Source organism: Sphaerodactylus townsendi, linkage group LG13 (genome assembly GCF_021028975.2).
Source record: "Sphaerodactylus townsendi isolate TG3544 linkage group LG13, MPM_Stown_v2.3, whole genome shotgun sequence".
NCBI classification, from domain to species: Eukaryota; Metazoa; Chordata; class Lepidosauria; order Squamata; family Sphaerodactylidae; genus Sphaerodactylus; species Sphaerodactylus townsendi.
Genome location: NC_059437.1, coordinates 21,564,758 through 21,853,115, shown reverse-complemented (window position 1 = coordinate 21,853,115; position 288,358 = coordinate 21,564,758). Strand labels below are relative to the sequence as shown.

The following is a 288,358-nucleotide window of genomic DNA, read 5'->3' as shown; positions in this document are numbered from 1 at the left end:
GACCTTCACTCCCTTTTGTAGTGCGGAAACACCCTTCGAAACTCCTTTTGGAAGAGAAAAGTGTGGTATAAAACCAACTCTTCTTCTCCATCTAAAGAACTTTAAAGTCTTGCTGCATAAGGTAAAGTTAATGCCTCTTTCCCTACAATACCCAATTCCAATGTGCAGGGTTTTTTTTCTTGCGCCGAAGTTGGTGTTTATTTATTTCTATTGAATGTGGTATTTTCTGAAAAAGAATCTTATTGCACCCACTGTTTCTTCTTTGTGTTTGAATTAGGATGGTCTTTGCTCCCCGAAAAGAAATGAGGACAGTTTTCCATTTTGTTGCTTTTTAAATATTTGTGCATTGCAGGGGAGGGAATCTTGTTTTCTCTGCATATATTGCAGAGCACAAGTTGTACAGTTTTCAACTGTGTACAGATAGTGTTTATAAGAACAGTGCACAGAACTTCCATACGCGATGAATAATGCTAATATACTAAACACATAAATATGGTTAAAAGTGTGTATTTTACAGGCATGGTTGGACTAGATCAAAAATGGCCTCTCCCTTTAAAAGAATCTCAATGTGCGGAAACGGGCAATTGAAGCTTTTCATGGCATGAAGGGAAATAACATCACTTGGTAAATGTCATCCCATTAAGTCTCTATTCAAGAGGCAGAATTTCTCCCCCAGGCTGTTGGCAACAGGGAATATTTGTGTGTGTGGAAAGTGCTGTCAAGTCAGAGCCAACTTATGGCAACACCATAGGGGCCTTTTATGCACGTAGTGCTTACCCTGTGGCTGTCAGCTTTGCAGCATGTTTTTCCTGCATTTGTTTGTTTGTTTAAACAGGATTATCCTGCTGTGAAGTATCCCCAGCTGAGCTAAGGTGCCATTTTGCCCACCTGTTCTATCCATGCAACTTTCAGATGGGGAGGTAGCCTGCCACACGTGTGTGTGTGTGTTTGTGTGTGTGTGTGTGTGTGTGTGTGAGTGAGTGTGTGTGAGTGTGTGTGTGTGTGTGTGTGTGTGTGTGAGAGAGAGAGAGAGAGAGAGAGATCTATGGTCTAATGTTACTTTGTTAGACTCTTTAAAATTTGTGTCATTTTCAAGTGGTCTGTTGCCCCACCAATAGCCTAGCCGCGTCAAAGTTTTTTAAAAAGGAAAGAAAGAAAAAGCTCTTCTGGTCACTCTGAATTGGTGGCCTGAAGAGTGGGAGGAACTGCTGATGGGTAAGCAGAGGAAAGTGGGGAGGAGCAAGAAAACCTGATGAAGGTGAATAATATGCTGACTCCCTTCGCTTTCTCTGCGAAAGGAGAGGAAAAAATGTGCTTTTGCGGTTTTGGAAACTGTGGAGATTCTCCAATGTGAGGTGCAGTGAGTTTGGGAGAGTGTAAAATGTGTATGCTATGGAGAATTCAACCAGATGGAAACATGTGCTCAATGCGAAGGTGTCTACAAGTGTGTAAATGACCAGGGTTTTCAAGGCAAGTGATTAAGCAGGGGTTGTTTTCCAACGGATTACTCTTCTCAACAGGGAGAACAGAAATCAAAACTGGGATTGGGGGTTGAAAAAGCATGGATGAGAAATCTGATATCATCCCTACCTTTCAAAATCCCTGATATAGTCATACAGTGTTTCTTTGCAAGGGCTCACAAAAATGCCACAGAGATCAATGCTGTGCATGTTGTGATCCCAGAAGAACACTACTCTCAAGCTGAAACATTTTTTTTCTACAATCTCTAATATTCTTCCAACACGAATAATTTTCCATCACGGTTTTCATTGTCCTCTTCAAAATCCCGAGGGCCTTTGTACAGGACTCTGGAATCCAGTGGACTTACCCCAGGGATCAATTTAGTTCCTCTGATCTTTCCTCCGCACAGCCCATTTTCAATTCAGGTACCCTGAAATGTATTCAAGCAGGTATTACTGAGATCATTTGCCCTGCACCCAGTATAGCAGTTTATCCGTCTCCTAGAAATTTATTTGAATACCCCTGATTTCCCTAAGCAAGGCATGATTCCCCAGCAAATCTATCCAGCTTTAGAAGATGCTCAGAACTGTTACAGTGTTTCCCTTCTCACTATTTCTTAGAGCTGAGCTGGATTTACAATAACACATGGAGAACGTCAAAGGAAATAAAACTCATTTGTCAATTGGTAGCTACTCAGGGGGGAAAAAGCAACAGCCTTTATTTGTGTGGGTGTTCTTGGCTATTTAAGACTGAAAACAGTGTTTTAAAAAATTAATAAAAGATTTCCTTTGGACTGGAAGCTTGGGAATTGTTTGGCCCAAATCACTACCCTGAGTAGTCTTGGCAGAAGGAAACAGTGGGAAACTTCGGCCTGACATTTAAAAGATTGCAGAAAGTACTTAGAGTATATTTGCAAGTTGTTGTTGTTGTTTTTAAAAATCAGCCTTTTCCTTGTTCTAACACAAAGCTAGTCAAATTCTACTAAGGGTGCTGTCTTCCTTTCTGAGGAGGGGGCATCATGAGCAAACTTTGCTATAATTCTGTGTACTCTTGGATGACTCAGTTTGTTGGAATAAGACATTTGCAAGGGAGTGTGGCAAGGGGAAAATGTGTTTAACCTTTGCAAATTATTTTAGGATTCTTAAGCTTGCCAGACGCAGCATGAGCTGCTGCCTTCGGCATGAACTACATATTATAAAGCCAACATCTTTTAAAACCTCAATTCCTGGTTTTTTTCCCTTGTAAAATTACATTGGGAGGTGGTTTGTGGTTAGAGAAGTGGTGGGCTTGAGACCATGTTTAATCCTTGATGACTTCTTTTCCTCTGCAGTTTACATAGTCATTAGCCGCCACCCCCCCCCCCCACCCCATTACTGTTGCCCATGAACATAGGTTCTAGATTTCTGTGTCTGTTGCAACCTCAGCTTTTGGGTCGTGATGGAAAAAACATCTCTGCCAATTGCCTCCCCCACTGTCCCTAGATCTGCCCCTGAGGGTCACTGAGTAACCCACCCAGGATCAGAGATTTGTATATGTGCCATTTTTCATTTGTTTTTTGTTTTTTATACCTTTTAATTAAAGCCTTGCCATTTTGCCTATTTTCTTCTCAAATAGTCCCATTTTGTTCATTTCTTTTACCACATGTTTTCACTCTTTTTACTATGTCTCACGGTTCCAGAGTTTAGCTATTCATCTCGAGTTGTCAGGACTGCGAATTGATTGTGTGAAATGAACTGAGTGTGAGGTAGAAAGCGAGGGCAAACTCCGGTGCTTGCATGTGGTCTGAGTTTGTACATAGTGTGTTTGCCTTTTCTTTTTTTTTGCTAACATTATTTAGCACCTTTGAGCACAAGCTCCAATTCCAATTAAAAGGAGTCCTACTCATGGAAGCTCCTGTGCAGAAAGATAAATTGTTATCTGTAAACATAGCTGATTTATTTTATGAAATCAACAGATGCACGGGTGGCCAACAGTACTGTTCTTTCCTCGGGGCAGTCTTATTAAAGCACTGAAAGTTGCTGTTACTTTGCTACATTTGTAAGCTTCTGCCAGTCATCTGCTCCACAAAATGGGAGGAAAGAAAATAAGCTGTACGTATCCCTCAAAATTCTAACATGGCCTTCTTTAAATATGCTCTACCCTATCACATTCACCATATATCTTAGTTCAAAAGCAATACTCTGGTTTCCCATTGAAAGAAAGAATAATTATAAACTCCTCTGATGTTTGTGAAATTAAAACTAATGGATATTTGCATGGGAAACAGTGTGAGTTGCAATACTTTCTTTGAAAATCTTCCAGGGTGTCTTGGAAACAATAAAAAGGCTGACCTCTGAAGATTCCACCTGATGCCTTACGGTAGCTTTTATTCACATTACGGAACTTTTAGAGTGAAGCAAATTTTTAAGAAAGAATATTAACCTCTAGAGGAGCATTCAGAGGATCAGTTTGTCTACCTTTAAGGTTTCACCAAGCAGTTTCTATTTATCAGTGCTCTAATATGTTGCAGCCTTGTGAGATCTGGCTCATTTTTCTCAAGGGCTAAACATTTGAGAAAATGGGATCTATGTAGGCAGTGTGAAGTGCTTAAAACTAGTATAAGTAATGTATATGCAATCAATGCTTTACCTTGGCACAGAAACATTTCTTTAGATATGTCATAATTTTACATGCTGAAAATAAAAGAGGCCAGCCTCCCAACCTGAAATCACCTTTATGAGTATAAACATAAAAACAAAATCAATTACAAGGAAAATTCTTATCTCTATAGAGCACAATGATTCTGTTGTTTATATGATTTGCAGCTCTTTATCGTCTATCTATCACCTACTACAGTTTGCAAAGTTGATTAGTAAGCATTCCATCAGCTGAGATATGTAGATATTTTATTTCTCTACAATATAGTCCTGTACTTCCCCCATTTCCAAAAGAGCTCTTGGAAAATGGTCGGAGGAAAATGCATTCATTTCTCTTTATCCATGGAGAGCAGACTTTAACTTTATTTAACCTTTCTAACGTCTTTTCTGCATGCACATCTTACCACGGATTTTCCCAGCTGTCAAACCTTGTGTCTTAGAAATGTTTTCAATGAAATCATTCGGCACATCTCCTTTCCCTCCATTGGTTTGGGGCTCCCCCCCCTTGTCTCTTCAGTTGCATTTATTCCCCATACTACTGTTGAAAATGATGGTGGTGGGATGTCATCCGTGATGCAGAAGAACAGCCTTTTATTTTCTTTTGTTCAGGCTCTCTGGTGTGACTCCATAGTTACATTTTGAATCAACGATTCAAAAATGTCTCTGCCTCCATTTTTACTATTATTATTGACAACTAATGGAAGCCAAAGCAATGGAGCAAGTGCCATTACCTGAAGGAATAGAAACACCCCTCCATACAAAGACAATTTGATCTGCAGTAAAGTGCAAACATCATTGCAGCAGTCCCCAATTACATGCAGCAGTTACTCATAGTACTCTTTTCAACCACCCCCAGCTTCAAAATCACCCTCTGCCCTAACATTACATTGGCTGTTTGATATGAAATTGACAAAGCTGATAACAATCAACCATACTAGTTTGTATCACAACCTGAATGTCAAAATTGAAAATTCTATGTGAAATTGGCAAAGCTGATCCAATTGCCCATATTTGTTTCTCTCATTGTTACATCACTAATACAAAATGACAAATAAATTTTTAATATATATATTGAAAATGGAAGAGGAAATGGAGAAAGCGGCTGAAAGGGAGACAGAACAACTATGCAGGGTTTAGACTGAACAACTATAAGGGCCAGATGTTTGCACAAAATGGAAGCAAAAAAACCCCCTACCGGACTGGTGCCATTATCTGAAGGGACAAAAACATGTAGTCCAGACACATTCCACAATCCCCAGCATAGCTTTTTTAGGGATCTTTCTTCCTTCTTTCACCAGTAAAAAAGTTGCTCAGATACAGCTAATAGTGATGTCACACCACGATTTGTTTTAAATATGGTTATTCTGCAACCAGGTAGATCTCCAGCTTTGCAGATAATTAAGGTTCCTCAAATCTTTGGTTTTGCTCTTAATATGTGCTGCTCTTTCACTCATCTTTAAGTCTAGTCATCAGAGGTGCCTCTGTAGTAGAGCAGCATATGAGTACTACAGGGGAACAAAATGGCATGTCTACATTTGTACATCATGTAAAACTATATTTCGTATTAAGTGTGGTTAATGAACCAATCCTTGGCCTCACCTCTGGTTCAGTAGTTCTCAACCTTCCTAATGCTGCGATCCTTTAATACAGTTCCTCATGTTGTGGTGACCCCCAGCCCTAACATTTATCCATTTTACAGATGGAGAACACTGATGCAGATTCTTAGGCCACCCCTGTGAAAGGTTGAGAACCCACAGGTTGAGAACCGCTGCCATATTTATTTATTTATTTACTTACTTACTTACTTTCATTTCATTTCATTTCATTTCAACCTTTAATGGCATATAAATTATTAGCATATTTCCATTTAAAAGAGAAAACTTTTAAAACATTTAAAATATTTGATTGTTTTAAAATGCTGTTTCCAAGAATTTAGCCACTGCCACAGGTGACTCGCATGGATTACAGTCACTTAGCAGAAAGTTAGTGGTCTGGAACTTGGAGTGCTCAAGTCTTGGAAGCAGCAGAGGGTGAATTAAAATCATGCGCAGGTTACTGTGAAGACAGCATTCCAGAAGAATATGAGTTATGGTTTCCTATAGATCCACATCCAACGTAGCATAGTCTCTGAGTGGTTTCACTGCAGATCTGGAGGTATCTCCCTGAGGTTTCCACTGATGGGAAAATATTGAGGCGTGCTAGCATGAATGCACAACGTTGGTTAATGGATAACAGAGATGAGAGATATTTAGCTCTTGCTCTGTAACTTGGTTGTATTCCGAGGGAGCGGGAAGAGCATACAGCCACCTTTGTTGGATAGAAAGGATGATGTTCCAGATCCCTCAGTCTTTCGCTGATCTACTTACTTACTTACTTACTTACTTACTTACTTACTTACTTACTTACTTACTTACTTACTTACTTACTTACTTATTATATTTTTAGATTGCCCTCCTCAGTAGGCTCAGGGCAGTGTACATCATAATTAAAACATAAAATAAAATGTAAAATAGTAGTTCAATCTGTAATTTAAAACAATCAATATGGCGACAGTTCCCTCCCCCCAAACCCATCCCGGGGGGCCTGGATGACATGAAGGTCTGATGGCTATCCGGCTGGCCAAAAACCTGGCGGAACAGGTCCGTTTTACAGGCCCTGCGGAAACTTTGAAGGTCCCGCAGGGCCCTGGTCTCCTTAGCCTCGGTTAATGGAAGAGGCTGCACTAAAACTAACTGCAATTAATTTACAGTTCAATCGTAAGCACAGCTGCACCCTTTTAAGTCCATTGTTAATTAAGCCATGACTTAGCATTATACAGGCTACTTAGCTGGATAGGCAACGTCATTTAGTAGATTAGATTTGTTCTTGTCTTTCAAGGTTTTCTGATTTCCAACTTGTAAAATGCCATGTTTGCTTCTGACTTTGCCTCCTGTAGTAAATACCTTTTCCTTTTTAATATCAAACTGTACCTCCACCTTCTGTCTACCTCCACCACACTTTGGTTATTTCCAGGGTTATCAACCTTAATATGTGGCCTGAAGGTCTCCTGGAAGTACAGCTTAACTCCATACTATAGAGGTCAGCTGTTCTGGAGGAAATACCAGCTTCAGTGGGCAGACTCTATGGCATTACTTCCTGAGCTACTCCCCCACTTCCCCAAACTCTGTATTTCCTGGAACCACTCCCAAATCTCCAGGAATTTCCAAAGGCCCCATCTTAATTACCAATATTTTATTACTTCTTTATAAAATATTGAACAGCAGGGCCTGAGCTAGGGGGAAGTGTGCCCGGGGCACATGTGCACCCTGCGCTCCTGCCACGCCCCAGAACACCCCTGTCATGCCCCGTAATGCCCCTGCCATGCCTCAGCACCAATGTGTGCCCGATGCATCGCACACCCCCATTCCCTTGGTGCTACGCCACTGTTGAACAGGCATCTTTGAAAGCCTTTACAGTGCACAGAGATGTTTCACCCTCCTATTTAAATAAAGATGGTGCCAACTTATCGGCCCTTTGGCAGAGAACATGATGGGCATCCTGTCTGAGAATGCAAGGAATCAGCTGCTGTAAGTGCTCTGCACATCCCTAGAGGTTGCCTCTCCATCACAGGAGTACTGAAGAAAATAAACAACACTTAAAAGGAATTATATGGGATAATTGTTTTCACCATAAGCAGGAGAAAGGGATGACAGTAGTTTGAAAGAATTGTTTGAAAGGGATGACTGAAGCTTGAAATAATAAATTATATGTACAGGTAGTAATTTTTTTATTGCTTGCCAATTTACAAAAGACACTTCCGAACTAGAATCTGCGAAGTACCACCAGTAGCACAGAAAAGCATAATGACATTGTCACTTGAAACTGTGCTCAAAATATGCATGCCACCATTGAGAGATGAGTCAGAACATAAGTTCTCAGTCTTTGCACTTCTCTGAGCAGGAGGAAAAAGAGCTGTGTGGTGGGAATGGTGGTCTAAAAGAAAGTGGGCAATTGAGAAGGGGGAACTGATCTGAGAGCACCTCAGCTTATCTGTAGACTGAGGAATCAGGTCAAAATCAACACCTTTATAAGCCTAAGAGCACCCTTACAGGGGCCTTACACAGGATGTCAGCCCTGTTGAACTAATAGCTGTGAAACCACACGCTGGCCTCTGGCAGCCATGACACTGCAGCTCAGCAGAAAACAGGCCAGCAGTGCCATTCTTCAGCAAGCTGCCATAGAGCTGCAGAGAATAAGAGCAAACTCCCTATGGTGGTGGCAGGCCCATTTGTTTCAAGTATGTTTGCTCCAGTCACTTAGAAAGCTACAGGTCAGGAATATGACTCTTAGAGCAGAAGGGGCAGAAGGTGAGAGAGCTGAAGCATCCCTGTGCCTGCCACTTACTTCTCTGCAGTCTTTTCTTCCAGGAGCTTTCTACCAACTGAGCTGTTTCAGAACACTGATGGGAGCTACCCTAGGCAGATTTAGCAACTTCCTAGGAGAGGAGGTCTTAGCCACTGGGCAACTAGGGCTCCCAGCTGGGTGGCCCTGAGTCTCCACAGCATCCCCATAAGGAAGTGGGGCCAGGAGGTTGACAGTGAATCTGGGGTCACATCCTGGACTTTTGCCTAGTGCTCAAGAATCTCCCAAAGCACCATAGCTTTCTTCCCCTGAATCCCTTTTGCTAAAATCAGAGGCATCATTTCAATGTACCTGCCTAAAACAGGCTGTGATTTACATGAACAGAATGTCTGCTGTTGCATGATTTGAATCTGAGCCTCATTTTAGGTCTTGGAGTCCCTGGGTAAAAAAATGGTTCCTTCAAGTGGGAGTAATGTTTCTGGGTTTCAAAATAAGAGACCAAAATAATGAGGAGTAGTTCAAAGAGATTTAATGTAACGTGCAACTCCAACAGGTTCATTCAACCATTATAATCTAACTGAACTACCTATGTGATCATGTCACCTTAGGGAAAGACTTCAAATTAACACACTGGGCTAACATAAGGGAATATCTTATAGGAGTGGGACTACATCTCCTCCTACTACCACCAAGCTTACAGGAGTGGGACTACATCTCCTCACCGACTACCACCAAGCTTACTCCCAAGTAATGCACGCCTTGGAGCCAACCATTTTTCCTAAACTAAAACCTCAGTATTCAGGATAAATTTCTGTGCTGGCACTTTGCGATAAATAAGTGGGTTTTGGGTTGCAATCTGGGCACTCAGTCTTGAAAAGGCTCGCCATCACTGCTCTAAAACGATCTATGTTCGTGACCATCTCTGCTTCTGCTTGCATTGAATTCTGCAATTTAATTGTTCATTGTGTGAAGAAGTACTTCCTTTTGTCTGCCCTGAACTTACAATTTCCCCATTTTCCTTTAAATAAATTCCCCACTCCAGCATTTCAGGATGAAAGAGGTATGCTAGACAATATCTTCTTACCTTTCCAGTGATGTTGTTCTATAGCAATATATTCAAATACCTGCAATTGTGTGGCAAAGAAAGTAGCCTAAGCCAGCCCTCAAGCAATCTGTATCTTTTTTGAATTTCTTTAAAATATGTATGCATATTGTTTGAACGGTGGTACTGAAAAGAAGTGTGTGCAGCTGGAAATCTGATACATTTGGTAGCTGGCCAACACAAAGGAAGTGGGGATTTCAAACATAATGGGTGATTTGGAAGAAGTGAACTAAGATTTGTTGGAGGAGGAGGATTCAGATGGTGTTTTAAGAGGCGTTCATAAAAAAGAAAACAGACAGGCAATCAGAAAGGAAGCAACAGGAAATGAGGATTTAAATGTTAAATATTTCAGGCTCAATCTTTGTGGGCAGCACTGCCTAATCTCCCTATAAAACAGGGGCAACGTGAAGGTAAGCTCATAGCAGCCCAGAGTAGCAACAGTTCTTTGTTATACAAATAAAGTAGATTGGTGCCTTTTAGCTGGTTAATTGTTTGTGTTTCTAGTATTTGCAACTGAAGACTGTAATATGCTCTGGACAGGGGAAGTTGCCAACTGATCAGAGAGGAACCAGGTTAGTATATTCCTTCACACAATTGAGTTATAGATATCAGCAGGCAAAACTTTTCACCATGGAGGAGAGTATTCTCCCTTCCCAGAGCCTGCAGATCGGTTTATTGTTGGAGGCATGGGAGTGGGGCCAATAAAAAAAGTTGGCAACCCTCGATATGGATTATGTTAGACTGCACTGTCTTCCTCCTAGTTGGATTGGAAGGCATGACGACCATTGCTTTCCAAATTGCTCTGCTGGCTGTAACTTTTTAGTGTGCTAACTAAAAATTGAAAACGAGCATTTCTAATTTTATGATTTTTAATTTTATGATCCCATAAAATCTCCTTTTCAAATACTAATATTTTTACATTTTCACCATTTAATGGTACAGCAGTACTATGGTGAGAAATTTATGCCAAAATGAGGGAATCAGTGCACAGAGGAAGGAATGGGGAATCAGATCTTGACGAGGTTTGTTTTCTCAGTGGGAGCTTGGCTTGGAAGCTTGGCATGAGCAAAATGGTGGTGGGAAGAGACTTCTCATAATTAAATGCCTCCTAAACAGTATATGAATAATATCCCGGTTTATTTTTAGTCGTTTCCTTCTTACTTCCTACACCCCTCATGTATATGTGTATGATAAGTGTCGTCAAATCACTTCTGACTTATGGCAACCATAGGAATGAATGACCTCCAAAAGATCCTATCATTAATTCCGTTGCTCAGGTCTTGCAAACAGAGGGACGAGGCTTCCTTTATTGAGTCAGAATATACCACTCAGTATATAATAAATCACAAATCTGTGTGGGAGGCAAATGGCAATTTGATTTGGTTTGCAGAAAAGCTTACATAGGGTCTGGCTAGCACTTTACTGACTGGTAAAACCAGGTTTTATTGAGTAACTAGTCTGAATGTCTGAAAAGCCAGTAAAATCCAAATTCTTCCAGGCTCTATGCCTAACTCACCTGTTTCCCTACTGAGTTTCATCCTGACCCATCACATCTTTCCATTACCCATTAAAATACTTCAGGAGTTCTCCTGACCCACTAAGTCAGTGATCCCTAATGTGGTGACCCTCTTTGTGTCTGCCAATGAGTTTCTTGGTGTCCAGTCCACTTGCTTCTCCTCCAAACCAAATAACCATTCCCTGCCTATCCTCCACTTCATTTTGCAAGAAAAGAAAAGTCCTAAGTCACCCAGCAGGCTTCATGTGGAAGAACTGAGAAACAAATCCAGTTCATCAGATAAGAGTCTGCTACTCTTGTGGAGGAGAGGCAGGCAAACCACAGTTCTCTAGATTATTGTCCACTGCTATTACCTACTATACTATGTTGGGTCTCCTAACGATTCCCACAGTCTCAAGACTGATGATCAATGCTTAAGATCTTGTCTGATCCACCCAATTCTGTTTGTCCTGCCTTTTAGCTTTGTCTACCAGGTCAGTTTTATTGGTATCAAAAGACACTATTTATCAGTATGTTTTTAGGGATTCAGAGTGAAAGCAGACAGAACTTAAAGATGAAAAATGGAATTGCTTCTTCTTTCTGTGTATTCCCACAGTCCAGTTGAAGTAAAGCTGGTCCTATGACTTAATTTTAAATCTCTCTCTCTCTCTCTCTCTCTCTCTCTCTCTCTCTCTCTCTCTCTCTCTCTCTCTCTCTCTCTCTCGTGTGTGTGTGTGTGTGTGTGTGTGTGTGTGTGTGTGTTCCTCCCTGCCTAGTTCATAGATCAGACTTGCAACAAGGGGTCACAGGTCCAATGACATTCAAAAAACACTTCTGGTTGTCAGTGGAATACATATGGAGAAGAAAGATTATGAAACAGAATGCAATTCAGGTGGCAATAGTATTTTCTGTACATATGTTGTTTTTCCTTGTCTTATCACTGCAGAGTCTTGTTTTCACTGAGATGAATTCTATAGCACGTCTTCAGCCCCAAACCTACTAACAACTATGGTCAAGACATCATATTTCCCTTTTAAATGTATTCTTCCTCATAGTGATGGCCAATTCCCCATGGTTTATTAGACAAAACAAAATCCTTATCGATATGGTCTTCTAAATATATATTTTAATAGAATGTGCTTTATTCCATTATGTCATTGCATTTTCTATTCTCTCCAAAGGGAGCTATCTCTGAATATGACTTCATTTTGTAGCAGCAGAATTACAAAGGGTTTTTTGCTGAAGAAATAATGGAATGGCTCTAAACAAAGAAGTTAAAGGTCTGCTCTGTAAGGATGCATCACCATACATATATGTATTTTTTAGTTCTGTACCAGATGCAAAGCCAGTTTGGGAGAAACAGTAAGCTTGATTGCTGAGCTTGATAGAACCTTCTATGTGCGGCCTTCCACGATGTCCTCCTTGAGATCTCTCTTCAGTCATTTATGAGGGGGTTACATCCTCCATCTTCTGCTTCATTTGCACTAGCCCTAATTAGAACAAAAGTCCACCGAAAGAGCCCTCCACATGCTGGTCTATCTGTAAATGCAAAGGGTAGAGAGTGTGATAGATTCCTGAGGTAGATGAGTGAGCATCACTGCAGACTGCAGGTGATGGATGGAGGTGCCATTTCAAAAATATTCCACCACATCAAAGTCTCCCTGGAAGTTTTTAAAAAAATCTGTCATATTAAATAGGAGCTGCCTTATTTTACTCCCTATTGTGTTAATTTTCTACTTGCACTGAGCTTGTTGTGCAAAGGGCCACCTTTTTTCAAAGAAGAAGAGCTGGTTTTTATACCCTGGTTTTCTCTACCTTTAAGGAGTCTCAGAGTGCCTTACAGTCACCTTCCCTTCCTCTCCCCACAACAGACACCTTGTGAGGTAGATGGGGCAGAGAGAGTTCAGAGAGAACTGCGACTGGCCCAAGGTCAGCTAGCAGGCTTCACAAGGAGCGGAGAATCAAACCCAGTTCTCCAGACTAGAGTCCATTTCCTGTTATTATCTTGTAACAACTTCAGTGTGCTACATGTATGAAGAAGGTACACACACATAGCCAATTAGAGTGCGGATGAGATGGTAGAGGGGTATTGAACTACTTCAGTCTGCAGGTGGAGCATGAGGCCACTCCCATGTTGTACCATGGGGCTATGGCTGAGTGGTGAACTGTTTTATTCTTTCCCATCCAATCGGAAGCCCAGCGAGAAGTAGGGAAGCAGCTGAGTGGGGGAAAAAACCCATGAATAATGACCCATGCAGACATACTAAAGCCATATGGGCTAGTACAATGAGGAAGCAGCATGTGTGAAGTAGACTTGAGAGAAAATGCAGCGACTTGGCTATGAGAGAAGGAACTGAAAAACAGCAGCGATACCAGGTCTTTTGTAAATTATCTTACAGCTCTTCAGTAATCTCATCAACATTTTAAACATATATATGTGTGCGTATGTGTGTGTATATATGTATACATATGTATATATGTATATATATATATACATATACATATATGCATATGTATGTATATATACATACATATGTATATATGTATGTGTGAGTATATATATACACACACACACACACACATACATACATACATACTTTATACACACACACACACACACACACACATATAAATTTTAATGGATATATGTGTGTGTGTGTGTGTGTGTGTATATATAAAGTATGTATGTATGTATGTATGTGTGGGTGGGTGTATGTGTGTGTGTGTGTGTGTGTGTGTGTGTGTGTGTGTGTGTAATCTCCATTAAAAATTTTAATTAGTTCCCTGTGATTTATGGATTAAACTAAGAGTGACACGGAGCATCTTAAATCACTACCGAGCATTGTGTTAAATTACTTGGTGCTGAAGTGTATTTTGGATGGCAGAATGCTTAACTGTGCTTGTTAAATTGCATTTTAGGGGTGTATGCCAAGCAGGGGTGATAGATGTATGAAAAGATTTAACACCTAGACAAGAATCATGCTTTCCAAGACAGCTAAAATTGTATAACTGAAAAGGAGATATATAGATACATATCAAGTTAGTACTGTACCTAATCCCTACTAACCACAGATTTTCAAATATCCTGCATGTACACAATAGCTGTTGCAATCTCATTCTTCTGTTATTAATAAGGCAGGCTGTGTGAAAATTCAAATTATACGAGGTTCATCGTGACTCTTACTTTCTCTCAGAGTATCTGAAATTTTTCTCCTGAACTGGAGCTAATAGATTTCATTTACTGAATTTCTCTGAAGAAGCATGCAGCCAATTATCACTCTCTCAGAAAATTTAAGTCACATTTTTGTCCCATCCTGATGAGCTCAGGTCTACATACTGTGCTGAGGCCCTTTTCTGTGACACAGGAGTTTCAACTTTTAACATTGACTTCCATTTGAAATTATTAAGGCATCTTTGTTCTTGGAGATTTGGGTGTGATCTGGGGGAGGATCCTATACTGGGACAGAACAGAAGCATAGGACAGTGGATGTGCCTCTGGATACCATGGGGCTGCCTGTGATTGGTTTCAGAATGCCCATCAGGGTGCTTAGTTTCAGAATGCCCATTAGGGTGCTTAATTTCAGAATGCCCATCAGGGTGTGTTGACTACTGGTCTCATCAGGTTCAGGAGCCTGCAGTTAGTGGTCCTCATCCATAGCTATGAGGTTCTTATTAGGATGTAAGAATGCAGATAACTCAGTTGTTCAACATGCTCAACATTTGAGTCAGTCATGGAGATATCATAGAACAATAACCAGATGATAATCTGTGATTGGGCATTTGCTTCAGTGGATAACAACACAGTACCCATTTGTGAGAGAGGTGAATGGACAAGTGTCCAGTCTGAGAACCAGGAGGCTCTGAAGCAAGATGTTTAGAATATAGCCGCTGAACAAAAGGAACCATTTACACAACAATCAAAAGGAACTGCATGCCATTCAGGGACTTCTCGAGTTTTCCAGATGCTTAAACTAGGCAATTCTGAAGCCGAATGGCACCTTGTCACCTCAGTTGCAGAAGGCTTCTCATGAAATATAATATAGTTTTTGAAGACCTGGTAGTCTCTGGTGACTAGAATAGTTATTGTCAGCAGAATCTATTAGATAATATTATCTCTGAATATCAAGCTGATTAAATATAAGAAAGATAGGAAACTGCCTTGTGCTGAGTCATGCTATGGTCTTTCAAGGTCAGCACTGTTACTCTGACTCCCCAGGTCCTCAAGCAGAGGTCTTTTACGTAATCTACTACCTGATACTTTACACTGGCAGGGATCGACCCCAGGGACTTAGATGCCAATAAAGGCCTTGGATTGGATTGATTGACCTCAGGAACACTGCCAAACAAAGCAGATGCTCTATCACTGAGCCACAACTCCTCCCCCGTGTAAAAAGGCAAGGATTACTCCAAAGGGTAGCAGGTGAGGCATACTTCTGAAGTATGACTCCCCCAACTTTACATGTATAGTGAATTATATAGTGGTTTAAAATCTTATAACATGGATTAATTGTTTATTTCTCTCTATTCTACACAATGTTTATTTAATATCTGTTGAAAAATCTTTTCTCTCCTGCTAACAGTTTTTATCAACACTGTACTTCCTGAAACTAGGTTTTTTTTCCTGTAGCTATCCTGGGGAGAAGAATTTGGGCCGTGCAATTGCTAATAAAACCTCAGAATGGACTTTGAAGCATCCTTTCAAAGTGGCTGTTGGTGAAAATCTTAAAGAATAATCTACAAAATTCAATAGTTGTGATATTTAATACCATATGGACTGGGGAAGCCAATTATAATTGTATAATGATAACTGTTGGAGCTGAACATTAAAAGAAGACTTGCCCTCATATCAACTCTACTCGTTACAAATTTTAATATAACCCAAGATATGATTGGATCTACTATATATAGAGCCTGTAATTATCTTTTATCAACAAATGGATAGCAGTGATTTCAAAATTATACTTAATTTTTTCGTAGCAAAGAAACGTGTTGATTACCGATTCTGGAAAAAAGACTCCCTCCCTGTTTGTTGGATTGTACCATGGGCTTTGTAATATTGTATGTAAGCCTGAGCCTATGAACATTTATTTGGAAACAATCCTAGGAAAAAGTTTTTATTTTATTTATTGAAAGCATTTATATTTCTGGGCTTTTTCATTAAAAAAAACTTTCCAGGGCAGTTTACATTTACAACATTTTTTTGAAAAAATATATTGGTCAAATAAAATAATGAACAGTGAAGGTAGCAAAAAAAAGTCCAACAGCAATGACAATAAGGGCAAAGAATCAAACATTCACCAAAGTCATGAAAAGACACAAAGTCATGTTTCTAAAGCACAAGAAACAACAGGGACTGAACTATCCAATTGTATATCTCTTTCTCTGAGGAGGGAGTTCTATGAACAGGGCACTTCTACCAGTAAAATAAAAGAGTATTGAGAAAAAATGGAATGTTATTTTCATGCTTGGTTGCAATTTAAATCATGCTCCTATTTTGTTTTGTTTAAAATGTAAAGTACAATTCTAAATGAAGTTACAGCCATTTACTACAGTGGTCTTAGAAAGGTGTAACTCTACTTAGGATTGCACTGGGGCTCATTCCACACATGCAGAATAACGCACTTTCAAACTGCTTTCAATGCTCTTTGAAGCTGTACGGAATGGCAAAATCCACTTGCAAACAGTTGTGAAAGTGGTTTGAAAACGCATTATTTTGCGTGTGCGGAAGGGGCCTGGGAGACAGTAAAATGCTATATTTATTGAAGTGGATTTTATTTCTTGCTTCTCAGAATGACAGCGTCAGTGGCCATATTCTCTGTCAGAATGGTTCTACCAAAATTTTTAAAAACCATGAAAACTCCAGGAGAAGTTCCAACCAAAAGTGCTTAATTAAATATAAATAGTGCCATAGATTTGCTGCCACTGTGTAAGGCTTTGTCAGTTTTATCCTTCATCTGAAAGGAAAAAATATAGCTCTGTCTTTTCTCTTGCCGGCAAACATGCTGTTGGATCCACTCCAAAACCCAAAAGGAGTCCTGTTGCATCTTGAAGAATCATAGATACATTGTAATGTAAACATCTGTAGACTAGAGTCCACTTCATCAGATGCACAGAGCCTACAAAGTTTCTACCCAAGGCAATCTAGTGTCTTCAAGATGCTAATAGATTCTTTTTTTGGTTTGCTGCAATGGACCAGCCAGGCTATTCCTCCACTCTAGTTTCTATTAGAAGCAGTGAAATGCTTGAAGGAGTTTCATTTTGTTGAAGAACTTTCTTTATCACTCTTTTCTCCAGTAACTTAATTAAGCTCTACAAAGGCATCAGAGAATGCTTAGGTTCTTTTGCTCTTCCGAAAGGATCCTGCTAGGACCATATCTCATCCTCTCCCCCAGTTCCTCCGCCTACTTTTTCTCCACACAAATGCTCCAAGTTGTAATAGAAATCTCACAGTACAGGGAATAAATCTTGTGTGTTTTAAAAAGGAAAACATTTTTTTCCTGAGATAAATTGACTTCATTTGAGGGGATTACTTTCCAGAACCTTCTTTTTTTGTGAATAAACAAACACTGTAATCCCTTAAATAAAACTGTTGGTTGAAAGTGAATGTTGTTGCTTAAGAGTCTTTCAGCCTTATCCAAGGGGGGGGGGGGATCCAACGATGAGAACAGGGCATGGCCATGCCAGCAGATTTGCCCTTCTCGGGTCACTTGCCCCACGGTGGGGTGAAACTGCTGGCATGCAACTACCACCCCCTGGTGGTGGCATGGGATGCTGTGCCATTGTCCCTGTGTCCACACTGCCAGCACAGCAGGGGTGGTCCGGGGGTATGGCCAGGAGAGGAGCCGATATTAGTTAGCTCCCTCCTAGCCATTGGCCCTATTGCACCAGTGGCCAGGGCCGCAGACTTACACCACCAAAAAGGTGGCATAAATCTATGCAGTTCAGTGGGGAGGTTTTTGGTCATTATCTTAGCATTGGCAATGACTACATTTTATGATGACATATCTTAGCACTAAGCTGACATGAAGCTTCTTAAAAAAAGAATATCAAATTTCCTGATGATTTCTCCAGCCAACTATCTCCCCATCTTTCCTTTCAGGGAGAATGCTCAAGAAAGTATGGGCCCTTCAGCTTTAGGGCAAGATAGACAGACCGACCTTGTGGCCTTGCTTGATGTGCTGAACTTAAAGAGTAGTAGAGGCAAAGACAGCCTATTTGATCATGTGCCACCATGTGTGCCATGGATCACAAAACTGGTAGACCCAAGTGCCATTTTTGGGACTGCTCAGAGTCATTCCTTCATGTGATCATGGCAGGGGGTTCTCCATAGGTGGTAGGCAATACTGCTTAGCATTTGTATAACGTTTCCTGTGTTTAGAGTGCTTTAGTGGGGGCATTTCTTAATAGCTGAACACTTTCCCAGGTTCAAGCATCTGGGAAGTCCTTTTTCTGCTCTGGAAAGTTGCTGCCAATCAAAATACATGCTAAATTAGATTTTGTATGTACATGTATTATGATAGTAATCCCTACAAGAGGCCTGCATTATTGTGCCTTCACTGGTAACCAGCAATAAAACATTGCAGAGTATTTCAAGTTGTCAAGGATGGCTGCAAACATTAGACTTCATTCAACTTTGAGGCCATCCTCCATGGTTAATACATGTCAGCTGTAATAGGCGTAGTAGGTATCATCTCTAACCCCGCAGGATGGCTGCAAACCAGGGTTTGTTAAAACCCTGTTGATTTTTTGATCAGCACTCTGGGGCCATGTTCAGAATTAGATATATAGAAATGGGAGATGGGGATGAAGTGGCCAGCCACCAGCACATGCATCTGGTTGGCTCCCTATGGATATTCAGTAGAATAAAAAAACAACACATGCCCCTTGACAAGATGGAGACCTTGGAGAGAGCATGCCAGAGCCAAAATAACACTCACCAATCAGGTAGTGACATCCAATGACATCCTTCTGAGTGGCACCCACAGGTGCATCCAACCACTGTCTGCTGATGTGACCACTGGTCCTCAATGCCACTTCCCCCATGGAATACCAGCCTGATTTAACTCCCTCCCAGCTGACATCAAGGCCCTGTGGGACCTTACCCTGTTCCACAGGGTCTGTCAAATGGAGATATTCCACCAGGCCTTTGGTTGTGGCAACCATAAATCCATTCCAGATTACTGACCTCCTGACCTCTCCGCTTCATCGTCTAACCAGTAGCCGAAAATTGGTATACAAATAGGATGCAAATGTTTTGATATGAGATACGGTTTAGGCTTGGGGGTGGTTTAAGGAGATTTATATTCACCATCAATATTGTTTTATAGTGTTTTTAAAGTTTAATTTTAATCATGCTAATTAATTGATAAACGTAGTTATATTATACTTGTAAGCTGCCCCTGAGCTTGGTCTTGGTCAAGGTAGGGCAGGGTATCAAATTTAATAAAATAAAAAATAAAAAATGGAAGAAACAATGCTTTTTTTGGCTTGTGTTCCCTTTGTTTGGAGCTCCCTGCGCAGCATCACCCATCACATTTTCTCTCACTTAGCTTTTAGGAAGTTGATTAAACTACTTGTATGTTGTGAAGTTTTCAAGGGGACTGTGATTATGATGATGTACCACTTAACTTGAGTCAGTTGAAAATTCAAGAATGATGTGTGAACTGCAAATGGCCCTTTGTAGCATGACCCTGAATTCTTCCCTTATTGTGTATTTCCTTATCTATTTTCTCCTGCAATCAATTCAATAAGAGATTGGTTTAGCTGGCGGAGACAGTTTCATCATTACAATGCTGCTGCTGTGAGTTTGTGACCTGAGAGCCAAGTTAAAAGTAGTGCCATAAAAAGCCAGTATTAAAAGTTTGCCGAGTCCCAGAGTGGTTGATTAGACCAGTGTAATGTGCTTGTAATTTCCCAGCAGGCAAGTTGCATGTGAAAGATAACCCTGGGGAGAGAAGTTGTGGTTTCTAATTTCTCTCTTTGACTCAGAATTGTCAGCCTTTGTTTAAGAAGAAAAAAAGATCAATCTTCTATGCTTCCAACAACCCAAAATGTCCAAGCAACCCATTTTCTTCTGCTGCAGTGCAAACAGTATTCTATCCTTGATGAGCTAGGGGGATCGATGTGCAGCTTGGAAGGTAAAACTCCAGCAGCCAGGATCCCAGGAAAAGCTTCTATGATGGGTGTGGGGGCAATTCTTTCCTACCCCACACACATGACCAGCTGGTGTGCGCCCTGGGACATGTAGCCCCACATGTCTCTGTGAGAGCTCCACCTCTGGAGGTAGGTGATGCCGAGAAAGTTGTTGTTGTTGCTCTTATTGTTCTTGTTATTATTATTAATAGTAATATTATTATTTACATTTGATAGACCATCCAATCCCCAAGGGGTTCTTGACGGTGCACAACAAAAATCCAGACACAATACAGCAATAAAATAAATACAAATTATAAATTACAAAGATAAACATTTAAAAGTCTCAGAAAAAGTTCTGAGAGAACCGTGACTAGCTCAAGGTCACCCATGTGTAGAAGCGAGGAAACAAATCCAGTTTACCTAATTAGAGTCTGCCGCTCATGTGGAGAAGTGGGGAATAAAACCTACTGTATATACTCATGTATAAGTCGAATTTTTCAGCACATTTTTAATGCTGAAAAAGCTCCCCTCGACTTATATGCGGGTCATTAAAATTTTTTGTATGTTTTTACTTTGCCGGCCAGCAGGGGGTGCAGTTTTTATGCTAGAGCAGGGGTAGGGAACCTGCGGCTCTCCAGATGTTCAGGAACTACAATTCCCATCAGCCTCTGTCAGCATGGCCAATTGGCCATGCTGGTAGGGGCTGATGGGAATTGTAGTTCCTGAACATCTGGAGAGCCACAGGTTCCCTACCCCTGTGCTAGAGGCACCAAACGTTCAGGGTACCCTCAGAAGACACTCCTGATGATACCAGCCAAGTTTGGTAAAGTTTGGTTCAGGGGGTCCAAAGTTATGGACCCCCAAATGAGGTGCCCCCATTCCCCATTGTTTTCCAATGGGAGACTGAGCCATTGAGTAGATGGGGCTACTCTTTTGAGGGGGTTCACATAACTTTGGACCCTCTTGACCAAACTTTCTCCGCCATTGAACCTTGGCCCTGGTTAACCTCTATAAGGAGGAGTCTCTTTATGATACCAGCCAGGTTTGGTGAGAGTTTGGAGTCAGGGGATCCAAAGTTATTGAAGCCTCCAAAGGGGATGCCACATCCCCCATTGTTTGCTACAATGGAAGCTAATAGTAGATTTTCCATTTCCCTGACTAATACTATCCCTCTTACAAGGTCTAAGTTGGGTTACATTTGGGACATACAGATGATGATGAGGAATCCAGTTTTGGAAGGATTTTAACTCTTGTGTTTTAGCTTGGTTGCTGGTTGAGCTAAAAAAAAAAAAAAAAAAAAAAAATTTTTGTACTTTTAAAGTTATTGTTGATACCATATTGTTCTTGTTGACCCTCTTTTCCACTTACAGAGCCAGTTTACTGTTTTTCTTTGAAATAAATATTCAAAAACATTGAACCTACTGATGCCTCAATTGATGTAATTTTATTGGCATCTATTTTTATTTTTGAAATTTACCAGCAGCTGCTGCATTTCCCACCCTCGACTTATACGCGAGTCAATAAGTTTTCCCAGGTTTTTTGGTAAAATTAGGTGCCTCGACTTATATGCGGGTCGACTTATACGCGAGTATATACGGTAGTTCTCTTTAGAGTCCACCACTCTTAACCCCTACACCACAGGGTGTAAATCTCCTCCTCCTCCTCCATTATATGTATTGGCCATTATGAACGTCCAGGCTACAGCCACACTTGAAATACATCTTTTATATTTGTTTCTTTGGGCTAGGGATTTCTATTTTATTTTAATCTCATTTTAGTTTGTTTTAATTGTAAGCTCTGTTAATTTTTGCAATTTTATGGCCCCCTGGTTCATAGTTTTTCCCCTTCTGATTGCTATGGCCTTTGGTCACGTGCAATAAACTTCTAAATAACTGAATCAGTACTCACTATAACTCCCCCACCCCATGCACACACATTTCTTCAATAATAAATGCTCCAAAATGAAAGTAAGAGGCGATGTTCGTGCTGTTGGCTCCTGAACAGGCCACCAATGGACTGAGAGAGTTCTGCTATTTTGGTCAGAGGGGATTCATTTTTGAATTCTCGTACCTTAGATGCTGTGTGTTCTGATGTGTGTTTTTGTGTACACACACAGGAGGTAAAGAAATGCAAAAAAAGAACCATTGGGACAGATGCTAGTAGTTCATGAAGTGAACACTGAGGATATTTTCACCTGCTTTAAGAGGTCTCAGCATTGTATCTCAGCACTCTTGACCTTCCTTCTTTCTTGGGCTGTGATTTTCAGCCTGTGGATACAAGTAGCCAGACATTTTCTGGCCTTTTAATTAGCCAGGGTAAATAAGCTTAAGCCACCTCCCATCACCCCTTCCCCATCCCACTGAGGCCCTCTTCCTTGGAAGTTCCACCTCCTCTAGCCTTTCTAAGCATGCTGCCATAGTGCTATAACTCCTGTTAGTTTAATACTGGGATATCATGTCAGCAAGAATGCTGGTGTGGCCTTGTGACTTGCCTGCTCTTGGCATCCTGGGTTTCTTTGGTTTGTCCAGAGTTAGCTCTTGTCATTTGGCTTTTTGATGCTTTTTGTTGTTCTGTGGATCTGCCATGCCAGACAAGATGACAGGGATCTAGGTCTCAGTACAGATTGTTTCTTCTCTCAGAATAGGGTGGACTACTGAGAAGTCATGCCCACTGAAGTTTAGTTTCTGTGAGTAACATACTACTTATAATGCAAATTGCTACAAAACTATTTGAAATGATGAAGAATTATGTCTTATCCATCTGTCTAACTTCAACGACAGCATACACATGACCCACTTACTCCAGAATCATTCCCTTGACTTTACTTAGACTGTCCTAAAGTAAATAAATTTGGTATCACGGTCTTTGTCTACCTGAAAGCAAATGGAAACCACCTGTCAGCAGAATGATTGCTAATGAAAGTCTAACATACTCAGAAGATAATTAATTTCTTCTGAAACCTTGCTACTCAAAATATAAGCCTTTAATTGGCCTGCTTTGTACTTTAATGGAATGTATCATTTTATGTATTTTAACAAGCCTTGCCAAGTTATGCAAAATTGGATGTCCAATTGAAGCCACTTTCATTTGAAGATAGTTCCCAAATGAAAAGTTAATAAACTACTCATAATGAGAAATTACTACAAAATTATCTGAAAGTTTGAAGACTTATTGATACCTAGAGGGCACAGACCCATAGAAAAGGAGGATAAAGTGTAGGGAATTTTTTTAAAGCAAAAGTGTTGTGACCTGATTTCCAACTCCTCCCAATAACGAACCCTTTGGACAATGATTTTGTGCAACAGTCATCCAGACTTGGGATAAAATTAGGGACCATAAAAAAATAAGAGTGGCAGAAAGGTTTATGTATTGGATGCATTTTTGTAGTCTCAACAAAAAAACATTGGAGTGACTTATAATAAGACACATAAATACAGTAAAAAAATTGCTGTAATTAATAAAATCACTGTAATCATGAAACTGAAAAGAACAATAAGACTAGAACACACAATAACCACCGCCAAAAGACAATATCAGTAAATTAAGATGGTACGCATGGGTGGGAAAATGATACCCCTTATCTCTAATTACAGCTACTTGGGAACAAAAGCAGTGAACCGTATGTGGGGCTCAAAGCATTTTTATTTGACTATCCAGCAGACAACAACCTTACCAAATGTGAATGACTTATTTTATGTTTTTAGAGAAGATGATTTATTTATTTAAAATATTGCTATTCTTCCTTTCCACCCAGATCAAGGACCCCAGATTGTCAAATGCATGTATACAAAATATAAAATCAATGCAACAAGGCACAGACACAGACATAAACCAAATAAACCGGAAGGAGGATCACTGAGAGAGTGCCAAACAGAACTGAAAAGTCAAAACTATGTTAAAGAAGGTAGATGCCAAAAAACAGGCAAAATTAAAATGCATATGGTCCAGTGATGTTGCCCCCAATTTCACATGCAGAAAAGAAAATTATTTTCAAAAATTATTTTAAAAGATTTAATACTTGATTATTACAACTCTCTTTAGGTTTTATGTCATGAGCCAGTCCCTGAACACTGAGGACTCTGATTTAGAGCCTGAAGACACTGAGTAACCACAGCTGGCTCCTCATGAGGAGAGGCAGACAGCAGGACCAGCTCCAAGCCCTTCCCTGCAAGCCAAGGCAGAGTCTGATACCATGAAGCTGGGAGAGCCTTCAGGAATCTCAAGTAATGAGTCAGCTGCATGAAGGAGACAAAGACAGAGTTTACAGTTAACAGAGTAAAAGGAGAAGTGCTCACCTTGCTGCTAGGTATGGCAGGAGGCTCTGTGAAATGAAGGCATCTGCATCTGAGGAGGGCTGAGTCTTTGCAAAATCCTAGCCTCATTAGCCAGGGTTTCCCTATACAAATTCTGTCTTGAACTTGGCTCTGCCTGAGTACAGTGAGTGTACTTCCTGGTAAGTTCCATGTGCCTGGTCTTTCTCTGGCCTCCAGCTCTCAAGCCTGCCTGCCTAACCTCCTGCCTGTGCCTTGACTCTGGACTGCCTTGACCATGTTTGTGCCAGCCGCCTGCCCTGACTCTGGACTGTTTTGGACAATGCCTTGGCTTACTGTCTGCCCTGACTTTGGACTGTTTTTACTATGCCTCACTTGCTATCCACCTGAACGCTTGTCTGTCTGCTCATGCCCTAGCTAACACCTGCTGGTTAATTATGTAACACCAAAATTAGAGAGCCTGACTGCTAGCATGGAATAAAAATAGGCTTCCAAACTTATTTATTGCTTTAGGATCAAGGTCTGAAGGACAGCATTATCTCTGGGAATATTGAAGTTGGCTATCCCTCAATTTGATAAAGGTAAAATTTGCCATGGGATTAGTAAGAGCTTTTGACAATAAAATGGGTCAGAAAATGTCTGTTTCAGATTTCAAGCATGTGTTTGTGATATCAAAAACACAATTAAGTGACTCAACTTGGAAGCTTTGGTTGCTATTATTATTTACATATATAGATTTACATACATAGATTGCATGTCTAAAGAGGTGTACCTGTGAAGGGTTTAAAGGGACTCAGAGTATACTTAAATACATGTAATTCCATGTAAACACTGCTAGTTTCTTTATAGTTGATGTGGTATCAACCAGACAAGTTCTTTGGAGCTGCATCCAAAAAGCTATAACTATACAATTTCACATGACACAGGTTTGGGCAAATGCAAAAATGGGAATTACTGAGGATGTATGCAGAAAACAACAGGATTGCTGATATGATAAAGAATTATAAAACAGAATCCTTAAACTTATTGTTTAAAGTACCATGACAATGAATTAGATGTGGTTACGCCTCAGAGGAGGATGTAAAGTACGAAAGGATTGTGCTATCCATCACACCTGTTCCATTCCATTTGCCAGTAAAATCTAGCTTAAAATCCAGTTTTAACCAGATGGCTTTTCCTGCCATTCATTCCTGTTTTCTAACTTTGCTATTACAGGATGGTGGTTAAAATGTTGCACACAGACCAGAAGACCAATACTAAAATCCTCACTGAGACGCAGAGGTCCCCTGATGGCCTAGGGAAATCATTATGTCTCACCTTAAATGACTTTGCAGGGCAGTTGCAAGGTTGAATTAGGATTCTACACCTAACACACTAGATGAAAGCTGGGATACAAAATTAAGGGAATCAGCCACCACCTTCTGTATGACAGGATATAAGGAACAGCTGATGCATACATTTTTGTCACTGATGGTGACTTGCGTATATGAGGAAGCCATTACCAATTCAACACTGGAAATAAAGGTCATGTTGGGACACCAAAGTCCTTGGGGTTAATGCTTTCTTGGTGAGCATTTTGACACCCATTTGCTGCAAAAAAAGAGAATATGCAATATTTTACAAAGCATCCACAACACGAAAAAGATCTGATTCCATTAAATTTGCTGCAGAATTTTGCATTAGAAGACATCTAACATAATGGCTTCTGGAGCCAAAGGTTACAGGGGGTGCCATTACATCATCATTTTTCCCTGTGACTGATGTATCCTATTTGGAGAGGACATCATCAGCTACAGTAAGCTGGAGAAGAATGGCTTTCAGATTATCCAGAGCTTCGTAATAACAAACAATACAGGTGTGAAAGTCTTCTTTTCCCCCCTAACAGTTATCAAATTGAGTGTATAATAATTCACACCACTGCAAACACCATGATTTCTTTCAGGTTACTTCAGTGGTGAGGTTTCAAGTATGGAACAGTAAGAAATCAAGGTAAGCACTTGGATGTGTGAACTAACCTTTAGAAAATCTTCACCAAGGAAAAACAGACAAAGAAAATGGACACTAAGAACATCCAGCAAAAGTCAGGTTGACTCAGACATGGATATGTCTAGTCTTGCATCTACATGAACATTTGAATTTCCTGACACTGCACAACTGCATTGGACCTTTGGCATGAAATGCAAAAAAGGGAGAACTCCCCCCTGAAGACATCATGTCTGATCACAGACCTGCGGCAGTTGGAGACTAATTAGGAGATCATCCGCAATGCCTGCCCTATAGCTGATATGGCAAAAACTATCGTGGGGGAGGACAGTCTGCAAAATGAGGCAGCATACGAAGTTAATGCTGCTCATAGCCACAGTAAGCACTGCATGCATAATTGGCTGAAGAGTATAATTTGATCTAGGATTGCACTGTAGATCTTGTGGCATTGACTTATGTAAGTTCAAATGGAGCCTCTTGATTTTGTCTAAAAAAACACGAAAATCAGTTCAGAAAGAATTATACAATATTGCAAACTGCTGTCAAAACTGCTTGGGCGACCATTGGTGAAAGAACACATTCACTGTTGATAAGCTTTTATTGCATAGCTTCACTCATACTATGACTATTATTTGCTTATTTATAGTCTGCCTTTCTTGCTGAGGCTGAAGGTGGACTTCATAGTGTAAGCCAAGTGCAATCAACAGGATGGAACATTCCGTGAGATGTGCAATACAGTCTGGACTACAGAAATCTGAAAACAAACACATTTCAAATAGAGCTGAAACAAAGCATGAGTTTTTAAATATAAATTAAGTGGTATAGAAACAGAGGCATAGCTAGGCCAGAGTGCGCCCAGTGCACGCTCTGTGTTTTCCGTGTCTCACCCAGCGGCACCCCCCCCCATGGTGCCCCCCCACACTCTTATTTTCCATAAACAGTGCTGGTGGGAACTATATTTCCCATGAGATCTTGTGAGCCCCAAGGTCTCATGGGAAATGTTGTTCCCACCAGACCATTTTCAAGCCTGAAGGGAACAGACTGCTTCTCCAGCCTGCACTGTTTATTGAAGGTAAGTGCGGGGGGCACCACGGGGGGAGCAGGAGGATTTTCCAGGTCCCCAGGCGCGTGCCCGGTGCAATGCGCACCCCCTGATCCCCTTGTAGCTCTGCCTCTGTATAGAAACTAACCTAGGAGCATACTTAGGAGCATAACCTTGGAGCATACTTACAGCATTAACAATACAATAGTATATGTCACAGTCTCAATGCCATTTTCTAACCATTGCATTATACTACAGGATAGCTTCCATCTAGCCTGATCTTGTCTGATCTCAGAAGCTAAGCAGAGTTGGCCCTGGTAAGTATTTGGATGGGCATTTCTTGCCTTAAAAACCCCCATGGGGTCACCATAAGTCAGCTGTAATTTGGACAGTATGTCAAAAATACATTTGCTCCTGTGCAAAAAGGCTTCTTGAATAAATCTATTTTGCATAGTTTGCTGGAAACCAGATGAGTGGGACCCTTCCTAATCTCAGCAGGGATGCCATTCCACAACATTTGGGCTCCAAGGCGAATGTACAGGTATGGGTGTGCAACATTTTAAAATGTGTGTGTTTCATCATCATCATCAACAACCACAACCTTTTATTGGCATGAGTTTAAAATACAACAGAGAGGTTGAGGAGAATCAAGTTAAAATGTGTGTGTTTCCTTAAATTGAGAAGGAAGGAAGGAAGGAAGGAAGGAAGGAAGGAAGGAAGGAAGGAAGGAAGGAAGGAAGGAAGGAAGGAAGGAAGGAAGGAAGGAAGGAAGGAAGGAAGGAAGGAAATTTGTTGACACTGGAGAGTGACTGCGGAGAGTCTGTGCTGAACTGAGACAGAATCAGAAAGAGCATATGTATAACTAGGGAGAGAGACAGCAGTCTGTGTTGCTTCATGTATTGCTGAACTGTGTTGCTAAACTGAGTCAGAGTGTGTAGAAAACTAGAGATACTAGAAAAGGGGTCAAATCCTATAATGATCTCAAAGATGTAAAGGAGAGAGTGGATTGATATAAAGTGAAAGTCACCTCAGCAAAAATTGTTGCCTCAGTTTGTTTTATTTATTGTGTATTATTTCTTGAAACATTTAAGCTAAATAATATATATAAATAAAATTTTAATTTGTTAAATGTAACCTGGAATCCCACACTAGTAATTTCCTCAGGACCACAGAGCTCTTCGAAACTGCTTTAAAGCTTGGACACACTATTTCAAGAGAAATTACAAAGGGATTTGGAATTAAATTCCTAGTGGCAGAAAAATATAGAGAAAGAGGGCAAAAAAATAAACATTATTTTGCACTTATATATATTTATTTGTGAAGAAATAAGAGTGGACATTGCAGGGTGGTTATTGATTTTGCCCATGTGTAGGATGGTATCTTGCAGAAGGTCCTGATGAGATGAGCAAAGCTGTTGTAGTGGAGCAAAGGAAGACAGGACATCCCACAGACACCAGGGATCAAGGCGATGAAGGTCACTTATCTCCAGCCATTTTGCAAGGTCAGCAATGACGTGATATCTTGCATAAGTTTTGGTGCAAGAAACAATTATGTAATGTTTCATCAGCCCTGCAAAATTCTATTTCTATTGAGTGTTCAATGGAACCTTCCACTCGAACCAGCATTTTGTGAACTGTAGCACACCCTTTTATGTAGCGAATGCTTTCAAAATACTGATGGAGAAAACATTAACCTCGGGGACTTCAGTGATCCTGTGCAGAGTGACTCTTTCATGCAACTCTCAATGTCTTTCAAGTTCATTCTTCTTCCAGACCAGACTGCCTTCTATCACAGTCAGTTGGATTTGCCTATGGCAGTACCTTGGAGAGCTACTGCTGTTCTAAAGTGTGTCTATTTCTTCACCTTTAGCTGGAAATAAATGCTACTGAATTGTTTTTGAATAAACATGCATGATCTGTGGCTGTATCTCTTCATTTTGTAATTACTTTCATTAGATAAATCCCATTTTTACTCTAAATAAACAGTTATGATAACCATTTTAATTGCTTTCGTTCACATCATCTGCTGTCACAGCTTTTAAATCTCACTGTCATAAAATCAGTTGGAATCAAGGACATATGAACAGCAGATTTCCCCATTTGGTCTCTTTATCTCTTTGCTTTCTTTCTGCTGTGCTCCCACTCTTCCCCGATTGTACTTTAACTAGGATAATCCCTAAAATGAATACTGGTATATATCTGTGGAATTTGCCAAGCTTTTCAGTTCTCTTGTAATTTTAGAACTATTTGGAGGGCGGGGGGGGGTGGGGGGTGGCAAAACATGTGACATGCAGGCCTCCATTTGGGCAAGAAGGAAGAAAGAAAGGAGGGCTAAAATGTTCTCCAAGTCAGAGCAATGACAACAAGGACAATTATCAGGCTGGGTTTGTTGCATTACACTATCATGTTGCCAAATCTGATTGACAATGGCGGCAATCCAAAGAGAAAAAAAACCCACCTTCCTGGGAATAAGTTCCATTGTATAAAACAGGGATTACTTCTGGGATGACCTACTTAGGATTTCTCTGGATATGGTATTATGATTATTTGGTACGAAATAATATTTCTATTTATCTATTTTTTGCTCAAGGTGACTTGCAACAATATCACTGAAATCATCCCACATTTATTTTTTTAAATCCAGATATTGGATACTAATATACACTTAAGACCCAACCAGTAAATGAGAAGATCAATAATCTTACCTTTCTGTTATTAAGAATAAAGTTCTGTTAATAAGAATAAAGTTATTAAAATAAGAATGAAGTAAGAACTGATCAAAATAACTCCTCTGTTTCTGACTTTCCTTCTCCCTCTCAGAAAAATGGCTGCTTCTGACTGTTCCTCTAGGGGCATGGTGGCGAACCTTTGGCACTCCAGATGTTATGGACTACAATTCCCATCAACCCCTGCCAGCATGACCAATTTCACCACCACTGCTCTAGGGTGTGCAGCAACCTCTGTTGTAGTTTTGGGTGCTTCCATAATGCAGGGCTTTTTTATCAGCACAGGTGGTTATAATATAAATAAATATTAGAAAAGACAAGCCACTGAAAAATAGTCTCAACCAATTTTTGGATGGCATTACCACAATGGCTGCATTAGGTGCCAGTGACCAGCATGAATTAGAGGAATTGCTCACGGTTTTAGGACAAGGGTCCTGAACCTTTCTGAACCTTTGAAATTCTGCCATAATGTGGTGGGTGCAGTTAAAAAAAATGACTGGGACAAAATGGCTGCCACAGGAGGAAAAGCAAGCCACAAAATAACTGCTGCAGCTTACCTTCAGTCTAAGGTAAGAGAGCCGGCATGGTGTAGTGGTTAAGAGCAGGTGCATTCTAACCTGGATAACTGGGTTTGATTCCCCACTCTGTCACTTGAGCTGTGGAGGCTTATCTGGTGAACTAGATTAGCTTGTGCACTCCAACACATGCCAGATGGGTAACCTTGGGCTAGTCACAGATCTTCGGAGCTCTCTCAGCCCCACCTACCTCATAGGGTGTTTGTTGTGAGGGGGGAAGGGAAAGGAGTTTGTAAGCCCCTTTGAGTCTCCTTACAGGAAAGAAAGGCAGGATATAAATCCAACTTCTTCTAACAGTGAAGATCCTTGTGCTGTGTTGGCAGCTGAAGCCAAAGCAATATTTTTAAAACTCTGCACAGCCAATCAGATCTACGAAGGCCAATCAAAAGGCTTGCTGGGAAAAGTTCCCTCCCTCCTACTTTCTATAAACACTTGAAGGGCACAAAGAAAGGTGTCAGGGGGCACCATGGCACCCCCAAGCACCATGTTGGGGACCCCTGGTTTAGGATCATTTCACTGCTCAGGGAACATCCCACCCCCACAATCTCAGTGGTTCCCCAAATATTTTGGAAGCAGATTGATCTGCCAGTTGCTGGCTGCTCCTGAGATTTCTCCCCATCTGGGACTAAGTCAAGACTGTTGTGCCTCCTGTCATTGACCTCTCAACATCCTAAAACAATGAAATATGTGTCTCCAATTTTAATTCAGGGAGAAAAAAGCTTGCCTTACCTGTCAAAACTTTGGAACAGAATATTGTAGGACTTTGTGGAGTGGGCGGAAGGTTAGAACAGGAATGAACCCAGCTATGACTGAGTTTCTTTTAGGCTCTGGATGCAAGGAATAACTTTCCCATTGAGGTTTGACAGCTGATGTCAGCAAAAATCGAAGATCAGATAACAGGACTCTGGATATTAGTGGCCTAGCTACAAATGTGTCGCCATGCGGGCTAGTATGACAAATGAGGAAACATTGCTATCCTGAATGTAACATTAAAGGAAGAGCTGCTCATTCCAGACACCTGACATTTCTAGCAATGAGGCCAAATGGTATTTGCTGAGACATTGCAAGCTTAGCCAAGCTGAAAGGTGCATCTTGTCTTCTGAAATGTCAGAGTTTCTCGCCCTCCCCACCCCAGAATAAATTGACTGCTATAGAGAGATCCATAAGCTGGCAAGTGGGAGAGAAAGTCATGCCCCACAGAAATATTTCTGAAGACTCAGCCATATCTTCGGGCAGGCTTGTGTCACTGGATGCCAACTCACTAATTTCAATTATTTTATTCATTTATTTAAGATATTTATAAACCACCTTTTTACCTGATCAGGATCCACAAAGTGACAAACAGTGAAGAAAAATTAAAAACACAGTTTAAAAAAAAACAGTTTCAAAATGCATAAGGTGGAACAGAAAGGGAGGGGAATCCCAAACAGGACTGTTGTGCACTTGGCAGCATGAGGGCTGAGTACAGGGGAAAAAATCCTGTGTGTTTAATGGTTACCAGAACGAAGGAGGAAAGTTCATCTTGCTGTTATTTGGGCAGGGATTAAGTACTACCATGCGCATATCCACTGGCCATCCACAGTTACAATCCTTTATATCATTAGGAGGGAGCTGTTCTCTTTGCACCATCAACGTTGCTGGAAGAAAGTGCTGTCAAGTCATAGTTGACTTATGGTGACCTCACAGGGTTTTCAAGGCAAGAGACATGCAGAGATGGTTCACCATGGCCTGCCTCTGTGTGGGCTGAGATAGTTTTGAGAACTGTGACTGGCCCAAGGTCACCCAGCAGGCTTCGTGTGGAGAAGTGGGGAATCAAACCTGATTCTCCAGATTTAAGCCTCGTCATACTTAACTACTACACCACATTGGCTCTACCTTCAACGTTAGTGATAATAAAATATCAGGATTGGAGAACGTTATTTTGTTCCTAGTGAATACCTTTAAAACAACAACGTAAACTGCTATATGTGTTCAATCCCACCATTTGCTTTCCACCTTCAACTGAGATGGTGGGGCTTTTTGCGGTGGGCTGTGTTAAGTGGTTTGCACCCATTTCCAGAACTTCCCCTTTGAGGCTGTAGCAATGAACAACTTAAAAGCCAGAGGAATCATTGAAGCAGAAAAGAAAAAAAAGGGGATCAATTTGCCTTGTTGGACACTTACTTTATGTATTTAACTGTTAAGATAATATGAATTACATAATTACCATAGGTCAGCATCATTTTTAGTATTTATAGACACTGGAGTCCATATAGGTAACATTTACTGATGAACAATTGTAATAAAATTACTTTTCAGGAAGCAGATTGATTAATGTTGGTAACCTCTAAACCTATTCCCTTAACTCATAAAGAGGGTCCAGGCTTCTCCATAATTATTCCTGAAACGTAATTTTCACAAAGTATTAATTTTCACAAAGTTTATCCATTTTGTCAGTTCATAATAATAATGATGATAATATATTGTTTTCGGGGTGTGTGTCTTCCATTGGTCACTGAGCCCTGTTGCTTCAGTTAATGCTTTCTCATAGTTAATGCATTGAAATGAGGAAAAAAATGTTCATCTCCTCACAGAAGTATGGGGTGAGCGGGGAATGCTTCCATTCAGGTAGAAAGAAAAATTAAATGTGTTAATCCTAGTATGTCAGGCCCGATTAGACTACGTACATCCTCCAAAGATTTTAATTCTTCAGATCCTCAATGCCAAATTATTTTGAGAGAAGCTACACTTGCCATTTGGCAAATCAACCTCTTCCCACTGTAAGTAATCTATTTTCAAACCCAAGTAAAAGTGTTATGTTATGCATCTTGGCTGTATAACTAATTAATTTCTCCCATTTAGGAGGGGAAAGATGGAGGGATTTGAAAGTAAAGCTGTACTCAAAAACTGACCTTTCCATCAACAAATATACCATTTAATTTACACCAGAAAGAAAATCTTCTGAGCTGTACGTATACTTCGTTATTTCAATAAAGGTCAAGCAGAAACAATTGTAAATGTGGCATTTAGCCTTTCATAGTTTGGAAAACATTAATTGAATTTGCACACACACCAAAACACTATTACCTTTGTTTAGTTGGGCAATGTAAAGGGATTCTTTTCTCTATGAAAATGTTTTTTAAAATGCTTTTTTGCATGCTATTTAAAAGCACAATCCTGCAATAGTTATTAATCCTTGGATAAACTGAGTAATTCACCTTTTTATGGCAAATAATTCTGCTGCAGATTTTTATCACTAATTACCAGTGCATCTTTGTTGACATATTTATTTTAGTGTTTATATGCCACTTTTCCACCCATGAGGACCCAAAGTGGTTTACAGTACATGAATACAATATAAACAAAGTGGGGGATTGAGGGTGGAGCCTAAGACTGCAGGGCAGGCCACTGAGCCTCTGGCAGCAGATCTTCCTCCTGAATCCATGATAACAGTACATCAGTTCTTGCCCTTTAATGTATGTCACAGGCTTCCACCCTGGGCCAGTTCAGATTTACAAATGTTACCTGCAAGGAGACTCAGCTACGAGATCTTATATCAGCCAGACGGGGTTCTATATCCCTCTCCTCCTTCTACAAGGCATTTTAAACTATATATAAAATCGTTATCAAAGTAGTATATAGCTACCAAACTACCAAACTGTCTCTGATGGAAAAAAACACCATAAAAATGGAAGACAAGGATTGAAAAAACCCAGAAGCGCAGCCAAGTAACGCGCTTCCTAGGGTAGCCATTCGCTCGGCCATTGCTGCAATCCACATTAAAACAAAAGAATCGCAGATAGTGCGATTCTTGAAAAACTCGGGTTGGGAGGAGAAATGTGGAGTGGACTTGAGTTAGGAGTGGGATCCATGCAAAGCCCCCCCTCCCCGAACAAACACAAGTTTTATACCATGGTCAACCCACGTTAATTGGCCCATGTGGAAGGGGCCTAAGAAAAAACCTATGCCATACATCACCTTTCATTACAGTATAAAAAGAACAGGAGGAAGTGATGTTGTGGTTTGGTGATGGACACTTGAACCCAATGCTCTCCCTCTCCACTGCACTTACCTTACAACCTATGCAAGTGCCTCAAGTGAGAATGGGCAAAAAAGGAGAAGGTAAAGTCCAAGCAGGCTCTGAAGACTGAAACAAATCTTCCAGAGCAACAGCAGGAACAGAGTCTTTGAACAGGAGGCAGAAGAGGGAGCTAAAATAGCTTCAATGCAAACATAAGGCCAGAACGGTTCCAAAATGATGAAGATCTTGCTACAAAGCAAGATATTTTGATCCTCTTGGGAGAGTAGCAAAGCTCTGTTTTCTAAACTGGAATCTCTTTTGGAGCCTATCGTCCCAGCTTATTGAAATAAAGAGATGCCTAAAAGATGTTTCCACTCCAGCAGACGCAGCAATGGAAATGGCACTTACTCAAATGCCTGCAATAAAACAAGGTATTATTAAAAAGCAAAAATTCAAGACCTTGAGAACAGAGCCCACCAGAATAATTTGTGGTTTTGCGGATTTGTTGAAAAAGCAGAAGGCACAGATACATCTCTGTTTATCTCTTCCTGGCTAGCTACAGTCCTGCCATTGGAAGATGGAGTTTCTCTAATACTTGAAAGAGTCCAACAAATCGGTCCTTTACAAGTCAGACATTCAAAATTTCCTCAAGATATCGTAGTTTGTTTCTTGCCTCATGGTTCAAAAGATAAAATTCTGTGCAGCACTGGAAAAGAGTGTTTTGCCTTTCCAAAAAACTCAGATATAAGTCTTTCAGGATATATCAGCAGAAACTTTGGGAAGGGGGCAGCAGCTTAAACCAATCATAGAATCTCTAATATTCAGTCTAATATTATGATGCCTTGATTGTCTTATTAGAAAAAATTGATGCGCAAAACCCATCTATCCTAAAAAGAGAAGTCTCAATCAGTGTAAGGCAGCCTCATGTGTTCATGTGCAAAAAACATCAAAATACAGGGGCATAAAAACACAAAAAAACACAGGGGCATAAAAACACCCCAAAAAAACCAACCACTGAGTGCCCTAAAAATATCCATAAAACAGACCCCCCCCCCCCCAACCAGAACCTGGCCATAAAACAGTTAAGAAGATAAATTCCTTTCACTAAAAGCCTCAGTGAAAATAATTTGCCTGATACCTACAAGTCAGTACGGTAGGTGCCAAGCAAGGCTCAAAGGAGAAGGAATCTGGGTCTTCTTACTTTCCATTTCTGCTTCATGTTTATGACATTCTATTCTAGCTTCAATAAACAGGAAACTGACTTTCTGAAGATCCAGACCTAAGCACCTGGGGCCAGACCTCTACTGTGCCCTAGAAAAGTTAACATGCCCCTGAAATCCTACCACAGCTGGCTGTTAGAGTGATTACATTTAGCAATGTGGCATCACTGGATCAGACACATGGCTGATGATTCTGTGCTGGGCTCCAAATGATTGTTTATTTGTTTTTAAAACCACTGTGCAGTGCTGAAGGAACAATAATTCAACACACAGACCCAATTCTGAGAGTAGCCAGCAAAGAGAGGATTTATAAAAATCCAATAAGGAGCTTAGGTTTTTGTCACCATGTGATAACATTTCAAAGTAGTATGAGGGAGGCGAGGGAGGGAGGGAGAGAAAAGTGCTTAATAGAATTAGCAAGGGAATTGGATGCTCAAATATTTCAGTCAGATTAATGTTAATCTTACCATGATGTACAATGTAAAGGGAGCTTAGAGAATAAACACAGCTGACTTAATTCATCCCAGGAGTAACTTCATTAACTCTAGTGATGTTACTCTAAGCATAAATCTGGTCCTGTGCTTCCAAGTTCACCTTCATGCTCTTCTTATTCTAGTTCAGGGGTAGGGAACCTGCGGCTCTCCAGATGTTCAGGAACTACAATTCCCATCAGCCTCTGTCAGCATGGCCAATTGGCCATGCTGGTAGGGGCTGATGGGAATTGTAGTTCCTGAACATCTGGAGAGCCGCAGGTTCCCTACCCCTGTTCTAGTTAAACTGTTTTAAGAAACTATTGCACACCTATACAATTACAAAGGAAGTGGCAAATGTAGAGGCCTGGCTTAAAAGACCCAAGAGCAGAAAGAAGATGGCTACCAGCACCAAGCACTTATTTCTGCCAGAGTTCTGCCCCTCACCTCTGTCCTGCTTTTCCCTCAAAGACTGACAAAGTCCAGATCCTTACATTGTCCAGGTTTTGGGCTGCTGGAAGAAGAATATACATTCCTGTGTGCATGTCATGTTGGATCGCCACAGGAAATATCAGTCTCATATATGATTATTCTTGTTGCTGAGGAAAGGCTCACACCATCTTTCCCACCTCTCAAAACTCTTGCTGGACAATTACAGAGCATGGAGTGGACTCAAACCGCAGGCTGCACAGGCTCAGACTTTGGTGAGAATTCCAGAACTGAGCGACAGCCACTGAATAGATGTTTCGCTGCATAATTGCACTTTTCATGCATGGTGAGAGGTCAGGATGTTGCCTGTATGCCCTGCTTCTTGGCTTCCTGGAAGCAATTAACTGGCCACTACTGGAAATGGCATGCTGGGCTACATACCCACCCAAATCTGATTCACCAGGGATCTTTTATGTTGTTATAGATAGCAAGAATAATGTTGGGAGTCATGTGACTTGGCTATTGTGGATTTTCTGGGGTTTGTGGCCATGGTCAGATAGTTTTTGCTTCTAACATTTTGCCCACATCTATGGCTGGCATCGTCAGAGGCATGTCACAGTAAGATGCGCTTCTCTCCATTCCACAATGTGAAGTAATTGTGTGGTGGGATATATGTTTTATCCACTTCCCAGGTGGGAGGTGCAGGGGAGCGAGGCAGGTGGAGTTCAATTGCAGTTGCATTTGAATATCACTGTTTTGGGTTTTGATGTTTTTTTAGTACTGGTAGCCAGGTTTTGTTGGTTTTCAGTTTCTCTACCTTTTTGTTGAAACTGTTCCAGTTTTTGTGTAGTGTTTGTTCCCTGTGTAGTCTGACATGGTAGCTATTGGAGTTGTCTTTTTGAAGAATGCCTGTGTCTAGATCTGATGTCCAGCTTGGTTTAGAGCATGTTCAGCTACTGCTGATTTCTCAGCTTGGATTAGTCAGCAGTACCTTTCATTCTTGTCAGAATGCTGACAGCATTCAACAATACAGTCATATACCATAATTGGCTTGTCAGCAACCCTGCAGACCAACTGGCCCAGCTCGAAGGAGAGTGGCCTTCCCCACCCACAATACAGTAGCTCTGTTGCCCAAGCCTGACTGACTATTCTACCAGTGTCTTCCCCTAATGGACTGGGAGAGGCTAGTAAAGAGCATGGCATATGTTCCAGAGAACAGGTTTTTCTGACAGGACCACACCCCAGCCTGTTGGCTATATTCTGACAGATGATCAGATACCATTCCTGTCTGATAAGGAAAGATGCCAATCCCAACATAGTGATGAATAAAATGAACAGAGTGGAGATGAAGGACCAACAAATGATATTAATCCTCATATGATATCCCTGGCATTCTCTGGAGAATCCTGAGCCATTCTTACCCTGGTATCTTAGTTTTCTGGGCTTAGAGAAGGTGACTGTTCAGATAGTGTTCTTTTGAGCATGAGCCAAACAAATTACAAGCACGTTTCACATGGCTTGCCTTCATTGGGAGCTGCTGCAGGGCTGATTCTAAATTCATTCCCACAGTGCAGAGACATGCAGTGCAGAATCTCCCTGCCTCCAGACTGGAAGCAAGGGAGGGAAATTACCAAGAAAGATCAGAAGGAAGACAGTGAGATCGTTGACAGAGGGAAACAAGATAGGAAGGAAGAAAAATGACAAATGAAAGAAGGAAGAGTAATGACAAAGGAAGACTGTATTCATCTTCAGTGGTGCTCAAGATCTTTTGAGGCTTGAGGCAGTAACCACTGCCAGTCAATGCTACTGCAGTAATAGCTGCCATCCCAGAGTATATAATCCACTTTACATCTTTGTTGCCCCAGTCTTCTTAAAAACCAAACAGGCCCATGGGACTTCCAAAATTCTCATGAGATTGCTTACTCTCAGGTGAGTTCAGCCATCATTTTGGTTGCCCTGACAACAGGCAACCAGAAATGATGGCCAATCTCCCATGAGAGGAAAGAAGCTAAACTTTCAAGATTTGGGGAAAGGGTGTGTGTGGCTTGCCACATTAACTTTAAAGAGACTGGTGTTGGGAGGATGATTAGGCTACAAGAATTACTCTCTGTGACTCCCAGTCAGGGACAAAACATGGATAGCAATTGGCAAGCAGGGGACTGGGGCATTGCAGTGTTTTGAACAGGAGATTGCTGCTGCTCCGCAGCCCCCACTCTGTTGCCTGAATTGATTGTACAGTCCATCCTGTTCATTTTCTGTTTTTAGAAACTTTTTTCTTGTCTTCTTCTTTTAAAGAAACAACCTAGATCCATACTAACTCTCTATTTGCCCAACTGCACAAGAGTGTCATTCTAAGCGCATGGTTTTTCCCTGCTACTCAAAGATGTGCTCAGTTGTACATGAGAGTAGATACTGAATTACTAGTGTTACATATCTGGGACCTGAGATCAGCCTCACATAAGGACACTCTAATACTTTTGGTCAGAAAATCCACTGGCCAATGAAGGTATCTTGAGGCCCATCCATGCCAGATGGCCTTTGGCCCCTGGCACTAGGAAGATGACCAAGGCTTCCCATTCAAGCTGAGATTTTTACCCTGCAAAACAGCAGTCCTTCCTGGTTGCAACTCTCAGCATCAGATTCCTGGTTTCCTGGCTTCCAAACCTACACAAGCTTCTTCTCAGCTGCCTCTGGCTCACTTCTGAGAGCCACAGTCTCATGCTGGATCCTAAAAATCTGGACCTTGACTTCATTAGCCAAAAGAGTCTGCTCCTAAGATGTCAGCTGATGTTCTATCCACTGCCACTCCTTCATTTTTTACACTTAACGTGATTACTGGAGGAGAGTGCAGAACAGAATCTGAAGAGTTACACTGAAGCCAGTGCAGGGGAGCTAATCCAGAAAAGTGGCTTGAAAAATTGATACTCTGAGCTACTGATTTCTGACAAGCATTTTTAATGCAGAACTTGCCGCTGTTAAAACCATCAAACCATTTTTTCTAGGCCACTATGCTGACGGCTTTTTTATAATCACTAAGTCATGTACTATTGCTATGAGATTGCTCACACTCCTGCACCCCATATTCTGAGTGCTGAATTTTTGAATTAATCCATTAGCCCCATAGTGGCAAAGATGATATTATTGCAACTATATTATGATATTGTTATAACTCAGTGTTCCAGTTTTTACTATTTGGAGATAAAAGCTCTGGTCTTGATTCAAATCCAGGTGTTCATGGGCAACAACCAGTGACCTCAGACATGATTACAAGTCCCAATTTACATCAAAAGATACATAAGCAGCCAATCCATTGGGATCTGGGTAAACATGGCAATTAAAACTCATATTGCATCAGGGTAAAATGGCTTCAAGGGAAAGGCTGTTGCTCAGTGGTAAAGTATCTGCTTGGCATGCAAAGGTTTCAGGTTCAATCGCTATCAACTCCAGTAAAAAGGGACAGGTAGGAAGTGGTATGAAAAAACTCTGCCTTAGAACCTGGAGAGCTAATGCCAGTCAGAGAAGGCAACACTCACCTTGATAGATGACTTAGTCTGCAGCAGCTTCATGTGTTCATGAGAGTGAACAATCCTCAATGCACTTATTTGGAAGTTCTATTGAATTTATTTGGCAGAGACTGTTTGATACCATTGTTACCCTGAGCAAGCAGACTCCACTTCAGTTGGAAGTAAAGTCTGGAGACAGAAGTCATTTCCACAAAAACACTCTAAAACATATTAGGGGAGGAAATAAAACCTTTCCTCCAAGGAGTTATGTGTTGTTTTTCCCAAAAACATTTTATTTGCAGCTTCAAAACATTTTAAATGCATCCTTTTTCCTAGCGATTCTTTTGGTTGAAACATTTTTGAGATTTGGGTGGGGGGATTAATCTTCACAGTGTTGACTACAGAAGACTCAGGGAATTGAAGCATGAGGTTGTGAAGCTCAGAAGCACTGATCTGTCCACACACTGAGGAAAAAACAGGGAAAATCAGAAAATGGCAGCCAAGAATCATTTCAAGGGGATGAATGCACAAGAACTAGCTAGAAAAAAGGGAGGAGGTTTATGGAAGGATGATAGTTAACAGTCTTGAAGAGACATCCATGAAAGCAGGGCAGAGAAGGGAAATGAGAGAAGGCCCATGGACGAGAAGGTGGGGTCAGTGCACTGCTTCAACAAACACAGAGACAAAGGACCAAATTTAATACCCTAAAATGGGTCCTGAGGAAGTATGAAGCATTCTGGCAGGAAAGCCAGAGAGCAAAGAATTGACTGCTTTTCTGGGGTTTAGATAAAAGGATAGGAGAGGTTTGATGGATCATTAGATTCCAAGAGAATGCCTGGGCTATTCCCTTGAATGCTGATTGATTGGAGAGATGGATACAGATATGGTAGGCAATGGTCTTCTGGGAGTGCTCAACTAGCCCCACTGTTAAGCCAGGCATACCTTTAGACTAGGGCAGTGGTTCTCAACCTGGGGGTCGGGACCCCTTTGGGGGTCAAACGACCCTTTCACAAGGGTCACTGCATCAGTGTTCTCCATCTGTAAAATGGATAAATGTTAGGGTTGGGGGTCGCCACAACATGAGGAACTGTATTAAAGGGTTGCGGCATTAGGAAGGTTGAGAACCACTGGACTAGGGGGAAAGGTCAGCTGCCAACCCCTTCCTACAAAGCTAGAAAACAACAGGATGCATCTCCAAAATCCTGAGGGACATCCATTTTGTGAGAGCAGTACCCTGCTCTGGTGCCAGCCGTAGAGGCCCCCTGGCCTCCATGAAACCCTTTAATGGGAGTAGGGGTCCAACTGCTCACTCTGCATATCTAACAATGACATTTATCAGCCTGTAAACTCAAGCAGATGCCCCAAGTATGCCATGTCCAGTTAGAAGCTCATTCACTACCCAAAGCCTGATCGCTGGATGGCATAAACATATGAGAAAACAGATCAAAGGAAAGAAAGGGTGGGAACCAGGATATGATTTTAATTGTCTTTGCTTAAAATATTTCCTTTTCTAGTGTATTATTTTATGCATATATGTGGAATGCAGGATGAGGAACATATGAGAAAGGAGATGTTGCACCCAAGAAAGCTGTTGAGCAAACAATCAGGGCACCATTATCATATTTGTCACATTGTCTTGAATTGATGCAGTATTTATACCTCACTTGAGGCTTGTTGAGCTGCTCCAGGCTTTCTTCCTTCTTTTGATTAAGGCATCGCGTGACATTCTGAGGATGGCATGGCTGTAGCTCCCCCCAGGCAATTCGAATTATAAAAAGAGCCATCGCTGGATGAGAGAGAGATATCAAGTATCCCTCATGATAATAAAGACAGCTACCAACTGTCCGCTGGATCTATCCCTTGGATGGATGGAACATCTGTCCCAACAAAGGGACACCCTGCAATGTGATGCGACTTGTGCCTGTCAGTACCATGGACAGCTCTGATCGCCTTCCATTCCTTGCAAGGACTGGTAGGTATCTGGGACTGTGCGATTTGGTTTGAATTTTCTGTGAGAACCTTGAGTTTATTATGTTTATAAATAAATGAATAAAGTAAAAAAAAAACCTCCACTCCTCTGTTTTGTTTTTGACTGCTGGAAGTTGCCATAGGGTCAAGGTAGCAATAAATCAATTAAACTATTGACTTTTCCTTTTTCCTCAGCTCAGCAGGTGATTATCTGCTCTTTGTTTCATCCTTTAGTCTGGTAAAATTGGGAAGGGTCTGGGGCAGTAGTGACCCCCATTTCAGACAGCCTCCTTTCTCCATCTGATGTGAAACAGGTAAATATTTATTTTTAAAGTGATATCCTCTAATTCATAGGTATGCCATGCAATACTTTGTAGCCTCTTTCTGCTTTAATCTAGTTGTCTAGTTTTGGGGATAGACCATTTTATGAGTGCTTGTTTTGTTGTTTTATGGCTCAGATCCTTGCCCAAGTAAGCAAAGAATTCACCAATAAGGTTCAAGAAAAAACCAACAATATTGCTGCAATAGGGAATAAGTATGTGTGGAAAGACTGGAAATGTCAAAAACTTGCAATCCTAAGCAAGTCTACCCAGAATCCTACTCCAATCTGCTAAGCAGGACTCACTATCCAGGAAAAGGTTTTTAGGATTGCAGTGTTAAGAGTACTAAAACTCTAGAGTGAAGTCTTTCAGAGCGATTTCATTCCTGTATATTCTGCCTCCTATCATGGCTAAACAGATATTTGTATAACTCTGCATTCTCCCTCCCCCTGGGCCTGGGGAAAAAAAGAAAGTTGAAATTCTGCCTCGGAGATTTTCAGCAATTGCTTGGTAGAAAATGGTTGCTTCAGAAGCAACCATGTCTCCATACTTTAACTGAAACTGCAGTCTGGAAAATAATTGTCATAATTGAATAAAAACTTCAGAATTGAATTCTATAATGCTCTTGCTTATTTCTTCCATCTGACTAAAAGTAGCCCTCCACTCCCGCCCCTGCCCAGAACAATGGAAACATATTCACTAATCAGGAGAGTTCCAGCAGACTGCCTTTTTTAAATATTTTAAAACCTTGCTGCAGCACTCCTAAATTTACAGTGCCAAAGAGTCCCATCTAGCGAAACCATTATTTTAATCTATTCCTTTCCCCCAGTTGCCTAGTTTTGCTTGGAACAGAGATAGTGCTGGTGCGTTCTTTGTCCAATTTAATAGGCCCCAGCACTTTGCTAAAACACTGCAGTGGATCAATTGGAGTTAATTATTATACAAGATTAAACAGCAAATAAGTACAGTGCATCAAAGTAATGCAGAAAGGTGCTGCCTTATCAACATAAAAGGAAAGAATTTCAAACTGAAGTCTAGAGTTATCCTTATCTTACCCCACTGCGTCTAAAGAGATGCTACAGCACCAACTTGTAGATAAAAAATCCCCTGTAGCTGAAAATAGGCAGTGATAGGAAGGCAGCCTGAAGTCATCAGGAATATACTTCCTAATTGCTTGATCAACAACCAAGACTGACCTGAAGCCTTCACAGTGGTCAAAAAGTATCATCAGACCTGCTCTGACTTATTGATTCAAAGGAGCTTTTTTTGGTAGTTCTTCTTGCTATTTTATTCTGTGGGTTGAACCAGGTGGCGCTGCACAGGTTGAATCTATGCCCTGTCTCCCTCAAGTCACCAGTTCAAAATATCAGCAGAGTAGAGAGGAGCTACCCATACTAGACAAGTAGGTCTAGTAGTCCAATTGCATACACCCAGCAGCCTCCCACCTTCTTAGGATTAAGACACTTCACATGAGATGTTCTTTCCACAGGAAGGCTTTACTAGTTGCACTATACAAGCACTATGCAAAACACTATGCAAAGTTCTTAAGCTACACAGGACTAAGTCAGTAAGATAGAACAGAATAGAACTAAGAACTAAGATAACATACAGAGTTCGATACACAACTTTATAATGTTTAAGCTACCACTTTGCCCAGCAACAGTCTTCCGTAGGAATAGAGTCATAGTCTCTTGCACCAATCAAGTTACAGGTCAATTATCACAATTTGCTCCAGACTTTGTGGCTCCATTTCTGTTGCTGACCCAGCTATCTGCTGCCTACGAGATGAACCCTATTTTTTCACATACCATAACATAAAATGCACTACAAGCTTCAGGCCAGGTTGTGACTTGGGAAGTATTAATCATAAGGTCACATGGTACAGATGCAACTTGCATCTCTCCTTAAAAGCCAATACCTTTCAACAATTTTTAGATTCACCTAGAAGAAGAGAAGAAGAAGAGTTTGGATTTATATCCCCCCTTTCTCTCCTGCAGGAGACTCAAAGGGGCTTACAATCTCCTTGCCCTTCCCCCCTCACAACAAACACCCTGTGAGGTAGGTGGGGCTGAGAGAGCTCAGAAGAGCTGTGACTAGCCCAAGGTCATCCAGCTGGCATGTGTGGGAGTGCACAGGCTAGTCTGAATTCCCCAGATAAGCCTCCACAGCTCAGGCAGCAGAGCTGGGAATCAAACCCGGTTCCTCCATATTAGATACACGAGCTCTTAACCTCCTACGCCACTGCTGCTCCATTCCCCCAGCTCTGTCCTGCTTAGGAATAAATTTCTCTCTTTTCCTAGGAATTGAAGCCATTTAAATTCCACCAAAGTTCTGAAATTTGGAGAGGCAGAACTACATGATGTAGTATTAATATCACATCAGGGAATATGATATGAAAACTGTTCTGATTATGAAGTTGCACTACATTCAAGAACCCAAGGATGTACTTTTCCAGTGACACTTGAACCTCAGCTATGCACATTGCATGAAACTCAGAAGAAAATTTCCCCAATATCCATACTTGGAGGCTACCAAGAAACTATAGAAAAGCCACACTTTTGCCCCAATCGCTAAACTGGGGAAATATGGAAAGTCATGACTACAGTACTTTAAGAATAAATTTGCCTTAGGAAAGATGCAGGATTTGAGCTTGAACATATCCTGTTCTAATCCCTGAGGAAAAGCAAATACTTGCAACTGATCATTTGAAATTCCATATACTGATATTCAGTTTGATGAGCAATTATAGGAATGGAAACTACAAAATCTTGTTGGATAGGATTGTATGAATTGTCCTGGGACTATCACCAGCTCCGCGGACTTTCCTGCCTCCCACAATAGTAACTGCAACCCAGAACCCCAGAAGAGGATTTTACCTTTCAGGGATGCCACTGATAGCAGTCAGGTAGTGGCTGATGCCATTCCCAGAAGGTCAACAGTGGCAGTGAGGACCAGTGCGAGGCAGAGGAGCACCACCAAGCCTGCTGGCAACCACTGGCAGTAGTAATTGGGCCTGGAGGCAGCCTGTGGCCATCAAGCAACCAGCAAAACAAACCTGACACATGGCTGTCCAGACAGAGGATGCTAACAGTCAGACCAATGGAAGGGAACCCAGCCAGGAGCAAACAGAGAGTACCAGATGGGTGGCAAAGCCATAGCCTGCCTACAGCAGGGTCACTCAATGCAGCCCCTGCCCAAGGAAACCTCAAGCCAATGCTCAAACTTCTGACAGAGCCCTGCCCCCCACCACTGTCAAAAGAGAGGTCAGGGCTGACAGGACAGGATTTTAAAAGGACCCAAAAGGACCCAAGGACCAGGTCAAGGAGGCGGGCATGGGGGTGGGTCCTAAGTCAAAGAAGGAGATTTTAGGCTCAGTGCCTGGAAGCCCAGGGAGGTTTGGTAGACTGGGGTCCAACTGAGTGCCTCTCAGTTGCAAGTCAAATGGCTGGAGGGTGACCATACCCTACTCTGAGGTCCCAAGAAGGGCCTGAGCCAGGGCAGGGGTTGCAAGCTCACTAGCGTGACGATAGAATATCCTTCTATTCAATTGGATGAATTGAAAGTAGCCTCAGCTGTATGGTTTTATGATCCCTAATTCCCTAGTTTTCTGCTGTTACTATTGTTAGTAGCATATTTATTGCTCCTTCGTGGTTTACTGGCATTATGCTGCTTCTAACTGTTTTGCGGCTGTTGGAGTTTTAGCCTTTTGTATATTTTCTGTATTAAAATGTTCCTTTTACGAGCTGCCTTGACTGCTTTGTTTTGTGAGGCAGGTTATGTATCATGTAAATGAGATAAATATGCTAACTATGCACTTTTCCCCAACAAAACTTTTTGAAATTGACTTTTGATTTATGACAGTGATGCCGTGACCTTTTTGAGGTTGGAGAGGTATTGCCTTATTTATCAGCCATTTTGTTTTTGGGTTTATTTTATCATGATTATTTTTCATTGGTATCTTGAGCTTTTAAAGCATTATTAGCATTTTTTTAAAAAAATTGTCAGCTGCTTTGGAATCTTGTATGAAAAATGAGATCCGGTCATCCTAAAGTTGAATAAGCTGGTCCAAAGTCACAGGGTTTGATCCAGGCTAAATTTGCAGTTTTCACCAGTTCCCCTTTCCTGCTTAAGCCCCCTCCCCTGGTCCTTCTTCTGGGTTCCCTGCCTCCCAGGAGCAGCTGTTTGCAAAGATCAGTGAACTGCCATGGGGAGGGGAGAGTGAGCAGGGAAATTCAGTTGTGCTGTTGGAAAATTGAGTCCAAATCTACCCCATTCAGTGGAAATGACTCAACATGGGCTTTCAAGTGGGAGAGCTCTGTGTGCACCCAGTGTCCAGAAAAACCAACCTAGACAGTGGTCAGTTGCTATGGGTCTAATCTAGTATACCACCAGTTGCAATCTATTTAATAAGGAAATGCAACAACCACTTGAGCAAAAAAGAGTGTTTTTGAAAACATGTGCTTCTTTGTGGGTATATTTTTGTGCATGCATTTTTTAGGGGAGGAAACTATTTTTTAAAATAGACAGTTTTCAAATCAGTATCCATAAAAGCCCAGTTAATAGGGAGGCAGCTTAAAATTAATGCCATCACTACTTAGATAATATATGCGATTATTGCTACTTTAATTAGAAACCCAATTGACTTTTCATCAGTCATCCATGTTGGTGCTTGAAGCAATTACATTTGTTAATTTCTTGTTAATTCCATTGGGGGGGGAGTGCATTTCATGAATGGACTGCCCAAAACATTCAAAACCCAATATTTATCCCATTCTATAAGAGAGGACCTGTCAGCAAGTATGTAAGTCGTCCTGAATTTTGGTTTTTCTATAATTTATATTTTGATTTCCAAGTAATCATATCAGATGCTAGTTGATCCTGCCATCAATGTAAGTTGCATTGAATGTCAAGACTCCTAAGAATGTATGCCATTTAATGCTTATGAGCTATGGCACCAATAATGAACGGCTACGAGCCACTCAACAAAACTCAGGTTGCTTGGGTGGAATTTAGAGGGGAAAAATTGGCAGTTCAGGAGAAAATAATTCTGAGTTTTAATTGCTCCTGGGCAACACAGATGCCGGAGGGAATCCTAGGGTGAGGCCTTTGGAGAGCTGATACATTTTTATTTGCCTGTTCCTTCCCCTTCCCTAAAACTCTTTGAAGTTTGGAGCAGGATGTCCTCCTTATGGCTTAAAGGGAGGGTGTGGGTTCAGAGGGCACATAACAGCCAAGCGTAGCTACCAGTGCTGTTGGGTCTTACACATGTCATTCCGAAAGGCATTTCCTGGTGGGAATAGGAGGATAGCTTCAGTAGGTGCTGATCTCTGTATAAGCTGTCCAGAGATCAATACACCATTTTTTGGTGTATTCATTCAAATTTGCTTCTCTGATTTTTTTTTTCCTGTTCATTTTGCAGATCTGTCTGTGTTATTTATACTTCCTTCTGTGGTTTTCCTACACCATGTTTGGTGGAATTTATGTATACTATATGTACACAGAGAATACACATAATGCATAACACTGATTCATTGATGCACAAGTAACATTAAAATGCATGGGCTGTATGGGGCGACTTCAGTGTGAAGAAACTTAAAACCACATAAAAATAAAGAATAGTTCAAGGAAAGCAAAATCAAAGTGGGGGTCTTTGGTTCAAGAAGCAGAGAAGAAAGCTTCAGATCCACCAATACTCACAGGATGTTAAAGCGGATGTTCTACTACTCTTTGTGCACGATCTAGTCTGCTGTTGTCTTAAGTGCTTGCATTTTATTTTTGCTAGTATTTCAATCTTTGGCAAACTGCCTTGAAGATAGAGCATTTGATGGAAGGGCAATGTGTGGACCTATTAGACACCATGTTGTTGGATCTCAAGCACCTCTCATGTTAGGTGCTGATGGAAGATTTCTCTCTCCTTCTCCCAGCAAACCTTCCCCCCCCCATGCATATTGTCAAAATGGTACTGAAACTTGGGGAGAGGACCCCCCTGGACAACAAGCTAGGCAACATTGGCAGTTGCAGTGAGGAGGAGCAAGCAGCCAAGTCAGCCTTCTCTACTTGCTGGGGGAAGTCAGGAAGGAACCAGCCCCACCAACGACTTCCACTGCTCCCATCAAGAGGACTCAATCAATCCATTAGACATAGCATTTGTCTGAATTAAATGATTCCCCACCACCACCTTTTTTTTTTTTTGCATATGCCAAGTGGTGTGTTTATATACTTGGTGAGATTAATGCTTGCTCATTCTTTTGACGATTTGCAGCCTTTGTCTGTTCCATACTGTCTCTTTAATCCCCTTTTATCTTTCTTATTATCAATGCAACCATTGCATTTTCTGCAAAGGATTGTCTCCTTTTGGAATTAATCAGGTTGTAGCTAATCAAATGGCCAGCATTAACATAAAGTTCGGTTAATTGCCTCCGCTCTGCCTCATGATGAAATAACCATTTGAGAAGCCATGTATTTCTGATTAGATGAAAGACTTTGCTTGTGGTTGCTGGGGAAGGGGTTTGCTATTGTTTTTCCTTTTAAGCCATATTAAGTGGAAAGACGCAGCAAAACGAGCTAGCTAGGGATGGGTTGAGAAGAAGCTAAAGAGAAGAGATGACCGTTGTTGTGTCGAGAGTCCTCTCCAGCAGTTAAGAAACCAAATTGGGGAAAGTTATTTTTTAAAAACTGCCCTGTACATTTTAAGTTCCGTTGCTTCTCTTTCTACAGTCCCTGTTATCTCCAGTTAATTAAATCTGGAATTTATCTTTGCAGCAAGCACATGGCTTCCATTGAAAACAGCAGTCCTGTGTCCTTTTTCCATAAAATTGAGGGATACTCCTTATGCAACATGATGCCATTGCACTGAGCTTCCCTACCCTTACAAGAGGCAGCCAGGAAAATGGTGAAGGCTTCAAAATATGCAGTGCCTATTTGACTTTCCGCAGTTCCGGACAATGATTTCACACAAAAGTTGCCAAGACTGTTGTGGTATGCCACCCACAGATGCCATTTCAAGGCTGTTGGAGTCTCTCCTACAGCATCCAGAAGTGGATTTGTTAACACCAGCTGTTTGTTATTAAGAGACATCTATGGCCTCTGTACAAAGAAGGTGCCAGAAGACACCAGGGAAGTGGAGCAGAACATCCGTGTGTAAACAGCCCAGGGAGTTTTCTATCTTGAGTGCAGGGAGACAGAGTGGGGGTAATGTTGGAGTCCAAGGAATTCCAAGATTTGATCTTGAACCAAGCAAACTTACATAGAATACAAAATATGTTTCCAGCTAATTCTCAAATATTATGATGTTAAATTACAGATTAAGTACCCCACAACCATAGGTGAGCATTTTATTTGTTTATTTAGCCTGAAGGTCACACCTAGTTCTCTGCCTGCTTTTCAGGATTTCAAGTGGGATGCTAGCTTTTCCTGATTCCAGCATCTTTCTTGGGGGGGTGGGGATTATGTTCAGTGTAGAGCCTCAAAAGCATGCAGGTTAAGACCCAAATATGCCCATCTCCCCCACTCTGCAGCTCTTACTGGCTCTTAATCATACTTAGCCCTAAAGCCATAACATTTTGTTGAAGAACATCTCACACCCCTGGTCAATTCTACAGCCCTGTGGGTTAATGCTCTCCAAAACTGTTAGGCAGCTTTGAGCTGGATGGAAAACCCCCACTAGCCAGATGTATCTCCAAGCTAGAATGTCTCCATTCCTGAATCTTGATTCTCTGAGGACAACCAAGAAGAAGATGGGGTCTGATGTTGCCAGTAGGTTTCTTTATGTGCTTATTCACAAAAGATTCCAAGGCAGTGTGTGTGTGTGTGTAAAGTGCAGTCAAATCACATCTGATAAACCAGTAGGGTTGTCAAGGCAAGAGACTAAAAGAAATGGTTCGCCATTGCCTTCCTCTGCACAATGACCCTGATATTCCTAAGTGGCCTCCCATCCAAGTACCAACCAGAACCAACCTTGCTTAGCTTCTGAGATCTGAGAAGACTGGGCTAGCCGGGCCATCCATATGGGAACCAGGGCAGCTTACCACACGACAAAGCAGAATAACATTAATAAAACATTAGAAAGTTGATTTAAAAACCCAATAAAATCATTTTAAAACTTCAATAGTGTCTCCAGTCAATCCTCACACACGTTTAGCTCCACTTAACTCAATGATCCAACTCAAAAACATCTAGAAACAGCAGATCTTAAATATCAAGCAGTTCTTTAGGGCGCAGCAGTTCTCAGGGGGGAGTTCGAAAATAAGGCCCCAGCAGCCAAACATAGCCTTCCTCGGGTTCCCTCCAGCTGAACCTTTGTTACAGCTGATTCTGTGATAGGATCACCAACTTCCAAATAGGGCCTGAAGGTCTCCCAGAATTACAGTTGATCTCCAGATTACAGAAATCAATTCTCCTGGAGAAAATGGCTGCTTCGGAGTGTAGACTCTGTGACATTGTCCCCTACTGGGATCCCTCTTCAAGCTCCACCCCCACATCTCAATGCAGATTTGGCAGCCTTCCTCCTGGGCTTATCTCAAGTCTGGGCTTAGTTTATAAGTGGGAGACAATATAAGGGAGAGACTATGCCAGTGTTGCATAGTGGTTAAGATCAGGTGGACTCTAATCTGGAGAACTGGATTTGATTCCTCACTCCTCCACATGAGCAGTGGAGTCTTATCTGGTGAACTGGATTTTTCCCCCGCTCCTGCATTTTTGCTGGGTGACCTTGGGCTAGTCACCGTTCTTCTGAACTCACTCTGCTTCACTTACCTCACAAGGTGTCTGTTGTGGGGAGAGGAAGGGAAAGGAGTTTGTAAGCCCATTTGAGTCTCTTTACAGAAGAACAAGGGAGGGGGGATAAATCTAAACTCTTTTTCTTCATTATCATCTGTCCCACAAAGAGAGTAATCCTAAACAGATTGACTCAGAATCCTACTCAGGTCTATTCAGTGAAGCTTATTCCTAGGAAAAATGTTCTCAGGATTTTACTGAGAGCCTATTTTGGGATTCCAAACATTGCTCCAGCAGTGCAACAGATTGGAATCTGAAATGTGGGGCAGATATTCAAAGGAAGACTTTGCCTGTAGGCAGTGAGCAGCTTAAATTACAGTCAGTGGCAACAGTAGTCATGTGTGGGAGAGAGACAAAACAAGAAGCAAGAGGAGAGAAAAGGAGAGAAAAGCCATGTGCAAAATTATCACTTTGAAAAATCTTCCCCTATGTCTAATTAGGTGAATTTTCAGATATATTCACTGAGGTAAAGCCCTGGAAAAAAATCCCCCTGGCATTCTAATAACGCCATCCATTTAAATGTAGATGCTCTTCAGATTAGAGTTGCCACCAAATTTTGCCTGTGGCTAAACTGTTTTTTTTTTCTTGGGCAAAAACGGCTGAGGAGTTTGCAATCGAAAGCCGAAATAGATCAGAGCGGCAAAATGTTTCTTTTTGAGTTCTGCACGGTGTAAAGTTCCCCCCAAGTTCGCCCCAAGCAACATTTCCAGGCAAATGTGGCAGTTCCAAGTTAGACAAAACCCTTAAGAAAAAAAGGTTCAATGCAATCAGCCCAAATGTCTTTGTGGTGGCCAGTATTCAGTCATGTCAAAAAGGTTCATTCAATCAAAGGCCCCTTCCGCACAGGCAAAATAGTGCGTTTTCAAACCACTTTCACAACTGTTTGCAAGTGGATTTTGCTATTCCGCACAACTTCAAAGAGCACTGAAAGCAGTTTGTAAGTGCATTATTTTGCAGGTGCGGAATGAGCCAAAACGTTCTTAGCATTTTTTTCTAACATGCCACTCCTTGATTAGCAGTATTTTGCACAAAGGCCTGCTTCACTTTAAATGAGTTCAATCCCCACCACTGTGTATCCTTATGGGAATGACCCTGGGAGATCCTGGTATTCAAGCCCTTCATCCCATTCCCTCTTGTTCTCCCATACAGGTCAATAATTGGAGACTTCTCTGCTGTCACTGGTTTCTGTCTTCCCTAAAAACTAGGATTCCCATTCAGCATTAACCCATCCAGAAATCCTGGTTTGTAGGGTAAAGAGCAAACACTAGTTTGTGACTTGTATATAAAGTCTGCCAATGCACTGCTGTGAAAGCGGTTGTCTAACTATTGACAAGTATGCACAATGAGGCCTAAAGTTGAAAGGAAACTTACAGGTCATCTGGTCTACTCCTTTAGAGGTGCCAGCCTCCAGGTGGGACCTGGGGATCCTCTGGAGTGACAGCTCATCTCCAGATTACAAACATCAGTTTCCCTGGAGAAAATGGATGCTTGGATGGTGGACTCTATGGCAGTACACCCCACTGAAGTCCACCCAGGATCTGCCCCCCAAATCTCCAGGAGTTTACCAACCTGAATGTGGGCACCCATTTCAACTGTTCAACTACCTCCTCATTTAAGTGTTCTCACCAGGGACTATCCTGGTATATACATCAATCCCACCTCTCTGCCTCCAGCAAATCCCCCCTCCCCACTTCAGTGGAAACTGCCTGCTTTGCACAACAACATGAAGTCTGACTAGCACAGAATAGAGTCAAATGGTTACTTCTTGCATAATCTGGAGCAGAATTGTGTGTGAGTAAAGTGCCATCAAGTCAAAGCCAACTTACAGAGACCCAGTAGGATTTTCAAAGCAAGAGACTAATAGAGGCCACTTCCGCACATGCAAAATAATGCATTTTCAAACCACTTTCACAACTGTTTGCAAGTGGATTTTGCCATTCCGCACAGCTTCAAAGATCACTGAAAGCAGTTTGAAAGTGCATTATTCTGCCTGTGCAGAATGAGCCAGAGGTTGGTTGCCACTGCCTTTCTCTGCATAGCAACCCTGGTATTCCTTTGTGGTCTCCCAACCAGGTACTAGCTAGGACTCACCCTGCTTAGCTTCTGAGATCTGATGAGATCAGGCTAGCCTGAGTCAACCAGGTTGGGACAAAACAAATGTCCAATGTTTCAATTTGTTGTTCACCACAAGAGCATACCCTTTCGCTCATTTCCAAGTTGTTAAATCTACCACGCAATAAAGCGGAGGGGAAAACATTGAAGCGAGCAAGTGTGAGGGCTCTTCTCTGCATTGGATTAGTCAAAAAATACAAATAGGGAGCCATCCTGTTTTGATATAGGGGTATTGAAAGATGTAAGGGTGAACAAGTTTTCATAGCAGCCCTAAATAAATTAATCCATTCGCTTTCCAACAATTTTTGTTTTAACAAGTTGTAGGATTCTGAACTAGATAGCGGGAAAAGCGAGTCGAGAGATATACCAAGTGATTCAATCTTTCTTTCGATCAGAGAGAACCATGGATTAGCCTGAGTATCAGACAAAAGTAGGTGAATCAGCGAGTGCTCATCATGCGAGAAATGCAGGCGAAGCCAAAATTTAAAAGCTCTCAACCAAGCCCTATAAACTAATGAATTTTGGCCCAGTTCTAAACAGAGGGCCGCATATGGTACACAATTTGGCAGGCCCATAATTTTACGGAAAAATTTGGATTGGACAGTATTCAAGGAGTCGTCAACTGCTTGGAGCCAGATAGGTACTCCATAAAGTAACTGCACTTCTATCTTAGAGTTAAAGATTGGATCCTGCCAACTTCCGCCCAATTAGTTTGACATCAGTCATTGGGAAAATATATGCTAAGACACTTCTACCCAAACTACAGGCCTGGACGATTCATCAGAACATCATTGGCCCAGAGCAAATAGGCTTCACGAGGGGGAAATCCACGTTAGACCATGCTATGCTTCTTACGCATTTGGTTAATAAATACTCCAAAAGTCCAAGAAGCAAACTTTATGCTGCCTTCATTGATTTGAAGGCAGCTTTTGACACAGTCTCTAGAGAACGTCTTTGGAATAAATTGGCTATACAAGGAATAGACAATAAACTTCTTTTTCTAATCAGGCAACTTTATACCAACACAAACTGCAGAGTTAAGTGCTCACGTGAAGGTCTCATGACTGATTCTATTTCTACCTTTAAAGGTGTGAGGCAAGGCTGTGTGTTAGCACCAACCCTTTTCAATTTATTTTAAGCATAAGCATAAGCATAAGCATAAGCATAAGCATAAGCATTTTATTGTCATTGTGCACGCACAACGAAATTTACAGCAGCATTCCTCGATGCACACAATTTCAGACTCATACAATTTCAGACTCATGCAATTTCAGACTCATACATCATCATCCTCCACCCATCCCTACATAGCCCCAAATACATCAATATGAAGCAGCGGAGTTTAGCATAGCCACAGCTCTAGAGTAGAAGCTGTCTCTAAGCCTCTTTGTCCTAGTTCTGAGGGCCCTGTATCGTCTGCCAGATGGTAGCAGTTTAAAAAGAGAGTGTGCTGGATGAGACGGGTCCCTTAGAATATTTTGGGCTTTATTTAGACTTCGGGCATTATAGATTTCTTCCAAGCGAGGGGAGAGGGCAGCCGATAATCCTTTGTGCAGCATTGATCACCCCTTTGAGCTGCCTTCCTATTCGGCCACTGTGCAACTGGAGAACCATACACAGATGCAGTAGGTTAGGACACTCTCTATAGCTTTAATGATTGCAAAAGGACACCTCAGAAGTTTTCCATCTAGTTGTTAAGCTTCCTTTAAAAGTCTCAGAAAGGTACAGTCTTTGCTGGGCTTTCTTTAACCACCACGGTAGTCTGTACTCCCCTAGGTCAAATCCTCTTTAATCATAACTTCCAGTGAGATTTAAAACTAGCCACCCGCTCTGCTTTGATCTCCATTTGCATAGTCAAAGGGCTGAATTTCTGAGCTATTCCTTTACCATAATAGTCCACTATGAGCTCCTTTGTCTTGTTAGTGTTAAGAACCAAGGTTATTTTCCCTGCACCATGAGAGCAGCTTCGGTCCACTTCAATTTCCGATAGGCAGACTCATCCCCTCCAGAGATGAGCCCCACCCCCGTGGTGTCATCCGCAAATCTGATAACGGTGTTATTATGATAGCCAGGAGTACAATCCTATGTATCAAGGGTGAACCGTAAAGGGCTCAACACATAGCCCTGTGGCGTTCCCATATTTAGAGTAAGAACTGGAGGAAACCCGATTTCCTAGTCTAACCCTCTGGGAACTGGCCCAGACAAGAAGTCCCTAATCCACAAACAGATTGAATGTGAGAGTCCAAGCTACCATAGTTTTGTCACCAGTGTTTGTGGCGAGATTGTATTAAATGCGGAACTAAAAAAAGTCCATAAAGAGCATGTCGCACATAATTCCTGTGCTGTTCCCAGATGCGTCAAGAGCTGTGTGGAGGCTAATGGCAATGGCGTCCTCCATTAGATCTATTAGTCCGGATATGCGAACTGGATAGTTTATCAAATGTATCTGGAAGGCAAGAACTAATATGCCTATGGACCAGTTTCTTCAAAACACTTCATTGATGATGGGGGTGAGTGCCACTGGTTCGCGTATAATCCTGAAGATTGTCAGCAGGAAATCTCTCTTTGGTAGTGGAACAATGGTGGAAGCTTTCAAACAAGATGGAATGGTGGACTGGGATAAAGATCGATTAAAGATCCCAGTAAAAACACCAGCCAGTTGGTTAGTGCATTCCTTTCTTTAACACCCGACCGGGAATACCATCCGGTCCCAGCAGCCCAGCCTTCCCCTTGGATTCACAGCCCTCAAAACTTGCCTCACCTCATGTTCCTCCACAGGTGAGGTGTGAGCTGCAATCACCCTGGTGGCTGTGTGTCATCTCGGCTTCTGATAGACCTGTTTTCAAAGCGGGCAAAAAAGTGATTTAGCTCCCTCCGCCAGAGAAGAATCCCCATCCACAGAAATGTCATTTGTTTGGTTTATGGTTGGTAATTTGTTTGAATTCCCTGCCACACCTGCCTCATGTTGTTATTATTAAAATAATCTTCAATTTTTCTCTTATAACTCATCTTGGCTTGTCGAATCGCCTCTCTGCAGAGACTGGCTCTCGGCCAAGCACTATATACTTTGCCAATTTCATCACCAGATCTGAAAGCAATATTCCTGTCATGCAAAGAATGGCATGAACCTCCCTTTGTCCATCCAGGGTTTATGGTTGGAGTAAATCCGGATAAACTTTTATACACAGTAAGAGTGTCTGTGCAGTGGGTGATATAACCTCAGAACAGCAGTGGTATACTCCTCCAGATCTGGGTGGTAGAAAACATCCCAATTTGTTGTCTCAAAACAATCTTGAAGTAGCGTTTAGAGGCATCATCAGGCCAGGATTTTACAGTCTTTATTACAGGCAACACCTTACGCCTGGGTGCCCAAGTGGAATAAATATATGCTGGTGCCAGAAACAAAGTGGGATAAAATGGTCTGACCCCTGACCCAAGTGTGGTAACTGTATCACCTTGTAGAGCATCCCTTGATGTTGGTGTACATACACTTTATCCAATGTATTGGCTCCTCTAGTGGGAGACACCCTGACATGCTGAGTAGAGTTTAGGGAGCCAACTGTTTTTAAATTAGTATGATTAAAGTCTCCTCCTTATAATGAGCACAGCATCAGGATGCTTTTTTCTGCTGGTTTTCAACAATGTTATACAGAGGAAAGCTCAAAGCTATGGCAGCATTAGCATCAGGTGGAATGTATACTGCAATGTTGATGATAACCACACTAAACTCCCCGTGGCAGATATATGGGTCTGCATCTAATAGTCATACTTTCCAAATCCCTTTGAGCAGTGACCCCCTGTGATGCTTGCATTAGTGCACCAGCTTTGTTCACATAGAGATTTAAACCCCCTCCTTTATGCTTCCCAGAATCTTTACTTTACTTCTGGCTTATGTCCTGCCGGAAAGAAGTAGAAACCAGATAGTTCAACTGCTGAATCGGGAATGTGAGTGAAGCCAGGTTTCTGTAATTAATAAAACACAGCTGTTCTTGCCAAATCTGCTCTTCACAATTTGTAGCCTTAATTCATCCATTTTGTTGCTAAGAGATCGTGCATTAGTAAGAAAAATGCTTGGAAGTGCAGACTTGAAACTACACCTTCCCAGCTTAGTAAAAACACCAGCCCGGCGCCCTCTCTTCCTCCTTCTATCCCGCCTTCGTCTCAACCTCCTACCAGGAATTGTAATCCAGGGTTTTTGAGTGACCTTCCATCAGCCTTATTGGAAATTAATAACCATGCCCCTAAATTAGGCCCAAGGCATATTCCAATACTTCTATATGCTGATGATACCATCCTTCTATCTCGCTCAAAAAGTTGGACTTAGCTTTCGACTGCTGAATAGATGTGGGCAGTACATGTACAGATAACGGACTAGTCATCAATTATCAAAGACCATTAGAATTTTGATCTTTGCCAAACAATACAAAAAACATAACTGGGCGATTAATAAAGTGCCAGTGGAGCAGGTTAACCAATACAAATATCTTGGAATTACATTTTCTTATAACCTCTCCTGGTTACCCCACAAAAAAGCTGCTATTGCAGGTGCTACCATCAGTTATTCTGCCATTGCACGCTTCTTTTATGGAAAGGGCCACTCCCTTGTCCCAGCAGCACTAAAACAAATGTCACACTTTATAATTGAAGGGCTTAGAACAGGGGTAGGGAACCTGCGGCTCTCCAGATGTTCAGGAACTACAATTCCGCAGATCTGTTTACTTTGAGGAAAATGAAATGGCCATGTCTCCAGAGGGGGCACACGATGACCAGACCAAGCCCCAGCAAGATTGGCTGATGTATCCTGTTGCCAATGATGCACAGAGAGATGACAGCGCAGATTTAGATGATAACCAAGATGTATTTGATGAACCAGAAGAAATTCCAGATGTAGATGTTGAACCAGAGTACCTACCAATACCAGCAGCAGTTGCAGAGGGGGAAGAAATCCCAAGAGATGAGGTGAGACGATCAGAACGCACAAACAAAGGAGTACCACCTGCAAGACTGGGAATTTCCTACCTCGCAAGTTCGGCGTTAGATGAACCGAAGTCATGGGAAGATATATCCCACTTTCCACCACTAGAGGCGCAGAGATGGAAGCAAGCTGCACTTGATGAGATGAACTCTTTAGAACAGAATAAAACTTGGACTTTAACGAAATTACCAGAAGGAAGAAAGGCAATTGGCTGTAAATGGGTCTTTAAGCTGAAACATGATGCAGATGGCCAAGTGCAACGCTACAAAGCAAGATTGGTTGCTAAAGGCTACTCTCAAAAATATGGAGAAGATTATGATGAGACCTTCGCCCCTGTTGTGAAACACACTACAGTCAGAACTTTGCTGAGTATTGCAGCGAGCAAAAGGATGCAAGTTCAGCACATCGACGTGAAGACTGCGTTTTTACATGGTGATTTGGATGAGACGATTTTTATGCAGCAACCTCCTGGATTTCAAGCAAAAGGCAAGGAAAATTACGTCTGTTGTCTCCAACTCTCTCTTTACGGTCTGAAACAGGCTGCGAGGTCTTGGAATACAAAATTGAACCAAATGTTACTTGAAGCAAAATTTCAACGAAGTGAGGCTGACCCATGCTTTTATGTCAAGAACAAAAATGGACAATGGACTTATATTTTAGCATATGTAGATGATTTACTTCTAGTCTACGAGAACACAGAAGACTACAAGAACTTAATACACCATCTTAGCACACAAGTTGAAATTAAGCAACTAGGAAAAGTTGCACACTACTTAGGAATTCAAATAGAGAGAGAGAAAGATGGGAGTTTCCTTTTGAATCAACAACAGAAGATTACAGACCTAATCAACTTACTGGATCTACACGATGCACATCCAGCTCCCATACCTATACAAGTCAATTATATCAAACAAGATGATCCCACTGAATTACTCTCTCATAACACCAAATATAGAGAAGCTTTAGGAAAACTTCTATACATAAGTACATTGACCAGACCAGATATAGCAATAGCAGTTGGTCTATTGTGCAGAAAGACTGCTTCACCAACAGTCAAGGACTGGAATGCACTGAAGCGGCTTTCTATAGATATCTGAAAGGAACCCAGCACATCTTAAATTGAAACTGCCAGCTACCAAAGATGCTACACTAATAGCTTATGTTGATGCAGATTGAGCCGGAGACTCAACTGACAGAGCATCTACCAATGGGCAGATCATTTTCTTTGGTAATGGTCCTATTAGTTGGTCTAGTACCAAACAAGACATAACAGCAGCATCTACCACAGAAGCAGAATATGTGTCTGCTGCTCACGTTTGTCACGAGTTACAGTGGTTATGCCAACTCCTAAAGGATCTAGGCATAGACACACCACTTCCTATACCAGTGTATGCAGATAACCAAAGTTGCATTAAACTATCTAAACAAGGAGATGTGAAGAAGCGCACCAAGCACATTGATGTGAAATACCACATAGTGAGAAGACTGCAAAAGAATGGCTTCATTCAACTGATCTACTGTCACACCACTGAGATGCTTGCAGACCTCTTCACTAAACCCCTAGCGAAACCTGCTTTTGAGAAGTTTAGAAGCAAGATAAGCCTGTCAAGAAACATCGAGAGGGGGTGTTGGAAGTGAAGGACTTTGTTACGCTGTTTCCTGCCTCAACCTACAGAGGGGGTTTTACTAGAGAGCTAGTGGCTAGATAGGGACCTAAGGATTTGACACCTTTACTCTATCATGCTGGTTCTATCCCTTTGATGTTAGACTGATACTCTCAGGGACTTCCTTCCTTCCGGCTTCTTCCTCGACCCCTTCTCCCACTTCTTCCTACCATGCCTAGAGAGAGGATGGATGCTCCTCGCATCCATCTCCATCCAGCTAGGTAAAACTAACATGGTGACTCTATCTACCTACCTTTCTATCCAGAATGGAGTTCACTAATAAATACTCTTTTTATTAGATAAGAAACTATAACTGACTCCGACTTTCTTTTGTGTAAGCTTGCCGCACATTGGGATTCATCACGCACACGCACGCACACGAGGTAAGGGCTTCTGCTGTGTTCTAGCCACCCGTGCCGCTCTGCTAACTACGATAAAGAGATAATCTCCAACTACCAGGAGCACTTATCCCAACACTTGTTACCCACAATTCCCAAGATTTTTTTTGAAGGAAGCCATGGTAGCTAAACTGGTAAAATGTCATGTCAGTTTGTGGTGAAGATCTGCCCTTCAAAGAGAAGCCTACCCATTGTTGTGACCCATCTCTGAACTAAAGAGATGTAAGATGCAGAAGCTGAGAAAAAAGACATCAGCAGTCTGAACGAAAGGACAAAGAAATGTTGGCCATACCCTTGCTCAAATACTTGGCGATGAAAGTGATAACTTGTATCAAACAAAAAGTGTTAGCTAAAGTGGAAATAATGCGGGCTAGACAAAAACAATGCAGATAAAAGATGCCCTAAAAGAAAAGCAAAAATGGAAAGATGTCAACAGTAGAATTTAGGGCTATTTTGAAAGCTTAAATCAAGACACCAACAACTCTTCAGCCTCATTCTGATCATAAGTGCTAATCATAAAGTCCACTGCAGATGGCACATCCCATTATGTCAGGAACCAAGCCAATTGGACTGGAGCTCAGAACAGGCAAGATGAATCTTTCTACAAATCTAAAAAATGCCATAGGTTTTCAGAGAAATGTGAAATCTAAAAATAATTACATTAAAAAACCCCAAACGGAAAAGGAGGGCCTATAGCTTTAAGCAATTGATACTCTCAGTGGTCATTGCTAGGCAACCACAGATTCCAGACTTGGCTCCATGATGATGCTGATGATGGAGGAGGAGGAGGAGTTTGGATTTATACCCCACCTTTCTCAAGGAGACTCAAGGTGGCTTACAAGCTCCTTTCCCCACAACAGACACCTTGTGAGGTAGGTGGGGCTGAGAGAGTTCCAAAGAACTGTAACTAGTCCAAGGTCACCCAGCAGGAATGTAGGAGTGCGGAAACACATCTGGTTCACTGGATAAGCCTCCACCACTCAGGTGGAGCAGTGGAGAATCAAACTCGATTCTCCAGATTAGAATTCATAAAAGGGGAGGGGAGGGGAGGGGAGAAAACCCTTTCTAGGCTGATTATAGCCTTTGGTATTCTGGCTCCAAAAAGCTCATATTGCTGATAAAGTTAGCGTTATGTACTTACGGGCATGGCATTTTACAAAATCCCATGACATATAATGTCACATTAGCTCACCTCTGCACACGTTTTGTTTCCCTTTTTAATCTTACAGGCATAACAGTGCATTTAATTTCTCTCGCCAGCAAAGATTACTGCCAAAGCATACACCTGTTTATTCATTACTGATCCTCAAGCAGGATGGCACACACCTGTCTTGCACTTGCTACAGGACAATATGTATGGCTTGAAACATGAATGAAGTGTATGCAGTCTGCAAAAGAGATCCCAGGCTCCCAGCGAGAGGCCACACATAGCAATGCATGATTCAAATTGGCATCCTCCCCAGCATTACAAGGGAGTGGACTCTGGGTTGCATCAGTCCGGTGTACATCTGTCCAATGTAGATTGCTGGGTTGCATCTGTCAAATGCTGACGTGGTGGCTTGAGGTGGTTGTTTACTTCCTCCAGATGCCACCTTGCTATTAGGGTTTGTGCTTTGTATTCTCCCGGGCTCTTATTTAATCCCTTTCTGTGTGCCCCTGGTCAGCCAGAAGCTACAGAATTCTCCCCCCCCCCCCCACGGTCCCCCTGGCATTTCTAGAAGGCTTCAATCATGCAACATCCTTGAGGATCTTTGCTCCATTCATTCTGGAGTTCTGCTGCATCGGATAGACCCCTGCAAAGGAGGCCGGGGAGGGGGGGGTGCGTTTGAGGGTTGTTCTGCCCCCTTTAAGAGCCCTACCGCACGAGCAGTCTCCACAGAGGTCACCTTTTGCCAGGCTAGGGCGATAAAAGGATAAAATCCGCACCCCCCCTCCCGGCCAGAGCTCTGCCAACTCACGCCTGTGAAAGTTAACTCCGCAGCCAGCCCCGCTGTGTTCGGGGTGGCCTACTCCTAGGGGGAAAACATGCCCAGAGGAGTGAAGCCTCGCAGCCTGATCCGGCGCAGAAGGAACTCAGCCCCGGCTGTGCTCAATGCGATGCGACTCACAGTCCCAGACTCCCTGCACATGGGATCGCAGCCGTGCTAAAAGCACAGGGCCCTTTAATCCTGCTTCCCCCCACACCCCCCAACACACACACGGCTGTCAGCATTCAAAGCACTCCTGAGTCCTGCAAACGGGTTCCTTCCTCTTCATCGCAGAGCCTTCTCCCTGGCAGGGTGAAGCAGATTCTCCCGTTTGATGTCATCCCTTCCTGCTCTTCCTTTGCTCCAGCTCTTGCACCCTTTCTCCTCTTCCGGGTCTCTTACCTCTCCCCCCCCTCCCCCGGTCTCTGTCCTCTCGTTCCCCTTTTTCTCCCCAGTCTCTCCCCCCCCCCGCCACTTTCTGTCTCCCCCCCCCCCCCCTTCCCAGAGCGAGCGAGCGAGCGAGGCAGGCATTGCAGCTTTAAAGGGCGGTCCCCGTGAGCGGCGCTGCGCTGCTTCCATTGATCGCATCTCCGGGCTCTGAAACTGACACGAGGCGCCGCCGCAGTTTTGCGGGGAGGCTCAAAAGGGACGTGCGCGGCCGAGGCGGCGGCAGACTAAGTTGGAGCCCTCCTCAAACCCCCCTCGTGGACCGATCGAGGGGGCCACGGCGGAGGGGGCCCTGCCGAGCCTCCCCTTTTGCTGCTCGACCCACCATCTTTGCGTGCCGGGGGCTTGGGGGCGGCAGGGGTTGGAGTCTCAGCCCGTCGCTCGCAAGCCCATGAGCCCTTCCAGTCTGGGGTGAAGGGGGCCCCGAGAGAAGGTTGAGAGGGGGAAAGGAGGGGGGAATCCCACCAGTTTTCCGAGCCTTTCCTGCCCCGCGGCCACTGGTGCGCCCATGCCCGCCTTGTCAGTTTCGTTTTAGGAATTGAACTGCAGGGGCTTTAAAAAAAAATATGGGGCAGCCGGTGCCTCCAACTCTCTTCCTTTTGCTGGTGGGGCTTCTGAGAGAGTCTCGGGGAGGATTTCCAAATACCATCAGTATAGGTAAGACGCTTCATGTTCGTTTGTTTATTTGTTTTGCAAAGCTTTTGTGCGTGGTGGGGTGGGGGGAGGTTGTGGGATGCTGTCCCCACTGTTTTAAGTCGTCAACTCTTGTACGTGGCTCCTCTCCCTCTCCCCCGGGGATTCTGGACATTTTTTTAGTCCGATCGTCCTCGGGCAACTCGCAGTCCTGTTGACAAACGGGGGGAGAGGGAGAACTGCATAGCGTTGCATAGATTAATAATGGGGTGGGGGTGGAATGAAACAGCAGCGTTCATAAGTAGGAAATTGTTATTATTAGCAGGGCTGGCAACCTGACTGAAGTCGGGACCCCCACCCCACACACACACGAAATTGCGACTGCCCCCCCCCCCAAATCCCACCCCACCCCCGGTTCTTAAGGATGCGGCATAGAAACTCGTGAATCCCCGCGATGATCTCCTTTTGACTCCATTTGGCCTCGCTTGGCTTCAACGGTGCGAGATGGCATCGATTCCTGGGACCGGGAGCATCAACTTAACCCGGCGACGATTCGAATCGCGCACGGGGTTGGTGGTTCGTCTGGGTAGTTGACGGGGCACGTTCCTGCCTTTGCGTTTCCCCCCTTGCCTTGGGCTGAGAAAGGTCCGAAATGTGGCTGCAGTTCCTTTCCCAACAGGAGAGGCTTATGAGTGGGGGGGGGGGGGCGGAGATGGCTTTGGGGAGGGGAAACTCAGACGTCGCAGGGGGAGGGGGCGGGCGATAGAGCCCCAATAATCAATAGTCCCGCTGCCCGGCTGTGCCATCCAACGTAACTCCGTTTGCAGTCCCTGAGTAGGAATGCATCTCTTCCCCCACCTCCCGGGGAGCTGAGAACTGCCAGGCGGGGTTTAAAAATAGTGCTTGGGTCCGTTTATCAAAAGGCGCCGTCCCTCCGCGTGCGAATTCGGAGCGGCATCTCTCCTCCCCACTGCGGCTGCTGAACTCGGAGCAAGCGGTCCGCTTCCCAACCTGCACTCACCGAGATGCGCGAGGAGTTCAGGCGCTTAGCTTTCTTCTTGAGCACCTTTTTCTCTCTTAAAAAAAATCCTTCCTCCATTGCAACTTTGATCTCTGCCCGTCTAGAGGGAAACCTCTGCACGCAGCTGTTCGAAACTGCATCCCTACAACGGGATTGGCGGCCCGGAGGTTCAGATCTTTTCCGTCCAGCCCAGGGGTAGGGAACCTGCGGCTCGAGAGCCGCATGCGGCTCTTCTGCCCTTGCACTGTGGCTCCACGAGCCGAGCCGCCAGCCCCATCCTTGCCTGCCCTGCAAGCAGCAGGGCGGGCGCATCCATGCGCTTCTCAGAATGAGCGGAGTAAAAGGTTTTAAAAAACCCAATATATATAGGGTTATCTTTATTTTAAATGTCAAAAATGATTTGCGGCTCCAAGTGTTTTCTTTTCCCGTGGAAAACAGGTCCAAATGGCTCTTTGAGTGTTAAAGGTTCCCTATCCCTGGTCCAGCCCTTCCACTCACCGCTTTGAAAGTTAAGATTGTCTTTAAGACTAGTCAGGTGCGAAAACTCTTGTTCGACTCCAAGATTCTAGAGCCGGAGATCTGGGGGTGTTGACTCACAAGGAAACCCTGCTGAATTCTGCAGGGATTACTCCAATGGAACTATACCTCACACTAAACACTTTCCTGGCAGTAAACCCCATTGAACAGACCTGAGCAGAATTCGTTCCTGATCGGGCTGCAGTCTTGTGTCTGTAGTTCTTAGTGGGGCTTACTTCAGAGTAGATATGGTCAGGATTGGTCAGTCCCCACAGAATTCGATGGTCCTGAGGCCAAACCAAGGATGTATAGGGTAGCAATCTTCACATTTTGAACTGATATTAACTTTAAGCCCAGGCTGATACTGTAGAGCTGGTTTTGTTAGTGGCACAAAGAATCAGCTGTGATCCAGGTTCAAAACTCCCCTCGGCCCTGATCACGCTAAAGGGTCTTACACTGTCTCGGAATCCACCAGCCTATCCAATGGAGCTAATGTAAAGATACCAATTAATGTACACGAACACTGATCTCTGAAGGTTAAGTATGAATAATGAGACATGGATATGCTTTGTATGGGAGAGCATTGCTTTGGAGCATAATATTCTTATCGTATCTACAGATCCTGTTACATCCCGTCTATAGTATTTCAAAAAGCACTTGTTCTTCTTTGCAGGAGGGCTGTTCATGAGAAACACGGTCCAGGAGCACAGTGCATTCCGATTTGCTGTACAGTTATACAACACAAACCAAAATTTCACAGAAAAACCTTTCCATTTGAACTATCACGTGGACCACCTGGATTCCTCCAACAGCTTTTCGGTCACCAATGCATGTAAGTAGCTGCCCGCTCTTCTCCGCACAGCACTGTGGCACCTGTTTGAAAACCTCTCCATTCTCTCCCCCCCCCCCCCGCCCCACCCCCAGACATACCCTTATACCGATTTTAGCCCTGATTTGCTATCCAGAACTGCAGTTCATATCTGGTAAACTACACCAGAATGAATGTTAGTGCTGCCCATTGACTCGCTTCTCTCCTGTTCAAGTATTGCATGTGTGCCGGTTATGGTTGATAAAGAACTGGTTCTTACTACATAAAAGTGGTTCCCCCGCCCCCAGCAGTCGAATTGAGTGGTTCAGAATAAGTTCTGCGTTGCCAGTTTTAGTGTCTGTCCTTTGCTTTGACTGCTGACAATAGTAGGTATTTAGCAACAGCTTGGCTATAAGGAGGGGGGACATCATTCCCCCAAATAACATTGCATCGGGACAAAATGTGGAAAATGCAGTTTAAAATGACCTTGAGGTGACACAATGGGATGGGGTTACCAGCCTGCCTTAAAATAGCCTCTCTTCTCATAGAGAATGTCTTGCTACAAACCAGTGAGGCTAACTGATGAATGCTGTTGGCAAGGGGGAGGGAGGAGGGAAATGATGTAGAAAACCTGGCAGTCTAGCAGGGAGTGTGTGTGTGTGTGTGTGGGGGGGGAATTAGCACTACAAATGTGTGTGTGTTTTTCATACCTACTAATGCTTTACTAGAGAGAGAGGGAAAAATGCAAACAAAACAGTAAAGGAAGAGAGCACAGTTGAACAGGAGCAAACCCATCTGCGCTGCAGCCAGACTTCTTAAAGAGTCCTAATATTTGGACATTTTTATCTTATTGGGGTCGAAGGAGGTGAGAGCACAGGAGCATCTCTGCTTGTGGGCCAGGCTCGATTTAAAATCCAAGTGTTTGGGAAGCAGAGAACGGGAGCACTGCTTAACCCCTGTGAAATTCTGCACAGGGAGTGTTGCCGGATTGGAAAGCGGCAAACCTGAAGTTATCAGAATAGCCTCTGTACCTTCAGGACCCTGGTGAGCAACCAGTTATGTCAGGGAGCCGCCAGCTTTGAAGAGAGACTGGAGTGGTCCCCCCCCCCCATTCCTGCATATGCTCTGTTGCAGAGGCTGTTCCTTCCCCACCCTTGCTTTTTTGATGGGCAACAAGGGGTCAATTTATTGCTTTGGGAGTAGATTTGGCACAGAGCTCTGCAGGCATCAATCAATCTCTACCTTGTAAAGGCAATACTTCCTTTCTTGAGGAGAAGGCTGATTGTACTGCTTGGCTGCACGTCACCGTTGTAATGGTCTTTGCGTAATGTTTATCTAGCTTTACCTAATAAGGATGGGGAGGAGGCACTAGGAGAATGCAAAGAGCTGACCTTCTGGGATGCCTGTGTACCCATAAGCAAGTCTGTTGATTTATAAGCAGATACTCTTGGGGTTTTTTTTATGAGGATAAATAGCATTGCATTTGCTTCCTGTGAGTTTCTAGAGAGCTGTGTACACAGTTTGGGATTCAGACTTTGGAAAAGTTATATGAAACATCAGTGATCCAAGGGCAGTTCTGAATTCTTTTCAACCAGCCATTGTACCTGTGTCTTTAACAGTTGCTTGATAAAGGAACATGAACAGGGAAGGATGCTTTCAGCTCCTTGGTCTGAAAAGCATCACCTGCTGATTTTTGCTAGCTGCTGTACAAAGTGAGAGAACGGGTCAGGAGGTCTTTTTCAGGTATGTGGGCAACCCCAGTTATAACTTTTTAAAAACTTTTTTAAAAACCTTTTTAAAAATCCACCTGTATTTGGATTTTATTTTCATAATCCTGGCCAGCACAAGCTGCTATTTCAACAAACATCTGAATCTTCAATGACTGTAATCCTTTCATTTCTATAGATTTAAACTAAAGAGATTACATTGTTGATTAGTTAATCATTCTTCTTTAGGGTCCGTCCCTCTTTAAAAATTCCACTAAGATTACTAGTGAGGTTGGCCCATGATTCTGGCATCTGACTGGGAAACACTTTTTAGTTCATGTTTCTATAGTAAAAAACATATAACAATGAAATTGTTGATATCTTTCTGGTCCTTTGTGAGGTCTAAAATCTTAATGCTTGAAGTGACTGCCTCCTTTCTGCTTTATGGTAGCCCCTTCCTCGATTACTGGCCCAAACATCTATGGAATTTAATATAGACTCAGCTCAGTGGCATATCTTCTGTTATCACAAGAGTCCTTGATTCTCCTGTTTGTCATTTTAATGTCTGTGAGCAAATCCAAAATACTATAGGAAAGGTCAAAGATATATTATTTTCCTTCCCCAAGTGCATTTTCAACTTAATCCAATGTAGATGAAAGGAAACTGGTATCCCGTAGCTCCTTAAAGACTAACGCATTTTATTTTGGCTGAAACACTCATGGACCAGAGCTCATTTCATCCAAGTGTGAGGTAGATCCTTGGTTGGTGGGTTTTATATCCACACACATACACACATGCCCACTTTTGGAGGAAAAAAATGGTTAACAGCAACTTCAAAAGGCCACAAAGACTGAAAGTGCAAAGTATGGCAACATTTTGGTAATTATTTCCATAAGTTAATGCTGGACTGTGTGAGAAAGTACTTTGGATTCAATTGACAATACTCTTAAGTAAACCAGATATGTTTCCGCACTCCTACATTCCTGCTGGGTGACGGCCTTGGACTAGTCACAGTTCTTCGGAACTCTCTCAGCCCCACCTACCTCACAAGGTGTCTGTTGTGGGGAGAGGCAGGGAAAGGAGATTGTAGGCCAGCTCCTACTCTTCTTCCTCTTCTTCCACTTCTTCCTCTTCTTCCTCTTCCTCCTACTCCTCTTCCTCTTCCTCTTCCTCTTCCTCTTCCTCTTCTTCTTCTTCCTCTTTTTCTTCCTCTTTTTCTTCCTCTCTTTCTTCCTCTTTCTTCCTCTTTTTCTTCCTCTTTTTCTTCCTCTTCTTCTTCCTCTTCTTCTTCCTCTTCTTCTTCCTCTTCCTCTTCTTCTTCTTCTTCCTCCTCTTCTTCCTCTTCTTCGTGACTTTGCGTTCAAGTATGGTATGCATATGTGGCTGCCATCTAACGATCCATCTGATGATGTGGGGTATAGTCCACGAAACCTTAAAATGTTAGTTTTTAAGATGTTACAAAACTCTTTTTCTTATTCCTGCAACAGACTTGCTTAGCCATCCTTCTTGAATTAACATGGTTTAGTGGTTCCATATTATCCTGACCACATGAATGGCTGGATGGTTAAAAGTGGATTTTCTCTATTGCTTATGCAGTTCTAGATTCTTTAGCAATTATACACCTGGAAGCCAAATAGTATTCATTTTCTCTCAAGTTATCTCTGGTATTCCCTGTAAACAAAAGGGGAACAAGTGTTATGATGTGTATTACCATTAAGTGGAGGGAAGCGGTGTAGTATGGCCCAGTCTTATCAGATCTTGGAAGCTAAGCAAGGTCTGTACTTGATTGGGATCACCAAAGGAAGACTCTGCAGAGGAGGGCAATGGCACCCCTCTGGTTCTCACTTGCCTTGAAAGCCCCTTGCTGGAGTTGCCAGAAGTCAATTGCAACTTGACAGCATTTACATGCATACTTCCAGTGAGAAACTATCCAGCAAAAAGCAAAACTGACTTTTAATTCTTTCTCTAAGGGACTCTGTCCAATTGTTCCCCAATGCTGAGGGTTCATGCAGCACCTCAAGGGTGTTATAAATTTTGATGAGACTAGTAAAATGTCTTGTGGGCTGAGGAATCCTTCCCCAGAAATCTCCTTTGTGTGCCAAAGCTGAGCTCCAGAAGAATACTTCTGTGCATATGTAGAATAACTTTCCAATTCTGTGGAGCAATGGCAGCTGGTGTTTAGAGCTTGGAACTAGAGCCTGACATGGCTGAGGTCCCGGAGGTGATACTACTTGATAATGCTGTGGCTCAGTGATGGGGAGTGACTCTGTCTGCAGCAAACCTGCCCGGGGCAGCTTACAATTTTTTTTTTAAAAAAATAAAATATGAAAAGTTACTCACTGAAACCCAGCATTAAAAACCCAGCTAGAGCATGAAAACAACACGTTGAGCATCTCAAAGAGAATTCAACCGTTTTCAGACCAAAAGCACAGACAGTGTTAAAAATCAAGTCTTTAGTTAAAAGCTTGGGTATACAGCAATGTTTTTCCTGGTACCAAAAAGAGTAGAATGGGCACCGGGCAACCCTCAAGCAAAGAGAACTCCATAAGTGAGGTGCCACTACTGAAACAGCCCAATCTCTAGTTGCTACCCACATCACCTCTAATGGCAGGAGCATAGAGAATTGAGCTTGAGAAGTGAATCTAAATTGGTGAGCCAGCAATATGGCAGGAGGCATTCCTTCCAGTACCCTTCCCCTTAGCCATTTAGGTGTTAAAGGTAAGGACACACATTTCTAATTGAGCCTATAAAAGAAAGGGGAGCCTGTGAAGTTATTTCAGGGCAGGACTCATATGACCCCTGTACTCTAACCCTGACAGAAGTTTGGCTGCCCCATTTTAGGCCAGTGATAGTTTCTGGATTGTTTTCAAAGGCAGCCCCATGTAGAACACAATACAATAATCTAACCTGGGTGGACGCTGAGTAGGGATTGTTGAAGGTAGATCAGAAATTTTAACTAGAGGGAAGACTTGAGGAATGAATGGGCAAATGGAGATTCTATTTGACTATCATGTCTAATTTGCCACAACAGCTCATGAGCCAGTAGAGTGTCAGATTAGGCTCTGGGAGCCCTGTATTCAAATAATGCTCTGACATGACACTTGCTGGATGCCTTTAGTTCAGCCCAAGAGAATGCAACCAACCCTTCTTTCCAGAGTTGTTGTGAGGATAACTTGAAGAAGGGGGAACCACCTACATTGCTCTGAACTCCATGGAGGAAGGATGAGATAAACGGAAAAATGTTCAATTAGGGCACCCCCTAGTTATTAATTTAATCTGAACCTGAGGCAATCACTTTATCTTGTGACAATGAGTGTCATAAGTTACTTACAAGAAGGACTTTCTTTCAAGTCAACTGATAGTCATCTTAAGTAAATCACCCTAAGTTCTAGTCTGATTTGAGAAAGGGGAAAAAAATTCTCTATTCACATTTTTCACACCCCAGTTTATAGAGTGGGACCATCTGTAACTAAGTAAACTGGAAAAAGAATGGGGAAAGGTGACCTTGTCTCGAGTGAAATGATCGCATGGTGATGTATTGTAGCAGAGGGGAAATATTATTTGCGGTCCTGCCCACTGCACATGGAAGTATTTGCAGCAACAAATAAATAACCAGGAAGGCTGCCATGCTTCCTCAGATTGGAAAGTAATTGTCTTTGAAAAGTCAGAATGCTCATACATACCAATCTGTGCGGCTGCTCCGCCAGCTAGCTACAGTGTGCAAAAATGAACCCACAGAGCCATTACCAATTAGAAATCCCGTGCGGATGAGGTAGTGGCTTGTTTGTGTTTCTTCTGATCAGCATTTGGCTTCCCTTTAAAAAACCTCCCTCCCTCCAGAATCTCAGCTAGTGGGGTCGTAGTTTGACTCTGTCCAAAACAGCTACCCTGTTTCCCCTAATATAAGACATCCCCGAAAAATAAGACATAGTAGAGGTTTTGCTGAAGTGCGAAATATAAGGCATCCCCCGAAAGTAAGACATAGCAAAGTTTTTGTTTGGAAGCATGCCCGATGAACAGAACACAGAAAAATAAGAAATCCCCTGAAAATAAGACATAGCGCATCTTTGGGAGCAAAAATTAATATAAGACACTGTCTTATATTCGGGGAAACACGGTAGTTATTGTTGCATTTAACTGCTTTGATAAGTATTCAGATAAGAGAAAACTATAAAGATCCTGGCCAGGGAGACTTACAGTGCAATCCAAAGGGTGGGGGGAAAGCACTAAGGAAGTGGCGAAACCCTTGTGCTGGTTCAGTGGCATAGTGCCATGGGGGGGGGGGGTGCGCAATGCACTGGGCGCGCACCGGTGCGGGGGCATTCTGGGGTGGGTGGGGGCGTGGCAGGGGCACAGGACCCGCACATGCCTTGGGTGCAGTTCCCCCTTGCTCCGGCCCTGTGCTGGTATAACTACTACTTATTCTAGTGCTGGAGAGCTGCGCAGCAGTGCTACATCTGGGCACCCCTGCAGCCATAGCACTGGTGCCCTTCCAGCGCAGTAGCCCGCACTGGTGCCAAAGGAGCATTCTTTGGGATGGAGCTGACTTTAGTCAACTTCTTGAGCTCTTTCAGGCCAGTAATGACCCACTTGCGCCAGCAAAACCAGCGGCATGGTCTATTGTGCAGTGTGGGCCACTGGCACGGAGGAAAGGGCATTATTGCTTTTCACTTTCTAGCTGCTGCTCAGCAAGCCTCTTAGGAGGTGGCGTGGCTGCACCGTCCCCGGATGCGCCGCAGCTACCATCCCCCACTCAGGATTGCGCAGTTAACATGGTTCAACAATCATCGTTTACCCAGAGAACTTTGGAAATGTAGCCTATGTGATTCTCAAGGTTCTTTCTTCTGGCTGGGAGGAGAACCATGACAGATAAAGCCATTGAAAAGCCCTCAGGGCCTCACTGTAACGTATGCTGCGAGGGATGGGAAAAGGTGGGTGATCTGACGCTGCTTGTAGTTTGCTGGCATTCCGAGGTACAGTGGGCACTCAATTTTCTTTTAGAGACTCTTAAAAAAATGATGAAAAGAAGTTGAGGTTCAAATATTTAGCTCCTGGCTCATCTCAATCACCCCTTTATCTAGCAGTTGGATGCTTTTTATAGATGGCCATAGAGCAGTACTTTTGCACTCTCCCAAAGGTCATTCGGAGATCATTTGACATACTCATTTTAAATGTTTGTAGAGTTTATCTTAAAATAAACAAAAAAAATCCTTACTCAACACTTGTGTGGATGAGTTCCCATGGTGAGGAAAAGAAAGGTATCCCTTTCAACCAAGTGCTATATACCCTGATGTTGTCTTACAGCATAAAGACTGGGCAACTAGTGTTTTTGGTTTTGTTGTTGAAAATGTATCTTAAGAGCATGAATCTTTTTAATCAAAGTTTATGAATGTGAGGCCAGCATGATAATGGGGCATTTTAGCTCAGATTAGCGTAATCAAGAATATAAAATGGAAATTATGACAATGGGTATCATGAGTTTATCGAAGAATGAGAAAGCTTGTCTTTGTTATGATATATTCAGCTTGCTGCAATTGTGTACGTTCCATAAGTGGTCAAAGGTATGCTGACAATCTTCATGGAACATCAGGGAAAAAACTTTGTGCTGGCATTTACTGACAGTTTCTTCAGAGATAGAAAACCTTTGCATTTAATTTTTGAAGGAGCAAATAACACTTGTTTTGTTAAATTGCTGCATAAACCTATGCCTGTGTCTCAGCATATCTTGTAGCCATCTACCAACCCCCCCCCCTCTCTTTTTGTGTTGGTGATATTTTATATGGAAACATGAAACATTCAAACAACTTTGAGGATTTTTTCCTCAGCTCTTATATAAAGCCGGGTTCTTACATAAAGGTTCTCATTTTAAAAAGCAAGAGACTATGCTGCAGATGTTCACATTCTCTGGGAGGAAAACCCCCCAAATGATTTAGGTTAACTTGTTTTACGAGTGTGAACGGTATCATTTAAGCAAGCAGGTGGTAACCGAAGCACTGCAGGTTTCCTTTGGAAATGCACGCGCACACACGCACACAGAGTGAGACATCTTTGTCAGAATGTACTGGAGCAGAGTATTTAAATGCATAATTCCATTTCTGGCATATCTAAATATAGCTCCCCCCCCACCCCTCCATTCAGGTTTAGATAAAAACCTCTACTGGCATCTGTTAACATTAGCGTCTACATTACGCTCAAAGTTCTGTAGTTCTCATTCCCTCGAAATAACACTGCTTGTGTCTCTCCTGTTCTGCACTTATAGTGCTCTCCACTACATAGCTCTAGCCACTGCAGTGTCAGCTCATTAGCACTCAGATCGCATATTCTCTCTCTCTCTCGCTCGCTTGCTCGCTCTGCACTGTGTCATTGCAAAAAAAAAAATTGCTGTTGTACACCTTTATGGCCAACAAATGTTCCCTTGGATTACTGCATGTGTTGCACGGAATATTTAGGAAAGCCAACTTAACCCTCAGGTTACTTTCCCCCCCCCCCCTCCCCATGGAGGAAAAAGGATTAGCGTTAATACTTTGAAGCGCACAAATACACACAAGGACCTTAAGAAAATCTGTTGATCTTAATGAAGGTGGAATGTACGAAAGAACTGAAAGATTTGATTGTCAAATTTGGGGTGATCCATAGTCTGTAGTTAAGCCTCTTAAGCATTTCTGCTGGTCCTTCTGTTCTTGCTGGTATCCTATCTGAAACGATCTAACACAGTATCTCTGGGCTGGCCCGCAAGGTTTCTTGTTAATGTGCTCAAAATGTTTACTTATCTGCCATGTTTCTTCCTTTGGCAGCCAAAGGGGAAAACATTATTACCTAATTATCCTTGTTTGCTGAGATCGGTTTACTTGTTTGTTTGGGTACTGATCTTTGAATAGTGGTTTATTGCTTGACTAGCATCCTTAGCTGTGTTTGTGTCCTTTTGCCATTCATCTTCTGCATTCACAGGGGAGGGATTTTTCAGAGCAAAAGCATCTGTAGGTTTGGTACCCCCCCCCCCTTTTAATGCTATGCTAACTGTCTTAGGAACTGATGTAAACAGAGGATAAACGGGACTAGTTTGAATTTTGACTTATTCATTCCAGCCTTCTCTGATGAGCACGGCAGATAAGAGCTTTCCTCTTCGCTGCTGTTGCTGCTCAGCATTTCTTCCTGCCAGGGGACAAACAAGTTGCTTTCCTTGCATCTGGGTTCTCTTTCGCCAGCTGGCAAAGGGACGGTGATGTTGAAACTGGTCACCCCATCGCTGCCAAAGACATCTCTGTTAACAGTTGTGCTGATTTCAGAACACAAAATGAAAGGCACTGGGAAGAACAGGGTTTGCGGTCACAGGTGCAAATTGCCCTTGAGAGCCTGCAAGGACAGCCTGGGCTCATTGCATTGGCTTATTATGTTTTATATGCTGCTGTTGCATGGAAAAGCATGGAAGGGGGGGTTACTTGAAGTTCCCGGGTGATCTCTCACAGCCTGCTACATTTCACGGACCGAGACAGGGACATCATGCCTACGTGTAACACTCTTCTTCTTATGCCAAGGATCATTGGTTGAGCTGTTCCCTTCTTATGATTCATTAATCCTGCCACTTCTTTCCCTGCTGTATTCTATCATAGATTGTGCTCTATCAACTTCCACGGTGTTTGCAAGCTGACCCTAAAAATGTTTAATTTGGCATTGGATCTAGTCAAGCTTGCTCTAGAAAAAATTACAACTCCAAGTGAATTTAGTATCTGGATGGGTAGTTCAGTGCGGCATAAATGGAAACAGGGTATTTGAAGGACCATCTGCTCTCCAATGAATCTGCTCCTCACTTAAGATCAGCACCATCATCTCCTACTGAGTGTGCCCTTACCATCTGAGGGCAGGGTCTCTTTGGGGGTGGCACTGTTGTCCCTACAGTGGTTCATTTGGTACCCATTTGCGCTTATCGAGTATGTTTGATCTGTTGTTTTTAATCTGCTTTGACTCGTCCACTTGCTGTTTTTAAATGTATTTGTAATGCTGTATTTGTATTTTGTATTAGTTGTTTTTAGATAGTTTGTCATTCCGTTTTTTGTGGTTCAGCGTAAGCTGTTCTGAGCACCTTTTTATGGAAAGGGCAGCCTGTTAATATCTTAAATAAGTAAAAGGCAAGCAGTGGTATGGTAGTTTCTTAGTTAGGCAGCCTAGCCATCGTCTGGATCTGATTATGTGTAGGGATGCTTATACTGCATTTGGGAGTTGGTCCTTCTCCTCTGGGGTCTGAGCCACTGATTGGAGGCATCTTTGTCCCTAGCCAAAGTGGTGTAGTGGCACTGGAGGTTAAGAACTCGTATATCTAATCTGGAGGAACCGGGTTTGATTCCCAGCTCTGCCGCCTGAGCTGTGGAGGCTTATCTGGGGAATTCAGATTAGCCTATACACTCCCACACACGCCAGCTGGGTGACCTTGGGCTAGTCACAGCTTCTTGGAGCTCTCTCAGCCCCACCTACCTCACAGGGTGTTTGTTGTGAGGGGGGAAGGGCAAGGAGACTGTAAGCCCCCTTGAGTCTCCTGCAGAAGAGAAAGGGGGGTTATAAATCCAAACTCTTCTTTTTCTTCTTCTTCTTTACTACCAGTGCCACTCTGGCATACATTTGTATACACATGGCTCCCCACAACTTCTATAGGCTAGGTGGAAGTGGCTCAGGATTGGGAATTCTAACGCACATGTGCTTAATATTTTTTAAGGCATCGCGAACATCTCCTTGGATGGCACCATAAACTTATTATGCACAGACATCAGAAAATTGGGGCAATCCTTGAAAAACTGGGACATCTGGAACGCTGGTGTTTTTCCATTCAGATTTTGATCAGGCTGGAGCCTCAACAATGCAGTATCCTGCGTCCTTAGGATATATCCTAATAGTCATTCTGCTGCTGTAAGAGGGATGGAGATTCAGTCTTGGCCAAACAGGTTATTCCAATGATCATGGGTCTCAAATGACAAAGGCCATGTGAAACCGAGGCTCTGGTGAAGAAAGGTGTTGAGAAATACTAGTGGGACACAATCCCCATTGTCTAGCCCTGGCTATGGCAGCTTTCGCTTTCTGTCCTCCTCTGCCCTGAAGCTCTTGGTATTAGGTGATTGTCTAGCAGGCTCAGCAGATTTTCTTCTACTCCTTCCACTGCAACCCCTGTCAAAGCTGTGGTTGAGATGTGGCAGTAGCAGCAAATGGTGTATAGTGGTGGGCCTCAGTGTCACCTTCAAACCCAGCTGACTGAGATAAATTTCCGATCCTTGAGGTGAATGAGCCATCTATAATTCAGAGGGTTTTAAAATGAGTTTAGTCATGTAACACTCCATTCAGTGAAAACATAATGAATTTGGTATCAGTGTTGTGAGGAGAGGTTTGTGTATCTATGTTTAGCATTCATACAGGGTTCCAAGGATTCTCCAGGGGTTTGACCCATAATCTAGGCTGTTCCACTTTTCTTTTGTTGTTGACCTTTGGTACCTCACAGCCTCTCCACTGTGTGTTAAGTGGCAGAATAAACATTTATAGTGCTCTTCTGTATCGTTTTTATGTCTGAGAATGATTTTGTGCCTATGGCTCTTCTTCCGAATATTCTGTCTAGGAGCAGAAAGTATTTGAGTTTGAGTCCTTTCCTAAATAAGAAACCACACGATTCTCTCTTATGCTTTTGAGGTAAAGAGACTTTTTATTTGTCATTGACTTTGGGAGGAGCGGGACTGAGTCCACTGGGAATATTCACATGAGAGAGCTGTAGCAGCAAGTCAGATCTCTGACAAACTTGATAGAACACACAGCAATTCGGATCCAAAGGAGGACGGAGGCTCATGGCTAGCAAGTGAACGGGAAAGAGCTTGGCATAAATGGCTTTTCTGAAAGGTTCAGAAAGACTGAAAGTGACAATCAACTTCTATCTGGTGATTTTAAATTTTAAAAAAATCAGAGTACATGATTTTGCAGTCAAATAATCTAAATGGCTGACAAATTTATCAACCCAAGAATAGAATATAAAGGTGGTCATATCTCATCTACAGCTTTCCATTCAGCTGCAAGTCCTCAACCCCCACCCCAAATCATACAATCCTTTAGGGTAATTAATTATTTTCAGTTAGTCACTGTCATATGTTGACTTAGGTAGAATCTCATGGAGATTTGTTTGGCTAATTGTTGTGCTTTTCTGTCGTGCAAGGAAATTGAACCCGATCCTCCAGATTAGAATCTACCACTCTTAACTACACCATGTTGGCTCTCTTGGAGTTGTTCTAGGACAAGAAGAGGGAACCAGGGAGACCCTTGTCACCCCAGAAGCCAAGGAAGCTGGGCACAGTCTTATCAGTGTGTACCTACATATTCAACAGCCCTTTATGGGGAAGGGAGAAGGGCAAGAAACTGTGATAACAGACAAATTATTTTGTAGGCTTTCAGAAGAAGGGTGTGTGAAGAAGTGGTTCAGTGAAGCTGTTCCAAACAAGGGGAGGCAGCAAGGAAGACTGGAGTGGCCATATAAATATAGATAATTATATTATTATGAATAGTAATTAAAGAAGAAACTGTTCCATCTGCCTAAAATAATGCTGATTTAATTATGATTTCCCAGAAAAATGCAGAAGAAGAATTCTCTGGATGTCCCCTCTACCCAAACAAAAAAACCAGGAAGGGACGATTGTCCTGATCTGCATTTAGTTGGATGTCTTTATCTGTGCCTCTTCATTTGATCACGGTCGCTTTGGGAGACTTTGGTCTGAAAAATAGAATACAAGTATGAATAGGATACAAAAATAGGATACAAGAAAAGCCTTGCTGGATCAGACCTGTGGTCCATCAGGCTCAGCAACCTGTTTCATACAGTTACAGGAGCATCTGGTCTCTGTACGTAATTCCAGTCTTATCAAATTTTCCAGGCAACCTGATGAATTTTATATTTCCCTGCTCCTCTCAGATCATTCAAACAAGACCACATTAAAAGTTGCCAAATGTTGCACCTTGGCATGTTTAACAAGAAAGCAGCTAGTTAAGTCTTTTTATTAATTATGTTTGTGCTATTGAAAGTAGCCTACTGTGTTGTGTTGGAATTTTATTGTATGTATATGTGCTGATGACTCTTATGTGTCAATCTTGGCTGATCTCTGAACCCATCAAATAAACAGCTTTGAAACTTGTTTCATATGGGCAACCAAACAGGGCAAAGGGGGCCCTGTTGTTGCTTCCTGGTTACTGGTATTCAGAGGCATAATGGCTGACTATGGAGGCTCCTTTTAGTCACTCATAGCCGCTGATGGACCCATTCTCCAAAATGTGTCTAATGGCCTTTTGAAGCAGCCGATTCTTGTAGCCATATCTACACTGTCTGGTAGTGAATTGCAAAATCTGTGTTAAGAAGTCCTTCCTTTTGTCTCTGTTGAATCTGCTGCCCATCAACCTCACTGGACACCCCTGGGTTCTACTATTAATAAAATGTTGAGCTGTATGGAGCAATGAGTACATTTTTTTTACATAGTGTCCGCATTCTTACAGAGAGGAAAGAAAAGATGGTTGAATGCATAATGTCCATGGATAGTTTATTTGCACAGTCCAGCAGTTACATTTTTTGTTTGAATTAGAGTTTTAATACTTGTTGGTTTCATTGGATTCAAGTTGACATAGCGCTGTCTGTGTTGAACCTGCAGCTGCTGCTTTGCATTGCATTCCAGGCATTTGGTTGGCCCTGATCCGGCAAAGAACCACTGTAAACCAAAGGTCGAAAACTGGACAATGAATTGCAATAACTAGAGGACTGGGACAACATGACTTCCCTTCTGCTACTTTCCATTTTGACACATTGATTGGATTTATTTTGAAATTGCAAGCTTCCAGGTATCTAATTAGCTTTGCTTAATGTCAACAGAGCAGCACCTCTGCCAGCCTCTTTCACACATTTGAAACATCAGACAGTGTTAACGTAGGCTTCGGCGCTGACATTTTTGTTACCATTCAGATTAGGTCATTCTTGGAAGAATTTTATATGAAGGTAATTAGGGAATTGAGGAAGTGTCCCTGCGATCAGCCACCGCGGGATATTTGCTTTTCTCAAAGTGCACATAATTGCAATGTGCACCCAACAGGGGAGAGGAAACCTCTGCAAATGTCACATCGTAATTCTGCTCACTTGTATTCTTCTTCTTAGCTGGTGGAATATGGATGGGTCCTCTTTCCTCTGGTTGTCCCTTGTGCAAGCACCTGGTCATTACTGACCCACTGGATAAGGTCACGTCTTGACATTTGCTAGGCAGACTTTGTTTATGGGGTGGTTTGCTATTGTCACCTGCACTTTACCCTCAGCAAGCTGGGTACTCATGTACAATCCTTGAAGGATGGAAAGCTGTATCCTCTTTCCTCTGACTTGTTGAGATGTTGATATGCAAATTTCCTTTTTAATCATTGTCCCATAGGCACGAAGGTGGGTTGCCCTGTTGACTCACAGAAAGCAGAGCGACCCTTTCCATATTCCTCGGATGACCTTCTCCTTAGGCAAAAGGGTTTGGGCACCCACAGCACCAACTTTACCTTGCTGTCACTGGGGGGAAAAAAACAACAAAACTAGCCATGTGCTGTGTATAAACTTTGGTGTGAAGGGATCATAGTTTCACTTTATGGGCAAAAAAGTTTGGAGCATCCTTGGTATGCTGCAGTCCAGTTCACTACAAAGGAAGGATCCACCAAGCAGGCTCCAGTTCAAATCCCGCTCCCTTTGATGTTTTCTTGGATATACTTTAATGAATATTTTAAGAAGTTGTTGTTCTGATGCTTCACAGTTGGTGGCACAGAGTTCAGATTCCAGGGCAAGGCTGGTGTCAGGAAAAGCGCAGGCTGTCTAGCCACAGCTGAGTGAAAACTAATTAGCATTCTTCTGTTTTTGAACTTCTGAACTTGGGTGTCTATGGTGACAGCAGATTTAAAGTGGCTGCAGAATTCAGTGACCAATGCCTGAGCAAGTCCAAGAATCTAAAGCACTCTTTCAGGTGATTTGCTTCCCAGCACTCACTGGTGCTTACTTCTCCCATCAATTTTTATTAGCATAAAAAGCACTTTTTAAAGCTGTAGCATAGTCAATGGCAGAGAGGCTTCTGATCTTCCTTTAGCTCTTTAATCTTTCAACCAGAGCTTAATCTGAACGTTGGCTCATCCAAGGCTGTGCCATGATAGAAAGAAAGAAACAATAAAAAAAGTATTTCTGAGGGCATGCAGAATGCTTTCCCTGATGATAGTCATACAATGTTCAGTGTACATGGTGCTTTCCAGAGAGTGAAAGGTCTCTGACTGGAGCAGTTTACAATCTAAAATTTTGTGTAGGAGGAACACCAAGGGGTGGTCCTTGCTTTGGGCCCTTACTTGGGCATCCAAAAACTCATGACCTCACTCACCAAAAGATGAGATGGAAAAAGAAGTGTAGACTCCTGCTGCCACTTGCACCTGACCTTTCTGGGGTGCTTGAAGGTGTCGATAGTGATTCTGGGGCTCCATCCAAGACTTTTCCCCTAGGTCCAGAATCCCTAAGACTGCCCCTACACACAGAATTGGGGATAAAATGTAGGAGAATGTGTGCGTGACAGCCACAAGTGCTTGAGTCTCATGTCACCAGTGAATAGTGTGCAAAGGCTTTCTCTAAAAATTAAGACATCAAAACCAGTTCTTGGATGCCCAAGGGGCTTAAATGAAAGGACTTCCAAGCCAGCCCTGGTGGATCTTATTTTAGAAACTGATCTTTTTTTGTGCTGCTTTCCCCCCACCAAATGTGTCAAGATCAATTAAGATCAATTGCATCCATATACTGGAAGAAGCTAAAAGGAATATGGCCTTCTAGTTCTTTTCTTTTTGTGAGTCTCCCAAATGCGACGCTGTAAAACTACACAACTGAAACGAGCTGTTTTGATGGCTTAGCATCTGCTTTGCCTGCTGAAGTTGTCAGTTCAGTCCCCACCCTCTCCAGATAAAAGGACTAGTTAACAGAGGACAGAGTCAGCGTGGTGTAGTGGTTAAGGGCGGCGGACTCTAATTTGGAGAACTGGGCTTGATTCCTCACTGCTTCACGTGAAGCCTTCTGGGTGACCTTGAGCCAGTCACAGTTCTCTCAACCCATGCCGAGGCAGGCAATGACAAATAACCTTTGACCATCTCTTGCCTTGAAAGTCTTATGAGGTTGCCATAAATCAGCTGTGATTTGATGGCACACACCCACACAACAGATAAGACCGTAGAGAATAGCTACAAGTCCGAATAGGCACTACTGACCTTGATAGACAAAGGGTATTTACTGGCACAAGGCAACTTCATGTGTCCATATTGCTTTAAGCAGGGGTCTGCAGAATATTTTTAGTAGGTGACCTCTCTGGAAATGTGAAAATAACAGAATAAAAGGATGCTTTTCTGAGGTATACAATGATGTCTAAACATCTCCCCCATCTCCCTGGTATCTTTTCTCTAATCTGCTGACCCGGGGTGCAGTTTTGTTGGGTTTTGGTGTTCTGGAGATGAACCAAGAGGCAAAGATGGATCATATTAGGAATGATGTTTTCAGCTTAGTGGAACTCTGCTGGCCCAGTGTATCACTCTTCTCTTCTCGAGCTGTTAGCTTTTTGTTTCCTTTATTTCAAATTCATATCGCACCCTATCTTGACAAGCTGGGCTCAGGGCGGTGAACAACTGCAATACCATCCTCTGACCACTTGCAGTGATGGCAGTATGGAGGTACAGCAGAGCGCAGACAAGAAGTTTCTTCTTCTGGCAAGCTGCCGCGGAAGTGCAGAGAGTAGAGAGCCTTGTTCTTGCTCCCCAGTTTAGACTCCCTAGTATCGAGCAGCCAGGCAGACGGAAGAAGGCAGGAATATAAACTTCATGCCATAATGAGGCCCACAGGGAAAGCGTGTCACAATTTTTGTCTGTCTGTGCCACAAGCTGGGTGCCTGTGTCTTAAAGTAAGCAATTGTTTTGGAAAGTCACTGAAAAGGACTCTCATCTAGAAGATTGTGCTGCCCGACGTTCATTTCTGAAGGCCTGCTGCTTGGACTCCTTGTTGACGGCAACCTGTGAGGGACAGAAGTGGTTAAACCAAACACTTGTATTTTTTGAATTGCATTCAAAGAATCCAGCAGCAGGCAAATAGTGTTTGCATAGCCCCATTGTGCCTAATGCACCATTACTGTCAAAAGGGTATGAACTGCTTAATTTTTCTTCTTGTGGAGCATGACTTCGGTGCAGGGTGTTATGAAGAAAGGATGTACTGCAATCTTACAGCTTTTATCACATTACATTTATTTGGAGTAATGTGTTTACTTGAAAAACGTAAGTTTGGAATATTGTAGAACTGTAAGCAACTAGATGGGTTAATTTCAGAGGGAAAGGAATGTGCAGAGAAACTCATTGAGTCACCCCATTTTTCGATGCAAATCATCCTCTACCCAGTAAAAGGTATTTTGCAGGGGAGGAGAGGTTCAAGCCTCATTAAATATGGCTGCCCTGTAACATGCAACTCACCACTTGTTATTTTTGAATGCCATGAAATAATCATAAGGCTAATTTGTTTATGCAAATCAACGATTGAGGGATTGGAGCACCTTCCTTATAAGGAGAGGCTGCAGCATTTGGGACTCTTTAGTTTGGAGAGGAGACGTCTGAGGAGGGATATGATTGAAGTCTATAAAATTATGCATGGGGTAGAGAATGTTGACAGAGAGAATTTTTTCTGTCTTTCTCACAATACTAAAACCAGGGGGCATACATTGAAAATGCTGGGGGAAAGAATTAGGACTAATAAAAGGAAACATTTCTTCATGCAAGTGAGAAGCAGAGATAGTTTGCCATTGCTTTCCTCTTCAGAGTCTTCTTTGGTGGTCTCCCATCTAAGTACCAACCCTGCTTAACAAGGCCATGCCTTCACTTCTACCCCACACATTTCAGCATAATATGATATTATACTTCATTACAGCCTGTTTTATACACATTCATTATTATACACAGGGCCAAAATGTGCTCAGTATCTTACACCACTCCTGTTTTTACAGTTCAATTTTGTATTTATTTTTCCCATGTTTGTGTAGCTCGCTTTTGCAGGTACAAAAAAGAATGACCTCTGTGAGCATCCCAAATCATTGTAATGCAGCATGCAGGATGTTAAAGGCATTTTTGTCACAGCATAATTTAGCAGGAAATGAAATGGGGAATACTCAGCCCTTCTTCTGTGAATACTCCTTGCTTGTGGCTCATAGTATAGAGAAAAAAGGAAAAGGAGGCAGTAGTGGGGGAACAAGGATCTGAAGGAGGAAGGGTTCAGCAGCCTTTTCCTGTGTGGTGGTGGACAGTGCTTTCAAGTCACAGGCGACCTAGGGTGACCTCATAGTGTTTTCAAGGCAGAGGGGATTTGCTATTGTCTGCCTCTGTATAGCAACCCTATACTTCCCTGCCTGTCCCCCTTCCAAATATAAACCAAGGTAGATTCTACTTAGCTTCCAAGATCTGATGATGTCAGGCTTGCCTAGGCCATCCTGGTCAGGGAATTCTCATGTGCACTTCTCCTTTTGTTATTTTAAAAGAAGTGATCTCCCATCCCTCTTTCAGTAAGGTCTGCCTTGGGTTTTAATAAGAAAAATGGACTATAAATGAGGTCAGTAAAAAAATACCTATGCAGGTAGGTAGGTATGTATGTATGTGTGTATGTATGTATGTATGATTTATTCATTTATTCATTCATTCATTTATTCATTCATTCATTCATTCATTTAATTTTTGAACCGCCCACCCCCAAAGGGCTCTGGGCGGTGTACACCAGGCCAAAAACAGTATTACACACGATAGGCCAAAAACAACATTACACACAATAAAATAAATGAAATTAAGTTAAAAACAATGTACAAAATTCCTAAAACCAAGCAGCATCAATACAGTACAATACAGTACAACAGGATTATAGAAATATGGTGCCCGATCCCAAGGCCGGGCGGGGCAGCAGTGTAGATTAGATGTTATAGTTGGCGTGCCAATGATGGAATGGCACGCAACACAGGGGCGTCCTGTGGAAGCCACAGTTGAGTGTCAGCGCTGACTCCCTGTTGTGGTTCCCCCAAGCAGCTGCTGGGGTTGCTTGGCTAGAGGTACAGTCCTGGGTCAATGTTTTGCATCTTGCTGTGCTCTCTATCATGTCTAATTTGGCCCTTTGCACTTACCAGGAACTGTTTTGTTTCAGCAGTGTTAAAATGAGCTTCTAGCTGCAGCTGCTAACCTGCTGCTTCCCTCAAAATTTATTTAACAGAGTTTCTGGCTTAAATTTTTAGAATGGTATTCTGCAATTGAGTCACTTTTAATATCCATACTGTCAGTAAGGATGATGTTGTGTGTGCTATTAACTACGAACAAAGACTACCAATAAGCAACCAAATGTAACCCTGAAATGTTGATGGTGCAAAAAGATAGGCCAATATCTGAAAGCTGGGGAAATTCCCAAGGATTTAAATGTTGGTGCTTATTTTCTTTAAAAAATGTAATCAAAGCTTTCTTTTTAGAACAGATTCAGCCTTGTTGGTTGCTAAGAAAAGCTTCATAGTACAAGCTGAGATCTATCTGTGTCCCTGGAGCCATGGAGGCAGAACCACAAAGAAAAGGGTGAACCTCCAACATTCATGCTGAAAAGAAGGAGCTTCATTATCCCTTTCACTATTGATCAGCATTGGCACGAAATACAAGCTGGCATGATTAGAAGGCAAAATTTGAAGGGCAGCAGTTCTCGGGCAACCTATTTTGACATGTAAAGTATGGATGCACTGGGATTTTTTAAGGACTTAGTAGTGATTCCAGATAGGTGGTCCTTATAGACACAGGACACTCAGAAGCCACAATATCCCTCTGATAGCCTGCTGTAAAGTTCAGAGGTGCCACAAAGAGAAGGGCAGGGAAATATTGTCCCTCTCCCTTCCTGGTTTTTCAACACATGCAATTACCATTTTGCTGGCTCACTGCTTCTGCCTCCTTTTGTTGCAAACAATTAAATGGCATATTAAAGTTGGCAATTACTTTGCCTTAAAAAAGGAAAATACAGATACGTTGTTGTTCACTAAAGTTGTTCTGAGAAAATATTAAAAAGTAAGCCCAATAGATGCTTTTAAAAATTCTCTTTGGGAGCAATTTAATCCTTTAATCGGTATAACCAAGAGTTAAATCTTTAACACGTTCCATAGAAATGCCTCTTTGCCCTTAGTTACTCTTCTGAAATCTTGATAACCCTCTGCACTACTTTAAAAAAAAGGGTTTCAGAATGTACAGGGAAATTTCAGGATTAACAGAGGGTCACTAAAACACAGAGAAAGGCCAGAGATTAATGGAAGGAAAGGGTTAGAGCAGCGGATTGCATATATAATACCTCAGGTTGTTTCTAGAGCTTACTGTAGCAAGTTTGGTCTTGCAGAGATTTGGATATTAGTGCTTCACATAGCTTGACTCAAACCAGTCCAATGGTGGTCCCCTGATGGACAAATTATTCAAGAGTTGTATAAAGTCCTTTTCACGAGCTACAGGTACTTGGCAGCTACTCAAACTGTCCTATCATGTTTTGTGTTACCCTTCCACTACTTCCTTTCCTTGCTGGTTCTTGCCACCAGGCATTCAGTCTGGTCACTTTCACAGAATCCTGCTCATGATCTCTTTACTCAGTTGAGTCATCTTTTCCCCTGTAAACTATAAATTCCCAAATGCAGGAGCCTCTTCCACTACCGGAAGGCGTTTGACACCTTGATCATCTTGTTGCCTTTTGTAGTCCTGGTAAAGAAAATAAAAGAAGTTGTTGCTTGGTGAATAATCTGATTATATGTATGACAATGTCACAAACAAACCACAGTTCATCTTTGATCCATCATTTGTATTTGATATAAATGAGTCCGAACCCCTGAGTATGTTACCCTCCCCACCCCCATCAATCTGTGGAGCCTGACCTGAAAACCTCTCAGTTTAAGAAGTCTTTGACCACCCTTGATTTGTTGTGTCATGCAAATTAGGCGCTAATAAGTTTTGCTTTGTTTCCTCCTCCCAGACCTGGCTTCTAAACTAGGACTAAACTGAAGTTTGCAATGTTTGTTTGTGGCCAGAAAACAAACACTAATTTTCCAGAACAAATTTGGTTATCGAATAAATTGTTATTAGGGAGAAGTCTTCCTAAATGGGGAAGTCATTGATCTGTGCACAGCATGCAACAGAAAGAGGAAGAGAACATCTGAGTCCAAGAACGTCAGGTTTATAGATAGATATCTCTCTCTCTCTCTGTCTCTCTCTCTCACTCACACACACACACACCCTATTGTTTGTCATTATGTCTTTATATTTATCATGTATTGTTATCTGTCCAGGAAGCTCAGGGTAATGCATGTGCTCCCTTCCCAATGTCATGACAATTCTGTAAGATAGGTGAGGTTGGAAGAGAATGACTGCCGCATGGTCACCCAATGACTTGTATGATGGGTGAGGATTTGAACCCAGTTCCTAATCCAGCACTATAACTACTATCCTAATTCATACCTCCATGCACAACTGCTGTAGTTTGAAGCCTGAGGTCATTTTCTCTGTGCCTTCGTGAATTCCGATGGATTTTTCCCCTCTTTTTGCTGTGGCTGTTTTTTGTTGATAGTAACCCCCCAACGTTCATGCTGTTGCTTAGCTAATGGCGTGTGTATCCATTTTCAAGTCTATTCAGTTACCTATTTCTTCTAGAGTTGAATTCTCCAGGGAACTCAGCAGATGGCTTGTTTGACTGCTGCTCCTTTGCCTTTATCATTGCAATCTGTTGCTCTAAATCAGAATACTCATCACAAAATATCATATGCATATATATGTATGTATTCAAACCAACATCCGGCTTACATTATGTTTTTTTTTCACAGACAGCTTTCTAGAGTATATATAATTTATTAAGAGGGGTGCTTATTTACTATGACTGGAATAGAGAACTAGAACTGAAGCTGATCACTTCCATATTGCAAGTTTTGTTTAAATTTATTAAATTTATATCCTGTCCAATTCATAACCAGAGTTGGGCTCAGCGTGGCTTACAACCAAGGTTAAAAAGACTAAAATATCAAACATAATTACATAAATCAGTTCTAAAATCAGTTCTAAAATCTGGAGAGCCAGTGTGGTGTAGAGGTTAAGAGTAGGTGCACTTTAATTTGGAGAACAAGGTTTGATTCCCCGCTCTGCCACTTGAGCTGTGGAGGCTTATCTGGCGAACTAGATTAGCTTTTGCACTCTAACATATGGCAACTGGGTGACCTTGGACTAGTCACAGCTCTTTGGAGCTCTCTAAGCTCCACCTACCTCACAGGGTGTTTGCTGTGAGAGGGGAAGGGAAAGGAGTTTGAAAGTCCCTTTGAGTCTCTTTACAGGAGAGAAAGGGAGGATATAAATCCAACTCTTCTTCTTATATAATATTTTAAACATAATTCATTTCTAGATGGCAACCAATTAATAAACCTAACTCTAAATATATGTCTACCCCCTCTCTGTTTATTTATTGAGGGGGGAAAGTATGTGTGTGTGTGTGAATGCACCAGAGGGAAAAACACAGATGTTATTTATGATAGTGATATGGGAAGCTGGCTATTTCAGATTAAATGTCACAGGTTCACAGAATGGCCTCAGCCAAAAGCCTGGTGAAACAACTCTGTCTTGCAGGCCCTGCAGAACTAATTGAAACCCCACAGGATCCTGACAGAGTTCACCAGCCTGTAGCTAGGGCCAAAAAAGCTTTGGCTCTGGTTGAGTCCAGTTGGATATCCTTTGAGCCAGGGACCACCAGCAGGTTACGATTGGAGGACTGGAGCATCCCCCATGGGCAATATGGGGAGATGTTTCAAAGATATGAGAGCCCCAGACCACTCCTGGTGGAGCTTGGAGCCTGGGGATGGAGGTATCTCCACCACCTTCAGGCAAAGGACAGCTCAAGGAGGCAGACTCAAGGAGGCAGGGGTGTGGGCTCATGCCCACTTTCCTGGTCTGCATGATCAGTTACCAGGGAAACAGTACAGGGCTACTGAAAGCTCACCCCAAGCATGGAACATTGTATTGCCTGGGTTGTATTTATGTTAATTATTCTATGTGGTAATCCATGCAAGTGATGTTTGTCATTTATGTAGCTCTTAATAGTATAGGGTGGTTGCATCTAAGGCAGAAAACTGTTCTTAGGGAGTACCCTTTTTCCTCAGAAAAAATGACTGGGCCCTGTCTTCAGCAAATACATTTTGAAAAATAATTCACAAAGTGATTCTATTCTAAACATTCTTCTTTTTCCTTCCTCTGGATACTTTGGAAGTGATTCTGAGCTAACAAACAGTTTATTTTGGTTTTGTCTTGGTTGACAGGCAGATGGATATTGCGCCTCATTTATCCCACTTCCTTTGTGAAAGGAATTTTGCTGTCTTCTCTCTTTCCTTCCCCTGTTGTGTTGTGGATTTTGGGGATCTACCTCACTTAAAATTAATGAATTTGTCACACTGGGATCTAGAAGAAGAAGAAAAATTGGATTTATGCCCCACTTTTCTCAACCATAAGGAGTCTGAAAGCAGCTTTCAAACTCCTTCCCTTTGCCCTTTCTGAGAAAGACACCTTGTGAGGTAGGTGGGGCTGAGAGGGTTTGAGAAAACTGTGACTAGCCCAAGGTCACCCAGCTGGTTTCATTTGTAGGAGTGGGGAATTAAACCTGGTTTTCCAGATTAGAGTCCATCACTCTTAACTATGTGGTGACCTGGGAGTAGCAATCAGCTCATGGGAGGGAAAGGTAACTTTCCCTTGCAATGGACCTGTTTTCCCTCAAGGATGGCTAAACTTCACTAGCCCACCCTTGATTCCTTTGGTACAGATAGCTGCCATTAGCAAGACCCTATTTTTCTTTCCCAGAAGTGGTCTTGCACACTTCTGGATCAAGAAGAGGGAATGGTCGTCTTATGGCTGAGAAAGCCCTCTTCCCAAGTAGGAAAGAAAGAAACCCCACTCTCCTTTTTATATCCACGTAGCCAAGATAGTGGATAGCTTGAGAAAGTTAAAGGACCACACTCCACACCAGTGTTAACATTAAGAAAGGGTAACCAAAACAGGCAGGTTTTATTCAGACAGACATTCAGTTTGGGAACTTTGAAATATATTCCCTCCTCTGGCAGAACTGATATAAATGCAACCAAAACACAAGAGAACACAACACAACACAGTAGATTATTCACTAACCCTGCTATACTAAACCCCATGATCTTTTCCCAATCTATCAGAAACCCTTCAGCCAGAGCAACTGACAACAACTGACAACAGTCTTCCTCCTCAAGATTGGTGGAGAGCCATCGGGGGAGGATTCCGAGTATTCCCTGCCTCCATTATCAGAGTGGTTGCTGTCTCTACATCCATACCAGCTCATCAAAGTCAACAGAAGAAAGGGATTTGGGGTGTTGTAAATCCATTACAAACCACTACATCATGCTCAATATAGGAGCGTGGTCTCTTTAAGTGTTTTTGCATGGCTGCAGCTTGAGCCTATTTGGCTATATTACATTGGTTGCATCTCTGCAGCTACAACGCTTCATGCTAGATTTTTTAATCTGATTTAAGTAATAAGGAAAAAGTTATTGTATATATGCTGTGTTGAAAGTAATTGAAAAATCATATTTTTATGAATGTTTAATATACAGTACTTTGGTACTTTCAGCCTTATTAGTTCAGATTTGCTTGGTTTTTCTTAATACTGGTGCACCTACCCCTCTTATTCTACAATGGGGAATAATAAGTGAGTCTGTCTTGTGGGGCCAACAGCTTTTATTGTGAGGTGAAAGGAGTTTATCAGTAGACAGAAACCCCATTATATTCTGAGGAACGATATAGGTTATTTTTAAGTTCATCCTCTGTTGTGTTGGCCAATTACTTACTCCTTTCAAAAATACTAGTCGCTGGGCATCTCTCAGGAGATGATATCTGATGGACTTGGTAAAAAGAAAACAAGCAGATTTTTAAAAAATCATTTGGCAGGTGCTGGCAGATATAGGGAACTGGGCCAGGGTTTGGCTTCTAATGTGGGATGAAAGAGGACATGGAGAGAAATAGGTTTAACAGCTGCCGCTGCCAAGATTTTTCTGCCTTCACCCATCTTGTCTATTTCATCTCAGGAAAACTTTTGTGGGTGGAGGTGAGAGGAGGTAACTGTGGAAGAGACCTAGAAATGCACACTCTGTTTACTCATGCTGCAGTGTGTAAACGGGTGCTGTGAGTCTGAGCTCAGAAAACTAGCTTCACACAAATTCTGGCAGCTGGAGCCAAAGTGTAAAATAACAGCTGGAATATTGAGGATGGGACAGCTCTATAAGAGGATGTTAAAATACGGGCAGTTGCATGGTATTAGCACTGTTGAGAGATGAAACAATATTAAACTGAGGTTTCCAAAGGACATCTTGTCAGAGTACAGGTGTCCAGATATTAAGGTTTCCAGCCTCCAGGTGAGGCCTGGAGATCTGCCTCTATTACAATTGATCTCCAGGCACTAGAGATCAGTTCTCCCAGAGAAAATGGCTGCTTTGGAGGTTCAACCACCAAAATCTCCAAGAATTTTCTACCTGCCACTGGCGATACTAATGCACATGAATGTTTCAAGATGCATAATCAGGGATTGCATAATGCTCTGATGTGATGTTTGCTGCAGGAAACCCTTGCATGGCATCAGTCTTTCCTGTAGCAATCTTAGTATCGGCACAAATTCAGCAGAAAAATGAATTCTGACACATATCGGCACCACCCAATGTGGTTATTGCCCCACCTAGTTTGTTGTGCTTTGTAGTAGCTCTTCAGCAAATAGCCGTTTAGCAGGTGGCTGCCTCCAGAAAGCGTTCTCCTTTTCATGAGTGTTTTGGGGGAGTTTTTTTTTTCTTTAATTTAAATCCCCTCCGGGGATGGGGCGGTATAAAAATCTAATAAAATAAATAAATAAAAATAAATAAATAAAATAGATTTTGAATCTCAACAGTTATGTTTTTAAATTTCATTTGGCTTCTTTTTTCTCAAACTATTTAATTATTTAGATGACGAGCCCTTTGGGGACGGAAGAAATGTTTGCATTTGGAGAGAAAAAAAATAAAGCTCGCTGCAAGCTGATTGGATGGAGCAGGATATAAATCTTCATAAATCAATTCACTGCAGCGTCTGACAGAGCAGAGCAGAAAAGAGCGGATAGAAGCTATTAAACTTATCAAACATGAGCGCCTGATGAGAGAGCCTCTGCTTTATCATTGCGAGGACTTTCCAAACTCAAATTATGCAGCATAGCAACATAAGTGGAATTTTTGTGATAGATGAACCCCCTCCTGGTGTTCTGTGCAATGGATGGGTTTAGAATGCAAACAGTAGGTGTTCAGCCTGTCTCTAATTAAAACGTGCACCAGACTATTCAACTCTAGTGTCAAATTATTCCAAAAGCTAACCTAAGATATAAAACAACATATATTTCTCTTTCTGCCTTTCTCTTTTTTACTTTGCACATGAAGCTATAAAGTAAAAATAAAGAAGTAGAACAGAAAAGAATGTTTTAAAATTAGTGCTGTTTCCTTGCTGCAAATGGCTTTAATAAATTCCTCAGAAACTTAAGAAGTGGAGTGAAATCTTCTGGATTTTGCTGTGGTCTGTGCCATAAAGCAGCAGAGCGAACATACATGACCTAAACACTAGAATTGCTTCCAAGCAGTGGCGTAACGCCAAGGGGACAGGGGATACGGGATGTACCGGGTGTGCTCTGGTGCAGCAGGGCATTCTGAGGTGTGTAGGGCATGACAGGGGTGCAGGGCACACGCATGCCCTGGGCATAGTTCCCTCTCACTCCGGCCCTGCTTCCAAGTACGCATGTTTGACGTTGGGGTGAAGTACAAAGAACAAAACTTAGAGCAGCAGCATCTCATATGCCAATATTTCCCATGGAAAGATATTTATGTGGATAATTTTTACTTATTCTCTGATCACTTGTATTTTCTGTATGTGAAGACTGGCAGCTGATGAAGGCCCTTTCTGCACAAATCACCTAAAACATTTCTAAAACGTTTTCTATTCCCCCTTTACCATGATGTATGTTCACCGTCACCCTCTTGAAATGATTCTTGGCCATCCTTATGTGATTTTTTCCCCTCTTTTTTTGAGCTTGATGTAGACTTGATGTGATTCTACACATTATTCCACAAAAATCTCATATGTCAGTCATCCAATATGCATGAGAGAAGCATTCCGTGACATCTGATCACCAAGTTTTGCCACAGGCCAGGTAGCTGCAGTTCTGGGGTGTGTGTATAATAGTTGTAAATATTACCTTTTTTCATCTTGTCCGCCTTGTTTGACTTACATGAAGCTCTTTAGGTCCCCTTCTGAGATGCATTCTGATTCTGGGCATTCCGATTCTGCTGGAAAAACAGATCTTCTCTCCTCCACTTTCCCCAAGGCAGTGATGCCTGCCAATTATTAGTTTGACAGCCGTATTTCTCATGACTTGAATGCCCAGGAAAGATAGGATAAGGTTGAATGGGTAGGTAGAGACATCCTCCTTATTTGAACTCACAAAAGCTCGAGGCAGGACCCTTATTTGCTTGCTCTCAAGGGTTTCCTATGGTGCAAGAAAATGTCAGAGTGACAGCTTCTTGATGCTTTCGATCCAACCTTAATGGTAACTTTCCTGATACAATTTCATTCTGCTAGTCGGAGCTGCACTGAGTGGCAGACCAACTTTGCTTTCAGTGTTCATTACCTTTCTATAAAGAAGTCTGTGAAATTAGAAAATAGGGTGAACAATTACTTCTGGGCCATTTTGTTTGGTTTTTTAAAGAGGCCCTAACTTGTTTTTTGTCACGATAAAAGGAACAAATGATGAAAAAAGGAGGTGTGAAACAAAATAAGAAGATGGAATTGGCAAATTCATTTCAAAGATTACTAGAAACCTTTCAGCAAACAAAGCTGTTGTACCATTTTTGGTTCACTTCAAAATGGCTCCCTCATCACCCATGTTATAATTAATTTAGAGGCTATCAAGTGTTGCTGCTCTGGAGTTTCAAGTGCTAGAAAATAAATTGTGTACAGGTGCCTATTTTTCAAATGGTTGGAGGTTTTGTGCCAATAATGCTTGGGAGGAACAGGGCAATTGGTTAACTTGTTAGGAGTGGGTTTTCAGGAGGCAAATAAATATATTTAAAAAAAACAGAAGGCCTTCATAAGTACTCTGGGAAAGAGGTAAGGAGCAATGACAGAGAATAGGCAGAGAGGCTTGCAGATCAAGAGACATGGGGGCAGCTAAGGATGGTCAAATTGGAGGAACAAAGAGGGATCATGACTTAATTTGTAAACGTTCACATTTCTGGATAATGTTCAGTGCCCAGCAGAGAAAATATGGAATGAGACAGACGCCAGAAAGGTGGCAGAAGGAGAAATAGGTTGCCCTAAATAAATAATACACTATTGAGAGGATGTGAGCGGTACTAGGACCTTTTCAGCATTTCTGAGCAAAGAGACAGATGTCAGGAGGAATCTGAGGAAAGAAGAGCAGGTGTTTGTTGTGGACACAGAAATGTCCCTGGTGGATACCTTTTTTTCTTGTTGTGCTTTGCCCATCTGCCAATCTTAACATGTTGCCTAAGTGAAGGTGGCATAAAGAATTCCATCCCCTACACAAATGTGCTAGTCTCTGAAAAGGTCACAATTACAGCTGTTGGTGAGTGAAGCCGGCTTACTGCAAGGCAAGCAAGGCACCCCCCTGTGGCATGCTTAGGCTTCGAAGGGAGTGAGGAAGATGGACAGTTCTGCTCCAAAAATGTAACCCCTGCAGAAGTTTTCTTGCATGAACCACATTGAAAGGAAGCAGGGTTTCAATTGACTGTTTTTACCAGTCGGTGACTTGGTTTGTCTCTCATTGTCCAAATGTCTCCGGGACGACTCTGTGTGACCAGTTATCTTGACAGGGAGGCACAAAGCAATGCATTAAATTTAGTCCATATGGACCCCTGTGCACATACCTTTTCTCCTGACTCACAGCTAGTTAGACATGCCTTTTACCCATGGGTCAAAACCCTGAGGTGGAACCCCATCTATAGGATCTCATGTCATTTTTTTTTGCATCTTGTATGACTGCTGGCTACTTGTCTGCAGGCATAGAAAGCAATGGATCAGCCCCTCCTGCCTCTCTTTGCACACAGTCTGATCTGGAGCAGGATGGCATAGCCTGGCCACTAAGTCGTAGAGTAGTAGAGTGGATTTCTTTCTACCTTAGGCAGGTTTGGAGACTCTGATTCCTGCCTTTTTTGTCACAAGAGGTTAAAGTCTAGGTCTTGAACTGCTGAAGACTACAGAGTCAGACCATTAGTTGATCCTGCACTGTAATATCTATTCTGACTGGCAGCAACTTTCCAGGTGCTCAGGCGGAGGAACATCTTTCCCCTCTTCCACCACTGGAGGTTATTTTTTTTTTATTGGTGGTGCCAGGGATTCAACCTAGAACCTTCTGCAAGGGAAACCCATGCTTTACCTAAGGTTGCCAGCCTCCAGGTGTGGCCTGGGGATCTTTATTCAACTGATCCCTAGACAATCAAAATCAGTTCCCTGAAGAAAATTGTTTCTTTGGTGTGAACTGTGTTGCAATACACAAGCTCATTTAATGGTTGTAGGCAAGCACTGCTCAGCTCCCCTGCTTCAGAAGAGCAATAGGAGGATGAAAATATCAGCCTGCCTTGTATGAATGTCATGAGGACTACAGAGATAATGTATGTGAAGTGCCTGGAATACTTGAAAATGTGATACATAAATTCTAAGCAGTGTATTGTATAGTGGAAGCCCTTGATGAGAGGCATGACAAGGGGGGGGGGAGCTCCTTCAGCCTGTGCTGCACTTCCCTTCTGCAGGCTGCCATGGTGGCCCATGATCCCTTGCTCCTGCATTAGCTCATGTTTAAATGTACTGCTGATCTGAGAGAAAGTTGAGAAGGGCACTGTGATCTTGTCCTGCATAAACAGAACGGGGATTCTGAAACTCAATGAAGCTTCAGTTTTGACTCGTGTGTGTGTGTGTGTGTGTGTGTGTGTGTGTGTGTTTATGGGCTGTGTTGCATTATACAGATACAAAGGCTTCTTGAAATATTGGCTTGATTGCATTCTTGAGTGAGCTGATTGCATTCTGATTACCTCCTTCCTGATTGCCTTCCGTGCCGCTAATAACTTCTTCATCCCTTTGCTCCTTATGCTGAGAACCAAATATGACATTTTTTTAAATGGAGCCCCTTAAGCCTATATATACAAAGAGCATCTAGGAAAACCTGTAAAATTGGTTTATGATCTTTCTCCCCCAATTATATCTCAGCAGGCATATTACTCATTTGGGGAGTAAGGAGAATTTTGTCTATAGTTACATGTTTCTGTTATGAAAATCAAACCAATGGTAAAAATAGTCCTTCTAAAACAACTTCCTAGATACCGTACAAGGAATTAAAGCATTGTATAGATTTAGGTACAATAAAATACTGCAAAAGCCATCCCCACAACCACTAAAAATCTCTCAGCGTCAAACTCTCATAAGTAAACACTAAACCCAAACCACCCACAATAATAGTACTCTTTATTTATTGATTAATTATTACTTTATGACTGTCAGCTGCCTATTTGTCTAGAGCTTATTGAAATGTATGAACAAAGGTGTACTGACCATAAATTCTATCCTTGGCACTATATCTAGAGGCATACACCAATTTTGGGGGTTTGTTTTTTTTTTGCTTCAGGTTTTATAATCCCCAATATTTTTGGAAAATTTGAAAAAAGCTAAATCCCCATACCAATGTGGCATTTGTTTCCTGACTTTAAAAAAATCCCAAACATTTTGTGTCCATTAAATGGGAAATCTTTGTGGAATGGGTTTTCAGGGTAGGCCCGCCAGATTTGCATTTCAGCTGCAGTTGACTTTCTCCGCTGAAACTTGGTGAAGATTGATTAAAGAGTTCCAAGTTTTATAGCCCACTAAAGGGGATTGCCCATCCCATCCTCGGAAACGAAATGGAGGCAAACCGCAAAGTGAATCCCTCTGACCCAGTCATCTTGGGGGTTCTTGTTAGGAGATGAACCAGCAGCTACAATGCATGTTTGGTACCTGTACCTTAAAAAAATAGCCCCTCCAGAGCCCCTCAAAAATTTCCCTTTAACTAACATAGGAGCTGCTATTCTCTTTAATTTTTTAAGGGAATGGTTCCATATTACCCTATGGTGAATATTTCCAGGAAATGGGGGATCTGTTTTTCAAGGTAGAGGCAACACATTTTCAGCCGAGCTGCAGTTGTCTCTCTTTATACACACTCAATTTGGCTATTTGGGTCAAAGAGTCCAATTTTTCCTCCATTTTGGGGCCCATAAATTTGTGCCCCCTGACCCAATCTTTACTAAATATTTGGCTTTTTGTAAAGAGAGTCATCTGCAGCTACACTGCAAATTTGGTGACTGTACCTCAAAAATTTGCCCCTGAAAGCCCCACAAAGGTAATGAACCTGAACCTGAACCCCCCCACACACAAAAATCCCCCCCAAGCACCTTTTTCTTCAGCTTTCCATTTTCGACTCCACTGAAATGGTGTCTCTTTTTCCAGTTCAGTATATCCCAATGCCTACCCCCTAGTTCAGTGGTGGCGAACCTTTGGCACTCCAGATGTTATGGACTACAATTCCCATCAGCCCCTGCCAGCATGGCCAATTGGCCTAGCTGGCAGGGGCTGATGGTAATTGTAGTCCATAACGTCTGGAGTGCCAAAGGTTCGCCACCACGGGCCTAGTTATAGCTGTGATTGATTGTTTTGCATGTGAAAATCATCATTGGATATTGTAGCAGTCTGGGACAGGCGGGCAGGCGGGCTGTGTGTGTGTGTGTGTGGGGAAACGTTCATGTGTGAACTCGCTTTAAGGATGGAACTGTATGCTGAGAGGCCAGCATGAGAGTCCCAACTGATGTTTTGCCTTGTGTCACTACTGTGGCAACGGGAAGGCATTTGCAAGGGAGAGTCAATGGTGGGAAGAGGTGTTTCACAATTGGCCTGGCCATTTACTGTCCTCTTGAAATCTGCATTATCTGTCTTTAATATTTTCATCTCAGCCTTCCCTCTGAGCTGAAAAAGAGATACATTTAGAGAGAAGGGTGCTTTGCAGTAAAGCAGCAGCAGCTATAGACACACATGCAAGCCACCAACTCTCCCCTGTAAATGCCATCCCACATCTGTGCTGCCTGCCCAAATCCAGATTTGAAAGTACTTGTTTGGTGAGATAATGTGTGGGCGTGCCTTAAATCTCCTTCAAGTCCAGCTTATTTGCTTAGTACTTATTTGTTTATCCTAGTTCCCTGATCCTGTCTGCTAAAGCATAGCTCCTTGGTGCAAAATGATTGAACACTGCTTTTATCCTGGCAAGTTTGTGATCGTCTCTTTTTATGGAGGCAGTTATCTCTCACATAGTGTTCCCAGACCATGGCTGGCACCCAGCAGGGGGTGAGGTCACTGTTGTTCCTCCGAGATGCTTTTTAATAAATTGCTGCCACTGTGGTGCAATGTGACCTCAGTTCTGCTGAAAACTAGAAGTGATGACACATTGCTCTAGGAATCACGAAAACGCTATCACTTCAGGTTTCTCCTGGAAGTGATGCAGTGTTGCATATGACATGGGATATTTAAAAAAATATTCCTTCCATTGCCCAAAGTAGTGGGAAGCATGCTTACTGGCAGAGGTCTTCCACCATAGAGGGAGCCCCTGGTAACCCCACTCTCACACACAGAAGGATCCTCAATTTGTCAGCTTTTAAAACTGGCCCCTCTAGCTATCTCTTTATTATCAGTCTGATGTACAAACATTTGACTAGCACATGATAATTCCCAGGTGTTTTTATTTAACTCCCATGCTGAGAAAACCTCTTTGGCAGAGTCAGGACATTTTTCCCCCTGCCCAGTTGGCCACCTTAAAGAAGTTACAATATTGGCGAAACTGTTTTGTTTCCGGCCTGTTTTTCTTCCCTGGCAGTCACACTGGTCAATGCAAAGGTAATTCCAAGACCAGGAGTGAGCAGGAGTAGAGAGACATTGGAGCTGGAGTTGCCAGTTTCCACGTGGGACAGAGAGATCCTCCTGATTCACAGTTCATCTCCAAATTACAGACATAAAATCACCTGGAGAAAATGGATGCTTTGGAGGGTGGACTCTGTGCCATTGCACTCCACTGAGGTCCCTGTCTTTCCCTGGTCCCATCCCCAAATTTTCAAGAGTTTCCCAACTTGAATCTGCCAACCCTCCCCTCCTCCCATCCCCTGCCAGTGGCCAGTGAGAACCTGGTAACCCTAATGGGAGCACATTGGGTTGTTTTTTTTAGAATTGAAATGATAACATCATCAAATGGATCTCCCAGGAAAGGGGGGGATGAGTGCTTCAAAGCAATGGGTGCTCCATCCTGGAGCATTTAACAGTTGTGTATATCAGGAACAGTTATATCCCCCTGATCTAAAAAATGCCTTCCATACATCCTGCATTTTGCACCATTCAAGATTAAACTTGCATGGTGATTACCTGTTGCCTTTACAACAAGCCACTGGAACTTGTTAAAGAACCCCCTTCATACACAAATACAAAGAAGTCCATTCGTTTCTTCCCCTAATCTTCCCCCTTTCCACTTTCTTCTCTTTATTGCTTCCTAGGCAGAAAACCAGGTTTTTTTAAAAGATGCTGCAAGTTTTTTTTTTACATGAAGAGAAAAGAACCTTCTTTTTTGTTCTTTGCTAAATTTGTGCCTAGTGGAGTTGGAAATGCAGGAGGCAAGCTTTTGTGTGCAAACAATGACTAAACATGGAGTGCCTTGAACGCTTTGGAAAGCACTCTGTAAAGGTGTGTATTATTAATAATTGCTTCTACATGACTTTTAAAAAAGCAAATCAAATGATAAATCTATCAATTGCTATTAGCTATGTTGACTAATTCAAGCGCAGTTTTCAGCTCTTTGAATTTGTTGTTTATGGATAAAACAGAGGAATATATTGCCTCCTTTTATGCCTCTTGCTTTGAGGCTGGAGGTTGTCAGGCTGGGAAGTTTCCTTTACATGATGGGAGCAGACACTATGGAAATAATATCATGTAGGGTTGCCAAGTGCCTGCTGGCACTCCAGTGGCCAGAGGAAAAAGAAAACATTTTTAAAAAATTATTGTCAGTGGTATTAGTCTTCACTAGGAATCACCAGAATGGTTTTATTGTACAATTTCTGACGATTTCTAGAGAGGTAAGATACCACATCTGTATTTCTACAGAAACGACATCATTCTGTCACTACCGGTAACAAACTACTCCGTCACATCCATGTCCTCCCACGTCTCCCACTGGCTGCCAGACCAGGGCCATTCTAATGTCATGCAGCATTCTAGGAATTTTCCCAATTTCTGTGGTTTTACTATAGAATTCCTAGAGTGTCATGCAATGGTATTTCCTCTCTCATGTTGCTCCTATTACTGGTTTGAGCAAGAGCAGAGGCTGGAGCAATAGAGACAGAAAGTTGGGTTGCCAGCTATCACTGGTGACCTTCCAGGAGATCCTGGGGGTAGGAACAAATCCAACCTATGTAATAACTGGCACAAAACCAGAAGTGATGTTATGAGGTTGTGCTGACGTTTCACGATATGCCCCCAAGTTCTGAACTCTGAAAAATCCTAGAATATTGTACCAGAAGCACCTGTTTTTGTACCAGAAGTCATGTGCAGCGTAATGCTGTCAAGCCCCCTTCCCTAAATACTTTCCTTACCAGCCTGAGAAGAACATCAGGCCAATTCTGAGAAGTTTCCCATTATAGCCCCTCCAACCCTCCTATTTTTGAGACTATCTGCCAGACCACTCTGTGGAGCAGCAGTGGCGTTGTGGCGAAGAGCAGGTACACTCTGATCTGGAGGAACCGGGTTTGATTCCCAGCTTTGCCACTTGAGTTGTGGAGGCTTATCTGGGGAATTCAGATTAGCCTGCGCACTCCCACACACGCCACCTGGGTGACCTAGTCAGAGCTTTTGGGAGCTCTCTCAGCCCCACCCACCTCACAGGGTGTTTGTTGTGAGGGGGGAAGAGCAAGGAGATTGTAAGCCCCTTTGAGTCTCCTACAAGGAGAGAAAGGGGGATATAAATCCAAACTCCTCCTCCTCCTCCTCCTCTTCTTCTTCTTCTTCTTCTTCTTCTTCTTCTTCTTCTTCTTCTTCTTCTTCTTCTGTGAAACATGATGGTGCACTAGATGACCTATGAAGGTTTGGTTACATGTTACAAAATCCTTGGGCCATATCTATGTCCACCATAACGACTTTTAATCAGATGTATGTTTTGAGTTCCCCATTGAGGACTCGATTCCAAGGCATGTGGGGGTCTAATAAGGATTTGGGCACGAGGAGGAGAGGAGGCTCACATTTTTACCCTGCACTGTTTCCTTGAACTCTCCTGACTTGAAACAGCACTGGAAGCTGTTATTTACCTTGTTACAGAAATCTACATGGTGGCTATTAGTATCATGAAGAGCTCCTGCATTCCAATATCTACCACTGCACCACCCTTTTTTGGGCCATTGAGTTCAAAGTGGGGACCTGTCATTATTATCCTGTTTGACCTGCACATTTCATCAGGAGATGGACTATCTTTCTTCCTTTTCTCAACCCACAGACAAATAATTTGGTCAATAGCCCAGTTGTAGAGGTGAGGGGGACATGACCTGAACCCATGTCAGCAAGGGATAGTGACTTGTCCACTCACATTTTTTACCAGTTACTAATTTTTGTTTTTAGAATACCACTAATTTTAAAAAATACTGAACTATGGCAGGATCAGATGGAGAACTGTCCTTTGCTAAATTCTAGTGCAGTAGCTCCTTAGAGACCATCTTTTTATTTATTTATTTATTATTAGATTTTTATACCATCTTGTTGGTCTTTAAGGTGCTACTGCAATAGTGGAGCGCCAAGGAGGCGGAGGGGTATGCAACGCACTGGGTGTGCATCCCTGCGGGGGTGTGGCAAGGGTGTGTGGGGCGTTCCAGGGTGGATGGGGGCATGGTGGGACAGGGGTGGATGGGGGTGTGACAGGGGCGCACGGTGCACACATGCCCCAGATACAGTTCCCCCTCGCTCTGCCCCTGTGCTACTGGACTAGAATCTAGCAAAGGGCAGTTCTCCTTCTGATACCACTATTATATACCCACAAACTCTTGTTGGTCTCTGTATCAGAACCTAGAAGCTCTGGACTAGAATCCAGACTGGAGGCCTCTCTATTGCACACCAACACAGCTACCCTCTGAAACCTAATTTTGCCAGTGACACCAATGTTTTGTTATTGCTGCTGTATTTCAGTTTTGGGGACATCAGTAGCACAGCCCTAAGTTGGATTACACCCTTCTAAGACCAATACACTTAGAAGGATGTTTGTTTAGGACTGCACAGGGATCTTGTTATCTTAAATTCTGATTGAAATTCCAGTTGCTCTTGAAAAGATTATACACACATCTATTTTCTTCTAGCAGGGTTCAGGCAGGAATATGGGGGCCCTGCAAATTAACATTTAGGCACTGGGACCCTCGAAGTCTTCTGAAGAACCTGATTTGAGATGCAAGACTTGGCTTGAACCTGGGAAGATATATACTTTGCTGTTTGTGTGGGCAAAGAAAGCTGGATGGTTGTGCTCCATCTCTCAAAGCTTGCAGGCTATGAAAACTCAATGCAGTCCCTTTCAAAATCATTACATTCTATTTTTTTCCCTCTTCTGCTAAAATTATATTCAGCTCGTTTCTGTTGCATTAGCTGTTCCTGTGCTATTGTTGTGCAGCGAGAGGTTTGCATTGTCTGATAACTTGCTAGCTGGGCAAGGAAAAAAGGCAACGGACTTGTTCACAAAGATTAAAATGCTCAATCAAAGAAGGCAACAGTAGTTCGAGAATCAGCTTCTGCAGCTTGAAATAGCACTTCATGGAAAATGAGGTTTCTTGTCCTTCCTACCCGTAAGAGGTACTTCATGTAATCTGTTAATCTGCCTGAAAAGCGGCGCTATCCCCGTTTGCCAAACAAGAGTGCAGGAAAGATGTGAAGACCTAACATGCGTCAGAAATAGACCACTTGACTGGTTCATGAATCTGTTAGAAAGTATACCTTCCATAACCGCATGAAACTGTTGAGACTTTGAAGGGCCATGGCTTCAACTCAGCAAGGCAGCATTTTCCCTTGCGTCTCTGTATGGAAGTCCATGTGTTTAAAGGAGCCCTACTGCAATATTGTGGTTTATTCACCTTTCAGGACCTTAATTCTGACAGTTACGTGTGTGTGTGCGTGCGTGCGTGCGCAGATGCATATCTGACAGATATGAGGTGAAATCATAAAGACAGCCCAACTGAACTGGACCAAAGGTCTGTCCACTGAGTAATATCTGTTTTCCAGGAGTGGCGAATCAAGTGCCTCTGAGAAGTTTATAAGCTGCACATGAAGGCATCAGTCCTCGTTGGTTTCATATCTTTTGTTCAGAATTACTCCATTTCTGAGCTTGGAGATTCCATCTAACATCTGTTCCTCATGAATTGGTGTAACTGGAGAGCCAGCATGGTGTCGTGATTAAAAGCAGGTGGACTCTAATCTGGAGAACTGGGGTTGATTCCCTACTCCTGCGCATGAATGGCAGGCTTATTTGATGAACTGGATTTGTTTCCCTTCTCCTACACACAAAGTCTGCTGGGTGACCTTGGGGTAGTCACAGTTCTTCAGAACTTTCTCGGCCCTACCTATCTCACAAGGGGTATGTTGTGGAGAGAGGAAGGGAAAAGGAGTTTGTAAATCCCTTTGAGTCTCTTTACAGGAGAAAAAGGAGGAGTATAAATCCAAACTCCTCCTCCTCTTCTTTACCCACGAGGGCAGTCTATTTTGTGGCCTCACTTCTGTTGGTTGTGTTTTGTTCAACGAAGGGTTCACTTATTGAGCCTATTGCCAGTCAGTTTCATTGGGTGCCTTCCCCCGCCTCGCCCCAAGTTCAGTCGTAAAGGCAACGTTAACTCTCTCCACACGATTTATACATTTAAAATCTACTGTACGTCCTTCCCCTTTCCCTCTTAGTCATTTTTCACAAGACATGATTAATGACTTTGCATCTTTTGAATTTTAGAGCAAGTTGAATGCAATGAAAAAGGATAGAATTTTAATTCAAGTGTGTGTGTTTGTGTATGCTTGATCTTAGCATTCTAACAAAAGCAGGGCTGCCTTTAGCATTTGCATTGTCTGGAATGAAAGATCATGTCTCTTTATAAGAAGTGACATTTCATCCCCAAGATGGGAGCATAGTCAAGGCACTCCACCTCCAGGGCAGGAACCGAAGCGCTGACCAGCTGGACGCAGACTTGCCCTGTTTCTTTCATACTGACTGACTGACTGACAATCCCCCCAAAACTGCCACTCTTGATGACATTCATAAAGGTGTTACTTGGCTCCAGCCTTTCTTCCAGTGCTCCATTATATCTTCCCTCAGTTCCTTCACTTTTTCTTGCCCCTGGACGATTTCGCTTACCAGACTGATGCAGTTTCATCCTGTTGCTGGTCTTGTACGTCTAAAGATTTTCTCAGCTGGGAGGTCCAGAAAAACAGAACTATCCCCTTCCAAGATTTGGGGAAGAAAGGGATGCAGATATTTGTATCCCATCCATCTCCTAAGGAATTCAGGGGAGCACATCTACATTTCCCCCTGTTTTATTTCCACAACTGCCCTGTGAGAGTGGCTAGTCTGAGAAACCGTGAGTGTTTCAAGGTGTGTAAGAATCTTCACTGGTGGGGCCAAAATTTGATCTCTGGTTCAAGGCCAATAAATGCTCTGTCTGCTACATCACACTATCTCACATCCCCATGACATCACTGTGAGGGGATACGGTTAGTCTGAGTGGCAGCCTTTCTTAAGGTCACCCGTGGATTTGAGCCCAAATCTGACCAATTCAGATCCAACATTCTATCCACTGCACCCATATTATCCTGAATAACAAGTTTGGGTGGATCAAGAGGCACTCTTTAGACTTTCATACCACTTTCATACCACTCTTTAGACTTTCATACCACTGTGCAGAAGTTCGCTCTCACTGAATGGAACCGAGCCTCCAGAGACAGCTCCCCCTGCTGGGTAGTTGCCCGACCTGCATGGCACCAATATGGTGCCTACGTTTGCACAATATACAGGGAACGTTGGGGTGGATGTTAACTATTTTTTCTTCTCTAGAAAAATGTGATACATTTAGGGAGTAACAACTTCCCTTTTTGCAATCAGATGCTCATTGTGTGGCCTCCCTACTTGTTTTTGGCATGCACATTACTCAGCAGTGTGCCAGACGTCTCTTTTGTTATGTGCCAATTAACTGAGCTTGATAAATACTGATTATACATAATTTATATTGAATAATCCTTTCTTTTCCTGTGACTGTAAAAACAATCGGCTTTGAAAGAGGATAAGTTGTCCTTTGATACTGTAAAACAGCTGACCCTTTCTGAGTGTTAAGATTTTTCCTAGTGATTATGCCAACAGGATCATCTTGGGCTTAGAAGCAATTCCAGTCAAATCAAACTCCTGCTTGCCATTAGGGAGGGACACACTAGTCCAAAGGTCACTGTTTATGAACCCAGAGTACCAAGAAACTATTAAAAATTGTAGACAGAGAAACTACAGAGAAATGTGTGTTTTGAAAGTTAATTTTAATTATTAGTGCAGATCCGTCAGGAGTCATTATTGTTTACCTTTCCGAGTGAGGAAGAAGCCTAGGAACAGAAGAGGCCACCTGATCGATTGTGGCATCCTGCACTCTGATTGGTCTAATGACTAGGTGATGCAAAGTGAGGAAGAGGTTAGCTCCCTGACTGAACAATCTGAGAGGCTTTTTGGTCTTGAGCATTCCTGTTGTTAAGTGCTGTCTGCCTTAATTGTGTGTGAAAAACTAAATATCTTTAAGGGAAATAGTCAAAGTGTGGGACAGCTGTTGTTATCAGTCTGGGTGCTGGGTGGAAGCAAATATATACACAGAGAAAGTATACTGATGGAAGAGTTTATTGGCGGGCCAAGCTGTAGGGCCATAATAAACCAGGATAAGAATATCTTCTAGTGAGAGAAGGATTCCTTCATGTCAGTTGTTCTGGGGTATTGGGATTTGTTTTGGTTTGGTGTGCCTCAGTAGAGAGTTTATGTTTTATTTTGCGGGGTTTTCCTAACTGGGTGAGCTATGTGAGGGTACTGTGTATAAGTGCCAAGACAGTGTTAGCACCTTGTATGTGAAGGAGCCAGTAGCCAGTACCATCTCTACAGTTAAACCTAACACTACCATTTCCTGAAGCACCTCAGTCCTTGAAGGGGAAAAGGCACAAAAACTGACAGAACAAGTCAATGAGTGGTTTCCCTGCCTTGATGATACTTGAATATGGGGTGGGGAGGGTCTGTTGGGCATACATATTGTAGTTTGACTCTTGTTATGATCTTTTAAAATAATCTCATTTGACTGTTTTGTTACATTTTCTTACTATTTCTCTTTTGATAAGAAATCTGCATTGACAGTTATCTTCTGGCTTTAGTGAACATATCAGTACAGTAGAAAGAATTGCAACTGTATGGTTTCAACCTATTTGTCTTTTCAAGGACAGTTTTCGAGCCTGTTTGTGGCTAGGGAGAAGACTGTTTAGTGCCTGCTTTTCAAAAGCTCAACAAGTCTTATGTGCTTGTATGTGATTTCTCTGTCTGATGGGGGAAAAGTAAAAATGAATTGTGTTGTGCCACATTTATTTGGGGAGAAGTCCCATTCAGCGTGTCCTCGGCAAATTCCTAATGTAATATCATTTTTCTTTCTAGTTCATTTTTATCTCACTTTTCCTCCAAGGTGCTCAGGGGAGTATAGATGGATTTCCCTTCTCCATTTTAACCTCTGCGAGAATGATTGATCTAAGGTCATTTGCTAAAACTCGAGGGCATCTGGGGGTTTGAACCCAGATCTTCCACACTGTAATTTGACACCCCAGCCACTATGCTATACTGACTCTGTGATGAAATGGCATAGTATGCTCAGTATTTTCTGCTGGGAGGCTGGCTGAAGAGCCTGAACTAAAGGAAAGTAGGGTATAACTATTTTAATAAACCAACAAGGAGCTCTACCATTTTCATCGGCAGTTTGCATTTCTTGTGTACATAGCTCTGTGGTGTGCTTGAGCTTGAAGGCCTGAGGAAGAAAGACTGCGGACACTCTGTTGGAATCTGACTTTGATATTGTACTTTGATCCTTGCAATTCATGATTGACTCATTTATTATTATTATTTTCCCAAAAAGAAATACTAGTTTCTGCTCATCAGCAAATAAAGCTATTAGGATGCATTTGATAAACTTAATGCCATGCAGACTTCTATACCATTTGGTACCAAGTGAAGTTAATGATCTGGCCCTCTGGAATTAGCCTGCTGCAGCAGGTATTCTAGAATTGATCTTTGGATAAGACACACAACATTGCATCTAAGTTATTTTTTTTTTTAGCAGACTAAGCGTCTGGTTGTATATTAGGTCCCCAGTCTAGCAGGTACCTGACATCGCTGATTGATTTTATTTTCTTGTTTCCCTTTATGCCATTAAATTCTTGTTTAACTGTTTGTTTATTATTTAAGGTATTGATCCAGCATATGGTGCACACTGCAGTTGCAATAAAAAATTAATAATGCAGCTAAAAGTGAAATCACCTGCTGTATATAAAAAAAGTAGTCAACATCTGGTCTTCCATAAGCTGTTCCTCAAAGATGGTTTTTAAAAATTGGTAAAATTTTAGCTTTTGCTTCTAATGGAAAGATAACTTGGCTTTTGGTAATTGAAAGAATCTGAGAGGAGAGACCATGCCATGAATACTAGTCTCTTGAATGTATAGATAGTGGGGGGTATTTGTATAGATAGTGGGGAGAATACCAGACAAGGCCTTGGAAAACAGGTCCGGTTCTTCACTAGGTGAGTCTCCCTCAGACAAACCTACCTCAGAGGGCTTCTGTCAAGACAAAATGGAAGATGCAAATCATGTATGCTACCTTGAGTTCCTCAGAAGAGGGGTGGGATAAAAATGTGAAAGACCAAGGAAAAAAAAGAAATGTGAACTGTTTTGTACCCTTCTTTTCCTCTGGGGATTTTTGGCCTGTATACAAGTTAATCCCTTTTTATCTTTGCACCCTCACTGTGAGGTAGGTGAAGCTGAATGGGAACTTGAATTTAGGTCTCTCCAGACGAGAGGGCTTTCTGTTGCATAGTTTATATACCATCAACTAATTCCGCTGGCTGGAAGAAGAATAGGATGTTCTTTTTCAGGTCCTGCTTTCACACTCTGCAGCAAACACTTGAAAGGCTGCAGGTTGGAGAGGATGATAGTTAAGTTATTCTACTTCCACACAGTCTGATTGCCATCACTAGTTCTGGGGTCTCATTTGGAGAAAAATGCACCCCTCTGTGCTTGACTTGGTGGTGCCTGGGATTACACTAGCACCTATATGCTTCTGTACATTCTTTTTTTTTCAGCTGTAAGGAGTGTGTTCTAGATAGAGTTGCCAATTCTAGTGTGGGGAATTCCTGAAGATTTGGGAGAATACCTAGGGAGGTCAGAGGTTGGGGGGAAGGGGGCTCAGTGAGGATGTGATGTCATAGAGTTCACCCTCCAAAGCTACCTTTTCATCCAGAGGAACTGACCTCTGTGAACTGGAGATCTGCCTTAATTCCAATAGAAATCAAAACCTCACCTAGGCCCCTTCCGCACGCGCTAAATAATGCGTTTTCAAACCACTTTCACAACTGTTTGCAAGTTGATTTTGCTATTCCGCACAGCTTCAAAGAGCACTGAAAGCAGTTTGAAAGTGCATTATTCTGCATGTGCGGAATGAGCCCTAGTGGTTGAAAACCCAACACGCCCCCAACCTTCACTTGGCCAGACTTTCAGATCCATCATCAAATTCTAGCTGTGGCTAATATCCAGCCCCTTGATGTGTGACACATTGTGCGAGCTTTAGCTCTGAGTTGAAGACATTAATCTGTATGCTACCTCCACTTTTAAAAAAGGTTGGCTGGTTGTCCTCCTTTTAAGACCTTGGGAATTAATGAAACCTGCTTGCTGGCTGACAGGGGAAAGTTGTGCTTGAACAGAATGGGAAATTAGGTCCAGCTGCTTAAAGCATCCTCCAGTCTTTGGCATGACACTGCCTGGCTAGTGGTGCCTAGGGGTCTGCCTCATTTTATTCAGTATTTTTCAAGTTCAGGGATTTTTCACACACACACACACCCCAACACACACTCACACACAGCCAAAGTCCCATATCAGCTTTTTTCAGGAATTTGATTTTTTTCGGGTCTATTAAACCCAAACCTGAAAATGTCCAGGTGTCTCCAAACTCCACGTGGCCTTGGAGGCAATAGCAGTGCAGAGCTAAGTGCTGGGCTTGGCATTATTTGGGATCCACTTTTCAGCTCCCTTAAATAGCTGCTTTTTTCCAGGATAACACCCCCACCACCACCACCACCACCATACTAATAAGGTAATTTTCAGGATTTTTTTCCAATTTGGCTGTGCTGAATTCTAACTCCTAGTGCTAACTTCATCTCCCCTCCCTGGAATTGGGTGGCATGTTAGCCGTTGTAATTAATATCCAAAAGGCATTCTTCATAGTGCGTCTGAAATGTAATATCCTGGGATAAATGTTTAATTCTTGTTGAAATATGCCAAGAAAATATTAATGAAACATCTGGCAGGTGTCTTCTCTTCTTTCACCTCTCGTCCTCTCTAATCCATAAACCTGCATTTTATTTTATTTTTCCCCTTTAAAACCCACAGATTGCTTGATCTGGATACAAGGGCAATCTAGTCAGCACTGCCGGATGAGGAATATCATTTTGAATTGCTGAAATCTACATGTTTTTAAAATAGAATATTCTTGTGACCGGAGAGAGGCATTCACATGGGCCGTGCCGCTTCTTTCATTTAAAAGAACTCTGGCTGTAGGCTGCCTCGCAGTGGGGCTCATCCTTCAACATTCTCCAAACACCAACAGGGGCATGCTTATGAATGGCATTTCTCAAGGATCACTGCCAGAGCTCCCTTTCCTGTTACTACACATTACAGAAGTGTCTACTCTGCTTCCTGTTCGGTGTTTTCCTTTATTTTTCCATGGCTTGTCCTCTGTAGAGTTAAAGCATATCTCAGCGGCTGCAGAGTATGAAATGACAGGCTGTGTATCCAATACCCGCTCACAAATGTAATTTCTTGAGTTGATGGGGAAGAATCCGACATACTAGTTTTCAGTTTACAGAATATGTTTTTAAATATGGTTTTGTAGATTTGGGTTTTAGATATCCTGTCTTTTTTTTTCATTTTGGTATGGCTTGCAACCATTTTTTTTAAAAAATGAGATATAATGTCTTTTTGAAATGTGTAGGACAGGGATATTGAACTCATTTGTTATGAGGCCCAGCTGGATATGACATAAATGTGACTTGGTTGGGCCAGGCTGCTGGGCTATGGTGGCTTCCTTGGCTGCCCCAGAATGACACTGGGTGGGGGTGTCTGGACTGGTAAACCTACAGCAGTGGTGGCGAACCTATGGCACATGTGCCACAGGTGGCACTCAGAGCCCTCTCTGTGGGCATGCGCCCAAAGAGTTCATCATGTGGGGTGGCGGATAATCACCCCCCCCCCACACACACACACACACATATAGGCTGGCCTGGGCCACTGGGCCAGACCTGTTCAAAGTGTTGCATGGTTGCTTCACCAAGCTTACTTCCATGTAATGTGCGCCTCTGAGCCAACTGTTTTTTCTAAACTAAAACCTCAGTATTCAGGTTAAATTGCCGTGTTAGCACTTTGAGATAAATAAGTGGGTTTTGGGTTGCAATTTGCGCACTCAGTCTCGAAAAGGTTCACTATCTCTGACCTACAGCATAGTGGGGTGGCTGCCTTGGGAGGACTGGTAAGGCCCATGAACCAGCTGAGAAAAAAAAACACCCATTCCTGATTTGGTCTGGCAAGCCCAATTGGCTTGCTAGGCCAGATTGGGAGGAAGACAGGCATCACCTCAGCTGGCTCGCAGGCCTAATAAGCTCCCTCAAGAGCCAGATCTGACCCCGGGCCATTTGTTTGACACCCCTGATATAGGGAATCTTTGAAGGGCTGGAGCCATTCAAACATGTGACGATCACATTTGTTCTCTGTCATATTATATACTGGGAGTACACAGGGGCAGTTCTGTCTGCATGCTTGGCATGATCTTGGCAGCCATTTTCAGAATTCTTGTATCACAAGTGATCTAGTTTTGGGAACAAATCACTTGATCAATTTGATGCCTGGAAATAAAGCCAAAAGCCAATGCTCACAATAATGCTGAACGAAGCTGAGTCTCTTGCTAGGGTATTAATTTAGAGCAAAATGCCTTTCCTGAGGGCTCATCTGACTTTGTTGTCATCCATACATGACAGTCACATATACAAAAGTCACTTATATTGTCCATATATGAACACAGATCTTGCTCTGCACTTAGATGGGGTATCCCTAAGTCTCCTGAACCAAGGCAGAAGCTGGAATATAGAGAGAGTTTGAAGAGCTCTTTGTTCAAATCTGGCAGGTTGCAGACTAAAGTACCAATTTCATGCATGAGTTTTCCCCAAACTTCTGCATAATTTTCAGCTTTTCAGGCAATCGGCTGAATAAAGACAGCATAAATGCTCAAATGCTACATAAATTTTGGCTTTGTGAGCAGGGGCTCTGGAATGCAAAATAAAACAAATATCTGATAAGAAGGTAGCACAAAATTTTAAAAATGTATTTTCAGTTTCAGTTACAATACTTCCCATGCTCAAATAACACATTATACTGTAGTACTAAAGTTTCCTAAACAAACTATGAAATATATGTTGTGCCAGGTTTGACCAAAGTTTGAGTTCTTTTATTAAACTGTACAGTTACTGGGTTTTGAAAGTATCACTGGTTTCATCAGGACAGCTAGCCCAGCACTGGCAACTGGTGGGAAGTATAAAAGGGTAAGGACATGCCAATAGGTGTTCTCACACCACGATGTCAGTTAGGGTGTGAATCCAGGAGAGATGCCATTGCATTAGGGCAGCACTCTAGGATTCTCCCCAAACTCTATTGCTCTATAAATCCTAGACCATTGCACTGATGTGATAACCTTGGTTTCAGGTTCATAGGAAGTGATGTTGCAGCATCAGAACAATGTTTATCCCCTCCATTCCGCCCCACCTCTACTGAGTGGTGGCAGGCAACTAGGAGTGCTGGACAAGAGTCTTATCGGTGGTAGAGGGCTGATTTAGGCCCTTTCCGCACAGCAAATTCTGAGCAGGTTACAGCTGGGATTAACAAACCCAGTATAGCCCCAGACACTTTGTATGACTGGCTGTTCCATGGACAGCCAGCGCATTGACCAAGGCATGCACCTTCGTATGGAGGCACTTTTTTTGGTAACTTTCCTAAAACTTACCTTCCTCTGATGCAGCTACGCAGGCAGGTGCACAGAGCCTTGCTGGAGCCAGCAGTGCCTGCATGGCTTCACAGGTGGGAGTCGGGGCGGGGGGGGGTCTCAGCCGCATAACGTGCCTTGCAGCCGCAGCCATTCCCTCAGCTGTGGCTGCAAGACAAATTAAAAACAAAAGAATCACACATAGTGTGATTCTTGAAAACCCGGGGTGGGGGAACGCGGAGCAGATCTGCATTAGGATCGAAATCCATGCGAAGTTCCCCCCAACCTGAGTTTTTTACCGGTGTTATCTCAGTATAATTGTGCTGTGCAGAATGGTCCTTACAGAAGACTTGCTGCTTTTTTCAGCAGGAGTAGTGGTTTAACTGGGCACTGCCTCATTTCTTCAGTTTCTTGGCAGTTTTGCAGTACTATGATGTACAGCCTGTTTTCCAGCAGTAGTCAGTTGCTGCAACATTCTGTACTGGAGACATGAGTAACAAGGCTTTAAAGATAACTGGAATAAGACAGTGAGGCTTGTTGTTTGATTACGCCAGTTTAGCCTGGATCATTCAGATTAATATACTATTTCTTTGCAATGGCTGAGAACAGGAGGGTATCAGCCAACACAGTTGTTTTACTCCCACACAAATAAGCAACTGGATTAAAATGTTTCATTTTGGCTACTTAGCTTTTAATTTTCTAAATACCCTGCAGATCGCTTTTCCTTTTCCATTTAGCATGCAGAGTTCTATTTTGATGTGATAAGTGCGCTAAGTAACTTGGGAACATGTATAGTTCACTCCTGTGTTGGTTTTATATCAATTTAAGTCTCATACCTTCCAGAGAATCTTGAGAATTGTATGGTTTCTTTTGAGGATCGTCTGGTCGGTTTGGGAACCTGGATTACAAAACTAGGTTTACTGTGTAAAGGTGAGGGAGGGAAAAATAGTGTTAGAAAACAAGTTAGGTCTCAGCCAGATTCAGTAGACTGTACTGAAAAGTTCACTGTTGTTGTGTACCAAATGAAGAGAAAATGCTGGAGGAAAGTACAGAAAGCCCAGAATTCTTTTAAGGAGTAGTGTGCAGATGCAAGCCCTGTTCAGATGACATCGATTTATTTATTTTACTTAATTTAAACTCTGCCTTTCTCTCCCCAGTGGGGACTCAGAGCAGATTACATTGTTCTTTTTTCCTCCATTTTTCCCCTCACAACAACCCTGTGAGGTAGAGAGGAAGAGTGTGTGAGTGGCTCAGTCACTGCAATTTTCCATGGCAAAGTGGGGATTCAAATCTGTGTTTCCTAGATCTTAGTCCAGTGTTTTATCCACTGTACCACAATGCTGGATGAGCATGCATGTAATATAGAAGCCTACATATTTCAATGACTATACAAAGTATGTACCTGTCCCTTACTTTTCCATAGTTAATTTTCATATGGCAAGAGCCTTGTGCTTTTCCAGTGGTACTTGTGTAAATATGTATCAATGTTTGCATGTTTCATGCAGTTGCGTAATGGAACACATGCAGGTTATTATCCATGTGTGTTCACTGTTGTTAAAGTCCTTGCTATCCCCAGTAGGATCCAGGTTGAAATCGGACAGACACAAACAGCTCTGGGCTTCTGCTGCACCTCACAGAATGTGTTGGAGTGCATATATTTGAAGCCCCTCTCAGCCCTGCAGAGCTAGTTTCAAAATGGCCAGTTTGAAGTCCTATGATTTTGAGCAGAAGAACGCCACCCCTTCCTCCCAAGATGGGACCTAGCAAATTCTCTGTTCGCTCCACAACAGGCAGCTACAGCAAAGAGAAGAAACCTTAGGCATATTCGAAACAATGCCCCGACCTCTGAAGCATTGTCAGAAAGACAAATCTAACATGCTGTGAAATCCTCTGCAGTGGAAATGCTAAAATAAAAATGATTAGTGTCCTCTCTCTTCTTCTTCTTCTTTTTTTTTTTACTTTGGAATAAATATTAAACTTAAGTGAATAAAAGTGGAAAGTGCTTCTAAGGAGCAGTAATTATTAAGGAGATGAGCCTGCGGAGGCCAGCATTTCTTTAGAGAATATTATATTGCTGTTTGCTCCATCGTAACTTATCGAAATTGCTTATTTAACAACCCATTTATGTATTTCCCATTCTGTCCACAATGTACTTCAAATGGAGATGGAAAACATTAAAGCCGGCTTTCTTCTTCTGGATGACACAGGAGAAGGGGAGTGGGAATCGCTTGCATTTTTAAATGGAAAGAAAGCATAGGAAGCCAGTATGAGTGTTATCTAGTACATACATGCGCTCCAACATTTCACAGATGGAAATAATGCTTTGTAACCAGAGCTGCCAACTCCAGCTTGAAAAATCCCTGGAGATTTGGGGGTTGAGCTTGAAAAGGGGAGGGCTTGGGGGAAGGCCTGAACTGGGTATAATGCCATATAGCGCACCTTCCAAAGTAGCTATCTTCTCCAGGGAAACTGACCTCTGCATTCTGGAGGTCAGTTGTAATTCTCAGAGACCTCAAGGATGGCAAATCCGTAAGTGGATAATCACAAATTAATGGTGGTGACATGATGTGAACATTGAAAAACTGGTAGATGTGCTCCATGAAAAGGATTTCAGAAGACACTGGGGGAAGCCATGGGAGGTAACAAAATTGCACACCTCATGTGTACATTTTTGCACTTGTGGAAGCACTGGTCTGGCTCCAACCTAATGTTTCTCCTCGAACGCTGAGGGGGCTATTGTATTCATAGTGCAATCCTAAGCAAAGTTACACCCTAAATCCCATTCAAGTCAGTTGGCCTAGGATGGCCCTGGCTGTCTGTTTCATCACAGGTCTTCTGCTAGTGGGCCATGACCTGCATGCAGCTTGTTTCTTTATCTAAGACCAGTTTCACCTGTAGCACCACTGCCACTTGTATTTACCCCATTTTGAAAGCAGAAAGGGGCTGAGCTTGGACACAGGAGGCTTGGGGAAGGGCCTGAGCCAGGTACAATGCCATAGAATCCATCCTCCAAGGGCAATATTTTCATCAAGGGAACTGACCTCTGTAGTCTAGAGATCAGGTGTAATTCTGAGAAGTCTGCAGGCCCCACAGGGAAGTGGGCAACCCAACTTGTAACACCCGAATTCTTATACATACCAGTGCAATGAAGTTGATGGACTTAGAAGGTGGTAAATCTACTGAGAACTACACTGCAAACATCACTCCCAATCCTCTCCTGCTCATGTTGCTGACAGTTCTATGTAGCTATATCTGATAACTCTGCAGCAGCCGGTCCTCCACTGATTTTAAAAGCCCAGAAAGTTTTCTCTTGCTAAAGCGTATTTGAGTAATACATTATCAACAATTTTAAATGCATTTTAGCAATTTCTGCAATATACTTGCACCCTCCGAAAAATTTGAGGAAATATGGTCTCCCTGGTTAAAATTTGAGAAATATGGCTTGGGTTTGTTCTCGGCTGGGTTTAAGTTTTAGAATAAAGAGGATATTGATTCAAGAGTATATTGTATCTGTTCAGTTTGTTTTTGTTTTCTTTTTGTATTTTTGATCTGGTCTAGGATACAAATTTATTACTATAATGACATATTAGTTAGAGAGATGGAATGTAAGATACTTATTTCTCAGATGGATGTGGAAAAGGTCAGAATTGACATTAACTGTATCTTTTATCTCATTTTTGTTGCTGTTCTTGTATACTATTATATGTATTTTTACTGAGAATTAATTTTAAAAATTTTAAGTCTTGCACCCTCCTCTACATTGGTTTAGTCTTATGGAGTAAAAGTCCCTGCTCTTTCATTCCGTTTGTTAGTTAGAAATGTAGCTGGCATGAGTTTTCCTCTCCTGACTTCTGTTGCATCCATCTCTGTATTGTCTCGCTAATAAAAGGATGTTATTTTGAATGCAACCATTTCAGTCATGACAGCCTAAAAACAGGAACCAGAGTGAGTACGTAAAAGGGAATGTCACAGTTGCAGCACATAAAAGGGCAGACTATGCCATGCGCTGTGTTTTAGTGTTCATACACATGCATCAGCATGTGTGGGCACTAGAGTCATGATATAGTTCTAACACTCAGGGCTGAATTTACACAGGGATAGAGGGAGAGGAAACTGCATTGAGGGCACGACCTGCCAGCGCCCCCACCCCGATCCGCTCCTGGGAGGGGGTCTTGGGGGCAATTTTCTGCCCCCACATGACACCAATGGCGCACACCCAGGGTACAGTGCCCCCCCCCCGCCCTGTTGGTGCTTCTCCACTGGATCTACATTTTTTTAAAAGGAGGGCAAAATACAAAATGTTATCCCCATATATTTTATATAAATTTTATATATGTGTATATAATTAATAACTCTTTTAAATGATAGAATAAATTATGTTGACCTCTATGAACTGTTAATGAATAATTATTCTTTCATTATTCTATCTGTCTATAATGTTTGGCTATTCCCTCAGCCGCTTTGCACACACAAAAACCAAGGAGAACATTTTTCAGCCTAGCCTTTTCCCAGGCATTTTTTAAAAATACTACACTCATAATTTTGTCATGGGAAACACCAACCGCACCTCTTGTTCCTTCGCAGCCTGATAAAGTACAGCTCAAGAAAAGCTTTATCTGGTAATTATGCTACTAGAGGCTAAAATGACTAAAGAAGAAGAAGAAGAAGAGTTTGGATTTATAACCCCCTTTCTCTACTGCAGGAGACTCAAAGGGCTTACAATCTCCTTGCCCTTCCCCCCTCACAACAAACACCCTGCGAGGTAGGTGGGGCTGAGAGAGCTCCGAGAAGCTGTGACTAGCCCAAGGTCACCCAGCTGGCGTGTGTGGGAGTGTACAGGCTAATCTGAATTCCCCAGATAAGCCTCCACAGCTCAGGCGGCAGAGCTGGGAATCAAACCCGGTTCCTCCAGATTAGATACACGAGCTCTTAACCTCCTACGCCACTGCTGCTCCCGAAACTGAAGTTACTGCACTTTAGTCACTGGAAAAGGCCCACTGAAAATGACAATAATGCTTGAAAACATTTACGGCAGTAGGAAAAGAGGAAGACCCACCAGGAGATGGACGGACTCAGTAAAGGAAGCCACAGCACTTAGTTTGCATGACATGAGCAAGGCTGCAAATGAGAGAATGTTTTGGAGATCATTCCTTCACAAGCCAGACGTGACTTGATGGTGCATAATGCATGTGAACAGGTCCTCCATTCTTGGCCCCCACCCCTTTCCCGAGGTGTAGTATCAGTCTCTTTAGGGAGGGCCAAACCTAACAGATGAGAGGGAAGGTCTACTCGTGACCTTTGGCAAAGCCAAGCATAACACAGCTCCCAGTTTTAAAACAGGAGGCGTGAGAGAGGAGCCTGTCCTGTCCCCCTCCACCTTGTTTGACTCCAGGAGCCAGTTTTTAATATGGCATCCAAAGGGCCAAAATGGGGACACGATTGGGAAAAAAAAGAGCTGTTCGAGCAAATGTATGAATACTCAGTCTAAAGACTGTACAATTATTCTGTTCTCAGAATAGTCCCATAAATGTGATATCTTTAGAGCTTGCTAGCAGTTTTTGCATTCTAAACTTAAAGTTCATTTTCGTGTAGGCATTTCTTCCAATCATCATCAGGACTGGTTTCCTAAGTAAGCCAGATGCATTCCCTGCAGCAATAGTTCTCTTCTATTTATATAATATATTATAAAATAAGTATCTGAGGAAACTCAGTTCTTTCAACTCTATGTATATGTGCCATAGAAGCTGCCAAATTCACTCCAGGAGCTGAAGAGGGTCAGGAAATGGGATGTGTGTTGCTTTTAAAAGCTCCGTTTGCATTCCTTTCTGCTGGCTAAATCAGAAGTACAATCCCCCCCCCCTCAAAAAAATAGGGGCGTGTCTGAATGACAAAACTTAAACTTTTAATGTTGGTTTATTTTGATTATGAAAACAAAAGACGTCTGTGGAAAGGAGAAGAGACTATTGACAAAGCAACGGTTTGAATGTTTCAATGGAATGGTTTAAACTTAGCAGGGAAACATTCTGGCAGCTTAGAAAACACTTTTGCAAAAACAAGAGGAGGTTATTGCAAATTTCCCAGCAAATCCTTAGAATGTAGCTAATTATAAAAATATGAGAAATTATAACAGATCCCTATAATTTACTTGCCTCCATGTTCACAGTGAGTGACACTAGGAAATGGCTGAAGGGGGGGTAGGAGTCAACTCTCCTTTATTGATCCACAACAGACAAAAGTCCCAAAGGATGCAATAATGGATTGACCCAGCTTCCATACACTCACCCCATCTCACCATTGAAATACCAGAAGCATGGTACCTCTGCTATGGAAGGGCAGCAGACCACTGAGATTTGGGAAGGAAAAATGGTGAACACCGGAAACTGCTTTATTTGGAGTCAACCACTTGTTCATTTATCATGATCATTGGCATTGGGACTGGCCATGGTGGTATAGGCAGAAATTTTCCCAGATCTACTCCCTAAGATAATGATATCGGAGCCTGGGACCTTAAAAACAACCCTCCAAAAATCCATGTATTGTAACTGTATCCAGAGTAATCAGAAAAAATACTGTTACTGTATCTCCTCCTTTTTCATTCTAGTTCTGCTTTGCCTGTAAGCCAGTATATCATGAGTTTTTCCCCCTAACACCATAAACCCTATATATTTATCTCCTTCTGGCGAGTGTAGCTGTAGCAATGGATTTAATACTCCTGTCAGACCCCAGGGAGAGGGGGTGTCGTATTCTATCTGTTTTTATGTCTTCATTTCTGCTGATGATACTGCACCTAACATCCCCCCCCCCCTAAATCCAGTGCTTTCTTTGATTCCTTCCATGAGCCCCATAAATATCTGGTTGCTATCCAAAAGTGTCTGCCTTCTTTTGAATATGCAACTACTTTTTATTTTCTGCTGGTTCTTGGTGTTTAACCACTCCAGAATAATATCTATTCTTGATGGTTTTGTATATTTGCAGGGGGGGGGGGGAGACAATGAAAAGGGTTATCTTTCTTAGTGAATACCTGTTTAAAACATTACCTCTGATGCCATGTCAGTAAACCATTACGGAGAGGACCTCTTTTCTTTTTCCTTCTGAAATTGCTTTAACGGGCTTTTGAGAGCCTAAATATTATGATTTGTGCAAGAAATGAATGTTCCGGGGATGGTACTTGGGAATGCAATACCGTGCATTTACAGCAAAGGTTGCAGCCTCTATCTCATGCAATTATTTCTCCATGGATCCTGTGCAATAAAATATATCATTACTAGGAAATGGTGGGTTTCCAAACACCAATGGAGATTATAGCTATAAAATCGCTTCCAGATAGCACGATTCAGATCTGCTGAAATCAATGCACAGAACAGCGTGTTCGTGTTTGCCAGATGCAAAAGTTCATAAATTCCATCTGTTTTGAAGCATGGCTCTTTAAAAATGGCCAAATCCATAATTGGCAAGCAGGAATCTTTCACACGCAAAGCATGTGCTGTATCACTGAGCTATGGGCCTTCCTCAACGAACCATGGGCTATAGCAATGCAAACAGGAATCAGAGCACATGTTCTTCCTATTTACCTTCCCCTTCCATTCTCCTTCTGTTTTGCAGTAAGGAGTCACTGCAAAGATGATATCATGGGTCTTTCGGTTTTACCGTCTGGCTTCTTTCTGGATCTGACTGCAGTGTTTTCTTGTTTATCAATGTGTTAGACTCATCCTTCTACAACTGTCTCTCTTTGTAATAGCTTTGCCTTTTTTGTTGTTTTAGTCTGTTCACAGTTCTCCAGAGGAGTCTATGCCATCTTTGGATTCTATGACCAGATGTCGATGAATACACTAACATCGTTTTGTGGAGCACTGCACACATCATTCATCACTCCCAGTTTCCCGACCGATGCGGATGTGCAGTTTGTCATTCAAATGCGGCCAGCTCTGAAAGGAGCCATCTTGAGCCTTCTGACATATTACAACTGGGAGAAATTTGTGTACCTCTATGACACAGAAAGAGGTGAGAAGAATCTTTTCCCCATTCCACCATACATCCTTCTTTCTACTCCTGAATCCAATGTAGACTTGTTCTGGTTTCCTCCTTGAGGAACTGAGTGGTATAGCTAAGTCTGAGATCAACAACTGGCAATTCCAAAAAACAAATCTGGCCCTTCAGGCAATTACCACCTGACCCTTCCAGTTGTCAATAGCACAGCAATGGAGAGGTGTCAATGACTGGTGTCTGTGACAAAATGACTTGTAAACAGGTCATTAGGGGAACAGAGACTTGGCCCATGATTCTTCATTTTCTGCCCAAGGTGACTGCCTGGGAAAACTAGTTTGAAATAAAGCAAATATCCTTTCGTTTGCTGATGGAGTGAAAATAAGACAGCAAAAGCAAGAATAAATTGACATAGCAACACAATCCTCCCCTAGAGGCCATCCAGCCCTATTTATGCTAGGCAGGAAAGGCCTGGGTAATACTACATCATCCTGAGACCAAATAGTTCTCTCCACAGTTCTGTATGTAGAGGGAATGGTGTGACATAATGATGTTTACTAGGGAGATTATGGTTACTGGGTGGTTTGCTATTGCTTTCTGCAGTCATCTGCACTTTACCTCCATTAAGCTGGGAACTCATTTTACTGACCTGAGAAGGATGGAGGGCTGAGTCAACCTTGAGCTGGCTGCCTGAAGCAGACTTCTGTTGGGATCGTATTCAGGTTGTGAGCAGAGCTTTTGACTGCAGTACTGCAGCTTACCACTCTACACCTTGGGGACCTTCTTGGATGAGAAGGGGAGGAAATAATTTCATGGCTATTATTTTAGCAACTAGTGGTGTCAAAATTAGTACACATTTGTTGGGAACAAAGAGAACAAACTGCCTGAGGATCTGACATAACTGTAGGCCCCCAGCATGTTTGTTTACACTGCTGAAGGTTACTACATAATCAAAGCTGTGCCTCTCTTATATTTTACATATGACCTTCATGACAGTGGCTTGCAGATTCAAATAGACGGTCTATTTTCCTTTCTAGGGAAATGCCATTCAAGGTTATTAATCAATTTAACAGCGTTAAATATTACATACTAAACTACTGAGTACGTGTGTGGGATTGGATCCAGAGGGAAATTCATAGAAGTAGTTGGCATGTCAAACCTTTCCATATCTTTCCCTTCCTCCAGCAGTTTGATGTTTGCTTTAAAATCTAAAGGGTCGGGAGACCCCCGCAAACAAAATGTGTCATAGTACTTGGTGGAGCATCAATGAGGGGGGAGAAATTAAAATTAATTACTTCTTCCTCTTCTATTGATGCAAGTCAGTAGCAAAATAGGAAGAAGGAGCTGAGTTTACCTGATTTCCCCTCATTGCTACAGTGGCCATACTTTGATGCACTTCCTTTGCAACACTCTCCTGACCCTCCAAAGAATTTTCAAAGTAGACAGTAGGTTGGTTGAGGAAGGCAGGGAAAGATGCACTCCTTACATGAACATTTATTCTGTATCCAATCTGTGTAATCAAAATACCACATAAAATATGCTATTTTCACTATTGATATTGTGTGGGGGTATTGTAAGTGAGCCCTCAGACTTTGCTCAAGATACCTCTCTGTAGCCCTGAAAACCAGCAGTGACCTTGACAAATCAGAGGACATTGCAAAGTCAGCTTTGATTACTTAACCAACTTGCTGTGAACCTATTTAGGAATATTCAAAATTAATTCCTCTGTGGCAAACACAGGCTGAGTGCTTTAACTGTCCAGTGGTTTTAAATAAAATACAATTGGCTTAGAGCTTTTCTATTTTTAGTTGAGGAAGATAACTTAGTTGTGACTTTTTTATTGGCCTTTGCTGAATCTTTGAATTTATGTTCAGCTTCTAGATATATATATTTTGTCTGACTTTGCTTTCTGGTAGACTGTAATATCCCAGGATGACCTGAATATGAGAAATCCAGTTCCAATCAGAATTTTGCCACATTGCATTGTCAGCACCTATGAGAAACCTCTTCCCGGCTGGAAAACTAACTCGAAGTGCAGTGCACTAATTATCTTTTGAACTCTACCACTGACTAGGAGTGTGCATTCCTATCTATAATGTGATGCATATCCACACCTTGTAGTATAGATAAAGGGCTGAGCTGTACGCTTTGTGACCAAATGAGCATTGCAATATGGATATAAGGCAGTATTGGAAGCCAATCTCCTAGTCCTTGAAAATGGCCTTTAGCCAGAATCATGTGTCCAAGCAATCTCATGAATCTAGAAGCTGCTAGAAATTGTCTGAGAGCTTGCTCCATAAATAATTTTCTGGGAAACATGGGTTAGTAAATTCTGAATGTGTCTGGTAAGCTCAGAACTTTTAGGTAACAAGTCTAAAATTGCCCCTTCTATGACTCTTTGGGGGCCCCATTTAAGGTGACAAAAAGCACCACAATGATTGATTGACAGCATCACTGCTCCTTTACATTTTCTGCAACTTTGTTTAAGCAGTGCAGCTCTAATAACCAATATGTGGAATTTGCTGCCAGAGAACATAGTGATGGCCACAGGCATAGAGTGCTTTAAAGGGAATTAGATTAATGGAGGATATGTCTATCAGTGGCTACTGGTCATGGTAACAAAAGGGAACTTGCTCATTCAGAGGCAGTAAATGTCTGAATACCACTGTGGGAGACAACCTCAGGGGAAAACCTTGGCCCAGTTGTTGGCCGTCCAGAGACACTTGTGTGAGATAGGATACTGTACTAGATGGACCTTTGGTTTGATCCAGCAAGTTTCTTCTTATGTTCTGAAGTCCTGTTAGCAGCAGCAGGAGGTCCTGCAGGACCCTGGAGAGCTTCCAAGAAGGGCAAATTCTTTATATCCTGTTAGATCTGAAGAATCTGCCTTTCTTGGGAGCTCTCCGGGGTCCTGCAGGACCTCCTGCTGCTGTCTGCTTCAGTTCCTTTTGCTGGATAAGTTATCTTTAAATTAGCCCAGTATAGGGTTAAAACTGAGCTGAAGAGGACAATGAGTTTCACACTTGTCTCCAGCCCAGTCAAGTAATGGCATCTAAACATGGAAACATTTATTGTAGGATTTCCTTTGATGGATCAATGCTTCTAATGCCACATAAAGGTTCACATTATATCTTGTTTTGACTGTACCCTCATATTATCCTTTCTCGGAGTGTGCTTCACTGAAAATGAATAATTGTTTCATCCGTTTAGGGCATAGAGAAGTGAATTGAAGTTCAAAGGCCTCATTTTTGCTTGAAAGTTCAGAACAAAGCTAGATTTGCCGAATAAGTGGATTGCCTTTTGAGAAATAGACCCCAAATTCCATCATCTTAGGAGCTGTAATTGTATTTGACAGCACCTGAAACATTTGGCAATTTCAGCGCCCTGCCTAATCTATTGTGACGGGTCTTCAAATAAGGGAGTATCTCTGGAGTCTTCACTATAATGGTGGTGAATGACTGCTTGCACCATATGGTAAAATGAAAGACTGTGTGTTTGTCAGTATCAACATCCTGTCAAAAATGAAATGGGGAAAAAAGATCTTGGAACTATCATACCTTTTAGTAACTTGTGCCATTGATCCTTTGCTGCTTTGGGGCACTAGCATTACAGAGAGAGAGTTTGCAGAAGGTTTTTTTAATCTGTTCTTGAAATATACAATTATTATTATTTAAATACTTCTGCTCCCTGTCTCCCTTTGAAAGTTGTTAGTTTAGTCTTATGTAGTTGCAGCCAGAATTGAACCAATGGTGAGGTATTGCTAAATGTTTACTACTTCCTGCCTCATTCATCAGGAAAATTGTTCTTTTGTGTTCTCTTTTACGTACAATAGTTGATTGAAGAAAACAGACCTATTAAATTCTACATTTATCCTGCAAATGAAAGATTTGTTTGTTCATTTCAGCATGTGATACTTTTGATTCCCCACTCCTCCACCTAAGCGGTGGAGGCTTATCTGGGGAACCAGATGTGTTTCTGTACTCCCATGTTCTTGCTGGGTGACCTTGGGCTAGTCACAGTTCATCGGAATTCTCTCAGCCTTACCTACCTCATAAGGTGTCTGTTGTGGGGAGAGAAAGGGAAAGGAGTTTGTAAGCCACCTTGAGTCTCCCTACAGAAGAGAAAGGTGGGGTATAAATCCAAACTCTTCCTCCACTTCCTCTTCCTCTTCTTAGTTGTTTAATTATGGTGCACTCTAAACATTACCAGCCCAATCCAGAGACCATGGCAGCTGGGGCCAGTGCTGCTGCTGCACCACCTCCAGACGGCTTCCAAGCAGCATGGGAAGGCAGCAAAATGTAGAGAATCCCCAGCCACTTGAACAGCCCTCAATGGAGAAAATGGACTTATGTCACCCTTTGGGTTGGCATCAGTTAGGGGGCTGCATGAAAGGCATTCCTGGCCCAAATGCCCACTGAAAGGCAATCAAGGTTGGCTCTGCCCCTGGGAACACCCCTAGCCTGCTCCCAGCCATGCTGGCATCCACAGTTATGCCAGTACAGCTCTAGAGCAGGCAGCCTCTTTTAGGTTAACACTGCACAGCTCCACAGTGCCTGCCCACCACCCTGTTTGCCTCCCTGCCAGCATAGGTGCCACCTACACCAGTAGGGTGGGCAAACATGGTGACGCAAGCCTTCACAGCTTCCCAATTACACTTTGCACCCCCCCCCCCCGATCAAAATTGGGCTGTCCATATGTTGATGAAATTAGAGCCAGTGTTGCATATTGGTTGGTGTCTCAGACTGAAACTTGGGAGACACTGGTTCAAATCCTGATTAACCTAAAAATGATTGAATGACCTCAGTTTAGTCACTTTTTCTCAGTATAACCTAGCTTAGAGAGTTGCTATGAGGATAAAATGGAGGAAGGGACAGAATTTTGTACGCAGCCCTGAACATTACAAGGGAACAAAGGGATAAAGGGTACTAAGTAAATAAGCAAATAATTTAATCTGTGTAAAAGCTTAAAATTACATCACATTCAGAATGACTTGAGGAACTCAGATAGAAACATCTTGGTTTTGTTTTTTTTTTTTTTTTTTTTGGCAAAGGCAGACGCCACCGCCCCCCCCCCCCCCCAAATATGGAAACAGAGTGAAAATCCTAGGTGTGACCAGGAACAGATCTTTTTATCTCCTTATCCTGGAGCGTTTGGCTGCCTTCACATTCCAGTTTATATGGGAGAAGTAAAATATATACCTGGAGAAGGGGGAAGGAGAGACAAAAGAAATACAGGACAAATGGAGGTACAGAACAGGAAAGAAGGGTTGTGGAAGGAGAACAGAGGGAAAGAGAGACAAGAATTTTGTATGCAGCCCTGAACATTACAAGGGAACAAAGGGATAAAGGGTACTAAGTAAATAAGCAAATAATTTAATCTGTGTAAAAGCTTAAAATTACATCACATTCAGAATGACTTGAGGGCACAAGATACATCTTGGTTTTTTTTTTTTTGTAAAGGCATACATACATTCCCCGCCCCCCAAATATGGAAAACAGAATTAATCCTACCCAAATTGTGACCAGGAACAGATCTTTTTATCTCCTTATCCTGGAGCGTTTGGCTGCCATTCCGGTTTATGGAGAAAAGTAAAGCCTTATACCTGGAGAAGGGGGAAGGAGAGAGAACCAAAGAAATACAGGACAAATGGAGGTACAGAACAGGAAAGAAGGGTTGTGGAAGGAGAACAGAGGGAAAGAGAGACAAGAATTTTGTATGCAGCCCTGAACATTACAAGGGAACAAAGGGATAAAGGGTACTAAGTAAATAAGCAAATAATTTAATCTGTGTAAAAGCTTAAAATTACATCACATTCAGAATGACTTGAGGAACTCAGATAGAAACATCTTGGTTTTTGTAAAGGCACGCCCGCCCGCCCTCTAAACATTACCAGCCCAATCCAGAGACCATGGCAGCTGGGGGCAGTGCTGCTGCTGCATCACCTCCAGAGGGCTTCCAAGCAGCATGGGAAGGCAGCAAAATGTAGAGAACTACTTCAGGCAGAGAGGGAATAGAGGATATAAAATGGAAAAGGTATGGTGTCAAAACCCGATGAAACGGTTCCCGGTTGTTTGGAGCTTAGCTCAAAATGTTCACCTTGATATGTTATCTGATATGAACCTACCTCAAAACTGAAATTTTCCAGAGAGACTTTGGGGTGTCACCATGGTAAGAATTTTGACAGGTGGCAACATATGATATGTTTCTCCCCCCACCCCTTCCTGGTAGTATTAAGATTGTGGAAAGCCCCCCGAACCATTATTAGATGCTACAATGTTATTCCCACCATCATGCTCAGGGCTGATTCTCTGCATTTCTAGAGCTGCTACCTCCTCCACTGAAGCGGCGGCTTGTGATTTTATTCTGTGTGGTACATCTCATTGTAACTGATGGCTTTTAGATTGTCACGAGATGCCTGTGAGGGACAGAAATGTTTTAATAAATCATGATAGAGTGGAGAAGGATGGTACAGAGGTGGGAGCTCACTCCATCCTCCACTCCCTCTCATCCATATCTTCTAAGATATATACAAAATCCAGTTTTCAAGAGGTTGAAAGAGCACGGTTTGTAGCGATCAGTATTTGTATACTTGTGTGTGCACCGACTGGAGGTGAAAGTTTACTTGCATGGACTCTCCTGTGCAATTTGAGGGTAGCTACAGAATACAGAAAGAGACAATGCTTCATGTTACCAGCAGTTGTACTATACTTTCTCTTCTAGCCTTTAATTTCCAAATTAGACTATATGGCAGGCTACATTGTGGAGGGAGGAACTGAATTGGTGCATTAGCAATGATTGCTTTTTTCCTTTGCCTCTAGGCGTAGCACAGTGAAAACACCATACTAAGAAATCTGTCAATGAGACTAAGAGGACAGCTGCATTAAGAGCCCTGTTTAAATGCAATAACGCCATGAACCATTTCTTCCCTTGTTCTTTGAGGATTGCTACATCACTCAGCAGCATGGCCCAGGCTGGCCTGGTCTTCTTAGATCTCAACAGCTAAGCAGGATCTGACCTGGTTAGTACTTGGATGGGAAATCACAGAGAAAGTCCAAGGTTGTTGCTAACCAGAGGCAGGCAATGAGAAACCAACCTCAGTAGGTCTTTTATTTTGAAACCCTCAAAGGGTCACCACATTCTTCCATGGAAGAATCTAGCACCATCAAGGTGATGTTGGATGCTGAAACCCACACAATGGGACATTTATTTATTTATTTATTTATTTATTTATTTATTTATTTATTTATTTATTTATTTATTTATTTTTATTTATTTATTTTTCTATCCTGCCCTATCCCCGTAGGGCTCAGGGCAGGTTAGAACAGTTTTCACAAACACACACACACAAACACACACACACACACACACACACACACACAAGAGGCATCGGCGAGGGATCACACACACAAACACACACACACACACACACACACACACACACACACGTGTACAAATATATGTAAATATAGTACAAAAATAATACTATGGTGTTAAAACCAATACTAAACAGATGTTTTAAAAAATGGATGACGATGCATCTCCCTTCACCTCCCCCCGCCCTGGAGGCCAAAAACCAATGACATCACTTCGTTTAAACTGGCTGGTTGGGTGGAAAAGGATCTTCCCCACCCCACCTTGTGACAAATGTTCTCATCCACTTCATGTGGTCCATTCACATGGTTAGTCTATAGAGCAGGAATGGCCAAAAACATGCTTCCCTTACACCCTGCCTATATACCATCACCAGCTTCTGAGCATGGTGCCTGTGTGCAGAACGACTGTAGGCCTGTGTGCGCTTTGGGAATGGAAGGCTGTTAGATAGTTTGGCACCCTTTTGCCATCTCCTGGTCACACAGTTTCAGCTTATTTGCAGAGGTGACAGCAGCCATCCATCCCACAGCAACAGGGAAGCAGTCACTCATAGTATGAGTTACCATCACGATATGGTGTGTGTGGAGAAAATCAGGGCTTAGAACTTTCTTGAAAGCAGTTTTCTCAAGAAACTGAAGCTTCCACTCTGAAAATAATGTAGTTATTGGTTAAATTATTCAGTTTATAAACCTCTCAGGCAAGAAGGAAGTACACAGTGTGGGAGAAAAGCCACCAGAAAGCATTTTGCTTGCCCCCAACACCTAGATCCAGTCTTTCATGTTGGCACATGTCATCCTTACTTTTGAAAGAATTCACGTTTTGCTTATGAAAGACTATAATTGCAGACCTTCAGTGGAACCCACTGTCTCTGTATCTGCACAGTCTCTGAGCCAGGTATGACTCATGATCAGAGAGAGGCATGTTCAAAGTGGTCACTCATGCAGAGGCACTGTTGACCAGCTGTCAGACTGTCAGTTAGAGACTGGAGTCTGAGAGGGGCTTGCCTTCTAGCTCCTGCTTTTCCAACATACATGTGAGGTGTGCCTAAACAATAAGGAGGATAGGGATATTCTTTACCCTAGGTCTGTCTCTCCCTGGCCTTGGCCAGCTGTCTGGCTTTAAGGATAAGACTTGGCCTTCTTCCTCCTTGGCGTCTCCAGGAAGACCTTACAATGGAGTATCTGGATTAGGATTTCTTCTTGCTCCCACCAATGCATCCCAAGCTATTTTAGCGACAGGTCTCCCACCCAATGGGCTGTTGTCCCTACACCCTTTCCAGCCTACGATTTCCTCTCCAAGACTTGAAAAGCCTCACTTAGTCCCTCCTCCTCAGGGCTAGGGTCTATCTCATTTTTCCACAGGCTGTTTCTGGTTTGCGGGGCCTTCCTTCTGCTCCAGGAAGCCCCAGAGGGCACTTTTCCTTTTCCCAGTTTCCTGTCACAGCCCAACTACTAGGGGTGTGCATTCAGCAAAGCTGAGAGTTCCCTTGGGGGAAAAATAGATGCAATGTAAGGAAACTAAAAAAAACCCAACAGATCCCCAAAATGCCATTTTGGGGCTCAGTCTACTTCAGCTTCACCACCATTAAAATAGATGAAGGTAACGCCTTTCCTTCTTTCCCTCATTTATCTGTTGACCCACCACAGTCCAGATGGGCTCAGAGGTGGCAGGCAGCAGGGGTGAATGCTGGGCTCAGCCCAAATGGGCCCAACGTTAATCTCCCCTCCCCAGCATTTGGCTTCCTCCCACTCCATCAACTCCAAAGTCCCGGTCCAGCTCTGTCTCCTCCACTTCCAAAGTCCATGTGAGTCTTGGAGGCAGCAGGTGGTGCAAAGCTTAATGCTGGTCTTGAGCCCAGTGTTAAGTTCTGCACTTCCTGCCACTTCAGAGACTCATGTGGACTTCGGAAGCTTGGAATCTTTTGAGGATTGGGGTTAATGTTCCTTTAAAAATTCAGAAAAAGCCAGGGCATTTTTAATATATTTTTTTGAAAAATTCTGTTTTGTTCAACCTGAACTCACTTCCCCCCCCCCCCATGGTGCACAGCCCTACCAGCTACCCTGCGCTTGTGTCTCTTTACCTTCCCTTCCTGCTCGATCTCCGGCAGCCAAAGGTGATCACCTGAGCCCCCTGCTACTCATGCAGAGCCAGGCACCTGTAAAGACTGCAGAAGGCTGCTTGGCCATGCTGGCAGGGGCTGATGGGAATTGTAGTCCATAACATCTGAAGTGCCAAAGGTTCGCCACCACAGCTCTATGCAGGACGGTAGCCACAGAGGTGCCAAAGGGAGCAGGGCCTCATCAATCTTTTTCATGCCCCTCCAGTCAACACTAGGACTGGTGTGAAACAACCACGAGTCTTTCAAGTAGAAATTCTCTATTTAAAAAAAGGAAGGAGGTAAAAATGTGTGAATCCTCTCATAAATCTTCCAAAATTGAATTCTTTATGCAATTGGCTAGAACAGAATTAGCAGTTAGCAGGGCTAAAGTGCCCCAATTGTAAAAGCCTGGGGATGGGGCGGGTGTGTGTGTGTGTGTGGGTGTGGGTGTGGGTGTGGGTGTGGGTGGGTGGGACGGACGGACGGACGGACGGACGGACGGACGGACGGACGGACGGACGGACGGACGGACGGACGGACAGACAGACAGACAGACATGGGATGTCTGAAATGTTTTTGCGCTTTTCTAATTTTTGTAATTCAAATCTATTGCATTGCTTATTAGATCCCTCAGGGTATTCAATTGTATTACTTTGCAACATATACCCACCTTGAGTTTCAGGTACAAAATTGGCAAAGTAGAAATAAAGCACAAATAAATAAATGATAAAGAAAATAAAGAACGATGGCCTGACCACCAGTGTGAAAAGTTTGGGGCTATGGACCTGACTCTCTATGGCAGGGGAGTCAAACTCGCGGCCCTCCAGATGTTCATGAACAACAATGCCCATCAGTCCCTCCCAACATGAGCATTGGCTATACTGGCAATGGCTGATGGGAATTGTAGTTCATGAACATCTGGAGAGCCACGAGTTTGAGGTCTGTGCTCTACAGCATTATACTCTGCTGAGGCCCCTCCCCTCTCCAAATCCCTCCCTTCCCAAGCTCCCTTCTCAAAATCTCCAGGTATTTCCTAACCCAGAGCTGACAATCCTAACCCCTCCCCTCGACGCCATTCCCCAGGTCAAGTTTGCAGTTTCCATCTCTCTCCATTGCTGCCTTTCAGTGTCCATTAAAACATTTGGAGGATTGTTCATCTGTGGCTTGTCTTAGGGTCCTTCCCAAATGATGACTTCATTTTTACTGGTTGGGTGCTGGATAGTGAGTTCTTGCATCTGGCACACTTACTTGGGAAATGGGTTATGAACTAAGGTTGGAGAAGCAGCGTCTTAAAAGCCCTGCAGAACTTCCCGTGCACTGATCAAAAAAGCAAACAGAATCCTGGAGAGTGTGAAAGGCATAATATAAGGAAAGTGGAGATAATGCCACTGTGAATGCTGGAAACACTGAGTATTTATAAGCAGGCTCTCCTTTGAATGCATTGCATTTAAATATTAATCAGCTCATAAATATGCATGTTTTGGTTACTTGCACAAAGTAAAAAGCCGTGTGTTTAATTTTCCTAGTATGTGTAGAGGTGTAAATAATTTAAGCAAATGATACTTTGTTCTTTGAGAATTTTGGGATGCATAGTGGGACTGATTCCACCAACACTTTCTTGTGCATCCAGATGAGATGCTAAACTCTAATTTACATATTGTTGATTCCCCCTCTACTTCAGATGATTTGGTATAGCCCTGTAGTAAATGCTTAAGCCTTTCCTTCTCCTTGAATTTTTATGAGTTTGCAAAGCCTACTTTGCGGGGTTGAAAATCTCACCCTAATAGCTCTTGTAGGGGTGGGAGGAAGCAAAGATGTTTGTTGCAGTGAACAATTTCAACCATTCTACGACTCAGAAAGTAATTCTAAACAAGTCTGTTCAAAATCTTCCTTTGATCTATTCATTGGGTCTTACTTCCTGGGAAGTATCCTTAGGACTGTACTGCAAAAAATGCTACAATGCAGTGTATGGATGGGGCCCTCCAAGGGAAGCCTGGGCAGTTGTTAGGAAATGTACAATGTCCTCTCTGGCTAACAGTTTTCAGTATGATGAAGCCAGGAACTTGGAGGTCAATGCTGCCCTGCCTTTCTCAGTCCATATATTACAGGAGATCCTCTGCTGAGTATTAATTGTCAGGGCTGGATTTCAGCAGGACACACTCTCCCTTTTTTTCTTTTTAATAGCCATTTTTCTGTCTTCAAGATTAAATTATGCAAATTCTCTTGCTGGATCAGAGCTGAGTTTCAATTAAACCAACTCAGTGTCTCAGACAGTGGTCAGCCAGATTTCTTTGAAGGCTCTTTGGAGATAGCCAAACTCTTTTGTTTGCCTTCAGAATATGGATATTACTGACAGTTTATTGGCCTTTTCCCAACTAATTACCACTTCTAGACACTCATTAGGAAAATCTATTAAGAACCATCTTACTATCTCAAGGGGAAGTAGAGCTGTGTGTCATCTGCACATTGATGGCACTTTCCCAGCTATTTCATCTTGGAACAAAACACGGGACAAGATGGAATCCAACAGGGCTATAAGGCTCAAGGGGCAAGGAACTAAATGGTTGTTCTCCAACACCAGCTTCTGGTACCTGTCAGCCAGGCAGAACCAGTGCTTTCAGTCCCCAGTTTGTCCAACCATCACAGAAGGGTACCATAACTGATGATACAGAAAGAACTCTTGGAGAATCAACAGAATAACACACACACACACACACATACACAATGATAATCACTTAGGGTAACCAAGGAAGTTTATTGCTAGAAGAAGAAAAAGAAGAGTTTGGATTCATATCCCCCCCTTTCTCTCCTGTAGGAGACTCAAAGGGGCTTACAATCTCCTTGCCCTTCCCCCCTCATAACAAACACCCTGTGAGGTGGGTGGGGCTGAGAGAGCTCAGAAGAACTGTGATTAGCCCAAGGTCACCCAGCTGGCATGTGTGGGAGTGCACAAGCTAATCTGAATTTCCCAGATAAGCCTCCACAGCTCAAGTGGCAAAGCTGGGAATCAAACCCGGTTCCTCCAGATAAGAGTGCACCTGCTCTTAGCCACTATGCCTCTGCTAGAACCAGGCCATGTGTTCAATTTAAATGGGTTTAGGTAATATGCCTTGTCTAGTTTCTGACCACATACAAGTACTCATAACCCCCCCAAAAAAGATATTTGTCATGTGGTTGTAGTTATTCAAATCATTCAGCTTCAACTTAAGTTTTTTGAGTGGGTGGTGGTTGAGGGGACATAACCATCAAGGTATTTGACACGACCTCTTTCTTTGATGAGGCACTCCCTATATCTTGGACCCAGCTGGGCAATCTTCTTTGATCAGCAAGTCATGCCAGGGAATGGCTGAGCAAAGATCTTGTAGGTGTCCCTTCAACCTGTCCACTTCTTCAGCCTTTGTAACTGAAACTCATCCAATCAGCTGCACCTATTGGTGTTTAGATCATAGTGAAGATGAGCAGGTTCCTCTGTGAAGTTCTACTGCTGTGTTGTTGGGGGAGAGAAACAAATGCTTTTCCACTGTTGTTACCACAGGCGTGAACATTCATTCTTGCCTGTGTTAGGTTGATATGACTATGCTAATTCTGACATGTAAGTTGGATTGTCTCATGATGCTGGAATGAGTGAGTGAGTGATTGACTGAGTGAATGAGTGAGATAACAACTAGGCAAGAGAATGGCATCCCTGAAGCTGAGGGAATAGGAGTAGATCATTCCTTTTCAATAAGTCTTTAAAAACCCTTTTGCCCAATCTGTATACATAGTGGCAAGCTGCATATCCATAACTGAGGATAGGATTTGGTGTGCTGTGCCAATGAACAGTGGTGGTTGGTTGAAGGGATAGTGGATGATGAAATCAATTTAGAAATGGACCTCTGTGTGCCAAATATTTGAGCAACTCTTCCTGCCGTTCAGTATCGTACTCCACTTCGTCATTGAAATGCGTTCTTGGCAGCTCCGCTGTAAAGGCCGCAGAAAAAGGAATCTCTCTCCAGGGTCCCCCTGTGATTGCCATTCATAACTGCTGTAAAATAATCAGAGGTCCCCATGAAACTGTTCTCAGTTCCTCCTGTTCTTCTTCTCCCATTAAAAAATAACAGCGTGGAGATGAATTCTTAGGGCTGCTGTTGTATAAACATTTCTGTAGCTGCTTCTTTCATATATCAAGGCGAAGGAGAAGAGATAAAACTGCAGGTGCTTCATTTCGCATTGCCAAGAATAAGACTTACTACTATAAAGATGGAACAGGCAGAGGCTGATTAATTCTACCATCCTTTCCATTATTTAGATGCCTAAAGCAATAGATTGTACAAAATGATGGGATCTGAAATGTGATTCTGACATTGATCATGGCAGGAGTCCCCATCGACTTCAGTAGAGCTACTTATGTACTTAAACTTAAGAAAAGGATTTAGCACTTTGCCAACTCTTGAATATTTTGAGTTTAATTTGAATATTTGAGATGTTAAGATCTTAATGCCTTGCTGAATTAATCACGGTCCATCTGGTTTAGCACACTATTGTTCCAAGAGACCAGCCAGATGCTTCTGGAAACCCGTAAGCAGGCCAAGAAGGTGAGAAGTTCTCAACTTGTTGCCATGTATCTGACACTTAGCATTAAACTGTAGAGGCATAGCAAGGAGGAAAAGTGCCCGGTGCACTGGTGCGTCCTCCACCCCCCATCCCACCCCAGAATGCCCCCGTCCCACCCCGGAACACCACTGCCACACCCCTGGAATGCCCTTGCTATGCCACCACCATGCCCTCGTCACACCCCCACAGGACCATGCGCCCGATGCATCATGCACCCCCCATCCCCTGGGAGCTACGCCTCTGCTATGCTGCTTCTGTACCAGGATAGGAGTTGCATCAGCCAGTAGCCACTGACAGACCTATCCTCCTTCAGTTTGTTTAAAAATCTTCCAGAACTGAGCTCTATATGAATCCTTCATTTGATAGGCACGTTTTCACTTACGTAAAAGGCCAGTTTTGGAGCAAGGTCAAGAAAAGGGATAACAACAAAGCAATGAAGTTGGACAATGAAGCCATTTTGGATCATTTGGGTAATAGGTTTGTTAATATATGCATCATAGCCTGGCTCTAGGAGCTGTAATGCTGATTGAAGTACATACTGTGATGTGTTTTGTCATTATCCTGTACTGAACAGAGCTGTAGAAATTGTAGGCAATAAGAGCCGGAGTCATACATCACAGATCATTTGGGACACAATGGAGTCAGTTTACTTGTTTGCTGTCCCTAACTTCTCAGAGATTATCTGCATATATGTGAACCAGTCCTTGTTTGGTTAATGAGTCTCTTTCCCTTCATATTAATGCAACACATTAGTTTGTGAAGGCAGAAACCAATGGCATGTCAGTTTACCTGTCTTCGTGGCATAGTGGTTAGGAGCACTGGACTCTGATTTTCAGAACAGGATTTGATTCATCACTTCTCCACATGAGTGGCAGACTCTTATCTGGTGACTAGATTTGTTTGCCCACATACCTTCTGGGTGACTTTGGGCTGGTCACAGTTCCTTCAGAACTCTCTCAGCCCCACCTACCTCACAAGGTGTGTGTTGTGGGGAGAGGAAGGGAAAGAGTTTGTAAGCTGCTTCGAGACTCCTTATAGAAGAGTGGGGGGTACAAATCCAAACTCCTCCTCCTCCTCCTTCATCTTTGTATTCAGAAGCGTAGATGATGATTGTACCAACTCATTTTCATATTTGAGAACCAGTGTCAGAGCTAAAGTAGGAATGGGAAGATTCAGGTTCAAATCCCCACTTGGTCATATAGCTCATTGGGTGACCTTAACACAGTCATTTTCAAGTTATCCATATCACAGGGTAGCTGTGAGAATAAAATAGAGGTCATGACAATCAGACACACCACCTTGAGCTCCCCAACTGATTAATGGATTTTTGAAATTTATTTATACCTCCCCTTTCTCTCCAGCATGGATGCAAATTGACTTCTTTCATTCTCTTCTCCTCTGTTTTATCTTCACAACAACCCCCTAAGGTAGGCTAGACAGAGAGTATGTGACTGGCCAAGGTCACCCAGCAAGTTTCCATGCCAGAGGTGGGATTCAGGGGGTTCCGAAGGTTCTGTAGAACCTGTTGTTAAAATGTAAAATATCACTTTTTAAATATTTAAAATATTTTATTAAGGATTAATATTTTTAATACTTAAAATAAAAAAGTGATATTAAAAATATATTTTTAATATATTTTAATACTTTTTAACAGTCATTATTTGAATCCCACCACCATCGGAACCAGTTGCTAAAATGTTTGAATCCCACCACTGATTCAAACCCAGGTCTCCCAGATGCTAGTCTGACATTTTAACCACTACACCACAAGGAAGACAATATTTACACTTCATCTTTCTTTTCCCAAACTGCTACTTTAAATAAAGACTTTCCTCAAGTGGTAGAGTTGCGACATGGAGCCTTCAAGTCCTCAGAGTGGATGGTGTGAATTGGCCCGAAGATGATAGTAATACCTGTCTTCTAAGTACACATCCTGATGCTTTAAATATAAACTTCGCACAATACAATCCTGCTTTCTCTCACCTGTTTAATTATCCATGTCATGATTTCTGGGGAAGCATTAATTCCCTTAGCGTAGCATAATGATGACTCAGATGGTTTATAGAAAAAAAAATAGAAGCACAAATATGACAAACTTTGCTCATCTGGAGTATGAAATTATCTCATTCTGGATTAATTTTAAAGCAATTTGTGAAGCATTTTCTTTTTACATAAATGGAGCTTGCGTAGCATTCCAATGAGGTGTTTAGAATCTTGCTCATAACGTATTTGCTTTTGCAGAGCCCTATTTTAAATAGTTTTGCAAGTCCATGTTCTGGTAAATAGGCAGTACTATATTCTCAAGAATTAACTGTGCGATTGTCACACTCTGGGTCTACTTCTCAACTCACCAGGCAGTTTCTGTGCCCTCTAGGCTGTTCCCACCCACCCACCCACTCTAGGATTCCCCCTAAATTAATCTGAGATTCAAGAGAATCCGATAATGTCATGATGACATCAGTCTGAGTTTGGGCTAAAAGTGATGTTGTGATGTCACTGCAACACCTCCCCCCATACACACACACACACACACCACCACTCTGCTGAGCCGTACCAAATAACGGGTTGGTGGGCAGAAGCTATAGCAGGAGACTTGGCAGCCCTGCACAATGCTTATGGGCCATCAGAGTCAGCGAGTACAACTTTCGCTTGACTGACTCACACCAGCTGCACATTACGAGAGGGTTGGGTGCTTCAACACACTCTCACAAAACCATTCTCCGAGTAGGAAAAAAAGAATGCCAGAAGGAAGGCAGAGCTGGCCTCTTCTGCCAGTTTGACTGGTTTTCTACATGCTCAGAGGAATTCTTTTCCTTGGGTGAAAAAAGCATTTGAACGCACAACCTTCTCCACCTGCAGCCTGAGGACAGATGCCAAAAAAGAGAGAGAACTTTGTCCCTAGATTTGCTGAACAGAACCCTTTGTTAAATTATCTGAAAGGATACATGAACGTTGCAAAGGAAATCTGAATGTAAATTTATGTTGCAGGAGAGCCTCGGTCTGAACTCGTGAACTCCATCAGAGTCCTATATGATTTGCATATCCTTCTATCTTCCTGCATTCTCTGCTCCTTCTCCAGATTAGCCCATGACATGCATGCGAAATGTGCTTCGACTCCCTTCTTGCTGTTACCCCAGATAGAAGCTGTATGTTCGGGAGTTAGTTCAGCCATTGCAAGAGGCAACAGGAGAAGGCGGAAGTTCCTTCTGCATACATGCCACAGTCCAGTCTAGTCCAGTGCAAAAACAGGATGTGCATGAAAGCAGGTGAATACTCAGATCTTGTATGATTGGGATGGGGTGGTCTGGGGAGCTCTGCTCTGTGAACTCCAGTTCTTGGAAACTGATCCTCAGCCTGTTTCAGAGGATGAACATCCCCCCCCCCCCCCCCAATCAGGGCTGAATTGCAATTGCATATTAATTAGGAAGAGAAGGCATCAGTAAGCTATGCTTCAGGAATTAGAATACAATTTTTATATTGTTGATGTTGAAGGCAGTATGTGGACAGTTAGTGGGAGATGGCAGGAAAAGCTTAATTTGGACACCAAAGACATGCAAGGCAAGTTACATCCTTTTCCTGAAACCCGGGAATGTTTTAGGGTGTTCTTTCTGGTTTCCTGGCAAATGTTCAAAAGTACTCGTTCCTTTAAGTCCTTGTGTTCGATCTATTTGTTTCCTGTTTACCTTCATTAGGTTTATCCTTTGCCCTTCCAAAGAATGCCTTGCTCTCAAAAAACTGAGACGCTGGAGGGGGGAGGGCCAAAATGGTCATATCTGAGTAACACATTAGGAATGTCCTCAGTGTGTATGGTAAAAGCAATGGAAGTTGGGGAAATTCCCAAATTTCCCCTGGAAGTTTGGGGGAGGGGTTACTTTGAGGGTGATGATGAAGGACTTTCACTCATCTCTATAGTCTTTACCATAAAAATTGAAGAAATTTGCAGCATCACCCAGAAATGACATTACATTCTCCGCAAATTCCCCCTCCCCAGATACTGCCCTCCTAATCTCCCTGTACTTGCTGAAGCAGTGTGGCCAACCCTAATCTCCACTCATGCCTCAGAGCAGATGCCACATACCGTAATCCTGACACTGAAAGCACCCCTCAGATTAAGCTTTGCATGGTTTGATTCATGTGCTTCTGTGTTCACCCCTTAAAGCAGAATCAAGAGTGAATTGCACATGTGGATCAGCTAGGTAAAGATCGGGTTAGTCTCCTGTGCAAGCACCGGGTCATTACTGACCCATGGGGTGATGTCACATTACAACGTTTACTAGGCAGACTATGTTTACAGGGTGGTTTGTCATTTCCTTCCCCAGTCATGTCCCTCATCAACCTGGATACTCATTGTATTGACCTCAGAAGGTTGGAAGGCTGAGCCAACCAGCTGGCTACCTGAAACCGACTTCTGCTGGGATCAAACTCAGGTCATGAGCAGAGCTTTGACTGCAGTATTGCAGCTTACCATTCTGCCCTATGGGGCTCCACAGATCAGCCACCACTAGTGAAATTTTTCCATGGACTCACATAGCTTCAAATGCAACTCTTTTCAATGGAATGGATGCATTTATTAGCTGCAAGTCATCAAGCCACGTAAATGCATGCATGAAATGGCCTAAAGTTTTTAGAACATTGTGCAAGAAATCAGTCTGAGTCCAGAAGAACACAGGGTAGCGATCGGAGTACTGTCGCAAGCCATCTGTCTGTGACTCAGATGCGGTCCAGGGTGCAGTTTAGAACAGAAGCCAGAATGGTAACTAATGAAATCATAAACTGTAGCTCTGTTTTCTTGGGCCTGGAGGGAACATATTGTATTAGAATCATAAATTTGAGTTTAGCTACCAGGATTACAGCTATGGTGTGCTGTGGTGGTAGGATAAAAGAGAGATTCTCTTGGGGAAGGTTAAAGGAGTCCAAGCGCCAGTTGTTAAGGAGTCGCGCAACTGTATGTCACAAAATCTTTAACATGTCTTGTGCCTCTGAGATAGTTCCATCAATGCCACACACAGTATCTGATTGTATCGCTAGGGTAGTACGTATATTATCTGCTGGAAGGTTACCAGGGCTTGAGATGTGTTTGCAGAGTGTGTTTTAATTCGGTGGTTTTACAGAGATGGCTCTACCCCCGACAGGCAAGTAAGACAGTCTTTGCTCACTGTTTTTTTTCTCTCTCTCTCTCTTGCTGTTCCTTCAAATGCCATCTGGGCAATGATGAGAGTGACTGACCAACTTTCACCTTTTTTTTTTTTTTGCTGTTTATGGTCTTGGTGGCCCCTGGGCAGGATTTAGCCTCCTGAAGGGTACCATCTGCCTTCTCCAAGTTGTAAATCTACAGGCATGACTATCCACCCACTCTTCAAAGTATCCTCCAGTAAAACTAGTTCCTGTCTATCTGACCCCTTTTGGAGGCTGTCTTCAAAATTGCCTGAGTTTTTAAGGCAATGACAGTTTTAAGGATGTAAGAAACCTACATGTCAGTTGCAAAACACTGCAAGTGAGGGAGGAAGACAGGTGATGGGGTTTTGAAAGCAATGGACGGAGTAAGCTGCAACATTTCTGTCTTCCATTTCCAGCAGCTTACAACATCACTCTCTCCTCCTCCACTAACTTCACAGTAACCCTGTGAGGTAGGCTAGGCTGAAAGAACTTTCCATGGCAGAGTAGAGATTCCAACCTAGTCAGACCCTCTTACCACTGCACCACGCCAGCTGTCAGGAGTTTAAAAAGATTGTATCTGTTTGATTTTCAAAGAGGCTATCATGTCTGTTAGGCCCTTTTCACACACGCAAAATAATGCGTTTTCAAACCACTTTCACAACTGTTTGCAAGTGGATTTTGCTATTCCGCACAGCTTCAAAGAGCACTGAAAGCAGTTTGAAAGTGCATTATTCTGCATGTGCGGAATGAGCCTTAGAGAATACTATCATGCTAGACTTTAATAAATGAGTGGGCATGGGGGCTAGAAGCTGTGGGAATCAATAGACTAGCCGTGTGCCTGAAGAATGGGGTGGATTCAACAATCTTCCAAGGAGGCCAGCCTTAGGAGCCTTCCGCCATCTTCAGTGGCTCTTCTTCCCATAGAATAGCCATGTACATTTAAATGGCTCTTCCTCCAACAGAAGAGTTGTTTAAGTTGGAGCATGACTTTCAACTCTGACCCCCCTCAAAAGGATATAACTATTTAAATAAATACATGAACTTTGCTCAGGGTGGAATCCACCCCAATGACGCCATTTTGTTGTTTTCAAGGGGAAAATCTAGCACAACAATGTTGCTACGGAGGACCAAAAGCCTCAGATACTCATACGTGCATGCGGCCGCATCCTGCCTTCTGTGAACAATATAAAACCTGTAAAAATATATTTGACAATGCTGGGTAATTCTTGTTCTTTCCACTTTTTTAAAAACAAAGTAAAGGGGAAGGGAACATGAACTTTATTCATATAGTGCGAGCTCTTACGTTTCAGCCATTGATTCTTGGACGTGGACGCATCCTTACACACCAACGCAAACAATTGTGTCAGAAAGTCATTATTTTTATGCAGCAGAGTGAAACTCAAGTTGTCATCTGCATGCGTTACTGTTGCCTTGAGACAGCGACAGCTGAGGCATCCTTTTCCTCTTGCCTCCCTTCAGATATAATCTTACCGTCTCCCTCTCTCCCCTTTCCCCTTTAAAAATAATGGCAAATATCTACTCCTCTCTTGGCCTTCCCCATCATCTCAATCTATATTCCTTAGGGGCAACCGTTACCACAATAATGTGTGTCTATGGAATTGCCAAGAGCATGAGGAAGGATGGGGAAATAAGTTAGCAGACTGAAAGACCTGGTGTATGAACTGGGAATGAAGGAGGTGGTTGTGAGAAGGGGCGGGGGATGAGTCTCTGTATAACACTTGTTATCCTTTCAGGACAAGTTGTCATTGTGGGGTATTGACAGGCAAGTAATGTCTGTAATTAGATTTTGCTTTCTTTTTTAATAAAAGCTTGACTTAATTGTAGGCTGACCATTGTCAGTGCTGATCGATAACACCTATAGCAAAGCAATTTCTGTCAGGTACAATGGAGGTGAAAGTTTCATTGTGCTACAAGTAGGTGAATATGGAAAGAGCTGCTTTAGCGTGCTTGCTTTTTTGGAGAACACCTTCAAGACTTACTAGAGAAGGAATTTTTTAAAACCGTATCTAAGAGAGGACTCCCCGCCCCCCTTGTGGTAGGAGGAAAAGAAGAAGGAAGACAATACAAATGGTTTTATCGAAGTTAGCACTTTTTGGAAGACATTATGAGCCAGTGTGGGGAATAAGTGTGCATGGAAATTGAAATTAATTACAGGGAGCTCAGAAAGATTGTGAACAGTAAGTTTTCACATTCAAGCATACTAAGGGTCCCCCAGAATCAGCCTCACCCAACATCCACAGACTCTCCAAGCCCAAAACTTTCATGATTAGATGTCTGCTTATCAATTACTCAGAGATTTGAGGCTCATCAGTGGCCTTTTTGGGGAGGGAAATCTTCTAATTTACAAAAGTCCCCCCCTCCAGTCACCATTCCCCCACCTCTTCCTGTATGAACCTTTGTGCCAGTTTACATCCTGACATATTTATTTATTTATTTATTTATTTATATTTTAGATTTATAGGCCGCCTCTTCCCCGAAGGGCTCGAGGCGGCTCAACAACATGTATCATTTCCCATGCAAAGGGCCCAATTTCAGTTCACAACACCTCTCACTAAAGGATCTCCAGGAAAGTCCTTTCCACGCATGAGCACCAGCAGAGCTGCAGCCAATCAATGTAGACATTGCTGAGCTAGATGGGCCAATGTTTTGAATCACTAGAAGGCAGACTCGTCTGTTCATAAAGCTTCTAAGTCTATTGTTATCTTGAAGGCTTATTCTGGGGGCAAGATCAGATGCTTTAGGACACGGGGCCTTACGTTCGTTGGAAGAAGAGTGGATATAAATAGGAGGAAACAAAATGGGGAAATCAGTTATTTGCTTGTTCATGCTAATAATCTCCTGTGATTCATTTTCATAAGTTTGGTTTGGGTCCGGCATCTGACGGGAGGCCCAGATGAATCTTTGTAAGGCTGCCTGAGCCACCATTGGTCCCCACGTCTCTCAGAGTTAATTTTAAGATTAACTGGATTCAAGGTTTTATCTTTAGGTGCTGAAAATCATTTTGGCTAGTTAATGAGGATTTTATTGTTTTGTGTCTTTAGGCTGATGCGTTTGTGCTGGATTTGTTTTGAGTATGGAAACCACTTTGAGATCAGGCTAAAGCAAGATGCAGTTAATAAATATAAATAATTTTTTTGACTAGCAGTAAAGTCCATTGAACAAACAATGGGTCTAGAAAACCGTTGGTGGGTTAACGGTGCCCACCAAGGGGGGCAAATTCTCCTTCCCCACTTGGCCCAGCAATTCATCACAGTAACAAAAACCTAACCTAATTATTCAATTTAAAAGCTTACTTACAATTTCTCCCATGCACACACAGACAAGCTTCCCTAACTTTGTAAATGGGCTCTCTTTTTTCAGATTTCTTCCCCCACCCCCCAACACAGGCTCTCCCCCCATTCAAGGCTTGCTGCCACCAAAGCAGAACCTCCCACACCACAGGGAGAGGAGGGGAATATGGCTTCCTCCCGCAGATTTCTCTCTTTTCAAGGCTCAAAGCAGAACCAGGCTTGGGTTGGGCAGCTGGGCAAGGGAGAGGAAGGGATGACCAACTGATTTGCAAGCCCTGTTCCCAAGTTGTGAGTGCATGGCAATTGACTGGAAGTGGAAAGCCGTGTTGCCAATGGTGGCAGCCTTTGCAAGGGTGCTGAGAAGTGTAGTCCTTGCCCCTCTTGGAGGAGCTGGAATCTGGATCCTCCCCGATGGCCAAGAACTACACTTTCCAGCAGCTCCATCTTTTTCTATTTGTCATCAAGAACAAGTTGCTTAATTATATAGTAAGATTGTCATAGGGAAACAGATAACAATCAGGACTCTTGCTGTGTGGCCCTGGGTGTAAGTGCCAGAGTAGGATAGAATTCTAAGTAGACCTGCCTTATATGCCATTAAAAGTTGAATTGAATTGAAAGTAGACCTGCTTAGATTGCTCTCTTTCCATTTTGCATTCCACTTGGAATATATGTTGCTTCAAGGCTGTTTCCTCGAATTCTGAATCCCCCTTGCCTTGTATCAATGTAAATAACATTTCAGCTAAATGCCGTTGTATTTGAAGGTCACACAGTTCAGCTTCTTTGTGTTAAGGCACTATTCAATAAATCTAGTCTCATTAACTGTGCATCAGCCATGTCTACAATATGCTGAGAAGGAAAAAGTATTAGAAAGCAATATCCATCATAGGATGCTGGATGCTGACTGATTTCATAGCCTCATTGTGACACTCTTAGTCAGATTCCTTGGTATGATAATCATGCATCAGATTACAGCCCAGACAGTCATAAAAACTGCTGTTGGATATCCAAGGTAAAAACTACACATATTATGCATAACAGCTCTTCTTGGCTTGAAGGAGGATCACTTGAATTTTCATGCACATAATTGTTTTGGATGTCAGTGACCTTAGACTATAAATAGTGCTGGCTTCATTTCAAAGCATTTTCAATGAGTTGAAGTGTTTTTAAATCAAAGATACATGGAAAACACGGTATGTTTTAGGTACACAAAAGGAATATGGACCTCATTTTTTCCCTCTGATGGAAGGCGGCAGTAATAGTACTTTCAAGTAAAAAAGCTCGTTGCTACTTGATAGTAAGAAGGCAAGGAGAGAGTAGCAAATTTTCTAACTGCCGTGTTTCTCCGAAAATAAGACAGTGTCTCATATTAAGTTTTGCTCCCAAAGATGCACTATGTCTTATTTTCAGGGGATGTCTTATTTTTCTGCTCCACAGCTGCATGCTCTGGTGTTCTGTTCGACAGGCATGCTTCCAAACAAAAACTTTGCTACGTCTTACTTTCGGGGGATGTTTTATATTTAGCACTTCAGCAAAACCTCTACTACGTCTTATTCTCAGGGAATGTCTTATTTTCAGAGAAACAGGGTAGTATTCTGTGAGAATAGAATTGAGGCTACTGGTATGTCTCATCTGGATCAAACTCTCATGATATAACATGTCAAAAATGATACGCATCTGAGAGAACAGAGGAAGCATTGGGCTGGATCCAGCCATTTTTTCAGTCAGTCTCACCTAATTCCTTTCTTTACCACATTTTGCACCCCACATGGCTGTCATCCATGAATGTTCCATGATCATAGCATTTGAAGAGGTTAACAGAAACCTGATCACCATTTTTAATTCAGTAGAAAAGACCCAACCTCTTGTCTAAATTTACCCATTTAGTTTATATTGCCAGACTGATGGCATGACCATTGACTCCACAGCATTCCCATGTATTAGTAGCTGATTTGGAGAAGAGTAGAACAAGAGTTTGGATTTATGCCCCATTTTTCTCAACCTTAAAGAGTCTCAAAGCAGTTTACAAGCCCCCCTTCTTCAACAGGTACCTTGTGAGGTCAGGGGGGCTGAGAGAGTTCTGAGAAAACTTTGACTGGCCCAAGGTCACCCAGAAGGCTTCATGTGGAGGAGTTGGGAAACAAATCCAGTTAACTAAATAAGACTTTACTGCTCATATGGAGGAGGGGAGCATAAATTCAGCTCTCCAGATTAGATTAGAGCTCACCCGCTCTTAACCACTACACCATGCTTTTTCTTTGGCTCCTGCCTTACTGGAGATGAATCAACAATTCTCCATATGGCTGTCATGTCACAATGATGTAGTGACAGTAGAACTTACAAGTGTCACAGTTCAGATGCCAGGGTCTGGGAACACTGTCACTGAGCTCTCTCAATGATCTCTGTTACTGTCTGATTCATTTCTGCCCCATCTTGGCTTCATGTATCTCCAGCTTCCAAGATTTCCTCTGGGATGTGCTTGTTCTGTTGACATTTTCCACTTCTTTTGGTCACCCTGGCTCATGGTTATGCCACCAAGTTAAAATGTTATCCCCCTCCCTCCATACACACACATGTAGTCTAGTTTCTACGAGGAAAGAGACCATCATCAATCAGTTTGTCTGGATTTAAATTTCACAGAACGGCAAATTGAGAAGGTGGAAGAAATTTCATGAAGTTGACCAGCTGAGGGCCAGCCAGTACAGAGACAAGGAAGCTGGAGAAAAGATGCTGAATAGTCAGTGGCGCAGAGGGACATGAGAGAAGTCCAAGGGGGAAGGAGGAGGAGAAAGGTAAAAATGAAGACAGGGCATAGAGGTGAAAGGTTACTTTCACTTATAGTGGGAAAAGAATGCCAAGGAATTTTATCAAAGTGGCAGAACTTCACATAACTGGCTTGAGCAAACCAACCAATCCTTTGGTCCAAAAACCGCACCCAGCCACTGGACCAGTGTGAGGTTCCCTTTAAGCTACAGTCCTACACATATTTGCATGCAATGTTATTGAAGAGCCAGTGTGGTGTGGTGGTTGTGAGAGGGGGAGTGGGGGATTCTAATCTGGAGAACTGGGTTCGATTCCTCAATTCTCCACCTGAAGCCTGCTGGATGACCTTGGGCCATCCCCAGCTCTCTCAGAACTCTCTCAGCTTATGTGGAAGCCGTGGCAAACTACCTTTGAATGTCTCTTGCCTTGAAAACCCTTTGGGGTCACATAAATCAGCTGTGTCCTGAAGGCAAAATCACACACAGAAATATTATTAAATCTAGTTGAGATTATGTCTGTGAGTACTGAGTCCAGCTTAGTCCAGCATACTAAGGCTCATTCCGCACATGCAGAATAATGCACTTTCAAGCTGCTTTCAATGCTCTTTGAAGCTGTGCGGAATGGCAAAATCCACTTGCAAACAGTTGTGAAAGTGGTTTGAAAACGCATTATTTTGCGTGTACAGAAGAGGCCTAAGTGACAGGGTGGCTAAAGAAAGTGGAAAATGGAAGCAGGCTTATTTGGAAAAGCAGAGCCCAGAAGAAACCTTGGAAGCTGGAAACAAAAAGTTAAAGAAGAAAGAAGTAAGTAGAATTGAGTGATGTCACACATTATTGTAAGTATGTATTATCGTCAATTTTGGGAGTATGTTTAAGTCATCAATCATGTATAATCCAGAGCATTTATGATCTACTGATTTATGCAAAAAATATTGATTATACTCTATGTACAACAGACCCATATATATTGAAGCATGACTAGATGCAAGAACGGATGAAGATGATCAAAAATGGAAGTTTATCACAGACAGCGTTCTTGCTACTTACCAACTTTAGGAGAGAAAATGAATTACCAAGCCCTGTAATACCTGACGGATAGATCTTCTATAAAGACTACCATCATCAATGCCAGAGTCTGGTTAATGTCTATTGACAGGCAACCTTACAGTATGATTATGATTCATCACTTGTCTACAAAGTGGTTTCATTCCACATGTGATTTGAACTTAGAGACTGTTATTCATCGAGGTATCCTGGTTTGTGAGGTCTTACCGTTGAAAAAAGCTGTATATTTATGTATTATACCAGACAGTACAGCTTGGCCATAACCGGAACCTACAGAAGAAGGCACATATAATGTTGTTGCTTATGCATTTCTCTGTGCACTTCTTTGAGCATTTTGGCATCATTAAAACACTTGATACTTTGGTTTATTGGTTACATATTTTAGTTACATATAGTTACATAGTTTATTGGTTACATATAGTTTATTGGATACATATTGCATAGATACGGTGACTCTTTTCAGTGGCACTCAGAAAGCACTATGTACTTGTAATCCCATTCCTTTCTTAATTGAGTCCAGCATTCTACTATTGTGTATCATTTTATAAAACACATATCAGAACTTTCTGCCACCATGAACAGGAGTTTAGCTAGCCCACCTCTCTTTGACCCCCCTCCGGGACTGCTTTCAAATTTTAGCTCATGCTTGCTGTTGATCTGCTGAAAAATAACAGGCTCTTAGGGAGTTAGCTTCTCTGTGACCCATCAGCCCAAACTCTGTGAACTTTAGCAGAGCTTTCGCCAAATAGCTGGTTTTGCGACTACGCCTTTGAGCTTGCTGGAGAGCTGGTAGGCTTAAAGAAGCTTTGCGTCAAGCTTTGATTCCCAAATTGTATGTTCGGAGAGAACATTCAGTGTGCGGTATGAAATCAATTGACTGAATGCTCCTGTTAACCCCAAAACACCCAGCTACAGAAGAGGCTGCCTGCTGTATCTCTGCATGTAGTACTGTTCTGATCTGGCCTTCATCCATTCAGTCTCCTTAACACAACTAATTCTGCTGAATCTCTGCATTAAATTGCTTGATAGTTGCCCCAAAAAAGGTTCAGCAGGATGCTGCTCACAGAGGAGGCTGCCTGCTGCATATCTTTATGAGTTGCTGCTATGAGTATGCTTTTATTAAATCCATGCCCACACTTCAACTGATGCAGGGGATTTGTTCCTCTGAGGGAGAATAATTCTTATTCAGACTTTTTTGGAGAAAGAAAAGTATTCTTCAGTTACTAAACACTGGGGAAATACTAGGGTAAAGGTTCTTTAATGATTTTACTGGTTTCTCAGTATCTTTTTTCTGTTTTTTTAACCTGGGTTTACTAGAAAGGGCAAATCAACGTTATCCACAAAGCTTTCAAGACCAAGATAGTTTTGAATGTGTTCTTCTCTTTAAATTGGTTTTGGTAAGGGAATACATGATCAATCTGCATAATCCAAATCTCCCACTCGAACTGAAGTTGTTGGATCACTGTCCAATAAAGGGGGGGGGGGGGTCTGTGGCAGAAGCAGAGTATAAGAGAAGCATTCTCTTCTTCTTCTGGGTGCACCTTCCAATTGGTCCAGAGGTCTGTCACATTGCGGTGACTCTTTCCTTCTCCTTTTAGACCCACCAGCATCAGCGTAACTAAAAGGACAGCAAGAAGATCACATTCTGCTTCCTCCAGCATAAACATAGTTTGGAGGAAAGAAGGAAGTTATAGCTATGGGTAAAATAGAGCCACAGTGGGGGAAGGAAATATGACCATGACTGGGGGGAAAGAAGGTAGGTCAGTGACCATCCTGGGTCAAAGGATCCATAAAATCTTGTAGTTTGTTGGTACTTCACTTGGGTTGCTAGCTTACAGAAGATGGTTGAAGATCTCCCTCTATTACAAGTATTCTCCAGGGACAGAGATCGGTTCACCTGGAGAAAATGGCAGCTTTGGAAGGTGGGCTGTATAGAATTATACCTCTTTGAAGTCCCTCCCCTTCCCCAAACCCTGCCTTCCTCAGGCTCCACCCCCAAAATCTCCAGGTATTTCTCAACCCAGAGCTGGCAGTCTTACTGTGCACTGTATGAACCAGGATGCTGGACTAGATGGACCACTGGTCTGATCCAGCAAAGCTCTTATATTCCCACCACTGGAATTCTGAAAGGATGGCTGATTCCGCATGGGCCAAAAACAGCGGTGTGAAAACAGTGTGAAAACAGTATAAACCCTTTTACACCATTTTAAAACCTTTTACACCATTTTCACACCGTTTTCACACTGCTGTTTTTGGCCCATGCGGAATCAGCCAATGTCCTGTTATTTGAATGAAGTTATAGTGTGCCTTCAGCAGAAGTGTGTTTGGGCATGGGTCATCATAGCTTTATTTTCTTGTCAGTTAATACTAGGAAGAAAGTTGAGGCATATATCTGTATTAACTACGTCATTTGTTTAATCATTTCTGTAATGATTGCATTTTTTAAATTAATTTTAGACATGTATAGTATGGCTAATCCAGTATTTATTTTAATTTGTATGGTCTCAATATTTTGTTATGGCCAATGGCAAAAGCAATAAAGTTATTCATTCATAAGTCATAGTTGTTCCAACTGACTAGGAAGAGGTCAAGAAAGACTTCTAGGAAGAAACTGGTGAGCAAATAGAAAACTGATTAAGATCAATAACTTAAATGAGCACTGCTTGATTATTTAAACTGAAGATTTTACACGCTAAACAGTCTTGATTTGCTTTTCACTTGAATCAATTTTTGTGCTTGCACTGCATCTTAATTTAAATCAGTCCATCCCAAAGGGGGCAATTGAAGTCTTTACATAAACCTAGATCAGTGAAGAAGGAAAAGGCCACATTTTCTCAGGGTTTGTTGTTGTTGTTTTGTTTTGTTAAATTGAGTAGAAAGTAACTGCTAATAAGCCATCTGGATTTTGCTCTTGTCAGTGCTCCGAAATCGGGGTTTTGATTTCTTAAGATGCTGATATCAAATACTTTTGTCTAAGAAAACTAGCATGGTTTAGTGGTTAGAGTATTCAACTAGGATCTGGACGACCCAGATTCAACTCTTCACGGCTCTGTGAAGCTTGTCTCTCAGCCTAACTGACTTCACGGGGTGGTTGAGAGGATAAAATGAGGGAAGAGAGAACTATGTAGCTTCTTGGTGCAAGGACAGGATAAAAATAGACTAAAAAGATGGGGAATACCTAATGGACAGTTCTCCCATTTTAAGAACGGCCATTTAGAGAACCAGTGTGATACAGTGGTTAAGAATGCCGGCCTCGTATCTAGGAGAACCTATTCATGCCAAGGAAGCTTTCTGAGTAACAATAGTCCACTCACAAAACTTACCTTATAGGGTGATCATGAGGACAAAAGAGGATATTGATGAAGTTACCTTGGGTCCTCTTTGGAGAGAAAGGTGGTGTTCACATGAATTAAGCAAATAAATAAAATTCATCCAATCAAAAAAGATTCAATCAGCTGACCTGTAAAAAAATTAATCCAATTTTAAAATTTACGTTTAGCTTTACATTCTTTATCTGAAAATCTACTGGTGGTCCCTGGTCCAAGAATATCCAGCTGACCTTCAAAAGGGTCAGGGCTTTCTCAGACCTGACCCTTACCTAGTGAAACATCCAGGGAGGCCCAAGCTTTAAACAATCTGGTCATTTATCAATAGAATGTGGTGATATCACAAAGTAAAGATTTGCAGCACAGTATGATGTGTTGATGCAGAAATAAATCTCACTGAGTTCAGTGGGGCTGCTCTCAAGGAAGCAAGAATTGGACTATATCTGTTCTTGTTCAAACAGAAGATCAGAAGACAAAATATGGTGAGATATTTACATCCTGAAGTAAATGGTGGCATTACAGTCAATCCCCTGTAACATCTGGAAGTTAATCATTAGTCTTTCCCCTCCTTTTAGATAACTATTTGGCACACAAGCAACAATGACCTGATTTTTATCTTCGCCTTCCATTTTTATAGTGGTAAAATATTGAAGCAAGGCAGTGTTAAAATTAAGCCATTTTTTTCCCTTTGTGAATGAAATAAAACAGGAGAGGGCAAGGAAATTACCAGATTAATTCTTCCAGGAGGGGAAAGGCAAAATGAACACAATATAAATGCTCTTCCCATCCAATATGCATCATAGTCCATTTGTTAAGCATTTACATTCTTGGACTGAATGCTCCAGCTAATGCTTTAAAATGTTTGGGGAAAAGACCACCCCTGCTACAATTTGCATTAAAACCTTCAAATATCATTGTCTCCTTCCATTGTTAGGATTATTTATTAGAGAATTTCTTTGTGCATCTTTTTACAACTGTGTGCATGTAGCTGTGGCTGCAATCATATTCTTTGTGTATACGCACTATGGCTTCCATCCAGCCAGCCTTCTCACTCAATCCAGCCTGATTTCTGTCCTTGCTATATCTGCAATCCCTCATACGTTTTGTCCATGCAGGCCCCATGACCTCCAGCATAGCTTTTTACAGGATCAAAAGGAAACCACTCCTCCCTTTCACACCAGTGGACCAAGTTGGTTGAATCCAACCCGATGTGTCACTAACCATAAGCATCTCTTTCCCACTATGCTGTCTCAGTGACTGGGCAGTCACGTCAAGGTGAAGCTGTCTGTTCCTCAACTTGAAGCATTCTGTTTCCTGCTTAGCTTCATTAAGTCTCCCTCCTCATGTTTATTCTATTCTTTGCAGAACATAGTGATGTCACAGCCTTCTAGAAGAGGAGGGACTTGCTCCTTGTGGGGTAGATTCAGGTGTAGTCAGTCAGTCACAAGCCTTTATTGGCATAAAATAAACATACAAAATCAGCATACAAAATTTGCCCATTATTGCTCACAATTATAGACACTGGTACTAAAATACTAAATACTAAAATATATACATGGTCCTTCTGTAACTATAGGACATTCCTTCAGCTAAGTTAACTCACTTAAACGTCATCGGATACTGACAGAAGCTAGCAAAATTACTGCTGGCTATATGTGGTCATAATACATAGACATTGGTTGGTATTCATCTAGACTTACGTCTATTATTGTTAGCAGAAATTTTGCTACATTCTCACACACTGTGGGATCCATGTTGTTCAAAAGCATAGGTATCTTAAGAGCATCAGTTAGATTGTTATACAGAAATGGGATAAGTGCAGATTGTGACATTCTGATTTTGCAAACCTTACACAATGAAAGAGGGTATGATCGAGTGTCTCCACCTGACCCATATTGCATGGACATAGCCTCCTCTGTTTATCAATTTGTTGATATCTGCCATAGAGCAGCATAGAAGGCATTAGATTGAATCTGGCCAGTGTTAAAAGCTCTTCTTAATTTAGGGTTGGTGATCCACTGTAAATAATTGGCCATGTGTCCTTGTTCAATTGGAATAAGCAGGGTCAGGGGGGAACACGTTTCCTCGCAGCTGTTATCATCTCCCGATACTCTTGTTCTAATAGCTTAGTTTTCAAGCAGCTATATGCTTCTGATAGGGAAAGAGGGACTAACGACTCTAATGAAAAGCCAAGAGTGTTGATTTTCCCTCAACTAGTTTCAGCCACCTAGAATTTGCATAGTCGGAAAGCATGAGGTGTAACAAACTGGAGTGATCCTGCAGATAGTGGATACGTAGCCAGTATCTGACAGTTCTCAGCCAGGCCATCGTGGCATATGATATTTGCCCGAGTTCTAAACATAGGGCTGCATATGAAGCACAATTTGGTAAGCCCATAATTTTGTGGAAGAAACGGGACTGGGCTGTGTTTATATTTTTTGTTTATAGCTCCGATCCAAATAGGTGCTCCATAGAGGAGCTGAGAGCCGCATTTAGCATTGAACACCTTCAATGCGGATGGTATATACTGGTGGCCCACAGTGAAAAGAAACGCTGAATTGCTAGGGCACTGTTGTTAGCTGCAGCGAGTGCTAATTTCCTATGTACTGCCCAATTAAGGTTGCTAGTAAGAGTTATGCCCAAATATTTGAACTGGTTAACTTGTTCTATGGGTCTGTTATTGATGGTCCATGTATGACTAGGGTCTTCTAAGCGAAGACCATTATTTTGGTTTTTTCATAGTTAATTAACAGTTCGGTAAACATACAATATTCAGCACAGAAATTTAAAGAGGCGAAAGTGAGACCAACTTTAGTGTGGGAAAGAAGAACGGTGTCGTCAGCATACAGCAATGCTTAGCAGACGCGTGTTTAGTGCTTGGATTTGGGAACATGCCCATTGGCCTTCTGGAGGGTTGGCACTAGATCACTAAGGAATATATTGAACAAAGTGGGGGCCAATGTACAGCCTTGTTTGACCCCTCTGGTTGTGATGATATTTTTTCTGTGAGCGGTCCTTTTGTTGCGGCTCTTATTCTGCAGCTAGTGCCAGTGTGTAGCTGTTTTATAAGAAACAGTAGTCTGGGATCCATGTGTAACGCCGTCAATTTTCTCCACAGTAGGGCTCTAGATATGGAGTCAAATGCCCTTTAAATCCAGGAAGGCTGCAAACAGTTTCACGGTTATTATGAGTTATACTTTTGTTAGCTAAGTGTGCTAATTCTGTTACAGGAGCCAGTGGTGATTTATTTTTTAAGTGAATCCAATTTGCTCCGGTCCTATTACTTCTGCTTGCTTGACCCAATCTTCCACTCTCTAAGGAGGTAGTTTTGCATATAGTTTGCCAATTACAGATAATAGGCTTATAGGACGATAGTTTGAAGGATTTGTATTATCACCCTTTTTGTAGATTGGGACAACTATAGACGCCAGCCACATCTTTGGGATGCGGCCCGTGTTGTGTACATGGGGGAATAAGGAAGCGAGAGTTGTAGCCAACCACTCGGGTAAGAATTTGAGTATTTCTGGTGTTATTGGATCAGGACGTGGGGCCTTACAGCTTTTCAAACAACTGATTAGTTTACTCGCTTCTTGAGGATTAACCTCAGGCCAATCTGGTAGCTCCTCTGGTATTGAAGTGGAATCAGGGTATTCAGTTAGGCTAGCATTGAACAGATTAGAAAAATAACTGAACCATCGGTCTAGTGAAATATGGGGCAACTGGATACTGCACGTTTGGGCCTTCTATTTATGATCTGCCAGAATTGCTTAATGTTATTTGTTAAAGTGGCTTGATATAGTTGTTCCCACTGCTGTTGAATTGATTTTTTCGTTTCCATTGTACCATAATTTGAAAATCCTTTTCAGTTGGGTTATATTGCTGAGTAGCTTTTCCTCACCTGTGCTACTTGGTAACTTCTATATAATGATCGTATTAAGTTGTTAAAATTCAATACAGTAGCGATCAAACCATTCTCTATGACCCGTTTACAGCCTTAGATTTGGTCGAGGAGATGGCTTGAAGTTCCCCTGCTAAATTTGAAACTAGTTGTTCAAAGTGATGTATTCCACGTTCTGGTGTGTCAGCCTGTAATATATTCTCTTTTAATTTATTAAATGTAAAAAGAGCTAAGTAGTGTTTCTGTAGCAGCTGCCACCTGAGGTGACCATGTTATTTTCTGATGACTAAAGTTGGTGGGGTCCTCTGTATTAGTCTTTACCTCAAATGAAAAAGTTACATTGAGTGGAAGATGATCACTTAGCAATAAGTCCCCAACGCTAAAAGATGTGACACACTGGTGTAGATAGGGGGGATATTAAGATGTGTCGATCAAGCTAGCACCGAGCGAGTTTACCAAGGTAAAGCTATCTGCATTCCTATAGCACTTGAGGCCGTTTAACCATAATTTGTTAAATTTGATGGCAAATTTGATTAACTGAATTCCTGCCGCATTCACGAGAGAGTCCTTTGAGGAGCGAAGAGCTCGTGTTAGAAGAAGCTGTACGAGTTCATCCTCCTGATTCAAATGGGCCAAAGTGGTAGAAAGGTCCATTACCCACTTTGGCGTTAAAATCACCTACCAGGATCACCTCCGTAGATGGTTGTTTATTTTCTAAATTTTCTACAAATGATGATATCCTACTCCATGTGTTGATTAAGGAGTCTCGTGTCAATCCAGCAGGTATATACAAGTTCACTATAATCATGTGAAGAGCTTCCCCCTCTACCAAAACAGCCTGTGCAAGAGGGGGACATGAGTCGAGAGGAGTTGCTTTGATGCTGTTGGCTACAAATAGTGAAAGTCCTCCAGAATAACGACCAAACTTGGATACTCTTGTAGCAGGAAGAGAGTATTGTTGGTAGCCATTTAAGGCAAGCTCTGAATTGGACCAAGTTTCTTGTAAGGCTATAAACGTAAATTTTTGTAGATAAGTGAGGAAATCCACGATTATCACATTTCTTGATCCATCCGGCTATATTCCACGAGGATGAGGGAAATCACATCTCTTCTCTGACTTGGATTTGGAGATACTTCCCCATGCTGTGTTGGTCCCAGATTGGCTAAGAGATTTTGATAAGGGTTGGCGTCACTGAGATTGGTCTATGGTTGTAATTTCGTGGTCATTTTGGACCACACATCCATTACCTTGTAGCCTAATCGGGTCTGGCATGTAGGTATGTGTATCTGAAGCCCGTGGAAGAATAGTCAATTATAATCTCTTTGGTGGGGGCTTGGCTGAGTTGTATTATCCAAGAAGCTCTTAAATGCATGTATTTCAATGTCGGTACTTGAATGGAAATCCCAGATGATCTGTTATTATCTATAACCTGATCTGTCTTCTGAGACGTAGTAACCTCCTTTGACAGAGGGATGCTGATGTTTGGGTGGGCTTCTGTTGATTGAAGTGGGGTCATCCTCAGCTCTTTCAGTTCCTCAAACCAAGATTTCTTTGGAGTTTTTAGGAGAGTATCTTTATCCAGTACATTTGTGGACCTGAGGTCTACCTCCCAATGTAAGGGGGAGGTTTGATGATATACATTCTCAAGTGCTAGAGAGGTAGCCGCCTGGATAGGTGTTGGAGTTAGATCAGTATTTGTTGGGGAACAATGTGTTTCACCGTGAGCTGCTGTGGGTGGCTTTGACACAGGCTCTGGCATTGTAATAGGGTGGTCTGTGTTCTTGGCGAGGTGCAGCCTCAAGGCCTTTGTAGTAGGGCTGGTTGAATAAGGGTTGCCTTTAGCCTGACTGCCAGTCCCAGCACTTATGGGCACACAATTTGCTTCATTAGGAGAGTTATCTGGAGAACAGTAACTTTGAATTGCAGGATTATAGGCAAGTAAGGTTGGGCAAGAAGGGGAATTTCCAGAGCATAATACATCCCCCAAGGCCTCTGGAACAGAATTGGGAGCAGAATTGAGGCGCAAAACATCCTCCACTTCCTCAAGGATATGTTGGTGGGAAGAGTGGATTTCATTCAGGGACATCTCAAGTTGCTTCCACTCAACCGCTAGTTCTTTGATTCCTTTGGTAAAAGCTTCTGAAGAGTGTCCAGTTTTGTTAGGGTTTCCAACAGCAGTCGCTTTGTTGAACTCCTTTGAATTTGCATTTCTCTTGTCAGGTGTAGCATGGGTGTCCTCAATGAGTCTGTGGATAGTAGTATTCCTAAAGAGACGCATAATTTTAATATCATACCTTCTGGAAAAAAAGTGGCGATGTTTCAACAATAGTGAAGGCATTTTAGATGTGCTAAAAGTTAGGGCAATTCTTTTATAGTAATCCACAGGGGGGCAAGTATTCATATGAAGTCAACTGAATCTTGTATGGAGCACACTCTAACAACTGGCTCAAAGAGAACCTAATTGCACTATAATTTGACCACCTATTTTGGTTTAGCTTGGAATGTCCAATATACAACACCACTCGCTCTTTTTGCAAAATTAACGAATTCATATTAACTAGCTTTAGCTGCCGGGTGGGTGTAGGCCTTGAAGGCCAATGGGCAGTGTCTGAATAAAAGGGAGCTACCACGTCAGATCCATTTCCAATTCAGGTGTAGTCAATTTCCTGACTAAACTTACAGGCCACTTGCATTCCTTTGAGGTAAATGCCAAAAGAATGTCATATTGTACAGTATATGGGCCTTTCCCCACTCTCGTTGTTCCCCTCTATGCCGCGCGCTGCTCTCAGCGCGCAGCATCCCAGGCGCACGCCCGGCCATCCCCACGACTCCGCGCTCTGCGCGGGGCCATCAAAAGGCACCGTTAAGAAGAGCGCCTGGGATGCTGCGCGCTGAGGGGCGCGACAGCAGCAGCTTCGGGGCGGCTGCGCTGTCGCCGCCCCTCTCAGTGGGGAGTGCCGAGGGACCCCGCGCTACTCTCCTCAAGTAGCGCGGGGCTTAAGGTAAGTGGGGAAAGGCCCTATGTGAATACAAAAACCATGGATTATTATCCATGGCCTCCTAAACAGTGTACGTAAATGTCAGGAGTACAAGCCTTTTGCTTTAAACAAATTTTAATGAAATAGTAATTAAATTTCACACACACATTCAGACTTGAGATATATTCCAGTAACAAACTTGATTTCCTGAAGGTTACCTGATTACAAACAATTATGAATTGAGGGGTGTATCTTTGGAAGAGTAATGGCATCTTCCAATGAAATTTTTCAGAAGCAAGCTTTTTTGGGTGCACTCGGGTAGCTACAGAATTTTTTTAATACAAAGTTTGCCAAGGAGAAACTATATATTCACATTTGATAATTGAAGGCTAGGCATCAAGAATCCTTTGACGAAACAGGAAGGTAATTCAAGCAGCCAAATATTTGACTTTTCTGCAGCATTTATCTAAGACGCGCTAAACTAACATACTTTTATTTATGGAGAATATGGATTTCCATTCCTGGCTTGATTAACATAATCTTCTGAGATTGTTTCTTCAAAGGAATAATATTTATCGTTATTTAAACTCTGTCGTTTCTGGATGTATTTTTTTAAAGAGTTACGCAGCATTATCCAGCTTCCGCCACCAAGAAATTAATTTGCGTTATCAGTAATTTTAAGATTACAGCCCATGTTTGAAGTTGTTGCATTTGAGCTACACATACAAAGAAGGGGTTTGGACTGTATTCAAACAGGCTAACAATGCAGTGCTAAGCAGAGTTACACGTTCTAGGTACACTGGAGTCAATGAGTCTATAAAAGCATAACACTATTTAGGACTGCACTGTAAATCCCTAGAGTCAATTCAGACATTCAACCCAGTGTCATTGTCCTAAACATAGTGTGTACAAGGTCTGGATCTAGAGAATATACTTGTCTGACAACGTGACAGTCAAGCATCTTTACACAAGGAGTTCTAGAAACTTGGGTGTCTTGTACTAATTTGAACATGTAAACATGGCTCTCATTTGACCTTTCTGTTACAGTAGGAATGAATGTGTTCTTAGACTGTCATCCTTTCCACACAAATCACCTAAAAGGTGTGTAAAATGTTTTCAATTCCCCCTGCCTTTATCATAATGTTTACATGCACTTACCCCCTCTAAACAATTCATGGCCACCATTATGTGTTTTTCCCCTTTTTTGTAGTTAGTTGTTGAATCAATGCTTCAGTGCTTCACAGCGGGGGTGTTGCGATTCTCTATACTTTGTATAATCAATTCTTCGAAGATTACCCCCGCCCCCCCCCAAAGAAAAACAAACAGAAATGATGAAAGTAAACAGGTGAGGTGTGAACTCAGCTTGGGGATGGCAGAGAGGTGCAGAACACACATTACATTGATCACACAGCTGTGAAGACTTTTTGAAACCATTCCGGCCTAAAGAATTGCTTTGAAAGGGAATTCACGCAAAACATTTTGAGGCTGAAATAAAACATTTTCAAGATGTAAGGGGAGGAAAACAACACAGAACTCCATGGAGGAAACACTTTATCTCCTGCCTCAAAACGTTTTAAATGGTTTGTGTGGAAAAGGATCTTAATCATGACACTGTAAGAAGAAAAGAGAATACACTGCAGCAAAAGAGACATATGCCTCTTGTCCCTGGACAGTGCAGGGACAATACAGCAGGCACTTCAATTTACCAAATAATTGTCCTATACTTCTTTGGTTTACATGGGGCAAATGTCCCTGGAGACTGGTGCAGTCTTCTCTGGGGAAGGGCATGCATATATATCAAAAAAACAATATGACTGTAGGAATGGAAGGCAAATTGATGGACAGCAACAGCCATTGTCAAACTTGGATCTCACAGCGCGAGAGTCTGCTTGCTTATTTAAATGAGGCTCCACAGGCATTTGGAACTTTTTATAATTCTCATAGGGGCAGCACAGGGGGAAGTTAGCCATTCAACCACTCCCATGACATGACATGGATAACATTTACATGTCCACATAGTGTGGGTCACAGGACCAAGCAACATGCTGACTTGTCCCATTAAGAGTGTTACCAGAATTTGCCCTATGAACCCATTCTGATGTTGATTATTCTCCATATTGGCACTTCAAGACGTTTCATAAAATTCTCCTTACTATTAGGTTGAATGGTCCACTATGACCAAGCTCCTCAAAATGGAAAGAACATTCACCCCGGGGCAGCTGGCCATCTAGATGAGCTCCACAGAAGTGGACAATGCGACCATGGAGTGATGTGGGAAAAGCCATGTCGGTAACAGCAACCATGCTGATCCCAACCACGCATAAACAGGCCTCAGGATGCTAATTTGTGTCCTGTTATGAGAAATTGCCTGTCTTGTTAAGGAACTGTGCCGTAATGGGAAAGCCTGTTGGCAATGAAGGGACAAACTCACTCTTCAGGGAATAGATGAGACTTTTTTTTTTTTGCCAAATGTCGGATGACCTTCAGATCGGAAGCGGTTGAGACCGGCCAGAGATTGAAATCAATTAATTTTGCCCCCTTTGTTAGAAGTGGTTCAGTGAACCAAATTTACCCTTGCATCTTTTGAATATGGTTTCTGACACGTACTAAGCCCGCAGCTGCATCTCACCTCCAGCGGAGAGCTACCTGATTATAGATCCACTAATTCTTGCCTCCCAGCACTCAGCCCTTCTGGAACACAGATCAACTGTCTCACACAGTGCATGAGGTTATCCGTTAACCTGCTAATTACTAACTGCATGGTTCCTAATTAGAACCCTTTTCTTCAGATAAATACATAAACATGGTAGACATGTACTCATTTACCTCTTCAGTGGAACACCAGCCAACAAAGAGAGATTCTTTTACACATTAACCCAGACTGTGTGTGTGTGTGTACGTGCACACGCGCGTGCACAAATGGGCACTCCAGTTTGATGGGCATGTCATGAGTTGCCATGAGCTTTAAACCTACCAGAAGCAATTGCTGAGCCGAACATTCTTCTCAGAACTTTCTGTCATCTTTTCTGCTGTGTTCTGGTTGATGTAAAGGCTGCACCTACTTACACACGAACACACACTAAACTCCCTCCTACTGAATCAAAACGTAAGTCTGTCAAGGCCAGTATTGCCTACTCAGACTGGCACCTCTCCAGGGAGCCAGCATGGTATAGTGGTTAAGAGCTGGTGCACTCTAATCTGGAAAACCAGGTGTGATTCCCTGCTCTGCCACTTGAGCTGTGGAGGCTTATCTGGTGCACCAGATTCGCTTGTGCACTCCAACACATGCCAGCTGGTTGACCTTAGGCTAGTCACAGTTCTTCAGAACTCTTTCAGTCCCACCCACCTCATAGGGTGTTTGTTGGGGGGGGGGGGAAGGAAAGAAGATTGTAAACTCCTGTGAGTCTCCTTACAGGAGAGAAAGGGGGGATATAAATCCAAACTCTTCTTCTTCTTCTTTGCTAGAGGTCTTGTTCATCCCCTACTGCCTGGTCATTTTTCACTGCAGATATCGGGAACTGAGCCTATGACTTTCTGTATGCAAAGCAGAGGCTTTTCCACTGAGCCACAGCTCCTCCCCAAGCACATCTAGTCTCAAAACCAGAAGGACAATCCAAAAATTGAGGGAAACAAAATAACTACTGAACTTCTTTCAGGTCTTTCTAGCCTCCTAGCTTGTATTCCTTGGGAGGGGGGAGTCATAAAAGAACACTGGTTTTGTTTAGACAACTCTGCCCACTGATCAGAAAGAAGAAGCTGGGCAGCCTGGATTAATGTGTTGACAGGAAACTAGCAAGAGAGGCTGTTTCCTCCCTGCCCCATCTGCTTTCTAAAAAAATATGTCCATCTTCGGTAAATAGACAGCATTTACGCAGTTCCATCTCTTGTGATTTGCCCTTTCAGTGGCTCAACTCTGTTTCTGTGGCTCAGAGGTAGAATGTCTGCTTGGGATGCTAAAAATCCCAGGTTTCATCTCCACGTCTTCACTTAAAAGGATCAAGTAGCAAGTGATGTGGAAGACCCTGTCCGATACCTTAGAGAACTGATGCCAGTTTCAGCTGTCAACATTGATCTCAAGAGACTAATGGTTTGATTCAGTGTTAAGGCGGCTCCATGTATTCACACCTTGACCTCAAGCTTCTCACCTTTGGCCCTACCCAGGTTCCAGAATGTTTGAGTTCCGGAGTTCATCATTCTTCTTCAGATTGTCTACTGTAAATATTTATTTATCTATTTAATTCATTCATACTCCACCTTTCTTCCCAATGGGAACCCAAAGTGGCTTACATCATTCTCTCCTCCATTTTAGCCTCACAACAACCCTGTAAGGTAGGTTAGGTTAGGTTGAGAGAGTGTGATTGGTTTATGTTCACCTAGTAAGCTACCGTGGCACGAATGGGAATTCAGTCCTGGGCCTTCCAGATACTAATCCGACACTTTTAACCACTTTTTAACCACTTTTAACCAGGAGCAGCAGTGGCGTAGGAGGTTAAGGGCTCGTGTATCTAATCTGGAGGAACCGGGTTTGATTCTCCGCTCTGCTGCCTGAGCTGTGGAGGCTTATCTGGGGAATTCAGGTTAGCCTGTGCAGTCCCACACATGCCAGCTGGGTGACCTTGGGCAAGTCACAGCTTCTCAGAGCTCTCTCAGCCCCACCTACCTCACAGGATGTTTGTTGTGAGGCGGGAAGGGCAAGGAGATTGTAAGCCCCTTTGAGTCTCCTACAGGAGAGAAAGGGGGGATATAAATTCAAACACTTCTTCTTCTTCTTCTTCTTCTTCTTCTTCTTCTTCTTCTTCTTCTTCTTCTTCTTCTTCTTCTTCTTCTTCTTCTTCTTCTTCTCCTATGTCACACTGACTCTCACATTATCAAGCTGGAGCTCATCTCCCTATGGGCATGTTGATTATAGCAGGATTGGCTGTCTTATTCCCAGACTCCTAGCAGCATTACACCTTGATTAAATGGAGAATTGAAATCTTTGCTAAGATTGGGCTTTTCATCAAAGGTAAAGAATTGCAGACAATGAGGTGGACTGGGGACGCAGATGATCAACAACGACCTTTTCCCAACACTCTTTTCATTTCCTTTCATTTGCTGGGGCCATAATGATTAGAACCCCCAGACAGATGCCGGCAAGGCGCTTGGTTTCTGGACTTTTCCACCACAAGTCAGAGTGTGCTGGGCTGTAGAATGATTTGAATTACTGATGCTTTCCTGCTCTCATATACTTGATGTCTGCCATAAAGATTTTCATGCTACCAAAGACATGTGCCAATATGGTCCAGCGGGTACAAGACATTATCTGATCTATGCTTTCTTACATTGTGTTCAGTGATTTTTACAGTACTATCAACAGTGTGTGTTGGGTGGGGAAGGGGTGCCTCAGCTGCCAGAGGTGAAATTACATCTATCCGAATGAGTTCTTCCTTGGCAATGGCCTCTCACCTCTGCTTCTTAGCTTGATTTGAACATGTTTTTAGAGCGTGATTAAACATGGTGAAGAGTCTTCTTTATCTGTGTTAGTGGTGGCATCTGAGAAATACCAGTCTCAGAGGAGGTGGTCTAAAAGAGTAACTTTAAATTAAGTATTTGTTTTCCTTTTGACCGTGAGAGGTCAAGTTGGTTTGAGCTTTGCATATGGGAAGCAGAGAGGGAACAGGCCTGATTTTCAGCAATAAATAAGTGGGTCATGGTTGTAGTTCAGTCAAACCGCAAAAACAGAGAGTTTGAATGTAAAGCTGAACATAAGCCTTATACTGAGTCAACCCACTAGGCCAGTGATGGTGAACCTTTTCGAGACCGACTGCCCAAATTGCAACCCAAAGCCCACTTGTTTATCCCAAAGTGCCAACACGGCAATTTAACCTGAATACTGAGGTTTTAGTTTAGAAAAAACAGTTGGCTCCGAGGTATGCGTTACTCGGGAGTAAGCTTGGTGGTAGTCGGTGGCTTTGCTTTGAAGCAACCATGGAACTCTTCAAATCACAACCCTAGCAGGGTTTACTCAGAAGCAAGCCCCATTGCCAGCAACTGAGCTTACTCCCAGGTAAAGGATCATGCTTTAGTTCTTCACATGAAAATCAGCGGGGTTTAACAGCACTTAACAGGGTTACCTACACTACTTTCCCAAAACTAGGTCTTAGGTTTAATGCTAATAATCGAACCCAGCAGCCCAGCCCAGCCTAGATGGGGGGGGGGCGATTTCTCCCCCACATGACGAACTCTGCGCGTGCCCACAGACAGGGCTCCGAGTGCCATCTCTGGCACCCGTGCCATAGGTTCGCCACCACTGCACTAGGCCATCTGACCAGCAGTACATCTCTACGATCTCAGGGGGAGATGGAACTTTCCTTCACTTCTGCCTGCAATCCTTTAATGAGAGATGCCAAGGATCGCCTTCAGCATGCAAATCAGATGCTCTGCCACTGACACACAGTCCCTCCCCAATTTGCTAGCTGTTCTGAAACCTAAAGAACATCAGTTTTCACTTTGGAATGTGCAGCGTAGCATTCAACACTACAGAGAAATACCTGATAATAGGTAGAACATTCACTCAAACATTCCCACATATCACAGATGAAAATAAGGACAGTTTTGTGTACTTAAACGTATGCCCACATCAAGGATAACTGAGAGTGCTCCTAATTATCTGGCTGTTCTCTGGCTACTGGGTACTTACTTAATGGCCTGGCTGGCACTGCCTTCGGAAGAAGCCGGTGTTTAAAAACCAGGATTTCAGGTTTTTTTAAATTAAAAGTGTCACTGACTCACTGAAGGAAAGTATCCTGGTATTTGGCAAGCAAGCATTCTAGTGTCATGATTTAGGATGGTTAAGATGATATACAATGAACAAATGATGCCAATTCCAGACTAAAAGCTTAGTGAGGCACTCCAACCCAATATTGCAGATAAATGTTAAAATGCTCTATTTAAAAAAAGATGTGGAAGGTTTGCCTGGGAATGTTCATAAACATTTTCATTGTAGTGGAAACACGACCCTGGAAAAAAAGCTATTGCCTCTTTCTTATCTGTCTTTTGTTTCTACAGACAGCCATTAGCAGTACCCATTTTGTCCCTTTAATCTGTACTTTTATATCTTCTTTACCTTTATTCTTCAGGTTTTTAAGAGAAATAATTTGGAATGTGCCATTTCACACAGTGCTGTTCCCCATTTCCACCAAATTACCATCTACCCTGACTTCTAACTCAGCCAGTGACTTTTGCTGACTTTGTTTCTCTGCACCTACACATGACCTGCCCCAAGAGGTGCTGAACCTTACTCTTCTTCCCCAGTGGGCTGCATAGAGATCTAAGGGTTTGGTTGATGCTACTTATCACCAAGAATATTCCTTTCCAACTCACCCTGCCATGCAATGAACCATGGGCTATTGCAAGAACTGCCCTCCATCATATGATGCCTCAGGGTGTTCCCCACCTTAAATGAGCAACCCATCCTATTCCTGCTATCCTCAGTCACCTTTATTTGACTGATCTGTATGGATTTAATGTCAATTATGTCCCACTATTTGTCCACTGTAGTACTTCAGGCAACTTAAGTCGAATTCCTAGAAGGTCTCCTGTCCAAGCATTGATCAGATCTAGAACTTAGCAGGTCAGCAAAATATCCATTTCACAAGGAGGAGGAGGAGGAGTTTGGATTTATATCCCCCCTTTCTCTCCTGCAGGAGACTCAAAGGGGCTTACAATCTCCCTGCCCTTCCCCCCTCACAACAACCACCATGTGAGGTAGGTGGGGCTGAGAGAGCTCAGAAGAGCTGTGACTAGCCCAAGGTCATCCAGCTGGCATGTGTGGGAGTGTACAGACTAATCTGAATTCCCCAGATAAGCCTCCACAGCTCAGGTGGCAGAGCTGGGAATCAAACCCGATTCCTCCAGATTAGATACATGAGCTCTTAACCTCCTACGCCACTGCTGCTCCAGGATCGTTTCACCAAGAAAATCAAATAAATTCTTCAAGGCTCCCGCAGAATTCATGAAATACAACATGAAAGTCATAAATGTACAGCAAAACCATCAAAGCAGTGGGACAGCGTCGTTTTACTCCAATGGGATGGATCCACAAATTCCCCAAGGCTCCAGACATAAAGTGATAAACACTCTTAAGCGCAAATGATAAAAGGGAAGGTTTTATGTAGTTGAAAAATGGCCATAAATTTCCTTTAATTGCACTTAGACATTCAATTATCAAAATATCTCATTTGTAAGCTGCTGAGTAACTGAGCACTAATACCTCCTCATTCTCTGGCATGTCGTGGAATCGTAACGCTGTCTCAAACATCACAGTCATCTTTGTAAAATATGATGTTAAGGAAGGCTGAGTTCATTGTACTATACATATGTAAATGCCTTTCTTTCAGGGGTCTCTAGAGAGAAGGGAAGCCAGACAGTATTCCCAAGCACAGCATGTATTAATTGTAAAGCAATAAAGTGTACACGTACAAAAGCAAGAACGTTCAAGAAGTATTAAGCAGTGAAAGTCAGGACAACATTAAGGGAGGCAGGAAGGCCTACTAAAAAGTTTTATATTTGAAATATACGCTGCTCTGGGAACAGTCGGAATGGAATGTATTTTAAAGAAGGGCAGAGGCCAGGCAGCCCAATCCATAAAGCAGTTAATTAATCACTGGGGCCAAATCATACATTAATGTAGGCTGCGAAAAAGTCACCACAAGGTGATTTAACAAGATCAGTTCTGCATTGGCAGTTTGATTACTTGATTAGATTCTGGCCAGCTTTTCTTCTGTACAAAACAGAAGAAGCAGGGAAGCAGAGATCCTATTTGCTGCCCACCCACCCCCTCCAAAAAAAGCTATGTTGGGGAATCATTGGAATGTATTAAGCAAGATTTATTGAAAAAGGTGGCTAGATCAAACCTTTTGAATGCACCACACTTAACATTTTGTTGTTCCAAAGTGAAATCTGTTCTTCTGTTCCCGATACAGAACACATGAAATCAATGTTGCAAAATCAACTCATGGTGGTTTTGCCATATCTATAAACAACATGGGTGAGTCACTCATCAGTCATGCTATTTTCTACAGGAACAGATCTATCTTTCTCTCAGGCTACATCCATCCATCAGTCTATCCATTCTACTTCACCCGTCTCCAAGTAGCTTAGGGCAGCATGAGTAGTTTTGTCCCCTCCTCCATTTTATTTTCACAACAACCTTGTAAGGTAGATTAGGTTGGGACAGGTCACCTGGTCAGTTCTACTGCATGACCCAGGCCTGCATTTACATGCCATCAGGGCCAGACCGAGGGGGAACTGTGCCTGGGGCATGCATATGCCGTGTGCCCCTGCCATGCCCCTACCCCACCTCGGAACACCCCCAGAATGCCCCACCCTGCCCCGGAATGCCTCTGCCACACCGCCACACTGACGTGCGCCTTGTGCATCACACCCACCCACGTCCCCTTGGCGCTACGCCACTGCGTGCCATTACAGCTGAGGCAAGTGTGTGCAAATGAAGTGAATTAGGCTGAGTGTAGAAAACTCAACCCAAGCTTTGCCAGAAGAAGAAAAAAATGAGGCAAATGAAGAGGTTCTTCTTGTCACTTCTCAAGAGTTCCATGTGTCCTTGATTGAGCAAAAATCTGTGTGCGCTCAATCCTCTTCAGGCATAGAAATTAACATGGGTATGCAGATTCTGGGCCTGTAGAAATGGGAATCGATTGGGACTCTTCTAGAAGCTTGGCCTAGGGTAGCCATTCTTCAGACGAGGCCTGGAGATTTCCTAGAATTACAATTCAGACAATTTCTCCTGGAGAAAAATGGCTGCTTTGGAGGGTGGACTATGGCATTATATCTTGCTTAGGTCCCTTCTCTCCCCAAACTTTACCTTCCCCAGATTCCGTGCCAAATCTCCAGGAATTTTTCAACCAGGCGCTAGATAACAACCTGGGCCCTGGCTTCTGCCCTTCCCTGGGCAACAGAGCAAGATCTATTCCCTGTTGCACTCTGTCCTCCAGCCACAATCTCAAAACTCTGTTACAGAATCCCTGGGAAGGCTAGGCTTGATTCCAGCCTAGTCCAAGACTGGATCCATTTTAACCAGGAAATAGTGACGTCTTGACTGCTGTTGGGATCCTTGCATAACTCCTGTAAGATGCCAGAGCTCAAACATAAGCCCTGTGCTCCCCCTAAAAGCTTCCACAAAGGTAGCCCTTTAGAAGGAGCTTATTCTCCCCAGCTGCTCTGCAATTAACTCTCAGCAGTTTGCTCAGATTCTGTCTGCATCCCAGTCGCAGTTGGTCGGGAAGGAATGAATTGCCCACTTCAAGCATAAATTCCCCACTGAGTTGCTCTTTGTTCATTTCATGCTGCCTCCCTGCTCTGTTGAAGCTGCTAAATGAGTTGATATTACCTTAATATGAGCTTTAAAAGTGTTATTTAATGCTATTACATTCCACACATTTTTTTTAATGCGCCACGTGAAATAAAAAGTGAATACCAGCAAGCCGCATGTCCACATTCTGCGCTTTGGGTAATTGCAGCAATAACTTAATTGCCACTTGGCTTTCTGCAGAGCTTTAGCCTATGCCAATTACTGCCCAAGTAAAGTCTCCTAGTCAGTTCCTGGACTGTCCAGACCAGGGGTCTGCAACCAATTGGCCATGCTGGCAGGGGCTGATGGGATTTGTAGTCCATGAACATCTGGAGAGCCGCAGGTTGCAGACCCCTGGTCCAGACCAATCTTGGGAAGTCTAACCCAAGACAGAAGCCAAGTCCTGTGTTGTAAGTGGCTAGTATTGCCAACTCTGGATTGGGAAATTCTTGGAGATTTTGGGGTGGAGCCGGCAGTGGCATAGTGCCAAGGGGGCAGGGGGTGAGTGGCACACCGTGCATATGTCCCTGTGGGGGCATGGCGGGGGCATTCTAGGGTGGGGTGGGCAAGGGCTTGGCAAGGGTGCAGGGTGCAGACATGCCCCAGGCGCAGTTCCCCCTCATTCCACCCCTAGGAGCAGGGAAGGACTTTATTTGGGAAACAGAGGAACCTTAGCAGGGTATAGTACCACAGAGTATACCCCCCTCCCCCCAGGCTGTTTATCTTCTCCAGGGAAATTGACCTCTATATTCTGGAGATTAGGAGGTTGGCAGTCCTACAAGTGGATGATCATAAATTAATGCTGTTGACATAATGTGGGTATTGAAAAACTGGTGGTTGTGCTCCAGGAAAAAGGATTTCAGAAGAGAAACAAAATGATCAAAATGTTCTCTTCAAACCTCAAGGGGGAGAGAGCCATTTCTTCACAGAGGTAAAAATACTCTCACCTGCAGAAGCATTAAGCTGGCTCCAATAACAATGTTTCCACTCATCTTTGAAGAGCTATGATATTCATATGCAAAGCTGCACCTTACATCCCTTCAAGTCAGAGGGCTGAGAAGGACATCCGTTGGCTTAGCATGGCCCTGGCACTTGGTTTCATCACAGGTCTTCAGCTAGTGGATCACGACCAGCAAGTGACTTTTGCCTCTACCAAAGAACAGTTTCATCGATGACACTTCTGCCACTCTTATTTACTCCATTTTGAGAAGACAGAAATGTAGGAAAAGGCAGGGGAGAAATTGTGATAGAACTCTCAGTGGTGGAAGGACATAAGGCAAATATTCATTTTAAACCAGCAATCTCATGGGTCACAATTTGTTCTCTTAGCCTCTGTGCTATGACAGCTTCAGACTTTGTTAAATGTCAGGTTAGTGACGGGTCCCAGTTCTGAAAATATTGGAGACTTTTGGTTTTCATTGAGGGCTCACAAGCAGTGGTGGGACTCAGCAGGTTCGCACCACTTTGGCAGAACCAGCTGTTAAAATGGTGCTTGTATGCTACCAGTTGTTAAATTGTTTGAATCCCACCACCAGAACCGGTTGTTAAATTATCTGAAGCCCACCACTGCGTTTGAACTAGGTTTGCTTATCGACACTGAATATGGGCCAGTTTTGCCTGAAACCTATGGGTGCCATTTCCCCTCTCTGCTCCTTTGCCTGGATTCCCACTTTTCATCAAGTTCGCAGCCCTTTCCATTCGGGAATTAGAAAAGAAGATGTGCAGGCAGTTTCCCAGCCTGTCTTGTGCAGGCCTGTTTTGCCTTGCCTTTATTGTAGCCAATGTGGAAAGTCATAGCTAGGATACCATAGTTAGGATATCCCCGGCAAATGCTTTGTTTCCCTGTTGACTGAAGTTTTTTTTTTTTTTTTTGGGGGGGGGGGGGAAGCTGGCTTCCAAAGTAAGTAATTATTAGAAAAATGTGTTTCCTACTTCTTCCCCCACCCCCTGCCATAGCAATATAATCGAAATTTAATTTCTTTCTTTAAAAATATAAATGTATCAGTTTCTTCCCTAGCTCTATCTGCAAGGCTGAAAGCAGCTGGAAAACAAAGTGATCTTTATATTTTCAAAGCCAGAAAACAATTTCAGATGTTGTATTAGCAAGTCAAAAGGAACCAAATTGGATGCATTAGCTAGCGGAAAGAGGTTGTGAAATTAGTTCAGTCTCTCAGGTGCCTTGCCTTTGCGAACTGTAGCAATTGGAGAGACTGTGGTTATTGCCTGATGGTCTTTCACAGGCGTCTGCTTTGATTGGGTATGCCAATAAAAAGCATATTGAGGTTCTGCAGACTTGGGATGGGGATAGAGCTGCAGTGTAGCCAGTACCTTTGCCAAAGAATCTGTGACGACACTTCTTGAGGCTCAGCTGGCTAGCTGAGGTTATGGACTGATACATTACCCTTGAGTTTTGTACCAAAGTTTTCAAATTGTGCAGAGACCTTCTTAGACTCAGTATTACTGCATGCTGAAGAGGTGCATACATATTCAAGGTGTTTAATGCAGCAATATTATGTACGCTTGTTTGGAAGTTAATGCCATTTAGATGGACAGGATTTACTTCTGAATAAAGCTGGATAAGGCCGTGATCCTGTTCACACTTCATGGACAGTTGTTTCATGGAAACCTGTGAAATAACATGAAAGCAACAGGAAGTAAACATGCACAGAAAATGACTCAGATTTTACTGTCTCTAACTAAAGACGTTGCCTTTGTATTAACTCAGACTGAATGCTACAAATGAAGGGGTGCTGTAAGTGTGGGTGTCTAGTATAAAACCATCAAATTGTAAAATTGTAAAAGGGGAGAAAAATACAAAAAACAAGCTCTTATGTACAGAGGAACTTTAGCTTCATGTTAATTACAGAGCCTACGTACTGCTGAAACATCAAATCCAGACACTATAGAGCACAGGTGTCAAACTCGCGGCCCTCCAGATGTTATGGACTGCAGTTCCCATCGTCCCCTGCCAGCATGATGTTGGCAGGGGATGATGGGAACTGTAGTCCATAACGTATGGAGGGCCGCGAGTTTGACACCTATGCTATAGAGTAAAGGATCTGGCACTTTATAGTTACTCCCCACAGCTGCTGTGAGGCTGCAGGGAACCCCACTCTACAGAACATTTATAGTTTGGACCCATGTTAGACAGAGGATGTGAGGAGGAGAATCTGCTCTTATACGTCTGAACCAGACTGTCAGGTTCAATGTGTTGGTAATCAGTAAAGCAAGTAGGTGAAAAGAATTTTAAAAGGCTTACTTCAGCAATGCCCTCCATGCAACCCAGAAAGGATCTTCTTCACATTTACTTGAAACATATGTCACACCAAAGGAGACTTCAAGGTAGTTCAGAACAAGGCACCAAAGCAAGAACATCATTTGATGGTGAAAAATGTCCTCAAGTCACAGCCGATTTGCGATGACCCTGTAGGATTTTCAAGACAAGAGGCAAAGAGATGTGGTTTGCCATTACCTGCCTCTGCATAGCAGCCCTCAACTTCCTAGGTGGCTTCCCTTCCAAGTACTAACCAGGACTGACTGTTTAGCTTTCAAGACTTCAGAAGATTCAGCTTGCATAGGCCATTCAGGTCAGGCAAATGTCAATCAGCTCCCCCCAAATATGGTTAGCTGTATGTCCTCCTTACAGTAGTGGTTCATCATCTCCTCATATAGAATGGTGACCATAGCATTGGGATAGATGCAAACATTTTGCATTGTGGCTCCATCTCTATGGAACAGCCTTCTAGCAAAGGTGAAGTGGGCATCCTCTCTCTGTTGAGTTTTAGATGGTCGACTATGGCAGTTTTTTTAGAGGGCCTCAGTTGATTAATGTTTTGAAGTTGCAATGCAGGGACCAACAACTGGAAATGTAAAAATGAAGTCTCTCAAGTCACCTTCTTTTACTGATATATGTAACATGATATAACCCACAACATATAACCTTAATTTTGATATTAATCATAATTATATTTATTTATTTAAATTTAATATGAGTCTATCATTGTACCATTTATTTATTTATTTATCTATTTATCTATTTATTTATGGGTTTTATATACCGCCCAACCCCCGAAGGGCTCTGGGCGATGCACAACACAATCACATCTTACAACCCATACAAACAAACCCCATTAAATTAGAATTAAAACACAGCGATAAAATGAACAAAGACGGCGTCACGCAATGAAACCCAATTAAAACCCTCCCAAAGAGGGGGGAAGCAGAACGAAAAAGTGGGTCCCATAGATGGCAAGGGAAACTCCAACCGGAGGAATAGAAAGGGGCACCCAATCAGCGGCTGGACACTCCAAAGGCCCGGCGGAACAACTCAGTCTTGCAGGCCCTGCAGAATTCACCAAGATCCCGCAGGGCCTGGACAGCTGGAGGGAGAGTGTTCCACCAGGCAGGGGCCAGGGCTGAAAAGGCCCTGGCCCGAGTGGAGGCCAGCCGCATCATGTCAATAAAGGTTATTATTATTACTAGCAGTAAAGCTGGTTGTATGAACAAATACAGTGAATTCTAGAAAACTAGTGGTGGGTTAACAGCTCCCACTGAAGGGGCCAACCTCTGCCTTTTCTCCCCCATTGGCCCTGCATCTCCCTTCTCATCCTCCTCTTCCGGGATGGCACCCACGGGTTGATGGTGGTCATCGAGGGGGTGACCCCCTCCTGTCTTTCCTTCCCTCTCAACCCCATGTCCCCAGCATCCTCCTTCTTCTGCTCTTCCTGGACATCCGTTCCTCTTTCCAGATGCTTGTTTCACAACACAGCAGTTAATGGCATAGTTGCAGCTGCCAGCAGTCACAACCCTCCCACGGGGAGCAGCTGACACTTGCATCTGCTCCTTCTCAGGCAGCCGCAGACGGTACAGAGACTGAAATTATTCAGCAGTGGGGAAGAAGGGCAAGCGCATGAGAGACTGCGTGGCCACCACATTCTGTTGTTTCGTTTGTGTGTGTTTTTTACCCATTTTGTGTAAGCCATGTCTCTAAGCCGTGAGTGCATGGTGATTAGTTGGAACCAAAGGTGGGATCCAGCAGGTTCTCACAGGTTCCCGAGAGTAGGTTACTAATTATTTGTGTGTGCCGAGATGGGGTTACTAATTGGTGATTTTGCCACGTGATTTTTGTCTTAGTTACACCCCTCCCCTCAGCAGTAGCGCGCAGAACTTGAAGCAGTCTAGCAGGAGGTGCACTGGCGTGTGTGGCAGCCTGCACCTGCATGCATTCGTTTCCCACCCAAGGACCAGCGCAATGGCTGTGTCCTTGCCACAGCCCCGCCCAGGAATGCCCCGCCCCTGGAATGCCCAGTCATGCCCCCGTCATGCCCCGTCCAGCCTCATTGGCACTACGCCACAGTTTGAATCCCACCACCATGGGAACCTGTTACTAAAAATTTTGGATCCCACCACTGGTTGGAAGTGATTTGTGTGTGGCGATTGGCTGGAAGTAAGTCATCACCACCGCAGCTAGCCTTTTATAGAATAGGATAAGTGGAAGTGGTTTTATTTGTATGTGGTTGGATGTCGGTTAGAATTGTAGCTGATTTTGATTTTTCAATGTGCTTGTTATATGCTGGACATAGACTTTTCTAAAACAAAACAGGATTTCAGTGGCACCTTAATGGCTAACAATGTTTATTCCAGTATGAAATTTCATCATTCAGAGCTCACCTCATCATATACGATGAGAAGAAAGGAAATCATTTTCTTTTTGTTGTGAACTCTGGCTCAGAAAAGCCCGTTCTGGAATAAATATCATTCTTTAAAGTGCCACCAGACTTATGTTTGGTTTTGCTACAGTAGGCTAACATAGCTGCCCCACTGAATTGAGTTTTATAAGCCACCCTGGGCCTAGGGTTGCCAACCTCCGGGTAAGGCCTCAATTTGTCTTGAAATTAGAGATCTCCAGACTTCAGAGACTATTTCCCCTGAAAGAAACGACAATTTCAGGGGGCACATCTATAGCATAATATCACCACTTAGCTCCTTCCTGTGACCTGATCATGAATCTTTAGGAATCTCCCAAGCCAGAGTTGGCAACTCCCCCCCCCCCGCTTTGGAGGGGGAGGGGAAGAACAGAATATATGATTTGTTTAAATGAACTCTTTTTTTTTGTCTGGTATTCTCATCTATCACAATTGCTCCTCCTCGGAAACAGTCAAAAGAAAACGTTGGCAACAGATCTCAATGGGAAGAGGGTGGAACTTTCCTTCAACCAATTGAGCATGATCCCTGGCTGCTATCTTTTCCTCCCCAGAATTTTTCCATTTGAGCAGGAGAATTGGCAGTAGAATGAGATTTAGAGGCATATCCCAACTGAGTTACGTTTTCATGCATTTTTTAAATAAAAAAAACCATTAAAACAGCCGTTTACAATGCAATACAAATATTAGGAAAGCCACGAGATTCTCCAAAGAGAGACTGTTTCATTTAGAAAGAATACTGTTTAGTAAATAATAATAATTGGTATGTACAGCAAAAAAAAAAGAATAATATATGAGCAGTGCAATATGGTTCTCTTAAAATAGTGAGAAGAAAAATGTTTTGGGGTTGGTATTTTCCTGTCCAATGTGCATCTTATAACTTTAAAGACACATGACTTTTTAAAATTCTTTCTGCTTTTAATTTGACTATAATTGCTCATATATGGTAAAGTGTTGTTATGTGGCTGCATAATTTGATTGGGATGTATGTATATAGATCTACATATCTCGTTCATTATAACAGAAGGTGTGGGACTTTCAATGCCTATTGAATATTATATGCTCAGTCTCTGTGTACGAGTAACTCTGTTAAATCAAGAAGGTTACTGTTATCAGGACAGAAATGAGAACTGAATTTCCATTGTGGTGAAATTTATGGCCACAGAATGGCTACTGATTATGCATTTTCCTGGGTAATAAACGCTGCAGCTGTTTCCAGGCCAGATGGAAGATTTTCCGCACTAAGTCAACCTGTTTTCCTCTTCCCTCCCCTGTCTACAGGATTTGCCATTCTCCAGGCAATTATGGAATTCGCCGTGCAAAATAACTGGCAAGTGACAGCTCGATCTGTGGGAAGTATAAAGGATGTTCAAGAGTTTAAGGCAATCATTGAGGAAATGGACAAACGACAGGAGAAAAGATACTTGATAGACTGTGAAGTAGAAAGAATAAATACCATTTTGGAGCAGGTACGTGGCACTTGGACTTGCTTTCTGTGACACATATATTGGCTGCATTCAGACACCATGATAAGCCAAACCCTGGTTAGTTGTGACATCTAAATTCAGATTGTGCCCAATCAGGACTTCAAACGGGTTGTAGCTTTTAAAAAAACAAAAACAAATCACAGTTCTTGCTAACTATGGTTTGTTGCATCATGCAGAAGCAACAGTTTACTGAGTAGCAGCGTGATTTGCAGTTAACTGGCTACAGTGGTGGCATTATAGCAAGGTTGCCCTCCCTACTGAGAGGCAGAAAAGAAATTGAGATTTGCATACAAACTAAGACTAGTTGGAGGTTGTCATACAGTCCATAGTTTAGGCTAGGGATTTCCAAACTTGCTGAACCTTTTGGATTTTTTTAAAGATAGAGTAAAATAGCTGTAAAATAAGCCATGGCCACTAAGCCATGGCCAGACTTTGGGAGGTTCCAAAAATATATGAAGCTTCCAAGGAGTATAGTAGAAGCAGCTGTTTCCTAATGGGTTCCCCTGCGGGCATAGAGGTTCTGTCTCATGGGCTGTTCAAAAGTATTCCCTGTCTTGAGACGGCAGAGGAAAGTACAGCTTGGTAGAGAAATCTGTCTCTAAGACCAGCCTGGTGCTTCATGATTATGGTGTGTCTCATCTTTACTGTCATCTTTATTTGGGATGTATTTCTCTGAATGAATATGGTTTCAAAATGTCTGTTGCTCTAAGGCCCGTTCCACACGGATCGATAAACACTGATGTAGGACGGTTAAAAAAACGTTTTGGGGGGACAACTTTGTACAAATCCTACCCCTAAAATGAGGCTGCCCTGTCTTATTTCCCCTAAACTGGGGGGTTTTTTTGAGAATTGTGCTACTAGCTAGTCTTTTCAAAAATCCTGGGTTTCAGTCCCTTATGAGTGAACGGCCAGGCAGGAGGTGCTTTATTTGCCTCCATTTCCCTTTTTTTAAAAAAAAAATTCACGACTTATGTCTGCATAGTTATGCAGGTGCAGATAGTCATATCATGAGACATGAGCATGGCTGTGGGGGTTCATTTGTACATGCCTGCATAGCTATGCATCAATGGGAAGTAATTTTTTTAAAAAGACACGTCCCCCTGTGAAGGCACAACAGCAACCTGGATTGTTGAATGTGTGTTTCCTAAGAACTCTCACTGACTTCCACAGGCTTACCTGCCTGGGACAAATGTTTAAAATTGCAGGCCCTACATTTCTTGAAGCATTAACATGTTCTTCAAAGAAACCTTTCCTCTGTTGATTGATGGTAACCCAGTTTTCTGCCATAAACGAACTGGAAGAAGTGTTACACATGTGAATTGGTTCTGACAGCATTCTGTTCCAAGCAAGCCTTGAGTTGCATCTTCTTGAGCAAGTGAAATCCTTAGGCCATGCCCTGCTGCCTTTTTGGTTGGAAGGAGCATTGCAAGAGAACTGGGTTATAGATGAATTGCTTTAGAAAAGCCAATAAATGTTCCTGGAATATTATTGGTTTAATTCACACTGGAGAGTCTGTAAATCATCATGATCTTTTTACGCTGATGGTCACCTCCCCCGCTCCTCCTGCCGAACCTTTGTAGAATTTTACTAGATTATTGCTAAGAGTCTGGATGTAGTCCACATCAGCAGACTGGAAATTCTGGGAAATGTTATGGGTCATGTGATTAAGGTGTTGATTAAGGTTTAATACATAGGGTGCTTACTGACCGTGAACAGTCAACTGAAATAACACACTGCCTTCAGACCAAAAATTGAAATAGTAACAAATCTGAAAAGGAGGAAGGGGAAAGGCATGCACAGGGATGCAAGGGAGTGGGAGGGGCTGGTGGAGGCAGAGGGAAAATGTTCGAGGTCAAGCTGTCCTTACTGGCAAATCTCCCCCACTCTGGAAGAAAATTAAAGTTGTGCTTAAAGTGGTGTCACTTGGCACAGGGAGGGGATGGAAATTGAAAGCTTGGCTTGGGGAATTACATCTGTTCAAGAAATCTTGCTGCAACGGACATTCGCCCCTGCTGTGCAGCAGACACCTTGTGCATAATGGGCCATAGCAAATCTGAAACTTGGTTGCACAACCAGTGCAGTTATTATTGCAATTACGCATTATGGTCCCCATTCAGACAGTGTTAAAAATGATTGTGGATCTGAATCAGTGTGGCACAACTATCTCAACAACTTGTGTAGTTAAGTCAACACCATTCTTCTTCTTCTGGATCCACGGATCACACTCCAGGTCTGCTGCCTAGTAGGAACAATGTCCATTATATTAGCTCTGTCCACACGTTATACAATCTGTGTACAGGGTGCATTTGTTTCACTTTATACATATTCCCATATGTGAGTGATTCTCATGTTATATTCAGTGCATGTACAGCCAAATGTGTGATTGAAACTGCACATTTATCCAGATACTAGCCTTTGGTTTCATTTGTAAAGCGACCACACATTGGCTCTTTCTTACAAACAGATGCATGCCGGTACATGCTGAATGTACATGTTTCTACTGTAACATGAATAGAGCTACTGAGTATGTGGATCTCAGGTCAGGAACCAAAATGATGGTTATCTGTGACACCCCTAGACCTAAGTAAGGGTTGTAAGAGTGGTTCCAGTTCCCAGCCCACTTAGAATCCATTTAGGCACAGTGATCTCCTGAGGTTTCTTGGCTATAAATGCTGACATCTTTTGCCACAGGTGGGAATAATCCTTCAGGTTTATCATTGAGCAATTTACTTTTCAAATATGCTTCCTTTGCCAGCTTTTGTTTCATTCTTTCCAGCTTAACTCATTATCTCTTCATAAAGTAAATTAACAAAAAATCTTAGGGAAATATAAATGCTTTTTCGATCTCTGGAGTAGGGATGCTCATCGGAGAAGGGGTGTGTCCTCCTTTTAGCCAACTGTACTTCACTGATAATGCAGTACCTTGGGAGAGGATAACTTTGGATTTGCATATTTAAGATCGTTTTTCCACTGCCTTTAGAAGAAAATGCACCCAGCTAAAGGAGGTGGGGTGGAGTATCAATGAAATATACAGTTTAATGCTTCACACTTCCTCTGGAGGATTCAGAGCATTGTTCCTCAAACTTCTGATAGCTGAGGCAAACTTTTTTCCTAAATTCAGACAGGAAGTACATTTCATACTTAAGTCTTAAAAGTTTAACTTTTAGCATTAGAGTAGGATCTCAGCTGTGTTTCAACACATATTTTGGAATTATACTCAGAGCAGGCATTCATACAGAAACAAAATGGCAGCCAACTTTCTTAACAGCAGAGTAATTCTCTTGTGTTTTTGGCAGACTTATTTAAGCTCCTCTGATGCAACGACATAGGAAATTACCAGAGGAGGCTGACCAAAGCAGTGCTGCGCAAGTACAGAGCAATAAGAACATAAGAACATAAGAACTAGCCTGCTGGATCAGACCAGAGTCCATCTAGTCCAGCACTCTGCTACTCGCAGTGGCCCACCAGGTGCCATTGGGAGCTCACATGCAGGATATGAAAGCAATGGCCTTCTGCTGCTGCTGCTCCTGAGCACCTGGACTGCTAAGGCATTTGCAATCTGAGATCAAGTAACGCATGCAGAGGCACTTTGGGCAGCCTGTATATCTTTTAGCCCCACTGGAGAATGTAAATATTTAATAAATTGAGGCTTTAATGTCAATTAAGAACCTTATTCTAATGATTTATTAAATATTAATCACCAGCCAAATAATTGACCTCTCATACCATAGTTGTATATCCCAGCACATAGTATGGTAACTGAAGATTTTAGAAATATAAGAGTCCAGTGTTTGTAAGTGACTGCTAACAAGTGATGTGCTGTATTGTTAGAGAACTGAGCCCAACTGTGCACAGAATGCTACTGCGGGGTGAGCGGCTCCCTTCCGCCACCATTTTTGGCACCGAAATGACAACAGTGGGTTCCCTATTTTTGCTGCTCCATGTGGAGTATTTTGGGCACATGTAGCAGCAATAACAGGGGGGAAATACCCCCTGTTCCATTTCAACAAGAGAAAATTACTGAAGAAGAGGCAGGAACCGTTTCTCCAGCTGTGTCCGCATTCTGATTCCAGTTGGACTCTCCATTATTTTAAAACTGACACTCCCTACAGCTACTGTTTTGCTGCAGAGAGACCCAGTTGGGTTGGGGGAACTTGAACCCATTCTAAAGAAAACATGTCCAGTGTGTGTGGCTCTTCGTTGGAGATGACAGGAATTGAACTTGGGGCGTTAAAATGGATTGTGCCACTTCAGCATCCACATTTTGAATGCATCTCTAAAGAAAATACTTGCTGCATGTAAAAAATTAATACTGCAGGTAGGCTGCCAGCTCTAAGTTAGAAAATTCCTAGAGGATTTGGGGGCGGGGCTGGAGAGGGAGGGGTTTAGGGAAGGGAGGAGCCTTGGACCTTGGCAGAGTGTAATATCATAGTCAACTCTCCAAAGTGGCTATTTTGTCCTTCTCTTATTTTCTCAGCCAGTCTTGTCACCTGTCACCAAAACCTTTCTTTGGTATAAAATGATTTTTTAAAATTGTTTTACAAGGAGAAAATAATCTTGTCCTGGAAGTCTCTTAGAATTTTGCTGTGTACTTTAAGAGTCAATAATCCCAGTTCAGAAAGATGACTTTGTTTTTGCCAAGGTAACACATCTTATTTCAAGCCAGAGTGCTTTTGTGTCTGTTTAGACTCAAATCACCGAAAGGGGAAATAAAAAGGAAGAAGTGCATTCAAAATCAAAATAGTGAAACATTACAAAGGGCTTGCTTATTCTACAAAGCCTTTGCTTCTTATTGGAAGGAAATTAGGTTTCTGTTGTTTTTTAATGTAGTCATAACAATTAGACCAAGATGTGACTTTAGGATTATGTGAAAGCATTTGGTGAGCAAAACATTAAGTTGTACGGCTGTGATTGCCCCAAGGTCTTCAGAATGGTTTGAAATCTTATTCCATGTATTACATTTTTTAAATTGTGCCTTTCCACTGAGGATTTGCATCAGTAAGCCAGTGGAGTGTAGATATGAAAGATGAGTGTTTAGATTAGGAATAGGGAGAGTTGGACTGAAATCCCTTTTCATTTGCCTGTCTTGCCCGCTCTGTTTTTGCACCCCACAAGCCCTGCCTAGCCCAGTCTCTGATCTCCTTCTTCTGGGATGTGTAACACTAACCATTCCTAATCTCAGAGTGTTCCCACTTTAGCACTGACAATTAGCAATATTGTTGCCAAGATTTTCCACCAGGCCTATGGTTGAAGGTAGCAACAATGTCCATCTTAGCTTGCTTGCTTGCTTGCTTGCTTGCTTGCTTGCTTGCTTGCTTGCTTGCTTCCTTCCTTCCTTCCTTCCTTCCTTCCTTCCTTCCTTCCTTCCTTCCTTCCTTCCTCACTGAGTATTCATTTAATTGGGGAACCATAATATTGGTACTGTGTTTGATAAGCATTGCATGATTTTATTAAATTATTTCATTATATGAATGAATGTTGTAAACCCCTCTCAGCTCGTTTTGATGAGGAGAGTGGCAGATAAGTTTTAACAACATCAAAAAAAGCAACAACAATACTGGCTGATGGTTAAGCAGCACTGGAGCTGACTTTTGAGTTTGGAAACCATGGAAATATTACTGTCAAGAAAGTTAGCCAAATGTCCAGGCACCCTAGACAAAGAGCTGAACTAGGGGCACATGGAACCATCAAAGATCAGGATTCAGTAAAAGAGTCTATGCCTGTTTACCCCTCCATTCTTCCCTCCTTCCCTCCCAGTCTACCTATCCAATTTTTGTTTTACGCTTCCTCCAAAGACCTCTGAACAGTGTATATGGCCCTTCTATTCTTCATTCTGTCTTCTCAACAATCCTGAAAGGTAGTTTGAGCTGAGAGTGTGTGAGTGGCTCCAGGCCATCCTGTGAACTTTGTGGCTGATGGTGAATTTGAACAAAAATTTCCTTGGTCCAAATCTAACACTCATCTTTATACATCACTAGTTTACTGATGTCCTGAGTGGGGGTTGGTGTAGGATTTGGGATGCTAGAACTGCTTTGACATCTGGATCAGGCACCTGCATACATCTGCCACTTCTGCTATTTGAGGATGAGGCAAGGGCTCTAGAGGTGGACAGGTCCTGTCTGAAAGGGCTCTTGGTTATCCAAATCCACTGCCTGCCCAGATATGACGCTTTTCCTGTCTGATGGGGATGGAGTTTTGTTCTGGGGGTCTTGATCCATCTCTCAGGGGTGGTGAGATCTATCCATTCCTACAGCTAGGCCATGAAAGGCCATGGCAGATAACAAAATCTTACCTGATGAAATTCCAGCTTTCTAAGGTACATTTTCAGTGGCACAGCCTAAATAAGGAATAATGTGGATAAATCAGGAACACGGTTGCCAGACTTCAGATGGTGGCTGAAGGATCTTCTTCTACTGCAACTCATCTCCACTTGACAGAGATCAATTCCCCTGAAGAAACTGGTCACTTTCAAAGGTGGAATCTATGCCATTATATCCTCATTAGAGTCCCTCTTCTCCTTGTGCCCCACCCTACTCAGGCTCCACCCGCCAAAAATCTCCAGGTATTTTCCAGCTTGGAGCTGGCAACCCTAACCAGGAAAGATAGCTCTCCAGCAAAAGAGACTGACACTCCAACCCACAGGGCTCAGGCAGCTGGGGATGGCGCTGCTACCGCGCCACTGCCGGAGGGTTTCCAAGCAGTGCAGGGAGACAGCAAATGCCAGAAATTTCTAGGCTGCCTGAAAGCACTCCATAGTCCAAAAAAGACTTAGTCCAAGGGCTATGCTAGGGTTGTTCCCAGCCCCAAAGCCCAGTGGAAGCCGATAAAAATCATCTCCACCCCCAGGAACACCCCTGGAATGCTCCCAGCCATGCCAGCTCCTTCCTAGACTTTGGTGCAGATCTGGAGGCCTGGCTGTCTTCCAGGTTGGGTGCCACTGAGGTCTGTGACACCCGCCCGCCTCTCAGTTTGCCCACCCCATCAGTGTAAGTGCCACTTACATTGGCAGGGTGGCCAAGACCAAACACACTGGTGCAGCCCGGTGCCAGCTCCATCAGCCCATTTGCCGCCCTCTCCCCAGGATTGGGCTGCCCAGGACCCTCTCATTGAAAGACAGTTGCCCTGCTATAAATGGGTCTTTCATGCGGAGGTAAACATAAGTCTTAGGAATACTGCATTGTCATTTCGGCTTGGTAACTTTTTGCAAGCAGTGAAGAGATCTCTAAATTATGCTCTGAATTGCTGGGAGAGTGAGAAAGAGAGTAGGTGGGCAATTTGATTCAAAAGCTAATCTTTCCCCATTTACTTCTGCCAGCTCAAAGCCCACCTTGCTGCGCCAGCAACCTATTTTTGTGGAATTTGTACCCAGCCTCAGTTTTTAAAATTCTTGACACAGTGTAGCTTTATCACCTGGCTAGTTTAACGCTATCTGGATTTTAAAGAAATGTTAACCACCTGGCCTATTTTTGTTTTCATTTTATTTTAGTACATTCAATAGCTAACCTTTCTGAGCAGCTCACAGCTTCAAAGAACACATCCTCGTAAAATCACAATAAACCATTAACCATAATTATGTTTTTAGTGAATATGGTTGATTGTTTCTCCCCGTTGGTTATCATTATGATTTTTTTGCTTCATCTGCGTGCATTTCAGCTTCTGATCCTTATCATGTAGCCTCAGTGGCCAGATCCTTTTTCCTACTTTTGCTTGATTGTAAAGATTGTTGCTGGCTGTTTATGGGATTGTTTTGTCTGTCTTTCCAAATACTGTTTTACTGGATTGCATGCCTGGCAGTGGAGAGGCAGTATCTAAATATTTTAAATAAATCAAATCAAGTTTTATTTGCCAAATTTTATTATTCTGCCCGGTAAGGAAGAAACAACAATATCCCCATGGTCTAAATCTCCATAAAGGAGATGCGTGTCTCTTTGGCAAGGATGTCTCAGCTGAGGTGCCACCACCAAAAAGTCTCTAGATATGTCTTTAGGAGCAGCAGTGGCATAGTGGTTAAGAGCAGGTGCACTCTAATCTGGAGGAACCGGGTTTGATTCCCTGCTCTGCTGCCTGAGCTATGGAGGCTTATCTGGGGAATTCAGATTAGCCTGTGCACTCCAACACACGCCAGCTGAGTGACCTTGGGCTAGTCACAGTTCTTCTGAGATCTCTCGGCCCCACCTACTTCACAGGGTGTTTGTTGTGGGGGGAAGGGTAAGGAGTTTGTAAGCCCCTTTGAGTGTCCTTACAGGAGAGAAAGGGGGAATATAAATCCAAACTCTTCTTCTTATTTATATCCTACTTTGTGGTCAAAGTTGGGTCCCAGAAATACCAATGACTTCAACATTTCATAATCATGCTCCTTGAAGAGAGAACTCAAAACTGAGCTTGGTCCAGGCATGTTGGAAGAGTATTTGACTACTTCTGCTTTTCCTCTGATGCACCTATGTTGTATATATAATGTAAATAAACTCTGAGCAATAGCAACCACTCATCTGAAGACCTCAAAAGGTTGCATTGTAGGAGAGGATTGCAGTCGCAACATTTATGTCTTTATTCATCTCTAAATAAAGGATCATGCACTTTGATATTTATGCAGGCATTACCTTAATTTCTGCATCTGTCTCTCAACTCAAGCATTGGGGTGGAAACTTCGCTGGCAACCAGAGTCACTCCTTAATTAGTTTCCAAGGCAACTCCTTCAGAAAGAATACTCAGTTAAACCAAGTACAGGGGAGAGCAGGAAAAACAGTAATATCAGATAAAAAAGAAACAGTCCAAGAATAGACTTGTGCAAAGAGAGGTTTTGTCTCTAACAGTTCTATTATTCAGAAATGGTTTTTGGACAAGAAAGAACAAGGTTCCTCTTTCCTTTACTGAGTTGGTTCATGTGTTTCTTCCATTGTCCACATTTCTGGTCCACAGGAGCCAAGAACTGGGGAAGCTGGGTTCAAATCACCACTCAGCCGTGAAGTTGGTTTAGTGACGTTGATGTGACACTTGGAGCTTTCCAGTCAGCTCTCTTCATATATCTTGTCTATCATATTTGTATTTCACCCACAATCTCTGGCTCATTCCGCACATGCAGAATGATGCACTTTCAAACTGCTTTCAGTGCTCTTTGAAGCTGTGCGGAATAGCAAAATCCACTTGCAAACAGTTGTGAAAGTGGTTTGAAAACGCATTATTTTGCGTGTGCGGAAGGGGCCTCTCTCTCCAGAAACTTACATAGTTTGATTTTGGTGTATTTTCTGGAGAATCCTGTGCGATAGCTTAGGACAGTGGTGGCGAACCTATGGCACGGGTGCCAGAGGTGGCACTCAGGTGCCCTCTCTGTGGGCACATGCCCCCCCCCCACATCTAGGCTGGCCTGGGCCGCTGGGCTCGATTATTAGCATTAAACCTAAGACCAAGTTTTGGGGAAGCAGTGTAGGTAACCCTGTTAAGTGCTGTTAAACCCCACTGATTTTCATGCAAAGAACAAAAGCGCAATCCTTTATTTATTTATTTATTTATATTTGTTCCACTTTTATACCGCCCTCCCCCAAAGGGCTCAGGGCGGTTTACAACATAATTACAGGCAAATGGATAAACAGGATAAAATGCTAAAAATTAATACCAGTTAAAATGCAGCGCTCCAAATCCATAAATATTTAAAACAGATGGCGTTCAACCATTAACTCCTCTAACTCTGAGAGGGAAACAGCAGATCTCAGTTGTTAATGGGCACCTATCAGCAGCCAGCCTCCCCAAAAGCCCGGAGGAATAACTCGGTCTTACAGGCCCTAAGGAATTCATTTAGGTCCCGCAGGGCCCGGACAGCTGGAGGAAGAGCATTCCACCAGGCAGGGGCCAGGGCCGTAAAAGCCCTGGCCCTAGTGGAGGCCAGCCGCATCATAGAGGGGGTGGGGATCTCCAGTAGATTGGCCTCTGCCGAGCGCAGAGACCGACGTGGGACATATGGGGCCAGACGGGAGTAAGCTCGGTTTTACTCTCGGTTTTACCTGGGAGTAAGCTCGGTTGCTAGCAATGGGGCTTGCTTCTGAGTAAACCCTCCTGGGGTTGTGATTCACCCGTTGGAAGAGATGCACAGTTGCTTCAAAGCAAAGCCACCGACTACCACCAAGCTTACTCCTGAGTAACGCACGTTTCGGAATCAACAGTTTTTTTCTAAACTAAAACCTCAGTATTCAGGTTAAATTGCCGTGTTGGCACTTTGCAATAAATAAGTGGGTTTTGGGTTGCAGTTTGGGCACTCGGTCTCAAAAAGGTTCGCCATCACTGGCTTAGGAGGGCAGACTGAGTTGTCCAACTATGTTTGGCTTGCCAGTTGGTTACTATCTTCACTCCTATTCTTTCAAGCAGCAAAACCTTTAAATGTTAATGTAAAAGGCTTCACCAGAATACATTTTCACACACTCTTTGCATTTACCATAAAAGGAAAAAGAAGATTGGTGAGTGGGTTGGGGGGGGGGGCACCATCTAGTAAACTTCCTTCCAGTGCTCCATCAAAGTCAGACTTTGGGGACCTCATTGGCAAGAGGGAGCCCCAAAATGCAGACTGTAGCTCAAAATTGGTCAGCTCTACTGAGTGAATCATCTTTATCCCTTTGCTTTCTTTTCTTCAAATGCATTTTGGGAATTGTAGTTCTCCTGACATCAATGGTGAACTGAAGGACCCTCAAATCATTAACTCTGTTGTTTGGAATTACCCAACTGCACCTCTGGTCCTCCTGCTGCACCCGAGGACTTGCTCACTGAAGTTGTAGAGCATCACTATGCCAACCGGTCTCAGATGATTAGAACTGTCTGAGGCTTTTTCAGTAAAACCAAGAAATAAGCTATCTCCAATCAGAAACTGAGACTTTCTACTCTCTAATATTTTAAATCCTTCTGCAGATATTCGTGGGTAATACATAGGGTAAATTTCAACTGACATTTCTGGATAGCATAAAGGGTAGAATATGATTTAGTCTATGGGTCCCCAGCCTTTTTAAGCCTGTGAATTGCAAGTTGGGGCAGGGGGGCAAGGCCTAGTGAGGCCTAAAGAACCTTCAATTTCCAAGAGTTTGGTTTGGTTTTCCAATTTGTTTAAAGTTGTTGAAAGGTGGGTGGTGGTGGTTGTTATTGTTGTTTTTGTTGTTGTTGTTTGTAGGACCTTGTTTGTGTTGGTGACTTTGCTTTTTTGTTTCTGAGCTGTTTTTCTTGAGTTTCATTTCTTGAGGGGGCTTCCTTCAGCCCCTTTTTTCCATGAAAAGCCCTGTCTTCTGGTGTATAGAGGGAAGACAGGTCAGAAATCCTTCAGAGGCTTTAGGGACTGGGGTGCTGTGCGGTTTCCGGGCTGTATGGCTGTTTGGTTGTATTCTCTTGTTTGTTTGTGAGGGTCTTCCTGTGTCATTACAGTTTAGTTGGTTGGTTGCAGAAGTTTTGTGTATTTTGTTGCTCTTGTTTGGGAGCCTCTTGTTTTGCACAGGTTTTACATTTGGTTTTGTCTCTGGCCCCTTCCGCACAGGCAAAATAATGCATTTTCAAACCACTTTCACAACTGTTTGCAAGTGGATTTTGCCATTCCGCACAGCTTCAAAGAGCACTGAAAGCAGTTTGAAAGTGCATTATTCTGCATGTGCAGAATAAGCCTCTGTGTGTTTTCTCACCACTGTTCCAGGGTTTTTCTTTGGGTTTCTTTCTCTGGGTTTCATGGTCTGGGGGGAACTTTCAGTTTTTTAAGGTGATTCTGCTTGGCTGGCCAAAAGGCCGTAATAATAAATATCTATCTATCTATCTAAGGTGATTCTGCTCCTGCATTATGTGGTTGGACATGGGTTCTGTTGAGCATGCCTGGGTTTTGCTGAGCACCTGCGTGCTAGATTGGCTTGTGACTTCATCTGGGCTGGCAAAAGATCCCTTGTTTCGATTTTCCTGTGTTGTGTTTCTCTGTTTTCAGTATTGTTTTGACGCTGGTTCTCCTAAGCTTTGTGATGTGCTGGCATGTGGTTCTGCTGAATTGGATTCTGGTGTGGTTCTGTTGGGACTGTGTTGGTTCTTGGGGTGGGAGATATTGACATGTGGTTGCTCACAGGCATTGGCTTTTCCCCTGGAGGGGGAAAAAGCTGTTTTTTTTCCACTGGAAACAATCAGAGAATGGGGGGCTGGGTAACTGTTTTGCTCCGATTGCTTTCAATAGGAGATCTTTGCAGGGCTCTGGGTGCCCCTGTTTTTCAAGGTAGAGGCACCAAATTTTCAGCAGAGCTTCTGGGAAGACTGTCCAGAAGAACCCCTGGGTTTGGTGAAATTTGGGTGTGTATGGGGGGTCCAATTCTATAGGCACCCAGTTTTCATTCCATTAGAATGAGAAAGCCCCCCAACAAACTTCATCAAACTTGGGTGTCACCTGCAGCCACACTGCAAATTTGGTGCCTCTGCTATGAAAAACATCCCCCAGAGCCTCAAAAAATTGCCCCATAGATTTCAATGGCGCTAAAAAAAATGTGTTTCCAGAAGAAAAAAGCCCCCCCCCCCAACCCATTTATCGGTATGGACATTTAGCTTTTTTCAGCTTTGCTGAAAATGTTCAGCTCCAATAAACCCAAATCTGAACAATACCAATTTAAAAAATGGTGCAAACCCTATTTCTCAACACAGAATTCCATAGTAGAGTAGCGACAGGAGTAACCTGGGGATATCACTGACCACAGAAGACAACTCCGTAACTTTCTTACCATCAGAGTTTCTGGTAGGTTCTTTCACAGCCCATGCAGCATGATGAATTGGTATCCTAATTCTGTCTCCTCTCTTCCAGTTCGGTTTGATTACCAACAAGGTCAAAAACCTTAAAATCTTCACTAAAAATCAATATGTGGGCTGACTAAATAAATTATGTTTGAAGTTCTATGGCAGTGGTTCTCTCCTATACAGAGAATGCATGCTTGCCACAATGCCACATAGATACCCACAGTGCTGGGGTGTTACAGATGGTAGGTGAGGAGAAAGTGGTACAAGGTGGCTGCTGAGCCATCAGCTTAAAATTTTTATTTTAGCATATTTACTTCTGTACTTTTTTTCCACTTGAAAGGGCAGGTGAATAAAGGTTAAGATGATCTGGAGTAAGTTTAGCTATGGTTTTAGATGGCTCACCCCTACTGTTTGAACAGATTTTGATTTAGTTTCTCCCTTATGTGAATGAAACCAAGGAATCTTTATTTTTACAGTATTTTCTGATTTCTCGCAGTGAAAATACATGCAATTTTTTTCAGATTGCGGTCACGTCTGGATAAACAGAGTAAAAGAAAAAACACTTTGGAAACAATGACTACGTACAAAAAGAGCACAGTCATATGTAATACTAGAAAGGGTGGAACATGAAAGAACCATTTGGTTGGGGATCCGTTTGGTTGGGGAACTGTGGTGGGAGGGGCTTGTCAGGGTGAGTGTGGGGTACAGCGGAATCCAATTGCTGAAGACCACCCAGTTATTAGCAAAAGAGAATAAATCTTCAGTACTCTTTCAGTATACTGGAAAGAACAAATGGCAACATCGTTTTAGTTATTTTTTTTGCTTTCAGTAGGAATCTCTGGGGGAAAAAACTATACAGAGATTGTACAATATTTTTGCATTCACGAGTCCTTTAAAAGGGTGCGCGTCAAAAACAAGAAAAGATGGCTTCAATTTGTTTGCCCTTAAGGCAACTTTCTGTCGCACAAATGTCTTTTTGAAAGATCCTCCTGTGGCATTGGGGCTGAACCAGAGCGACACTTCTGGGTTATATCCAAATAATAACTGGAAGTAATCCTGACATTATTATTGAGGTCAACAGTGCTTTAAAACAACGCAGAGCTCTCTGTCTCCTTGGACATGAGTTCAGGTTCTCTAAACAATGTGTTTTCCTTTTAAAGAAATTGTCATGGTCCAAATATATCTCCCAGCATTAGTTTACACATGGGCATTGTACGCATACTCAGGCTGAATATTGCACTATCATTGTTGCATAGTAATCATTCAAAACTAGGTTACCTCCTTTAGGCAAAACAAGCCAGTTGCAGATTATTGATGTAGTAAAATAGCACAGTATCCAGTGATGCGCAGAAGCAGCCATACACTTTTTCTGCCCAGCAAAAATAAAATGTCTTGCAGACATGATCAAAAGAACTGTTTTTGCTTTTTTTTTGTCCGCATAGCACAAAAAAGGGATGCCAGCGAAAATGGTTCTTTTCCCCACTATTTTCTGCCTTTTCAGAGATCCTCTGTGCTGCCCGCCATTTGCCAAAGGTTTCTCATGGACGTTTCCTCTGCTTGCATCACAGTTGCCTGCCATTTCAGTGTTTAAAGTAAATAAATAAACTTAGTTTCGCTTGGCGATTCCACAAACGTGTTGTTGTTTTTCCCTTTTTTTGTTTTCAATGAGGTGTCTTTGAAGACACCTAAGTCTAATCTAGTGAACCGGGTTTGATTCCCCACTCCTCCACATGAGAGGCAGATTCTAATTTGATGAACTGGGTTTGTTCCCCCACTCCTGCACTTGAAACCTTCTAGATGACCTTGGGCTAGTCACAGATTTTTTTGAGAACTCTCTCTGCGCCACCTACCTCACAAAGTGTTTGTGGGGAGGAAACGGGAAGTCAATTGTAAGCCAGTTTGAGTTTCCTTAAAGTGAGAGAATTCACCCCAGTAATTGAGCCATTGAGGCTGCTCTCTGCTCATGAGCTGGGAATGCAAGCCTGTAGCAGTCAAAAGGGAGAATTACTATCCAGAGAGAAGTTGGAACACTCTGGAAGTAAACTAAAAGGACATCATCACTGAGCAGAAACCTGGGAAGACCACAGGGATTTCCTGAGCCTTCTGGTCATGAGGGAATAAAGCTTGTAAGTCTGTTTCCTCACATGTGGCGGAACCAGTGGGATACTTTGACCAGGATCTGCATCATTGGGGATAAAGAGAAAATACTTTTGGTTTTGCATTGGTTTGAGAGTTTCTTTCGAACAAACTAGGGAGAACAAATTCAGCAAAGTACTGTATGGATACAAGATCTCATTTGCCAATTAGATGCCCACCTTACAGAGTGAATGGTGATGTTTTAAGTTAAAAGTGATACAGCCTTCCATGGATCCAAGGCCATCTCCAGCTGACTTGGTTGCTAAGCCAGGCAGTTCTATTAGATTTTGTGTGGACTATCAGAAGATTAACAGCATGTTTAAGCCTGATGCTTGCTCCATGTCTGGGGTCTACTAGGGCCTGCTAAGGTGACATCTGCTGTACATCTCTGTTAAGGTTTTTTTGGCAAATGGAGGAGGAAAGAACTAAATCTGCTTTCATTAATCCTAATGGTCTTTATCAGTAGTTCTATTTGGGCACAGGAATTTTGCCAGCGTCCTTTCAGAAGCTGATGAACATCTTGCTGAATAGGATGACAGGGTTTGCGGTGGTGTATATTGATAGTACTGCAATTTTTAGCCAGGATTTTGATTTGATCATTTGTCCAAGGCACAAAGTGAGGAGTGGGAACATCACACTGATGTGAGATAAGATATAGGCCAGGGTCTGCAGCCATGGTGGCAGGGGCTGATGGGAATGGTAGTCCATGAACATCTGGAGAGCCGCAGGTTGCAGACCCCTGGTATAGGCGATAGAAAATTGGGAACCTCTGAGACCAAGAAGCAAGTCAGGACTTTATTGGTGTTAGCTGGTTACTATCATAGATTCACCCTCCTGTTTAGGACAATAGCTATTTTACTTCACATACTCACCAAAAAAAATGATGCCTGACAAGGTGGTCTGGACCCATTAGTTATCTGTCTCTTTTCTTAGGTGAACCATAAGAATTATAGATAAAACACCCTCTTTGTTTTTCACTATTGAAAAGTAAGGCATATATATCATATCAGGTCAATTTTGTGCTGTCACCTCTTTTAAGTGGTATATTTCTATGAGTGGTCACTTATTACAAGATGCATGAAAATCTTTAGCAACACAGTCTGACATATTCGATATTTTATCTGGTGTGGAAAAATATATAATGGGCTCAAAAATATCCGAAATGTCACCTTTAAAGATGGCAAAAGTGAACCTCCTTCCGGCAAACACTAAATTCATTTTATCGATCAATGTGAATCAAAAAGAAGTAGTAGATTTGGGCAGCTTACTAAATGAAAACACTGGACTCCAGTGATCATTCTACAATGCCACCTCCGACAGCATAGTTTTCGTGGAATTCTTGTGATGTATAGATTATACAATTTATCATTTGTAGGGGGAAATGGCCCGAGTACCAGAATAGAGATTTGCTTCCATCAGCAGTGAGAGACTCTAAGTTTTGTCCTATCCACCACATGCCATGGAACTGAACTCTTTGCTAATGAGTTCAATACTATGTTTATGTAGTTCTCAAAGCCTTTTTGTCAACATCCTCCTCCGTATCCAGCATCCTAGGCTCAATAGTATGTGAGCACTTTTGCACAACTTTTGCACATTCCACTCCTGAGAGCCAGCATGGTTAAGAGCAGGTGAATTCTAATCTGGAGAACCAGGTTTGATTCCCCACTCCTCCACCTTAGTGGCGGAGGCTTATCTGATGAACCAGATGTGTTTCTGCACTCCTACAGTCCTGCTGGGTGACTTTGGGCTAGTCACAGTTCTTCAGAACTCTCTCAGCCCCACCTACCTCACAAGATGTATGTTGTGGGGAGAGGAAGGGAAAAGAGGTTATAAGCCACCTCGAGTCTCCTTACAGGAGAGAAAGGTGGGATATAAATCCGAACTACTCCTCTTCCTCCTCCTCCTCTTCTGTATTTCTGCTTAGTGAAAAAGAAGGCTCAAATTTCATTTGCTTCTGTAGAGCAGATACCACCATGGTTGATTAGTTCTGATAAGCTCTCCTCTCTTTCCATTTTGATTGCTTCAGTGTTTTCCATGGTTTGTGCACTGTTCACTGTAAGCTAGGAAGATGTGCTGAATTTTTAAAGTGCTGTTAGGATGTAATTAAGTCATTTCCCCTTCAACAAGCTTGGAATTTTCTGCATATAAACGATGGCTGGGTTTCTTCATGAAATGCTGTATAGTCTCAAGCAGGAATTTGGTATGTTGACTCCCTGTGCTCTTGCTCAGAATTGTATACAGCTGAAGAGACTGTACATTAGACTTCACAGAAGTAGCCTGAAATATCAAGCACCCAATGCAGCAGATCCAGCGTAGCTTGGCTGGATAGGGCAATAATAAAGGTAAGCAGAAGTGGCAAATAGGCCGACTGAAAAAGAAGCCACAGGTGAAGTGGGGATCACAATCTGGAAGACACTGAGGGGCAGCCAAGTGTCTGTTTCAGGTATTCAGTTTCTCGGGTGAAAGAGTAGTTGCAGTTTTTCTGCTGCTGTCAAAGGGTGCCTTTGCCAAATGCACACTCCTAGGCTTCGCCCTGTAGCTTCCACCTGAGATATGTTAAAAATATTTTGTTAAGCTAATGAAAAAGTTAGCAATGTAGGGATTTGGCTTGTTTTAATCTCACTTCAGTGTTACACAATAACAAGGGGGTGGGTGGGATTAAACTGATGGTTGCAACTATATCCTGAACGTCAAGAACAGTGGAATCTGGGAGGATGTGACAATAGTTTATGACAAAATAGAAATACTTAATACATTTCAAAGCCTACAAACCCTACAGTTCTGTTATCCTGTAGCATCATAGCAAGAAACAGAATCCAGGACCAAGGGAATACAGATGGAAGGGTATGGTTATGCATGGATGTTCTCATTGGTGGCCACTGAGTTGTGTGTGGCAAAGTAAATGAGACACAATTTAAATAAGCCTTTGTCAACAATACAGTTTAGGTATCCCCATGTAGGTAGCTGGGTTTATCTGCATTAGAACTTCTGAATTAGGAACACCACCACCACCCCCAATTTTTCCATTTAAAAAACATATTGCATTAGACATTGATCCATTCTGAGTTTGGCATTGATCCATTCTACCTCAATTTTGCCTATTCTAATCAGCCATAACTCTCCAAGGCCTCCAAAAAAGATCTTTTTCAGCAGTAGCTACCTGAAAGCCTTTCAGATGGAGATGTCAGGGACTGAACTTGGAACTTTTTGCATACAAAGCATCTGTTCTACCTTTGAGCTACAGCCCTTCCCCTAGAATATAGTGTATGGAAGTTTAGCCTTCAATTACAGTTTTTCAGTTCATTTGTGTTGTTATGAGCTAATGAGATTAGAACATAAGAACAAGCCAGCTGGATCAGACCAGAGTCCATCTAGTCCAGCTCTCTGCTACTTACAGTGGCCCACCAGGTGCCTTTGGGAGCTCACATGCAGGATGTGAAAGCAATGGCCTTCTGCGGCATTGATTGCATACCCAACTGTACCATGGCAGTATCTTCTTCCCAAGTGTATTAAAGCAGCACAGCAAATTAATTTTGATGTTATTGTATGTATATTTGTATGAAGATTCTTTCTATGTTTTGTTTTACCTTTGAACACAAAGACATGAGTGCACCAGGGAAATGATGTAGTAGGTTTATACACAGTCCTTAAGTACTAAAATAGTATACCATGTGGCATGGGAGGTTGTGTTGAAGAAACACAAGTCCAGCCACCCTCTTTGGCATATGAAGCAGTATATCACTACACAAAAGGATTTATTTTTGTGGCATTTTATCAATGCACAGAGAAAAAAAGTTCATACAAATGTAAGGAGATTAAAATTATGTGTGCTGCAATTTTGGAATCAGTTTCTAAAAATGTTCTTGGCTAAACCAACAATGGAATTCAAACATTTTATTTTTGCCTACAAGTTGCAGCTGTCTTATGGCAAGCCCACAGGATTTTCAGGGTGAGAGACACACACAAATCTGAGTCCTCCCCCCCACCCCCCCCGCAGCTGCTGTGATGCTGGAATCTACCCTCAAACAGCATCAATTTCAATGGTGTTTAAACTAGGGAGCCCAGATTCTCCTTTTAAATCCACCTTAAAGGGAGAATCTGGATCCCCAGTTAAAACAACATTGAAAGTGATGCTGTTTTGGGGTGGATTATCCCCCACCCTGAAACAGCATCACTTTCAATGTTTAAACTGGGGACCTCAGATTCTTACTTTAAATCCATCCCGAAGGTGGATTTAAAAGGAGAATCTGGGGAAATTTGGAAGGTGCCTGCTGTCAGAGGTGCAATTGTTAAGCTAGCATAACCAAAATTCAGAGTATCTTTAGGAGACGCTCCTGATGATACCACCCAGGTTTGGTGAAGTTTGATTCAGGAGGTCCAAAGTTATGGACTTTCAAAGGTGTAGCCCCCATCTCCCATTAGCTCCCATTGGAAACAATAGGGGATAGGGGGCCCTTTTGGAAATCCATAACTTTGGACCCCCTGAACCAAACCTCACCAAATCTGGGTGGTATCATGAGGAGAGTTTCCCAAAAAATCTCTGAAACTTTGGTTCTGCTAGCCTGAAAACTGTGTCCCCTGCAGGCCAAAAACCAAAAAAACCCCACTAAAAATGCAAAAAAACCAAACTGATCTGAATTTTTTGCACACACCCCCCCCCCCCCACCCGGCGTGTGCCTGGTGCAACGCGCACCCCCCACCCCCCGGCCACCTGGTAGCTATGCCTCTGGGTGTCTTCCAACTCTATGATTCTGTGAAAAAATTTTCCTCCTAACAAAAGATTTTTGACTGCACACCTGATATTGGATGCCCCTGCCCTGCGAGGTCACAATAAGTCAGATACAATTTATCTGTCTGTGTTTTGAATATACTTTTGATTTGTACTTCAGAAATGTCTGTAACGCTCTGGAGCCTATTTTAATATGCCTAATAAAGGTTGTTGTAACATTGGTAAGTCAGCTGTTACTTTCTAACACCATCATCAGACCTGCTTAGTATAGCTCCATGAGTTGGCACCACCTTCTTTCTGTACCTAACTTTGTTTTTCTAGTATTGTTCATAGGTGGCAATGATGTTTGTTAAAGTTTGCCTGGCAGAACCTGTTGTACACCTGTGTGCTTTGTTTTCTAATCCACCCCTAATGGACCATCAACCTGCAGATCTTTCTCTTTGCTTGGAAATGGGTGGGTCAGGAGAGAAAGTGATAATGGAGTGCTTGCTGTTCAAGGATAAAAAGGACTGAACTTGAGCAGGGAGGGGGACTTCAACAATCAGCAGGATCTGCATGTGGGTGGCAGGCCTTCAACAAGCAGCTGCAAGAGCTCGTTCCCTCCATCCTGGCAAGAGAATGCCACACTAAATGTAATAAAATGACATTTGCTTTGAAGAAACAGGACAAAAAAACCAAAAGGCTGTTTTTCCATAGAAATATCTTTTGAGAACTTATGGATATTTTCAAAACCTAAATGTGAATTAATACATTCTGATGCTAAATTAGTGCATCTCTGCAGACAAAAACAGTTCTCTGTCTTTTATATGTGTTTTTGACTGTTGACTATGTCATGTTGTACTGGTTAAGAGTGGTGGACTCTAATCTGAAAAAACCCTGTTTGATTACCCACTCCTCCACAAGAATGGCAGACTCTAATCTGGTGAACCGGATTCATTTCTCCACTTCTCCACATGAAGCCTGTTGGTGACACTTTCCTGGGCTAGTCACAGTTCTGTCAGAACTCTTTCAGGCCCACCTACCTCACAAGGTGCCTGTTGTGAGGAGGGGAGAAAAAAGTAGGGTATAAAAACCAACTCTTCTTCTACTACTAGTAAGACTGGCTGATTGATTTTCTGTGTTCGGGCTGCCCTTTTTTCCCAGGGTTTGGGCGTAGCTAGTTTCACAACTGGTGCCATCTTGCAATAGTTTACCGTTATTGTTTGCATAGGCTTAAGCATTTTACATTGTTATATTCATCTATCTCTTCACTTTTACAAAATGCGTACAAAATCAAACAAAAGGTTAACGTTAAGATGTGGAGTTTTTGTTTTCCTTGGGGGCCCATATCCAGCCTGATGATTCCTAAGTTGTAGCTGCTTCTGGCTTATTGTGATCCTATGAATCAGTGTCCTCCGAAGCGTCCTATTGTTAATGGTCCTGCTTGGGTCTTGCCAATTAAGGGCCATGGCTAAAATATTTGCCTTTTTGGAAGTCCACAGTGTCCATAAAACTCTTTTCCACCACCACATTTTGAAAGAAATCTACTCTCTTCTTGTCTGCTTTCTTCACTGTCTAGCTTTCACACCCATTCCTAAGTTATGAGCATCTATTTTTCTCTGAACATGGTGGTGCTGTTAGTCTTATAAAAGTTATTGACATAGTTTAATCATTATTGACTGAGCTGTGGCAGCTACAGCTTGGGGCAAAAGTAAACAGCGTTGTGGAACACAACATTTTGGAGGTTTTTCCATGGACACTTGTCAGTGTATCTTACAGTGCTGTTTGAACTAAACATTTCCAGTAATCCCTGTCACATTTCAAACAAATTCCTATGTTCATGTGTTCCATGTGACAACTAATCACTCAGTATGTCATTCAATGACTTCAGCTGAACCGAACTGAAATTTTCACATTTCCTCCCAAAAGAGAACCCAGAATATAAGATGATCCCCATAAAAATGTTATATACAAAAAAAATTTATATTACTGTAAACAACTATAGCTTTTGTGAGAATTTATGTCAGCCTCTTATTATCTCAATGGCAACCTTAGAGGGGGGGGGAACTAGTTTTTATTTTCACTGAATACAGTATTGTGTTTTGTTATAGTATGAAAGAAGGGCTTGGGTTGTGTGTGTGTGTGGGGGGGGTCTTCTAAATTTATTACGCCTCTTTGCAAACCATTACTTGATATTACAGTCATCTGTGAAGTTGCCCTCAGAATATGTCACTATGAGACCTTGACGAGTTCTCAGAAACATTAGTTGGACATACAGTACACTGCATAGAGGATGTACAAATGTAATGTTCCTTTTCTCTGTGTAGAGTGCACCATTTCTTCACAGTGAAAGATGGAAACGAGGCAAAGGTCCATGTAGGTTGTACGTTGAGGTTTACTAGGATAGACTGTACTGCATGGAACCTATTGTCAAATAGTCCTGACCATTTGAAGGAACATGTGTCTTCTCCACCAGTGTTCTAAAATTAGGTACTATCTATACATGCACTGGTGGTAGGATTGTGCCTGCTGGCCATTCCCATTACTTCCACATGTTGTCCGTTCCTAGTATACAGATCTTGCTGCTGCCATGTATTGATGACACTCATCCTTAGATATAATTTAGGAAAGAGGCACAAACAACTGTGGCTATAGTTGTGCATCCTTGTAGCAGTGCCTTTCAGAGAACCTATTGGTGTTGTGGAGGGTTTTGTGTATCACTCCCCTGGGGATGGCTGGGGTCACCACAGAAAGCCGCTTCCATGTGTCAGCACTCCATTTTGTACAGGTTCCCCCTCCCCTTTTGTTGTTCTTGTTGAAAATAACTTATTTCTACACATTTTTTTCTTTCTCCTTTCATACAGGTTGTAACCCTGAGTAAACATTCCAGAAGCTATCACTACATGATTGCTAACCTGGTAAGAACTTTGGGAAATAATATGTTGACATTGACGTTGTTTCATTTCCCAGTAAGCTAAAGCAGAAAGGCTTTGAGAAGGAAGCAAGATCCCAGGAACCATACAGCTATCTCCCGATGCTCAGTGGGGAGGGTTGGTCTTGTGTTTCTTAAATAGCAGCCTTCCTTCCATCTCACAGGGAGTTCAGGTGTTATTCCCTGGCATGTTTCAGTTGTTTTGTTTTGGGGATTGTGACTGTGTTTTAATGGTTTTGTTTTATTGCTTTCTTTGTAAGCCTTTTGAAGCTGGTCTCTGGAGAGGCAGCATATGCATTTTCTAAACATGTTTTTGTACCAAATGAACTGTTTTTGTACTGAAGGGGAATTTTAGAGTTCAAAGTGAGTGCGTACAAATCTGTTTGGATCCTGGCTAGAATATAGTTCTCAAATATTGATGAAGTGTATTAGAAAAAAGGCCAACATTGTTATCATTAATATTCAGTGAGTAGCTCTGAGTGCTACTGAAGAAGTTACTTGCTCTAATAATTTAATTAATGCGAATGTTTAAGACATTTTAACCCACCTTTCCCACCATGATGGGCTCAGAGTTGGTTATAATGTTATTTTAAAACAGGACAAGTATTAAAAACAATTCAACAGCAATAAATTTTGCTGTTTTATTTTATCATGGAACAGCACAATCATGATAAATATCATGAAACAGCACAGTCGATTCCAAACGTTCATCTTCATGCTAATGATAAGTATCCAGCCATTTCACAATATCTAACTATTGGTAAGGAAAGCAGATTTACAAAGAATGCATTATTTGTATACCCTCTAAAATGATAGTCAATAATCCAAATCTCTTTAAAAATGCAGGGTCACTTTTGAAAGATGCTACCTTATGCAAGATTATTTTACAGCTGTACAGAAGCCAAATTTAATCTGTAAAGCTCAGTAAAGTTGCCAGCCTTCTTAACAATTCATTTGTCCAGGTCTGGCAGTATATCTAAAACTTACTGTGGAGAAAGATATAACTCCACATTCTGTAAGCAGGAATGAGACACCCTAGATCATAGGTGTCAAACTCGCGGCCCTCCAGATGTTATGGACTACAGTTCCCATCAATCCCTGCCAGCATCATGGTGGCAGGGGATGATGGGAACTGTAGTCCATAACATCTGGAGGGCCGCGAGTTTGACACCTGTGCCCTAGATTCATCTGTTTTTAAAATATACTTTTCCATTCTTCATGTCAGGTTTTTCAAAATGTTTCTTATTATAGGCCATTTTTGCACTAACAGCTCCCTGTGGGTTTGTAGTATTTCGTTCCAAAGCTTTTCCCCCTGGGGCATGAGGAGATCAATTACCCTCTCCCCTTTCCTAGCTTTTCCGTTGGCTTTTTCCTGACATCGACTGTGTGGCAGCAGTTACTCTCTGCACAGGATTCAGCTTTTGATGGCCTGAGTGTCTATCTAGTCCCCATCATGTCAATCATGGGGGCATCGTTTTTTTCTTTTTGATTTGCATGCAGTTGAATGAATGCATCTGTGTGGCTCCGAAGCTACACTCTTGTGTTGGTTGCCGGTTCATGCATGTGAGGAGAGCCAAGTAATGCCCCCTCTTTTCCATGCAGGGGGAAAGGGCATCATGGAAGGGAAAGAGTGGGGAGGAAGGAGTAAAATAAACCCGAGGCAGCCATGGTGCGCTCATGCGGGTTTGGCTTCCTGGGGAATTGGAGGAAAAGACCCCGGTTTGCCCAAATCGGGAAGATCCGTGTTTTCACCCATCAAAAGAGCAAGTGCGTTGGGACCTTTGCATAAATGAAAGTTATACCCGGATAATATAGCAAATAGGTGGTGTAACTGAAAATCTGCCCCAACAAGAAGGTACTCTTGCTACGAGGAGAAACCCTGTGTGTAAATGGCCATAAAGAATTGGGGGCGGGGGGGTTTCCATTCAGCTTCTACAAGCGTTGTACCTGCAACTGACCATTAATGGGAGGTTCTGATTTACCTTCTGCCAACCCCAACGTACCACAGTTCCCTTACTATTGTTTCTCCAGCCCTAACTCTCTCAGCTGTCCCAAAATCTCCTGCCCCTTTAAACAACCTTTCCCCATCTTACTTGCTCCTCCTGATACCAGTATTCTTTCAACCTTTTCCCACTTATTCAAATGTTTGTTCCACCTTTTCTCCAAGAAGCTCAAGGTAGGTACCATATATAATCAAGTATAAGTCGACTTTTTCAGCACTTTTTGTGCAGAAAAAGCCCCCCTCAGCTTACACTTGAGTGAGGTGAGGAGGGGAAGCCAGCCAGGCTGGATTCGAGCCCGGCGCAGTCTGCAGAGATCCCCTCCCCACTTCCATCGGAGACCCTGTGGGGCCTCGGATGGAGGTAGGGAGGGAGGCTGGCCAGGCTGGATCCGAGCCCTGCACAGGCTGCAGTGATCCCCTTGTTGTCCAGTTCTTATGTGCATTTCCCACCTTAGGCTTATACTCGAGTCAATAAGTTTTCCCAGTTTTTTGGTGGTAAAATTAGATTCCTCAGCTTATATTCAGGTCGACTTATACTTGAGTATATATGGTAATTTCATTTAGGTATCCCCAATATGATTTTGTTTCACGTTTGGGAGAAACCAAACCAATTTCTCTTTCCTTTCCCCACATCTTCTCATTGTAAGCAATGTATTTTTCAACATTGTTTTGGCAGCAGTTGCATATGGACGGTGTAAAAAAAATCATTAACAGTAGTAACACAAGTGAAGTAAAATGGAAAAGTTAAAAGAACTTAGAACAATCTTGACCACTCCACTCATTCCAGCTTGGGGGTTTCATTAAGAGGCCCCCACCTATCTCGCCTTGATCTATGCACTGATCATTAGAGGAGTTCAAAGTATAGAAGAGTTATATTCAGTCCACAATACTGGTGCTGGATAAATAGTAAATAGAAAGTGATTTTACAAATGTACAGTGAAAATCTCTCCATCGTAACATTAAAATCCAATATGTTTACCACTTCCATTTTGCAAACATTATGTGGGTCAGTTTCTCTCACTTTCTCAAGGAACAAAAAGGACACAGCAAATATAAGCCAAAATAAAAACCTTGCCTACTCAGCTTTTGACAACATAGTTGGATTTAAGAACATTTATTTTTATAATTAAAAAAAATAATCATAAGAGAAACAAACTGCTTTTCTTTTTCCTCAGTTGGCAAAGTCCCTGGAGAGAGCCTCCCTCTAAGCTTTCTGTTAATTTTCTAGGGGTTCACAGATATTTCCGTGGAAAGAGTGGTACAAGGAGGTGCCAACGTGACTGGGTTTCAGATCATCAACAATGAAAACCCCATGGTCCAGCAGTTTATGCAACGCTGGGTTAGACTGGATGAAAGGGAATTTCCAGAAGCCAAAAATTCACCGTTAAAGGTAAGCATTGTATTGCAGTGGCTGAATGGCTAAAGAAGACAGTTTTGTTCCCACCGAGCTCAAAAAGCTTAGCCTGACATTCAAATGCTAGATAATTTCAGGCAGTTTAGAATGTTGTTGGGCTGGTGATCTGAAAAAAGCAGACAGGGATGTGCAATCCAAAAGCAGCTCAGTTTGTGCTAAAGCGATGAATTAGGATCAATCAAGACATTAGTGAATGCAGAGAATGTGGGTGTGATTAAATGTAGGAGCTGGCAGAAATTAGCCATTTTTTAAAAAACAAAGGATGGATTGTATGGATTGGATTGCAATTGCAAATGTGGTCACAAATGCAACTGCAGATGAACTTCACCTGGATACGCCTCACCCCCTCCCACCTGTGAGGTGGACAAAACATATACTTAACACTGTGCTACGGAGAGAAACACATCTTACCGTGACACGCCTCTGAAGATTCCAACCAAAGATGCAGGTGAAACATTAGGAGCAAAAGCTACAAGACCATGGCCACATAGCCCAGAAAACCCACAACAGCCAATCTGGACTGTATTCTACTATAAAGAGCTCTGGAATGTATTTTCCTGTTCTCAGTTAGGTCCAGTTAAAGGCAAATGGGATTGTTTTGTCACTGAAAAACATGTTTTTTTTAAAAAAAAATACTCTTAATACATTGCTTAGAAGCTACACTAACATTTGTTCAAATTTACTCTATATTACATAAATTTGCACAGCATTTATCAAACAGGCTCTTCCCTCTTTAAAATAAAAAACCCTCTAGGCTTTGAAATTGATGTACAATATTTTTGATTGGAAAATAAAATTGGCTAGAGACTAAAACCCTGGTGTTTAATTTATTCAGCATTTCATCAGTTCCTTTCTTGGCTTTCCCTTGCATGCTCATGCATTTGTTAGCAGAACTTGAGTAAAATAGAAAATTAGATATGTCTCTTGGCTTGAATCAGAGGAGATTGCATTAAATTTGCTGATCATTGAGGCAGGCGGTGGGGAAGAAGGGGGCTTTATGTAGCATTAGATTGGACAGCTACTGCAGGATCCCTTTTCAGGGACGAGAGGGAAGTATTCATGCAAAAATAAAGAGTACGAGTATTATCTTATTCACTGTTGCTTGGCAGGATGTTCTGTAATATTGGGTCATTTTAATTGTTTTGAAAAGGAGGAACAGGAGCCCTTAAAAAAGAAAATGGGGTGGGGGCAGATAGAAGACAGGTTTTTCTAAAAGGTTGTCTTCTGCTAACCATTGTGACAAGTGCTGGGGCATGTAGCTGCAGTTTAATGTTTGGGAGCTTGATTTCCCCTGATGTTGTCTGCATAGAAAAACAAGAGTCTTGGGTATGTCTTAATTTATGGGTCCCCTAAGCTAAGGCAGTAGTTTTTGTACGCTATGAAGACTGTGCTGCTGCTGTCAAAAACAGCAGCCCTGTGTTTCTTTCCCCTCTCCCCCAATAACATTGAGTCAAATCAATGTCATCATTGTGTGGTGAGTTTCTCCATACTCACAAACATTAGGGGGGGGGGGAATGGAATAGAGGCAGAGAACTGTGAGAGTGCATCATGCATTTTGCTCTATATTACAGGATAGAAAAGAGGAAGTAGCACAAGGCTACAGTTTTCAGAGGTAGCCATTCTCATACCACATTTATTTAATGTATTGTCGAAGGCGTTCACGGCCGGAATCACTGGGGTGCTGTGTGGTTTCCAGGCTGTATGGCTGTGTTCTAGCAGCATTCTCTCCTGACGTTTCGCCTGCATCTGTGGCTGGCATCTTCAGAGGATCTGATAGTTGGAAAGGAAAGCAAGTGGAGTATATATACCTGTGAGTAAAGGTCAATAGGTGAGGGCATCTGAATAGGAGTGGCCTGGCAAGTGAGTAACAATGAAGTGTAGCATGTGAGTAACAATGGAGATAGCAAGGTCAATAGGTGAGGCATCTGAATAGAAGTAGTCTGGCCTTTGTTCCCTTTGATTGTCTGTAGTCATCCTGTGTCTGTGTGGAGCTGATTAGTCACTGTCTTGACTCTAGTGTTTTTCAAAACTGGCAGCCAAATTCTGTTCATTTTCATGGTTTCTTCCTTTCTGTTGAAATTGTCCATGTGCTTGTGGATTTCAATGGCTTCTCTGTGTAGTCTGACGTAGTGGTTGTCAGAGTGGTCCAGAATTTCTGTGTTTTCAAATAATATTCTATGTCCAGGTGGGTAATCTGGAAGAAACCATGAAAAGGCCAGACAACTTCTATTCAGATGTCACTTCATCGTTACTCACTTGCCAGGCCACTCCTATTCAGATGCTCTCACCTACTGACCTTTACTCACAGGTATATACACTCCACTTGCTTTCCTTTCCAACTATCAGATCCTCTGAAGATGCCAGCCACAGATGCAGGCAAAACGTCAGGAGAGAATGCTGCTAGAACACAGCCATACAGCCTGGAAACCACACAGCACCCCATATTTATTTACTTTCTTACTTCATTTACAGTCCACCGTTCTACCCAATAGGAACTCAACATGTTTTACATTATTTACTGTTCCTCATTTTATCCTTGCAACAACCCTGTGAGATGGGTTAGCCTGTAAGAGTGTGACTGACCCAGCAACCTTCCATGGCAGATGGGAAATTAAAACCTGAGTGTCCTAGAGCCTAGCTGAATGTCCTAACAACTACACCATAGTATTTTGCAAAAAAAAATTACCTATTTGAATCTGGCACCATTCTCTGGCTCTATCGATCCATATGGGGGACAGGATTAGCTTCAGATATAGGATATTTTTGTTTCTTCTTCAAGAAGGTCAGGGCAGTGGATGGTTGTTATTCTTTATCCGCACAGCAATCCTGTGAGGAAAGGAGGATGAGAGAGCCCCCTTTCATCTAATGCAATGGAACTTTTTTTTAGTAACTCGTAGAGAAAACCAGCATGGTTTAAGGATTAGAATATCCAACTATGACTTGAGAGACATGGGTCCAACTTCTCCATCTGCTATGAAAACTTGCCAGGTGACCTCGGGCTGCTTCCTTCTTTCAGACAAACCTACCACACCGAGCAGTTGTGCGGATAGAATGGGGGCATGGGGCAGGAAGAGAGAAAGAACCATATATGTTTCCTCAAGCTTTGTGTAGAATGGGTAGGATAGAATGTGTGTGTGGATAAAGTGCTGTCAGATTTCAGCAACTTACGGTGATGCCAGGAGGGGATTTCAAGGCAAGCGAGAAACAGAGATGGTTTGCCATTGCCCTCCTCTACAGAATATTCCTTGGTGGTCTCCCTTTCAAGTATTAGTTTCCAAGATCTGATGAGATCAGGCTATACTATGCTGCCTTGCCTCCCAAATATGATAATTAGAATAAGTAAGCATTTCACAGCTGGTTTTGTGTCCATTGTGACTTTGGGAGCTCTGAAGATTCAGTTAATTACTCTTTAGAAAAATCTATCAGAAACAGGATACTGACCCTGAAAAAGCAATGTGTTCCTAAAGATATGAAATCGGTTTTGAAGAGGTTTCTACCTCCTTCTTTGAAATAAAATATAGCTCACTGGCCAAAAATGCCATTTAGAGATCTTTCTTTCCCAGTGAATGGGAATGTTTATCAGATTTATCACCTCGGTAAGAACTGTAATTTTGAACAGCATGAGAAGGTAGAGAAAGTTCTTTTTCAGAAAGAAAAATGAAGAGATTTATTGCTGGCCTCATATTTGTGCTAATAGAAAATATGGTCCAGAGAGATGTGATTCATGGTTGCTTTGCTTTTAACATTGAACCGGCTAGCTCATATAGTGGCTAACTCATTGTTTAAACAGGGAAGAAAAAAAAGGGCAAAGCAAAGAAAGAAATCTGTGTGTAAGATTGCTTTTTGCAACGACAATGTTGCTGAAAATTGCTCATTATCTAATGCTACATACAAATAATGAGGACTAGCAGTTTGTTTTACATCGGTGCTGGCCCACATCATTTGGCAAGAATGCCACAAGCCAAGGGCTAAATTAGAGTAACAGGTGAACACCTAGCATAGCAGTGCAAACAGCGGGCATTAGCTCACTCATTTCTTTCTCCTGAAAACTGAAAGCACTGAGGGAAAGCACAACTGGTGAACTGATACCAATTACCACTGTTGATGGAGAGTATAAGTTTTCCTTCTGTTAACCATTGTGATGAGTGCTTGCTTATTTCTGCTTGCTCCTGGCCACCAGTAGCCCACCACAGCCTAAAGGGAAATATCCCTGTATGTTAAATGGACTGTTTGCCCCTGCACTGGCTACTCCCCCAGACCATTTCAGTTCGAGAAAATTACATGGTGGTGAAGTCTTAATGTTACTTTTCCCATATACCACATTCTCAATCCGAATCAGGCCTCTGCAAGACTGAAAATTAAATTTAAGAATCACTCAGAGCTCCAAACACAAAACTCCCAATGTATGTCTGGTTTGGGCCTGAGATAATGGCACTCTAGTGTATATTACCGTACCCACAAATGGATTCTTCATGCTGGTTTTATTGTTCATTGTTCTGTTTCTGTTGTACTGATGTCTTATATGAACCATCCTGAACATGTTTTTGGCATAGAAAGGTGGGCTATCCTTTTTCAAATAAGGAAACAGGAGCTGAAAATGGAAACCTGTCCTTCTCAACGGGCAACCTCTTTTGCTGCATGCTAGTTGACCTTCCTTTGTCAGGCAAAATGGCTGGTTTAGTAGTCCACAAAGGTTGGTTGATGTTTCTTCAGCAAGGAGAAGATGGGTAGGTAGGGGTTCCTGTACCTTGGAAGTCTTTCTGTTTTTGAGTGGAATGCCATCAGAATTTGGAGAAGGCGGTATGTTTCTAGCTAAGGAAAGGAGCAGAGGGGAGAGTCAAACTAGCAACCATATGGGTCCAATTTGGATTGGGACTGAAGGGGAAAGAGGTTATCCCTTCTTCCCAAACACACTGATTTGTGAGTTCCTAACCAGGAATGACCCCAGAGATTTACTGATTGGGATTAAAGATACAGACTGCATACATCTTTGCCCCAAAAGGTCATTTCAGGATGGGAAATGACAGAGACCGAACATGTTTAGATCTCTTTGTCCCACAAAGAGAGGGCAAGAGTTTGGATCTCTCTGCCCACACAATGATTGTCCCTATTTGGATGCTGTTTAGAGAGACAAAGCACTTCAGTTTGCTGAATACAGACCTCCCTCATCTAGTTTGACTCACAGAAAGCAGAGAGGAGAGAGAGAAATTCATCCTGAAATTGGCTCATATAGTTATGCAGTGATGAATGGGGGTGGGGCAGCTTTTGAAGGTGTTCCTTTACCCCACTGACTGCATGTTTCTAAATAAATCAAATATTTCAAAGTTCAGTCACCTTTACAGGAATCCATAACCCTAGAAATACCTCAGGAACTTCTCACTGGTTGGGGGAGTTGGAAGTGTGCAATATGTCATTGCAAAATGAAGTTTGACATTTGAAAGAGTAGAGATTAGTCAGGGTGGCTGTTCCAAGGGAGCAGGGAACAATGGGCCACCAGCCGTTCCCAGAATGCAGTTTGTCAAACTGTCTTTGCATCCTCTTCAGTATACATCTGCACTGACCCACGATGCCATACTAGTCATAGCAGAAGCGTTCCGGTACCTCCGAAGGCAGCGTGTTGACGTCTCCCGGAGAGGAAGTGCTGGAGACTGCTTAGCAAACCCGGCTGTGCCTTGGAGTCAAGGAATCGATATAGAAAGAGCACTGAAAATGGTAAGGACAAAAAGAACAACAAAAACTTGCCATATACTGAATGCATAGATTATCTTCAGGGCATCTGGAAATGTGCTTGGCCATGCATGAACTGTAAAGCAAGGAATTTGATCATCTCATATCAAATGGGCTGCCCTTTTTTAAATCAAAAAGGTACGCACACCCTGCTTCGCATATAAAGCTGCCTTGTTTTGAGTCAATCCATTAGTCCACCCAACCCAGTGCTCTGATTGACAGTAGCTACTGGAGATATTAGGACTGAGTCTGTGAACCTGTCATAGCCCCCTCCCACTAAATCAAAGCAAGTGTTCCCACCAAGATCAAGAGCAGGCAATATTGAGTGATACTGAGTCTCAAAGCAGTTTACAGTTACTTTCCCTTCTTCCCCACAACAGGCTCCTTGCATTATATATGGGACTGAGAGAGTTCTGAGAGAACTGTGACTGGCCCAAGGTCACCCAGCAGGCTTCATGTGGAGGAGTGGGGAAACAAATCAGATTCTCCAAATTAGAGTCAGCTACCCATGCTGGCTCTCCCTCATGCTTGTCCAGAAAGTTGGACTTAGTATTGTTACAATTATACAGTTGTGGGGGGAGGGGGAGATGAACAGAAGGAATGGTAAGGGATTGGGGATTCTCTTTGAGCAGGTCTCAGAGAGGAGGGAAAGTTTATGGGAAGTGGAAGGACTAGGTTTGGGAAGGGAAGTTTGGAGTAAAGGAGATTAGTGAAGCAAAGCAGAACATTTCATATGTTACTTTGCCTGATCCAACAGTCTCATTAAAGTTACTGAAGTTTACAGTAGCAAGGGGAAGATGTGAACAGAAGGGGTTCCGACCCTAGAGTCCAATGATGGAGCAGCAGTCCTAGGGTAGGACTGGACCTGCTTTTGTTCCTTTTATGGTGACTGACCAGAAAATCCTGGGAACTGTAGTTCTGAGTGTGGGGGTGGGAATGGATCTCCAATCCTCATTATCCTCACCAAACCACAATTCTTGGGATCAGGGAAGAGGAGGGAGCTATTACTGTTAAACTGGTATATAAAACTGGATGTAAGCCTCCAGTGTAGATATGCCTTCAGAGACTGCAGAAGTTTGAAGTTTTCTTTAGGGTAAGTACACAAGACTGCCCTGCCAACTGGCTACATGCCTGCCTCATGAATTCAGGACTCTACTTCCAAAATCATTAATCTCTCTTACTGTCCAGACTATGTCCCTGTGCTCTCCTGGATGTAGCCCAAACTCATCCTTATCTTCAGAGCCCTCCATGGCTTTACCTTTACTTATTTTTCTTCTCCCCAGTCCTGATATACCTCTGCTCGTGACTTACATTTCTCCAGCTCCACCACCTTCAGCCATTCAAAAACCTACAATTCCTTCAAAGGACTCCTCTTTTCCTTCCTTGTTGCTCCTTATTCCAGGAAGAAGGCAACCTCCCCAAATACCTGCAGTTCCTCCTCTCCCTTTCTTCTGATCCTTCTCACACCCCGACTTTTCCCATGATGCTTTTTGCACAACCTCTTCTGTGTCAAAACTAAGCCTAACCACATTTAACTGAAATGAACTGAAATTATCATGCTGTTGATTCCTGCCTACTTCTCTTTGTCAAATATTAGAACGTTAGCCTCTCATAGCAGGGACTTGTCTTCATGTGCATTGAAAAGTACATTAACGGTGCCTTAATGAATAAATAAATGGCAGTACTAAGAACTTGCCAATGGTTGTCCACATTCACTCTGTATAGAGTGTTATTTCCCTACTTAATAATCTTCACTGAGATGAACACGAGTTGCGCAGGACTGCACCTCTGCTCAACTTCCTTTCAGTGAAATGGGGTAGATGTAAAAAACATTCCAAGGAAATGGCATGTATTACAGCATGAGCAATTGTGAATTTGGTGATGTTCCCTTATTTAATAGTATCATTATTTTGTCACAGCCCCTTAGGGACAAAGCAATTGCTTTAAATTAGTTTCATTTTCCATTCTGATTAGCAAGCCACATACTGTTTCAGTGACAGTAGTTAGCCTTTGTTAGTTATGTCCATTTTGTTCTTGGTACTTGGGGAATTATTACAGTAGCACAGTACCACACAGTGGGTCTGCCATCACTGACATGGTAAGTGGGTTGCTAATCAAGTCCCTTCTGAGTCTCAGCAGCTAGCTAGAATTTGGGAGATATTTTATTTAAAAACCTGATTAATCAAAGAGTAGTAAGTCGTGATATATGCAAATTGGAGGCATTTGTGGAAGTTGGGCACTAGCGTGTGGATGATAGATTCATACACTGCAAAATCATCCACATATCATTTAATGACCACTGATAATTGTTGAATGTTCTTGTCCATTTTCTTTTATATGAAAAACCTTATAGTTTACAGATGCATCTTTCTGGTGAATGTGTTACTCTGGAAGTGCAGGTTTGTTTTTGTTTTTTAATAACTCCACTGTTGTTATTCATCATTGTTTCTTTTGATAGATAAAATTTTATCCTGTTTTCTTTCAATCTACTGTTATAAAACTGTAATAAATAAAGTGCAGAAAAATAGAAGGAATAAATTCCTCCTAGAGTTAACAGAAGTGGGTGAAAGCCCCTTGAAAGGATACAATATTTAAAACTCTTTAGAAGTCTTATATTCTCTTCTATTTGTCATGTTAAGGTTCAAGTGCAAGGAATGACTGGAAATATCCAATTTGATACCTATGGACGTAGAACTAATTATACAATTGATGTGTATGAAATGAGACCTGGTGGACCGCGGAAGGTAAGATAGAGCAGCTCTATTTTGCTGTGGCCAAGAATTGATGTTTTGTTTGGATACTGTCATCAGCTGTTTAAAACAAAAGCAAGATTTTAAGTCCATAGTGTATGTGGAAAACCAGGGAACTGTGGGTTCAAAACTTTGCTTTGTCTTTAAGTTTACTGAGTTGCAGCAGTCAAAGGAGTCTCTCTTAGAACAATGAATTGTCAAAGGCTTTCATGACCGGATTCAACTGGTTGTTGTGGGTTTTCCAGGCTGTGCGGCCATGGTCTGGTAGATCTTGTTCCTAACGTTTCAGATGCAGGCAAAATGTTAGGAACAAGATCTGCCAGACCACGGCCACACAGCTTGGAAAACCCACCACAACCCATCTCTTAGAACAATCTGCCCCTCAGGGTTTTCCTTATGGATAAAATTAGTCTGCGTACCTCTGTAGCGTCTGAAGATACAAATGTTATGAACCAATAGAAATCAAATTATGCCACTCTTGTGAATATTGCAAAATTTTAATGCCACATGGATTGCCTCCTACTGGCTCTCTGATTGCTTGCCACAACTGGCAACATGAAAATGACCTAGGACACAGATCCGATTTGGCCTGGAAGCTGTACCTTGGTTTTCAGCCCTTCTGTTACCAGTCAGACCCATGTGGGATGGGGGTGCTGTTTTTAGGATACAGTGTCTCTACCTGTCCTGAGAACCTTAGAGGTACCTAGCAATACAGTGCCAAAGTGGGCGCCATCCCCTGTATTGGCTCAGTGATAACAATAAGGAAAAGAATCTGTCTGAACAAGTCTTTTGCCAACATTGACTTGCAAAACTGCCAGCCTCACCTTTCCTAAATTAATCAGGAAAGACAAAAGCCGATGCTTGGGAACCAGTCCCTACCTGGGGTCTGTCATACAACTGCCTCCAGTCCAACAAAGGATAGGCTAACTGCAATGGATAAGCTAACTGCAATGGCTCTGCAATGGTCTTCAGTGAAGAGCCCTTTGAAGACCATTGAAGTCCATTGCTGAGCCTGAGAGGATACAATACAACAACAGTCTCAGAGAGTGATGTTGTTAAGTTCTGGGAGCTTCGCAAGTGCATTAGCACAGACAGGTTGTACTCCAGGGGAGCTACTCTTACTATTGGGCTGGAAGAAGTATCCAAGAAATTTAAACCTAAACGGTGGCGAATTACCCCCAAAAAACTGTTTTAGCATGATGTTGAATGCTAATAATGCTCTAATGCCCAAGTAAATGTATATTTATGAGGGCACTGCTGCATAGTTAAAAATTTTGGATTGTTTGTTATTGAGGTTTGAATATTTGAGTTCTATATATTGTATATAAAAAATCTCTGGAAATAAAAGCCTTTAATTCATTGAAATTTATTTAGCGAAAAGAATTGCAATTTTCTGATGTGCAACTGTACTTATAAGGAAAAAAGTAAGATTATCACAAGAAATCATGTCAGTAATGTAGAAAATATTGTTAAATATATTGGTTTCGAGAGAGCTACCAGCTACTGGTGCAGAGTGGTATTAGTCTAACTATCTGAAGACTGGCAACACTAATGCATTAGGTTAGACCGAGAGTTTGCAATTGGTCTAAAGTCAACTGACAAGCTTTGTGATGGAAAGATTTTGAACTCCGATCCAATTGGAGTACTGATAATGGGGACATGGGAGCACATGTGTGTATGTGGGGGGGGGGGGCGGCAAAATGGTGTGTGCCCAAGCTGCCCACTGCTGAGCACCATCCCACTCCCAGCCTCCCTGCAGACCAGCTTATGGGGAGGGCAGGAGCTGGCCTGCAGGGGATAGGCTGCCATGGCGGGTGGCCCAGGTGGGTGCCACAGCACAGGCTGGCCCAGGAGCCAGCCTGCCACTGTGGTGCCCATTCAAGCCACCACCACCCCACGAGCCATGCCTACCCCTGGCCTCCCTGCTGGCTCCTGTAAGTGGGGCATGGGGAGCGGGGATCTGGGGGGGCACGGGGAGGCAGTAATGGCCCCGGGCACCATTTAGGCTCTGTACACCACTGCTCAGATCCTAGTCCACATCTGTAAGCACTATACCAGAATGGCGTTTTTGAAGGGAGAGCAGACTCCCTTATATCATTTTTACCCCCTTGTAAAAACTGGGTTTAAGGGCTTAAATTATATAGCTATGTAGGCATTTATACTTCTTCTTTTATATTCTTCATGTAATGAAAACTGATATAACAATATATGAATGAAATAATACAAAGCAGTACAATAACTACTTGCAAAAGTCTCTTTCCGTGCAACTCATCCTTCCAAAATAGCTCCAAATACCCCAAGAGAGAAGAAGGAAAGAAAGGAGAATGTTAATCCTCCAACATGTAATCTTTCCTAAACTGTTTTAAAAATGCTGTTTTTTCTGCTATTAATTTATGTAATCTGTTTGGACTACCAATCAGCAAAATATTTTAATTTCTCCCTATAGAAGACCAGCTGTTGGAAGAATGGTTGGTAAAATATTTAACATGGGACTAACGTGGCATTAACATATGCAATTTTCATTGGTAGGCTGGTTACTGGAATGAATATGAAAGATTTGTGCCCGCAATTGACCCATCTGTGTCTAATGACACTTCGTCGGTAGAGAACAGGACCATTGTAGTCACCACCATCCTCGTAAGTTCCATGGCCGCTGGCTCATATTTAGCTCATTCAGGATTTAGATCAGGATGCTTGACTGGGTGTTGACTTGGCTGGCCCTTATTTTAAACAGCCCTTATATTTGCATTGAGAAAGTTCCAAAGGGTATGGGATATTGGGTGGAAGGTCATAGATCCCCCAACCCTGTTTATTATTATCTTGTACCTTGCAAAACATGTTAGAATATCACTTCCATTGTACCAGTGCAGTGGTTTAGGAGTTAGGTCCTTTCAAACATCTGGAACATTACTAAAGAAGAAAAGTGGGGAGCTATGAGACTCACACCAGACAATTTCTATCCTTCCTCCCCTCCACTCTTTCACCTGGCTGCCTACCTGCAGCATGAGAGACAGGGGACCTTGCTTGCCCACTCCCCTGCTCTGCACACCCACCATCCTCTCACAAGCTCTTTCTTCCCACTTCTCTCCTCAGCAGTCTACCTGTCCCCCTCCCCACCACCAGGGGCACTTGTCTGTTCCTCTTCCTGCCATGATGGTGGCTGCTGACCTTCTTCCTCATCTAGCTACCTGCATTGCCATAGCCTCTCTGGCACAGTAGCACCTCACCTCCTCCATCTTCCACATAGTGCAAGACAGATGAATGCTGCCGAGCTGATGGAGATGCATTGTCTGTGTAAGACAAGGCTTCTCTGTTTGGGAGGATTTAATCCCCTTGTTTTTAATTTTCCACCCCCACACCCAGGTTTGTGGAATAATCTCTGTTCTCTCTACATGCACCCTGTCCATAGATTTAAGTATCCACAGATGAGGCCATGTTGAGAATTAGATTATATTGACATGTCTTAAATCAAAAGTCTGTTGATATTGTTTCCTTTCTCTCATTTCACAGGAAGCTCCTTATGTAATGCGCAAGCAGACCCCTGACCAAAAAGAAGGAAATGAAAAATACGAAGGTTATTGTGTAGATCTTGCTTATGAAATTGCAAAACATGTTGGAATAAAATATGAACTTTCCATTGTTCCTGATGGTAAATATGGAGCGAGGGATCCTGACACAAAGATGTGGAATGGCATGGTGGGTGAGCTGGTCTATGGGGTAAGTTGCCCTTAAAGCATTCATACATATATTGTGGTTTTGGTAAAACAACACATGAATAAGCTGCAGTCGGGACAAAAAGCTTTATTGGCACTTTCAATGGTTTACATTCAAGAAGGCAAGCAAACAAAAACATCTCATTTGGAACGGGCAGTGTGTTTGTGAGAGCATGCAAAATGATGGTTTTGCACCCAGTTCTCAAAAGAAAAATTGCTTGAACTTATTTTCCTGCATATGCAGAATTTAGATTTTCTAGAATACTGATTCACATTCCCAGCTATGGGGGCTGTCTTTCCAAAAGACAATTCATGATCATACCTGTAAACACCCTCTGTGTTTTGGATCTTAACTGAAATCTGCGATAAAATATACGAAAAGGGCCTGTTTGTCATTGATGCCCCCCAAACACAGATGCTAAGTTACTGCTGTTCAAAATTACATGACAGAATACTAAAATATAAACCTGCTTTCACATAACCCTAGCAGATGCTACCTTTGCAGAAGGATTTTGTAAGCTGTTCTTTCATGCTTTCCTCATCTGAAACTTTTCCATCTTCTAAAAGATATAAAGCTTATCCCCCCCCCCCTCGAGAAGTGGTTTCCTTTTCATCATTTCCAAAAGCAGAAGCAAAAATCCCTATTTTATGTTCTGGGTCTATTTCTGAGTTGGAGGGGAGGGGAGGAAGGATATTAACCTGAGGGGTAAATATCACATTTTCCCTTTGTCGACAAATTTGTTGCAGAATACTGTGCAGCAGTTCAGTCCAGCAGAAGCAGATGGTTTATACACACACACACACACATATATACACACACACACATATATATATACATATATATACATACACACACACACACACACATACATAATTATAATTTTAGATCAATTCATGGAGGACCTGTCCATCAATGGTTATTAGCCATGGTGAGTGAAAGGAACCTCCACATTCAAAGGGAATAAACCTCTGAAACCCTGTGCCAGGAAGCAACACCAGGGAAAGGCCTTGGGATCTATGCTACTTGTTGGCCTTCTGGGGCAAACTGGTTGGCCACTGTGTAAAACAGCAGGCAGTGCCCAGCCCTCCTGACCTCATGTGCTAGATTCTCACCTCTGGACTGTATCTCACATGCCTCCCCCAGCCAGGCTGACAGCACCTTTCTGAGTATGCCCTCCCTCCCTTGCCCAGCACAAGAGCCATGTTCCTGCCACCTTCTTGGCCTTCCATCCCTGGGGGAGGGAATCTCCACAGCCCAGCATGCCACACTTTTCCTAGGAGGCTCGCTGTTGGAGGGAAGGGAGGGAGCAGCTGGCCGAATTTGCCCCCCCCCCCAGTGATGAATCCAAATGGGTGCCTAGGGCACAAGTTCCCGCTCTTCCCCTCATTCCGCCAGTGTCTTTTATACTAATACTCATGGCCGACAAGTCTTCCCTTTTCGCGTGCTGTGTTCACTTACTGTACAATATCCTGTCCTCCACTGATTCAGAAGCCAGATTGCTGTGTGTTCAAAAGATATCCTAGAAAAATGTTTATTGTACTATGAAAGATTATGCACAGGTCAAAATATCCTTTAGCAGCTACAGTGTATGAAATGGCACTGCCCAGTGTCATAGTGTTCATGTGGAGGAATTGACACGCATGTGCATTGCAGACAAGATGCATCCATTTCCTTCTCTGAAACTGAACTTCTCAAGACCCCTGGGAGGGAGGTGAACCCAAAATTCTGACAGTGTTAACAATACCCACAGGTTTTAATAAGGCATGCCTGAAAGGAACAAAATAGGACTGGTGATTTACAGATGATAACAGATGGTAAAAAATAGGAATTCTGGTTTATTTGTCTTTACTCCTCCCAAATAATCCTTTGGGGAGGATGCTGAAAATTCTCTGGTACAAATCCCTGAAATGGCCACTACCACAAATCAGTTTCCAAGATTTCAGTTTCCAGATTGTGAAAGAAAATAAAACATTAATAAATAAGTTGGATCTATAAAGCCCTTTCTGCATATGCAGAATAACGCACTTTCAATCCACTTTCAATGTACTTTGCATCTGGATTTTACTGTGCAAAATAGCAAAATTCACTTGCAAACGATTGTGAAAGTGGATTGAAAGTGCATTATTCTTCATGTGCAGAAGGGGCCTAATGCTGGCGTGCTGTTGGCATATTTAAAAGAGTCTGACAAAGTAGAGGAAACATTTCCCCCCTCTATGGACCAATAACAGTGTGAGAAGTAATTCATTCAGTTCATAGGTGAGCAGAAGTTGGCTCAACAAGAGGAGGAGCTTCCTCACCAAAGCATTTTTGGGCGATTAGAGAAATGGAGGTGAAGCCGAGACTGCTGTGTTGTGTTCTGACACTGTGATCAGCTTGCCGTGCCATGTCTGACCATGTATTTAACCTCAAAAGGCTTGATGCTTATCCACAATAAAAATGTGGGTGAGTGATATGAACAAACTTGCACTCAGAAAGGATTTGTTAAACACCTGGAGCCTGTGTGATGAAAATGTTCTTGCTGAGTGCGAGCGGCTATTTGTCTGCTTTGAAATCATAACCGTCCCCATTTCTGTGAGCATGTCGGAAGCCTCGTCCATGTTGACTATCTTCTCATCTCAGCTGCTGTGATGGCATGTGGCAGTCAATACCAATTTATATCTGACATAAGCTGGCAAGGAGGATTTAATCATGGATTTTGCAGAAACCCAGTGCATCACACAAATGGACTATCGCATGTGAAGTCCTGATACGCATGCAATAGTAGCATGCTTATGTGATGCATTCCTAGGCCACAGGTCTTTGATGTGACAACAGTGCAAACTTGATGATTGATGGCCTAGTTGAAAGGAGACACTGAGGGGATGAAACACAATGAGAGCATTTTATTTTGTGGCTACTCCAAAAAGAACACCCCAGTTGGGGTCTCAACGGAGATAAAAACCTCCAATGGGGAAGCATAGATCCCTGTGTTTCAGACTGAGTGGAAGCAAATGTGGCTGTAGGAATTAGAGGAGAATGACTTGGTAGCAGAGAGGCAGCAGGAGAAGGAAGTATTGCTTAATCTTTCCTTTTCTTACCAATTTAACCCTGAAAACACCTTTCCCAAGCTATTTTTTCCACAGTTGAAATTCCAGATAGGAGGAGTCAACCCTGTTTCAGAGAAGTTAGTGGGAATAGGAATTTGCAGGCGAAAGCACCCTTCACCCACCTGTTTGCAGTTGGTCTGCTACTAAATGGGTGGTTTGCTCCCAAAATCTATATCTGCATTTGACTATCTGCAGCATTCAGGTGTCCAAAGGTCAGATGCATCCCCAATTTTGGAGCCAGATTTTTGTCCTGACATGCAGGAATAAAAAACAGAGCTAGCAAACATTTGAGAGACCTTTTGGACCTCTGTGATCAGGAAAGGTGACCCTTTATAAATTTCTATCAGTTATGCAAATGTGTGCAGTCTTTGCTTATTTTGCAAATGTGTTTCCGTCTGGAATTTTGCAGAGGGTGTAAAAAATATGCAGGGCTTTGAAGCTGATCTCTGGTTTCTGGAAATCTACATGTGACACCTCTTCTGTTTTCTGAGATTTAGCCAGAATCTTTCCTACCTAATTTCAAATCTTCCCTTGCAGCCATAATGCCTAGAATTATGCTTTCTGTACTGATATCAATGCTTATTTCTTCAACCCATAGGTTGGATGTGAATTCAATTCTTTGTCAGTGGAAAGGGAGGTGTAATTTGACGCCTTTTGATAAATAGTCAATCTGCCCTTCCTGATACAAACACTGAGTTTGCCTATCATGCTGTTTCTGAGGGCCCCTGTCCCCTACATTTTGGGTAGATCAGTAGGCTGCAGGGAGAGGGGAAGAAGACAAGTTATGTTCCACTACAGAAAGTAGCTTATGCTTTCTGTATTTAGTCTGCATTCTACTTTGTGGCAAGTTCTATGAATCTGGCCTTGTTAGGAAGTATGTTGCAGTTACAAGGATTATGGGGGTCAATGGTTCAGTGCGCTGTGGCTCAGTGGTAGAGCATCTGCTTAGCATGCAGGATATCCAAGGTTCAATTCCCAGCATCTCCAGTTAAAAGAGTCAGGTATAAGGTTATATGAAATGCCTTGTGCCTGAGACCCTGGAGAGCCACTGCCAGTCTGAATAGACAATATGGACCTTGATGGTATGATTGAGTATAAGGCAGCTTCAAGTATTCAGTAGTCTTTAGAATATTAGTGTGGAACTGGAGTGATCTAGGTGCAGATCTGCAGAGCCATGAGACTAAATTATCTTCTGTTTCTCAGCCCAGTCTACCTCACTGGATTGCTCTGAGGCTAAAATGGGGAAGGGCGGGGGGTGGGGGAGCCAAGATGCTACGCTGAGCTCCTTTTGAAAAAGGGCAGCATCACAGTGGGTAGACAGATCACATACACACAGGCCTAGGACAAATGTGGAGTCATATGACAGTCTTTAGCAAGAGGTGTAATGATAAAATGCACCCGAGACACTTTGCGGATGAGCAGTCCTGTGAAATGGCTCATTATGCCTTTCACTGTGGTACAGCTTTGCTTTCTCTCAGGAGCTTAGAAGTCTGTTATAAAAAGTTGAAAACAGAAGTGTGCATTTCTCCCAATGCCTCGGAGAGTCTTGTCTCAAAAAGTGGTTGTCGCATTTTGTATGCATGCCATTAATTTTGAATGCCTGCACTAAGAGGCACGGAGACCCAGTTCTGGTCTGTGGTGGAAACCCACAGCTGAACTGAGTGACTGTGTAATTCATAATTCATCTGCCTGTGCACTTACCTGTCATGGCAAACCAGTTATTTCCTACAGTGTCGCCAGCACTCCCCTGCACTGGGATCTCTTCTGACATTACTTTAGCACCATGGGACCTGCTGCAGTGTGTGCCGTGCTTACAAATCAGAAACCAGCAGTCCATGTGAAAGGTACCCACCACTGGGTTCCTCCCCGTGCCAGTAATCCCCAGCTCCTGAGAGAAGGAACAGTGGTGAAGAAGACAAGCATCTCATCAGTGACCCTGATGTGCCCCGTAGAGCTGGAGTACAGTAGTTCTCTTGCTGCTTTCAGGACAACTTATACATGAGGCTGAGAATCTGGGATTGAATTCCAGATGTATAATTTAGCTGCAAAAAGCAGCTGTGGAAGAAGAAGGAATATAGATTGGGACCATGTAACTATAAAAGGGTAAATTAACACTCTCCCCTCTATTGATTCCTCAACCAGAAAGCCCCCCGCCCCGTCCCCAATATTTTCTTTTTTTCTTGCTTGGACTAGAGTAGTCTGGGGAGATATATTTTTGATGGGGACACATGGGCCTGAAAACAAGCCCATCCTCCCAAGGAGCTGCAGTGGCGTAGTGGTTAAGAGCAGGTGCACTCTAATCTGGAGGAACCGGGTTTGATTCCCCGCTCTGCCGCCTGAGCTGTGGAGGCTTACCGGGGGAATTCAGATTAGCTTGTGCACTCCAACACACGCCAGCTGAGTGACATTGGGCTAGTCACAGTTCTTCTGAGCTCTCTCAGCCCCACCTACCTCACAGGGTGTTTGTTGTGAGGGGGGAAGGGAAAGGAGTTTGTAAGCCCCTTTGAGTCTCCTTGCAGGAGAGAAAGCGGGGATATAAATCCAACTCTTCTTCTCTGTGTTGCTCAGGGCACCACAGCTGTATTGTATGACCAGAAGTCACATTTGGAATGCCATTTTTGACTCTCCAAAACCATAGATATATTTCTACTCTAATATTATTGGACAGGGTTGTAATGAGCCAGGGTAGCATGGAGACTTTAATGGCCCTGTTGGGGAAACCTACATGTATCCCAGGGAACACATGTATGTGTTAAATGCCGTCAAGTCAATTCTAAGTCCTCCAAAATATCCTAACGTTAACAGTCTTGCTCAGGTCTTGTAGACTGATGGTCATGGCTTCCTTTGTACTTAAAGTCAATCCATTTCATGTTGGGACTTTCTGTTTCCCTGCTGCCTTCCACTTTTTTCTAGCATTACTGACTTTTCCAATGACTCTTGGCTTCTCATTATGTGACCAGGAAACAACACATGGTTTTCCTTGCAAGAATGTTTCAGGTCAGGAAAAATGGTCAACACCAAAGGGAAAGTTGGAAGCACCTTCTGCACATGCAGTGCTGATTGGGCATGTCATGCACAGAAATTGAGGAGAATCGACAACTCTCACATCATTACGTTACATCTGACAGAGGGTGGGGACCACAATCTTGACCTATGGATTCCATAATACACAAATGAATAAAGACCTGGGGCACACACAGACTTTGTAATTATTGTTTGTCCCTCATTGTGTGATTCTGGACTGGCATCTTTTACCTTAACCTACCTTAATAGGGGTTTGATGACGATAAAAGGGCATAGCTGTCTACCTCAGTCTGAGCACCTTGTGAAAAAGATGTGATTCTTTTAGCTTTCTGAGTCCTTTAACAAAGATGTTGCCTTTGCCTCATACTAAGGCTCCACACCCATTTATAACTTGGACACATTGCTCGTATTTCAGATGCTTTATGGCATGCTAGCTTTGGATAGAATTTGCCTATATTTTCTCATGAGAAACTAAATCAGGGTGGGCTACAGTAAATCTTCAGATGGATGAGGAATGGCTTGCCACTTGGACAGAGCAAAAAATACTCCGCATAATGTTCTCAGTCCTTCTAGTGACCTCATGTCTTTGGAATCCTGATAGGAAATCTCACCACAGATTTCCGGAAGAGGGGGAGAGAAACCTGCAAATCAGAGACCAGCTAAGGCAGGCACTAGAAAAGGAGGGTGCTACAGAAGGGGCAGGATTGTTTGTCTCTGGAAAGAACCTGCCCAGAAGACGCACATTCAGTCCCTTTCCCCTAGCCGTGATTCTGTTACCATCTCTTTTGAACGACTGTTTTCAGAGCTGGAAAATTTGTCACTTCCATACATAACCTCATTTTTTTAACCCTATTTCTGTAGCTATACCTCTTGAGATCCATTTCTACTTTTCAGGAAAAATGTAGAGCCATTTCATCTTTACAGTTTCACACCAACTTTGGCCTTCACTCAGAATGGGGGGGGGGGGGACCAAACTGGCTACCACTGCAATAGATTATAGCAAAATATGATGACGCCTTTGGATAAATAGTCAATGTGTATTCTGTAATTCAGACACAGAACAACAGCCAAAGAATCCCCAGTTTCCTGGTTTTCTTATATAGAGCAGGCTTGAGCCCTTGGGGTTCTGAAGATAGACTCAAAAGTGTGTGGGTGGGTAATATCTGATGTAATCATAACTGAGACATCACAGAATAAGGGTTTACAGCCATCTATAATCTGGAGGTATCCGTGTGATTGTACATGGCAAGTAATTTGAATACCTGGATTCCATTGAATTATTGCTTTTCAAGCCATTTCGGTAAATCCTGGGGGTCTGGGGAAGCTTATCAGCAGTTACTTGATGAGTAGATTGATAGTATTGTCTGTTTCTCTTGCTCCTTGCAACATACAGCCACATGTGAATTTCATGTCAGATAAAGCCCCAGGAAGTCTCACTTGTGCATACGCTGTGCGTGTATCTCAGAATATGGTCCAGGATTCCTGGTGATTTGTTATTACTTTATTTATAGCCTGTCTTTCTTGCTGAGACTCTGGGCAGATTACAAAGTATGAAAATAATTCTAAGAGACAGCATAAGGCATCCAGTGAACAGTGCAGGAGGATTAGGAATACAGAATTGGAGAACTAAGAAAACAGAAGGTTGAGGGCATGATGTACCATATTGCGGATAATGGGTTAAAAGGGGAGAGAGCAACGCAGAAAAAGCAAGGCAGTATGTCCATATAATAAGCATTGCAATCGGGACTAGAATCCTATTCCATCATAAATGTACCCTCCTGAGCTGTTTCGTTCTGCTACCCCTGTATCACCCCTGAATAAAAATACCTTCCTGAACATTTCCGTTTTGCACATACTGCAAATGATAGATGGGGATGACCTTCACAGGCGGGCCATTTAATAAGGTGAGAACTACGACAGAAAATGACGTATACGGACAGCTGCTGCTCTTACAGATTTGCAGGGTGATGACACAAAGGCTCCGCAGCGGTCACGGGAGGGTTCCGCTGCAGAGAAATGCACAAGTAAATTGCTATACTTGTGATGTGCATTTCTGTACACATGGTGACTATATATGTTAACCAATGTGGTGCAGTAGTTACGAGCATGTAAACCCTAATCTGGAGAACCGGGTTTGATTCCCCACTCCTCCATATGAGCAGCAGATTCTTATCTGGTAAAGTGGAATTGTTTCCCAGCCCCTACACATGAAGGCAGCTAGAGCCAGTCACAGTTCATTCATAACTTTCTCAGCCCCACCTACCTCACCAGGTATCTGTTGAAGGAAAGGAGTTTGTAGGTCGCCTTGCATCTCCTTGCAGGGAAAAAAGGCAGGGTATAAATCCAAACTCTTCTTCTATCAGATGTCCAGAGAGGTGGACTTTTCAGTGAAGAAATCTGAAACACCAAGCTATCTGGTTGCTAAACTCTAATGCTCTTTTCTCTGTCTTGTGTGTTGTGTCTTTCCAGAGAGCCGACATTGCCGTGGCCCCACTCACCATAACATTGGTCCGAGAAGAAGTCATTGATTTTTCCAAGCCTTTCATGAGTCTGGGCATCTCTATCATGATCAAGAAGCCCCAGAAGTCTAAGCCGGGTGTCTTCTCTTTTCTGGATCCTTTGGCTTATGAAATATGGATGTGTATAGTCTTTGCTTACATTGGTGTCAGCGTGGTTCTTTTCCTAGTCAGTCGCTTCAGCCCTTACGAGTGGCATTTGGAAGACAACCAAGAAGAACCCCGAGACCCTCAGAACCCTCCTGACCCTCCAAATGAGTTTGGAATATTTAACAGCCTTTGGTTTTCCCTGGGTGCCTTTATGCAGCAAGGATGCGATATTTCTCCAAGGTTTGTTTTTTCATATCACACTCCCATCACCTTTTTGCATTTTATGGTCGCCCGCTGGGGCCATGGTGCATATATGTTTCTTTCTCAACCTTTTTACGGATTCCAAATTTTATTTTGACATTCCATACAATGCTAAACGTCTTCCATTGAGCCTCCGTTGCATTCACTCCCACACCCACACATCCACCCCGAATACTAAAAAGGTGTGGCCGGTATTGCCTTTCAATGCTGCGCGTTCACGCATTGCTGCCAGAACTTATATACACCATGTCGAGACTGTAAAATGCATCGGGTTTTACATCTTTCAGCAATGCTTGGAGGGTTACCGTGTTTTTGCTGCATATCTCATTTTACGGTCATCTGCTTGGTGCATATAACCTTTTTTTTTCTTTTTGCTTTGCAAAGCAAGAGCTGCTTCCCTGCAAAGCCACATGCAACAGCATTTTAAAAAACCCATCATTCTGATCACCATAGCTTATGCTAGCCTGTTCAGTTTTCCTCTGTGCTGTCTTTTCTTCTCTCTCTGTTCCCTCCGAGTCACCCTTTGATCCATTTCTTATATCTTCATCTCTTCATTTCTCCATATATACCCTCGAAGAAAAGTTTTGTAGCGTACTGTGTGCATGTTCTCCAAAATGAATTTACTCAGGGCTTTTGAATGCAGGTCAGACCTATAGCCAGATGCTTTCTGGTTTGTATACACACACCGTGGAACTTTTTCTAACCAAAAAGGACAGAAGGAAGGAAGGAAGGAAGGAAGGAAGGAAGGAAGGAAGGAAGGAAGGAAGGAAGGAAGGAAGGAAGGAAGGAAGGAAGGAAGGAAGGAAGGAAGGAAGGAAGGAAGGAAGGAAGGAAGGAAGGAAGGAAGGATTCATCTTCATTTTCTGACTCCTGTTATCTTCTTTTTATCAACCAGTTTCTTTTTGAGAAACAGCCAAGCTGCTTATGAACCCTTGTGCAACCAGTTGCCCTTGGTTCCCACTGCACAATTTATTTCCCCCTCTGCACAAAATATGTCCGGCTGCACGTTAGTATAAAACCATAATATGATGTGGGCGTATGGCAAGGGCCCTGTAGATTTTTGCCAAACAGCAAAAGCTTTAATATAAGTAATCTGTTTAACATTTATTTAATTTGTGACATGCTTTTAATATCTTCAGCCGCAATTGTCCCCAGTGTGCACAGAGCCTTGCTTTTTCAGGTCACCACTAGGGGCGAGCACAACTTTTTCCCACCACATTTCAGTTTGAGTTTTAAAAACCTGGAAATTTTTTGGTGAATGTAAATAAAATCAAAAACCACCTGCTTTATTTGGCTTTTTAAATAGAATATGTTCAGGTTTTCAAAACGTGAACCCGAAATTTACCTAATTAAAACATTTATGCCACCACTTCCCACGTCCATGTAGACCTGAGCAATGGCAGTGGGGTGGGAGAGTGGGGGTTGAGCTCCAGCTGAAAAAGCCAAATCATGTTCTGCTTTTTCAGCACTTTGGGGCTATTTGGCTCAGCCGAACGCTCAGGTTTTTGGTGTGGTTTGGTTTTCCTGAATCACCGCCCCTAGTCACCACTAGATAGCACACCAGCCATTCCATCAAATCAATCCCCTGTATGTGCCACGCAGCATTCTCCAGTTTGTTTAGACAAGGATTTCAAGCTTTGAGTTCACATCCCTTGCCAAAGCAGAGAGGGCAGGCTGGAAGGGGGTATGGGAATGTACCAACGAGGCTATACTATGATGCCTGAGCATACTGGGTGTGGGGAGGGAGTCAGGACATTATTAGAACCTAGGGCAGTGGTGGCGAACCTTTGGCACTCCAGATGTTATGGACTACAATTCCCATCAGCCCCTGCCAGCATGGCCAATTGTAGGGGCTGATGGGAATTGTAGTCCATAACATCTGGAGTGCCAAAGGTTTGCCACCACGGACCTAGGGGATCCTGCTGCATGTGAGTGGTGCATGCCAACATAACTTCATTGCAGTTAGAAATGTTTGCTCATCATCCCGTGGGCTTATTGCAGCCATTTTTAACAGCAGAGAGCAGCTATTATGGAGGATTCAAATCAGGACAGAGGAGAATGTCCTTTAACTCTTTCTCCTAGCTCTAGGCCTGGAGTTTAAGTCTCTCCCCCCACTCACCACTCCCCATCATCCAAGTTGTTACTTGCTTCACTGGGAAAAAGAGCCTGGTTGTCAGTATCTTGTTCCTAATAGAGCAAATAGCAACTCTGGGGGTGAAAAGAGGTGATGTTGGAAAAGCAGAGGAAGGCGGAAGTGTTAAAATTTCTTGGCACAGTATTGTCTGGATTGACATCCCTGCTACTTCCAGTTCTTTCAGTGAAAGGTAGCTAACAGTTGAAGCTCAAGCCAAGTACATGCTCTTTCCCTTTCAGAGTGATATCTCTTCCACTCGCTTTCTATCTCCAATCTGTATGATATTTTAAAACAACATAAACAACCCAGATAAGATACCTGGATTCTCTGAGTGTCCTCTTCCTTGTGCCGCCTGTGGCTTTGACCCATGTTGTCCTTATAATGTGCATTGCCATAATTTGTGCTGTTTTTTTTAAAAAAAAATTAATTCATGCATGAATTGTTCCATCAGCTCCATATCCTGGTGACCCTACTTCTTGATGCAGCAACATTTGATTGCTGTGTTTCCCCCTTTTAAAAAAACAACAGAGTCTGCAACATTAGAGACTTCCCCTGTTCATTTTGTCTGTTCACTTTGAAGAGTCAAAAGCTTTTAAAATAGAAATTGATACAAAATGTTGACAATATCTGTCACAAACAATAACTCTGTTGAGGTTACGGATATGGTGTTGAACATAGTAAACAACATGAATTTACTTTTGGGCTGACATAAACCATTGAGTGGTGGAAGAAATACTCATTTAATATCCAGGAAAATATATCTTCGTTTTTATACTAAATATGATCAACCTGTTTATGCTTTAGAGCTGAGAATAGATACATTTAATCTCGTGTGTTTAGCTGGCTAATTGGGCCAAAATAGGAAAGATAATGGAAGATCCATGGTCAAATCCTTACAGCATTTTAAAATGATAGTTAAGTCATATTAAAATGATAGTTAAGTCATATTGTAAATTTCATTGTGCGTGCACAATGACAATAAAATGCTTATGCTTATATGAGGGCCTAATTCAGCTCAAAGCTGCATGGGGGGTGTTGAGAAAGAGGGTCTTTAACTTTTCTTCCCTGTATGATTGGGCCAATCAAAACTGACTCATTCCCCCTCCCCCAATGCGTGTGTTGTCCCTCAAAGGGAAGGGGCTTCATCCTTATACCTTTAGGGCTAATGACACCACTGGGATCCATTCAACTGATGAAGCTGCACATCAGGAAGAATTAAACACCCTCTCTTTCTAATGCGGGCAGTGTGGTGTAGTAGTTACAGCCCCAGGTTTGAATCACCACTCTGAAATAGAAGCTGCCTGAGTGACTTTGAGCTGGTTATAAATACTCAGCCTAACCTGTTTTACAGTGAAGGTAAAATGGAGTAGAGAATGGAGTAAACTGCTTTGGGTCCCAACTGGGGGAGAAAGGCGGGGTATAAACAAAGGAAATAAATCTGAATTGCTAGAAAATGCAGGGATAGAAATATTAGAGGAGGAGACGAAGAGTTTGGATTTATATCTCCCTTTCTCTCCTGTAAGGAGACTCAAAGGGGCTTACAATTTCCTTTCTCTTCCCCCCTCACAACAAACACCCTGTGAGGTAGGTGGAGCTGAGAGAACTCAGAAGAACTGTGACTCACCCAAGGTCACCCAGCTGTGTTGGCATGTGCAAGCTAATCTAGTTCACCAGATAAGCCTCCACAGCTCAAGTGGCAGAGCAGGGAATCAAACCTGTTTCCCCAGATTAGAGTGCACCTGCTCTTAACCACTACATCACGCTGGACCTAATTAATTTTTTTGCAAGAGAAGAAAATGGGAAGATGGCATCTTCTGAATCAGACTATTGGTCCATCACAGTCAGTGTTGTCCACTCTGACTTTCAGTGGCTGTCCAGCTGCTGTGGCCAAGGCCTTTCATATCACCTGCTATCTGATCCATTCAACTGGAAATGCAGGGTTCGGAACCTGAGGCCTTCTGCCTGCTAGGGGTTAAGCCTAGGACCTTCCACATGAACAGTGAATGCAGGGAATTAACCTGGAATCTTTGGCATGGCATGCAGATGCTCTGCCACTGAACCTCTCCCAATAAATGATACGATTTTGCTGTTAACTGATTATAAATCCTAGTTCTACTGAAACCAATGGGGGCAGAGTGGCACAAACACAACCATCAGACCTCTTGTCTGAGCCACACAAAGTTTACTCTGTGTGGCTTGTTTGCATTATTTTCTGTGAGTTTCTAGCACTTGCCAGACAAATTCCCAAATGCTGCCACAACTCTTCAAAATAAAAAGGGATTGAATCAGGGTGGGATTCTAATGATCTAACTGCTGGTTTGCCCACCCCCACCACGCCCCCTCACCACCCACTTAGTTGGCTGCTACACTCCCCCTTTTCGATACTGGGTTGGTGGGAGGCAAGGGAAGGGAAGGTGGCAGCCACCTGGCCTTTGAATGGGCCAGGCTTCTTTCACCAGCTGGCCGCCGCTGCACAGTCGGGGGGGGGGGGGGCTTTCTCCAGCATGGGTCAGGAGGACCGGGTGGACAACAGCCACCAGAGGCCCCTGCAGGGGGCGGGCTGGCTGGCTGCAGATTAAGCCACCCACCTCTGGACCAGAGGCGTGGCCTTTAGGGGAGCCCCCACTCCCCCTCCCCTAGGAGAGGGAAGGAGGGGCTTTTAGCACCTCAGAGCAGCTGGCTGCTACAGGACTCTGAAAGCCCCCTTGCTCTCCCTCCCCTGGGAGAGGGAAGGATGGAGTTTTGGTTCCTCAGAGCAGCTGGCCGCATTTAGCAACCGCTTCGCCCTAACCCCGTGGTGGCGAACCTTTGGCACTCCAGATGTTATGGACTACAATTCCCATCAGCCCCTTCCAGCATGGCCAATTGGCCATGCTGGAAGAGGCTGATAGGAACTGTAGTCCATAACATCTGGAGTGCCAAAGGTTCGCCACCACTGCGCCTAACTGGTGCGAACCGGCTGAATCCCACCACTGGGTTGAAGTCTAAAAACCTGTATAGCCATCAGTGACAATCAACAAATTACAATGCAGAACAACCTCTGTACAGCTTGGATTTTAAAGCATCTTCGTGACATTCCAAAGATTCCAGCCAACTGGCCTGCATTGGCTAGTGTCAAAAAGCTGCTTCACATTTACGCAGTTCTTCAAAGTTTAGGAAGCAAGCGCCTAACTACGTGAATCAGTCCTGAATATCCTGACACTCTCTGAGGCTAATTCAGATGAGGAATTAAGATTGGCCTCACACTCACCCCAAGACTTCATGGACAAAGAATTTGAACACAGATCTTCCAGTCCCAGCAATATTTGTGCATCTCCCTAATTAGCACAAATGGCATTTTCTTAAATAGGAGCTATGCTTTTTTTAGAAAACATTCACTGAATGAGCAGCAAAACTGTCATGAGACCCTCCTGTCCATAGTAGCTTTTAGCCTCTTCCTAGTGTGTGTGTTTATGCTTTGTAATTTAATCCCAATTGAGTAATGAAATTTCGCCTCTGTGCTTGCTGTTTTGATAATGTGAAGTGATAGCGTTTAAATTGCTGTTGACCATGTGTTCAGCCATTAAAAGACCGGGAAAATAAGCATGGGACATCACAAGGAAAGCTGTAGGCATTTTTTTTAATTCTCATCCTATTAGCCCCCTCCCTTTTTTGGCAGTAAATGGAATCCTCAAGGTTCTTGCAATGACTCTTGTTCAACGCACTGCTTTGCTTAACAAACGGGATGTTTTCTCTTCATAACAATATCTCAATGTTAAATACTTTAGGAGTGGCTGTGATAGCTTAAAGGCAGAATGCACAGATTGGTCAATGAGTAGCTGATGTGATTAATAATTTTAGCTGGACGTCATTGGCTGGACATCTTCATTATTTTCTCCTCAGCTGTATCATTCCAGAATTGCCAAAATTCTCTTGGTATTTCCCATTGTTATTTCTAATCTATATAACAGGAGCATCCAGAGACTTAACAATTCAATGAGCATCCATTAATAAATCAAAAAATGAATGAATATCCATTTTGGAGTATACAGTTCCTTTAATAAAAACAGATATGCTGTGCATTGTCCCCCACAAGTTCTTCAAAGTGAGGTTGTTCTTTTAGGGCCAAATTAGACAGGGTACAAGAAGATGCATTAAGGGATCTCCTGAGAATTTTTTAATTGGTAAATAGCAGCTATGAAGAGGCATGTGTATGTGGGGCGGGGGATCTCTGTTCAGTTTGGAGCTATAGCATAATGAAGAAGGGCTATCTCCTGCCACATCCACAAAGGCCCCTTCCACACGCGCAAAATAATGCATTTTCAAACCACTTTCACAACTGTTTGCAAGTGGATTTTGCTATTCCGTACAGCTTCAAAGAGCACTGAAAGCAGTTTGAAAGTGCATTATTCTACATGTGCAGAATGAGCCATACAAAGTTTTTCTAAGTTCAAATCCTCCCCCCCCCACCCACCCAACACACACACATACTTTTGCCCTGCTTGGGATTACAAACCACAGTGGGACAAGTTGCTAGTCTGCGGAAAGACATATGAGCTAAAGAAAAATGTGCAAGGATAAACCCCATTCTCCATGTCATGCAGATCATCCATATAGGAGAAGGGGTTGGCTGCTGTTTATCAGTAAAAAAATTGCTTAGGAGATCTATTTACAGACCTCCCCGTGTCTCTTTTGAGTTGTCTTTAACTGAAGAAGATAAGTAATAGCATTGATGAACATTCAGCACATGAAGTACACAAGCATCACTCGGGGTTGTGATATTTCCTCATGCTTTTAAATAAAATGGTAGGTCCTGGGGGAAAATGAAAGTCGACAGCATTTAAATTGGTGAGGGAAATGGTTGAAGAAATATCAATTTTGTGTGTGTTCATAAGGTCTCTCATTCCAAATGTTCACCTAGAGATTATACTGAAACAGGATATCTGTGTTCATGGAGAACTGCCCCCTTTTTGTTTCTTCTTCAGTCAAGCCATTCTTAATGGTAGGGGGTTGGGGGAAAGTATTCAGGAGAAAAGTTTCCTCTTTTTACATGATTTTTTAAAAATTAAAATATTTCAATCAAGAAATAAAGAGAAAAGTTTCTTCACAGTAGTTCTCATGGCCAGTAACAAGCTTTTTTCTTTTCTTTTCAAGACGTTTTAGAACACTTACAATAACAGCTGGAGGGATTTAGTGTTTAAGAGTGGTGGACTCTAATCTGTAGAACTGGGTTTGTTTCCCCACTCCTTTTGCTGAGGGACCTTGGGACCCTAAAACTCTCTCAGCTGCACTTCCCTCACAAGGTGTCTGTTGTGGGATGGGAGGAGGCAATTGTAAGCCAGTTTGAGACTTCTTAAAAGGTAGAGAAGAGTGGGAGATAAAAACCAATTCTTCTTCTAATAGCAGAGGATACTTAAATCCTGTAACTGGAGCTGTGAATGGGCAAGACATAATTCTGAAAATCTATAAAGGGCCTAGCTTTATAGAAAAAACTGAATTCTTAAAAAAAAAGATTGATGGGGTTAAAAATGCAAAAAATTGTAAAAGGAGCACCTGTAGCTTTAAGCTAGTGATTTCCTCAGTGGCTGTTACTAGGCAATCACAGCATTCCATGTTTGGTTCTGTCAGCCCTATTTCCAGCCCTATTTTAGCCTTTGAGAGAGGTCTTATTGGGGCCAGGTCTAAATAGGGCTGGCAGCTCTGGGTTGGGAAATTCCTGGAGATATAGACCCTGGGGAGAGTATAATGCAGAGGTGGGATTCAGCCATTTGTACCGGTTCTGCCAAACCAGTAGCTAACCAGTAGGAATCCCACCACCCCAGGGCAGCTGCCAGAGGCATAGCAGGGGAAAATGGTGCCCGGGGCATGACCAGCCCCAGGTACCCACCACACCCGCCGGGCACCCTTTCCAGCCCAGCTCCCTGCCCCCCATCACTTGGAGGGGAAGCGCACCCAAGCAGGCTGCTTGGCCTCCAGCTGGCACCTGCTCGGAGCACCCTGCTCCAAGAAGGTTCCAATCAGAGGCCGAGCAGCCTGCTTGGAGTGGGAAGCAACACTGCTCCCTGCTCCCTGGCTGCTCAAGTGGGATGCCATTTCGCGCCCCCACCCCCCATATGACTAATTGGTGTGCAACCTGATCAGCAGCCAGCCGGCCCCCTGCAGCTGGCCCCCAAAGCTGCCACCTCTTCCTGCCCAACATCGGAAAGGGGGCGGAGTGCAGCAGTCAGGTAAATGGGCAGAGGGGGGCACGTGGGCGGGGGGGGGGAACCGGTGGTTAATCTTTTAGAATCCCACCACTGGTATAATGTCACATAATCCAGACTCCAAAGCAGCCATTTCCTTCCAGGGAGTGAAGGCTGCCAACCTCCAGGTGAGGGCTGGAGGTCACCCCTGATTTCCAGATGACAGAGATCTGTTCCTCTTAAAGAAAGAGCTGCTTTGGGCTCGATGGCATTGAACCATGCTGAAGTTTGCTTCCCTTCCTAAACCTCACCTTCTCCAAGCTCCACCCCCAAATTTCCAGGAATTTCCACACCTGGAGCTGGCAACTCCAAGGGGGACTGATCTTTGTAGTTGGGAGATCTGTTGTGAATCTGGGAGAGCTGAAGTGCCAGTGTGGGTGCTGCTGGGCAGGGGTGGGGAACAGGTAAGAGACCAGAAGGATGACAACAGCAGAAAGAGAGAGGGATGTGATACAGGCAGAGAGAGAAAGTGACAGGCATGGAGGAGAGCGAGTATGAAAAGTGGTGGCAGGAAGGAGAAAGTGTGAGAGACTGAGGGCCTTTCCCCACTTACCGTAAGCCCCGCGCTACTTGAGGAGAGTAGCGCGGGGTTCCTCCTCCCTCCCCACGGCAGGGGCGGCCACAGCGCAGCCGCCCTGACGCTGCCGCTGTCGCGCCCCCTTAGCGTGCGGCATCCCAGGCGCTCTTCCGAACGGCGCCTTTTGACAACCCCCGCACAGAGCGCGGGGTCGTGGGGACGCCTGGGAGGGGACGCCTGGCATAGGCGGGGATGGAAGGGCGTGGGGAAAGGCCCTGAGAGAAGTTGGGGGATAGAAAAAGAAGCAAAGGTGGGGGGAATGCAATAGTTGCCCATGCTAGTTTCTTGCTAGTTCTGACTTGTTTACTATATTCGGCAAGAGATTAGAATTTGCAAAGGTGAAAATACTGTAGAGCTGCAGGTTGTCTTGAAATGAATTATCCCGGCAAATTATAAATCAAATCCATTGTTGAGATAAGCCACTTTTAAAGCACCACGGCAACTTGCTGCTGTGAAAGAAAGCTCACAAAATCTTTGCCATTTGTGCAATATTTTACTGCCTTTGCATATAATTCCTGTTGATGAAGTTAAAGATGCCATTTGTTCGGAAGAGCTTTTCATAGTGCATCCATTTTATAACAAATTAATTTCCATCTTATAACAAAATGTGCATGTTGCTCTTAAAAGCTATTGTAGACCACTGTGGGTGCTTCATTGGAATACAGTTCCTGAGTGAGGACACAGAGTTTAGATGCAGTGGTGTAGCTTCCACTGGGCGGGGTGGGGACAATTGCCCCAGGCGGCCCCCCATTTGGTCACGTAGAGGGTGGAAAATTGCCCCCCACACCCCTCCCCCTTTCTTCCTCTGCTGGGCCCAGCCCTGCCAGGCTGCTGCTTCAGCCGGTGGAGGCTGAAGGAGTGGCCTAGCGGGGCTGCCGCAGGGTGCCCCTCGGCCCTGTCCCACCAGGTCTAGCAGAGGCCGCAGCCGAGCACCCCTCAGCCCTACCAGGCCCCGCCAGGCTGCCCGGGATCGCTGTCAGCTCAGGTAAGTGGGGTGGGGGAGTGAAGGGGGGCATTAGGGGGTGCCATTTTGCCATCTGGTTAGATTTGCAGGTATTCTGGGAGAAGCCTAATTTTTCAGTTTCCCACTACAAGCTTTCAGTTGCCTTTGTGCAAAAAAGCTGCGAGATCTAACAACCAGGTAGATCTATAATAGGTAAGTATTTAGTGTGGCTGTTTCAATAGATACATTGTATTGAAAAAGCATTGTCTAGCCTACATTCGGCTGTATACACTGTTTATTGGTTAATACAGCAGAGTTCTACCCAGTCGTGGAAGTGTGATGCTGAGCGTAGTAAAATCAGTCTTCGCAAGAAGTAAATTGCCAAAGGTACAACTTACATTTATTCAAGGAATTCTGTTCACACTCTTATTGCAGTTGAAAGAAAGACAGAAGTCCTAATCTAAAGAATATACTTCCTGACACAAGTGGCTACCTATTGCAGCATCATCTGAGTGGAAAGTATGTGGTATTTGCTTCTACAGGAGAGACCTGTAGAAGCGCCTACCTCCATGCAAGTTCATGTGGAGAAAGACAAAAACAAAGAGCAATGGCTACTGAGAGAAGAGAAGGGGTCAGAGGTTAGCTCCCAGGTACAGACAAAGAGGCATCACACTTAAAAACTTAAGAGAGATTTAGCAGCCTTTGGTTCTGGAATGCACAGCTTCCCACGCAGACAACTTGCTAATATGCTTAGACTGCATTATTTATGGGAAGGCCTTACCAAATCAGGTTTGTGAAAGAACATAATTAGTACAGGGGAAAGCTGGGTAAGTGGGTGCTTTCAAGGGTACACTCAGTGGTGGGATTCAAATAATTGAACCGGTTCCAGTGGTGGGATTCAAATAATTCAACAACTGGTTGTTTACAAGCACCATTTTAACAAATGTTTCTGCCGAAGCGAATCCCACCACTGGGTACACTGAGTGGATGCTCCAGAAATACACTGCATTTTGGAAACTGGGAGGGAGGACTTCTATGTGAATGTAAGGTTGGAATAATCAGTATGACAGAAAGCTTTCCATTATCATTCATCCTGTAAGCTGTGCAGTACTGGTAAAGCGCACCCTGGAACTTTCTGGGGGCCACCAGTGCTGCCTGGAGCAGGGGAGAGATCAAGGGTCAGCCTCTGTGCTGGCTACATGATGCTCAGAGGGGTGGGGCCACTAGAAACCTGGCCAATGCGAGTGGGTGAGGTGACTGTGGATCAGAGTTGCAGTGGACAGCCACTTAAGGCCAGGCAGAGCAGGCTTCTGGCTCTTTAGTCCCATGCTCCACCGGCTCTTCCCACCCACCCATACTCTTTTGCTGCATGTTACACATTTTGCTTGTTATGTGCTTATTTGTTTGTTGTTTTTAATTTGTCGTAGCTTGGCAGATTGTGCCTGAGGGCTGATTTGTCAAGGGGAGGAGGAGCCTGCGTGCCAGCCCTCCCCATTTGTAGGGACTCCCTGGGGGGGTCTTGGGGATGAGTCAAGCCTTGGTGCCACATGCCCGGGGAGGGGGGGAACTGCAGGTGACTCACACCCCCAAGCAGCAAGGGGAGTTTCATTTAGAGGCCAATGCCCAGATGGCTCCCACTGTCTTGCTGCTCCTGGTTCTCCCAGCACTTGTGCCTGGGGAGGGTATCACTGGAGAACAGCAAGTGTTGGATCCATCCCCTGTGTGCCTCTGCTTCCTTAGCCAGGTTATGGCCAGTTTTCGTCCATAAAATAAACAGGCTTCCAATAAACAGGCTATGGCCAGTTGTCTTCCATAAAAATGATTGTCCTGTGTCTTACTATGGACCCTCTCTCCTCCTTGGGCAGCAAATGTCAATAGTTCTGTGGACCACTTTACAATTAAGTATAACTTTACAATAAAGTACAATAAAGTATAACAGTTAAGTATAACTAAAGTATAACTAAAAACATGCTAATTGGGCACCACTACATAGAGTATGAATACAACAAATATGCATCATGCAGATATACTCATCAAGAAGGCAAGTTGGGCTGGAGCTCCTTGATGCAGCAAATCCATTGGACAATCCAGTCTTACCTTTGTGTAGTGTGTCAGATTGTCTGATTTGAGGTATTTGGTCATAACAGATCCAACAGGCATTGTATCATTTACTTAAATGGGCAATTGCTTTCTGAACCAAAATGATGTCAAACAGCCCAGCTTCTAAGTTCTTTTGAACATCATGATGTGGAAGTTTTGACATTTGCACTGCATTCATGCACAAGGGTATTAATGACAGTTTGATCAGCTGTGGATATAAAAATACTGTATTTCAAATACCTTGTTAACAGGCTTAGATGTGTCCTGCCAGGGTATGACTTTATCATACAACATCTCCTAGACCAATGTGTGAATTCAAATTCCTGGGTGATGATTGATGTGTTCCACTGTCAAGATAACATAGTCATGATCTCTATGCAGCTAGATAGTTTTAAGAAAGAACTGCACATGTGTTATATTTTTCATATGGTATCCAACTTAACCCCCATCGTACAAAATATTCAAGAGAAGACTGAAGAGTGTGGATCTGGTACAAGCTGTGGATATGGAATTGTGTTAATGATTAGCAAAATGGCAAAGTGCACAATCTAATGGGGCACTCCCTCTCATGGGCAGCTGCATTTGCAATTACCATCAACCAAAAAGAGCCATATGTGGCATGAGGCACATACAGCTTAGCCATTGTTTGGCTGGTAGCTTTTTCAAGGTGGGAACCACCTATCAACCATTAACCCCACCAGACAATAGCCTTGCCCATTTTCCTGAAACAAAAGGGAGGTGTCTCATCAGAGAATGATGCCCAGGAGAGCCAGTGAGGTGTCGTGGTTAAGAGCAGTGAACCCTAATCTGGTGAACCACGTTTGCTTCCCTACTGCTCCACATGAAGCCTGCTGGGTGAACTGGGCTAGTCACAGTTCCCTCAGAACTCTCTCAGCCCCACCTACCTCCCAAGGTATCTGTTGTGGGGAGAGGAAGGGAAGGAATTTGTAAACTGCTTTGAGATTCCTTGCAGATGAGAGAAGCAGGGTATAAATCCAAACTCTTCTTGTCCCAGCTACTGAGTGTCATTGATCTGTTGCTTAAAATTCACAACCCCTATTTGTCACTTTCTCTGAAGGCAGTGAAGAGTTAGTAGATGCTTGGATGGCCAACCATTGACCCTTGGGGACCAGTTATTCTCTCACCCCAGCTACATTTCCATTATCCATGAAAGCCCAAGTAGGAAGATAATGTTTCTCACAGTGCCTGGTGGTAATCTGAATATAATCACAGCTTGATCTGAAGCTTGAAGTACTAGTGAAGTAGATGTCATTAGCTGGTCAAAGGATGAGAAACAGAAGAGTTTGTAACTCTAGTTGAACGATCAAACCAAAGGTGCCATTAGAACTATTTTTATACTGACTGCCTGGGATTAAGAGACCTACTTTGGGGACGCCGAAGGGCTTGGTTGCCCCCAGTGGAATTTTTAAGCTGTTAAATAAATGTAGACACCCCCTTTTTTGTACAGTCCACTCATTTCAAAAGTGATGTAATATGTGTGGCATGACTGAAACCAGAGAAAGACAAGGCAAAAGTCCATCCACAGATGGCTTGAGGTTTAGTGAAGAGGGTGGAGGGTGAAGTCCATGCAAATGGCTCTTAGACTCTTCTTAGTATGTCTAGAAGATCTTGGCCTTCCTACAGTCCATTACAGGACTGTATTATGCTTGTGGTTTTTGACTCCAGCTCCTTGACTTTCATCAGAGTAAATGAGATTAAACTTGAAGTGCTGCAGATTAATTACAGTACAGACTGGGGGAGCCCAAGGCCAGCTTGTCTAAAGAAAGAGAAGCATAAATTGTCTCTGTGAATATTATTAGAAAGTCATGCTGTTTGCCGTAAAGATTAAGCATGCATCTATAAATACTGCTCCGTAATGAGGTGACGTTTGCATAATAATGCTTCTTTTCTCTTTTTGTCCTTATTGCTAACTTGCTATCATTTTAACCCCACGCTTCTGCTGAAACTTTCCTCTCAAGGTAAATGAATGCATCCTCTTTACATTGATTTGATAACAGCTTTATCATCAAGCCTGCTCTTAATTGCAACTGATTTCACTTGTGAGTTTAACATGTATAGCTAAGCTGTCTGTTCCATTATACGTTAATTCTTTATGATGAGTGGATGCAATTTTGCCTATGGGAGGCATAGACTTTTGTGATACTAAAATAGTTTTGGCTCAGAATAAAATAGTTTTGGCTCAGTGCAGGGAAGTAGCATCAGGGAGGGCCTCTGACTCTATGCTATGTTTGTTTGACCCTCTAGGGCAACTGTTTGGCCACTGTGTGAAGCAGGATGCTGGACCAGATGGTCCACTGGTCTGATCCAGCCAGGCTCTACTTGTGGAGGTCATGGGCAGGTCATAATTGCAACTTGTATACGAGATTTGGTATTCTGCTCTGACCTGGGTTCAGGTGTTCTGAAAGTAGATGGTGTCAATGTCATGTTGCCAGACCTACCTCATTGCCCATTAAAAGAGTGGAATGCAGGGTTAGACTTACCCTCTTTCAGTAGAAGGATCTTTTCAGTTGATCTGCCACAAAAAAAGTTTTTTGAACATCCAGAGGAGTTTTATCTACTATCACAAATAGGGCTTTGATGGGTGGTCTGGATGAGAACTGGAATGGAACATTGTGTCATGCCCACTGAACCTTAAAATACTTCTAGGCATTCTCTCTTATGGCTTAAAAACGTAAGGATAACCCTGAAGGGTCCAAAAAAGGTCTGCCTAGTATAGCGTCATATTTTCTGCAGAGATCAACCAAATGACCTTAGGAAGCCCATAAGCAAAGTTGATAGCAAAACCTGCTTTTGCTATTTCTTTTGCAGAAACCATATTGTGGTATACTGCATCTGAACATGGGAGTTCTATTTAATCATCATGCCTGATATTTGCCTTTTAAAGCCATCTCTGCTACTAATAGTCACTGCACAACTGAACACCATAGTTTAATTGTACGTTTTAATTGTTCTAGATGTGTGCATACTTTAAAGTGGGTTTTGATTGTTTGCTGTCATGAGCTAGGTGGAAAGGAAGCATAAAAAATATGTTTAAAATAAAAATAAACACCGCATGGTAATGAATTCCATGAGTAAATTATGCATTGTGTGAAGAAATGCTTCCTTTTGTTTGTGCTGAGCCAGCTGCCAATGGACTTCATTGCATTAGCCAGAAGACTAGTATTATAACAAACTGAAGAAATGCATCTCTTGCTGTGGAAGTGGGGGAGTGGGTTGGGCATTGCAGTTAAGAAAGCAAAAGGGATAATGTCCAGAAAGCTGAGCTCAAAAATTCAGGCTGAATCCTGCCAAATATAAGATGGTCATCCTGCAGATTTATAATCTAGTGGTAGTGGAGGAGGAGCAATCTACTTAGATCGTAAAGCTAAAATCTAGATCATAAAGCTAAGATCATGCCCTTGTAGGATGACAACTTGCATGGGTTTTAAGTGACTCAATATTTGCAGTTCTCCTCTGTGAACAGCTCTAACCAAAATGGAAATATCATGGAGCCTAGGGTTGCTAAATAAAAATATGCGTGCTTCGGAACAGTGCGTTTTAGACATGCACATTTTAATTAACACAAAACACACCACCATGTCTCTTCCTGTCACTGCACATTGAGTTAGACTCTGAAAATCTCAAGGGGGGCAGATCAGGGAAGCCAGCTGATATTTTCTGGGCTTGTTTGCTTTTAATATGCATAATTCCACGGCACTGAATATTTCACATTCTTATTTACTTGGTCCAGCGAAAAATTATTTTGCAACCCTGCAAGCAGCCAGGCTGGTGTCATGGGTCAGCATTGCTGGGCAGCCCTCTGAGGCCAAAGGGCTTTTGAGGGACCTGATGTTGGCCTCCTGGCACCATGGCACAGCAACTGCAGGCCCTGCCTCCTGCTGCTCACTTGTCTGGTGTGCCAGTTCCATTTATGCCAGGCAAAGCGTGGCATGCTTGATTTTTGCATATCAGGATGCTGCTCAGATCACAAGAACCAGAGCCAGTAAATGAGAGGGTGGAAGTTTGACTTCCCTTGTTCTACCTGCAGTATCTGCTTGGTATTACGAATACTGGGATGTTGTACACTGTGCTGATTGCCATATTCCATACAAGACATTGCAGAGCTGGAAAAAGGACAGAAGAGGGACAACTAACGTGACAGAGGGGTTGGAGCACTTTTCCTAGGAGAAAATGCCAAAGAATGTGGGAGTTTAGGGGGGGGGGGGAAGGCTGGGAAGGTATGATGGAGGTTTATAAAATTATCTATGGGGTGGAGAAAGAGGACAGAGGGAGCTTTCTCCCCTCTCCCATAATAGCAGAACTCAGGGTCACCCAGTGAAGTTGATGGCAGTAGGTACAGGGCAGACAAAAGGCAATACTTTTTATTGAATAAGTATTAAATTGTGGCCTTCACTGCCAATGAAGGTAGTAATGGCCACAAGCGTCGGTCCATTCTGCCCAGCACAAAAAAAAGACATCTGTGGGACATCTGAAAAAGGGGCAACTTCTTCTTTTCACTCCACACACCCAAAATAAGACATCCAGGGACGTCTTAAAAAGACGTGGCTGTCCCCGTCCCGGCCACCCACAGGAGATGGGAGGGGGTAGGCTGGCCAAATCCAGGTGTGCAAACTCCTGGAGATTTGGAGATGGAACCTAGAGAGGACAGAGACCTCAGCGGGGCCCAATGCCATACATCCCATTCTCCAGAGCTTCCATTTTATCCAGAGAAACTGATCTCTGTACTCTTGAGAAGAATTGTTATTCCAGAGGGTCCCCAGGTCCCACCTGGGGGCTGGCCTGCCTAGCTATAACGCAACATCAGGAAAAGGCCTTGGCCTCTTTGCCTTCTTTGTTGGCCCTCCTGGGTAGCTGGTTGGCTATTATGTGAAACAGGACGCTGGACTAGATCAGACCAATCCAGCAGTCTGTACTCATGTCCTTATCAGCATCATCTCTATTCACAGATGGCATTCTCCTTTCAATAGTAAATGACTCCCCATGGTGTGTATTGCATTTATTCCTAGAACTGACAGTTACCATTCTCAGCTTTACCTGTTTATTCGACTACAAACAATGGAGTCCACACCAGGCTTTAAACGAGCTCTTAGGATTCATATTGCAGTCACACAGATATTTGAATGAGGTGTCAAATTCAAAGCACAGAGCCCAGGGAATTGCCATAGAATTGTGGTCCTGCCTGTATTGAAACGGAGTATTAAAGCCAAACTTTGAAATCCAATATCATTGCACATATACAAATAGTGGATAAAGGCATTCAAGGATTCAACTATTCCAATAATGGATATTCTTTGGGGAGAATTTTCAGAAGGAAATTTATTACGGCAATAAGGTACAGATACGTGGGCAGTGTTGTGTGGAGCAGATCCAGATTTTGGGATGAAGCCTGGGAAGAACAGGGAACTCAATGGGGTATAATGTCACAGATTTTACCCTCCCAAGCCTTTATTTTCTCCAGATCTCTGTGGTTAGGAGATGAGTTGTATTTCCAGGAGATCACACCTGGAGACAGGCATCCCTGGTTTACTAAAACAAATAGGGCAATGAAAAGTTCTGCATGAGTAATGTATAGAGGAGGTATTGCAAACCTCCATAACAACAAGTGTGAAATTGCTTTCAGAGGGGTTGTTGTGAGTTTTACAAGGCTTTGTGGCTGTGGTCTGGTAAATCTTGTTCAAAATCTACCAGACCATGGCCACACAGCCCGGAAAACCCACAACAACCAGCTGAATCCGGCCGTGAAAGCCTTCGACAATGCTTTCAGAGTCTTTGCACTTCCCCTCCAGGCTTGATTCTCTTATTCAACATCTTTTAGATGTATTTATCTGTTTCAATATTGTGTTTTTAGTTTTGTAATGTCACAACGGCACCTTTCAAATATCTGAATACACAAATAGGGCAAACACTTGTTCTGTGCTGCTCCAGAAGGACTAGATTTAATGGGCTTAAGTTACAGGAGAGTTGGCTTTGATTGAACAGAAGGGAAAATTTTCTAATGTAAGGTTCTAATGAAAGAACCTTGGCCAGAGAACTGGACAGGAGAACAAGTTATCTGTAGCTGGATGGTTTCAAGCAGAGGTTGGACATCCATCGTTTGGAATGCTCTAGCTTGGGATTTTCTGCATGGAGCAGGGAGTTAGAATAGGTGACCTTCAAGACCCAAACCAAGTCTGTGATTTTACAATTAACTCTTTCTGTAAGCCACCTTGAATGCATTCTTTTGCAGAAAGGGAGGAGACATTCTCCCCAAACGTTATGCAGTTCTGTAGGCACAACAGGTAGAAATGGTAATAAAAACATGGTTTTTGTTTCCTGGAAGGTAAAAAATGAAGGCTGATTGAATTATGACAGAGGTTTTTGCAATTTGGAGTTAAAAATCTACTGCCACTCATTGCCTTCCAAGGAGTTCCAAATCTTTGGAATGATTTCATGAGTATGATGTATAGTCTAGGTATAAAATGAAATTAATGCAATTTTTTCAAACAAGCTGCACTGTGAAACATGTTATTGTTGTTTTTTTGGCTAGTTGTCCTTTATCCTTGTTGGTGTATGACATCATTTGGTGATTTTGTGTTCAAAATCACTCAAACATAAATCTTGTTTTCGGTGGTTGTTTTCCTATTTTTAAGCAATAGAACTGCCTTTCCTCTTCCTTAGATCTCTCTCAGGGCGAATTGTTGGAGGCGTCTGGTGGTTCTTCACACTCATCATTATCTCTTCCTACACTGCCAACCTCGCTGCCTTCCTCACAGTGGAAAGGATGGTGTCTCCCATCGAAAGCGCTGAAGATTTGGCTAAACAGACCGAAATAGCCTACGGGACTTTGGATTCAGGCTCAACCAAAGAATTTTTTAGAGTAAGTGTTCTGGCTTCCACTCTTTTTTCTCAAAGTTAAGCTGTCCCATAAAGAGGGTCAAGTGTAAATTCTCTATGTACAAAAAGGAAGGCGCTGAGGTAAAAATGTGTGAATCCTATCATAAATCTTCCAGTATGAGAACTAAACCCTAGATGCAGTGAATATGAGAACATGATAGCTAAAATAAGTGTTGATGCCTCATAGCTCAATGTCAGGGCCAGCTGTGGGTGGCTAATGAAGGCCTAAAGTATGTTTTCCCCAGTCCAGATTTCCTGGGGGACTAGAATTTACATTGTAACTGAAGCCTGAGGTATTGCAATGACAGTAGACAGACAGTGTCATGGAAGGGCTGCCGGTTATCTATTAATAGATAGGCCCAGCCAATCCAAAGATTTCCTATTGCTTTCCAGTCAAAGAGCTTAATGTTGTATGCCTCTCTTCTGTACCTGAAAGAGCCCCATGTCTATACAATCCCAACTATCTCGTCCTGATAATGTAAGATTCTGCAATCAGTCAGGAAGTGAATGAAGATATTCTTAAGCAAACATGGTATAATGTTATTCACAATGAACAAAGAAAGGAACACAAGGACTCACAAAGTCCTTCACACAGTTGCCAGCCTTCAGGTGCAACCTAGAGAGCTCCTGGAATTACAGGTGATCTCCAGATATCAGTTCCGCAGGAGAAAATCTACAGGTATCAGTTCCCCTGGAGAAAATCACTGCTTTTGAGGGTAGACTCAGTGACATCATACCCCTGTGAGGTCTCTCCCCAACCCCTCTCATCCCCAGGTTCCACCCCCAAATCTGCAGGAATTTTCCAACCCAGAATTGGCAGCCCGAGATCCTGGCAGTTTGCCTAGACAGCTTACTTTGAGCCCTAAGTAAAACCTCATCTGGAACTGCTCCAGATTCAGCTACCCTGGAACTATAATAAAACATGAGCTGGACATCTAAATAGCACATATCAGTTCTAGTCTCAGGCAATGAAAATCCCTAGTTCAGGTCACAGTATGGCTGGCACGTGTCTGTCTCTGGGTGAATGGTTCCAGCTCGATCCAGTCTATGACCTCTTTAGGAAGGTTGCCAAGACTTTAACCACTGAATTTTACTTTATTCACTGATGGCATTGATAGAAAGAAGGACATTTAGCCCTTAACCATTGGATGCTCACCAGCAACACATTTTGTATGAACAGATGGTAATGAATTTCATCTGCTTCAGAGCTGGGCAAGATCCAGCCTGAGACCTGCTTTATAATACTGGTTCTTTCCCTAGCCATCATCATGGTTTTGGTGATACACAAAGCTCAGACATTGTAGGTAAAAGATTGCCTTTCTCAGTGTTAAGTCCCATACTGAATTCTTATGAGCTCGCATTCTGAGCTGTACACATAGCAATTTCACAGGAAGCAAAATGTAACTTTCTAAATTATTACCAAGTTATTGCAGATTCCCAGCTGCAAATTATCAAATAACGAATTGATTCTACTGCTTTCATGGTTCTATTAATAGCTACGTTTTTCTTGATAGCAACATTTATGCCCCTTTGCAACAATACATTGCTTACAAAGGTGCTGCTATGAAGAACAATCAATGAAATGTCTTAGTTTTCTTCTTGATTTCAGAGTGTTTGTCCCAGAAGGATGAAAAAAGGGAGGGAGTGCCCCTTCCTTTGAATGCATTGTCGTTGAAGCTCCTATTAAATCCTCTGCGACATTTCTCTCTTTTTTCTTTTAAAAAGCCAGCCATGATAAAAAGCAATTACCATACCCCTCCCTTTAACAAAAATTGAATACACTGCTTTATGGGTTTGAAGAACCAACATCTTCCAATGTATTCAATTAAAGTTTCAAACAAATATGACCAGTACATCAAAATCAGCAAGGGGGCCATCTAATCCGTAGTTGGCACTAAAAAAGAAGCCTGTTGCCACAGTTTAATTGGTTTTTAGAATTCTACTGGACCAAAGTGACCTTTGCTCCCAGTTAATGACTGACGAAAATTGGGTGCATTTAAGCCAAAGTCCCTGTCTAGTCATGTTCAAGTATAAATCTCCACCTTAATCTTATACTCGGGCTGCTCATTACAGCTGCTCAGACAGCAAATGGTCTAGAACTTCAAAGGCCTCCCTACCCCAACTATTGTATTATCTATTAACTAACATGTTATCTATTCAGGAACTCTCTTTTTTGCCATCACCTCCCATCTTATTTATGGTGATCCATGGTGAGGTTTTCAAGGCAAGAGATGTTCAGAAGTGGTTTGCCATTTCCTGCCTCCACTTCATGGCCCTAGTATTCTATGGGGGTCTCCCATCCAAATAGTTGACAGTGTTCATCCTGCTTAGCTTCAGAGAACTGACAAGGTTAGGCTAGCCTGAGCTATGCAGGTCAAAACCAGGAACTGTATACATGCATTTATGTACTTGCTTTCTTCCCAATGGGAAATTTGTACTGACTTTCTTCCCAATGGGAATTCAAAATGCCTTACAACATCATTCTCCATACTGTTATTTTCTCCTCCCTGCAACAACCCTGTGAGGTAACAGGTTGAGAGATGGTGACTGGCTCAAAGTCCATGGCAGAGTGGGGCTTTAAACCTGGATTTCCCAAATCTCAGCCCGCTGCTCTATCCATGCCACTTTAGCTTAAAAGCCCAGTCCTGTTTACAAATTACAGAGATGAACATACAGTCCATGTACAGTGTTCACTTGACTTTTCTTTATACACGCATGGAGTGATTCTCTTGTTATGTTCAACACATGTGCAGCTGAATGTATGAATTAAACCACACATTTATCCAGTTGCTGGTCCCTGGTCTGTGAATACATGTTGCTTCTTTCTCTGCCCCCGTTCCGCTCCATTGGCTGCTACTAACAACCGAAGGCTTGTGTGTTCACTGTCCCCATGGTTTAATACAAATTAATAATATAAAACCTATAATCTGAGGTCATGCAGGATGTTCATGTGAACAGAACTGTAATATGTGAACAAAGCTAAATTCTCTAAGGTGACTTACAAGAATTAAAAGAAATCACATCCAGCCACCACCAGTGAGAATAAATTCAGCTTATGATGCAAATTTCAGCAAAAAAAAAAAGTGTGCTGCTATTCAAAGGCCAGACCCAGAAAACAGTCTTAATCTGGTGTCTTAATAAAAACAAATCTTGCCAGGGAGAGAATTCCATGGGAACATCATCCCTGAATCGCCCTGGTCCCAGTAGCCAGAAATTAAGCAAAAGATGGCAGGAAAGGGGACTCTGATGATGTTTGTTCCTGAGCAGGTTCACACAGAGCTATAATTCTCAACATGGTACCCATTGGTGTTTCCCAGTGCTCCCTTGTTTCTTCTCCAAAATACTCTCCCTCCATAACAAAGAGCCAATCTTGGCTTCCCTCCACTTCTTTGGCATAGGAGGTGCTTCAAAAGAACCCAGGAGGCATCACTTTAGGTCTGTAGGGAGCACCCATTCCAAAATGGCTCCCTCCATCACAGGAGGTTGCTTAACCTAGCACCTTCCAATATTTTGTAATTGTCCCATTGTGCGACTGGTCTTGCTTCCTGTGTCAGTCTTTGGTAACCCCACCTCCATGTCTCAAAATTTCAAAAGTTGAAATTTTGATAGAGAAGAAGAGGAGGAGGAGGAGGAGTTTGGATTTATACCTCACCTTTCTCTCCTGTAAGGAGACCCAAGGTGGTTTACAAGCTCCTTTCCCTTCCTCTCCCCACAACAGACACCTTGTGAGGTAACTGGGGCTGAGAGAGTTCTGAAGAACTGTAACTAGCCTAAGCTCACCCAGCAGGAATGCAGGAGTGTGGAAACACATCTGGTTCACCAGATAAGCCTCTGCCACTCAGGTGGAGGAGTGGGGAATCAAACCCGGGGAATCAAACTAGAATCCACCTGCTCTTAACCACTACACCACTCTGGCTCCCAGATGGTTCAAAATGAAAACCTTGGATTCTGCACAGAAATGAATAGGATGGATGTTCTAGATAAATCTAGATGCTCTAGATATCACTAGATGGATGTTACAGGGTTAGAAAAAAACCCAGTCCCACTTGACTTCAATCCAGTAGCTCTTCCCTCCTCTCTACTTGACCTCTTTAATGCACACATAAGCAACTTGACCTCCTCCTCTTTAATGCACACATAAGCAAACGCAGCTTTATAATCCCAACTCATGAAGATTTGCTTGCAGGCTGTACTAATTGCATGGCTGACTTCATGCAGGCTGAGCTGCACGCATGAACTGCAGACTGGCACCAGAGAATCGGCTTATGGGTTAACTTTGTGAGCTAGGAAAGTATCATTGGAGCAAAGCAGCCACTGCCCCAGGGAAAGCAATCATTCGCTGTTTCAGTGTTCTACTTTTGGGAGAGCAATGATGCCGTAATGATAATGACATTGCCCAAGACAGCTCGGGCTCCGTGTATGTTTTTTTTTCAAACTTACTGTACCACTTTATATAACCCTGCAGTGTCACATGAATAAGAGCTCGTTAGAAGAATATATGGGTTCTAATTAGGGCTGCAGGGCTCAGTCGATGCATCCGTTAGATTAATTTGATTTAAACGCTTGGGATCAAATTTCATCCCCAATTAAAAACCAAGCCACTATTTTTAAAAGTAGACATTGCTGTTGTTTTAAATGGGAATTATAGCCCTTTTCAGACATTATATGCATGCATACCAGAATCCTGGCTACCATGCATATCAAGAGTACGCATGATGCTCCTGATATGTGTGGCTGCCATATTGTCCAAACAGGAGAATGTGTATACTTTGCATGCTTTTGCAACTTCAATATACCCAGACCAGATCCAGTGGTTCGTTTTTACATACTGAAGCTGTGAGCCATGCAAAATATCCACACTGCCCCTGTGGCAGCCGTGCATACCAGGAGTCAGGCACAATTGGGAGCCTCCTATTACACATGGACGCCCATTACACTTGGAGCCTATTACACATGGAGCCTATTACACATGGAGCCACCTATTACACATGGACATTACAGTTTGCAAGAATAGTCAACCCAATCTGAGACACTTCCGTGGTTTGCTAGGAATGATTTATTTATAAGAAGTCCAGGGCAAAATGTAAACTGGTACAATCAAATAGCAAAGATTAACCTTATTCTAGCTTGTCTTTGGGCCCTGCTCTTCCTATATCCTTCACATGAATGAAGCAGCACAGGCTACTGCTGAAATCAAAGTGCGTATTACTAAACCACATTGCTGCAAAACTGCTGTAACACTGTATTGTCAAAGGCTTTCACGGCCAGATTGAACTGGTTGTGGTGGGTTTTCCGGGCTGTGTGGCCGTGGTCTGGTAGATCTTGTTCCCAACGTTTTGCCTGCATCTGCGGCTGGCATCTTCAGAGGTATCCCAGAGAGAAGTCTGTTACACATTGTGTCCTGTGAGAAGAGAATGGTTAGCGGCGTATATATTGTCCATGTACCAGGGTGAAGAACAAATCAGTAAGTGTTTGGGTGGAACTTGCTATGCAAAAGTGTGGTTGACTGCATTGGGTTGTGGGTGGGGTTTTTCAGTCCAGGGAGTGATTCACATTGGACACAGTGTGTAACAGACTTCTCTCTGTGATACACCTCTGAAGATGCCAGCCACAGATGCAGGTGAAACGTTAGGAACAAGATCTACCAGACCACGGCCACACAGCCCGGAAAACCCACCATCACCTGCTATAACACTGTTTGAAGTCAGCAGTGCTAGCATAAAGCATTCAGATATTGAAGAGGAAAAATGTGCCATTTAGTTGCACTTGATTCATGGCAGCCCCAACCATGGGGTGCTGAAGGCCCATAGCTTCTCCAGTCTTTCTTGGTGGTCTCCCAGCCAAGTACAGACCATGGATGACCGTGCTTAGCTTGTTTTAGTGCTGGGTAATCAGGCATCTTGTAAGACACAACGATGGGGAGGGAGGTTGAGAGGGCATCATTCTACTCTTTCAAACACAAGGGAATACCTCAGTTAAGATAGTGCCTGCTGTGAGATTAGCATGCCTCATCTACCAACAAAGAAAATCTATTTTTGGACTTCAGAACTGTTGGTTTTACTGATATTCAATTCTATGCAGATTTAGCTGATCAACCAATTAACTGTACAAGCATTGCAGTACAATCCTATGCAAAGTCACCCCATTCCCAGTCACTTGAAGGAGGTGGCTTTAGACGAGTGCAATTTGCACTGCTAAATTATCAAAATATCTTTAAATGCATTACCATCCTGACACGAGAAAAAAAAATCAGTCCATAATGCCGGTCAATTTCTGCTTTAGCCCCGCTAGCAATTACACGAAGCTCTGCAAACGGTAATGGTAAAATTGTCCTCTGGGAATTTATCACTTCCTTTTATTCCAGTTTCAGGTAAGAAATCATTAGGGCCCCCAAGAGCATTAAAAGATCAGCCTGGAAACTCGGAATTTTCCTGAGAGTATAGAGCTGGGACTGAAAGAAGGGCCAGAGGCTAAGAGAGGAAGCAAGGAAAGCTGTCCCCTGCCCAAGGCTAATACCATTCAAGGCATAAAGTCACAAGTGACGTGTCACTCCCATGCCATGGAAATGTAACTAGCTAGTATAGAATCAAGGGGTTTGGTCTCAGCCCTGAGAATATTCTTTTCCATTCATTTAATGGAATGCTATCTTGCTTTCCCCCCAAAGGAATCTGGGCAGCCTGCATAGGGTTCCCTCATTTTATCCTTACAACAACTCCGTGAGGGGTCACCAGGTCCTCCCTGACCACTGGCAGGGGATGCAGGGACAGGGTTGCCAGGTCCAGACTGGGAAACACCTGGAGATTTGGAGATGGAGGCCAGGGAGGGCAGGGACCATAGAGATGGAGGCTGGGGAGGGCAGGGACCATAGAGCCCACCCTCCAAAGCATCCATTTTCTCCAGTAGAACTGGTCTCAGTAGTCTGGAAATGATGTGTAATTCCAGGGGAAACCCCCCCCCATCCCACCTGAAAGCTAGCATCCCTAAGGTAACTTAGGCTAAGAGTGACTGCCCAAGACCAGCCACTAAAAGCTGCTTTCTGTGGAATCCACAGCAAACCCCCCTATGTCACAGTTGGGTTTCCCACAATAATAATGTAAGGCGTGGTAGGCAGATCTGTATCCTCAAGTATGCTGCACAGCCAAGAAGGACGGGAAATAATACAGCAATTGAATTCACATGTTCCACTTGGAGCCACAATGCGGAGGAGCGGAACTTAATGCTGCTTCCCTGTGGCATGAGGAGGTAACCCCTCTTTTGCCCCTTTCCATTTTCCCGCCAAGACACAATGTAGGATTACAGTGCAGCTCATCAGGGAAAGGGAACGGGAGATTCTGAGTTGTGTGGCCCCAGACACAATTGCTGTAATGCCTGCACCTTTGCTGAGGCATGATAGGGGGGGAAGAAGTGAGAAGTGAGGCAGTAGCCTCAGCAGTAATTGGAGTGGGAATGAGGGAAGCATATGTTGTTCCTAGCTGCTTATTCACCATGGCTGTGGCTGCAGTGAAGATACATATTCCCACATCCATCGGGAAGCAGCTTAAATTGAAACAGAGGAATGATTGCCTGGCCAAAGGCTGCTCAATCCGCTTGCCTCTTGTTAGATAAAAATCACGTTCCCCAAGTGGCGTTTCCACCCTCAGGAAGAAAGAATGGCTTTCAGCCTAGCCTGCCTTACAGGGTTGCGGTTGGACAGATAAAATGGAGGGAGGGAGAACAGTGTCGTAAGCATCTTTGGGTCCCCAGTGGAGAGAAAAGTGGGATATAAGTGTCTAAAATAAACAAAGGGACAAGATCCCTGTAGCTTCCCTGTCTCTTTCCCTCACCGGGGCAAAAGCAACATAGAATCATAGAGTTGGGAGAGACTCCAAGGGCCATCAGGCCCAACTCCCTGCAATTTCGAGTAGAAAAACAGGAGAGAACCTCCTGCAACCAGCTCTTCTACTTAGCTGAAACTTTTAGTTAGAGATGCAATTTAAAATGTCGAGGGAAAAAAATCAGTTGCCAATTTAAGGTTGGGAAATACCTGGAGATTTTGGGAGTGGAACCTGAGGAAGATGGTGTTTGGGGAGGGCAGAGACTGCAGAGGGGTATCGTGCGACTCAGTCCTCATTCCAAAGTGGTCATTTGCTCCAGGGGAATTGATCTCTGTTGCCTGGAGACTAGTTCTAATCCCAAGAGATCACCAGCCACCATCTGGAAGTTGGCATCCGTGATCTTGGGACTTGGCCTTAAAGCTAAATTAGGCAAGATTTCCAGGAAATCCACAAGTAGGGTCTCTTTTTAAAAGTGAGAATCAAAAAAGTTGGCACATTGCCCTTCGTCTGCAGTAATAGAACTCTGCATCTTTATAACGAGTCCTGTGTAAATATTTCCAGATGGAAATGGGAAGCAGAGCTGTTGATTTTGCTTATTTATAACCTAAAATAAGCTCCTGGTGCAGATAGAAGCCTTGCTCTCCCTAAGGGCATAAGATACTCAGAAATCCTTGGACTTGAAAGCTGGGGTTGGTTTATGTTTATTTTTTCAAGTCTGTAATCATCCCCTCTTGAACATTTGCCTCTGGACTTATAAAGAGTCAGCACAGGGTAACGAAAAGGAATTTGCAGAGCACGTCAGATAAATATGTTTCATTGACGGGCTTCAGAACTTGTCTCTCAACTCCACTTTGTCGGTGGATGCACATGCGGAGCAAATAAAACATTTAAATCAGAAGGATATATTTGTGCAGCAAATCGTTTGTACCAAATGAACGCATGAAGCTGCCTCAGACCAGCTCATCCAGCTTGTCTCTGATCTGACTGGCAGCAGCTCTCCTGGTAGAGATTTTGCATCGCTGACTATGTGGTTCCTTTAAAGGAGAGGCCAGAAACTGAACTGGGTGGCCCCTGCATGCAAAACAGGTGCTTTTCCACTGAACCGCAGCCACTCCCCAAATATATTCTATAGTTCCTATCACATGTGCCCGTAACAAAGTGCCATTCATATCTGTACGCATATCTCCTTTGCCCAAGGTTGCCAACCTCCAGGTGATAGCTGGGGCTCTCCTGGAATTAAAGCTGGTCTCCAGTTGACAAAGAACTGTACACCTGGAGAAAATGGCTGCTTGGGAAGGTGGACTCTGTGGCATTGAATGACACTGAAGTCACTCCTCTCCCCAAAGCCTCCTCAGGCTCCACCCTCCAAATTTCCAGGTATTTCCCAACCCAAAGCTGGTAATATTGCCCCATATTGCCCAGCTAGGGCCCTCCGCTCCTCGGAGGAGCATCTGCTGGAAATCCCCGGCCCAAAACAGATCCGGCTGGCCTCTACAAGGGCCAGGGCTTTCACAGCCCTGGCCCCTACCTGGTGGAACAGGCTCCCAAAGGAGGCCAGGGCCCTGCGGGACCTTCAAAGTTTCCGCAGGGCCTGTAAAAAGGACCTGTTCCGCCAGGCTTTTGGCCAGCTGGGGTAGCCATGTCATCCAGGCCCCCTGTGGATGGGGTTGGGGGAGGGAACTGTCGCCATTTGATTGTTTTAAATTACAGATGGAACTACTGTTTTATATTTTATTGTATGTTTTAATTATGATGTACACCGCCCTGAGCCTACTGGGGAGGGCGATCTTAATAAATAAATAGACAGACAGACAGACAGACAGACAGACAGACAGACAGACAGACAGACAGACAGACAGACAGACAGACAGACAGACAGACAGACAGACAGACAGACAGACAGACAGACAGACAGACAGACAGATAGATAGATAGATAGATAGATAGATAGATAGATAGATAGATAGATAGATAGATAGATAGATAGATAGATAGATAAATAATCCTGCCTTAGCCTCACTGTGATCCAGCATCACGTAAGCAGATGTTGGATGACCCGGAACGGTGGTACTTAATCCATCACTCTCTCCCAAATAGGCAATTGCTGCAATTTTTTAAAAAGGATTGGTATGCAGATATCAAATGATTAGATTGAGACAGGGTATTTGCCAGAAATTTTGTTAGTCTTTAAGGTGCTACTGGACTCTTGCTCTTTTCTGCTACCACAGAACCTGGTGGGGTTCTTTTCCTTTCTTGGGCATTCACTGAACCGAGCCAGGACAGTGAGGGAGATCCGTGGGAGCCGTGGCAGCTCATGGAGGCAGGCAGGCTGAATGTGGAGGCAGAAGGGCATATTTTCCAAAGCAACAGCAGTTCAGAGCAGAAAGGATGCCCCTACAAGACAGAAAAGCATAATTTTCTCAGCACTTGGATGGATTGAAGATTCTGACCTTGGAAAGGGTTTAGCAAGATGCACGGATCCATCTGGGAAAATCCATTTCAGGTTAGGTCCTGAGATCACAGTTTAAGGGAGAAGTTAATATTGAAATTAGAAGAAATCTTGCAAAACTCATTAAAAATTAGATCGCTTTTCCCAGCTACCTGTGCATAAAAAGGCTAGACCAATCTTAGGTTGCAAACGTACCTAATATCTTACCTTATCAAATTCAGTGACCCAGAACAAAGAACGTTAGCAGGAGAAAAAAGTGACTCCGGGATCCCCTTCCTTTTCCTTTTCTTAGACCAGAGCTGCAGAAAAGCTCTGAAATTAGTGTCAGATGTGGCATATGCTCAGCTATTGACCTCAATTAGCGGGAGACAGCACATAACTCAATGGTAGATTACATGGCTTGCATGCAGAAGTTTCCAGTTCAATCCCTGGCGTCTCCCCCAATTCAGGGATAGCAAATAGCAGTAATGGAAAGTCGCTGACACTCTGAGCCCTGGAGATGGATCCATGGTCTGACTCTGCATAACACAGCTTTGTAAACACAGACAAAACTCAGAAGGGGGCAAAATGGGTTTGACTGAAGTTCAGTGCACTGGATTCAATGATGGCACAGGTGTCAAACTCACGACCCTCCAGATGTTATGGACGACAGTTCCCATCATCCCCTGCCAGCATCACTCTGGCAGGGGATGATGGGAACTGTAGTCCATAACATCTGGAGGGCCGGGAGTTTGACACCTATGATGGTGTTTAAATTCCACTCCAGTTCAAGATTTGACTCCAATAGTAATGCTCCATTTTTCAAAGCCAGTGTCCCGGCTTTTTAAAAAAATGCAGACGGGACACATGTCTTGTTTCTTTCTCGATGAGCTTGCTTTCTCAGTACAAGGAATTCTGTGCCTTTCAGATCCCCCAGCAGGGCCGGGCCAGGCCATTGGACTGATCAGGTTCGGTAGCTTCTGGCAGAATCAGAGCGGTTAGACTGCAAATGGTACTGAACTCGCTTTCATACTGGAACCAGCAAAACATTTAAATGGTGCATCACAGCAGTTGGTTAGAACAAGAAAGTGGCCACAACTTCATTCCATAAGTAATAAAACTTTTAAACGGAGAGTAACAGCTGATGACTTGTCTTGGGAGGCTCGCTGATGCCCTGCAAAAACTTTCAAACAGTGTGCACTGCTGAAACTGTCAGTTAATGTTTAATGCAGACTTTGCCGCCTTGCCTATCTTCCAGCTGCCATCAGCCAAACCCTAACCCTAGCAACCTTGGGGGGAACAGGGTTGGGCTCATCGCTTGCAGGCTACCTGGGTCATCTATCCCCAGAGCATGGTTGGGGTGGGTTTTGGGCCCCAGGACCAACCAGGGGGTGGGGTCTTGAGTATCTACCCCAGAGATCTTCAGCAGCTGTGGGGGGAAGTGATTTTCCCTCAGGGACACAAGGGTGAGCTAGGACCCCCTTGGGATGTGCCCATTTCATCTGGTTCTGCCCTGGGCAAATCTAATTATGTACTTTTGCAGGGTATTTCTAGGACATTGTTGCATCTCTTATGTGGGTCAGTTTGGTGCAGGCGGGCCCTGCAATGGCGCCACACTTGTTTCCAGAATTAAAACGAGAGACAGGTGGAAATGACGTGCTGCAGAGGAGTCTGCCCTCTGTGATTCTGTGTGAGCCACTGTTGTGGGCATGTTTCCTCTGAGCACAAAAGAACATTTCTGCATCTCTGCACCTGGAACAATTCAATGAACCAAACACGCCCAGTCCTGAAACACAGCAAAGACTGATTGGGAAAAGACATGGCCACAGCAGTTAATAAAGCAGACTTGCAAGTGGCTGCCTCCTTTTACAGCAGGTAATTTTACTAGGCCTGTGTATCCCAGGTGCCTGAATAAACCAATCATATATCCAACCTCAACAGAAGCTGGATGAGCCAAGCCAGTGTAATGCATCAGTCAGCTGGAGTGAATAACGTGTCCTGTGGGTGGAGTCTTTGGCTCACAGGGGACTCTGGGAATCACGTAATGGAAACCACTGCTTTTGATGCCTGGACCTGGGGATTTTTATCATTTACTACTAGGGATGATGGATTAAAGGGATGTTCAGAAGAACTGTGCCAGAATACCAACTGCTGGGAACAGTAACCACAGAAAGACTGGCTGCCGTGCCCTGGCTGTGGCCCTTCTGGTGCATTCTGTTGACCACTGGGGGAAACCAGATGCTAGCTAGATGGATCACTGACCTGATGTAGTAGAGCTTCTCTTACATTTTTGGAACCTGGTGGCATGAGCTTTCCTTTGTAGGTTGTCTTCCATGATCAAGGTGACTGGAAAGGAAGCTGATCTGAGGGATTTTTCCCCTCTAGTTACTATCTTCTCTCGCAGCAGGAGGCTATTGGAGAAAGAGGTCACTGTGTCAAAGCCATCTACTTTTATAAGTCAATGTTCCAATCTGCAGTGACTCTTCAGAGCTCTACCACTGAGCTGCGCTCCCCTTCCAATGCAGGTCTATACATTTCTGCAGCAAGTTCCGACCCCCACTGTCAATCAATTAGATTAACTAAAAGGCAAAGGAAATATGATAGGGCAGCCATTTTGGTTGTTCATATGTCTGCCCCTTTGTTGTATGTGGTAGGTGGGCACCTGCTTGGTTTCCTTAAAATGGGACAAGCAGGTGAAGAGACTGGAGCCCTGTTGCTCTGCCCTATCATCTTGCCTTCCATTACTTCTGGAATATTTTCTCTCCAGTTTTGTAATGATAATGTAGAGAGGGGTTTGATTCCCCATGCCTGCGTGCCCTTATTGCTGAAAGCAGACACCCACTCACACATTTCATATATGAATAAGACAGGTGAATGAGCAACAAAATAGCTATGCTGTCACATCAAGTTGGGTCCTAACAGCACTTGTAATGCAGTGTATGTAAAACCAAAAAAAGCTTGGCTATTTTAGGGATGGATGAATGTTCCCAATTTCATCTGTGTTTCTGTCTGTCCATATTTTCACAGCAGTTTCATTTCTCTGTTTGTTGCTATTGTTTTCGTCGATTTTGTTTGTATTGTGTGCTCATGTTATGTGGGGGGGGGGGTGCCACAAATTGGATTGGATCCATCAAAGCGTGAGCAGAATGGAAAATGTACTTAGCACTGTTCCGTTAGCACGAGCAATAAAATAGCATCTAGGAGTGCATCACTGTAGTGCTGACCCAAACAAAAAAATACCCTGTGCTACATGTCCTGAGCAGGCAGCGAAGAAAGTTTGGATCCAGTACTTTTAATTTAGTGCAAGCAACCTGCAAGACTCACTTTTAGCATTCCACTTGCACAAGTGATATAAATGCTTTATGGGATTACACCCTTTGTACGGTACAATGGATGTCATTGAGATGTATATGATGTATGTAAATTACTGGTGCACACATCATGTTGAAAAATGCATGCACTTTATGGCTAAAACTTGATCCAGTTTTTCAAGGTGAGAAAATAAGAAATTGCCTGAAGGATTCTGGGGATTAAAACAGCAGGGATGAGAAATTTACAAACCTTTCCTTGCCCATTTCAGGAAGTCTGTAGTGTGGCAAATTGTTTGTTGACTTCGTTCCCTTTCTTCCCTTTTCCCTTCCACAGAGATCCAAAATAGCTGTGTACGAGAAAATGTGGTCATATATGAAGTCGGCAGAGCCATCAGTCTTTGCCAAAACGACAGCAGACGGGGTGGCCCGCGTGAGGAAATCAAAGGGGAAGTTTGCCTTTCTGCTTGAATCGACCATGAATGAGTACATTGAACAACGAAAGCCCTGTGACACAATGAAAGTTGGTGGGAACCTGGATTCCAAAGGCTATGGTGTAGCAACTCCCAAAGGCTCATCATTAAGGTGGGTGGAATAATATAACAATCTCCATGTTGTTATAGTATTCCACCTACCCTGATGTATTGTGTTGTCATTTTCTTTCTTGTGGATTTGAGGTAAACTTACACAGTTTAAAAAAAAAAATCTTTCCATATTCCATGGAGTTAATAAGACGGTAAATTATGGTTTCATTGACTTGAATGCATTCATTTTTTTTCTAAATGTTCTCTCCGTGTTGTCCTTTCTGGTTGTTTGTTGCTGTTTTTTTTTTAATTTTACAGTCCAGTGGCTTTTTTCAGTTTAGATGGTAAACGCCTGAGGTTTAAAACCGCCATACATGACAAGCGTTAATTGCATGATGTGGTGTTCTCGTTACCTCTTTTACTTCTTCTTCTTTATCTTTTTCGTTCCTTCTTTTTTTCTCAAAGACAATTTTCCCGTCCCGCACACTTCAGTTTTTTGAGCAAATGTTTATCCTCCATGCCACCTTCCAATATTTAACCCTGTTGTTTGCTGTAACAAACACATCTCTATAGCTCCACCTCCCTGTGAAAATTTTCTAGCAATTTGTCCTCTTGTGCTCCTTTCTTTATACGTTTGAACGACTTAACCGAGCATCTGTGCATTATTCTTACGAGTTATGTTTTATCGTTTCAAGAAATGCTGTTAACCTGGCAGTATTAAAACTGAATGAGCAAGGCCTCTTGGACAAATTGAAAAACAAATGGTGGTACGACAAAGGAGAGTGCGGCAGCGGGGGAGGTGACTCCAAGGTCAGCCTCAATGTCACCACAATCGGGTACCTTAGTCAAGAGTAATCGGCAAGGCTGTTATTTTATGCATCAGGGAAAAAAGAGCCTTTAGAAGATGAGACACTGTCTGGAAACTGTCCTGGCCGACTCGCTCACTTGCTCAGTAGCTTCAATCAGGCTGGCTTTTTATTTTATGCGCTGCTTAACGTTGCAATGTATCCTGGGCCCTTGTTTAACTAACAGAGAAAGTGAACCAGTTGAGATTCTCTTGCATCCATCATTCAGGATCCAAAGAGCAGGATTTTCAGGGGCAGCCTCTTCCATCCACCCCTAAAATGCAGCCCTGGGGACACTCAAGGGTTTCTGCCAGAAGTAAAAATTACCAGTGGAACCATGCATGTACAGAAGGGCTTCAGATGTTCACTTGAGGCTCTTTGGATCCCAACTGTGGTTGATTTTAATTATTTTGAAAAATCTATATATTAGCACAAGATATTGGGGGTTCGGGGTGAAAAGAAATTAAAAAGCCGATATGCTAGTTTTGAAACCATTTCAGAGAGGCCTTTGGTATGAAGTGTCCTTCTCCAACAATTTGTTATTGGTAGGTTTTTTAAGCTGCTCATTACATACTGTAAAACCAGGACGTGAGTATTTAGGTTCATGGCTTGTTGTGGGTTTTTTATTATGATACAGAGACTTTGTTTTATAAGGCTGATGACTCCTTTGTAGTCACTTAACTATTATGAATGTTAAAAGCTCCATATTATATTGCATATGCAGCACAAGGTGGGTAGATATTGGGGAAATTAGAAAATTGGTGTTTATTTCTGCAGCTTAAAAGAATTTCTGAAGAGACGGTACCTCCCAACCCCAGGCTGAATGACTCAGTGTCCCCCAGGAGAGCAATGCCACAGGGGACATATACACTACTTTCTCTGTGGCTGTTTTGCTTTGCAGTGGGGTTTCCCATGGTTTTTTGTTTTTGGAGATTCTTCCTATATGAAGTGTCCCTAGCCAAGCTGAGCCACCATTTTGTCTACCCGTCACTTCTTTGTCGTTGCTGTAATTTGTTTTGCTTTTATGCTGTTCTTAATCTAGCATTACTTTGCTAGACTATGTCAGGTTTACTTCACAAAATCTATCACTCCAGCTGCAGACCTTCAGCATTAATTTTTTAAAAAGCCCTTCTGATCATTCTGAAATGATGTCCCAAAGAATGGGAGAAACTGCTGTGGTATGGGCAGGGGAAGGCAGAAAGGAGTGAGGGGAAAAAAGAAAGCCTAATGCATATGGGATTTCCTTCACTTCCCTTGCAAAGGTAGAGAAAAAGACACACTTAAAGAGGTTTTGAAAACCATAGGGATCCTCTTTGATCTGAAGGTGGGGTCATTGCTGAAGAGGGGGAAAGTGTGCATAACAGAGAATCAAACTCAAAAAGAATGTGCGCTCAATGCAAAGGAGACCACAAGTGCATAAATGGCCAGTGTGTGGGACCAACCAGTTGGCTTCCAACTGGATTCATGTGGAGGCCTCAAGGGTAGGAATTGGCATCCCAAGTTGGGTGGTCCTTATAAGAACACCCTAATTCCCTTGACATTGGCACTCCTGTTTTTAGGCATGGTGATGTACCACTTTATGGAAACACTGCACCTCTGCACCAATTTGAGTCTACTGAAGCATTATAGGCCCTTTTTGAGTTCCATAAGAGGAGAGAAGGGGCTCAACAATGAGCCCATTTCCATACTCAGTCTTTGTCTGAGAGAGAAAAGAAGAAGAAAAGTTTAAGAAGAATTTGGATTTATATCCCCCCTTTCTCTCCTGCAGGAGACTCAAAGGGGCTCACAATCTCCTTGCCCTTCCCCCCTCCACAACAAACACCCTGTGAGGTAGGTGGGGCTGAGAGAGCTCAGAAGAACTGTGACTAGCCCAAGGTCACCCAGCTGGCGTGTGTGGGAGTGCACAGGCTAATCTGAATTCCCCAGATCAGCCTCCACAGCTCAGGCGGCAGAGCTGGGAATCAAACCCGGTTCCTCCAGATTAGCAGAAAAGTAAATTCCATAAGGTATTTTCAGGATGGTAGCCAAGCTGGTCTGCAGAAAAGCTATAGTTTGAGTCCAGTAGCACATCAGAGATCAACAATATTTGTGGGGTATAAAGTTTTGATGACCAAAGCTCGCTTCATCAGATAAAAGCAGGAATGATGATATAAGAGTGCAGGGATGAGGCATCTTGATTCCTAGTTGTATCTGATGAAGGGAGCTTTGACTCTCAAAAGCTTATAGCCGGAAAATACTGTTGGTCTTGGAGATGCTACTGGATTTGAATCTAGCTCTCCATAAGATATATTATGGTGTGATTTTGGTTGTTGTTATCTTCACAGGCAGTTTCAACGTGAATCAGGGCACCTGCGCATAAATCCCTGCCTGTTAGGCCCGCCTGCAATCTGCCATTCCTTTTCTCATGGGTCTCTGGATCACATGAATGTCTGCTTAAGTAGCTAATTCTGTGAGTAGGTCCCCCATCACACATTGAAAATTTCAAAACACAGCAAGAGAGGATGCATGAGCCCAAAGCTCAGGGCTGCATTTCACCACAGGTATAACCTACATGGCTGTTGATCAAAGCTAAACATCCTAATAGGGAATGGGTGTTTGTGGGAAGTGAATTAGTTCCATTCATCAAGAACAAATACCCAAAAGGATCCCATTAAATTCTCTGGATTACAATGTTTTCATGTAATCTGTTACTTAAAGAACAATATCCTGTAAATGCTTCTGTAGCTAACCAAGCCATTGCAGAAGGATTATTGATAGGAAAGCATTCAAGTGGTTATTGCTCTTCCCGCATTTCTTAATAAGGGCTGCTTTTCTCTGCCTGGCAAATGGAATAATCAGTTACTTTAATCATATTGGATAACAGCAAAAATGGTTTCACGATTAAAACAAAGGACAATTTATGCCATCTTCTTCTATCCTTTCGTCATTACCTCATGAGGACTAAAAGCTGGGGGGTGGGGGGAGTGGAGGAATATCCAAATAGGCATCTTAGCTCAAATGCTTACTCCCTGATGCAACCTTAAATTTAATGTTGCACACGCCAGCATATGAAATATTTAATTTCCTGCTTGTTCATAGTGTTGTGCACAGTGGTTCACTGGCTGGTTTGCCAAAGTAGATCACAGCGCTCTCGAGCGTCTTAGTGCAAAGAGAGATTACTGTCTCTGAATAATTTTAACACAATATTTGTATAACGGGCAGCTCAGGGACAAAATCATGCTTCATTTTTTAAAAAAATCTACTCAGGCATTGAATAAAAATCACATTCCCTTAAGCTGGAGAACAAAAGAAAAATGTTTCAATATAATTGGGCTAGGGAACTAAAGCCATAATGGCCAAATGCAGCCCCAAGGGTTTCCCATCTGCCACCTGAACTGACTAGCACACACAGTTACCAATATCAGCCATTTTTCTCAAGCGGAAACCAAGGAAAAGGTCTGTTTGATCTCCTTTTCTCCATTTTAACAGTGCAAGAAGCTTTGGTGGAGTCATCCCTTTTATTATTTACCTCAACTGCTCTTTTATGTGCACAAATCAAAACAGAGTAATGAGAGGAGGCATCTGGGAATTATAAAGGGCACTGATGTTCATGTTGGAGGAAAAAGGGTTAAAGAGTCCTTTGCTTGGGTCTCCACACCCAAAGGAAGGAGTCAGTGGGTGAAGACATCAGTGCCTGCCCTAAAGCCATTCTCAGCTGAAATTATGGCTGCATACAATGTTTTCAAATTGCATTAAAATTAGTTGCTAGCCAAGGAAATATTCTCTAGTACATGGTTGGGTATGTTTGAGTACATTTATGCCCATGGGCTTTAAATCAGTGGGTTGGATCCTAAGAATTTGTCCATTAAAAACAATACCTTTCTCAAGGAACCTTATGCCAGACTACCACACCTCTTTCACTAGAGGAAAGCTATTTGTACCAGAAGAAGGATCCAACATTAGTGGAATAGATTCAAAGGCTCTCCCCGCTGTTTAATTTTATGTTGGATTATGGGTTTATTCTTCTACATTTTATGAAAACACAGTATGATAGTGAAGAATTCCCAGAGGTCCAGGGCCAGTTCTCTGTGATGAATTTTAGTCTATTCATTGCAGATATGTCCACTACATGGGGGAAAAAATGACTTTTGTTAGGACCACTAAAAGATCACAAAATAGATGCCAAGCTTTTGATTTCACTAGCCTGCTTCTTCAAGCTGTGTGTTGACACACACACACATGCAGACACATACATATAGAATGGTATCTATCTATTAGATAGTAGGGGACAGACAGAAATGAAGTTGTGCACCCAAACTGGAGAATAGTTTTGGTGACATCGAAAGCTTGTTTGCTTATTCATTATGCCTTAGCTGGTTCTGATCAAGGTATTAACACTGTTCTTGCTTTTGAACTTAATCTTTTAAATGTCAGCATATGGGCCAGGATACAAATAACAACTCTACACCCACCAGGCTAATAGATATTAGCCACTGAAAGATCTAGCCATAGCTCATAACTAAATGAAATCGCCATGTTTGGAAGCAATGCATTTCTGATTATATGTGCCGGAGGGGGGGAGGGGCTTTTGCCTTCCTGATCCACTATAATTTCATGAAGGCATGCATCCAGCACCAGTTGGAAGTGTGCACACAACTGGCCCAATCCTGTAGGTTTTCCCAGTGTTGTTATCTTCCAGTTCTTTTTAAAACGCTATCTAGGCAACTAGCCATTGCCATTGCTTGTGGCAGAGAATTCCATAAGTTAATTATGCACGGAGGATCTTCACTTTTCAAAAGTCTAAAATCCAATTAAGCAAGACTAAGCTTTTGGGCACTCTGGAAGAATTAATTGGACCCCAGCTGACAAAGTGCTAAGCCGTGGTCTAGCCCTTTCTGTGTCCCACAATGTATAATTTTTTTTATTCCATGGTTTTAACCTGCAGGTTGCAAGTAGCTCACATTCATTTGTTTGTTGCACAAAGCAACTCTCAAGAACTGGGGGTCATTTTCAGCTGTCGACCTCCATTCTCTAGGCCATGCCCCTTGGGAACAGAATGTGGGTCAAGACAGTCACTCATCCCAGATGTGTACCAACACTTTCCCTTCCATGAACTAATATAAGCCCATTAAAACTGCTTAAAGGGTTTTTCCCCTTCCACCAAAAGAAGGGCGGAAGGCTTTTCTTTTTTCTTCTTTTCCTCTTGGCACATTGCAAATGTTTTATGCCCATCTTCTGGCAGCGCCTGTAGCTTTTGCTCAAAATAGGTTCTCGTTCGAACATGACATTTTATCCCAATTTAATATTCCAAGCCGGAATGTCTTCATATTCAGCACTTTAACCTCGTCTATTCCTGACTGTAAATAAGACACTTCAGCTGCAATTGCTCATGAGAGTTTGCTGAGGTTGCATATCCTTTGAAGAATAGATTAGGATTTCACAAATGAGGGAGGTGGCAAGCCCGAGAATTCTTTGCCTTCAATTTACATGGCAAAGTGAAACTAGCAGCCATGTTTGGAGCAGAGGGGCATGTCTTGGGACTCCTGCACATGTCCAATATTGCCATTCTCTGGAGCCTCACACAAAATCTCTATATTTCTATATTATATTTTACATGAATGCACAACCGGCAGCTTGAAGAAACATTACAAAGCCCTTCGGTTGTGTCCAGATTTACTAGAAGGACTTTCAATCAGATGTGACATGAGAGGCTCATTCCGCACACGCAGAATAATGCACTTTCAAGCTGCTTTCAGGGCTCTTTGAAGCTGTGCGGAATGGCAAAAACAGTTGTGAGAGCAGCTTGAAGGTGCATTATTTTGCGTGTGCGGAATGAGCCAGAGTTTCCTTCTGGGACCCCAATTCCCAGGTGCATGAAGGTCTGATGCAGATCAGGACTGTCCTGTGTGGGGAGAAGCTACTTCAGCCTATGTGCCATTTTCCTGACCTAAAATGGCCCTGGGGGGTAATATCTGCCCCATGAGATACTCCACCATTGGTAGGGTGCACATATGAACAACATTGTCTTTCTTTCTCTTTGAATTTATAGCTTTAATACATAGTAATCAAAGAGGCACTTCCTTTAGACCCAGTTAGGGATTGTTTTATGATATTTGGAGATTCTTTGATCTAAATTGTTTTGAATAATGTTGCTAATCATATAATTGGAGCCTAGCAGGTTCACATTGCTTGGCAACTTTTATCCCCTCTGTCTTCTGAGAAACCCTTGTGAATTCCTCACTATTTCCATATTTATAGGTAGAGAACTGGATAAAGAGGCAATTCACAGATGATTACTACTATCCTATTAACGTTGGTGGGATACAAGAAACACTGTCACCGCACAAACCAGATCCATGAAGAGATCCATGCACATCCCTGGATCTCTGTTGATCTGACATTTTTATCCTAATCCTTCCTTCCAAGGAGTTCAGCATGAAAAACACAACTTTTGGGCACTCTCATTTACCCTTCTCTTCATTCCCCCCCCCCCCGCATCAACTCTTTGATGACGTTTGGGCTGAGAAGAAGAAAGTAACCAGCCCAAAGCCATCCAGTGAGCTTCAAGGCCAACTCTTGTGAAAACCCATTTGCCTAATCACACTGACTCTTTTTGGTCGTGGCCTTTTCAGTTCTATCCTCCCTACACTTACACATAGACATAATTAATCCAAAATTGTAACCCACCCTGATGCAGAAGTTGAACTCATGATGGGAAAGTGTGGAGTTCCAAAAGGTACCCCAGCTGCTTCCCTTCTTGTGCTCATGTCAAGAGTGTCTCTGGAACATTGCTGTGCTGTTCCATTAATTCAGTAGGATTTCCTTTCATGTGCCTAAAATAGAAGCGAATGTGTTCTTCATAACTGATATACTTTTTCTGCCTTACCCATATGGACCCCCTGTTGCCTTGCTTCTCAGTCTGAGTCTTTCCCCCCACCACCACACACACACATCTTGAGTTTGTCACCTAGTAATTGTGCACCTACCTACACTAATCTTTTATGCCAAGTTCTATTATAGCCTTAAATAAGTATTTAATTACCCACACATTTCTACCCACTCCGTACTTGTCACCATTGTGAAGTATTGATAATAATAAAGTGACAGGCTAGTTAAATTTGATGCTTGGGGAATCAAACATGCAAGAGTTTTAAAGACTGTATATAGCACAGCCCACCAAAGACTGATTCACAAGACACCCTGGAATAATGACTGTCACGTAACCATGACTGTCATCATGCACTGGTGCATGTGCCCAAAGCAGGGAACTACTGGGGGGGGGGGGACATATCTAGGGACATATCTGAAAACTCGCCTGGGTTGGTCATCAGAATGGCAAGATTCACCAAGTGCTCATCATTCATTATGACATATATAAGCCATCAAGGGTTAGTTTAATTAGAATTTATATGATGGCAAGCTTGGATAAAAGTCTCTGCAGAAGTTGTTGCAGACCTTCTAATAATGTAAATAATAATGCATGTAGAATACCCCAAATGTGATTCCCAGTATCCAGAGGTTAAGTGATATGACCGAGCTTTCTTAGCCTGAGACCTTGGAAAAATGCAGCCAGTTAGGGGAGACAAAACACAGCTAGATGGACCATGGGCCTGTCCCAGTATAAGGCAATATATGTTCAAGGCAGAGGGCCAATTCACATATTACATTGGCAATGAGGTTTTCCTCTTTGAGGAGTGAAGGTGCACTTGGATAAGACATTCAATATGTCAATCATGAGGGTCATGGATCTTTGCCATTGTAATATGCACCATCTCTTGTATCAGAGGGTGGTGACATACTAAAAGACTGCATAAAGCTTCCTATTTCTTTTTGTAAAGGCTGTATGAAACTTTTCTTCCACCTGGCATTTGATAAACAGAATTCTGTAACTGTTTTGTGCTTTTCTGGACTATTTTCTGAACTATTTTCAGTTTGGATTGATTGTTTTGAATTGTTTTATAATACTGTTTTGAATGCAGCGAAAAGCAGTCTAGATGTATTGGATTGGATCCAGATTTCCTTTCACAAAGAAAACCAGCATGATGTAGACATCAGAATGCTGGACTAAGATCTGGAAAACTCAAGTCTGAACCCCCACTCTGCATGAAAGCTTTTGGGGTGACCTTGGGCCAGTTGCTCTCAGCCAAACCTCACAGGGTTATTGTGAGGGTAAAACTGATGAGAAAGAATGATGTTTTAAGCTGCTTTGGGCCCTCACTGAGGAGGAAAGCAGAGTATAAATATCTAAATAAACAAAATATGATAAATTATCCTTTGGGAGAAAGAGTTTTTCCTTAGTAGGAGATTTGTGCCTTAGCAGAACAGAATAATTGGATCCTACCCAAGAAGTATTTGGCTCTTTATGCATGTACTACTTAACCCATGGTTGTTTGCTTCCCAGTGAGTTTCCCTGTGTTTTTTTGTTTTGTTTACACCTGGAGTTTTCCTGCTGCAAGGTGTCCCTAGGTGAACCAATCTGCCCACCCCCTGCTTCCTTGTTCTCTCTATGAAACTTCTGGCTAGGTAGCTGTCATCTGGGGTCTAGCATTAATGCACTAGATAAGTTTTATGTCAATTTCAGGTTCTATTGCTCCAGCGATAGACCCTCAACATGAAAATGAAACAAACCCACAAACAGTCCTTTCAATCCTTCTGAAGTGGTGGCTAGAAGAGCAGGAGAAACTGCTTTTGTGAGGGTGGGAGAAGGCAGGGCAGAGTGAGAGAACCCAAAGGAAGCAAAACACATGCTCATTGCTTTTGCTGTCCCTGCAAAGGGAGAGGAAAAGTCACACTTTTAGAGCTTTTGGAAACAGTGGGGAATCTCTAATGTGAGAGTATGGTGACTGCCAAAGAGGGGGACATGTGTGTGTAACAAAGAATACAACTGGAAAGGGATGTATGCTCAGTGCAAAGAAGACTACAAGTGCATAAATGGCCTTGGTATTTCAATGCATGTGTTTGATAGACTGTACAAATTTAAGTCATAGCTATCAGTCAGCTTGGCTAATAAAAAGAGCTGACTGTATTGGTTTACTTGATAGAAACTCAAGTTTGGATACTATATCTTCCCCCTTGTGCCTCTGAGGCTTCTGTAGTGCTTCCTTCTTCTACTGCTAATCCTTCATGTGCAAGGGCAGGGGAAGTGCACACCACTGCAGGGAAAGTCTGCACAGTGGCTGGAGAGAAGTGCAAGGGAGCAATGGCTTAGGATCTAAGCCTCAGTTTTGTTGAGATGTTGTGCAGATTAGTAGCACCTTTTGTATTATTTGAAACAAGTTCTGCACATGGTGGAATGTGCTGTCAAGTCAAAAGTGTCCTATGGTGACCCCTAGGGTTTTCAAGGTGAGAGATGGACGGAGATGGTTTACCATTGCTTGCCTCTGCATAGCAACCCCAGACTTCTTTGGTGATCTCTCATCCCCATACTAACTAGACCTACTCTGCTTAGCTTTCAAGATCTTATGAGATTGAACTAGTCTGGGCCATCAGGTTAAGACAGTATTGCATGTATTGGAGGATAATTACACATTGACAAATGTAGCTGCTACTTCTGTTGTGGCTGAAGAGCAGTGGAAAGTATATATTTCCTCTACCTATGTTTGTATTTTGATTGTTACAACTAGATCAGTGGTTCTCAACTGTTTTTTCACTCACAAATCCCTTGGCAACCAATTTCCCTAAAATTGTAGCCCCATATTAGTGAACACAAATGCTCTGGCAAGTACCCTGAGGATACACATACTACAGGTTGGGAACCACTGAATTAGATTAAACAGCAATTGTAGTGATGACAATTCCCTTGCCTGGTTGCTTTCATTGGTTTAAATATGTTTCCTAAAAATTGACTGGGTGTATTTAGATCTGGATCACCTTCTTGAGTAACCTGATGTCTGCAAGTAGAGACCGGAAAATTATCACAATGGAATTGGCTATATTTTCATTTGTTTTTAAAAAGTACTTAGGTGCCTATCTTAATCCTTATAATCTCAGAAGCCAGTATGAGTAACAAAGTATCATTCCATTATTTTTTTAAAAAAAGTTACTGCTGAGCAAAGATGTATTTCTAATTAAAAGACCAGGGTCCCACTGTCTTTAATGAATACATCCATGAAGCTGCCTTGCAGCCCAATCCAATGGAGGGAGTGGTAGGGGGGGCCAGGGTCAGTGCCACGGCAGTGCACCCATGCTGCCTCCAATGGGGTTCCAGTTGGTGCAGGAAGGGACGGGATTAAAAATACCCAACTGCCTGAAAAAATCCATTGGAACACAGACTTATGCCACACTTTTTGGTGGTGTAAGTCAGCTACCAATGTAGGAGGCATTCCTGGGCCAAAAGTCCCAGGAATGCCCCCCTCAATGCTAGTGGAGATTATTGCAGCAGAGGCCCACTGCTGCAGGGTCAAAATTTTAGGTTTGGGTGCTGCAACAGCTGGCCAAGGTATGTCCCTCTGTGCTAGTCACCATACCACTTTGCATCACACTTGTGGCATGGATTCCAGCACAACCCTTCCACCACTTCCAATGTGCACCTCTCCTTTGGATTGCATAATTACACAGAATCAGACCACTAGTCTAGCAAAGTCAGTATCATCTACTGCAGCAGCTCATTATGGTCTCAGGAAGAGGCCTTTTATATCTCCAAATAGTTGATGTTATTCACTGAAATATTAGGGATTGAACCTGCAACCTTCTGCATGAAAAGCAAGTACTCTACCACTGAGCCACAGTCCCTTCCCCAATGTGTATGTAGAAATGCAGGATTCTAGTAGGTATACCCTGTCATTCCTGCAAGGTAACCTGAACCTGGCAAAATCCCGTTACGCAACTATTAAGGAGCCCTTGTCATTTTTTGCACTCGCTCACCTTATTTTGAACAGATATGTTAACCTTTCCTTTTCTATTCAACCAAACAAGTTAAACGATGCTGTTGCAATGCCCAGAGGCCATTTTAAGGTTGAATAATTAGCTTTAGTGAAAGTGACAATATTTCGTTTCAAAACAGATCCCTACAACCAGATGACATATTGGAGGAACCATCATAAATATGGCAGCTTCAGTGACACTCTGGTACACAGTGCGTTCTCATTCAAATTCCGTTGAAATTAATTTGGTTTATATAGGAAAGATGTTTATTTCACTGCTTCATTTGGGCTGCAGTTCTACAAAACTATTTCTGTGCATAACAGAACTATGAGTCACAGAGGTTTCTGTGGTAGCAATGCATATGTTGAAGAAGCTTGCAAAGATCTACCTTGACATTTCAGAATTTCCAGAGAAGGCCAAGGAAAAAGAAGCTCTTCTGAGTTTATTAATGAAATGTGTCACCTTACCTTGATGATGCTTGGACTACTTGACAATATGTTGACTGTATACAAGTAGTACTTGAGAAAAAACAAGCTTTTTCCTAAAAAAATGACTTGCATAAGAAAAACAGTCAAATTCCTATCAACGAAGGACTCAGCATGGATCATTTGGCCAATTATCTAACTCTAAGAACAAAATGGACACCAACCTTGGAAGGTCAAAAGAGGAGACATATGATCAGGAGGAAGATTACAACAAATTCACTTCAAACTCTTATCAAATTCAAGTTCAGAACTGAGCAGTTATTATCCTGAAACGTTTAAAAAGAGCAGTGCAAGATGGGGACGGTGCTACTCCGTCTGTTCCGCAGGTCTTTCCTGTGGCACAGGAAGCCCCAAAAAATAAAACAAACAAAAAAACCCACTGTCAAATCCCCCATAGGCCAGAATGGAAATACATCACGAAAATCATGAAGATCTTTAATAATTCATGAAGGTCTTTAATAATTACAACCAAGTGACACCACCCATCTCTTCCAGTGTGCTCCTTGCAAAAATTATATGGAATCGGTCTTGGTGCAGGAAGAAAAATAATTCATGAAACAATATTTGGAAAATGAAGTTGACAGAAGCTGCAGGGGCAGAAAGTTGAACGAAAAACTACTCAAAAGGGCTAGAGAACAAGTATGCTTATCACCGTGTATGAGAAGTCAAACTTCATGCATATTTCATTGCCATAAAGATTTTCATTCAGTGTCTCAGAGAAACTTAATATGGCTCCCAAATGATTACCAATCTTACAGCTGGTGGTGGTGGAAAGTACCATCAAATCAAAACTGACTTCTGTGACCCAGTAGGATTTTCTTGGCAAGAGAAAAACAGAGGTGGTTTGCCATTGCCTGCCTTTGTGCAACCCTGAACTTCCTTGGTGGTTTCCCATCCAAGTGCTAACCGGGGATAACCCTGATTGACATCTAGTATCTAACAACATCATGGAAGCCTCAACCATCCTGACCAGGACATCTTATAGTGTACAAGGCAAGGTTTGTTTAGTTTGAGCTGTGGAAGCTAAAGGAGATGTGGTCTACAGAAATAAACCTTTTTCTACATGTGGTTGGATTCACTGGCCCAAAACCAAAAAAGTCCTTTCCTTCAAGTATGGATACCTCTTCTGATAGAGACAGCCCCCTCCGATGGACGAAGCTTGATTATAGCGGAGGAAAATGTGTTGCTTGGATGGGAGAAAGCTGAGAATAGATAGAATTCTCTCTCTGAAACTAATGGGGTTTAATTGGGGCTTAACTCTAGTTAAATCTTGCCAAGTTTCTTCTCGGGCATTGTGAATGAATTTGCAAAAATCACTTGTACTAGGCAGCTTTTGTTTCCTAATCCAATATGTGTGCGTAATTCCATTAGTACTCTAATTAAATTATGATCTTGTTAATGTGGAGTTTAATATGTCTGAGCTACATTTTATATAAATAAAATATATACTCTCCTGTCAGCCAGATAGTAGAGCTGCAGTTAGACAACAACATTTTCATAGAACAGAATACGATTTTCCAGATCAGATACCTCTGACTTTGATAATAATAATTTTTATAAATACTCATTTCCCTGTATCTTTATGTGTCCTATTGTCTCATTGATTACATATTTCAATCTTGAAGTGTGCTGTGCATTGTGCGGTTTGGAAAATTAAATCTTATTGTAACACTGAGGGGAAAGGGATTCTGTGAAATACCACCAAGAGAAAAACTGAGCTCAAAGGCTAAATTTGCACATTTGGAAGCAACCAAATAAGAAATGTTTACAATTGCTTAGAAGAAAAACTAATTACAGAGACAAACATATTAATGGAAAATGGAAGAGAACTCCTAGTGCGAAGCTTAGTTGCAGCAGTTCCAAACTCATCAAGGACATTTAACACTTCGATGACAAATTTTCATAGGTTACAAGAAAGTCAACTGCAAATTGCTTCCTGTTTTCTGCTTATGTAAATAATGTTCTTTGATTGTAATTTAAACCTAGTAGATTAATCCAGGGACATTTTTTATTCTGGAAGGGAATCGAATCTTGACTCTAACTGCCTTTAACTTGCCTTTGTGTGTGATTTGCTCCACAGAAGATATGGATATGCTGTCCTTGGCCAACATCCATGTTTAGTAATGTCATCGTTGGTAGGATGCAACATAAAGCAGCATCTGCCACCTAAATCCATGAGGCTGGTTGATGCCATCAAATGTCTGCACACTAAACAAGAAAGAAGGCTTAGAAACATCTTCAAATCACCTCCACTGCTACTACTAAACCAGAAGTGCCCCGTGCTGGATACAGTTCGCTAGCCAAACACAGTGGCCTTCCAGGAGCTCAATAAAACAGATTTTTTAAAAACATTCCCTGCCTGGAACTACAAATGCAGACAGAGGGTTGCCAGTCACTTGGCAAGATACAATGCTTGTGAGTAGAATTTAACCAGTCAGATGAAATGTTTCTGTAGCATCATCCAGGATTCAAATGGTACAACAGGAAACAGAAGGAGCCACAATCTAGCCCTCAGGCACATCAACAGACTTTAAACTGCATGCCAGCGGGCATCGAAATGTTTGCTCATTGTACCAGACTCCTCAGTACCTTGATGAATGAGAACACATGTGAACGCACTGTTTAAAACAGGATTTATGAGGATTGTTCAGACGTGCCATAATACAAACTCAACTTTTACTTTTCTTTCCATGTTGAGTACCTTTTTCTTTTGCGAAAGACCCAGGTTGTTTTTCTTCAACATATATGAGGAAAATGGCAGGGTCTTTGTCAGCCTGTGAATGGGACATGCAGTCTTTTGAAAAAGGAGCCACACTCCTCTGGTTTCTGTTTGCAGAAAAAGACCAGATGGGGTGATGTAAATATCAGGCAGGGACACCTTTACCCCTAATGTTCTCCTTCCTGAAGGAGGAGGCATGTGAAGCATGGCCACTGTAGGTAACTTTTATTACTTGGAGGGAGGGAGCAATCTAGTACCCCATATGAACTCTAGGCTGTGTCCCAAAACCTTTTCCAGTGTATCAAGGTATGCTAGCAGAAGCTTTGCCCAGCAGACAATTCAATGAAGGAAGTGTTCTGCAAAGGTGAACCATTTGTAAACGTGATACTGCTTTCTGTGATGCCTGTCAGCAGTTTGCCTGTTTACATCTAGGAAATTATTAGTTCTGGGAAATGTGGTAATTGTTAGGTCTTTCATTTGCAACTTGCTTTGCTAAACAATTGGTTAGTATTCATGCATCAAAGTGGGTTTCATTGAGTTTGAAGGACAACAGCAGGGTCTCTTGGCTTGACTTCAACAGACACCTTCTCTGTATTTTGCCTTCCCACAAAATGGGGGGTCTTTAGAATAACCTCTGTGGCATGTCTCATTAGCATATGGAATGGAATACGAATTATCCAAAAGTGCAGACGGCCTCCCGAGTTCTTTAGTTCCCTTTCAGAAATCATTAGCATCAATGTGGCGTTCCCTATAATTACTGTTGTGTCATGGCTGCAGCAGCATCAATTACTTGCAAATGACAACATTTTGTGTAAATGATGACATTTAGGGTTTGTGAAAAGGTCTCTGATTGAAGGTCTTGGGCTCTACAGTCAATATGCCTAAAATACCAACATAGCAAAGCCTGTCTAAAGTTATGACCCACAACATGGTTTAGGTCTGGAATAGTTATGAGAGTTTTTCAAATCACTGGTATGTTATCAGTTGATCACTCATCTTGACAAAGCACAGAATCAGCCTAAACTTTCCCCAGTTTACAGCCAATCACAGGGTTTAACTAGATGTTATTGAATGAGGCTCCAGTTCCCTCTCAACCCTGAGACTTACCTAAATACCCTTAGCCAGCCATCCGCTGTCAGCTTAACCTATTTTACAGGGTTATTCTGAGGATAAAATGGAGGCAAGAACCATGTCAGCTATTTTGGGTGCCTTACAGCAATGGTTTCCACCCTTTTGGGTACAATGACCCACAAGTCCAAATTTACTGGGTATGGTAATCCAATCAGGGCTGACCAAAAATTGCTCACTGACATTTGCAAACAATGTTTTAAGGTGATACAACAGTGATGGAATTAACCACCCAAAACACAACCTCAGTGTGCTGTGTTTGTGTGTGTGTTTAGGTTTTTTTAATATAAAATAAGAGTAATTGATAACGAGCAGACAGAAGAACAACATCTGGCTAGACTAGAAGGTAGTGGAAATTACAATCAAAAGAAAGGGAAATACCTCAAACTAGCAGGAAGATTAGTTAAGAATTTGTAGAACATGATGGAGTGCCGCATAGCCCGGAGAGACAGGGAGACTAACAATAGACTGATTAAAAAGAAGTTGTAAAGCATCAAATTATCCCTGCTAAGGGTGAAATGAAATTTTAAACAGGTGGTAATGAAAGAACAGAAACAGAACCATTGATGCACCTCTCCTATTAATGACAGATCCCAGCTGAAGTTTGTTTCCCTTAGAGGACAAAGGGTAGGAAAGCATTTTCAAGTTCTAGTAGCAAAATGGGAGGTTTGGAATCTACATCACACCCCAACAGTCTCTATTCAAAAGGATAGTCTCGAGCTTGGTACAGCTGTTACAAATGTAATATTCCATCTATGGAGAGATGAAGGGTATTGTTGATCTTAAGTAGCAGGCAGGGGCTGAAAAAAGAAGTTTTGATTATTTCTCCAAGTGAGTTTGTGGCAGAGGCTACCTTTGAACCTTAGTCTTCTTCATTTGTTGTTCAGGCAAACCAGCCTTCCTATGTCAGATATAAAATAAGAGGCCATAGGGATATCTGTACCACTGTGGGATACCTTGGGTGTGAAGTATTGCTTCATAGCATGGTATATAGTATATGTGGGGTGTGTGTGTGTGTGTGTGTGTGTGTGTGTAGTTTTACCCTACATACACACACACATACATATACATACATATATGTGTGTGTGTGTGTGTGTGTATGGTATAAGGTATATAGGGTAAAACTACCTGCACAGAAATACCTGAGCGGAAGTTGTGAGGTGTTTTTTTTCTTGTTAGCTGTGCTGCATTTGTTGAGTTTGGTACATGGATATTGCTGTGTTATTTGAGATCTTAATCACATCTCTACAGCGCAGATAACTGTGCTCTAAAGAGTGGCTGAACTGTCCAAACTAGATGACCCTTTGCTTACATGCCTTTTTTGTTTTCAGAGTTAAAACAGTGCTGGGGAGGCCTAAATTAGATTGAAGTCACAATGCTGGGGGAGAAATTTTTATGTTTCCCCACCTACCCCTCTCCATTCCCAAAGCTTTTGCTTGTCTTTTAGGAGAAAACATAATATATGGTATGGTTGTATGAGGGCTGTAGTGGATCCAGGAGGCATTTTAATTGAGAAACTGATGAGGGTCGATTCCCCACCAAAAAAATGAATGTAGATACAAACTGGTTTGGGAAAAACCGGGACCTTTTCAGCACGTTTTCAGCGTCCCCACTGCAGCTTCTGCCCCACAAACGATCCTTGTTCCCAGAAATGCAGCAGCAACGAAGGATTCCCCACTGAGGTGGATTGAACATGCAATCTGCTCAGGGGCTATCATGATTGGCTGTTGCATTGTGTTGGGGCAGGATTTTTTTTTCAAACCTCCAGAACGACCCTATGCGCAAACAAAGAAACAGGCGATTAAAGCGAAGTCCTGTTCCTGCGCGCCTCCATGTAGTCGGATCCACATGGATACGACGTGTAGCACTGCTTTGTATTGCCTTCTACTCAGTCAATCAGTCAAAACTGGCCCCATGTTGCTTCGTATCCATATGGATCGCTGGTCCGTGAAATTAAAAAAAGGCTGTGTGCGCATCGCCCACCACCCACCACCCACTGCGTTCTCATTGGATGGGAGGCTCTACTTCACTACCAGCAGCGGGAAAAATGAATCCAGATTCACCCCCCCTCCAACTCCCTCCCCCAGCTTTATTGCCCACACGTTTTTTGAAAAGGTCTACTTTCTTGCAGGATCTAAAATAACACGTGCTGGGGGGGGGAGGGGGGAAGCGCCAAAAACGGGATGAAAGTGTGTTCGGTGCTGGTGCAGTGGGGAGTTCTGCTGGAAACCTGGATATTTTGTGTGACGAGCACGCATCTAACCCTCAGTGGGGAATCAACCGAGGAGAGCAAGAGCTAAGCCTCAGCTAGTGCCATGGCCTCAATCCAGTTCATGCCCCTCCTCCCTATGGCTGTTTTTTATTTTCAAAACCAACCCACAGGTCAAAGAGTGTCTCTGATATTTCTCCAACATGAGGTACATTCCCTCTCTGAATCAGCCGTTGCCCTGGTAGTAGTTTGAAGCTGCACATACTACCAAATATGGGCATTGAGAATAATGGGAGAAAGCTTTGTAGAGGAAGTAGAGCAGTGGTTCTCAACCTGTGGGTTGGGATTCCTTTGAGGGTCGAATGATCCTTTCACAGGGGTCACCTAAGACTCTCTGCATCAGTGTTCTCCATCTGTAAAATGGATAAATGTTAGGGTTGAGGGTCACCACAACGTGAGAACTGTATTAAAGGGTCGCAGCATTAGGAAAGTTGAGAACCACTGAGTTATATGAAACAATACCAGAGACATCAATGAGCAGGATTTTGTGCAGTTTTTCTTTTGTTTAAGTAGCTCAGGGAGGGGATAACATGAATCAGGGCATTGATGCCAGATTCTGGCCCCTTTCGCCTATGCAGAACAATGTACTTTCAATCTACTTCCACAATTGTTCATAAAAAGGAAAGCCAAAAAATGTGTATTACACTCTCAACACCACCCAACTCACAAGGACATATCCTCCCTTCCTGAGGGATGTTAGGAAACCTTCCATAAAGTAATGCAGAAGGCATAAAATTAAATCTAGCTAGTGAGAAAGCTCTGCATTGGGTAGGTGATAAAGATAATCAGCTGCTTGACCATACTTAATTGGAATCCCCAAACCCAAAGGAGAGCAGGTCTTGAAAGCAGCATTGAACAGATTTTGGGCATCCACCTCTAAAAGTCTGCATTTTTTTTTTGAAAGCCTGAGGCAGAAAGAACACAAAGTGCATCCATAGATACCCCATGGCATTAATTTTAGCATCAATGAATGCTAGCCACTTAGAATAGTCAGATTCAGTGAGTGTCTGAAAAAATTGAACTAGAGGAGTCTATATTATAGTGAACTTAAATGTCCTCAACCAGGCCATGGTTTCAAAAGTACTCTGACCTGTTTCAGTGCTCAAGACAGCACATGGAACACAAGTTGGCATCCCCAAAATGATGTGCAAAATTTTTGATTGAACTTTTTTATCTTTCATTCATAAAATTTCCCAGTGTTGAACATATAGTTCTTCCTCGAAATTTTGTATCCTTCTTACCATACAGGTTTTAACATGTTCTGTTTCTAGGTCAAATTGAAGAAATTACTTACAAATTCATCCTAATAAATGTTTGTTACTTTTCAAATTCAGTCAACTCCCTTATTATGCATATCTCTGTGTGAATTTCCTTTTTTAATCTTGAAAGTAGTTGAAAATGTAGTAGCCATTGTCATTTTTGCCTTCATCCTTTACATTTCGCCAAGACTTAATTTCTCCTTGAGAGTTTATCGTATCTCCATATTTTATGTAGCTGCACCATGGTGGGGATGGCATAGCCACTGGCCTTCCACTTTCTAAGTGGCTTGCTGCCTCACAGCCAGAAATCCAACAGGGAAGCTCCCCCAACTCCCATGGAACCACTGTATGTAGTTTCATGGGCTGCACCCATGATTTTGCTGTGCAAGATTGCACCTGCAAATGTGGCCATTCCTGTGCTGTAAGAGCTGAGGGAGCTAATAACAGCATGCCCCTGGGCACGCCCCTTTGGCACTGGCCTGAGCTCCTGTACCAGAGGTTCACTGGTGTGCTCTGGCATTATGGCTACATCAGGGCCCATGTGTGGTACTGTTATGTTGCTCCCTGTGCCAGTACAAGTGCCCTGGTGCCATTGTAAATACTCCTTATGCTGGCATGAATGACATTTATTCCAGCATCACATGCCACATCCTCAACACTTTCAGGATCTGCTCCTTGGGGATTGTTCTGTCATTTTTTTCTGGAGTTCTTTCTTTTGATTGCTTAATTTGATTTGTAATTATTTGAATTTGTTTCTGAAATCCTGTCCAATACCCCCATAAAATCCTGTTCATCCTCATTCCTTTTCTTCTTATCTTTTTGGTGTGTCTCTGATCCCTTTATTATCTTTCCCTCCTTTCTTCTTTGCTTAAATATTTTACACAGTCTTTCCACATACTATTCCATAACTAAATATCCAACAATATGCAAAACCATCTAATACCATCATTTATTCATCTATTCCATACAGAGTAATTCAGTGCTTCAACCACAGTTTCTAAGTCAAAAATTTTAAAGACAATTTTTCACATGAGGAGTTGAAACAGTTCAGCCAATTGACTATCAACTTAATTTCTCTGCTCAATTAATAAAAATTCAATATATAAAAATATAAAGAAAAATAGGAAAGGAGAGGAAAAACTAGAGTATACTACAGAAAACTATAATGAAAAGAAATTAAAAACAAGAATACAATTAAATAAAATCACTGGTATATAAGTAGAGATGTTTGTTCCAGTTGCAAGGTGTTTCCATGATGCTTCCATTCATTTGGTGATTCAGAAACTGGAGAGAAAGTGTGTCTTCCTGCAATTATAATATATATTAAGAACTGTGTTAGTTTTATGCTGCAGGGGAATGTACCATACATAATTCGGGGTCAGCTGATTAGACAATAGGGGAAAGAGGATGCTGTACTAGATGAACCAATGGCCTCTCTTATTTTCTTTATTTTGCGGACTACTGCATGTGGTCCTGTTCAAACACTACTGAAGTTGTTTCCTTGTGAATTGGTCCAAGATCATTTGAGTGCTGTCACATGTTTCATTCAGTTATGCCACATGTTTCTTTCTTATGGACCTTCCTAGAATGCTGTGTGATCATCTCATTAAAATAATCTGGAACTGGACCATTGAAGTACTTCCTAGAAGTTAGAAGGCCATCTTAGAACTGTCTTACAACTGTGACATCATACAACTAATTTGAATTCCTCTTCTAATTCATTTCCTCTTTCTTTTGCTTTCCTGCACTTTTGAGTGTAATACAAGTGCTGCAATCTGGCTTGTTTTAAAGGGTGCACATATTGTATGGCTATGAGAAAAACACTGCGGAGGGATAAGCCACAGCTTTCTCACTGGAGGAGGATGTGGGCCTTGGTGGAATGAATCCGGGTGAACGATGTGTTTGTATGAACATTGTGGCCACTGATCCCAATGATTCTGCCATGTTTGTTTCTATCAATGGCAACAAAGAACAATAATGCAACAACCCCCACCCCTCCCAATCACCCCATCATAGGATGTCTACATTAGGGATCATTTCCACAGATCCAAGAAAGAAAGGCAAGCTTTTTCTCTCTCATTCTTCTAAAGAGGGGAACAAATGTCCTAATGCTGAAAATGTCTGCACAAATATATGTAGTAACTAAATATTCTATTCTTCTGCTTGAGGGAAAAGGTTTCATTTAGGGACAATAGCTAAAACCAATGATTAGCCATTCTTTCTGTTAGTTCAACAAGTAAACCTTAACTGCAGCTTTTTCCAAATCCACTGCAAAGCTACTGCAAGCTGAGACACCCTATTACCAAAAAACGGAAACAAAACAGAACAAAAATGGGGAAGAACTGAGCTACCTTGTTTCCATGGAGTTTATTTAACAGCGTGTGCCGATTACTCAAAGCGATATGGCCAGGACCTGGTAATCTAGTGATGCTCTAGAATTTTAACTTTTTAAGGGGTTTGATCCAGTTGCCTGCAGTATTATAATTTTACGTTTGTGGCCAGGAACCCTGCTTTATCGCTTTGTATAGTTTTAAAGTAGTTTAAAGCTTGAATAACATAAAATAACATAATATAATGTTATTTATGTTATTTCCCACGTGAAGAACTCCTGTAAACCTTGCAGTATTGAAACTCAGTGAACAAGGCATCTTAGACAAGCTGAAAAACAAATGGTGGTACGATAAGGGTGAATGTGGAGCCAAGGACTCCGGAAGTAAGGTCAGTTGCTGAAGGTCTTTTTGTACTGATTAGCAATCACATTTTTTTTTGACCCAACTGTTTTATTTTATCCCAAATGGCTTTCCAAAGTTACTTTTTACATTCCGAAGGTTCATGGGGCAACAGGAAAAGGCAGGGCATCAATGGAAAAGGAGAAAATCATCAAAAGGTCAGGAAAAGTGACCGCATTTCACTTTTGCAGTATCAAAGGTGTTAGTTACAAGTCCATTTTTTATAACCTAGTTGGGTTTTCCCCTCAAAATTAAAGCCCCCCCCCCCATATTAGCATCTCCATTTAAAATAGACACATTCCATTTGACTCAACTGTTTGCTTTAAGCTTCCCGAAGCCCTCCTACAAGTTCACATACAGCTGCGTGATAAAATTTTGTAACTTCTCTTTCATACCTAATGGTTTTTGAAGGATAGTTGCTAAGGATTGCGAAGGATATTTTTGAGAAGACATCACACTAACAAGCATGAAACATCCCTTTTGCCAAGGAAGTTGAAATTTTGGAGGGGTTTAGTTGGGTTTTTTTAAATCAAATAGTGCACTATTTTATTGCTGGCTCATCCCATGACTTCTATTTTTTTTAATTATTCATCAAACCATTTTGCTACTGTATTATCACATATCCACACCTGAAACTTCTGCAGTTGCATATTTTGATTTTGTTTTCAGTATGGCTTTCAGCTTATTGTCACCAAGCAACACAGAACGAATTCTCTTGTTGGGGTGGTGGGCGGAGAGTGACCCTGGAGTAACCTTTGCCTGTGGAACGACTGTAAATTTCAGTGGATGTTCCATGTGCAGAATGGCCACCATGGGTTTCTGGACAGACACTTTTTTTCTGATTTGGGAGAACACCTTCTGCTTAATTGCTGTGCTGAAACCTGGAGATGTACATGATGGAGCACTTTTGAAAGAAATATCCCCTGGTAGTTTGGCATGTCTTTCTGAGGCACACAGCACAAATCGATGCTCAGCTCCCGTTAGAAATTAATGAGAACTAAGCACCTACCTTCTGCTTGTGTCTTTGAAATTTACTGTGACAAAGAGCATTATTATTATAATCATTACATTTTGTTTGAAAAACAGCTGCCAATTCTTTAGCTGGTTTTATTATTTATTTATTTATTTATTTATTATCTTCAAAGAAGGCAACATCTTCTAGTCCTACCGAAGTCAATTGATCACCATTGAGTCCGGCAGGGCTAGGATATGGCCTCTACTTAAGATTACCTTTGGGCCGACGGATGTTTGAATGCACCATTGCAGGATCAGCCTCTTTGTAATGCAAACTTGAACTAAAATTCAAATTGATTCTCACAGCTAAGCCTAGTTTTCTAAAATACTTTTGTTTTCCCCAGCTGAAATTTATCTTTTTGTTTGTTGGTTTGTTCGTTTGGTCATTTTTCCCCCCTTCCCCCTAATTTTAGACATTTTACAAAGAGTTTGTCCATAAACTGAGGCTTAGCCTGCAACTTTTTAAACAGTCAGTTCCAATTTCTGCCACAGATTGGTCTGGAATCCAGATTGACATCAACTACTCAAGCCTTGTCTACATAAGAGAGTTGAGCTGGTATAGATTAAAGCAGTTGTTAAACCAGTGCAAGGCCCTGTATGTGAACACTAGGGTTTTTTTTCTAAAGTGTCTTATGGCCTCTTTTTCCCTGGATTGGGTTTTGGATTCCTTGCATTAATGGAGACCCAAGGGGTTCTCCTCGCCGAAATGCTGTCTGAAGCATGGGCTTAATCCTGCAGCGTTTGAATCAACACAGAATGCAAGCTTTTGGCTAACCTTTCTCTCTCTTCCCTGTCCCGCTCTTCCAAATTGAAGCCCTAAAGTGGTTTGTCCGCATGGGGACTTGAACTGGTTTGACTCCATTGGTTTGAATTCATGTCAGGTAATACCTGCACAACTTTCTCATGTTGACAAGCCCTCTGATTTTCTTTGTGTCACAGCTCAAACAATAAATATTGAAACATTGGAGAACCAACAGAGCAGGTAATCCAATTCAGCAGCAAAATGGTTGTGATGGTGTCTCAACAGACAGAGAAATTATTTTTTTTACATTTAAGACTCCTCCTCCCCATTGTCTTTTATGCATATAAGATACACACCTTAGACAGCTGAGTTCTCTTTAAGTTTATACTACTTTTTATTCCTCCCCAGAAGCTCGTGGTGAACTTAGAGTAATGTAACACAGCCTGACCAACTTCATCAAACGTTACTGTTACTGTATAGAAGTTGCATAAATTTAGCAAAATTTAAATTACTTTCCTGTGCATTCTTTAATGTAGACAGTATCCGGGGGGTTTTCTATGAAAGCAATCTTCTATTAATTCAGTCTTCATTGTTCAGCCCACCCTACATGGGAAAAATTTAAACGATCCATTTGAACAGTAATATTCCTTATTCAGAAGCCCACACACAGCCAAGCAGGCTCCATGTTGAATATCACTGGACTAGGAAGCATTAATTTTGTAATCAGGCAGAGTAAGCACCAAACATGGGGAGGTTAAAAAACCATTTTTTTCTGGATGTCCCAACCTTAAGTCTTTTTCCACTATGGGACAAATTTAAACAAGAGCTGATTAACTAGATTAGCCGGCAAAAAGTGTTTTGAATTCACTTAGGACCTATGAATTGTGAGTTAAGCACAAGAATTCTCAGCTGCAAACTAGAAAGGACAGAGTATTTAAATAAACACATAGGTCTTCCAAAGTTGAACCTCTTGGTCTAGCAAAATAACATGTTGTCTTTCTTTTTCTCCCCCACAGCAAAACTAATCAACTGGTTCGTTTTTCTTAGGACAAGACAAGTGCTCTGAGCCTGAGTAATGTTGCTGGGGTTTTCTATATTCTTGTCGGAGGTCTTGGCCTTGCCATGACGGTGGCTTTGATAGAATTCTGTTACAAGTCTCGGGCTGAGACCAAACGAATGAAAATCACAAAGAACACACAAAACTTTAAGCCGGCTCCGGCACCCAATACTCAGAATTATGCTACGTACAGAGAAGGCTACAACGTGTATGGAACAGAAAGTGTTAAGATCTAGTGGTACGGCTGAAGGTCTAGTAAGCAAATCAAGTGGTTTATGTTTTCGGTGTGTCCCTGTCGTGATGTGTTTGGTGTCATGTCCCATAACTTGGATTGCACCCTCTGGAAGTTCGGGCAGAGTGCAAAGCAGCTGGTATCTTTTCAAAACAAGTCCAAAGCCGCACCATCTTTATTCACATACTTTTTCTTTTTTATTAACCTTTACACATGGAGTTCCATAGATGTTCATGGTGATACCAGAAAGCATCAATGAAAACATCCAAGACTACTGGCACTTGATAATCCAAGTGACACCCACACTGGTGCATATTTGAAGGAGTGGGCTCCACAAAGGTCTTCAAAGCCCCACCATCTTCATTCACACACATCTGTTTGATTAACTTTTAAACATTAAAAGTTGTGCCCCACCCCCCACATTTTTATGATGATACCAGAAAGCATAGGTGAATATTTAGCACAGGTGAAAATATTCAGGGCTGGCACTTGATAATCCAAACAACACTCACTGGTTGCATACTTGAAGAAGTGGACTCCACCAAAGTATTAGCTGGTATAACAAACACACATTGCTTGATATTGCAGTCCATAACCTCAGTATACCAAAAATCCATTTGAATAACCCTCCCAAGCCATTACATTTTACAAAAGACTCCCAGAACACCAAACAAGATCCCTTTTAAAACTGGGTACCATGAACTGTCAAAAATTTAATCACTGCAGTTTGTTACCATTGACTGGTACCCCAAATCTGCCACCTGAGAAGTTTCAGTACCATTAAAAAACATTCACAGGTGATTCAGCTGGCCCACTTATCTTACACATAGAAATGGACATAACTGAGAATTCTTTTTTGCCTTTCTTACAATTTCCCCCTTTTATTTATTAAAGGGAACTGAACTGATCACAGGTAAGTGCTTCTTATAGGTATTTCCCCTACTGTCTCAACAAAGCTTAGGGGGAAAAAAGTTGGCCAGTATTCTACAATACTATTATGTGATGTACTGAAGAAGAAATTTCTGCATCAAGACTTTTAAAAAGTTCTACCCAGTCAAAACTTTCCATATACTTAACTAAAAGAATGAAATTTCAGTGCATTTCTTTCTTTCCAGTGAGTAAGTGATCTTCTACATTTGTCCCCCACAGATTATTAAATCTTGTAGCTATCCTGTGAACATTATTAAGTGAGAGTTACGATTTCTGAGAAATGGGATTTCACTCACAACAGTTGGGATTCAACAGTCAGAAATATCTCTCTCCCATTTACTTGGATGCATCCTGTTGATGCCTCCAATGGCACTTTCCCTCCAACAAAAAGCCCTCTTCAGAAAACGAGAGGCACTTGCCATGAGGAAATGCTCCTTGTAGCGGGGAAGTGTGTCATTGTTAGTGGACCAGGTCCATGGGATTCAACCCATAGATAGTAAACATGTATGTCATACAGACAACTGTATGAAAAGACTGGCCTCATCTCCCCAGCCCATTTAGCTATAAGAGATGCTACTCATTCAGAACAGTCATGGGATGTTCATGTTTGGGAACCTCTGTCCATAATAGGTAGAAATGTATTATAGATTGTGTTTGTCCATTTCTGTGTATGTGTAACGTTGCAATCTGTATCTCAACACATGCCAGTCTTTCCTTGCCATCAGTATGTTTGGGAGAGGGAAGAGATGAGACTTCTGGAGCCCAAGATATGATTTAAAAGGGGAGAAAACTAGGGTGGGTAAGTTGTTTTGTTGTGAAAATAAGAGCACAGGGTCGGAGCCCAAAATGATGAGCATAGTGAGATTGCTGACTTGTTTCATCTGGACAGGAGAACTTCTATCCCACCACTCAAGCTTCTTGAAGCTACAAAAATGGTTTGTCATATGGACATGAGGAAAGAGTTGCTGTCAAAAATACTTTAGTTGTACATTATTGTTTGAACCCAGGTCATAATAATTAAAATAATGCTGAGTTCATTCAGGGGGAGGGGGCACTTCCACCAATTTTTTGTAAGTGGGACAAACAAGGGAGCCATTTTGGACTGGGAAAATGGTACCATGAAAAGGCTTAACCCTCTAATTCCTTCTAGGGATGCTAGACCTCCATTGTAGGAGGACACACCCGCCCTGGGCATCCTAGCTGAAGCACCAGTGGGAAGAAATGGCAGGGAATGAAGCATGTGCAGGCGTCATGCTGATGTTACTGTTTTTATTCAGTGGACACTCTGGCTTTTATAAAAACTGTATGGTAAAACCATGCACATGCCTGATAAATTAATTTTTAAGAAAGGATGGGTGCTCTGATCATGGAACTCCCAGCATTTTTATTTATTTGACCCTTGGGAATCAGGAGGGTTGCAGGGCTGCAGAGACTGCAGCAAATAGGGAAAGTACCATAGTTACCCATGGCCAGTTCTCTGGCTCAAAACCATTATGCTTAAACCACCACATTTACAGCTGGCTGTTCTACTCAATGTGCCATTGTTGAGTTGACACTGGAAAGCTTCTGAACATCAGAATAAGCATTAATTCCCAATTTTCTGGGTCAATAACTGCTTAGAACTTCTATGCCTTCTACATGACTGGTCTTCAGTCTCCCACCCTGCCCTTCCACCCTTGCAGAAGCATGATCCCCAGCTGTGTACTCAGAGCCTATATCAGCTCTGGGATCTTCAGTAATAGTTTGACCTGTTCCATTCCCCTTTTCTTCAGGGATCTTGAAGACAACTGCCCAGATACAATAGGACAGTCCACCATTTCCAAGTTCTGAAGCTAATGTCGTGAGCAACCAACTCAGAGCAATTCTTCCTGTTGTCTTCCTGTATCTCTCCTCAAATGTCATGATAACCCTTCCTTCTCATAGGCCAAAGCTGAGTTATCTGCAATCTCGTTACAGATCCCACGCTTATGATGGCATGCAAGGGGAGGAGCAACAGTGGTCCCGGCTACTTCAGTGATCCTGAGCACCTGAGCCAATTTTTCTCCCTCCAAGGTGTCAGGCAGGATACATTATTGATGATGGTGCAATGAACTTTTCATAGGATTTTTTTTCCTTCAGTGCCTTATGGGAGACTCTTAAGACTCAAATACAATGCAAACCATCAAAATATTCTTGCTTTGCTTGAAAACAGAACAACAACAAAATGAACATGGACAAGATAATTGTCTAATATGTGAAAAAATATTCTTGTAAAAAGAATTTTAACAGAAGTTCAACAGAAGCCATTCTTTGATACCACTGCACAGTATTATGGACGCATTCTTTTGGGAAAAAAATAAACACAAGTTTTCAAGTGCCCCCCATCAAAATATTAAGCTATCCTTAATATTAAGCCTCAGACTACCACTGCTTATATTTCTTAAAACAGCCTGTTACATAGATCTAAGCTTTGCTTCCTTTTTCTTGGTGGTAAAGTTTCTCTTTGACCATCATGACTCTAGATCCTGCCTCATATTTTAAGGAAATGCATATATCAATTCTAAGTGAATGTAACAAACAGCAGAAAGTGGGGAATCGCATCAAGAGGTTGTGAAGAAACAAAATCAATCCATAAAGGAGGGAGAAGACACAGCACCTTGCCAAGATAGTTCTTCACGAAGTCCAATGCAGGGCCTGCCAGAAACACAACTTTCACCAAGATCTTTCTAATATCTCTCTTTTAATTTAAGTACTGTCTGCTAGTGTTGAAAACAAACCAGGCACAATTTTGTTTCCTCCCCTAGATCTCCGTCTGCGTAGTTTTGGCTTTATCTGAGCCATTGATAGCAAAATGAGAAAAGTGAGAAAATAGCAGCAATTGACTGTCCCCATAATGAAGGTTGAGAACTCCACCCCCTTTTAATTTTGTAATTCAAACTCCAGCACTGTGCTCAAACAATGCTTTGCGGATCGGCCTCGCTTTGTAAAGGAAAACAGGATGGTACCTCACATTTATTTGGTTGGTCTAGACCACAAAGAAACCCTCTAAGCATGAACTATAGTAGTTCCAAGTTGCTGTCCATCATCCCGCCATAGCTGCTTTTCAACAGGATAGTTAGGCTTTTTAGTGTCACGAGGAATATATAACACATTCCAGTACATGCTGTTAAAAGACCGAGACTCAGCTTTGCTGCCTTCCAGAATCTCAGCTGTTGGATGTGTTCCATCCATGAGTTGACGACAGCATTAGCTGAATGAAAGAGGTCCTTGGTAGAGCACCTGGTTTGAATGTAGAGATTTCCAGGTTCAATCCTTGGCATCTCCATTTAAAAAAGATCTCAGGTGGCTGGTCCAGAAAAGACTCTGAACCCAAGATATTGGTGCTGCCAGTCAGATGGGATGATGTGGAAGACACTGCAGCAGTGGCCTGCCTCAATATAAGGCAGTTTCATATAGATTCATAACTGCATCTTTGAAATCCACACTGTCAATTACCAAATAGATAAATAGGGGGGAAAGGTATCATCTACATACTAATTACCTCTAATACAACAATATGTGCGATTGATAATTCCGCAAGGTTTCATTTCATAAATAACATACTGGATATTAAAACAAGATAATAGAAAAGATAACAAATATATTTTTTCTTTGAAATTAAAAAAGAAGAAAATGTTTGAAAGAGGTTACTGACAATATATTTGATAGTTCATTAAAACAAGGCGTATAAAAAGTCACTGATGATATATTTGATAGCTCATTAAATCAAGGAGTATAAGATAGGAATAAAGGAAGGGGAAAAACACATTTCCACAAAATGTAACATAAAAAAAATCATCGATGAAAACTCCTGTAGACCAAGTTGCTGCTCGTGTTTTTACAGAGGTAATTAAGCAAAAAGAAACTGTTCTTTTTCATGAAACTGTGATTTTCAATTTCTGAATGCTATAATGTTTCAGCAAAGGGAAATGCAACGCTGTGCAAATATGTTGTATTTAAGTAAAAAGAAGAAAAATTTTCTTAGAAGCTGTACAAAAAAAAGAAATGTATGTTTATCAAATGAAAATAATTTTGCAGAAAGAAAGGCTTCACCCTGGTGAAGGCTTTGGGAAAAGGGTTGTTATTTTTTAAAAAGTGCATGTTTAAAAACAAAAACAAAAGTGTCAACTGCTTAAAAAAAATCCTGCTACTAAACTTCAAGCTGTGGAAGTCCAGCAGTAACCACTTGAGAATATTTTTGGATTCCTTTTTTTTTTTACTATTATTTTCTTTTCAAAAATCTTTTTAGGTTCTTTCTTTATTGATTGTTAAAATTGCACTTCAGTGAAAAGACAAAGAAACTTGCCAAGCAAACTCATGGCTGTAAAAGTGTAAACTGCATGTCTGGGCATAAATTACTGAGCCTCCTTGGAATGAGGCCTTGTACAAAGAGTTTTAATACATTTTGTAAATAAAATTGTAAAGAAAACAAAATAAAAAGTCTGATTCTGAACTCCTGCCTAAAGCAAACCATCAAAGTATGACCTAGGTGGAAATTCCTGGCAATTTCATTTGGTTAGAAAGCCAGCAGGATGAAAGCCAGCACAATGAAGCAGCTAAAGCCCTGGACTAGGAAGTGGAAGACGCAAGTCCAAACCACTCATTGAGTGAACTCTCTCTCTCTCTCTCTCTCTCTCTCTCTCTCTCTCACACACACACACACACACACACACACACACACACAGCCTAACCTACTCAGAAGGCTGCTGTTGTATGAATAAAATGGAAAAGGGGAGAATGCTTTGAGTTCCCTTTGGGAGAAAAGCAGGCTATAAGTATCTAAATTTATTTTATTAATTAGAATTTCAGGCAGTGCAATCCTAAGGGGGGTGGAGTTGTGCCATGGCAGGGGACGGTGTAGCCACAGCACCCATGCTACCTTCAAAGAGGCTTGCTGCACTACGGCACTTCCTGAATCCCTGTGGAACTGTTCCATGCAGCTCCGTGGGCTACACCACCCTTTTTGCCAATGTAGGTCTACATTGGCAAATGGGCATTCCCCACCTCTGGAAACACCCCTTTCAGCATCAGCATGAACTTCTGTGCCAGAAAGGAGTGCTGGCACCACAGTGGTGCTGGTGCCCAAGCATCACATAAGTGTCTCTGCACTGGCTTAATGTCCCTTATGCCAGCACAAGTGGCATTTATGCCAGTGTTGAGGTCACACCATCTCCTGAGATACTTCAGCGCCTGCCTTTGGGATTGCACTTTATGTTTCTAGTCTTCATGGACACAGAAACAAAAGCCAAAAACATAATTGCATTCAGGGCTATCAAGAAAGAAACTAAGGAGACAAACTGCAGAGGGTAGGATTGTCAACCCCAGGTTGTAAAATACCTGGAGATTTTGGGGATGGAGCCTGGAAGGGTTGGGTTTGGGGAAGGGAGGGACTTTTGCGGATTCAAGCAATGTAACACTCCCCATAAACATGTGATTTGCTTGGTGGGTCAGTTCTTCCTCGTCCAGATTGACCGTTGTGTTGGGGCAGGAACGTTTTTAAAAAAACTTTTTTCACACAGCTACGTCATTATGTAGATGAGTAGGCAGAATTTCCCTGCCTTCTGATTGGCTATTGTGCTGCAGCGGGAACACTTCTCCGCCCCTGATTAAAAATTCATGTTATTCTTCTCAGTTTGAACGTAGCGACGCATAAACAATTTATCAAAATAATTGTCTCTTAGCTTCATATTTATGTTCCTTCATAGCCACGCTCAGTGCGGCACCAAAAAAAAAGCTGTCCATGCTCTGCACACAGCCCACTGCGCTCTGATTGGCTGGAAGGCACAAAGGGCCGGAAGAATAAGCTGCATCTGTCCCGTTTCTCTGCACCAATCCAGCTTCGGAGCGTGATTGGGAAAAAAGGTGCACTTTAATGCAGGTTCTGAAAAAATGCAGGATAAGAGGGGGAGCGCGTGCCAGAACCAGGATGAATCCATGCTCGGCACTTAAGCGGTGGGGAGTTCTTGCTTAAACCGTGTTTTTTCGCATGAGTATCACACAATAAATTGACCATGGGAAATCGACCCCTGTCACCTGTAATCACAGGAGATCTCCACAGGAGATCACCTGGAGGCTCACAATTGGTCCATGAAAGTTGAAAACTTATGTGATTCTTGGTGTGGGAGCCATATTCACGAAGAACCTTTGTGTGGGTATTCACAATAACTCTCAACAGCACAGTTCATCTTCCAATGTTTCCAAAATTTAACCTTGGATATGTTTCAACATATTTACATAATCTCTGGTTTTATGTTTGTGTTGTTATCATTGCTTAGTGATTCGCCAGCCCTAATTTGACTTTTATTTCCACATTTTGAGACTGTCTTGTTTCAAATGATTTTAACATTGCAGTTCTACAGGGTTCATCTCTTTCCCCAAGGTTAAATCTCTGCGTTCATGTTTAGCATTTATATGCATGTACTTAAAAGAGTGCCATTCTCAAACACTGTACAGTGTACAATCTGCCATTTCCTGCACTGGTAGTTACTGTGGATTATTTTGTTTACTGTCTACTGTAGAACAATTATGCTTTTTCTTATATATCTTATAATTCTTATAATCACAACCTCATGTCAGTAGATTCAGGTTTTTGCAGAGGAAATGCACAGTAGCACCATCAACAGTGCAAGCAGGGATGCTAGATGATCAGTGACCCTTCATATGAGAATTGATATGTTGTGAGCATATTCCTATCTTTGTTTGCAGGGTTGGAGAACATGCCATGGCAGCAGCTTATGGACTTTCATGCAGTGTCACCAGAGTGTCAATCTTCACATTGAACTAGCTGAGTTGAAAAACAGTGCTCTATTTAAAGCAGCCCATTAAATTAAATAAGCTGCCTGGCTTTATCTGTTGGCTACTGTTTGGAAGCGGCATAAATGGAATAATACGGACATACCTCTTAAAGGAACAGCACACCTTTTTTACAAATGTAATTGACTAGGTAGGATCAGCAGGAACTGGTCAGTCTCTGACAGCTTATTCCTGCAAGGAGTGTGGATGGTGCCCAGTCCCAGTCCCATAAAAACACAGCCCACAAGAAACAAGTTCATGCCTGTTTTTTGACTGCAGACTACAAGATCTGATGTAGAAATCCAGTGGCATAAGGGTTAAAAAGGATCCCTGGAATGCAAATCTAAGATTTCATAGGTTGGGGTTAATCTTTCCGGTGACATTTCCTCAAATGAAATCAGCACACCTGCTCCCCCTCCCCTCGTTTTAAACCCCAGTAGGGGAAAATGACAAGTGTTGTGTCGTGTCTCTTTTTAAACAGTTCTTTCCCAGATCTGGGGAGCAACACTTCTTTTATCCTGCTTTCCCTAATTTCTCCTGTAATTTTTCCTTTTAGCTGCAGTATCACACCCAAAACACAGACACCAAGGCTCTTTCCACACGGAATTCTGCCGGTGGAAGGGTGGGGGCCGTTCACACGTGAGCGTGCGAGCGGCCCCCGCAGAGGCTGGCGCAGGAGCCGCCTCTTCCCTGTCCCTCTCCCACTTACCTCGTCGCCGTCATCGCCCTGCTGGCCTCCTAAGCCCCGCCCACACTGCCCTCCGACCTCCAGGGGTCAGAGGATAGCGAGGGAGGATCTTAGGAGGCCAGCAGGGCGACGACGGCGACGAGGTAAGTGGGAGAGGGACAGGGTAAACAGCATGTTCCCGGCGGTGCCATTCGCACCGCGCCGCCGGGAACACGCTGTTTACTCAAAAACCTGCAGTTCGAAGGGGTGTTTTTGAAGGCGGCCTGATGCCGCCCTGGGGGAAGGGAAGGGGAGCCAGGTCGGCGCTG

At 42.7% G+C, this 288,358-nt stretch overlaps 1 protein-coding gene across 7 annotated transcripts; it reads left to right on the top strand.

Moving 5' to 3' along the window:
- Positions 1 to 63,154: 63,154 nt before the first annotated feature.
- Positions 63,155 to 285,004, top strand: GRIA3 (glutamate ionotropic receptor AMPA type subunit 3). Of its 7 annotated transcripts, none has more exons than XR_007246017.1 (16): positions 63,155 to 63,671; positions 65,858 to 66,016; positions 119,957 to 120,196; positions 174,067 to 174,254; positions 196,707 to 196,760; positions 200,005 to 200,166; positions 205,735 to 205,902; positions 208,557 to 208,661; positions 211,197 to 211,304; positions 212,178 to 212,384; positions 220,961 to 221,337; positions 240,012 to 240,210; positions 254,115 to 254,362; positions 254,997 to 255,111; positions 276,452 to 276,566; positions 279,381 to 279,515. XR_007246017.1 is itself a non-coding variant. In XM_048514048.1 (16 exons), exons 1-15 carry the CDS (start codon positions 63,581 to 63,583, stop codon positions 279,624 to 279,626), a joined length of 2,667 nt encoding a protein of 888 aa, XP_048370005.1. In that variant the 5' UTR covers positions 63,155 to 63,580; the 3' UTR covers positions 279,627 to 279,628; positions 282,509 to 285,004. The 7 variants fall into 7 exon arrangements, 6 of the variants coding, with proteins under 6 accessions (XP_048370005.1, XP_048370006.1, XP_048370003.1 ...); XM_048514048.1 differs by lacking the exon at positions 254,997 to 255,111 and adding an exon at positions 282,509 to 285,004 and having other exon boundaries at positions 279,381 to 279,628; XM_048514049.1 differs by lacking the exon at positions 254,997 to 255,111 and adding an exon at positions 282,509 to 285,004 and having other exon boundaries at positions 279,381 to 279,640.
- The last annotated feature ends 3,354 nt before the right edge of the window (positions 285,005 to 288,358 follow it).

Bases quoted from the DNA above. Each gene is read 5' to 3' on its own strand.
- GRIA3 (XM_048514048.1), top strand. From the start codon at position 63,581: ATGGGGCAGCCGGTGCCTCCAACTCTCTTCCTTTTGCTGGTGGGGCTT. The intron at 254,363-276,451 runs GTGGGTGGAATA...TCCCACGTGAAG, and splicing joins CCCAAAGGCTCATCATTAAG to AACTCCTGTAAACCTTGCAG. The intron at 276,567-279,380 runs GTCAGTTGCTGA...CGTTTTTCTTAG, and splicing joins CCAAGGACTCCGGAAGTAAG to GACAAGACAAGTGCTCTGAG.